Source organism: Cyanistes caeruleus, chromosome Z (genome assembly GCF_971803275.1).
Source record: "Cyanistes caeruleus chromosome Z, bCyaCae1.hap1.1, whole genome shotgun sequence".
NCBI classification, from domain to species: Eukaryota; Metazoa; Chordata; class Aves; order Passeriformes; family Paridae; genus Cyanistes; species Cyanistes caeruleus.
Genome location: NC_141732.1, coordinates 49,731,970 through 50,009,092, shown reverse-complemented (window position 1 = coordinate 50,009,092; position 277,123 = coordinate 49,731,970). Strand labels below are relative to the sequence as shown.

The following is a 277,123-nucleotide window of genomic DNA, read 5'->3' as shown; positions in this document are numbered from 1 at the left end:
GAATAAGAATAAGAATAGTGGTAAAGAGAAAAACAAGTTATTGACAAAACAAATTGTTCTCAATCCATCGGCCAATACCAGGCCCCATCGCCAACCCTAGTCAGCCTCTCCTCTGGGTAACTTACAGAATTTATAGGAAGGAATATTCCTTTTATCAGTTTGAATCACCTGTCCTGTCTGTGCTCCCTCACAGCTTTCATTTTCTACTTCCTCACTGTCAGAGCATAAGACACAAAATAGCCCTTGCCTTAGGATAAACAAAGCTTAGCAACAACCAAAACATCAGAGTGTTGCCAACATTATTCTCACACTGAATCCAAAACACAGGACTTCTCCAGCTACTGAGAAGAAATTAACTCTATCCCAGATAGCATTAACCAGGCCAGTTGGCCAGCTTGATAACCTTCTATGATGGAACAATCATTTGATAGACAAGAAGAGAGCAGTGGATATTATCTACATGGATTTCAGTCATGTTTTTGACCCTGTTTCTCATGAAATCTTTGTAGATAAACTCTGGATATATAGGCTGGATGAGTAGGCAGTGATGTGGCTTGAAAACTCTCAGAATGGCTGGGCTCTTGAGAGTGGGATCACTGGGAACAAAGCTGGCAGTCAATAATTAGAAGTGAGCCCCCGGAGTCATTGCTGAGTCTGATCCTGTTTAACATCCTCATTAATGTTTTGAATGATGGGACAAAGCGTACTCTCAGCAAGTTTGTTGGTTAGACAAACCCAGAAGTAGTGGTTGATACACCAGCAGTTCACCCTGCCTCCATATTCATCACTAGAGGAATCCTGACAGGGTGGAGAAATGAACCAACAGATATTTCATTAAGTTCAACATCCTGGGCTGAGTTTATGATGTTTGTATCCCCAGTTGTCTGTTCTGTTTATGCTGGATGTTAAGTTCTGCACATTTAAGGCTGGTTCTGAGAGCGAAGTGGGGGAAGCAGAAGCCGCAGTTTGTGTTCAGAAATGGCAATAGCTGCCCCACATCCTTCTCTGGACTGTGCTGTCTGCAGCACGGACAGACAGAGGGACAGAGCTGTCCTTTGCTGTTAGTTAGTTTTCAGCTAGCTGAGGTGGGGAAGTTCCCCAGACTGTGGCTTTTTTTCTAGATCTGTACAAACCTGCTCTGGGCTGAAACCCCAGACAAACCCCGGGAGCTCAGGCCTGTGGCCCAGCGGGGCCTGGGCCTCGGCACTTCCAGAGGGACTGAAAGGGACTGACAGAGCCCAGCTACACACCATGACATGGACTTTGTGAATTTGACATCTCTTCAGAATTGCGAGAGGTTTTATTGTTCAATATTATTCATTTCTTTTCATGCTCATAGATACTTTGCTTTGTAAAAAACCAGGTTTTTTCACTTTTCTCCAAAGAAGTCTTTTCCCAAACCACCTGGGGGAGGGGCTGCTTGAATTTGCTTTCTAAAAAGACCCCATTCAGAAGTTTTCTCCCAGATTTACCCTCAACCATGACATTTGACAAGGAGAAGACCAAAGTATTACACTGGGGAAAGAACAATCAAATACACCCATATATCCTAAGGGTCATCTAGAACCCATTTCAGAACTATCACAAAAGCAGAATTTTCTCACAAGTCACATTCCTTCAACAAGTGGGAAAACGCCCCCCTGTGACTTCTCTGAAACTCTTGTCACTTTCTAGGAATATAACATACTATCAGAAATAGCATTGCTAACTAATTGTTTTGATAAGCTTAAAACAAGGATTATGAAGCAGTTTTTCAAAGTAATCAGTTTACAAGATAGTTCCTAAAAGTATCCATGACCCAAAGTATGTCATGTCCCATCTAGGCTTCAAATGGCAAAACCATAGCTCTGGATGTTTTTTCTCACAGTGCAACTGATTTCAAATTCCAGTTTTCTGTTTGTCTAATTGTCCTAATTGTCTAATTTCTAAATAAATGAATACTAATGAAAATCATTGTGTACTTACAATTTTTATACATATTGCTTGTTAAATTTTTTCAAGATTTTATGAATCTCAAATCTATTCCTGGGTACCCAAGGACAGTCTATCCTTCCTTGAATATGTGTTAGTTAAATTAGATTTACATTGAACTCAACATTTATTCATGGACACAGTCTTTGGTCTGGTTTTGGTTTTGGGCATCATTTGTTTAATAAAAGTCTGCCAGATCCATTCATTTGTGATCAAGACAAGCCACATGTCTGGATGGAAGAAGATAATGGTACACACAAAGACCCATATGCATACACAGTGGAGGTTGTGGGTTACTTTACCCTCAATTCACAACATGCAACTACTGAATCCAAGCCCAGGCAGGTCAGAAACCAGAAAAGAATGTGTGCTTCCTGTACCTTAGGTAACTCCTGTTTTCAACCACCACATTTAATTTTCCCAGTTAAATAGGAATTACCACTCCAAAATAACTGAAAGACATTTCCTTAGAAGAGACAGTGGAAAAATGCATTGACAAGCTTGTATTGGTTTGTAAATACCATTAGAATCCTGTTCTAAAAGGAAGCCAAATTTACATTAAGTATGAAGATATTTAGAGTAGTCTAGGTGGACTAAGTCAGCTGGCTTTGTACTGTATGTAATACAGATATTGAGAAGAGAGAGGAACATGCAGGGTTGGAAACTATAGAGATACCTGACATACTAGTTAATGAAGAGAGAATATTTAGTCATGTATGTCAGCCAAAGCAAACTTGAGCCCTTAAGCACCTGTTGTTGCTGAAGATCCACTGGCACCTTTTCCATTAGTGGAGAATTCTACCTCCAGTGTCTTGGGCAACTTTCAATAGTAATTATGCCCTTCCAGCACAATTTCCCTTGGAATTGCAGTTGAAGCAGATATTTTTTACTTCCTCCTCCTAAAAAGGGTGTTTTGCATTTTGTGGAATGGAGGAGCTGCTATATTCCACCCCAGAGATGGCTATGTTTCACTGGTGGTTGAATTGATCTTTAAGTGTGTACAGCTAGCAACACACTTGGAGTCCTTTCTGGAACAGAAGACATTTTTTAAGTACAGAGTAGTCTTTAGAAAGTAGCACAAGATGAGATGTTATATACAAAACATCTGACTCATTTCTTGCTCTCTCAGTTTAAGTAGATCAGCCCTTGAAATGGATTAATGTGAAAACATATTTTGGCCTTGAACAGTTAGCACAATGTCTACAAAAAAATTTACAGCTTTTGGCGTGTTTACCTTTTCCTTCTGTGACATAGGATGCTATGTATGACTTGTTAAAAAATATATTAATTCAATACACCTATCTGACTTCCTTCTGCTTCTCACAAACACACACACTACATATTTAATCCAATCGACCCTCTTAATTTAAGAAACAGCCTTGGTGGGTGGCAGTTTTTAAAGTAGCTTAACACAAAACACACAACAGAGCTATGAAAAATTCTCCAGTTACACTGTTTGGCACTTAATGATTTGGATCAGTGCCAAAGCGAAGCTGCTGAAAAAATCCTCCCACTCCAAGGCCTGTGCAAGGTGACAATAAGTCCTTTAAGAAACATAAACTTTACTCACATGATTTAGCTTGCCAATTGTTCTAATATGGTAAATCACATATTCTTTAAATGTGTTTTGGGGCTAGTAGAGGGAGGAGGTGTGAGAGGTTTAACTGTGATTTATATGATGAGGGAAGAGCTGGCCCTTTGGACCAAGAGGCTGAGCACACAATTGAGTAAATATCCTTTTAATATTTTGCTCATTTCAGCAAGCAGCAACAGGAAAAATCATTTTCCAATCTGTCAGCACATTTCAGCATCATTAGCTTCTATATCAGATTTGCTACCATTCAAAAATGCATCAGGAGACAAAGCAGGAAGAGTTAAATAACTTTACTGGAATCTGAGGTCTGTAAGGACGTGAAATTAGATTAGATCTGTGGAAATGGGGACAGTTTACATTACCAGAGGGGCCCTACCTGTCTCTTGGCTCGACAATGAACAATGCCTTCAGCATATGGCATTACAATGGATTAGTGATCAAGTGCAATTAATCCTCATATATCCTCTCTTGAACCTCAGTGGCTTGTTAGTTGGAGAAAAAAAATCTGCTGTCCCCAAAGTTTCAGGTGAAACTCTCATTTGAGGTAAGGCTACCATGTGGAGCTGTGCCTCCATCTGGTGACTCCCTTTTGTGATATTCAAACAGAAGGTGTTTTAATGAGGCTTTTATAGCAGGCACCACCTGCTACTGATCTTCCTCTCTACAAAGTTGCAATTGAGGATTGGTTTTACAGTATGGCTTGAATCTTAACCCTGGGAATTCTTCATGAGATGCAAATCTGAGAGCGATGTTGTAATTCTAAAATACTATTTTGGCTTTTGGTTTAGACTGAATTGGTTAGAGAAAATTGTGGTTTAGCTAATTGCAACCAGTTATATGGTGGCTTCTCCCTTTTCAGATGGATTAATAGAATGTCATCTCAAAATTAAATATCTAAGCTGATGGTGACCATATGTCTCCACTCAAATCCTTGTATACTAGTGATACAGCTAAACTACAGGCCGTTCCTAGGACAAAATGGTTTCAACACTACTAGCAGGGGTAGGCTGGGAGGCAAGCATGGAATGAGGAAAACCCTCACATCTAAGAGAATCATGATATTTTAAACATGCATGAACTTCAAGAAATCTTACAACAATCATAAACTCTGACAAGCAACAAGAGGACAGCAATTCTGTGATATTTGAACTTCCATTTTAAGGTCAGTTTTAATTATGGAGTTAAAAGAAGGAGAAACTTACTCCAAAATAAAGTAAAAAAATAACTATTTTCTGCCCCATGGTGTCTTCAAGGTATTGCCTGGGTATAACAGCCAAAAGGGTGTTGCCATCTTTCCTACCATGCCCTCAGGAAAGAAGAAGATGATGATGGTCCTGGCTTTGCCTGGAAGAGCTCCTTCACACTTTCACTGCCCAACTAAATTGGCTTCACATGTTGGCACAGTGCTCCACTCCTCAGATTCATACAGTGTGAGCTGACTGGGAACCATACACACAACAAGCAGCTCTTTTCAGAGCTTCAAAGTTCAGTAAAATCAAAGCAAATTTTTTTTTTCAAGGGCCCCCATTGGCCTTTACACAGAGACTGTTTCCAGGCCAAATGTGCATGATAGAAAAAAAAAGTAGTTTCTTTTGTATACATAAATATTTCTCCTCTGATGCATGTGCTTTTTGGATCAAATTGGCCAGGAAGCAAAGGCATCAGGCACACTTTTCAGGCAAAGAAGAATGCTTCACCAAAGCAGTGAATGAAACAGGAGCAGGAAGCAGAAAACACTGCAAAATCTTAGTTGTGGAAGTAATGAGTGCCTACATGGTAGCACATGTCACAAAATTGCTGTATGCAGATTACGCTCTGTAAAAAGTGAATAGGATGGAAGGTAAGGTATAAACTGAGGGAAGAATGAGCTGCCAGCCCTGTGCTCTCAGCTCTTTAAAGGTCAGTGTCCAACAGCCAGTAGCCGTTGTCATCAAATCACAGGTCAGAAATTAATATTTAGCAGAATCTTTGTTCTACATTTCATAGAAGACATACCTTGCTATAAAAGTGACAAGTCTTCAGATGTGAATTCATTACCCCTAACAGGATAGTAGAAAACTTCCAAGCCAGTGTAACAGTTCATTCTAGAAAACAAAGGCAAAAAATCACTTTTAATAAGACTTGCTTCTGTATTATGTTGCCCAGAAGGCAAGAATTTGCATAGCTTTAGTGCTAGAATCAGCCCTCAACCTTCAGTAATAGGAAGTTAGCCAGCTACACCATGGAGCAAAGCAAATTACTTTCACAAGGCTTGTAATATGTCATTCATTAAGATGACTCTCGGCATCAAGTGTTGGTGTCCGCTTGCTCTACTGTAGAGCCTCAGGGACTATGAAAGATGCCAAACCACTAAAAGAGCTGAGCATTAGAAGCCATTGTGGTCACAGGGCTAATGCCAGCACCAGAGGCGTGTACCAGCCAAGCTGCAGATGTGAACTCTGGCTATGTAACTCAGCATGCAGGCCTTTCAGATTAAATGAGCTGAAAAATTACAAAAGTTTCATCCTCTAGCTCATGTGTGTATGCCTAAGTAGGCCTATAATTCACTGTTGCTCAATATAGTCTTTTAATTTTCCTTCATATTCTCTTCTCATCTCTAACTTCCTTTAAGCAGGCTGATTTTTTAATGTTTAATGTGAATTCCAAACTATTGTGTTAGATATAACCTCCCATTTATATGAAAGAATATTCTTTCACACTGAAAGCTGAAAATATATAGATATAGCCAGCAACGCTTTAACTTTTTTAATATTGTTTAATTCCAGAGGCAAATGAATCTGAAGTTCAGGCCCTTTCTCACTTCCCCCCGCTCCTGTCTGGTGGGGAGGAGAATCACCAAGTAAAAGTAAACCTTGCAGGTTGAGATAAGAGCAATTTAATAGCTGGGGAAAAAAATCACAACAGTAGTAATAATAGTTGTAATTATATGGAGAGAGAGAGTAATGCAACCCAAGAGGAACAAGTGATGTGTAATAAAATTACTCACCACCTACTAGTTGCTGCCCAGCCCATCCCCCAAAAGTAGTCAGGCCCTTTATGTGTAATCTCACAGTTTACAGCAGTCACCCCCCTTCCACATAATTCCCCCAGTTCATATACTGAGCATGATGTTCTACTGGATGGAAGATTCCAACCCTTCTGACCTTTCTCCCTTACAGCTCTTTATGTAGCTCCTTGCCAGCAGCTCATGAGACACAAAGATCCTTGACTTCAGGTAAACACTGCTTAGGAACAGTCAAAACAGCAGCGTGTTATCAACATTATTCTCATCCAAATCCAAAGCAATGGACCAGCTGTTGAGAAAATGAACCAGCACAAACCAGGACAAATGGAAATGCACAAAATTATTTTCTGTGGTTTTATGTGTGTAACAGGTCAGACCTGCTGAAAATAATCTTCTTCGTTGGGTCTAAAGAAACTAAAAGGTGTGGATGCTGTAGAAATTTGCATTCAGAATGTCAGAATTGCTTTCCAGAAAGTAGCTTATCTAACTTTTTCACTTTCATGCTGTTACTTGAGGCCAGTCTAAAACAGAGGTATTTCTTATAAATACAATGGAGAGCATCAAAATAAAGGCTGAATTAGACAAATCAATTCCATCTCTATAGACTGAATAAGTAGTTTTTAAAAATCATAAGTTGAAAAAAAAAATATAGATTAAATTCTTTAAGATGGCTGAGGAGACAGGAGAGAAGGATTTTTTTATGCAGTGCAACTCAAGCTCATCAGCTGTATTTCTTAAGATGAACTAGAAAGTGCTGATCCTGTTCTTTGACTGAATTAACAAGCACAATAATCTCTCATGTGAATTCAGAATCTGATTTCATTAAGCATCTCTGTTATGTATCTTACCTTATATATAACCTGAAACACAGTTGTATAAAAGTAAACACAGGCATTTTGTTGACTTTATATTGAAAAGCTTACTATTCATTCTTGGGCAGCTTAGAAAAAAACTGTTCCATAGTAGTTTATTTGATGATATATATCAGATTATATATATCATATTATATATATATATATATATACATCGGAGCAGAAGTCAGCTTTCAAGCGATGAGTCACAAAGATTATACCAAATTCACTACCTGATAAGTTATATTTGCAAAATAACCTCATGGTTTCCCATGTTTACAACCTAACAGTTATAAGCTGGGAAAACAGGCTTCAATACTGAAGCTGAGATGGTTATGAAGCCTAAATAGAATTATTTTCATGCAACACTTATGAGCAGCTAAACTCTCCATCTCAATTTATGTTTTCCTGTCTTCTTCCTGCCTACATGCAACCTTTCAGTCCTCATCCTTTCCCTGCAATTGGTACCCGGAGCCACAGGCTGAAGCCCCTGAATTTTGTATTTTGGAAGCTATATGCCCTGCTGTGTGATTCTTCTCTGTGATGCCAACTATTTCACTGTGAGGGATATAAGCTGCTATAACCATAAATGCCACCAGTCTTGCTGACTCCCACAGTTTTATTATGACTGTTGCAATATGTGTTTTTAATTAAAGTTTCATACGATAATAGAATTCCTAACTTTCAATGTCCTGGTTTTCCTTTATTTAAAATGTCTGTCACTTTTTATTTCTGTTAATGAAGTCAAATTTAAGGTGTTTTTCTTCGCTGCATCTTCATATGTGACAATAGGGCTGCACTTCACAGAGATGGTGACCAGTTCCAGTTATTTTCAGATTCAGCTTGACTGAGGATACCCACAGAAAAGCAACCAGCTTTATCACTTGAAGCCTGATAAGAGGCAGATGATTCAAACAGCTAGGAAGAGTCTTGAAGTACAAGACAAAATCTCTGCAAGTCATTTAAAATAGGGGGTGGAAGGAAGGACATCAAAGAGAGCAGCACAAGCACAGTCTGTATATGTTCACTTTACAGAAATCAGGTACTAATAAAGACTCCAAATTCTACACTATTCCAGGGCTTCTATATTTTCCTGTACCTTGATTTTTGTACAAATTTGTCGAAGCTTGGTAGTGCTGTTCCTCTGTTATTGCCAGGAATAAAGGTCCAAAACAAAGTTATCTGTAATCATCTCCCAGGACTCACCAATAAATCTAACAAGTAGTCACACGAGCTGAAATCATGTGCTTGCACCTGCAGACTCTCTAGATGCACTCAGAGGTAGCAAAGCCTTCTCCCACCACGTTTTTTCTGCTTTCAGAGAGGACAAGGGAAATGGGCTTGGTGGATCAAGTTCAATATTCATCTTAATTTCTGCTTGAAATATAATGAATGTTTGAGAAAAAAAACAGCTCCCTCTGTCCAGGGTGAGCTCCAGAATATCTGCCATTCCTGGTAAAATTATTTTCTATATCTGGAACTGAAATCTTTGTACAATGTTTTATATCTGGCCATTTCAGAAAGACCATTGATTTACTTTATTTTACATTCTAACCTCTTCATTTTGTTCAAAAATAAATCTTCTGCCTTTTCCTTTCATGCTCTTTTTCTCACAGATCCTGTTCCCCTACTGTCTTGCGCTATATCAAGATATTATTTTCTTCCAGAATAGGGGCTTCTCCAGGTGGTGCTGTATATTTTCCCCATATGGCTCAGCAGAGAATTTTCTCGGAGTTAAGGGATAAAGTTGCAAATTTAATTCCAGTGGCAAGTGTCCAGTACCAATATGAGATTGAGAATGTAATTTCCAGAACTGTCCTAGAACTGGCTGGGTTGCTGCATACAGTGCATTAGAAACATTTTACCCACTCATGGTTGTGTCCTGGGACTGACTGCTCTTGGACCCAAATTCCTCAAAATGTAACTGAAAAATATTTCTATTATAACCATAATATCCAATACATATTGGGCTTTATTACTCACCTCCAACACTGAAAAGATTCAGACCCCAACTGGAGAGACAAAACTCAGGTGAGCAGAGGGTTCCTTCTTATCAAGCAGAAACAGGTGTCCTCAAACCTGTCATGTAACACTTTTGGTATCTGAGGGTAACACAGAAGGAAAGGCCTGGAGACTCTTTGTTTTCTTGGGGAAATTTTTTGAAATGGGAAGGAAGGGAAGGGTTCTCATTCTTTGAAGGGTTCTTGAAGATTCAGTTTGAAAGAGGAAATTGAGGAATCCCCTCAAAAATGTCTCTGAAACTGTCTACACACTGGGTTCTAGAATAAACCCAAATGCAGAGGGCAAGCACCATGTGTGCAAGCTCATTTAGTTCTATTTAAGATCTTGAAATAATATTTGTGTTGTACTTGAGTGCTGTACAAATATTCTCGCCTTCATCCTATTTTTGAGTGCTGATGCATCAGTGAGAAATGTAACATATGACTAATCATAAGAAATAAGCTGTTGAGCAAGGCCACTTGCTAAGAACAGTATGGGTTAAGGGGGAAAAAATCTTATCTCTTTACTGAAAACCACATATAAATTCTGTTTGAATAGGTTTTAGGAGAAACCTATCCTCTTTTTTCTTTTACTAGATGATAAAATTAAGCAAGCTGGTGGTATTCAGCTTATTTTTGTGGAGCATAAAACTATAATAGCTGTGATAAGTGTGCCATTTTTGCTGCTTTAATGCAACGGCAAACTCCCCCCACCTTAGCCACCATATCCCTTATCCCCATAATGCCTAACCATGCACTGCTTTCATTACAACTGCCATGGTACTTTCTCAGTGTAGACAGAACTGATGGGAGGTGAGGGGATGCCACCAAGGTGGTACAACTCGAGTCCTTGTTCTACAAGGAGAATCTGTAGAACCAGGGCTGGTTTGGCTGGGAGAAGGCACAGCTTCAGGTACACCCAGCAGCATTCCTGACACTGGCAGGAAGATACAAGCAGGCTCCAGTGTTGCGTGGTGGGAAGATGAGAGGCAGCAGCACAAGCTGAAACATGCAGAGGTCAGGCTGCAGAGAAAAGACCCTTTCCCCGAGTACAACCCCGAGGTGGGACAGTCCCCCAGCATGGCTGAACTGTCTCCATCATTGGACACAGCCTTGAACACCTGAGCAGGCCATTCTGAGCCCACAGCTGAGCCTGTTCTGTGCAAAGCCTGGGTCTGGAGACCTCCCCTTCTTCCACAACCAATGGTCCTGTGCTTCCTGCACACAGTTATCCTCATGATGTTTCAAGGGATGGAAGCACAGGAAAACAGTGTGATTCTTCCTATAATCCATGTTTACACTGAAAGCCAATTGCTCAGCAAGGAATTGAGTTCCAATCTTCCTCTAATCATTAAAATTTGGATTCCAGTGAACCCAGAGATGTAGGCTTCAAAACTCTAAAACATACATGTAGATAAAGTTGTATTGAATGTGGTGATGTCTGAAGTCCTAAAAAAATAACTAATTTCTGCTCTTAGTCCCCAGTCATTTATGTTGTCCTTGAAATTGAATTTTTTGGGAAAGAATAAGTGAAAGTACTAATTACTCAAGATTACTTAAGAGATCAAAGAAATTGATGTGAGGAGCACTCCTGCATTTACATCTGCAGCGTATCTGACTGGAGGAGGAATGGCTGCTGCATGCAGAATTTAAATGTTGGGTCTGGTTAGCATAGTCTCCTGTAAGAAACAAAAACTAGAGCCTGAGGTGTTCTTCCTTGGCTATGTGATTAGAAATGAACTGGATGTAACAGAGCACAGAGTTAAAAAACTCATAGTGCAAAGCTCCCAAAACTTTTGATAGTTAATTAAAAATTACAGGAGAAAGAAGTGAGGGAAGGACACTGAAATAGGAGACTTGGAGATGTGACAGATGTGGTTGACATAAACAGAGATAAAGCAGAGGATCTGATCCAAGGACCATGCCCACAATGAGCAGGACATTAACAAGAAATCTCCTACCTCCTCCTCATGATTCTGGGACAAGGGAATATTAAAGACTGACTTGAAAGAATAGGACAAAAAAGAAAATCTTATGGCTTGACTGAGATTTCTATGAACTGAAAGTCTGAAGAACTACCACTTACTCAATGCCAATGTGAAAACAGGATAAAAAATTAGTATGTCAATTTGTTTCACACAGGCATTTTCCTCTAACATTGAATCATAGGTTTCCAAAAAATTGTGTTAACATCTGGGATGCACATGCAGAATTCAGAAAAATAATATCTATACACCTAATGGGTTTGGGAGCTCAAATCATACAGTAAGTTTTTTTTGGGAATCGTAATTAGTGGCTGCTGTAACAGCTGATTTCATCTTTTGTTGACAATTTTTTTCAAATTTTGTTCCAGCTAGTCATCAGACTTACTGAAAAGATGTTGGCATATTATGTTCAGCAAGCAGTTCGACTCCCAAAAAGCATTTTTTGTTGTTCAGATTCGTTCCAGGGTTATATTTAAGTAATTGCTGACTTATTCCCTAGTCCTGTGGCTTTCTTGGACAGCCGAATAAAATGTTTCACAAGTCCCTCCCTTTTGACATACCAGCTATCATCATGTGACAATATACCCACTTGATTATGGCTCTGTGGCTTGTGTAACTGTCAGAATTTTGTGGATTTTTAATAATGAATTGGCCTGCATGGCAGCAGGTCTGTGATCATCAGACAGGACTTATCCTTCTCAAAGGGGTAAGAGGAATTTGCTCACAACTTTATTGACAGAGCTTTAAACAAGACTTGAGGGGGGAGAGGTGAACATGACAAGCCACAGTTACCCTTGGTATACACCAGGGTTAGAGGGAGGGCTGCTAATGAGGGCTCTACTAGTGAGCACTCTGAGATTTGCTGAGTACACTGGAGCACACTTAAAGTCTTAGAGGGGCTCCAGAAGTAAGAGGATTCCACAAGGAAGCTCCCAGGAAATATCTCAAAGAAATTAAGGGATGCTCCTCTAAGAAGGCAACACAAGCAACAGCCTAGCACAAGTGCTTCTCCACCAATGCCTGCAGTGTGGGCAGCAACCAGGAGCTGGAAGACATCATGCTGCTAGAAAGTTATTAAATGGTTGCCATTACTGCAACTTGGTGGGGTGAATCCCATGGCTGAACTGTAGTTATCAGTGGCTAAAGGCCATACAGAAGTTACAAGAAAGGAAGGAGAGATGGTGGGGTTGCCCTCTACATCTAGAACTGGATTGAATGTGAAAAGCTGTCTCTGAAGAACAGCCATAAAGAGGGTAAAAAAGTTCATGTGTGAGAACTCAAGACCAGCACAACAAAGGGATCCTTGTGAGTGATGTCTACTACAGGTCCCTCATCAAGGAGAACCTATTTGTGAAGCCTTCTCACTCCATCTACAAGAGGGATTACTCTTGTAGGCAGTTTTCCTGCTGAGGGACTTCAACCACCTCAACATCTGCTTCAAAGTAGCACAGTGAACTGCAGGCAATCCAGGACATGGCTGGAATACATGAAAGATAAATTCTTAAACCAGGATATAGACAGTCCTACAAAAAGGAATACCACCAGAGAAATCAGATACATCAAGACTGGAGCTGTCGTGATCACACACTGGTGGAGTTCACAGTTCTAAGAAACATGGGCCAGGTGAAGAGTAAAATCAGAACCCTGAACTTTAGGAAAAAACTTTCAGCTCTTCAAGGAGTTAAATGGCAGGACCCTCTGGGAACTGTCCTCAGGAACGAGGTAGCAGAACAGATCTGGTACATCTTTTAGGATATTTTCCAAAGAGCAGAAGAGCTCTCAGTCACCAAGTGTAACACAAAAACAAAGACAAAATTTTAACAGGACTTGTTGAGACAGGAAAAACAGTAATGTTTTTAAATCATAAGAGGGTAGATTCAGATTAGATAGAAGGAAAAAAAAAATCATGCTGAGGTGAGTGAAATATTGGCACAGGTTGCTCAGGTGAGCTGATAGATGCCCCATTAAAAAATATATTCAAGACAAGGTTGGATGGAGCTCCTAGCAATTTCACTGGTGAATGCTACCCCTGCTGACTGAAGGAGGGTTGCAACGAGGTAACATTTAAAGCACCCTTCCAACATAAAAAAGTCTTTTATTCTATGAGAATAATTAGAATATAAATTAATTTTCATATCAAAACATATATCATAAAAGTGTTTTACTGAAGAATGTGTAACTGTGTTCATTTTTAACTAAAATATACCTGTGGCAACTGGATAGCTTAATTCCTAAGTGCTGCTTTCAAACTTTGCACTCCATTTGAGGGTATAATTAGCCTTTATCCATGAGTATAGTAAATGGTAGCAGTGTAGGATAAACATTGCATGTAGAACATGATTTGCCATCTCTCTGCCGTCTGTCCCCATACAGCCCGCCTCACCCGCAAATGTCAGTGCCTTGTTAATCTCAGATTCAGTGACTCCTTGGAAGAAAAGATTCCAACTGAGGTGGTGGCATTTTTTGAGCTTTCAGCCTCCATTTGGCTGTGATCCACTGGCCTTAGCAAAGGGGATTAGATTTTACATTTCTTATCAGCCACCAGTCTTATCAGACTCTGTTTTTTTAGACCAGAGTCTGTCTGCTAGAATTTAATGGACAAAAGTGCTTCTATGAACTACTGGTATGTATAGTCAGATGTAATTCTGCTTATTCAAGACAGTGCAAGAGAATAGGTCCCACTGCATTTAACAACTTAATCTAGCAATTGTATAACAAAATTTGTGACTCATTTTCCATGAGCACCGTAACTCTTAAAAAAAGTGGATTAGCCACAGTATATTAAGGCTTTTTGGTATGGTACAGAGTTCAGGATTAAGCAGAGTTGTAGTGTGCTTCAGGGCAGGTTGATATGGAATTTTATGACTGGAAAATATTTTCAAAGACACATAAAGACAGTAATGCATTGTACCTCCCTGTCACATAAAGAAAATTTTGCTTCCTATGATAACTAAAAAGATGTTTAGGGAAGACAGCAGTGCAAATCCACAGATAAAGTGTGCATGTAAAAGTATCTCCTTTTGTAGAAATAATAATTGCTAGCATTATACTAGATGTTCAGAAAGAACCAAATCCTAGAAACAGTCACTGGCACACTTTGAGCTAATGGAAAGGGTATCAGAAACATTTTTTGGAGCTCAGCTCTTTATGCAGGATTGCTGAAATTTGTTAAGAACATATGTTAACCATATTGAAGGAGGTATGGATAAACTTTATTTCAAGGTTTGATGTCTCTCAGATTTGCTGAATTACTTACGTGTTTTTAGATTGAGTGCAGGTTAAAAAAAGAGTAAAAAATCAATAGCGGAAGTAAAAGTTCTCCCCCACAGGCTCACTATCAGATTCCATTATAAATCCTGTTGTTAACTGGTTTATTACAGGGCCTAAAAGAGTGGGCTTGATTAAGAAGTTACTAGGTGTAATCTGAAAGACAAGCATAATTTTTCTGCAAAGTTTAAAAAATTCTGGCCAAACTTTTTAATGTGGAAGCTGTTACTCTGTCCAATTTTAACTAGTCTCTTACTTCTATTTACATCCCTAATAATATATTACTATGAAACTATTAATCCAGATGTTATTTATCTTTAAAATGCCTTTTAAATATATTAGTAAATCTAATTTCAAAAAGCAGGTGCAGTTACCAAGTTACTGAATTGGTGAAATCAAAAAAAGTCAGTAGTTAGCTCAGAAATCCTATAAGACTTTCTTATGAGTTGATTTCCTTCCATATAAGTGGTGAGGTTCATTTTCTTCCTTGGAACCCTAGAAATCCAAGAATAAAATAAAATCAATACTTTTAACAAATAAACACGCTGCATATTTTCAGCCTCTTGTTACATAGTAGCAAGCACCCAAAATGGGGTTTTTTTGGGTGGGCTTCTGGTCTTGACTCTCAGCTTTCATTAAACTGAATAAAGGTGAATGATGTGAATAAATAAAAAAAAATACACTATTTGCTGCTGATGATCCAATTTTATTATGACGTGGAGTTCATAACAAATTGATGAACATTATATTTTAAACATTTCATGTGTACTCCAGTACCAAAAGGGTTAGAGGCTAGAATAATTGTGCAGCAAATTTTTGAACAGACACTATGATCATGTTTTGGTTTGAGTTTGATGCTGATCAGAACCTCAGGAATTATTGCTTAATAATTTGTATTGTGTTGCTGAATTAACTTGCAGATAGATTGTGGTAATACTTTATTTTATCAGCAAATATGACCTTCACAGCATAAAATGCATCACAATAATTCCTATTACAGGCAGAGTAAGATTGTAAAATGATGTCATTTATTTATCAAATTTTCCTAGGGAAAACAAACAAACAAACAAACAAACAAATAAATAAATAATTGTGTGTGTGTGTGTGTGTGTGTGTGTGTGTGTGTGTGTGTATATAAAACTTGGCTGTACTAGAGGTACAGCAACTCAAATTTTCAGAATTTAATTTTCAAGTACTTCAGGAAAGCCCAGAGCTTTATTACTGTGGTAATGAGTGTTTCCAGCACTTAGCTACTGGTACCTGCTTAGCTTAACTGTCTGAGACTTTTTTCAACAACAGACTGTAAATCCAGAGATATTGATTTTTTCCATTTACATAGTCATTCATACTTTATATTCACTTCAGATTCATTTCTTCAATTTGTTTTTGTGACTAAGCTGCTTTTTCTTACATGAAAAAAAAATCACTTTTCTATCTATTGCATACAAAAAATCATCATTTGAATCAAGCAAATCATTATTTCCTTATTAACAAAGTACCGGAATTTTTTGACCAATTTATTGTTCCTAATATGCATGCAGAGCATCTCTACTCAAATAAATTCTGACTGACATCATTTCAAAATTATTCCCCCTGTCTTGGTCTGAAAGCCCTGATCCACAGATTCTACTTCATGATACTTCCATGGTGAAGATGGAAAGGGAAAGCTTTTCAGTGAAATCCTTTTGTAGGTTCCTAGCATATTGACAGCTTCTGGTATCCAAAGATGTGCAGAACATATATAAGAGGCAGATGCACAGTGCAAGTGGTGGGTACCATCCCACTGTGCAATACACAGTATCAGAGACATTAGCAAAAATTCCTTTGTGTGTTGTCTGAACAACTCTGTGAAATACTCAGCCTGTAACATCCTTACATCACTTCCTGCTGTCAGACACACCTAACTGATAGCAAATACATCTGGCCCTCAAAATTCTGGCTACCTTACTGTAGCCATGGCTGCAGTTTATCCAAAGATTTTTAAGTGAAAGAATGACATTATGTTTAGTAATATTTACTTAGAAGGCTCATTGGAGTCTGCTAACTCATTTACGTCATCTGCTCAGATTAGAGCAGCAAAATTATTTAAGTTCAAAAAAATGCATCAGACATTTATATGCCTTGAAGACAAATAGAGAGTAAGTGATGCTGTTTGGCAGCATTTTATACAAGGTTTTGTGGAGAATGTAGTTCTTCCATTTCACTCTTAATACTGTCCCCTTTTTGGAAGTAAGGAACTACTGAAATCACAGGCAAGATAAGTTCAGGGTGTGTTACACACCCAGAAAAAAAATAGCTACACAAGTGTAATATCTACAGTGTAGAGTCATGCAAGGGCATTATACAGATACATGTAGGAACAGAGCTGAAAATCCTTAACAAAACAATCTAATGCAAAAGACTACTGGATATATTTTTGTCATTTAAGGAGTCAAAGGAAAACTTTCTAAAAGCTAAGAGAATAAAAATTAGCCATTATTCCTTCTCCTTTACCTGCTCAAGTTTGAACACATCTTCAAAGATCTGAAGTACTGCAGGTGTGACTCATAGAGCAGAGACATCTGTGACTCATAGCACAAAACAGAGGGAAAATCTATGAAGATTTGGCAGATTGTATCAGCTGCTGGCAAGCAACAACCATTGCACCTCTATGTAAAGCTTCACAAACTAAGAGTATGCAACTCAGAGACCAGTAAATTTTTCCAGCTGCACATTCTTACCTTCTGCAGTCTACAGCAAACATAGTGAACACAGGCTAGCTGCACATAAGGGTTCCCCATGAAGATTTATATGCCATCTACAGTATGGTCTTCATTTTCTGTTCAATGGATTCTCTATGATAAAAGGTTCTCTTTGGTATTTAACCAAAAGAATGTCAATACTTAATGTTACCATAGACAATTTAAAAAGAAAATTAAGCACAGACTCAGTATTTTCTTGTCTAAAAGTTATACAACTTTCATATCACAGCAGAAGAACCAACTCTTGCTTCTACACCCAGAAATATATTTTATGGACATAAAAGAAAAATAACTTCCAATTCACCCAAGTATTGTACAGACTACAAGTGGGCACTTTCTGATATCCTCACCTTAACACAGCTATTTCCATGGAGAGTTGTTCTGAATGAGCTACAAACCACCCTTGCCTATGAAGATATTTCAGTATATTCCTAGCTGTGAGCATGACTATTAACTGCAGTCTTCCAAAAACACTCCATTGGCTTTCATGGGTAAAGCCCATGAAAAATTTTGTGCTCTTCAGCCTCTGAATTATCGTCTCAATAATGTCTAAATGCATTGCTGTTGCTGCCTATGGTTGAAGCATTTGTCTTCCATTATTGCCTGGTTTCCAAAGTACCAATTTTTTCTCTGAGATGTCTTAATTAGCTTTGTTTATAAACATATACTGTCATTTATCGCTGAGCTAGAACTATCTGAAAATTCTTGAAAAATAAAAATTGTGGTTTTTATTAAACCAAATATAGTGTATATTCAGATTTTTTAAAATTCTACCAATTGTAAAATGTTAATGTAGAGCATATTAACAATATTGAATACAACATATTTTAGCAATATTTAAGAATAAAACTACTTTTTTCTTTTCCTGGAAAGACAATTTAACACAAAAAACACTTGAAGGGTGATGAAGCTATATCTATCAGGGCCATAACAACTGCTGTGTTGTCTAGGAAATAGTATCAATTTCAGAGAAGGTAATGAAATTTCTTATAAATTGAAATACTAATAATTTGAATCACTGGAGTACATTAAACTCCTTAAAGCTAAGTAAAACTGCTCTTAGTGATGTGCCATCGTATCACTAAGAGCAGTTTTTTGATATTTCCACAGTTACTTCAATATTCACAGAATTAAGGAATAAAAATCTTACTCTGATGATTATAGACAAAGTGACAAATGAGTCACTTTGTGGTAGAAATGGCTAGGAAAAAGCCAAACATGTCTGGTTTGTGTGTGTTTGTACAGGTTTCGCTAATCCTGTACTAATTTTGTGTAGAAATCTGAGGCGGTCTGTCTTATGGATCCCAGGGAAGAATAACCAGACACCCTATCAGAAAGAAAAAGTTCATAATGTTCTTGAGTTTTTGTCTGGCTAAAATATAAGAATGCACAGCAAGCTTTCCTACCACTTTAGAACTTACAGTCCACATGCCTCTGCTTTTGCAAATTGCTCCCATATCCATATGTTAATATATCCACAGAATCATTTATATTTTTCTACATCAAAGTGCAGAATTCAACAGCAACTGGCTGTTACTGTGGCAGAGTAGCTGATCTGCACTAAAACAGATTTCCAGTTGGATGAATGCTTATCTGCTGTAACATCCAGAGTCGCTTTGTTCCAGTTCTTATTTCTTCAGACTCTTCTGTTAAAGATTGCAGATGATCTACAAGCAATTCCTTTAAAGAGGATGTAAATTGAAACAACAGTGATTTGGAACTATTTTCAAAGTTAAGCAGGTGCTTGTGAACTTTTCTTGGGCCAAATCCAGTGTGGTCAGCAGCTTTGCAAATTCACTGGAATTAATTGTTCATGGAAGTAGATCCATTAAGAAAGTGAAAGCACAAAGGATGTTGTTTGGACATTTGCTGTGAATCATACCATCCTATCAGCTTTGCTACCCAGAGAAGAAAATCACTTATCATGAAAAGTCATTATAAATCTCATTTAGACTGATTTTTACTATGTGGAAGAATATCTGAATATTCTTTAGGAGATAATCTTTCCCTGTCTGTGCTGGTGTTCCTGGGTCACTTATGAGATAACTGCATCCTGGTGAGCCTCTCAAAGGTTTCTAAGGCCAGCAAAGTCTCCATTCCTACTGTGCCCCAGACAAGAGTATTGGGCATTGGGAGTGGAGTTTGAATCGATCTTGAAATCCTTTCTTACTTCTTAGATTCAATCTTGTATAATTTTAGCAGAAGATACAAATAAATTCTGTAAGCAAATGATAAGGCAGTCACAGTTTTAAACAGTCTGTCTGTCTTAATGTTTGTGAGAGGTGTACGTGTTCATAAGCAGAAAAGACTTTTGTTGCTGCGAACATCTCAAGAATTCACCTTGTCTCATATCAACTTTTATTTGAAAAATTTTGGGTATCACTTGGAATTCAATTGAAAACTTCCAAAGCAGAAATCATTCTACACTATATTTCCCATTTTATTAAAAAGCTCCAGCTAAAGGCACTATTAGCAGAGTTTTTAATGGTTACTACAGTGCTTACACAGTAATAGTAATCCAAAGTGATTTGGACTCTTTTGTTCATTTGGTTTTTGTCAGTGTAAAGTAATAAGCACTAGCATGGAGTCTGAATATTTTCTGTCAATGCAGAAGTAAAAGTGTCTCTGTCAGTAACCCATATCACCAACACTGAATGAGCAGCAGTGCAAGATTCACCTCCCATATTTCACCCTCCTTTGATGTTATTTACATTTTCAAAAGGGACATGTCTTTTCTTTAAACAACATATAGCATGTGTTGAAAACGTAGCTATGGTCAGAATAATAATTATAAAAAATGGCATCTTAAAACTTAACAAGTCTATGCATAGAAAGCATTCTGACCTAAAACTCATCTATTTTCTTACCACTATAAACCAATCCTGCCTTTTCTTTATTATACTTTTGTTATCTCTACAACACTAATATTACTCTGAGAGAGTAAAATATATTCTAGCTAAGACATAACTGATAAAATGTTCACACTTTAGCTCTAACTGAGGACTGCTTAGGATCTGGGCTATAGAACTACACTAGAAAAGATGAAGGCTGGCTTTTAGAGAATTGGCTGACTTTCTAGAACATGAGTATTGGGGATATATTTGTGTAATATTTCTGTAATTTCATACTTTTTTTTACTTTTGATTGGTATATTTGATCTGAGACTTGCAAGAAAATTTTCTTTCAATAGAATTGCACAAATGAACTAGAGTACAGTATATAGTGCACATATACTTATAGTATATATATTTTTTTGGCATTCCTGATATCTTGCCCTCCAGCTGAAGATACAGAACATTGCACACAAGTTTCAGCGAGTCAGAACGGATACAGGGTAAACAGTTGCTCTTCTGTTGAGTCACCTCTGGTGAAAATCTGAGATGTCTTGGATAAAGCCTTCTGATATGCTGTAAATTACTAAAATAATTAGCCATCTTTGTAATTCTTGACCCTGTATATATTTCTGCTTCCTAGTGTGTAAAAGACACTATGATTTTTTTGCTTATGAAGAAGAAATCTGCATATAAAAGACAAAATTAAACTTCATTCCATGTCAGAAATGTAGGGACTTTAAAACTTTATAAGATGACAAACACTGCAAGAAGCAGGAAAAACTCCATCAGAACAACCAGCTTTAAGTGCAGCTTTAGGTACTGATTTTCTGAATGGAGTTGAATGGATTTTATATAACATCTATAAAATGACACTTTAAAAATGTACACTAGTCTGAACTTGCATAGGCTGTGATTTTAATTCTAACAGCAAGTTGTGTTTCATTTTAGCAGGAAAAATTCACCTTTAGATATACCAGAAATAAACAACTGCCATATAGAAAAAAGACACAAACATTTGGTGTGTGGTGACATTGACTTTATGCATTTTTATAATTATATATTTATATTTTATATCTCACACATATGTGAGAGCTTTCCCTATTGTTCATCTGATGTCAAAGTCTCACAGTAATATTTACACTCAGTATCAGCTAAAGCCAAGTGAATTTTGAAGAATTTTCTTTATTAGCATTGGTCCACATGACCTAGTGAAACATCTGTTTAAACATTCTGTTTAAACAAGGCCTTTTTTTTCATTGTTTCCCAAAAAAACTCAGAAAGAGTGGGTTTTACCAAGATAATGGGACACAAAATGTCACAACTATGGGTACATCTCACTCCAAAAAAGGTTTTAATTTAACACATAAATAACCAAAAATTTGCATACTCATAGCATCATATAACTATAAATTCCTTTATGCCCTTCCACAACAAAATAGCTTTTGTCTCAGCAAAACCATGAGACTTGAAAGTTGTCATCTATATGCAACTGAAAGACTTTTGTCTTTTAATATCTTGAACAACACAACCACCTTCTTAAGAACAGGATGAATCCAGAAAGTCAAAAATTATTTTGTCCTTTTATTCTTTTCTTTCCTCTTTCTTTTTCAGTAAAGAAACTGAAGAATTTTCACAATTTGTTTTCTGAAAATATTTAGTGTTGCCATATTTAATATTTCTATTCTCTCTGCCAGCTAAAAACTTCAGCACAGATCTGCAGCACAATAGAACATTAAACAACATTTGATGAAATGAGAATTTAGAAATTATGGATTAAGGTAGATATTTTGTTAGTCTTTCAAAGATATATAAAAGACTACAAGAGAAGTCTTGTGTGAGTTCTCAGTGTAAAGTTTTGATGCATATGACTTTTTTTTTTATTTTGAGTCCTTGAACAAAAGATTGGCTTTGAAGAGTTCAAGACATTCTCACATTGAAGAGTTAAAGCATACAAAGCTTTAAAGAACTTTCCACCTAAAATAGCATCCATTTCAGCAGTGACATTCTTATTGCACTGTTTATTTCACTTCTGTAAAGCCAGTCAGTATATGCATACACATAGCATACATTGAGTCAAATGTGTCCTCACTTTGACATTGCACTATTAAGAATGTGGTCTTTGAGCTTTCATTTACATTTGAGTCTCAAATGTCCCCTACTATTAAGGTAGGGGAAATGAATGTGTAAAAATACACAGAAAATAAAATTCTTCAGATTATTTTGTGGATTCTTCAAGCAAAAAAAGTATTTTTAATATTTTTACAGGTTTTGTCTAAGATGACAGTAATAATCATATTTATACATTTTTTTACTCTTTAATTAGTTTTTAAAGTAGCCTGTACCTACAAAAAGCGTGGAAAAATTCTCCCTGTAAAAATTTTTTGCAGTAAATTTTCTGCAAAAATTACAGAAGCTTTCTGAACTAAACCTAGATAGTTTTGCACAGCTCTAGATCTTTCATCACTGCTCAGTACTCAGACTTCAAGCCCCGGTGCGGTCAGGGATATTTTATACACACAGCATGTGCTTCACTATAAAACAAAGCAATCAGCTTCCAGCAGAGAGCCTAACAGAAAATTGTCTGTATGTGTGATTAAGTTTTTTCCATGTTACTCCAGTTTGGGGAATCATGCTGTAAAAAAAACACAAAAGGTAAAATGAGTTCTTGATTTGTGAATGTTTAAACTGTATAAGCATTTTATAAAGGGAATAAAAAAGGTAAAGAGAAACCCATGACCCTCCTTAGGACCATGCAGCAGAACATAGACCTTGCCATATGAGCCTCACCAGGGAAATTTAAAGTAGGAGTTCTAGCAACGTAACGTGATTTGGCAAGAGCTGAATTTGAATGTGGTTGTGAGGTCCCCATAAGCAACATATGCTTTCACTAAGCTGCAATATTCCTTCCTTCCTTAGCCCAAACTTCGAAATTATTACTTTATATTTAAGAAAATTATATAGTTCTACGCCAAACCAAAGTTGTTAGTTCTTGATAAAACTATCATATTATGAAATTACAGCTCATCAGAGGAAGAGAGAAAAAGTGAATATTTAATTTTGACCGCTTTAGGGGGGAGAAAACCAAAAAAGAAACAAAAGTGGAGAGAGGAGGGGGAGAGAATGAAGGAAGAAGGAGAGGGAGGGAGATGTCTGCTTATGATTATGGAATGAACTTTGAATCTTTTCTATTCCTGCAGCCAGGAATGTCTGATTTTTTTAGTACCTTACTAGAGTGAAAATTTGAAATATACCCTGAACATAGAAAAATTTTACTTATGTGATTATGGAAAATTATGCATTAAAATGGAAAACAAACACCTTCCAGACACAACTGGAGATTGAAACGTGTCTAAAAGCAAAGTTGCCAATATGGAATTTAGGAACAAAGAACTCAATTTAATTTCATTTGCTTCCCACTCAATGAGTGGGATGACAGTGCTGCCTAGGAGGGTTCTAACATGCCCTCAAATTATTCCGTGTACTTTTACTTCCTGTGTTCTTTGTCATGTGAAAGCTGACAAACTTTCCTTTTCAAATTAGATTAATTTAACCATCATAATAATATCACCCTTACATTTCTTGTACTATTATTATTAATACCACCCCATTAACATGCCAGGACAGGAAAGCCATCTCTAGCAAACAAGCTCCAAGAGTTATCACAAGACCAAGAGAGCAGGAACTTCTTCTGAGGCTTGTTTGCCGCAGGAAGACAATGTAAGGCTAAAGAAGAAAAACTAGATGTTTACCAGGATGATCACCTTATTTTCAAGTTGCAATTAAGTAATCAGAATTACTGAGTTTATGTTGATGCACAGAGCAGGAGCCCTGGTGTAAGGGTATGGCCCTGGTTTGACATAGGTGTTCTCTGCTCTTGCTCTTGTGGCACAAGACAGGACCCTGAAGGCAAGCAGTGTTTCTCCATGAAGTACACCCTAACTCTGGAGGAAGGATTGCTTCTTTGTCGTTCCTCTGTCCCAGGTGGGATGTGTCTGATGTAACACCTTCAGATCTCCAGTGGCTGATTTAGGCTCCTGTTCAGAGTGCATCTGCAAACTGCAGGCAAGCTACCTTCCAGAAAGTAAAAAGAAACTAGGGCTGGGAAGGGAGAAGTAGGGAGTCTTTTCCAAAAAATAACCCCCAAAAAAGCTGAAATGAAAATGGTATTCTTTAATAAAAATAATAGAGAAAAACCAACACAAAGAGAGAGGAAAAAAAAAGAAAAAGAAAAAAGAAAGGGAGAGGAGAGGAGAGGAGAGGAGAGGAGAGGAGAGGAGAGGAGAGGAGAGGAGAGGAGAGGAGAGGAGAGGAGAGGAGAGGAGAGGAGAGGAGAGGAGAGGAGAGGAGAGGAGAGGAGAGGAGAGGAGAGGAGAGGAGAGGAGAGGAGAGGAGAGGAGAGGAGAGGAGAGGAGAGGAGAGGAGAGGAGAGGAGAGGAGAGGAGAGGAGAGGAGAGGAGAGGAGAGGAGAGGAGAGGAGAGGAGAGGAGAGGAGAGGAGAGGAGAGGAGAGGAGAGGAGAGGAGAGGAGAGGAGAGGAGAGGAGAGGAGAGGAGAGGAGAGGAGAGGAGAGGAGAGGAGAGGAGAGGAGAGGAGAGGAGAGGAGAGGAGAGGAGAGGAGAGGAGAGGAGAGGAGAGGAGAGGAGAGGAGAGGAAAAAGGAAAAACAACCACACAAACAAAAGAGAAGAAAAAAACATCAAAACACCCAGAAGAAACCCTTATGGTTGAGTTTCATTCACTGGCTAAGTGCAGCTTGTTTCAAACTAACAGAAGGTACCTAACAAAATCTTCTTATACCAAACAAGTAGAAGACCAGTGAGAGAAGGTATAATGCTGAAAATTATGGTAAATTGTGTCACCTGCAGAGTGACCAGAAATATTGGCTCATAAATTTACACTGTTAGGAGCAATTAGCTTCTATCAGTTTTTATGACAGTGTTTAGGTATGGAGGAACATGACTGTACCAGACCTGGGAATAGAAATGGGATTTTTCTCATAGTTTTTGTTTCTGGTTAGGTCAAAGAAAAATTATCTGAAAACCAAATCTTCTTAAGCACATCAATTCCAATAGGCTAAACCTTAATAACATTGGCACTACATTTTCTATTGCATTTCCAGCCCTGACCCTAATTATCATCTGGAACCAGCATTGTCAATCCACATCACATGTGAACCTCATGAAATTCAAGAAAGACCAATGCAAGGTCCTGCACCTGGGTCAGGGCAAACACCAGTATCACCAGATATTGGGAGGTGAATGGATTGGGAACAGCCCAAGAGGGACTTGGCAATTCTGGCAGGCAGAAATTTAGACATCACCTGGCAGTATGCACTTACATCCCAGGAAATCAGCCTTTCCCTGGGCTGCATCAGAAGAAGCCAGTAGGTCGAGGGAGGTCATTCTGCCCCTTTAGTATGCCCTTGTAAGACCACACCTGGACAACTGCATCCAGCTTTGAGATCTCAAAACATTGATCTGTCCAGAGGAGGGCCAAAAAATTATCAGAGGGCTGGAACACTTCTTTCATGGATGGCTGAGAAAGCTTGGGATGTTCAGCCTGGCTAAGAGGTGTCACTTAGGTCATCTGGTACTTTTAAATGGACCCTATAAAAAAAGAGGGAGGGCTACTTTTTATATACATAGATAGTGATAGGAAAAAGGAGAACCATTTTAAACTAGAAGATAACCAAAATCAGACTGGGAAGGAGTTCTTTACTGTGAGGAGGGTGAAACACTGGCACAGACTGCCCAGAGAAGCTCTGGATGCCTAGCTCGGGAAATGTTCAAGGCCAGGTTGGATGGGACTTGGAGAAACCTGGTCTAGTAGATGGTGTCCCTCCCCAGGGCAGAGGGGTATGGCCTAGGAGACCTCTGAAGGTCCCTTACAACACAAATGATTATATTATTGCATGATCCTCAGTAACAGGAAACTGAAAGTGTTAATGACAGAATCTTAAAACAGATATTTTTAAGCTTCTTCAGAATAAGGGGCCCCACTGGAACAGCAAATGCTCATAAAAGACATGAAGGGCAGTTCAACTTGTCTTTTGACTAAGAGACCATGGCACAAACATGAATAAGTGATTTATGTATCTCTAATTTTGTAACTAGGCAAGCAGGAATATTAAGCTACCTTTCAGAAACATCCCAACACTGAGAAATTTCAAACCCTCTACTACAACCAGCCTCACCTGCTCCCCATAACAAGTAGAATCTAAGCATTCCAAGGTCTGAGAAAATTCTGATTTCGAAGCCAGCAGCTTGCATTGTTTGCCACTTACGTATGCAGTCACATAGCCCATGACCTCCAGGCATATACACTTAAAATAAAAAATAGTTTAGGAAGATACCAAAAAACTCACAATGATTTCCAAATAAGAAATATTACTCTAATTAAATGCCAGAAATCACCAAACAGCTGTAGAGTGAAAAAGCACAATTTATTACATATCTGTTGAGTCTGATGCCACAGTAAATAAATATTTTACATGGTACGTTGTTGATAAAAAGAGCCAAATTATATCTTACTAAGATTCTGGTAATCAAAAATAAATCCTCAAAACCTGTATTTGTGTGTTCCTGAGCTACTCTTACTAAATTGGCCTCTAGATATAACAGATGCATTAAAATAGATAATCTGCACTTAAATTCTCTTTCAATAAGCAAATGAAAGGAAGATAGTGCTAATGTATTTCTAAACTGTGTGTTTTTTCTTCAGATTTTGCCATATATTGTTCTGGAATATTATCAAATGATCAGAATAAATCAAATACAACTAAAGGCCAGATTTGTTTCCTTAGCCTATATGACTGTAGGTTAAAAGAACCAAACCAAAAACTCAAGAAGGTAAAATTATGGCAGACAAGTCTCTTGAATCTGCTTTACTGCTGAAATTTTTAAGAAGTTCTTCTCTTCAAGAAATATAGTTCCTGGAACACTGTCAAACTCAGTAACAGGAGATGATGACTGGAACAGGAAACACTAGAATATTTGCAATGAAGTAACATTATTTAAAATAATTTTGCATATTGTTTTTTTTCTCTGTTGTTTTAAATGTTATTGAATAATGTTTCTTAATACACCTTTTCCTTTCCTTCTAGCATATATCTTACTAAAAAGTTCACAGTGAAAATTGTCAAGTGCTACTTATATTTTCTTACTTCATAATTAATTAATGACAATATAGGAATGGAATGTTAATGAACTGGTCAAGTCATCAGAGTCTAAAATGAATGGTAATATGGAAAAAGAAATAGACCTAGTTTGAACACAGGATTGCTGGGTGACCATCCCAGCTAAATTACTTTCTCTGGTTATAAAATAAATTAATGTTATCTGTTGCAGTACTATAAAGATGAGTTCGATTTACTGGGCAAAATATTTCACAATTTTGAGACAAAAACTTCTGAAGGAACATTACAAAAAACTGCCTCTGCAAAAGCCAATGAAAAAATCATAACATCACAAAATACTTTGACACTTAGCTGTTTACAAAGAGTTATCTGCTATTATTTTTGAAAGCTATTTAGAAGAAATTTCCACCTGCATTTCTCAAATACTCTGCCACTAGTCTACTGAAGTTCCATATTTATTTCTGAAAGAGCTCTAGCAGCATTCATTCCAAAGTTTAAGAAATAAAATTAAAAGGGTGTGCCTTTCTTATTAACCTGGAATAATTTAGCAATTTTCTCTAGGGTATTTTTATTCCTCTTTCTTAATTGCTAAGACTACTTGCTAATTTCATCCACTTTTCACATTTTTGCTTCTGGCAGAGCTTTTATTATATAAAAGAGCAGTTTATTGGGTTTTGGTTTTTATCATTTAGCAGAAAGCCAAAACAAAGTAGTTGGAAATCATTTTGAGTGGAATTTTTGGCAGTGGAAAAGAGAGATGAGTACAGTGTGTGCCTGGATAATACAGCTTTTCTTACTCTACCAGAAGTTTTTTTCTCATATTGGCAAAAATTCTCAACACACTAATTCTTTATTCTGTTCTGTAATTTCTCAACATGATGACTGGTTTACCTTGCATAACAATAACAAGTCTTTGCTGTGTTTTTATGTGTTCTTACAGAATTCACTGTAACAAAATATTCTGGTTTCAGCTAGGAGAGAGTTATTTTTTTTCTCAGTACCTGTTATAGTGCTCTGTTTTGCAATCAGAATGAGAATGGTATTGGTTATGCACTGATGTTTTGCTTTTTAACTAAGTTGAGTTTATCCTAAATAAAGGACTTTTCCCTTGTCTCCTGTTCTGCCAGTAAAAAGGCGAGCAAAAGAAAGTGGGAGGGAGAGCAGCCAGGACAGGTTACCTGAACAGTCCAAAAGGATGTGCCACACCATAAAATGTCATGCCCAGCATATAACCAGAAGGCTACCCAGAAGGGGTCAGTCTGGGTTTGGGAAGGGGAGTCTGGCATCAGCCAGTGGGTGGTGAGCAACTGCATTGTGCATCACTTGTTTTTTCCCTTATTATTCCCTTATCATAATCATCACTATCATAGTTTACCATTATTGCTGTACTTTTATTTTTTATTAAAAATATATATTTCTTAAAAATAAATTAAAATTAAAAAACTGTTCTTATCACAATCTATAAGTCCGATTTTGATTTTTCTCCCCATTCCAGCTAGTTGAAGTAGGGAGTAGGCTGTTGACAGAGAAGCTGAATTTCCAGCTGGGCTTAAACCACAATATGCTTCAGAAATTAATCACTGCCATTTAAATTATTCAGCTTTTTGTTGTTGTTCATGTTATAAAATATCAGTAAGATATAAGAAAAGAAAACATATAAAGGTATCCCCTACCTGATAATGAACTACAGAGAAGTAATTTGATTTGCTCACATTCACTGACTGCTTGCTTTTGATTCATACATTTTTGGTGTACTACAGTAACAGAGTAATAAGATAATTGAAATGAATCTATGTTAATTTTTTTCAACACATATAAAACGAGAGAAGCCTTAAAAATACTCAGGAGTGTTAGGGTTTTTAGGTTTTCTTCTTTTCAGTTTTGTTATTAGGCAACTCAATGGAATGACAAATTTAATTTCCATCACTGCAGAGTCTATGAGGTCAGAAAGTCCGACTTTGCATTCTGCACTTTGGAATTGCTTCTCTACCTTTAATATGTACTATCAGACCAAGTTGAACTGGTAAAATGATAATGTAATGTAAGGAGTGCAGAATCCAGTTCCAATTTCCACTCTCTGTTTCTTGGTTGCAGTAGGACCTGAAGTGCTGGACTGAAAACAGCAGTACTTAAATATTTTGGCATAACCAAGAGGAACATCAGTATTGTCATAAATATTGTGTTCAATATTTTGTGTTCAATGATCCCTTTATTTTACTGTTTCTACCAAAATTGAAGCCTGAATTAGTAATCAAAGAAGGAGAAAGAGATTTCCAAACACAGAGATGTTTAGATTAAGATGCTAGGATTTATTTCCCATTTTTAACTCTAACCACTCTTTAATTAAAAAGAAATAATGCTCACCCCGTTAATATTACTGCTGACCATTTATCATGTCAATGGATGGGAAAACGAAACCCAATCTGCAACCAGAAACTACTCACAGCCACAATGAATGGTTAAGTAGTAGAACTAATGCAACAGAAGGACTCTGAAGTAAGCTGCTGACTGATTTCTCTCTCCCTCTGTCTTGCTCTGCTCCACTCCCCAACTTTTTTTAAAGTTTGGCCCAAGGTGCAGGTATCTAAACTTAGCTGCTGTGCCTCATTCCAACAAAACAAATCAAGCATGAATCACAGCCCTTCCTCTCCCTGAGCTTTGCCAGTAGATCTGAGGCTTCTGTTCAGATCCAAGACTTTGTCTTTCCCCTTCTACTGCCAACTAAAATACATTTGGTAATATTTAATTAAGGTTCCTATTCAGATTATATGGTCTCAGTGCTAAGAACAAGGCTTTAGCTACCCAACTCCCAGTGGCATGGTTAAAGAAACAAATATCAAACTGGGAACATAACCCTTCATTTAGAGGTAATATGGAGAGTTATTGTGAATTAAATAACTACCAAGTGATTATTAAACCTTACCTAGAGATTAACAAGCATTTTTAATTTCATAGCTGTTAACCCTCTATAATTGTGTCTTTTGTAATAGGTTGGCATTTGCTCAGTAGAGTTATAGAGAGCTGTCATAGCTTTGAACATTATGCAACTGTTTTATCCTATTACAGATACTTTAATAGCCTTTAGTTATCTATATTATGAGAAATAGCCACCTTAATTAATTACCATTTTACATACTTTTGAGAGCTAAAAATCAAAATTCCACCTAATGGGCATATTACAGTGTGAAGTCAAACAACAAGAGGCATATTGGCCCTGTATTATTTTTTCCTCATGCGGAAAAAATGTTTTACAAGTAGAAGCTCACATTTAGCAGTGTTAAATACCGAAGCAGGCAATATTGAACATATTACCTGGTGCTTCAATATTTAGTGCTATGTAATTGATTCTGAAGAGCACATGTGTAGGGTAAGTGCAGTATAGAATGTGATGAGTAGAACAGGAAACAGACAATCTGATCCCATATCCGTGAAAGTCTGTGGTGTAGTCACTGAGTGCTGCTGTCTGAAAAAAGGAGCTCTCAAACAAGGGTCACTAAATTTACCAGCTGATCATTTTCCATAAGCTCCACCTCACCCAGATCAGCTTGCTGCATAGCTGTGCCACAATCATTTTTGTCTATTTTCTTTTAGCAGTCTAAAAATTGGCAGTAATTTCTCAGTAAGTACTGGTCATTGTTTCACTACATTACTGGTCTCATAGAGTATTTGTCTAAATTTGTGTTGGTCATGAGCATTTTAAATTTCTGCAATCAAGATGTGTGATTAAATGTCATGCTGTTTGAAGTTCATTTATACTTTTTCTTTTTTTTTTTCTCTATTTTCTTTATGGTTTTATATCTACATCTATGTAACTATGCTGTCCCATACAATACCAGTAATTTCAGCTTGGCTGACAGCTCAATAGAAATATTCAGATCTGGCTGCAAAACCATCGAGGTTCAAGGGAAGGAAAGAAAGCAGACAAGAGCATACATAACACATCACTATCCCAGACACCACAGAGGCTCATAAAGTCACTCTTCCTGAGTTTAAATCAGAGCATAGGAGACTTCTTTCATGGGTTTTTCAGATCCTAATCATGTTTCTGTCCTTCACATGATACACACATACGCCTAGTTGATCTTCACAGTACAACCTCACTGACTGTTGTCCTGCAGCATCATTTGTGCAAAAGGGCTGTTCCAGACCTATCACTTTCATACCATAGAGAAGTTCTTAATCCTTAGCAAAGACAGCTTGATGGTTCCATGTGTGCTTCACCATATGGTAGAAGTCCAATTGCACCTAGTAGATACCCTATAGGTCTGCTTTGGAACAAATACTTCCCCAGGCACTCACCTAGAACATCTTCATGCCCATAGAGATCAAGAGAGAATTTCTTGTGATATTAGATTAATAAGGATTGCCAGGTCCATTTTTTCAGGGGTTTTTAAACCTTACTTTGCAATGTGGAATTTGCTTTATCTCCTGAGATTGGACGAATCTTCCATATGCGCAGTACACAGCAAAGTGTAGGGCTTCAGGTGTCAGCAGTACCATGGGCCTTCCAGTTCCTTTTCTGGATGTCTTTGCTGCTTTCAGACTGCAGAAATGTTTAATCTCTCTGACAGCTTTGGCACTATGTATAGGGATAGCTTAGTGAAGTTTTAATGGCCTGTGATGTACAAAAGGTGAGATTGGGTGATATAATGGTCCTCCCTGGCCTATTTAGTAAATCTCAGGAAAACAAATTTCAGAAGCATACCTACAGGGATATTTTTTCCTCCCTTTTATTGCTAATTTGGAAGTATTTCTGTGTTCCAGTCAACTGCAGGTATGTCAGACTGATGAAAGACTGCCCCTGGCTCACCCCTAAATGGGCTGATGCAGCTTTGTGGCACCAGTTCAAGCAAGAACATTTCCATCCTGTTTCTGCTATCTGCTATTAAAAACTGTTTTCCTGTGTAGGTAGTAGGAATGTAAGTGTCTGCAAGCAACTTGCACCAGCCCAACCATTTTGTGCAAATTAATGAAATTACATCACTGGGCAACGACAGACCCAGCCCTCACAGAGACCACATTAAACCCTGAAGCAGTTCAACTCCTCTCTCACAACCGTCTCAGACTATGGGTAGTGACAGTTTGGAAGATTTAGAGGGTGAAAAATGCCTCTGCTTTTACTTGGCACTGAAAAAAATGACACAAATTATATTTAAAAAAAAAAATAATTTTGTCTAACAGTAACAACTAAAAGTTCTATTTTCTCACTTGTAAAGACTTTCCATGCAAGTTAGCTGACTGATTAACGGGCATCATTAAATTACTGTATTTAGAAAGCCAGAGTATAGTCAAGTGTTGGTTTGTTCTCCTCCCAGGACCAAGGATATGAAACACATTTGTAACTCTAAAAAGATGCTTCCAAAAAAGAAAGTCACAAAGAACACTTGGCTGCTTCCTCCATGAGGTAGCTGGTGTGTCTCCAGTGGCTTCAACAGAGCAGGCATGATTTATGCCAGCTGAAGGTCTGGCACACAGTATTCATTTTTCCTCACTAAAAAAAAAAAAATCTTCTTTTGCCTGCCTTCATACATGCAAAGATATTCAGCCTATAATAAAAGTATGATAAAAAGCACCAGGATAACTAAATATCAAAGCAAATACTTCCAGCAGTCATCCCTGAAGCATACCTAAATATCACACATGGGCACAAAGATGATGGCAACTCCTTGCAACTGCTCACGAAAACCAATTTGTGTCTTCCCAAACAGTTAAGGGAACACACCCCAGCAGGGGAGGGTCATCCTGCTTAACACATTCACCTAGCCTGAGCATAGGTGGAAGTGGCCAAGGACAAGAAATACTTTTGAAAGAAATCTCTTGCACTTGGAAATTTAGTCTCTAATAGACTGAAAACCTGTTACCTCTTTTTGCACAAGGTGCTGAAAAAATCATCAGAACTCATCAATACTCACAGTGTATCTCAGAGGATGCTGAGAGGTTAATATATAAAATAGACCACCTATGTAGGGAAACTTCCATGTGCCTTTAAAACTTACTTTGTCAAAGAAGGACAAAGGAATTGTTTTAATGAGGTTGTTTTCAGTTGTCTTTTGTTTCATATTTAACACAGGAAAAAGGAAAATATTTCTTCAGTTCAGGGCATCTGAATCATATTTCCAATGGGACAGGCACTTTTAGGACAGTAAGTTCTGAGGTATAAATAACCTTCAGTGAATTGAATCATAGTTGTTTAGTTTTTACATGTGTGGAAACACTCAGCTTCCAAAAGCTGTACTAAAGTTCTATTCTAGAAAGGTGTTACATCTATGTCTAAATTAAAGGTATTTTGGCACATGACAGCTCAACATTACTGATTGAACAATACATTACATAACATATTGGTGAGAAACTAAGCTGTATCAATAAAGCACATTTATTCCTGGTTTCTGAATACAGTCAGTATCTTTGGTCTGTAAATTGCAAAAGACTCTCAGTTTGGTGAAAATTTAGTCTAATTGTCAAGCACTGTTAAAAAGGGAGGATAAGGAATAGGAGAGAACAACCCTTCAGAGTAGACATGCACTAATCCTCTTCTCAGAAGATATTTTAAATGGACAAAGTAGCATTCTTTTTGTTTGTTTGTCTGTTTCAATTCATGCATTCAACTCAAAACATGCATTATAGGTTCAATTTACTTCTTCAAGATTTAATTAAGGTTATTCTGAGTATCACAGTCAGGAAAATGCAAAATATCACATTTGCTACAGTTCAGTTCTATACCTTTTTCTTTGATAGGTGAGGAACTTGAGTACAAAGTAGGATAATTTTTTAAAACTGCATTATTGTATGGGTGTCCTGGAGTAATGTGCCCAGGAAGATGTGATGACCAAGACCCCAGTTTCACAGCCCCTTCCTCACAATCTACATATGCACAGATCTTCAGAGAGCCCCAGAAAAGGCAGTCTATTGGTTTAGTGTTTTGACATCTCTTCCTTTATGTCTCTAGATGTGTGGGGGGCATTTTAGTTATGGTCTTGGAGGTGCTGTTAGTTTTATGAGCAGAAAGAGACACAGATGTTATTATAAAAAAGCAAAACCCTCAGATTGTGTCTTTTTAGTTCTCTAGACTAAAATAATTTTGCTGGGTAGTTACGTTTTGAAGCATTTCACAGTGGCCTATTACTCAAAAACAATACAAGTTAAATCTGCTTTAAATTAAGAAAACCTGACTATTAAGTACTGATCATAATGAGTATTTTAAAACACATACACAAAGAAAAACAGTCTTCAGGTCAAAACTGGCTCTCCAGTTGTACTATGAAAGACTTTCAACAGAAGAGCAGAGAAACTGACTATTCAGTGTCAAAGGCAAGGTAAATATTTCAGGGTATTAGAAGAGGTATAAGCAGCACGCAGACATCTTTCTCTATCTGCACATTTTAAATTTCCAGCACTTTCAGGACTCTGCAGAAAATTAACAATATGAAAAAAAGGAATGTTTCTTCTGAAGCTGTTTCTTGCATGGAAATTAAGAACCATGTCCTCAAGCATGTTCGTACACTAAGCAGTGAACCTGTTTCTTCATATGACAACTATGGTAATGACAACAGTAAAAAATGCAGCATAAAAAATATGAAGAAAAAAATGGATTAATCTCCCAAACATTTCTGAAGATAGAATAATGATTTATAGAGAATGAATTAAACATAGTGCTCATCATTTATCAGCAATAAATCACTGGAGGGTTTTAATCACTGTAGAACGTGTCTGGATGCTGGGACAGGGCTCAGAACTTAGGCTGGTCTTGCCTCCATGTCCAGTGTTTCAGGGAACTGTCAGTGGCTCATGCTCTACCATGTTTCTGTGTTCAATGAAGCAAAAAATCATGAAATACATGGTGATGACCACCATTTTCTAGCAGATAATTATATTCATTCTTATTTTCCGTGTTGTTTTTTTGTGCAAAGAATAATGTCTAATATATGGTTGCCATGCAAATAATAAAAAATATGAGTGAAATCATGCACTGGTCATCTGAGCCCAGCAATAACTGGTGTGCTATGAAAGAAAAAATGTCTTGTTGAAAAGCATAAATTATCCATCCAAATAAATGGGTGGCACAGAAAATGGAAGGAGGGAATTGTTATCATTTAGTATCTTTTTTCAAACAGTTCTTCAGCCTTGAAACAATGCTGTTAATATTGGTCACTAGCTACAGTGTCAGAAAACTATTGCTACTCACCCAGATCAGGTGAATTGAAGTGAAAACCATAAATCCAGTTGGACCTCACTTTATAGTTTTGTTTTGTTTGGTTTTATTTTTTTGCTAAGACCTGCTGTATTTCTGAATTACTGATTTTATGGTGCAGAGCATGAGTCATCATGATCCCAGAAAATTAAAGATTATTGGCACTGTTTCAAATAAACTACAGAATTCATATAGCTTAAGTCTACCTCTTTTTAAGTTACTGAAGTTTGGTTTTTTTGTATTAAAGCATCACTAAGTTTTAATTCAGAACTTATATAATAAAATATGCAGAATTTAAAGATTAGTTGGCTAAGGGTGTGGTTTATGATGAGTAAAAGGACATACTTTATAAAATTTAATAGGAGTTTCAGTTTATCATATGTAAAATTTTCCTTTAGTAACTCCTATGATTTGGGTTGAAAAGTGAAAAAAGATATATTTAGACATGGTCTGAGGTTATTCAGAGGCCAGTAAAGGAAAAATATCAAACTCAAGAAATATTTGGTTTAAAAATTCCACAATCATAGCAATCAAAATAACTGCTATATTGCTATCCCTGTCTTTTTCCTTTATTTTTATAATCTAAGCTTAGTATTGGGGAACTTGTCTCACCCAAAAGTCACACTCAAAAAACTGTGAGCCCATCTACAGTGGAAAAAGGGGCTCTGTGAAGTATTTCCAGGTAAAACCTTTCAATGTGGGTTTCTTAAAAGCTGTGTAATTAATGATATATTTCATGAATTTTCAAGGGGCAATTAAGAAGCTTATCAAACACATGGTTAGTATGGAGATTGCATGTTTCCTTCTTCTACATAGAAAGATTTTGCTACAAGATTTTACCTCAAAAACTTTTATCACATTTCTGTTGTGACAGAAGACTAAAGAAGATTTTAACTATGAGCATTGGGTTGAAAAAGGTAAACACTTTAAGAGACTGATCATCTGTTGTAAAATTACCAGATCCCTTTTTTGATCTGAATTGTGCTGCCGTTTCAGATAAACTTAGATAGGGAAAAAGCAGCTGCAGAATGATTGCTTTAGCCTAAAGGTTACAGCACTGGTAGCCATAGAAGTCGTCCCCAAAAATAAATGTTAAAAACATTCCATTGATACAGTCATTCTTACCTTCAGTTCTTTAAAACCAATAATGTATATTCCTGAGCTCATCTCAGAGCTCAGTTTGATAGTACCAGATCCATTAAAAAGAAAATGAACAAGCCCAGACAGGTGACAAGTGAGAAAACAGTTTCATTGCAAAGCCTGACATGAACAAGAATGATTGAGCATTTTTATAACCCTTTCATCTTCAGATGTGTTTCAACACCTGGAGAAACTGAGTCTCATGATTAGATAAGCTGACAAGTTAAAAGCAGCAGCAGCAAAATTAGGGTGAAAAAAAAAGAATGAATGATAAGCAGTCAAGACAAAGTTCAGCTTCCTCCCCCAGAATCCTCAACATTTTGGGGACATACCATTGGATTTGGGGAACTCACCTTGGGGAAATATCAATGGGAAATTACTGCAAAAGTAAAAATAAGATCCTTCAGAAGTAATAAGAAAATTACGAGTTTGGCACAGCTCTCCTCTCCTTAGTTACATCTGCTGCTCTATCCTCTCCTTATTTTATCTTTTCTTTTGGTTTTTTTCCCTTCCCTTCATCCAAGTCCTTTAATTAGTCTTCATCATCTCACCACATGCTCTCCCCAATCAACACACCACTGGTATCTGCTGTTGTTGCACTGTTCATGCTGTTTACTACAGTTGAGCTTATTCCCTTTCTTTTTTTTTCTCTATTCTATTCAACAAGTAATTCACAGCTAGTTAGAGATACCTTTTTTTTTTTTTTAAGCCCCTAGATCCTAACATTATAATAATATTTAACTACATTTTTGCAAGGAGTCAGCAATCAAGATAAGAAATCTCTACTCACAATCTTCTGATGAAATTATGCTGTTTTACTGCTGCAGTATAAACAGGTAGCTGGATCATCTACCTCAGTCCTTTTGGACTAAAATATCCTTGGCTGCATATGATTGTGCATTTTGCTTTGTTTTCAGAAACATTACTGTATACACTCTGACCTGGCATGGTTGATGAGGTTAGATTATTCCAGTACCTTCAGTTAGTTTAATGAGCCATGAGCATGAACTCAAATCTTCTGTCATGACAAAATAATGCAAAGTGACATCATGTGAGAATCTAACCCATATGTTTTAAATAGTTATTATCCCCCTATCATCCATCACTAACCACAATTAAAATTAATTACTTCAAGAAATAAAGTGAACAAAATTTTGTGAATATAAAGCAGAAAATTCCTAATTTCTGTTTGCAGCCTTCTAAAGATATGTCTAGCTGCATGATTTTAAGTACTTAGAAATAACTGTTTAACACAGACAAGATGGTAAAACAGATGTACCCTGTAATTAAAATAAATCAATTAACATGTTTGTTCCCTCCAGTTTTACCTATAGGCTATGTACTTCCTGTGGAACCAGGCCACCCATTGAATCAATTCAAGTGTGGCATCTGTTTATTCAAAATCCCCCAAGAATAAAACACCTCTCCATCTCAACAAGTGTGAAGAGGCATAATTATTTGTACTCATGTAACTTACAAATTTTCTACTCAATCTCAAAAAAATTATAGTTTGTTTTTCTTCTGCTTTTCCTCTTCTCACTTTTGATGTTAAATTAAATATGACAACCCTTATCAGTCAGCTAAATGAAACAAACTCATTCTAAAGCCTCAGGGGTAAGGGATTTCTTTAATCACATTCACACGAATTATGAGGATTTCAGATAGATGAGGTAATATAGTTGAGTATTAGCAGTTGTAATTTAACAACTCATGAGGCAACAAAAAAACCAAACCCAAAACCACACAGGTTATGTCTCCTTTGCTAAATAAGTGGTAAGTGCAAATCATTGAAATATATTTGTACATCAGGTCTCTTGTTCAAGGAGCCCATGGTGGCTCCTAATAAGAATGTCTTGCTGAGAGTGCATCCAGCCTAGGTCTCAAATTAACTCAGTGCAAATTGTGAGCATGTCAAATTTCTTAAGCTGTAGAAAGGAAAGATCACCTAATTGTATCTCATCAGCGTAGGATATGACTGAGAGGTAGAGACAAGATTTGTAGGGTAGTCTGCAAGGAAAAACAGAGTTAAAACCTGCCTTCATTTTCACGGTGGCAAAATATCATCCACTACCAACCTACCCCAAAATCTAGTAAAGAAACCTTGACCAAAGACGCTCCTTTACTCAAAGGAAGTTTGGTTTTGTATGATTTAGAAAATTGTTGCTTGTACAATAGGCATTGAAACAGATAAAGAATACGGATATGGATTTAGAGTGTGACTGTTGAAAGAAAGAGTCTAAGAAAGGCTTGTCTTCAGCCAAACTGCAATACCAAGGACATTCAGCCCATCAATCATGATCAGAATTAAACAGAAAACTTCCCTAAACATTAACATCTAATATTGGCCATTCCTCATAGGAGAAATTAATCAATTTTTTTATTGTCTTTGTCCCTTTGAAGGACAATCTTTGTTGTGTGGAACAAACACAAAGTTTGTTTTTGTTGAAAACATGATGAGGTGTGGCCTCATCAGTGCTGAGGAGAGGAGAATCACCTCCTCCAGCTTGCTGGAAGTACATTACTACAGATGAAGTTGAGATAATGAGGCACTGTGTGGAAAGTGTGTTTGCTATTTCCAGCTTCTGTGCTAAAAATATTAGAAAACATTATCACTCAAATAAAGTTGAATTGAATCTAGGGGGTCTGCAGAATGTCACATGGAACAAAAGTCCTGTGCTAAGGACAGAGGAACCAAGATTGTTTTCTGAGAAGCTTTTTAATTGCCCAAGAATTTCCTCTGTGAAGAAGAAATAGTAGCATTCAGATAGATGTGGTCTTTTTAGACAAGACAGACACGTTAAGATCATTTGTTATGATGACCCTACACAACAAGACTGCTGCCCAGAACCTACCTGTGAAAACTGGGGGTGTGTAAAGTAGGTTGTGCTTATTTTACTTTTACACTGAATTTGAATATGAACTGAGTTCTATGGGGAAAAATAAATAAAATATGAGCCAGTGTATCTCAGTATCATTTAAATGACAACAATTAATAACACAAACCATTCAGATGACAATTACCCCCAAAGGAATTGGGTCACTCAGTTAAGAAGAAACAGATGTAATAAACATGATAGCAACAAAAAGAATACATTAAAAGAATAAACAGAAAAAAGTTCTATTATCCATTAACAGATGGATAATATCACATCATAGATGGTAGCATAACTAGAAGCGAAGCGAGGTTAATGATGCTCTGATAACTGCTAGAGAACAGAGAGTCCATGGCCAAAAAGAAATACCCCATACATATTCATATTCTGAAGAACTAGTCTGCAGGTCTAGTAGAGAATCCCAAGAATGAAAGCATGAACCAGCAGCTTGAGATTAGTGAAATAAATGAAAGCTTAATGAATAATTTTCTAGGCAATTAATTAGTAAAGCGTTAAAAATATTTGAAACCCATTTCTCTACTTTATACCAAAAAAACTATCAGCATGAAATCCCATAGGTGAATATTTTAATTTTATTCTTTCCTTACAAAAGCAATTACTGTAAGACTTAGAAAATTCTAGGAACAATTGAAAAAAACCCAGAGATTTCATCAGGTGAGCTTATAGCTTATACAACTTCATACTTGCAATCAGCTGTTTGATACTCCCCTATATGACAGTTATTGAAGTTGACCAATATTCATCCAAGAGGTAGAAAACTCTTGAAAGAAGTGACTTACTTCTCCTGATCTTCTCACAGGCTTGCTTACTTTCACTGTATCGTAAACAGACAATCTCCAATCTCTGTACTGCATTCCCAGTTCCTGCTTCCCATTTCTGAGGTATTATTTCCTGTCAAAATAGTATTCTACACTTCACCATCTCCCACAGCTCTTCTCCAACTTCATGATGTAGGTAGTGATAACTTTCTTACAAACTCAGACTTTAGCAGTGAGATAAACCCCATATCTAAGATGAAGTATAGCTTTCCACAGTGACCACCATAAGACCAAAGTCTTTTTAAAGAGAATATCTTGTACCTCTGACTTCTTCAGGTGCACCAGCTGTCATTGAAATATATTAAAGCTGTTAAAAATCATGCTGAAAATAATCCTCATAGTTCCTGAAACTAGAAGGAGTTGTAGCACTTTGTGGATGCTTGTTTCCCATGAGGAGGAAAGTCTGTATTCAACTTCTACCTCCCTCTGTGTCAGGCATCAAAAAACCTCTGAGAGTCACATCTGAAGGTCTGACAGTACCAGCTATGCTGTATAGGTCAGTATGGCAATTAGAGCACTCCTTTGTTAGGAAGGATTAAACAGTTACCAAGACAAAGCAGGTAATCTAGTTCACTTTTCACAGTGCCTCCAGAATGAATTGCTGTGAAGATCATGGAGATACACTGGGATATTTTAGGGTGGAGGCCATACCCTCAGACCTAAACATATCAGTAGCAGAACCAGCAGTGCTGTGCTGTCAGAGGCGGAGCTTTGCTGTGGGAATGTTTGCAGTCCTGGGTGTTAATTCAGGTTAGATGTGCATGCCAAGAAGTCAGATTAACTGTGTAGTAGACGTCAACACTCACAGTTGATTCCTACAATGTTTGGTTTAGGGGTTTTCTTACTGATCCACTAACTACACCTTATTAATGGCACATTGACAATGAATTGATTGACTGGATAGCACTGAGACCCTTGGAAAGGGCTGCAGCAGAGCCTTTGAAGTTCCCAGACATCTCACAATGCAAGCATAGATTGAGCTTGTCATAACATTGTTGCCTTTTGAGAAACAGAGAACAGTCGAGATACACTGAAAAAGCCATTTTTTAGCTAGGAAGCTGTCACTTCAAAGTGTGACAATATTGCTGTGGATGTCTGCAGACCCCTGACACAAACTGTCATTAAATAATTTGTCATTTCCATCTAGTTAGCCTACAGCACATCACAAAAGCCAGCAGCAATGAAAAACACACGTTGCTATCCACCAAGTACAAGTCAATGGAAGCACCTGGCTTACTGCAGTTTGATATCCTTAAGGCATTTCAACAAACCAGGGTGGAAAGACAGGATGGGGAGAATATTGCAGCTGCCAGACCACAAGATGAGGCAGAGCTGATACAAGTGGGTGATAGATCCAAGTGTTTATTTGTACATGTACATCATTCAAGCATTCCAAGAGATGTGCTGACATCTTTCAAGATGAGAGCATGCCAGCTGGCCTGGTTTAGGATCTGTATATAAGTGGAACTAACAAAAGGGGTTTCATTCTACTCAGAATTCCAATACCTCCAAATTTTTTCACCTTCCAAATCAGAACAAAGTTAATAGATGACTTTAAATGCAATGGAAGGTAAAAAATTTCAGGCATTTGTCTACCATTATAAATAACCCTGATGTGGTAGTGGTATCATTTATAGACACCACATCTGGTTGAGAACCTTAACAACTTATTTCAACAATTTCTGTCAAAAGCAAAAGTTCAGATGTTAAGGAAACAAGGGTTTGGGGGTTTATTTCATTTTCAAGTGTACAATTTTTGCCAAAATTAATCTAAGCAACTGACATTGTATTAGGGCTTTTCAAACACAGACAGAATTCAGGGCTTTGTCTCATGCAGGATTCAAGGCATTTTTTTAGAAATTGATTCTAAATCTGGCTTCACCTGTCTGAATGCTGATTGATTTATTCAACTGAATTAAGTACAATGGGAATTAAGTAGTACTTTTCTGGCTACAAACTGAGGCTTAACTACATACATAGCTAAAAGCCTTCTGTGAAAATATATGCACATGCTTATTTAAAAAGGAAATTGTTCATAATCTAGGAAAAAAACTTTTAGGAAAAGTAAGTTTACAATTTATAAAATGGGTAATAGATTAATGAAAATACAGTATTTTGACATACACACTTGATCTTAATCCTTCTTCTTTTCTTTTAAATTTTCCAATTTTAAGATAATCTTGTTCTTTATTTAATGTCTATATGGCCATTTTGTTTCACTTCATATCTGAGAGTAAGCAAGAAACTCTAAATACTATGTAATAATCTTTCTCTAGGATGGTTTGCTGCCAAAATGGAATATGCCAGTGTATTCATAAACCTGTCCAGAAACTGCTGTTTTCCATACTTTACCAGAACTCTAACTAAACAGGTGTGAAGAAAGCCTCCAAGGCAGTAGCAAAGAGGTAAGCACCAAAAGCAGTTCAAATATCTTCAGCCTTCCCAATTCCAATCCTAAGAAATGAAGAAAAATAAAATACCTTTCTGAAGGGCTGTTGTGAAATGCAAGTTGTCAACATTCTCCTTTCTAGAAAGAACGTGGCAACATGAGCAACAAAAGAGGATTTAAAGCTCATTACCTGTTATTATCTTGAGACATGTCAAAAGGCCCACTTTGGAATCTGAAGTTTGCAAAGTAACATTGCAGAAAAAGGATAAGAACAACTTTTTATTGGCATATAAAATAGTCAAGGGTGAAAACACTTCCCTAGGACAATATTCAGAATGAACCAATATGTTGATGGCATCTACACAGTAGCATAACAGACTGTGTTATGAAATCCATACAACAGTATTGTTTTGTAAGCAAGTGTTTCCAGTAAACAGTATTTCAAATATATTCAGAAAGTTATAGAGTTTGGTTTGGGACTATTTTTATTTTCTAAATGTTCAGTACAGTAAACTATTTGAAGTGGTCAGGACAGACTCTGATCTACCTAAAATTCACACTTACATCATTGTCTGTTGTCACTTTCAGCTTTTCATTTAGACCATGGAAAAGAGATTTGTATCCCTAGAAACATTCACAACAGCAGACTAGTTTAAGTTTTTAAGATAAAATTATAAGAGACAACATCATCGTGGTCATGTCAGGCTTTCATTCCTCTAGATGGGCTGAATGGCTCCAGCAGATGCCAACATGCCAAATTTTGTTTCCTGAATTACATCCTTACCATGTGAAATCCTGCCATTAAAAACATCCCTCCACAAAACCTCTGTATGAAGTCAGCCAAGCAGGAAAGCAACTGAAAATGAGGAATATATACATCTTGCCTGTCCAGCTCTGAGCCACTGGTAGCAGATGTGTCAGCTCAAAAACTGTTCCCAGTATATTGGTGGGGTTTTGGCTCCTCCAGCCACTCAGGTTTCTCAGCAGACCCCTCTACTCTTTTTTGTTTGTTTTTTTTCCAATATCCACTCCATATGCAGGTATTTTATGTGCAATCAGAAAGTTTCTGCTTTAAAAAAATAAAACCAAAACAGAACGCAAACAAATAGAGTCAAAGTACATTTCTTAATGGATGTTCTATTTGCTTAATTACTCTTGTTAATTGATTTGTGTAAACCTTTCCCCAGGTGGGTTAATGCAGATAAAGTCCAAAGTCCAAAGAAAATGCATCCTGGTTTTGCCATTTTTTTACTTAATGTCTGTTAGAGTATAAAACTGGGGCTAGATGGAAAATCCACATTAATGATTGATTTTAGGTGCAAATGTTCTTATCCAGCAGTAAAAAGCAAACTCTCTGAGGCAAAAATTCTTTACCTTATAAAAAGTAGACAAATATAATATTACTGAAGTGTGTCAAAAAAGTGCATTTCTTCTAGTTAAAGGTATTAGTGAGAATGGCATGTTCTGACAGCATCCAGCTTAGAACAGACAAAGAAATATATATTATATGTGCTTAATAGCTGCAAGACCAACTAAAAAACAATGCTCTGGACACCTGAAAAGACACTGACCTCCAGTGTCTCAAAGTGGTCAAACTGACCTTTGTTTTCTGCATCTAATGTGCAAAAATAACAAGAAACTTTGATGTATTATGTCAGGGTGAATACAGAAACAGTAAGAGGCAGCAGTCAAACCTAACAGGTTTCAAGGTGAAAATATGACATGACAAAAATCTACCTATCCTGGGATCTTATCATGCCTGAATATTGAAATGGTGATGCATATATTCCCCTTTATTTAGGTCTACATTATAACAGACCATATTTCCTACAGATTTGCATTCTTATATTTCTTAACACATAGTAAGTCGTCATATCTTGAAAATCAGAATTCTGTTACCTCTCAACAGGATGTAGAACAGACTGACACATCTTGGTCCTGCAAAACAACTAGAGCATATAAAAGTTTAATTGGTACACCAAACATTTAGCAGTTATGTTGCTGTAGAAATGTTATTTATTATAAAGTGCTTCCATTGATGCAATTTGCCTTATTTTGGTCCTCTACTCAGAGTCACAGCAGTGTTACTAACTCTGAGAATGAGTCAGAGAAGAAGACATATACCTACTGCTAATTTGTGTGCTTACAAGCATCATTAAATTTGCCTGCTTAAAGGAGTAATATTCCCTAGTATTCATGGAAATCAAATAACAGAAAAACAAACTTGGAATGAGCCCAAACCCCAAAACGAGATCCAAACCTACATCAAACATCTCTAAAATGTGGAGTTATTTACAGCAAGGGTGGTGGTTTGGGTACATCTTTAACCCAAACCTCAAACTGAACTTTGGTTTTGATTCAAAGTGTTAAAACTATAGGCTCTTTCTGATTGTCTCCAAATGATTTGGCTCATTGCTTGTCTGAGGTACAAATTACTCAAGCAGGAATTGTCTGGCAATTTGTTCATGGAATAGTGATTAAATCCTTTCTGCAAAGACATAACATTAGAGCAGATACTATAAAGTTTGCATTCATAGATAAAGTATTTTCAGTTGTAGGTGGCCCACACTGGGAATTCCTTAGGAGGCCCTTAAAACCACAAGCTACTTTTTCCTTTCCAGGGCCCTTCCTCATTATTCCTTTTTTGTTCTTTTCATCTCAGACTGCAGTTTGAAATTTGATCCTGTTTCACGAGATGGGGGCTGCCGTGGAGTAAGAGGAAAAGGAAAAGAGGAAATTTTATGCCAACAGAAGAAACACAACAATAACACCCCAGAAGTGTGCCCTATTGAAACTAATAATGTGAAGTTACAAAAACATGTGGGTGCAATTTGCAGATGACACTGGGCACAGTAAAAACTCATCATTCTGCTTCCCTCTGTGTTTACTCACTTGGAAGATTATTTCATTCTGCCTGTCCTGATTCAGAGCATTCACCCTCCCTTGGGTTTGCAGCATTCTTTCCTTTAACTGCCCTATTGCCTCTATGATCCATGGGCAAAACCTCCAAAGGCAAATTAATTTGGTGTACTTCTTCTCTGTTTCCCATTCCACTCCCTTGTCACCTTCACATGCCATTTTTACTTTTATCACAACACAATCCCAGGATCAGGGCTGGCAGGATACCATTTATCTCCTTGACTCTGTGCACATCCCAGCCAGGTCCCCATACCTTGAGATAGAAACCAGGACATCTATATTTGAAGCAAGTAAAAGCTGGATTTCTGAACATTACCAAGTTCCAGAAAAGACCTTAGAGATTTCCTGTGGCACTGTTTCAATACAGGCAATATTCTTCCTGCATATGCATTGCCTAACAGTGTGGCCTGATCCTCACTGGAGTGTCTTGACATTGTTGCCATGCTGCTAAGAAACCTTAAGCTGTGAAGTGAGAGCTAGTAGAAAATTAAATCCCCTTCCTTTTTCTTGCTTTCTCTCACCTCCCCCTTCCCCACTTCTCACCCCTTTCTTTTCCATGACAGAAAACCTGAAGATTTCTTGCCCTCACCTCTAATTGGCATAGCATTTACTGTTGAGCAGTAGATTCACTATTAGCAGCTCTTACATGAAAACCAGAGGGAAATTTTGAAAACCACTTTTCTATTTGAAGTCTGGATTAGAAGATAACTGCTGGAAACACTGCCCACCTGTTGTTCTTACTCTTTTATGAACAGTTCAAGCACTTATTTTGCTCCTATGCTGTTGGTGTTGAACAAATAACCAAGACTTTTACTGAAGAATGAAAATACAGAAATACAGAAAGTGTTTTGAATGAAAAAGAGAAATTCAAGAGTCTCTGTGATATCTTAATGAAGGATGTGTCACAGAGCTGGGAAACTCTATGAGCAAACTGTGCCTGTGCTACCTTCATGATAAACCCATGCGGAAGGCATAGGGGGCTGTTTTCATTACAGCCCCTCAACACTTAGATTACCATTTTCATGGACAGTGTTAAGTTTCCCATGAGACAGTACACCTATGCTACAGATGAAATGTGCCTACCACTGCTTGAAATTCAGGACAAAACCCTGGTAAATGGGAGATTGTGTTCATTCCCAACCGTGTAAGTGCTGAATTTATACAACAGCCATGCAACAATTCCATTGGAACCATCCAGAGTAAAAGCAGTATCTTGCTGAGAGATAGTGTACTGTTTTGTGAAAGCTGGTTGCACACCTTGTTGTGATGTGCAACATAGCTCATAAAACTTTTGAACCATGCTGGATGGTGTGACCTGACTGCAGTTTGTTCAGCTTCATTGAAGAGATAATTAAAAACAACTGTGTGCTTGGAAAGACAATACTTTTAATCCAGCAGGTGGATTGAAGACCTGACTGAATTTATACTGGCTAATGCACATTTCATGAATGTTTCACTTAAAAAAAACCTAAAAAACCCAAAATCAAACAAAAATAACCTCACAACCAAACAAACAAAAATAACCAAACACCAACAAAACAATAAAAAAAAGAAAAACAAATGAAAACACACAAGAAAAGTCAACCCTCCCCCTCCCAAACAAAAAAAAACCCACTAAACATCCCCAAACCAAACAAAAATAAACAGCCTGGGGAGAAAAGCAGACCCCAAAATGCATAAGGAAACCCTGCTTCAATTGACTATGTCTGTGGACTTTAGCCCTCTCTACTCTCAATTATAGACACAAGGCCTCTGGTAGACAATATTTATTTATTTCTGTACTGTGCTCCTTTTAGGAGAAGAATCCAAGTGAGAGTTCCCAGAAAAACAGCCAGGAGAGACTCTGGGGCTGAAGGGAAAAGAGATCATACCCTGGGAAAGGTTGAGTGAGTAGCCATACAAGCCAGATGTGGTAGAAAGAATGTGTTGGTGACCAGAGGAGGCTGCAGTGTCTCCAAAACTCTGAAGGTTACAAAAAAGCAATCCAAAACAAGTATGAAACCTATCCTTTAGATCACAAGAGGAAGTGAAAAAGCTTTGTATAAACAATACTTTCAAAAAGAAGCCTATTTTTTCTCCCTGACATTTTGTGTTTCTCTTTCAAAAGCTGAATGACCCACTGGATCTTTTAGTAAAGCCTAGATGATGATGATGATGGTGGTGATAATGATTATATTATTATTATTATTATTATTATTATTATTATTGTCATTATATTTTCTCACACTGGGACATGATCTCAGCCTGTTCATATCAAATCTCTGTTCAGTTTAGATCCTGTACTACATTGTGATCTTACTCATTAACTCCTCTTGCAAGAATTTTTAACAACCACGGACCAGCATTTTTCTCTTTCTGGAGCTGTACCTTAACAGTTAAAATTCTGGAGAAAACACAGTCAAGCAATGACAAAGCAATTTAATTATTCAGAGAGAGGTGAAGTCCTTCACAGAATAAAGCATAAATCCTGCAACTCTCTTAAGCAGTGAATGATTACTTCACACTACAAAGGACTAGACAAACCAAGAAAGGATCTGCAGTCCCATTTATATTTGCAAAAAAGAATTCCAGAAAAAAAAAATAGTAGAAAGATGACTATCTATTCAGAGCTAGCCTTGACTGATGTAGTTGATGTTTTTAATTTCAAGTTCTGCCTGATTTTTCATTTAACTACTGGAGAGAGGACTAAGACAATATTAACAAGTGGGTTTATAGGAAGCTGTATGACACAAATGAGTGAGATTCTGTCAAACAGAGGATATAATTAGAAGAAAATATATGGCAGTAGCAGATGTAGGTGAAAGGTTAAAGAATGTAGTACAGAGGGACTAGGTCTGAAGGAACTACTGGAATAATTAGAGTTAACCAATATAAGACAGTCATCTGTCTGAGGCCAAAGCTTATGGAACGCCAACAGTGTTTTGACACTGAATATACTTAAAATAACTGCAATGTATTTCTAAAAAGAAAGGCTTTAGGAACTCCACATTACAGGAAAAATTCTGACCAGATACAGGTTCACATGTTATTGCAAACAGCAAAAACCAATAACATAACCAGCACATAAAAAGAGATGCAAAGCTTGAAACATTTTGCAAGCATCAGCAAAGTGAACATAGATAATGAAAACATCACTAGCTAAAAATTTTGAGGAAAAGATGGCTGTTGTAGAAGAAGTCACTGAAATATCATTCTACATGAAAATACTGTGCATTAGTTTTCAACTGGGCATGGGTATTTAATGAATAGCACAAAAAAGTTTTATTGTAAAAGAAAGAAGTACATGCGTTAGAGAACAGAATGTGAGAAAGAGAAAAACTAACTACATTGTTAGAGGCTGATGTCAGTTACCAAACTTGCAGTTAGACACAAGGGACAGAGCATGAGAGCACGTACAGAAAATGCAGTAGTATACAAAGAAAAAACAAAGCCAGAGGAGAAGAATTATTTTGAATCCAGCACTCCACCATGAGAAAGATCTGTTTATCTCTTTTGTGACTGAGAACACTTGCAAACTTCAATATTCTCACTGTCAGGATAAGGTAAAACTCAGACACAGAGACATACAATGCCATTTCTTCCGTTTTACCTATCCAAAGATTCTGAAAGAAGATAATAAGCTGCTTCACATCTGTCTTTTAGTTCAAAGAAGTTACAGGCAGTTAAAAAAAAAAGAACAGGACAGACTGAAGAAAGAGAGATTCAGGAAACAATGACCAGAACAAGTGGCATTTATTCTTAACAGCTGCAGTGCTTGTTTTAGAAGAAAACGTGTGGATGTCCAGGTGCAAGATACCTCAGGGTTTAAATCAGGCATTCTTATGAAAGGTGTGCTATGAGCATATGTGTTTTTGCTGTTGACTGAAGAACTGGGGAGTTAAATTTTTGTCTGGGGTATAACATATGATAACATAGACTGTGCCTCTCCATGTCAGAAAACCTAAGCACGGGGGTGTCACTGTCATTCACAGTTAGTCAGTCACTCTTTTGGAGACTAAAGCCATTGTTTGACAGGAACCACAAATAGTAATCCCTGGACTGTGAAGGGGAGGCAGGGCACTCTCATTCAGCTTACATGTGTATCTGAGACAAAAGGACTTATGCCTTGGTATGAGACTGATTATCAGCCTAGGCTGTTCATAGGTTTGTTCCTCTTCTGTAATTTGTATATGATAAAGATTCTGTAAAGATTTATGAGATAACTTTGTTGTACCAGAGGTTCTAACGAGTTCAACATGAAGAATTTGCACTTCAGGTGGCCAGGATTCTTCATCCCCATCCAGGGGTTGCCTTGTCATGGAGTCTTTTAGGCAGGAACTATAGGTCTATTCTCAACTGCCAAAAAAGACATTAGGAAAATCAGAAATCTTTCCAAAATGTGCCATTCATTGTCTAACTATGCTGAGAAATGTTTTAACCCTGTAAAATATAGATAAAACATAAATGTTAAGCTTTTTGTGTCTCCATTTAATGCTAACTAAAACATTTTAACACTCCATAGTTGTGTCCAGTCTCCACAAAGCAGTAAAATATCATCTCAGGTTTTTATAATACAATTACCTAAAAACATAGCAAAAGATTAATTAAGCAGCTATATATGATTATGCTCTCATTTGTAGATATTCTGACTGCATTCCTATCACAATTACTATATACTTCAGAATAAAACCCCATTGACAGTACCTGTTGTCATTGTCTTCTTTGCTTCATTTCAAGTATAATCATCCTGGTGTGGGTTATTCATTAGAACATATGAACTTTTAATTTTCAATATTATTCTTCTTTTTCTGTCAATGGACCCAGAAAGTCACATTCACTGAAATTCAAATTTGTTGAAAATATTCTTAATATTGATTAGAATTCAAAACTATGTTACACATATACTTGAATTCCTTCTAAAACACAGATCTTCCTCAGAGAGTAGGGATAATAAAGCTTTCTTATAAAAGACAGCTGTTCCACTATAAGTGAAAAGAGGAACGGGATATATAGCAGAAGAGATTTTTTTTATATACAAATCTATATAAATATATTGTTGCATTAACATAAACAATACTAGTAATAGTTATAACAATTTCAATAAGAGCATTTTCTCTTCCTAAGAGGTATGCTGCCTGGAGTTTAAGGAGGTGCAATAGCTGTACAAAAGTGTTTGATCCAGAGTTCATTGAAGGAAACATGAATGATTTATGTTGGAAGCAACCTGTGGATATAGTCTGCCTTGTTCAAGCAGATCCAACTTCCCTGATCAAGCAGAACCACCTGGAACAGTTGATCCATTTCCAAGGATGGAAATTCTCTGGGCAATCTGCAGCAGTGCATGGTCACCCTCATAATAAAGTTCACAGGAAACTTTCCTGAAGTTCACAGGAAACTTCATATATTTCAGTTTATGCCCATTTCCTCTGGTCCTGTCACTTTAAAGAGCCTGTTTCTGTCCTCTTTGCACTCTTCCTTTAAGTATTTTTATACTTAAAATCCATGTTTTTCCTGAAGAGCCTTCTCTTTCCAGCCTGAGCTGTCTCCACTCCTCTCTGCCTTTACTCAAAGGAGAGATGCTGCATTTCCTTCATGGTCTCAGTGGCCTTTACTGGAAAATCTTCAGGATGTCCACGTCCCTCTTGGAATAAGGCAAGACCTTGGAATTCTCCTTGCTCAACCTCACCAAGTCCTTCTTGGCCCATTTCTCTGGGCTATTAAGATCCCTCTGGTGTATCAGCCACTCCTTCCAGTTTTGTGTCAGCAGCAAATTTGCTGAGGGTAAATTCTGACTCATCAACCAGATTATTAATAAAGATATTTAACAGAATTTGACCCAGTAGTTACCCAGTATTTTACCACCATTTTTGGCCTCCAACTAGACTTGGTTTCACTCTCTGGGCCTGGACATTCAGTTAGTTTCCAACCCACATGACTGACTATTCATCCAACATTAACAGCTTGTTGTCAGGGATCTTATGGGTGACAGTGAGAAAGGCCTTACCCATGTAGGCATGTAGGCATGTAGGCATGTAGGCAATATCCTCTACACTCATATCATCTATTAAGGCAGTCATTTATTGCAGAAGCATATAAAATTGGTCAGTCTTTACTTCCCTATGGTGAGGTCCTGATAATTGTCTTGTCCTTTTCTCATCTTTTATTTGCTTGGAAATTGTTTACAGGACTAGGTGTATGGATGCTAACTATGAAGCAGGCAGCACAGTGCCTGTGGAATAGCAGGCCACATAACTTTCTCAGTCTAGCCTGAGAAAGCAGCCTGGGAAATCATAAGGAGGAATGAAAACAATCCTCAGAGACAGAAAGCAGCCTTGCAGGTGCTGTCTGTCCATTCCTTGTTTTCTTGCAAGAGAAGGTCAAGGGGTGATGTACCCCACTGACCAATGATGGTGATGTGTTAGTTTACTAACCAATAAGAGTTTTCTTTTCTGTACTTTCACGTATCGGTCTATAAAAGAAAATCTGAGGTAATAAACCTTAAGAGAAAGAACTCTCTTGTTCATCCCACGAGAGAGTCTGTGTCATTCTTCTCGCCGTTCTCAATAGAGCAACATAGGTGCTCCAACACTTTCAGAGGAATCAATGATCAGGGTGAGGCTGACTTACCAGAAAGAAGGCAGATCCACAATGCTCAGATTATGTATACAGATCGACTTGCTGGTTTCAAAAGGTTTAAATGTATTAGGACTCAGGCAATTTTTGGCTAAAAATTCCATAGGCATTCAAAACACAGAGTAAAGTCATTAACAAATGAGCTGGGAAAGAAAGCACTTTGGGTCATTCCACTACTTTGCTGCATCAAAGTTCACTATAGGAAGATACATAAATGGAACAGCATAAGAAGATTCATGACATCCACTACACCACAGCTTAGCCTTTCAAAAAGGCTACACAAAACTGTTCTGTCTCCTCCCACTCTGTATTTTCAGTTCAAGAACATTCTATTTAAAAGGAAAAAGAAAGAATTAAGTCCTATATCTGCAGTGTTTCAAGTCTACTCTAACTGAACTTGACCTTTAAAGTTTTGCACTCTGTCACACATACTGGTATTTTTCTATCCCTGGTTTTTCCCCTCAGAGCAAAAATGACAATTTTTTCATTGATAGTGTCATGTGCCAGAGGTGGCTGGGAAGGAGTCAGATAAACTGTCAACTAAGCTCCTGCTGAAAGTGTAGACTTTTTCTCCTTTATTTTCCCCTTAGCCAGGTTTCTTTTTTTCATCTTTTCAGAGCCATTATAAACTTCTCCTTTCTGCTATAAATTTTTTGAAGTGGTCAATGACAAAATTAATACATTGAAATGCAAAGAAAAGTGAGAAAAGTCCTCTGCAAGGAATTAATTTTAAAAAGTTTTCATGTTCTATAATGGAATGTTGTAACTACCTAAGTGCAATCCCAATTAAAACCTTGTGTTTTATTAAAAATAAATCTTGCTTATGATATCCATTACTCATTTCCAGACTAAATAGCAAACTTCCATAATGTAAGGGAAAAAGGGACCTTCAGTTGGACTATCTGGCAGCTGCCAACAACATGGCCTCTTTGATATTTTAATATCTATCTTGCAGTTTTTATAGATATTTTATTGCTATTTCCTGTATATTCAGGTCTCTGACCCAGGTCCCAGTAAGAAAAGATAGGTATTGGCTGCATACCCTTAATGAAGCACCATTTTCAGTCTAAGATGTTTGCTTGCTCCACACATAGTCACCATATTTGTTTGTTTTCCCTGTCTGGACTTATCTGATTGCTGCACTGGACTTTCTTGCAGACTTGAGCTTCTTTCAGCTCTAGAAGTTTGAAAAGGCAACTTATGGCAAGCATCAAAGCCCATCTGGAGAGACAAATGAGAGGCTCCCAGATATCACACAGTAGCACTTATGCCAGCTGCTTGTCTGAAGGAAGGAAAAAGCACCTGGTCTCCATCAGAATCACTGCACTGGTTAAGGAACTGCAGGTCTAAAAGTATATGGCTAAAGTCTGACAAAATACATTTCATAGCAACATTAGATCGGTCTAGTGAAGGACACTGCTGCCTCAGGTGTGTTTTATCTGCTTTGAAAGCCTTAGCAAGCAGTGTTTTGCAATGGTGAAATCAGAGTTATCATTTACTGGGAAGAATTCTTCAACAAATTACATATAATTTCTCTGAAATTACCTTAATTGATGATAAAAGCGTGGCTAAACTCTGTTCCCTATCACCTTCCCTTTTATCTTTTTTGCAAATGTGATTCCATACTATCAAACTGGCATAACCAGTCATAATGAACAGCTGCATCTTGTTCTCTGCATAGTAAATTTGCAACTGGACATGTTCCAGTATGGAGTATGCTTTCTGGATTGCTGCATAAAAAAAAACATTTAGTTTATTCCCTGTCATCACTAATTTTTCTCTCCCACTCAAGGCATCGTTGTTTGGATATGAGATACTGGTTTAGTCTCATACAGAACAGAACAGCAGAGGAAACTGGTTCTGTTTGAATTTCTCCAAGTATGATGAGCATCTGGAACAAGAACTTCAAGTTCTATTTCAATTTAACACTTCAGGAAATCAAAGAAATGGTTAAAGATCTTGCTTAACTAACTTCTTGCTGGGTAAGATGAAGGTTTGTAAACATACAAATTTTCTTTTTTTTTATTATTCATATTATCAACTTCAGACAAGGTGTCCATTTATTCATGCTAGGAAGATAAACTGTTTAGAAATAGACCTTAATATGGAAAAGAGAAATACCAACAATATCACTATATAGCTGCACTGAAAAAACTTATTCATGAGAGCAAATTTTTTCAGACACACAAAATTAATTTCTGTGTCACAGGTTGTCTCAGGGTTGTCTTAGATTTCTTTCCGAAGTAAGAATATAATTTTTTTCCCACTTTGCTCTGTTCTTCTTATCTCTGTGCCATTTAGAAGACAATTTTAAACCTGTTTTCTTGTAATATCACTAATTAATATACATCTAAGTCCCTGGTAGCAGCCATCCAAGGACCAGCAATGGTGAAGTTGACCTTTAAGGAACTGATACACAGAAGCAGCTTTCTTCCTTTAGGCAGATTTGTTCTGTAGTGAAAAAAAACCTAATGTACCCAAGAACATTTATTTTTCCACTTTCTCTCTTCCTAGCCTGTTTTTTTTTTGCTAGTGTTAAAACTGGATCTCAGTGAGTAGACCTTCAGATAGTACTGAGATAATGAATTCTGATACATCCAGGCATTTCCTTACTCACCTAGTATACCAGGTTTTGATCAATCTTTTCATCAGGAATTTGCCCCTTCAGAAAGTTTTGTTAGAAATTTCAAGGAATACAGTCACAAAGCAGTTAAACCATGGAAAAGCAGTTAGGACTAAAATTGACGTCATTATGCAAAATTTATTTTAAAATTTATTTTAAAATTTTAAAGTTTCATTTAAAGTTTAAAATAAAAAGACTGCCCTACGGAAAGTATACTGAACTCCCTCTAAGCAATTTTATTTATAGGGTTTCCTTTTTCCAGTATGAGATGCAACTGGTGGGCCATAAATCAGTTTTGAATTTCTTTAATGAAAACATTCCTTACCCATTTAATGCTTCCCATGCAGGATCATATTCTCTTCTGTGTAACAAAAATGTGTGATTGCTGAACAGAAACACACAGACTCCTAAACTACTATAATCACAATCTACCTGCTCCCTAAATGTTTTTGGCAGTTTCTTAGCAATTCAAACATATTTTTACAATTTAACCTCATTGTGCAATGACTGTCAAACTTTAAAGCAAATAATAGTTTGTACATCTCAGTACACTTGTATTACACATTTTATATATGCATGTCATTAAGAAAATATTTCCCTCACATTTTTAAATTAAATTTTCAGCTGTCTTACAGAAATAATAAGAATTTCTTCATTATGCAGCAACAGAGCTGCAAAGCTTATAGTGTGCTGATCTGCAGCATTTGGATAGTCTTTACTTTCAGAGTGTACATGAGTCCGGTTTCTTTGAGCAGGTGGTAGAAGAGAGGCAGTGAAAAGGGATCCAGTTGCATATACAAAACATCTTTCATCAAAAGGCCTTTGTTAACCAGTTAGACATTGTTGGATGTAGTTCAGGCTCAGTGACCCCTTTCCTACTACATATTGAACCTTTCAGCTGCGAAACCCCTCATTCAAAGTTGTTATTAGAGACAGTATGGTGTATAGAGGAAAGGCTCAGTGGGACAGGAGTGTTGTAAAGGGTTCATTACATCACTATTGTTCTGGGCACAGCTATCATATAGCAATTTTTGCTGCTTTCATGCAAAATTTCACTCTGGATTCTTGCATCCCAACACCCGCTAATAGGCAAGACATTAGCACCTTTTCCCACTGACCTGCAGTTGTGGATAGACCAGCTGTTGTACAACTCCACTCGCTCCCTTCTCAGAAATTTTCTGTTCTAGAGCCAAGTCCTAAGAACTGTTTCCTATTCGTCCAGCCTACCAAACCAAAAGCCCAAAATACCATATACTCTGACTTCTTTCCTGGCAGCACACTTCAGCCCCTCTGCACATATCTCAAACACATCACCACCCCCTTTCCCTTTCAAAGAAAGCCCTAGAAGAATGACCAAGTACAGTACAGCAATCTTTAACAAGTTGTGTTGAAGCTATGGAGCAATTCCATTTTTTTTAACATATATGGCTTTGTCTCCCCAGTAAATTTATACATCTGCAACATCCTTTCTGATCATTCCAGCTGCTTCTACCTCTGATATTCACAGTCACTTAAGTTTATTTTCCTTTAGTGAAAAAGTAATGAAATAATTTTAGTTTTCTCCTTATGCTGCAATTATTTTAAATGACTGACAGGTAATACATCTTTTAAAGCAATTGATATCTTTTTCACCCAAAAATTAAACTGGAGAATAAATATCTGTTAACTACAAAGACATGTAAAATCTGAGTGAAGAGAGCCTGAATTTAGTGCCTGATTCAGGTGAATGGCTGGTAGCTCAGATGTCTGTTTTAAATTCACTGAAAACTAGGCATCATTAATTTTTTTCACTTGCATACTTTAATTACTGTTCTTTATAATTCACACTCTATTTTTACCAGCATTCTTTAATGATCTTAATTTAATCATGATTGACCTTCTCCCACATTCTTTAAAAACGCCATGATGTTGCAGTTTATAATAAACTTGGAAAAAAACACAATTAAGTGATATCAAAAGAATTATTTTCAGCTACAGTACATTCCTGAGTGAATTCACTATTGTGTATTTTATGTCATTAAAATGAAAAAAAAAGTGGTAAGAGCAGGCCAGTAAGAAGGTAGTAAAAGACCTCAGGGAATTTTTAAGGGAAATAAAAAAATCCCCACAATATTTACATCTGAATTAATTCTGGACACTGAAATATACTTCTATGCAACATTTTAAAATAATAAAATTATCTTTTTTTATAAAGTAAATGTAAAGTTGTTAGAGGTTTTATTGATTTACATATTGTGGAAGCGAATTCATTGCTTAAACCGACTTTAACATTTTCAGTCTGAAAAGCTGTTCTAAAACAGAGTGCCTTGTGACCTATTCTGAACACTAATTGGTCAAATATTGCAGTACGACAGGGAACAGGCACTCATGAACTCATAATACAGTTTTTTTCCCCAGGCCCTGCCCTTAAAACAATTAGAGTTTTTTGCCAGTCTGCTATCAGTTGTCAGCACTGCTATCATTTAGTTCCACACAGCATTCTGTTCCCATTTACTGTGAAAATTGTACCCGTTCCTTCTTAATTAAAGTTTCTAAATCGTTTTTCCTAGGACAGCTATTGGTTTGGAAGATCATAATAGCTTTGGAGAACCCTTGAAGTGTTCTCAGTAGCTTTAACCATTCATTTGAAGCACAGAAACTTCTGCCTTTCTGGCAAGCAACAGAAATTTATTCATCTTCATTCAGTTTCTGTTTGCTGCTAATTGAGTGGCATTATTTCCCAGTCTTTTATTTGAATGCACCATATAGGTACAGTATATGTTCATGTATCCCAGCAACTGCAGCAACCCACTTACACTGATACAGGAATTCAACTGCTTCAAAACAGGCATGGGAAGGAATCTGAATGTTTGTAAAAGATCCAGCTAACCAATGTCAAAAAAAACCCCCTCTGCTGTAGGCAGAATTCTTCCAACCAGGTACCTTGCCCACCCTTTTGTTCTCTTACTTTCTCCATACAGTGGTAACTCATTTTTGTCAGCATTAAGCTATAGAATGACACCTAGGGCAATAAAACCCTAGTGCCATTTAAGCCTCAAAAATATCAGGTGGTAAATTGCTGTGCTGCTGTCATCTTAGTGCCCCTTCTCCAAGTCTCAGTACAGTTTGATACAGAAGATAGCAGGGACAATGGTTCTCTTCAAAGAGAATGCCTGTTTCCAACAGTCCCTGTCACATTAAGGCAGACTTGGATGACAGTAAAAAACTCAAGCTCGATTTTGTTGTGCTTGAATTATAATGTCATAACAATTCCTGTTGAAATGCAAGCATTTACACAGAAGACTTCAAGCTGTTCACTAGATCTTGCTCTTATGCAGACACATGAAGAGCATATGCATGAATATGTATATTCAAGAATATGCATTTTTATTTTGCCTGTGGTAATATATATTATATATATATATATTATATTATATATATATATATATATATTTTAATCTCATCCCACATACAAAGATATCAATGAAGCTAGGAGTTATGATACTCTTGCTTTGCAGCAAAAGGAAGGGAGGACAACATCTATGCCCTGTCTTACACTTCCTGACACACTCACTTCACTCCTCCGAGGTTCCAATACCAACTTAATAATTAGCATTGAGATTAGCTGAGCTTGGCCTGATGTTTTGGCAAGTGTTTTCGTACTCTAGCTGAGTCAGGAAGATTTTCCATGTAGCTTTCACACAAAATAAAACTATCCAGAGAAGCTCAACCATGGCAGTATTTTTGTCTAACACTTCAAGTCTTCATGTCAGGGTTTATCACCTGTCTCCCCCACACATCCTAGTTCATGTGCACCAGTACAAAATTCTCAGTGTCCTGACAAGTTTCAACTGAGGAACTCAGGATGAAAACCTCTCTAGAATTTTTCAACCGCAGAAGTCAAGCCAAGTGGCCTCCCTTTTGCATAACTTCTGGCTTGCTTTGTGATGCTCGAAGCAAGGAAACAGGATCTACAGACTAGCAGACAGACTTAGCCACCATCTACAGACTTCACATGTTGCCATTTGGCATTTGTTCTTGACACCAGCCAAGTGTGAAGTGGGAGAAAAACCACATGCCAAGCTGTTATGCACCTCCAACAAGACAATAGTCTAATTGCACTGTGGTCTGTCTTAAAGACTTTAATACTAAGTGGTAGAAATACTTTCCTCAGGGTGTGGTTTGGAGCAAAGCAGACAATAGAATGGAACACTATACAGTGTGAAAGACAATTAAATAACAAGACAGGATAAATTATGCATTATTATAGTAGTTATTACGCCTTATGTGTTACAGCTTACCAGCCTAAAATGTGACTTCTTGGCAGTGTCCTGGTTCTGTATGTTTCTTTGATTTAGGACATGTAGAATAAAATGTGTGATGCCTTCAGTTTAAATATTTCTCAAAATATTAACTGCTGCCTGCTGAGGTGAGGTGTGGCAGACATTTACAATCTCCTTTCCTCTCACAGACACAATTGCTAGCTGAGCTAAAAGGCTTTTATTCCTCTCCACTCCTCTTCACCTACAGCACCCTGAGCTTAGAGATGTTCTGTGTTATTCACTGCATTTGAATGGTGACTCTCCCTCTTCCAGAAGTCAAAACCACAGATGACCTGCCTTTGGCCTGTTAGGTAAATTGGTTTCTGCCTCCTTTTTCTACCAGTTTTCCCACTTGTAATATGGCAAGGATGTTGCATCAGGGTCCATAGGTTTAAGTTAATGTGTATCACTTCAGTAACTGGCCTTTAGACATACATCTGCAGCTGCTTTGGACCTCATTCTCTCCCAGCTGCTTCTGGCATTCTCACACACACACAAACAACTCTCTCTGTTAGCTGGCTCAGACTGGTGGAACTTACCCAGCTGAGACCCTGGGTGTCTGAAGTAGCTGACCTAAACCTATTGCCAGTCCAGTAGACAACCCCCAGACTTTCTATTCTCAACCGTACCCAGAGCAGGCCACCCCAATTCGTGGCTCCCAAACCTCTTACCCTGTACACCACTGGTGTTTCCAGTTGCTGGCACCTTGTGCACACCCCTGTGACCCCTAACTGGCACTGAGCCTCCACACAAGGATTCCCACAGACGTACCCCATTCAGCCAGGAAACAGAAATGGTGATCAGTCAATAGCATAGACAGTGCTGAACTCTCCTGCATCCCCTTGCAGTAAAATACTGCACCTACTGGAAAAACATGAGAGAGAGAGGTGCCATATTATCTAGAGAAGGTTTCTGCTTTTCCTAGGACTATACACCAAGATGTATTTGTCTTCCAGCCAAAAAAAGGGCTTCTAATCACATCTTGTGTCATGAACATGTCTTGAACTTTACAGCAAGGTCAAGGGGTACAAATTCCTTGCTAGACAGAGGAAAATTGAAAAGTGCATCATTAGTTTTTCTTGTAAATATAGGTAGATCTAGTTTGATTTTGTCCCTCTGTTTACTTTTATGATCTGGTGGATGAACTGATAATGGTGAGCAGCTTTCACACAATGACAGAGGTAAGATATCCTAAACAAGAAATACACAATGAAACCTCAGGAAAGTCATGACATGCTGTTCCTAACACATGACAATTAAAACATATTCCCTTGTTCATCAGTTTTTGTGAGACTAAGGATGTTTGGATGAAAGAGAGCATGTAAATACAGCATGGGAGTAGAGACTTTTTTACCTGCTTTCAGTCTAGGGCATTCTGTTTGTTTTGCAGTGCTGATTACAAAATGGTTACATCTGGAGAACGTATTTCAGAGCTGTAATTCTGCATTCTACCAGCGTCTGTCTGCAGCTGACAGCACAGACGAAAGGACAGATCCTACCATCTGCCTAGCACATTATCACCTTACTACACACATAGGTCCACTAATTTTAGACTACTCATTGACTATGATTTGACAATGATCAAAAAAAGAAAGTATCACAAAATGCAGAGCAGAATAAAGTAGCCAGATTTGACCGAGCTGATTGAGAAGTAGACCAAGCAAAAGCTACAAGTTGATGGAAAAAAAAAAAATAGATATAACCCTAGACATTAATGTTTTTACACAGGTCAGTTAAACATTTTGCAATATCTCTTTTTTTTTTTCCTTTTTTTTTTTTTTTATGAAAAGCCAAGCACAAATGAATAACCCCTTTGTAGAAAAACACCTATTGTTTTTTGTCTTAATTTGTTTATATTTTAAATACCACTGGCTCAGGAAGTCTGACAAATCCTGTTTCTCTGAAGAAGAGAGAAAAACATTGTTGACTGACAGTTTTTTGGGAGCATAAATATTGGTGCAAATCATCCCACCCTTTTTGCTAAACATTTTTTTCAGAGGCAGCTGGGCAAGTACCTGAATGATTCCCTACCCAATTGAATGATTTTGATGCTATTCTAAATTCCCAATGTGCAAATATTTTGCAGTTCCTCTTGTTCATATCTAGGATCTTGTCTGTTGTTGGCTAGGATGGGAAAAGGCTGGTTCTGTCAGAGTTGTATCAATAACCATGAAGTGCTCATTTTTACTATAAAATCAAGAAGGCAAAATGGCAAGTGCAATAACTTTTCTCCACAACTACGTCTCACACATGAACAAAACTACTTTACAAAATTCATCAAAACCGTGGTTTGCTTCCTGTCAAAGTATTGTAAGTGAATGATAAATGACCACTTTGTGGAAGTAGACCTGGCAAGACTGAAAAGTGGAAAGAGGGACTGAGAATATCTTAGTATGCACAAAAAAAAAAAAAAGAAGAAAAAGAAGAAAAACCCACACAAAAATACCCAAGCCAAAAACCAGTGCTGTGGAAAAGAAAACATGTATGATCATAAAGGAAATCATGAGTAATTCAATGGAGCTGCTGTTCAACAACAGCTTGTTCAGCTGAAAATATTACTTCTGTAAAGCAGCCAAGGTGAATGTCAGCTTAGGTTATCTGCTGTGGAAGTGCCAGAGATGTGGGTGAGATCTTCACAGGAAGGCTTAGCAGACATGTACTTAGCTGTGAGGTCCAATTTCAAGTTTTCTTTATGCCGGCATCTCTTTTTACTTTTTACCCTTCTTCCTGTGTACTTTGCACAGTCCCTGTGGCACACCTCACCTTCTCATTCACCCCTGCTGAAGAAGTGTTCTTGGGAGAACATTCTGGCTAGTACCAAAGATATTTAGATATTTAGGTACACTGGTTTTTTTTTTTCTCTACAATCCATAAAATACAAAACATAAGACATTTTAAACTGGAATGGCTCTTCCATAAGCTTCATTGTGTTTCCAGGAATGAAACAGCTCATTCCTCAACACTCAAGAGAATTTATCTCCTCCCTTTGAACTTGCTGGACTTAAAGTTACTTTTCTTGGAAAAGAAGGAAGACAAAGTTTTTGTCCATCCAGAAACCTGGGTTCAGCCATGGTTTTGCGAGTCTCAAACTGGAGTAGCTCTTGAGCAGTACTAATGCACCTGAGAAATAATGGCATAAGATCCCTACTAAGTCATTAGGCTCATAGCCTTTTCAAAAATACGCTGTTACCAAGCACCAACAGTGTTACAGTACCTCTAATAGGGAGTATGATCCCACAGTAATGGCCCAGCTCTTTCCTGCTCTTCAGTAGACACTTAAACTTTGAGTGATGTGAACCCAGACTCCACATTGTCCCCAGACATTTGGACACACTGTGTGCAAAGGATATATTTCCAGACAATGCTGCTTAGCTTCAGGGAAAGCATTTTCTTATTTCCACATTTATTAGCTGAGCAAAATCAACGCTTTACTGCATGGTCATCCACCTGGGATTGCTGCCATATGAAAGGAGGGGATCTTAGCAGACAAAGAATTGGAGAGCTAATAGAAAAGTTAATAAAAGCTCATTATAGCTGCAGCCTGGTCAGCAGTCTTGGCATTCAATTATTCCCTAAGAGAGACTGATGTGTAAAGAACATTTCCTGCTTTCTTACGCACTCTCTCCCTCTCCTAGTAAAGAAAATGAATGTTTTTTTAATTAATTTAGTGCAGGCCGATAGTGTTCAACATCGGAAACTGTGTATTACCTACACTTTTGTAAAGAATTTATGGTTCTACTCAAAAATTTCTTTCAAAGGAAGCAGCTAGAAGGTGACCTAACTCATGAAGTCTTTCAGAGGAGTAAGTGAGTGAGTGTGACAAAGAAGAAACATATTTCATAACCAACAGGATACCTAGCCATTGTGATGGTTAACTATCACTGGAAGGGGTTTTGCAACAACTTTTTGCTGTTTTTCAACAGTATTCATATCAAAAAGTTTGAAGGAAAGCCCATTAACGCTTAAATTCCATAATCATCACTTTCATTGTCAGGTTAATATTTCACAGCATTACCATTTATTTATAGTTCCTGTTCTGTGAGATTTAAAAAACAAAAAACAAAAAACAACCATGTAATTTTTACTTCAAAGGTATCTTCTGAGATGAGCTGTTTTCACGTTCAGCACTCAGTCTTTAGGCAGATTTCCATCTTCTGTAAATGCTACCCATTTCTTTTTCCTACTACACCCCAAAAAACTATTCCTAATGGTATTTTTCCCAACTCTTGAGTTTTACAAATGCTAATAATCTAATACTGTAGTCCCAGCAGGGAGACAGAGCAGTTACATGCTCAGGGTGATAGAAGGAGCCAGTAACATAGCTTGTATTAGAACATTTGTTCAGCTGAGTGTAAGACTGACTGTTGCATAAAACCACATTTCTCCTTCACCATTTTCTTGATGTTTGATTCACAGATATGTTCACATGGAAAAAAAACCAAAAAACAACACACAAAAAAAAAGACCTCTTCTGGAAGGGAAATTCTCTGTCTTTACCCCTGTTAACATGGTCCTGATCACTTCTAGGAATCATAACAAAGGCAAGAATTAAAGTAAAATTCAAGCTGCACACAGACTGTTGGAACCATGTTTTCCCTTGGGCAATCCCAATTGCTCATAGATACAATTTTATTAATCCTTGTTTGCTTCACAGAGGATATACTTCTTAATTTTCTTTCCTGTTTCCCAACACTTTCCTAGTAAGAGCCTGTTTTGTGGAACTGTTTTGTGGAAATAATTATAATTGCTAGAAGTATAAATTTTGCTGTCTTTTTCTGAGAAATTGAATGGAAGAGAATGTAATCATCAAAACAAGAAGTCTTCAAGTAGCCCAATTTAATACCAAGATCTGCTCAAAATCAGTAATTTATCTAGGACATAGAGAGAGCTGCTTTCAACTCTGTAAGAGTGCATTGGGGAAAACAGTACAGTATCTGGCACACCTGCACACCCATATCTGTCAGATAAAATGTTTAAAACTGCCCTAGTCATTTTATATAATGAAAAAAATGTTGCTCTAATAGAATAGTGTCAGAGGATCAGCGGTTTGGAAAATAAATGCTTCCACATTCATGAACTGGAAGGAGGTCATTGACATTTTCCAGTCCATGGGCATTGGCTCTTAATTATAAATCATCTTAAAATGTTCTGTGAAATGAATGTTTATATAAAAAATATCTTGCTAGAAATAAAGGGTTTATTAAGGAATTTTATGATCAGCACACCCCTACAGCATGTCTTTAATACTCTCTTTTCAAATAATGAGGCTATAGGGGCAAAACCATATGAGTTAGGGACACCAGGACATGGAAGAAATCAGTTGTTGTCTCTCCAGAAACTACTTTTTGTGACTTCCCAGGATTTATCATCATATTAAGTCTTATCACCATAGAAACTATTATATACATAAATCTCTTTACTAACATGTTTGTACAAAGGACCACTTTTTGAGGCTAGTGTGATGTTCTTAACCGAGCTGGACTCAAGATTATTTTGTAGGTTTGTGGTGATAACTGTGTCCTGTTTTTATTTCACTCCCTCAGAAACAGAATACAGCAAATACTTCTACATATATTTTTAATAATAGCAACCTCAATTTTATAGTAATAGCTTTGAAAAGAGGAATAATTAGCTAATACCTGTAAATAAAATATTAACAGTTTATTGGTCAAGATTCTTTCTGACCTTAAAAATAAAAAGTATAATAAAACAATAGAAGCATAATATTGATAGCACTTAAATTTCAAAATATGATCCGATGCTCACAGATTCTTTTCGATGTGATCTCTGAATTTAAAAAAAAGGCAAAACTTTAAAAGCACAGCCTCTAGATATCCCTCAATAAGCACCATACACTAAGATAATTGGCAGTTGCAGCTGAACATCTACAAGAAAGAACATTAAGAGCTAATTATAGTGGACACTCCCTTGAGTCACCAAGATATGTTAACCAGCCAAACAAATTCAACACATGAAAAATAATCATGTTAGAATAGAAAATCTGACTCAAAGCTCCAAACCCAGGAAATTTCCACATCTCCTTACTGCAGTCTTCTGTGAGAAAGATGTACACATGGCATTCTGCCAGGAGACCCTGAAAGACTGGGTCAACTTGCATATCCTTCATGTACACCTGGAAACTTCTATGCTTGACTAGCCTTGAGCTTTTTTAGAAAATGTGTGTCTTTAAAGCAAACTAAATGACTGAAACACCATCAATCATCTTTTAACCCATGTTCATGTAGAGTGTCTGTTACCCTCCCAGGTACATAAACTGTCTATCTCACATAAACTCTGAGATTAAATCTTTGATGTGTTTTTTTAGGACAATTCTGAGCACAGAAGGGACATCTTGGAGCAAGCCCAGAGAAGTATTATTAAGTTTATTAGAAAGATGGAGCACCTCTCCCATGAGGAAAAGCTGGGGGAACTGAGATTTTTCACCCTGGAAAAGAGAAGGCTTCAGGGTGACTTAATTGCAGCCTTCCAGCACCTGAAGGGAATGTACAAGAGAGATTGAGAGAGACTACTTACACAAGCATGTAGTGACAGGAAAAGAGAGAATGGCTCCAAACTGATAGAGTGTAGGTTTAGATCAAATACTAGAAAAAAATTCTTTACTGTGAGTGTGGTGAAAAACAAGATGCCCAGAGAATTTGTGGGTGCCTCATCCTTGGTAGTGTTCAAGACCAGATTAGATGGGGCTCTGAGAAGCATGTTCTAGTGAAAGGTGTCCCTGCCCATGGCAGTGTGTTTGAAACTAGATGCTTCTTAAAGTCTCTTCCAACCCAAACCATTCTATGACTCTATGATTGGTAAAGTTAAAATATCATGTAGAAACTGCATTAAAAATTGTATGAGTTATCTCTAATGCATCCTCTAGCTCTCCCGTGTAACTACTATGCATTTACTTTATATCTAAGTAGAGGGTTTTAAGAAAAGATAGATATAATTGTCCCCACATCAGGGGCTGTGCCCTGTTCTGGGCCCCTCACTACGAGAAAGACATTGAGGATTGTGTCCAGAGAAAGTCAACAAAGTTGGTGAAATATCTGGAATTCCATGAGAAGCAGCTGAGGGACATGGAGTTGTTTAGCCTGGAGGAAAGGAGGGACAGCTCTCTACAGCTACCTGAGGTTGTGGCAAGATGAGGATCAGACTCTTCTCCCAAGTAACAAGAGACAGAATGAGACCGAATGACCTCAAGTTGCACTAGGAAAAGTTTAAATTGGATATCAGGAAACATTTCTTCAAAGAAACCAGACAGACATTGAAAAGGGCAATCCAGAAAAGTGGTTGTTCCATTCTCCCTGGTATTACTTAAAAGAGAGGTAGAAGTGGCACTAGTGGTGGACTTGCCATTGCCAGGCTTATGATTGCACTTGATGATCTCAAAAGTCTTTTCCAGCCTAAATGTTTCTATGAACAATGCCTGGATTATGAGGAGCTTTGTATTCAGTCTAGACTTTAGCAGATTTTCAGTCAACACAACTGTAGCACTATAACAAAAGATTTTTATGCTGCCTTGAACTTTTGAGAAAACAGGTCCTACTTGCCTGCCTCAAGCATCATTGTAGCAACACATGTCTACAATTCACAAAAGTCACATTTAAAGAAAATGTTCATTGAGTTTTTAGAGACCTACTAAGTACCGCCAATCTACTAAGTACTGCCAATCCTTTTTAATCAATTAGAACACTGCTTTTCTACCTGTGAGTTCACATACAGGCAGTCTTCTGATTTTAATTCTACTTGCTTAATAAATTGAAATGTCTTGAATTATTGTCCATGTATAGGTCCATTGTATAGGTCTTCAAACTACAAATTTTCCCTCAATACCTATGAAAATCATGTTTTAGTATAGAATTCTAAGCAATACCATAAATGCCAAACAAAAATTCTGGGAAGCAGGCCTAAACCTTCTGCAAATACTTAGCAACACTATGTCTTTGTTTTATTTCTTCTTGTGTGAATCATGGCCTTACCTTTAAATGCTCTGTCTTTTGTCAGTCTTGGCCTAAGTCACTGGTCTTGTCACTATAATTTTGTCAGAGAATTAGCCAGGCAGTGCAGAATGGGCAGGAATACTCAGCAAAATGGTGTAATCTTTCACATTATCCTAATACTGTCTGGCTTGGCTGTATTAAAGTACATAGCTCTAAGACAGGCAGCAGTGGAAATTTAATTTGCAAAGACTTATTGGAAGGCAGAGAGCCCCTAACGAGATGAGTAATTTAGGAGTCATGATACCAATCCTATTTCTCCCAGTAGACTCCCCGGCAGCTTACTGGTTTCTCTCTTTCTCTCCGCCCCACACCCGCTACTTCTCTGTGTTCAAAGGGTTAACAGCAAATCAGACTGAAGTGGCATGTATTACCATGTCTTCTGCATGACTGATACCGCAATCGATCTGCAGCGGTTCATTTTCTCTCTGGAATCTCTGCCTACTGAGAACAAATACAAACACATGTGGAACCAATAGGAAGCAGACCAAGGGGTTTAAGAGCATGTACCAACCTATGTCAGAAAGTTCTCACTTAACAGATGGGGCAATTAATAAAACAGTCAAGTGGTATGACTGCGTCAAGGTGCCTTTAAGTGCTAACAATCCTCTTTTGTCTTACTACTGTAGTGTACAGATGGATTCCAACTGAGAATAAGCAGTGCATTGTGCCCATGTTTGCCATCGTACAGTGTCACAGTATTTATAGGGTGCCAGGTGTCCAATGCCTATTATTTTAAGTATAAATAGGAAACTGGTTCCCCCCCTTCTAATTCCACCCTGCTCTAGTATTTCAAGTGGTGCAGTGATCATTAATCAGGGTAGACTTTAACTTTACAAGAATATCAGCCTTTTTATCAATTTATAAAGGACAGATTTGCCATAAAGTAAAATCAACATAATGCCACTTCAGTTAACATGCATCTTTACTGTACTGTATCCTACACAAGAAAGTGCTTTATAGGGTAGTGCAAACCCCACAGTATGCCTCATGACATCATATGTTGATTCTTAGAATAAAACAATCATTCTTCCCTCTAGAGTATGAAATGCAAAATTGTCTATTTCCTGTTAATGACTTTCGGGGACTTCTTACCAAGATTATTAATCTGGGTGTCCCCACAAATTCAGCTGTACCTCTCTGCACCTATGTCTTATGTTCATTCTCCTTTTCTTTTCTTCCTTTTCCCTTTTTCTTTCCCTTTATCTTTTGCCTCAGAATTACATATCATAGCTGATTCAGAACAGCTCTCATTCTTGGAGAGGGCTGTTCTCAGTTAACCACAAACAGTTTTAGTGTCCTTTGGGACAACAATGCTGTAAAAATACTTTTAGGCTCAAAAATAGATGTTGATCTGTACTTCACATACATCATCAAACCTTACTTCTCAGTCCAAGACATAAATAGAGCAGTGAAGGTGAGGTTGTTTCCTCAGGATCCCTGACTTAAGTCTTGGAATCATATGCTGCCCAGCTGCCAGCTGTTGTGCTAGCAAAGTGCAAGAAAAGGGAATTTAGCAAGACACCTGATGCACAGGCAGCCTGATACATTTTGAATTTTACTTTCTCCTTTTGTTATACCACTAAGTAGAGGAGTGAAGTCTAGCAAAAAGACACCATTTCAAGATACTACAGTGTTTTAATTCTACTGTTGTAAGGAATAAGTATTCGAGTCTATTCCCTTCACATTACTGCTCTGTCATAATATACTGCATAACTAATAATTTTGTTATCCTGTGAGTTCTGAATTATTTGTTTTATTATTGTTATTGTTATAATGCTTTTTACCTCAAGTACATATCAAAATAAAAATGGAACACTGATTTAAATCTCAGAGCAGACAAGAAAGAGTATCACTTTATCAGCATCAGAAATATTCTGCTGATGGTAAAAAAGGGAGGGAAAAAATGTTTGTTTTGATCTTTATTTCTCCTTTATTTTGCACTTAACAATGGCATCACCTCAAACTATTTTTCACTCTGGTGAGTAAGGTTTGCAGGATCAAGTCCTGGCTATTATAAATGTAATGAGCTTGTCAGCTCACCAAAAATTGATGGAGTCACCCCCACCCATTTGTGAAATCATTAAATTAGATGCCACTCACAGAGAAATCTCTTACTATGACTGATGATGACTACATGCAATTTCCCCAATGATATTTGTTCCAGTTTAGAATAAGAATTTGCTGCTGCTTTTTCTTGCACTGTTCAGTGTTCACTCAGCTTATACACCAGCTAGCCAGTTCAACATAAGGACAATATTTTTACTCAAGACAAGGTTTTTAATTAAGGCTGGAAAGCATTGTAGGAAACCCATGTTGGTTCAAAGTTAAACAAAACGGCTGTAAAAGCAAAGACCAAGTCTTTGCAACAAACTAATTGCAAACATTCATAAGCTTGAATCTGAAGGAAAAAGCCATCCCTAACCAAACTGAGTCCTACGGCTCCACTTGTGCTAGTCCTTTAGACAGCAAGCTTGACAGGCATCTCCCAAGGTATTGTAAACTTACCTGTGTGGACAGAGACAGCATGTTGCCATGCCTGCCCACACCTTTGCATTGGGCTGCAGAGCATGGAGACAAATAGAGGTAGACATCCTTGACAAACATCCACTAGCCACTGGCAGTAAAAAGGAGTGACAATGCTAGGGGAAGGAAGAACATGTTAAATTTCCACAATAAAAAAATTACACCATCTTTTCCCCCTGTAGAATCTTTATTGTGTTTTTCATTACAAGATCTAAAACTAAAGAAGTTATAGGGTTCAGTTTGATTAAAGCTGGTTGGTTTCTTTGTTTTGTGCTTTACATGCATTGTTTGTAGATTAAGACACATTTGGAGGAGAAATAGACTCCTGGAGTTAGACAGGATTCTCCTTATCTGCTCCAACACACCTGAGACACCTAGTGCATCTGACTATAACTAAGGAAATACATGTCTCTGCAGTGATCCGTGGTCATATAGATGCCTCATCTGCACAGGAAAGAAAGGAACTGTAGACACAGTAGCACATCAGATAATTATTTTAGAGTTTTAGAGTGTGGTGGCAATATATTAATGTCCAGTGGGGTGATGTGTTCCACTGATTTCCATAAAGTCATAACTGCTGTCTCTCCACAGCATTTTCTGCTCCCCATTTCAACTTACCTTGTCATTTTTGCAGCATAATATCCCTTGTATTGTCAGCAGACCCTGAGTAGGTAGAAAGCATGTGAGTCCAGAGAAGAACACAGTTCTGTTATGGTTTAACCGAGCCAGCGAATAAGCACCACACAGCTGCTCATTCAGGCCTGCACAGTGGGGTGGGGAAGAGAACTGAAAGAGTAAAATCAAAAACATTCATGATTTGAGATATAGACAGATTAATAGGTACAGCAGAAGCCGCACGTACAAGCAAAGCAAAACGAGGAATTAATTCACTGATTCCCATGGACAGGCAGGTGCTCAGCCATCCCAGGAAATCAGGGCACATGGGGAGAAAAATCCCACAACTCCAAATGTCCCCCTTCCTTTCTCCCCCACAGCTCAATATGGTGAGCATGAAACTCTGTGGTCAGTTATATCCCTCTGGTCAGTTGGGGTCAGCTGTGCTGGCTTGCTGCCTCCCAGCCACTTGTGCACCCCCAGTGCACTCGCTGGTGGGGCAGCACGAGGAGCAGAAAAGGCCTTGATGATGCGTCACTGCTGCTTAGCGGTAACGAGGACATCCGCCCTTATCAACACTGTTTCTGGCACAAATCCAAAACACAGCCACACACCAGCTACTATGAAGGAAGTACTTACTCTATTGGCTAAGACCAGTACAAATATTCACCAGAAGTTTTGCTTTTCATTGGGTCTAGCACTGTAAGGCAACACAAATGTCCTTGTTTATGAGCAATGAACAGAAACTCAACTTTCTCATTGTTATTCAAACTTGCTGCCAAAATTCATTATGCTCCTTACTTGAACCACCATTGATATCAAGCAATTGCTGCTGCAAATGTGCCAGATGGTATCACACACCAACGCAAAGCTGACATCTTTTAGTTCAAAGCCTTTCATGACAGCAAAAAATCTTTCACAGTTGAACAAATTGCAAATAATTTACTAATATATTCTCTCCCATCCCAAGATTATTGGAAGCTTCTTTAATTTCTTAATATATATGCTTATAACAACCAGATATACATCTGGTTACAACATTACAATTTCTTTTATTGCACAGACGGTCAATGGGCTCAGGATGAAAAAGAATGAAAACCAAGTATCACGGATTTTCCCATGTCCTATCCACAGCCCCTTCAGAAACAAGAGAACTGATTCACACCTTCACCATCACACTCTTGGGTATCATTTACATGTTTTGAACCCCTTTTTTTAAGAACTAACTTCAATTTCCTTTGGTGGTTTCAGAATATGTTATTCAGTCTCACTGCCAAATTGGTATATTTATAGATATGCCTACTGGAAAGAGTAGGAAAAGAAAATAAATTCCACTTCCCAGTTATGACTGTTTGTCAAATACAACCTGATTCAACAATCCCCTCCTGACAGGCCTTACTTGCTTGTGTGCTGTATGAGTAGTTGAACTAGTTATCTGATTGCCTGTAGAGATGTAAAAAACCCATAAATTGCTCCAGACTACATTTCAGGAAAGAAGCATCAGAGAAATCCTGAAGGTTTGGAGATTGAAGGACTGCAATCCAATGAAGAACTTCCTCACTTTCCTTCATTGAAGGAGCTTCCAGGTTTCAACACAGCTGTAAGAGTTTTGGAGAGCGACTGAGCAGAAGGTGCTGCCCAGGCAGGAACATGGTTGTTCAGCACATGCACGGCAGCTTTCGCCAGCTGGCCTTGCATACAATGCCCTACAGAGATTAAAGCTAATCTTCTGCACAATGCCTGAGTGGCACTAATTCAACAAAAAAACTGGTCTACTTTACAGTTTGAGCTGTGATAGACCCAAAAAGTAGAAGGACATCTGCACTGAACGCTGATCATGAAGACAGACCAAGTTAACATAGCAACTACTGCCAATACAGTGTACTAGCAATGAACCTCAGTAGGATGGACACATACAGATGGGTGGTTTCAGCTCCATGCATGCTAAAGTGTGGCTGAAGTGCACTACAAGAAAATATGTGTATAATATACCCGTTATATTAAGCCTCGGTTACATATTGAGTAATCACATCCTCTACCCATTCCTCCCCCCAGCTACCCCCGCAACTCATTAATCTAATGGCAAATATTTTAATAAAAGGCTCCTTTGGGTTTGTATCATGCCATTGTTTTGAGAAAACAAGTTTATAGTTTTTGTAATGTCCATCTTCCCCTTCCCCAAACACTCTGTTTCCTGCCAATCACACAGGAACACAGAGTGCCAGGCACATTGACAGGATGTTTGTTTGCTGCTGACGTTAGTCAAGTTGCAAGTCTCAGCACTTATACTGAAAATACAAGCACAAGAAAATGTCTCAAACAATTATTTTAACATTAATAGGGTTGTTTGTACTCTAAATGAGTGATAGATTACTCCCAAGTGAGGAAAACTTGCTGGTGAACCCATAATCTTCAACAGTTTTTATATTCTAATAGTTCTGCAGAACAGATAGCAGACAACACTAAATTTTAAACTTTTAAACATACCTAGACCTTTTTGGTATTGTCAGTAAAGTAACAAATAATACCAGCATTCTGCAGGCTGAGAGATCTAAAGACTATTCTTTTTTCTTCCTCCAAATTAATTTAAAATAGTCACTATTATCATTCCATAGGCAGGATTCTACTCTGATTACAAAATACAATTATTTCAGGACATCAAGTATTGGTATAAAAGTGTGAGATATAGTGGAAAGACAATCAAAAGAGATTTCCAGGGATTGTACTAGCTCACTATGTATTTTCTACGTGCTGCTCCATTCTCTACTGCTAATAAGGTTGTGAACCTTCCAGATAAAACATGACTGGGTCATGTTTGCATCCCTGTGACAAAAGAGACTGGGTCACTTTACACATAATGATGAAAATTGTGCCTGTTTGGACAGAAGAAAGTAAAGGCTTCAAGATAAATAAGATCCCTACAACAGGTTAAACAGTAATATGTGTAGTATTATTACTCTATATTAACTAAAAATTCTTACAGCAGGAAGTATTAATACAGAACACAAATGTTCACACTTGTCATGGTTAGAGGATTATTCTGTTCACAGTCTGCTGTCCCTCTCTTCCAGTCCATTTTTAAGAGTTGGAAAGATTCTATATATTTTTTTCTCTTAGTAGTGGATGACTTCATACATATCTGAAGTGTAGCAAGTGTGCTCAGACTCAGTCCTATTTCTTTCTCAAAAAGGCCATATGTGGCTACAACCAAGTTAACATTTGAGAAAGGAGTTTAAAAAGTTGCAGGTTTTGAAAGATGTATTTCAGAATATACCAAGATTCAAAATAAGGTAAGAATATGATGGACTAATTATCACATGTATGTTTGTAAGATGGATGCAATGAAATCACTGCACAACTCTGAATGATGGAGTGTCTCTATTCCCAAACTAAAAAATGCTTACCTTCTAGGCATATGAATAGTTCTTAGGTTTCCAGTTTGCATGTTTCTTTAATCACATGCATTAATGTAATAATCACTGCATTAACCCACAACATCTTTCAATGCCTGGATTTGTGGGTAAAAAAATAAAAAGCAGTACTAGAGAAGCCCACAGAGTGGGGCTTTCCTGAGTTGTTGATTTGTGCATATCCAGAAGGGGCCAATAACTGAGCCTGAAGATGTCTATTAATAGCATACTGACCCAGGAACAGAAAGGATAGTCAGCCTCAATAGACAGTGCTGATTGGGCTTTTTCTGCTATTGACTGGCTAGTCAAATTGCCTTTGCAGAGATAAAATTCTGAGCAAGAATAATATTCTACGTCAACAGAAACATACTTGTGTCATAGTTCATTTATCCTGCCTCTTCAGCACTCTCTCCTCTGTCTCAATGGTCTGAGACCAGCTCATGTTGATTATCTACTGGCTCCTCTTTCTGCATGTCCAATACAAAAGCCTGATCTTTCATCCTGACAGCCTCAATGGACTGAGGTCAAAGTGACTTCTCAAGTCCACATGATTTGCAGCTTCTCCAAATAACTGTGAAATATGTGAAAATTATCTATGTCTTCAATGAATCTTACAAAAATAAGATCTTGCGTTTAAGCACCTTACAAGGACTCAGAACAGGAAAAGTAAGTTTATTTTGCTGCTAACAGTTTCTTGTTGTGTCATAGGGTATATTACTTTGATTTCCTGTATCTGGACTGAGTGAAGGATCAATGTCATTACACATGCCAGGAAGCTATGTTCACAGTTGTCAGGACTGGTTTGTGGTAAAAGTACTCCCTAGCTCTACTGGGCCCATATCCTTTGGCAAAAATGCAGACACTGAATAGTGCCATATTAGCTCTTAGTCTTCCCTTAAATAGAGTGCTGGAACAATATCATAGTAGATCTGGGAAGCACTCCTGGGACAAGATATGGTCTTTGTCATAACTGTTCTTTTGTAGACAGACAGAATAAAATATTTGTTTCCTTCTGCATTTTAACTTAGATTTAAATGTTTGTTTCAAGTACTAAGCTGCAAGGTGTTTCAATTGGGAGGGGTACATGTTTTCATAATATAGATAGTATAATATTTACTGCATCTTCTAAGTAGGCAGAGGCTTTCAGTGTATCATACATACAAAATGCTGAAGATGAGATGCATTTTCTGTGCTGCTGTGCTGCTTTGCTTGAGATCAGAGCATGCTCTAGGCTGACCATTTCATTTCCCTGTGTAAAACCAGCCTTCCATACCAGCTGGTCTCCCACAGAAAAACATAGATAACAAAAGCAGAGGGAGAACATGCAAAGATAATATAAATCCAGCCCCCTTTAAGAAACAGGAGTTTGGTTTGGTTTTATTTTTTTTCCATGCTGTACTTTGGCATTTGGGTGCTGTGGTGAATGAATATCTAACTAAATCAGCTAGACTAAACAGGCAGTATTCTTTTTCTTTTCTTTTTTTCTTTTCTTTTTTTTTCTTTTTTTTTTTTTTTTTTCTCTCCTCCTTTCCCATTTTCCCATGACTGCAAGAATCTGTGAATACAGTAAAAAGGCTTTGAGGAATTTTCTTGTTCAAGACCATAGAGGTCACTGACCATATTGTTCTACCCAGGCGTTTTAAAGTGGGGACCCCAAAAACAGCATGGGAGAAGTACTTCTTTACAGCTTCAGGGAAAAATTCTATTCAGAACAAAATGATCTTCAGAACAAAATGCAACAGAAATCATAGCACAGACTTTAGGTACAGATGAAAGAAAAGTATGCAAACCAAATTTAAATGGTGTGACTGAAATCTCATTTAAAAAAATAGGGTCACACAGCTATTGAAACTATTTTAATTTTCAAAACTAAGCTGTAGTAATTCTATTTTACAGACCCTGCAAACAACAAAAGAAAAATGGGCTTCTTACAATAGGAAGCAGACTTCACAAAAAAAAAAAAAAAAAAAGAAAAAAAGGAAAAACTAATGAAACCAGGGGTTAAGTGAATTTAGTTTTGCTCCTTACATAAGTTTTGGTGCTGTAAAATATGGCACATTTTGTACTGTGCGCTCACTCAGAAAGCCAAACAGAAACTTGTCATCATGGTTTGGAGAGCACAAGGCCTCTCCTTTCTCATGTTTCAACTAAACAGTCTCCACTTGGGCTGAGGAACATATCATATATCATAAATCACTCTCTGATAGATATTTGGCAGCTAGTCAGAACCCCAGGCTATTCAACATACAGTATGGAACATTTTTAAGGTGGAATCTAGATTCTGTTACTTGAAGACTTAATAAAATCTCAAAATGTTTTACTACTTTCTGGTACAAAAAAAAAAAAAAAAAGAATACCTAAGAAATCAGAATTCTCCATATGGTTTTAGGTTCTGAATAATGCATGCACATGTACGTACATACATACCTACCTACACAGGCAATACATACAATGAGTCATGGAACTGTAAACCTGAAGGGTTTATTCAAATGAATGAAAATGAAAAATAAATAAAGGAGCATGATTACAGCTAACCCTTACAGCTATGAAATAGCGAAGGAGTACTGGAATCTATTTTTCATTGGTTAAAGGTCTTAACTATTTCATTGCCTTGGAAAGCAAGAGGTTTTAAGATACCGAAGCACGTGTAATCCAGATTCTGGTGTGTTTGATAAGAAGATTTCACACAAAGGTTTTTATCATCTCATTTATGAAATGCCATATGTGCACAAGGTGGAGAGAGAACTGATAAGGAAAACGGTGTTGAGTGCATAACTGATGGTAATTAACCGCTTCATCAAAGTGCATCACTGGTCAGTTCAGGAAGGCATGCTTTATCATCATTTCAGGGCTGTGGCAGCTACTGGGAAGCGTGTATTGATTGACAAGGCTATGGAAGAATGGTTTCCCTGGGTTTGTGCAGTGTGTCACAGGACACTTACGGGTTAACTTTATGTTTTGGGAACGTGTCGTTGTGTTCTCAATGTACTTAGGCTGAGCAGTTCTTAGAAGGGTGAAATGGAAACAGGAGGAATTGCAGAGCATGTGGTATGGGGGTTGGATTAGAAGAAACAAAGACACATGGGGAAAAAAGAAAGCTGCTGCAAAAAGTCCAGAGCAAGTTAAATCAAAATTAGGTATTTACTGGGTTTTTTGAAGAACAAAGTATTAAGTTCTAAGCATGCTTTTTAATTTAGGCTCTAATCTTATTAACATTGGGACAGCAAAAAATATTGCACTTAAAAATAATTTTGTTTACACTGTATTTTTCCAATTTTGTTATATTTATGCAATGTTTTTCAATGTTTTATCTTATATAAAATGAGAATATGAAAAATTAAAACACAGTCACTGCTTTCCCTGTGACTGTGACAACCTTAAACAGATTCCCTGCTGAAAAACAATAGCATTTATGCTTAAAAAAAATTTGAGTTAGGTTACCTAACTTAAATCAATGACAAGCAATCTAGGACCTTCCAATAATAAAGCACTGAAATTTATCTATTTTGCATATTAATTTCTCTCTCTAAAGTTTTCTAAAGCTAGGCATATAAAATTTAACCAGCAATAAACATTGCACATTTCCAAAATGGTCAGTACAATTAAGCGAAGCAAGGATGATCGTCCTTGTTATTGACATGTTTGTTAGTTTCACTCTTTGTCTGATTATCTAGCTGATACAGTGCATTAGTGAAAATACACTTTTCTTCTCTGTAAAAAGACAGTTCTCCTAGTAGGCAGCAGGGTACTTAAAACACCAAGAAATTAGAAGTATTTATGAATTCCTTTCCTTGCTGCTCCTTCAATTCACAGTCTAAATGATTAACATCCTGTTTATATAGATGCATATGCCTACTCAGACATCCTACAGTAACATGTTACAAAGGTCATATAGTGCTTTTTATTCTAACCCTTTTTTCCTGTAGCTCTGAATTTCATTTTATCATTTTTCAGTCTTGAAAAAGACTGCAGAACTTTGCATTCTTGGTTTATGGTCTCCTCCTACCTGGAGGAGACTATTTATTTATTACTTTGCAGGTCAAGCAGGACATGCTTAGCCCCTGCAGATCTCAAGATTTCCTACCCAACATTTCTTGTATAAATACATATGTGCATGCTTATAAACTATGTTGTACTCTCTGAGAACTTTGATAAGGGTAAAAGAAAAGGTACAGTCCACAGATTTGCCTATGCTTTACAGCCAAGTTTCCAAAATTCCTTTTAAGAGTTTGTGAATATATATATTTTAATAAAATAGTAATTTAACATAAATTATTAATTAATACCACAGCTGCAATAAAATAGAAAAAGTGTAATCCAATAGACAGAGGTATTGCATGCAGTACTAAATCCTGATAGCCTGGCCCAAATCACCATGAAAATAAACATAATTAATCCTGTAGTTTTAAGAACAATTTGAATATATAACAAAAAGCTTTACTACCTTTTCAACAAGTAAGGAGATAATGCTCTTCTAAATGCTTCATCTCTGTGTTTGTTTTCACAGAATCACAGAATTTTTAAGACTGAAAAACACCTCTAATACAATTGAGTCCAACACTTAACTGAGCACTGCCATATCAAGAGCTAACCCATGTCCCCAAGTGCCATATCTACACTTCCAGGGCAAGTGATTCTATCACTTCCTTGGCAGCCTGCTCCAGTTCATGAACAGCCTTTCAGTAAAGAAATTAATCTAGAACTTGTTATTGTCAGATATTAATTTTGCTTTTTAGATCTATTTTGGTTATATTAAATATTCACAGGAAGAATAAAAGGATTGCCATGGAAAAATCTGTCCACCTCCATAGTGAGGCAGCTCTGACCTGCCTCACTATGTACTTTAAAGACCACACTTTGATCTATGTTCTTTTCACCTTTTTCTTTGATCTCAGGTGACTTCTTACACCTGAGAATACTTTATGTTCAGGTTTAAATCTTCAAAAGATTTTTTTAAGTCTACGTATAAAGATAAAGTTATCTGTCCACTGCCAGTGAAAATCAGTAACATGACAACTAATCTATAAGGTATCTTTGAAAGTGTTAGGCTTGTTCTACTGAATAAATTATTAACTTATAATTAAACTTTTAGTTTCAGTCTCCATCTTCAGTCTGAAACAGAGAAAAGCAAAAATTTATTTTACTAAGTAATTTCAACGTCCACTCATGCCAACTTTTTAGGGCTGTTACTATTCATAGGGAAATAAAATTCTGTAGACTTGTTAAAATTAATTCTAGAATCTGATTCACACTTAGTTATAATTCCTGTCCACCTCTTTTCTATCCAATGACTGTTTTGAAAGAAATGAATATATATCAGTGGGGGAGAAGGGAAATGGATGCTCATTATTAGAGTCAGTCAGTGTTAGTATTCTTGGCCTTTGAAAGCGCAGCCTTGAAGACTAAAGAGCACTTGATATCTGGGGAGTGCAAGAACGCTATTCAACATCAATTAAAAAATGGGCAGTATAAAGGGGGAAAACTGTCATGCTAATGAAGTTTCTAAGTATTTATCTTCTATAATTCAGTCATCATATTTATTAAACAAATCCAGAAACAGCGCTTTCACTGGTGAGGTGAAATAAGAGGTCCCAGACACTCCTTAAGTTATGGACAGACAAAACTTTTGACTTTGTGTCTGGCAGCACAACTAAAACAAGGCATCTTGGAGGAACCAACCTCCTTTTCAAGAGAACTGTCTTGTGTATTTTCTCTTTTTGATGTTCATAAATTGGCCATGGATGTGTCCAAACCCTAAAGTGTTTAAACAAAGTGTCAGCTACAGAAGTAAAGTTTTACTGTTTCCTGAATAATCTTTACTCTTCTTCACAGAATGGATCCCAGCCAGCTACCTTCCAAGCTGTGAGAAAACTTCCTATAAACTGCTACTTCCATGTGAAGAAAAACAACAGCAGAGCCCTTCATAATCACAGGACAGATAAGAACATGAGACAAAAAAAAGGGGAAATGAGGGAGTTGCCTCTCCAATGAGTGAGCTAAAACTTGCCTCATTAGAGGTGAAATTTATTAAAATTTTTCTAATTGTAAAAGTTCCACCAAGTCCCTTGGAGAGAAGAGCATGTTGAAGACTGTCTGGCTGCACATGGGGCTAGGTATGTGTAAGCTTTTCTGGTAAGGTGATCAGTGAACATACAAAGATGCAGAAAGGAGTGCTTCAGGGAATGGCAATGAGTTTTTCACTGCATGAGGAGAACCAGAGTGCTCCTAGGAAGCCCTCCCTAGAATTTCTGCAACATTACTCACAACAACTGAATATAGCATTTTATATTCACCTAAAAGGCATTTTAACAAACTGGTCTGACTTTTCATAACATTTTGTTTAAACACAGCTGTAGAATGGTCTTTTTTGATTTAAAAGGAAAAAAAAAATCTCAAAAAATCTCTCTTTGAAATTAATTTAATCATCTAATGTTTAACCAGCATTAAAAAAAATATTTTTGGACCTTTTAGCCTCACACTGATTGAGTAAATTAGTTTTCCCTACTTGTGTTATTTAACCTTATGTCTTAAAGAAATTAACTTCCACCATTACTTACCATGCAAAATCTACAGTGTTTTATTTGCTGAAAGGGAAGAAGCAGCTTGGCCAGATTCCTTGGGGAAAGATAGCCTGTCATATTTGAAAAGATTTATTTGTGAAAAAGCACTCAGGATGATTTTTTTTGTGTGTAGCCCTCTTTGTTTCTTCTTTGAGCACCATTATCAGAAACTGAGTTTCAGGATTCATTTGAAATCATAATCACAAGAGGTGAAGAAAGAGTTTTCTCTGCAATCATTGGCTCCTCCACTTAGTTATTCAAAATTTCCTTGTAATTATGATTGCATATTTTAAAGTCATGCATCTGGTTCTGCCTCTCCCTCCATTTGTTTCCCTGCTCCCAAGATAATTACATTTTGACAAAAATTTATTGAGACATCTGTTTTTTGCTTCAGATCTCCAGGTCATTCTGCAGCCATAACAGCAGTGCAGCACAGCTCAGCCATTTTCACCAAGGAGGGGGCTGCAGTAACTAAACTGATGGCCAGACTGGGGAGAAATCTCAGTATAAATTTGCCATCTGATTTAAGGTGGAAAGAAAGAGAATACTTGAGTATGGCAGGGGAGATAAAAAGGAGCATCTTTCTGGTAATACTATCCTTCCAGCACTTTTAGTTCACCTCTAATAAAGTTAACTTGCACAAAATCAGCAGTGCCAGCAAGCAATCACTCTGTCGGGAAACTGCTGAATTAGTGCAGCAAGGCATCGGGATGACTGGCAAAAGTAAAAAGAAATTTTAATAACACAGTAGACAGAATCTTAATTAGAACATCTTGTGAAAAAGCAGGCAGGAATAAAGCAATTCATTGAAAGGAGGGGGCCATATGTTTAAATACACAGCCTATGTGTTTAAAACCACTGTCTTTCTGGCTGGCCCTAACTAGGATCTGGGGCACAGTAGTCTAGATTACATCTCCGTACTATCTTGGCTACATTAGAATTTAATACATGTACAAGGAAAATGGTATGATTTAAAGACTGCATGATCAGATGATATTCAGGAGAAGAAGAAGCTAGAATGTTTTATATTTGCTACCACCACAACTTAGTCCTAAAATAAAATGCCAGTCTCTTTTTAGTGGTGGTAATGCTTCTTAATTTTCTCCATTCACTTTTAGCATGAGTTACAAATATTGTGTGCATGATCAGCTGTATTTCCCATTTCATGGACTACCAAAACAAAATCCAAAATATTCAGTGAATATTAACATTAGACAGAATTTATGTTCAGGGTAGGGAGAACTTTGACTTCTCTTAAATAAAGTTTTTTATTAGGAGCCTAAAGGGCATTTTAATAAACCTCTCCCAAATCCCAAACAAACCATAGTTTATCATTATTAAGCCTCATCTTAGCTAAATCCTACATTGTGAAAAATTTCCTCTCACAAACCCCAAAAATAGCCTTTCTAAAGTTAACAGAAAAAATTAGTTTTGCAGTTTATCTTTAAGCAGAGAATTTCGTGCTGTGACACCAGTGTTCTGTTGTCTTACCTCACTTTGTAATCCTGGAGATGTTTCCTTATAGAACAAAAGTTTGTCTTTCAGCAACAGGAAATTACCTGCTCTGTTTGAAGAAGTGTTATTCCCTTCATACTTCAGGGAAAACCACGTAGCTTATGCTTTAGCCATCCCCTTATTACAGTGGTCATGGGCCAGAAAAGGAGTTACTTTATGAACTACTTTCATGTGAACTGGAAGTAGTTGGCAGTCACCCCTTGAAAAGAAAGATGAATCACAAATATATAGATGATGTTCATTGCCTGTAAACCCCATGGACTAAAACATCACACAAAAAAAGAAGTGTTTAGGTTTTTTGGGTATTTTATAATGTGACACAGCAAATTATTGGGTTAGGCTATTAGGTTTAGAAGGAAATAATGTACAAATGGCAGTATGTGATTGCAATTGCGAAGTTAAGCTGGCTTTTACAGAAAATTTTTCCTCCACACCTCAAACTGGGGATTTTTGCTTGCTGGACAGTTTTGTGATCAGCAACCTTGGTAAGAAGTTTTATTCCTTTTCTGTTTTTTTTTTTGTCATTTCTGTTTTAATATGCTCTTTGTTGCATCTGAGCCAAGTCAGTCTGACTTTGAGAAGTAGTGTCTTTTGGAGAATAGAGGGGGGAAGTACTTATTACCTTACTTATTACCTTAATTCATTCTTGTGTCTCTGGGAAGATAAATGTTTCCTCACCCAACCATGGTCCTGGGGCAGAAGCTGAATGCAAGGTGCTTAAAACGGTGAGCACTTGGCCCATTTCCACATCGTCTTCCACTTCACTTAAACATTCCCCTTGAGAAAATGCCCCTTATTTGATATATGAGGTGTAAATTCAACCTCCATCTTCACTCAGTTTCTGCCATTTATTGAGCTTACATTGCCAGCTGTGCCAAGCCACATCAGCTGGACTAGTGATGAGTCTGTGAGTTTACAGGTTATCCCAAGAGGCCCTGCAAACTTACCTCAAGTGTAGAACACATTTCACTATCAGATGAGATCTTTCAGATGAGACAGGCAGAGAAGCTGCTTTTCTCTTTGCAGCATGACAAAAGTGTGTGGTTGGGAGCAGCTTATAAAAGCCTACTTAAAAACAAAAAAGGACCTCAAGAACAGTTGTCTTCTCTTATAATATGCTCTTATTATGTGTTCTGCAGACAGTAACATGATGACCCAAGGTATTTCTACTTAAAACCAAACTGAATGTGCAGTAAAGAAAAAAGAAAATTAAATAAACAAACAAAACACAAAGCATTCACACATTCCTTGATTTTCTTATGCACTGATAGAAAAAAGTACAGTTTGTTTAGCTTCATGAAATCTCTGACAATGGACATAGACAAAAAGAATTAAATGTATATAGGAGAAAGCAAGACTTAAACCCCTACATGTTTTTAAAACCAGATGTTTTACAGGCTGCTCAGATTTGATATTTGTTACAATAGTAATGACCACTGTATAACTGTATAACAGGACTCATTCATAATTTTTTTCCCATGCCACTGTTCTTATATTTGTGCTTTATGAAAACATAAATGTTTCTGTAAGTATGCTCTTATTTGTTGGCTGTTCTGTGTTCCCATGTTTTGATGCATCTGTTTATGCCACATTTGCTATGGCAAGTTTTGTCTGATAGGAAAGCATTTTTATTTCTGAATTATTAATACACAAACATGAACTGTGATTGAACAAGAGCCATTGAAGCTCAAGTTTTAGTGAGTATAATGTTTTGGTTTAGTCTAATAAATGAAGCAGAAAGTCTTTCTTGATGGCTCAAAATTGCTCTGTTTTTACAAGTAGCAATATTTTAGAATCCTTCAGGATGCTTCAGGAATATATGTAGTAAAATAATACAGAAAAGTATAATTATTGTTATCATACAGGTTGAATCTGCACAGTTCATCATAGTTTTTGGCTCCCATAATAGCTGTCACTTCTCTAAAGGCGTTTGTACACTGAGACCAGCAATACTGTTATTCTTACTCTACCTCTCACTGATTTTGGGTTTCTTTACTGTGCTCCCACTCTGAATCCAAATTCACTTCTGCTCTAAAAAAACTCTCAAAATACTGTATTTCAACCTGTGTGTCACTGAATTGTAACATAAAATAGTGCAATCCTTTAAGGCCCAGCAAGAAGAAAAATATTTTAGTTGTCCTAATACACAATCTTGAGACTCAGTCATTAGGCACAATACCCTAAAATCCCACCCAAGAGGCATTTTTTTCTTTCTTGATCGCAAGATATGGTTTTGTATTTTTAAAAAAAAAAAATGCATCAAAAAAAAAATCATTCTTTTGTTGTTGTTGGCTTCAAGTATGCAATATCACAACACCTCAGTTTCTTGTGACATGAGAATTACCACAATGAACTGGCATGTGTGGGAATGCTATCTGTGGAAAGATCTGAGTGACCTACAGCCTGATTTTGGTGTTCCAGATCCTGAAATACCTGCCAGTACTGCAGATGATGTCAAACATTTGAGTGTACCAAAAAAAGTCTGAAAAACAGCAAGCTCTGTTTAAAGCATAACTTTTCTACTGCCTGTGCCTTCACCAGGAACTCCTGTGATAGGGCTCCACCCCACTTCTGTGTATTTCCCTTCACTCCAAAATTGCTGTGTGGGACAGGAAAAACACCTGGCTTCCGGCATCATCCTATTCCAGTACTGTATTATTAGTCTTATGAATTGTTTTGTATATCATCTCCACCTCTTTGCAATCGTGTACAAACCTGCTCTTATGGCTTGAAAGGATTAAAATAATTTTGAAAAAAATCATTCATCTTAGCTAGTCTCTCTGCAGCTTCCGTTGAGCAAAGGGTCACGCTATTTTTTCCTCATCCCTGGGAAGAGTGTGCATATGTAGTGACAGCCTCTTAGATCAGCCCTTAGCTCACTGCACACAGAGAGAACTGTAGTTACTCATATTCTCTGTGATGTTAAAACATGTGCAGCCGCTAGAATTTTTGCTGTTGGACAGCTTAAAAACAAAAAAATGTTCAATTTATTCTTTTTTCCTTAGAAATAAAAAGAGCCTGTCTTTCTTCTGATGACCAGAATGTGTGAGGCAAGTGATCAGTTCTACCGCGTAAGTTTTACCTACCACTTCTGAGTCTTCATTTCCTTGTCGTTAATGAGTCACAAGGCTTGCTGCTCCCTCTGCCCTCAAAGTAGCTTGCACAGCAACAGTAATGTCTGTCTCCACTCTTCCACTTCAATAAATGACTGGACATTTTCTCTTCCTGTTACTGAGCTAGAGCCTTTTCAAAGGAAACTGCCGTGCATCTTGTTTTGGAAATTAACAAGAGTTATTTCATAGCGCTTAGACAAGCAGACCCACAGCCCCAGGCTGGCTCTGTCCCCTCTGCTTCAGCTCCCAAAATTTATTCCCCTTCTAAGTGCAGCCATTGAGAAGCTCATGATTTCCTCCATTACTTCATTCAAAGAACCATTTCTCATCAAAAACATAACAGAAAGAATTTTGCATGAGTGGTTCCACAATGTAATATCAACTGTGGCTAGAAAAACTTTTCTCTTTTCTTGCAGCACAAAGTTCAGCTACCTAACCTCTAATCCTGAGAGTAGATTGGACAAAGGAAAATGACAAGCATACTGTACTGAATGTGTGTGTCAAGGTGTTGGTATGAGTTTGCCTCTGTGGAAGAATTTAGTGTGCACTGTGCTAGACACAGATGGCTCCAACAGACCCATCACAAGACACAGCTGAACCCATCAGCCGAGTTGTGACACCTTGTGGAAAACATATTTAAGAATGAGCAAAAAATATTGCACAGCCAGTGAAGAATGAGGAAAAAAGTCCGAGGAATCAACATGTGAACTCCAAGGTCAGAAAAGGAGATGGAGGAAGAGATAGATCAGACTACACTGGCGCACTTAATACCCTTTTAGCTGATGGGAGGAATACACCAGAACAGATATCCTCACTGCTGGCCATGGAGTACCCCATGTTGGATCAGGTGCTTATCTCCTGAAGGCCTGTTTTGTGTGAGTTACCTCACTTTAGAGCAGGTGAGGAGGAAGAAGCAGCAGAGAGGAGCTGCTGTGGGCAGAGTGTAACTCCCTAATCCCTATCGTCCTGTGCTTCTAGGGGAAGGGGTAAGGCAGAGGATTTGGAATGAAAGAGTGAAGTTTTACTTTGGAAAACGGGGGAGGTGTGGGGAAAGAGGTTTTAGCTTTTGTCTTTGTTTCTCACCACTCTCTTTTTAAATTGATATAAATCAATTATAATTTTCCATATGCCATGTTTTGCTTGTGAGGGTAATCTTTAAATGACGTCTGTACTTATCTCAATCCAGCAGCTTTTTCATCTTATTTTCTCCCTTCAGTCCTTTTTGAGAATGAGGAGTGAGAAAGCAGATGGGCAGGGGTCTTGCAGCCAGGAAAGGTCAACCCACCACAGACACAAAAGGAGAAATTCTGATTTCGAGACAGTTGAATCTCCAGCATACACGTACAAAGAGTTTACCTGCACAAAGATCATCCAAATTTTGAAGAGCCTGATAAGGAAAGAAAAGAAAAAAGTAAAACCACCCTTTTCCTTTTTAGAAAAGTAAACCCAGAATTAGGTAGAATTAGGTGGAATTCAGGAAATATTTCAATAGATTACTGAAAAAGAATTAAAATGCACATAGCAAATCAAAGTTTGAAATAAAATCTGATGGAGCCTCTCAAACAGAAATACACCTTTTATAACCAAATTTGCATAATATACAGAGTTTATTTTGAAAGTATAAGGTACAAAGGTATAAGGAAAACCTCCAAATAATTCCTGTTTCCACCACTTTTACAATAATCTTTTTAACCTATTCCTTTGTTACTTTCTTATCAGTAAGTCATTCCTCAGCAGTAACACTGAAAGATAACAGAAGGAATTAAAACATTACATGTTCGTGAACAGACATCCACAAAAGGCGCTAAGTAACACAGTATGGCACCAGTCTGGTTTGAAATCCAATCATGACAGTTTAGTTAATTTTATCCAGATATTCTTATTTTGATATGAATATAATTTTTGCATTGGGTGGAAAAACAGCTTAAGAAAATATGCAAAAAAAAAATTATTTTATTTGAATCCGAGAGCTGAAGACTCTACCATTCCTTTTGATTGCTTATAAGTAATATCAATCTTTAAAAATCAAAATTGACTTTTTTTTTTTTAATTTGAATTGCACAGCTTCAGCTTAAAGACATCTTCTTACCACTGTTTACAATATATATTTGATAAAAAAAATAGGTCAAGCACTCTAAATTTCCCACAATCCTTTTTCTGAATTCCAAGTAAATCAAATATTTCTTCCTCCAAGATGATCTATTTTTGCTGTTGATGTTCAGCTTTGAACTATTACAACCACATTACTTTCACTACCATTTCAGACACATGAAAAAGCCACAGCAACATCCCAGTTGGCTGGCTGGAAGGTAGGAAGGCTGTGAAGAGGAGTCTGAGCAGTCTGAATCGATGGGCCAAGACCAGTGGTATGAGCTTCAACAAGTCCAAGTGGAAGGTCTTGCCCTTGAGTCATAACAACCCCATTCAAAAATGCAGCAGGGCCAAGAAAGAGCAGCTGGAAAGCTGCTTAGTGGAAAAAGACCTGGAGTTGCTGGTCAACAGGGGCAGAGCATGTGCCCAGGTGGCCAAGAAGGCCAATGACATCCTGGCCTGACTCAGCAGCAGTGTGGCCAGCAGGACCAGGGAAGAGATCATTCCCCTTCCTTGGAAATGTTCAGTTCTGGGCCCCTAAGGACAAGAAGGACACTGAGATGCTGGAGTCTACAGAAGGGGAACAAAACTGGCAAAGCACCTGGAGCACAGGTTTAATTTTGGAGTGGCTGAGGAAACTGGGGCTGTTTAGTCTGGAGAAAAGGATACTCAGGGGAGACCTTACTGTGTTCAAGATCTATCTGAAAGGAAGCTGTAGCAAGGTGGTAGTCAGTCTCTTTTTCTAGACAACTAGTGATGGAACTAGGAAGGGAACGTGGAATCAAGTTGCACCAGAGGAGATTCAGGTTGGATATTAGGAAAAATTTCTTTACTGAAAGAGTGGTTAAGTACTGGGACGGGCTACCCAGGGAAGTGGCAGTCACCATGGAATTGTTAAAAAAAACCCCTAGACTTGGTACTTTTTGATAAAGTTTCGTGGGCATGGTACTATTTAACTAAAGGTTGGACTTGATGGTCTTGGAGATCTTTTCTAACCTTGATGGTTCTATAATTAACTTCTCTGGATTTTTTCAGTTCTCCTTACTCTCTATGATATGGTTATTTTTCAAAGTAACCATTCAAACTATAACATTTTTTCAGGCTTTTGGAACTTCTATAGTGCTTAATATTTTTAAGTTAACATATTGCATAGAATCATGAAATAGTTTGGGTTAGGAGGGACCCTAAATATCATCTACTTTCAATTCCATATTTCAATACTTGTAGATATGAATAGCCTTTGACTCTCTTTGAGGACTGCTCTCTGGCTGTGCTTTGCAAATACTGCTCTTCATCCTCAGCAAAGAAATGAGAAGCATGTCAACACCCTGATGACATACAGGGACTTTCTGCTTCTTTGCAAATAGGAACACCTCTAAGGTGCACTTTAAGGGAGCACTTCTTTGGAATCAGTCTTTCCAGCATCATTATGAAATTTTCATCATCAATTGCCCTGTTTCACTGTAAAGGTTTCTTTGTTCATAATGCTTCTCTTTATTCTGAGCCCTCTAAACCACATTGCATTTTAAAAATTTTCTGTTTCCCTTTATCATTTTTGCCATGTTACATCTCTCCTTTTTTGTGCATCTCTTTAGCAGACAGCTTCTCTTCTTTCCTTCCTTTCTTGTTTTTGGTTTTTTTTGGATGACTTTCAATTTTGGTTTGTTTTGGTTTTGCTGCTGTTCTTGCTGTTGACTTTTGGGTTTTTTGAAACATAGCATTCAGATTCATCAGAGAAGATGTCAGATTATTTTCTTTCCGCTTGAGAGGACCGAAATCCTAAATTAGTCATAAAAGTGTTCAAGCCATAAAAAAAAACTTGCAAGGTGATTGTGAAAGTAGTTGTTAGATCACCATCAGCATTAAATATCTTATTTTGTGTTGAATTAGTTAGTTGCTGTCTAGGAGAAAAAGGCATATCCAGTCAGCACAAACCCAATCAGAAGACAAATATCTTCTATGTGTTTAAGGTAACAAAACACATAGTAAATGAGAGCAGAAGTTGCAACTCATGCTATGCATGTTAACAGCAGTAGATGAGGTTGGCTCTGAGCACATTATTGGCAAAAAAATATGATTTAAAAAGCTTGCACTCTATGAAACTCACAAATGATGTAGATACTAGGCAGACTGAAAAATGTCAACAGCTTGTTCAATAGTGTCTAAGGCACCTCTTAATTATTTTCAGACAATGCTTGGGTTTTCCATCCCAGCCTTTTGACCTAGGCACCAAATCCCATCTAGCAGGTAGTTTCCTCATTGGCAGTTTTTGACAGCGAAACAAAGGAAAAACATCAGGCAAGAACAACATGAGTTCTCCTCCTGCCACACTTGATCCTCTCAATGCCAGAACAGGCCACAATTCAGCAGTATATTCCTGGCCTTTGTTGGCAGCAGTGCCTATCATCACCTTACAGTGTTTGCCCTGCAGCTTTGTTCATCAGGCCACTTCTGCTGTGCTCTCAAAGCAGCTGTTCAGCTGCAACATGCAACACCACTGTATGGGACACTTGGTTCCATTTAAAGCTGATTCACATTCATTGGTGAGACGACTTGCCATCCAGATATACACCTCTTCAGCTTTTTAAAATTTTGATCACTTCCAATGAAACCATGCTTTAGAGAACTTTGTCACGAAACAGGGATTTGGTACGGGAGCAAAGGGTTTATCCAGGTTCTGAATCAAAATCAAAGGTACAATCAAAATGGAAACAGAACTGCAGTGATCATGCAAATTGTGCAAAGGAATGACAAAAATCAGTTAACTTGATAACATTTCCTCCAGCTGAAGAACTAGTTCTTGCCTATTAGTACAACCAACATCACAGAAATAACAGAAAAGAAAGAACTTAATACAGAACGTGAAAATAGTAAATGGGGATAATGTAAAAAAATTGTAACACTCAACTTGGAGAACTTTATTCTGCAATTATTACTGCATGTGGTGCTCAGCATTTTCAGGGGCCTGCCGTGGAGGTAATGTACTGTTTATATTGGATCAGGCATCTCAGCTGTGAACCCCCAGGTACAGAGCCCAAATATGGAGTTATGTAGTTTTCAGGAGAATTTTTTATCTTTTCCCTAAGTATCTGATTTCTTAACTGAGTTGGTTAAGGTTGTCTTTTCTGGAAAAAGCTTGCACCTTTCCAAATTCCTCTTCAGAGAGGAAGTCTCAGCACTAAGATTCAATCTAACGCTACAATTTCAGCAAAGCAAAGGCTCTGGCTTTGAGCAGAAGTCATTAATATTTTCTTTTTTTCTATAACTGCTAAGGTGATGACATCCCTGGAAATCAATAAATAAAAACTCTATTTATTTCATGACCAGGCCAGATATTCTGCTTAATCAAAGACCAGTTGTGGAAATTAGATGATTCTACATATTTCAGGAACAACAAAGCAGAGTAGTACCAGGAGCCAAGGCAAACAGGTGAATGTTTTCATTCTTTGCAAGGTTTCTGACTTGCAAGAAAACTTTGACTTTAGAGGAAGTTATTTTGGTTCCTTCATTCAAGTTAGAAAACTTCAGCTTGAAGAATTTGAGACCCATTAAAACTCTTAATATCGTCAAGTGACTTCCACAGAGAGAGAAAGCACTGATCATCACTGAAACTTTGTGAAAACAAGCTGTTAGAAGGCTGAAAAATCTGGTTCTCCCAAAAATGTGGACGGAGCTTGTAATAGTAGTTTCTTGCTTATATTAATGGGAACACCTAGAACTCTCAGTGAAATCTGGGGGCATAGGTTGCTATAAGGTAAATAAGTGCTGTTATCCTATTTGATCATATAGAATCAAAGATACAGGAAAGTTAAAGCCTAGCTATTCCAGCCTTCAGCCTCCATAGGTTTTCATTTATAAAGTGATTATTGGAAATCATCATTCAGGAGACTGTACTTCCACTAAGAGCACTCACAACTTAGCCTTTGGTGACATACATATGTATTTTACCTGCAAATCAACTGGAAAGTTCAATGTGTAGCTGTCAAAACACAACCTTGAAATTACACTGGCTGCAAGGGCTACTTTATCTTATGAAACAACATTAAAAATTGTTGAGTCTGCATGAACTTTATATTTTCTAGCATCTGCTCTGTGCTTTACTAAGAGCTAAATGATAATGATTGTGATTTGGCCCATACCTCTCAGGAAGTGCCTGCATATTTTTTTGAAGCAGATTTTTAATTCAGCCCAAGTATCTTTACTCTGTACATGTGTCATCCATGTACCTGAATAGTGACACACAAGACCAAGAGCAGAACATTTAAGCTTGGTGTCATTAGACCAGGCTGGATAGAGGCATTAGAGATTAAGTTCCTGCTGATAAACTGCTTTTAATATTTCTACCCTTAATCTCCTAGGGATTCTGTGGTACAGCACCTGGGAACTACCAGAGTGTTCCATATATCAGCAGCCACTGTGCCAAGAACAGAGCACAGTTTAGTCCTAGTCTCTTTCTTTTCTTGTCTTACCCTAATATCATCCTCCTAAGAGCCCCTGAACAATTATCAAAATTCAAAGTGAATTAACTTGTAAATGTATAAGATAGTAGGGATTTCTGTTCTTTGCATGAAACATCACAAGCCTGAACACCAGGGCTGTAAATCTAAAAACTGCTGTGAAGGGGTCTTGCAAATCTCCTTAAAAGAATAATGATATGACAGGAAAACTAGCTACTAGAAGGCCATCATTGTATTACTCAACTTATCTTCCCTATTCCACTCCTTTACAGAAGTGTTCCAAACAGCCACAAGATTTCTTAGGACCAAAGACCAAAAGCCACTGTCCTAAAGGAACCCACCGTCCACAGCATGAACTGTTGGAGCTTCCTATTGAAACACCAATCCAGGCTTGCCAGGACTCCATGGCTCTTGCTGCTGTCTCCTCCTGAGCAGAGTGGTCCTGACACCTGTAAAGGCACAGTCATCCTAGTGTGATGCTAGCTTACCATGCCCAGAAGGCGCTCAGCAAAGCTTAAGAGGTGAACATCTGATTGCAGTGATTTTTTTTGTATGATTTGCTTACCTCATTTCACATCATCTAAAGTGTCTCAATTCAACTGCAGTCCACATATTAATATTTCCAACTTGTGCAAGCTCTGAGTCTTAGAGGCATCATGTTATATTCAGTTAATTTTCTTATTACTGAGTGTATTTGATGAGTACTGTGGTGTGTGTCCTCCTCTCCTGTTCAAAGTCCAAACAAACATACAGACATTTGATATTTCAGGTATTGGATACAAAGTGAATTCCTATATCACATTCTCTCAAACACGGGACTGAGGGTGGGGAAAGATCAAGACACCTAAAAAGAAGGAAAAAAAAAAAAAAAAAAAGGCAACAAAAGGAAAAAAATCCAAAACATCACCAAGGAAAAACCCCAATTTTATTCTTGTATTCTTGTCTCCATGAAACAGAAAATACACTCAGATTCTAATGTGATCTATCACAGATCCAGATTTTCTGGTCTGTGAAACAAATCTGCTATAAGTAACTGTGACTTTTTTTCAGTGTACTTTAGCAGAAAAATACACTGAGGGAAGTATTTCAATCTCAAATAATTTGGGAGAGAGGTGTTTTACAACCCGAATAATGACTGAGAAGTGTTTAAGTACTAAAGCCCCCACCCTACTCTTGGATGACCTCGTTGCATTGTGCAGCATTTCAGTGCTCTAAATGGGGGAAACATTTGTTTCTTGAAACATCAGCAATTATCTGATCAGAGAGTTTCTGAAAATTGAATAGACAGCTGCTTAATATTGTTATGGTTCCAGCTTCACAGTGCTACAAAGCTTGATTTGTCAGTTAGGTAGAGATATATCTCTCACCCCTGCCCCAGTCCTGTGGTGTATCAGACTTACTTGCTTGTCTGCCCACAGCAATGTGTGCTGGTTTTGGCAGCTGCAGTGCATCTAAATATAGCCAGTGGAGACCATTCTTTTAGTAGTGAACATCATCTTAGCTGCAGAAACTATTTTCTGCTTTGAACATCTGCTTTCACCCTAAGGCACCTACCTCAGGGGAAAAAAGATAAAGGTATACATATTAAGGCCTGGAAAATAAATACATGTTCACCTTAATTAAGGTGCCCTGACAGCAATACAGGTGGTTTTTAATAAGACTTGTTAAAAAAATCAGTTAAGGCATTTGAATTGACTCCCAGTGGCATAAGTCAGCTTTACCAGAGGAGAGGTCACACCTACTCCTCAATCCCTTTTTTTTTTTAAAAGAAGCAGGTTCTGTTTAGATACTGCATAACAGCATGTGCAGAGACCACTGCCAGATAATGTTGATATGAAAAACTGGTGGTGCCTTAGAGCTCCCATATGTTGTTTTTTTTTAATAAGTTTCATATTTGACAATGTCCTTTGTTTGTCCTTATTGTTGTCCAATAACTTCGTTCATTCCATTCTTTTTCTGGAGAACATACTGATATGAGATATGATACTGATACTGATATGAGAAAGAAAGAAAAGTGGACCAGGGTACAATATAATGGTGAATGCCATAAAAGGTAAATTGAGTTCAATACACACTTGATTTCTTGCTCAGCTCTTTACAGCTCGCAGCAGCTCAGTCCATCAATATTCGCAGGTAATAGCCTTGGTAATAGTGGCTGCTCTCATGTCAAAGACCTTAAATCAACTGTTAGTGGACACTCTAAAGCTGTTTTTGCCAGGCAGAAGTAGGATACCTCTTCTAATGATGATCTTGGTTAGGTCCTGCTTATGTCTGTCGAAGTCTGACAATGCCAACAGTTTGCTTTAGACTGTTGATAAATCTTAGTGGACATAGTTCTACCATTTCTTAGAGTGACTTATACAACCTATCTATGAAACAATCCTGCGGTTACCTTACCAGGAAGACTTTAGGCTGCGTCTCTCTTGAGTGGAGATCTGACAACATGCATGAGAATCGCCTGTATAGCAGCAATGTTCCTACCTCCAGCAAATTCCAGACAACATTTGGTTCAGTCCTGAGCGTTCAATAACCTCTTGTTCATAGACACTCCTGGATGTGACTCAGATACTGGCAGTTAAACACTCCCAAGGGTCCCCCTAGCACTTGGGAGAACAGATCCAAAGAAAAAGAATATCAAGGGAACAGCCCCAAACAAACAGATGCCCATGGGCTGAGGCTCACAAGCAAGATGCTAAGACTATGTTTGCTTTAACCGTTACCCAAGAAACCAGAAGCTGTTTGACAAACAGTTTTACTGTGCAAATTTAGATCTGTAACTAGCAGAGAAATTAAGATAAGACTCAAAAAAGAAACCCAAATATAGCAAAGATTTTCATGTAATGACTTAAGCAGTAAAAATCTTTGAGGTGGCACTGCACACATTTAATTTGTTGCTTGTGCATGTGTTTGGATCTGGTGTCAAGGTTTATGTTATTTTTCAATTATAATTTTTAAGAATATGGGAAAATACACAAAAAATAACACTGGGCTTGGGAAAAAAAAAATAATTGTCTGTCCACTTCTTCTCAAAAATCTTGTTAATGGGAAAGCAGACAGGCCTGAACCAGGAGTGTTCCCCTTCCTGTAAGACTGTAAAGTTGCAAGTCAGGGTCTTTTCATTCTCGCCTTCCTGCTGTGTTCATACTGGTGTTCTAGGACACCCTATTGTGTATCTTGAGCACGGCATTGCAGCCCTGGCTGTGGCACTGGCAGTCTCAGGCAGCTGCCATTCTCTCTCCAGCTATTTGCATCAGTGCCACCATACAGCTAGCACCAAAGTCGTGCAGGATTGCTGCAGGCTCCATCAGCTGCATGCTTTGCAGTGGGCTGAAGAGCACCTGGAGAAGTAGGGCATTTTTTTATCAGAGAGGGGAGGCACAACTGAACTTAATTGTCTCTGGATAATTCAGGAAAGTTTTCTGGTTTGGAGCTTTAAACATGGAACCTGAAGGCCTTAATAAAGTCTTCAAATCATGGGCAAATAACAACATTCAATGCAACCCCAGTAGGAGACATCGTTTCAATTTCCTACATTTTCATGCCTGACAATTTGTTTTGGAAAGACACACACACAAAGAAGGGCCTCCCACAAAAAAAATAGTATATTTAATAAACAAATGGTCTTTGTGTTAACAGACCAGTGGAGAAAAATAGAAAAAAAAAAATAAATTCTATTTTTCACACTGCTTGTTTCAGCTGGATAAAACTTATGGTCTAGAAACTGAAGAATACTTTTATCTAAGTATATGGAGAGCTGTGTCACTTCACTGTGGGACAAAATTTGATGATTTATATATAATCCAGTTTTTATAATATTATCCCACCAGTCTTTTGGCCATATTTATGTTTCTTGTTAACTGTTGGTACTGGTTTATGGAATCCTTGTGGTCTGAGGAGAAAACTGTCTATTTACCAGAACAATAACTGAATGAAGCATCCCATAGATACATCAAATTCACATTCATGAAAAATATAATTCTTTTGTAGAGCTGAAAGATTTTGACTCAAGATAAAGACTTCTGGTTTCAGGAGGAATTTTGGGAAGATTAGATCATACTGTCTTTATTCAGCAAAAATGTAATCATGAAGATGGTTCAGAAATCAAAGACTGACTGTCACAAATCAGTAACATTAAAACAAAACAGAGGGGTCCTGACCTTCTGCTGTTGTGCTTAATCTTATATCACAGGAGATGCAGTTCAGACTGATGCCTTTTTCTGGTCTCTAAAATCATGAGCCAGATACAATTAGGTGATAAAAATGTAGTTACCTTTTATGAAGGGTCCCCTCAGATGCACAACATGCTGAAATACAGGCTGAAAATATGCCAAAGATGCACAGGTGACATAGAACAAGTACAGCGTTATAAATTTAGCAAATTAGCATAATTGACAGGAATCCCCAATTAGAATCCCCATGGGTATTGAGGTTCTACCCTCTTCTGTAGCCCCCCTTCTTTGCTAATTGTTTATGGGAGAGTGTCTTGACCTTAGTTCTCAGAAGATAGGATAGGGGCTTAGGAATGAGGTTTGTCTCTCTGTCAAATGGGATAGGACTACTAGTATGAATCTATACAGTTACACATCAGGTACCGAGCTACAAATATATGTGAAGAATATATAAAAGCAAAAATCCATTTGGCATCAAGACCATCTGTATAATTACTAGGGCTCATTGAATATGATGATGAAAACAAAATGTAAAGTTTTAATTGTGCTGATTACCTGATTATATCTCCTTTTGTTCTTTTTCTCCTCCCTTTTCAGTGTAAGCCAAGCCCAAATGTGTGTAAACAAATATCTCAAATCTAATCTAGGCGTACACAGAACTCTGTAAGTTGTCCCATGTAATCGGGCTACAAGGTTTAAGGTTTGTTTTTAAGATATTACCAATTATGACTCTTAGAGACAGAAAAGAAAACGTAAGGCCAGGTCTGTAGCATAGCTCATTTTTATTGTTTAAACAGTTTTTGCATAGGAAATATATCCGCTTCCAGTAATTGACTGCAGTATGAGCAGCTGCTAGCAGTATAGGCTGGATATAACAGTAACAATCACATTAAGTCAAGCTTGATTTACACCAGTTTAAAACTTGTGGCAGTTGAGTTCATTTGTAACCTAAAAAAAAAAAAAAAAGTACCAGAAAGAACACTTTATCCTCCAACCAGGCACAATAAAAACCTTTGTTAACACTCAGGCTAAAATCAGGTCTAATGCCAGAGGGCTCTAATTCCAAAATTAAGTAGCTGTACTGTAATGCATCCTACTAGTGAAGGTTCATTACACAAAGACTCTGCACACACCTTCTTTTTAATTAAAATGTAATCTTCAGGATTTATGGCCTACAGTATGGGAAAAAATGCCAAAAGTTTTAAAATGGATCAACCCTGGTATGTAGCTAGCAAGCAATAACTGACTACTTGTCACCTACAGTTGTACTAAATGTATCTAAAGAAACACACAGCCCTACAAAAGTTTTTTCTCAGAGAAATATCATTGAGATGGGGTGCCTCTTCCCAGATTACTAGAAGTTCTATATGATACAAGCACAAATTAACAGCTTGATGAAGACATAATCTAATGCAGCTCTTGAGAAGCCTATGCCTGGGATTGAGGAACCCCTCACATTCTACAATGTTGTAGAGATTATTTTTGAAGAAAATGTTATCTGAAACATATTTACAACTGAACTCAACAGAGACTGTGAAATTGAACAGGCACTGCTCATTTGTTTGAGTTTTTTGGTAAACATTTTGCTGGTTTTTGTTTCTTTCTCATTTTGCATCAACTTCTATCAGTCCATGCAACTTCAATGCCCTCAATGAAAAATGCATAATAAGCCATACTTCTTAAAAAACTTCCTTCTGCATATAGAGATACATTTGCCACATCAGTCCCTGTAGCACAGTTTTCAAAATCATTCTGTCAAAAATACAGTAATACAAAGACTGGCTTTAGTGTCACTAGCTCACACTGCTCTCCATTTATTTAGGCCACCTTTTGTTTTACTGTTACGGTATCATGCAATGAAAGTATCAAAGGCTTATTCTAGGATATCATGATGCTAGTGGCACTGAAGCCCTTTTCACAAATTCAACATACATCTGAATTGCAACACACAGATATTTCTAAAGAGTACTAACTAGTGAACCCTTTTATCATAAAAAAAAACCAAACAACTACTTACAACCATTGAAGAAAAAATTGCAACAAAAAAAAAAAAAAAATGTAAAAAATTGACCGTCTCCAACTTGTCCCCTTTACTATTGACAACGTGACCAACAGAGCTGTGGCATGGAAACAGTACAAAGAGTTGTCATGGCAATAAGTTTGGCTGATGCAAAGGTCATTGTGCAGGGTTAAAGGGCAAAATCAGTGGTCCATGTTATCCTCCAACTGCAGTGCTCCACCACACCCACACAATTTTGAGGAATTAATAAAACTGGGGAACTAGCAGAAAGTGCAAATAAGAAGGAGGCAGTTTTCAGCTCCTTCAGCATGGAGAACATTCAGCTTTGAGCCTTTCCTGTTTAACTTGATTAGCTGGCATGGGATTTAACTCTGTTTTTTTCTAAAGTTTTCTATAGAAACCCAATAAAAACATCCAGGAGCATACAGCTGGTTAACGTTAACAAAAGACCTTGACAGGATCATGTAAACCATAAAGGATGTCATGCTTGGGGCCTTACTGCCAGCAACATTAGAGAGTTTTTTTCATTAAAAGTGAAAACTGTACACTGAATATGGGATAACTTTCTGCAGCCTTCATAATCTCACACAGTACATATAATTTAGGTTTAGATACAGAACACACTCCGGTGTCACAGATGTCTTTGTGCAATCTCTTCCATTAAGTCCTTATGAAGCTACAAGTTGCAAATCCAAAATTCTGCTCCCTGAGGACACAGCTGTGTGAGACTTAAGTACTGTTTTAGCTCTCTGCCTATCCTGAATAGCTCTGCAAACCTAATCTTAAATACCATCATGTAACAATCACAAAAACTTTTGCTAAAGGCCATATATACTAATAAAAAAGACAGTGGTGCTTCCAACATTTTGAAATGCTCTGAAAACCAACTTTTCCAATACTAAATACAACAAAATAACCTTCATAAAATATAACTTTTCTCCATTTACATTTTTAAAGGATTAGTAACCTATGCTTTTCAAGCACAGGAATCTGCGAAATAACTCCTAGCATGGACAGATTCTTTTTTTAATACATAAATTAAGAAACTGGAGAGTTTTAACCCAAGTCCAGTTTCTAAACAAAGAATATTCTTGTTTAAAAATGGAAATGTATTTCCATTATAATTGTTAAAAAGTTAGCTTTACAAACAAGGGTATTTTAATTAAAAAAAAAAAAATTCTTAACAAAACTATACAGTGTACAAATTACTGTCTACAAGGTAGGCGGTTTATTCAGAAGATCATCCTTTCTTCTTGCTACTTGCAGCTTCACAAACTCATTCACATATTTTTAATGGAGCTGCCCACCTGAACATCACCCCACAACTATATTGCTATAAGTAATATTTTTGCCATGTCTTTATGTACAGTCTCCTTCACTGCCTTTTTTTTTTCCTTAGTCAAGCCTCAAGCGTTCATGTCACTCCAGGGGAAACACACTTCAGTGGCACAGCCATGAGGCCAGGGCTGCAAAGCAACTTAATAAAGGCAGAACAGTGCACATAGAACGGGGTGGCTCAATTTAGTCAGAATACACTTCCTGGTGAAGGAGGAGGCCAGAGACTGGATTTGAGTTCTCAATCTTATCTTAATCTTTTGACTGCTGAGTTCAAAAATAAAACAACAACCCACAAAGCCAACCTAAAACCAAACATACAATAAATGAAAAGTTCATTATCTTCCAAGCAGGCTTTTCTATTAGAGAGGCAGATGACAAAAAACCCACAGTTGCTGAATAACCTAGTTTGAAGAAGGAGTTTACTTCTCTGAAACATTGTGTCTTTAAGCTCAGCCTTTTTTTTTTTTTTTTTTCATGCAGAAGGCCAGAGATTTTAAAAAAACCAAAACACTCTGTTAAGGGGCATCTGTCTTCCTACAAAGGGCAATCACCATTCTGGATATTTCACGTTGAATCCTGAACTTTTTCCAGTTTTGTCCCAATGTGCTATGAAAGGCTTAGAGGGAACACCTTGTTCATGGAACTAATCAAGGATATGCCCCCAGCACAGCTCTGCTCCCAAACTGCTCAGTATCATGACATGTGTAAAGGACAACACATACTTTGTTTTACCAGGCCAGAGCCTGAGGCACACTGTGCTTGGGTCTAGCAGACTTTGCCATGTGCTTAGCAAACAAATCGACTTACTGCGGGGCTCTGAGAAAGAACCAAAAACCCCACATGTCTTTTTGCGCCTCATTTTGATCTGTGGGGTTTTGTGGTTTCTTGTTTGTTTTGTTTTTTTGGTTGGTTTTGTTTTTTAGTTTAGTTAAATTTCAAAGGTTTATTTTCCTAAAATTCCCATCTCTGTAGCCATTCAAGCCCTGTCTGCACCCTCTCTCCTCCTGGAGACATGGGGATGTGCTGCCGGTTCTGCTCTTAACCACAGCCAGAGCCAGAAGGGACTGATGGTAGTATGCCCCTGACCAGCGCTCATTGGGGTGGCTGCTGCTGGAGCTCAGCCTCTGGGACTACTCCAGGGTAGGAAAACCTCCAAAATGCAGAGACAACTGCACAGGGATTAATTTTCCCCATCCATGTTACTATATGCGCTTCTGCTTTCACCCTAATAGAGGACTGTGCTTTAAAGAAAGCTTCATCCTGTGTTGAGCCATACATTGCAAATATCTTTTGTGTGTAAGAGGTCACCGGCAACTGGTCTGCAAAATGGCATTTTACTGGAAACACACTTCTATCTTTTTTATTTCCTCTACTGTCTAATTCCTTGTGTAAAGAAACTCCTTCTCCACTACACCTCAGAGGTCTCCATCTGATCTGCTCTATGAGAAGACTGAAAACTTCTGATGTAGCCCAAGCAGGCTGAAAATTGTAATTCAAATGCTGAATTAAAAACCTTAGTGGGACGTGAGGGGAGTGGAACATAAAAAAAAATTATGTACAGGAAAAAAGTCAAGCAGGATAAGGGGGGAAAATTCTCTGCTTGAGCAGCTCCAGAGTCCACTGGAGACAGTGGAATTATGCCAGCAAAGATTTTTGGCCCTGTACTTGCATTTCCTAGACAAAAGTAAATGTCTCTGTCATTCTGAGCTAAAAACATTTTCTAACATGAACACTTCAGGATGCACTATCTTTGCCAGAATGGAGAAGGCTTAATTTCACTGTGGGTCTTGACCTCTTTCTCTGTCTGTCTCTCTTTCTCATGAAAAAAAAACCTTGAAGGAAAATAATTTCCTCAAGTCAAGTCTGCCTCCAACAGAATTCATTATTTATTTTTTAAATCCAGAAATGATTTCAGCTTGCACCCCAGGTGGGAAGTTAAAAAGAGGGAACCGATTTGAAAGTTTGTCACAGTAGGCAGAACAGTTGCTTTGCAGCCCTCGCCTGGCTAAGGGTGCACTGCTTCACAGCTACACTGTAAAGTGTTAAAAATCCTCCCCCCCACCCCAGAATATATATATATGTATGTATAAAAAAAAAATCCCCTGTCCACCTCTCAGTACAGAAAAGGACCTCATCACACTGCAAAAATAGCAGTACCCACTTTGGTCAATTAAAACAAACAAAAAAAGCATACATTATTTTTTTTTTTTTTTTTTTTAAATCTGTGTACTTACCTATAATAACCAATACAGCTAAAAGCACTACCTACATAGGCAAAACTTGGTATTGCATAATTCGTATAAATTTGTATCCCCTCCCCCCAATATTAATTGGAAGATGAAAAACATGAAAGGTTAATAGAAAAAACACCAAAATACTGAAAATATTGCTGGTCGATTACAATTCTTAAGCGGCAACTATACACAGCCATGATATGCTTTATAAATGTGAGATAAAGGTATAACTGTCTAAAAAATCCATGATGTCACACATTTTTCGCATCTGGAGTACAAAATATTTTGTCATAAAAATGGTAAAGAATTAAAATTATAATAAATGCAGCAAAACAAGTGTAGTGATGTCAAATTTTTTTGTAGTTTTTTTTTTTTTTTTGTTTTTTTCAATTTTTTAGATTTCAAGGCAAGGCACGTAATGTGGACATTATATCTTCGTGCAAATTAGGATTACTGGAAAGAGTATTTTAAATTTTTAAAGAGACATAGAGGCAAAATGTCTGCCCATGCACATTATATTTCTGTCAATATGTGAAAATTGTTGAACAAGGCTAACTTCTGAAAGCACCATGCAAGTTTACAGCACCCTGTAATTAGACTTACATTAAGAGTGCATTATTTAAATACAACATATCCCCATCCTGGTATTACCAGTTTGTAAACGGTAAGCTTTGCCCTTGTGACATGGATTTGCCTATGTCTTTGTCTCTATGATGTAGATTTTACAGAAACATGTAAACCCTATGGGTTCTTGATGCAACAAGTAACTTTAAATAAATAAATCCTGCCCCTCTGCGAAGGCAGCAGCTAAACCAACATAAGTGCTGTGTTTCCATTGATTTCTTATTCTCAAGGACGTGATTTGTCTTGACTTAATGCCTTTTAATGCCCTCAAAAACTGAGGGGAAAAATAAGTTTGTTCAAAGTAATTTTTTATTTTTATTTTTAATCCCCTCAATTTAGAGTCCAAGGGCTGAAGGACTTATAGTGATGACCTCTTAGATATGATTTTTAAATTGCACTTGCCTCTGTAAGTGTTTCTTTAGTGGGGAAAATTTCACTTTTTTCCTTTTCCTTTTTTACTGTTGCATGAGAAGATAACACTTTTACCTGCGTAGAGGCATTTCTTCCATAGAGCCTGTGTGTTCATACTGATTGAAAACTTCAAACTGCATAACACACTAGAAAAAGGCTTAATTAAGGGCCAAAGTTTAATAAATCCATACTGATAACTAAAGGCTACAGAGCTTATTTTTAAAACATTTAGAAATCAGACTGTTGAGAAAATGGCTGGCTCACAGCCCTTGTCCTCCTGCAGCTCTGCTCTTGCTGCCTAGCCTTTGTTTTGTGAGATAACCAGGAATAGTGATCTCATGCGTAAACAATAAGAATACTAAACCAATAGAACTAGCTTATCATGCAAATATTAAGGCATCTAGAAAGTCAGTTAAAATATATTGTCGGAGACAGAACATCTATTTCCCAGCGGACTTCATATAACAAAGGCTACTTAGGAGGAGCTGCGTTCTACCATCAGTGAAATACCATCGACCCTTTGTATATAATTTCAGTTTCAGCCATAAGGGAATTAGTGATTGTAAGAGCTGCAATTGCTGGTCTACTTTTGTTCTTCTTTCTTCAGGTTCTTTTCTCATACTGTCTTCTTTTCTTTATTTTTATTTTTTTTTTTTTTAATTTTGCCTTTTATTTTGTTTCCCTCAGTTGCTTGTTTCTGCTTGAAGGAAAGGCTCTCCAATTATGTTCAAACCATAATTTGGGACATTTGTCGGCAGGATCGGTGTCCTATTTGATACTTGGAAAGGAACCAAGCTAGCCCAGGTACCAGGACTGTTGAAAAGGGGAAAGAGACAAGGAGGGAGAGAAAGAGAGAGAAAAAAAAACAAAAACAAACACACATTAAACATTTATACAATGAATTTGAATCAAGGTACATCTAATATTCATTAATAATAGCACTATTTAAGATAAAACTGGAAATAAAACTTGTGAATGTAACTTGAAATTCTACTTCCTAGCTTGCTTTGTGAAAGCACGAGTTGTGTGAAAGAAAAATAATTGTGTTGAACTCAGCAGCAAGTTGTATATGACTCCTGAGTTACACTAAGTGATCTGTCTGCTTATAAACCGCCCCCCACCAATGTCAGATGCAAATACATAGAGCAGACACAACTAAACCATACAAATGACACTATATAGAGTAATGGATGTCATTTAAGGGCTAGTGAAATATACCACAAGGTACAGGTGTTCTTTTTTCAAGAGTGAGTATAAAGATTCGGTGGTTCAGCATCCTGTGAGATTTCCTCCCCTCTTACAACACAGCAGTTTATCTTCTCACCATCCCAAGATGGGCCTCTCAGATGCACAGACACCCATAGGAACAGAGGAATTTTTATGTTCAAAAAAACTTCTTTTGAAAAAAAAAATTCCCTAAGAACATCAGTTTCAGAAACACCAGCTAACACAGGATCCAGTCACCTTAACACTTGCTCTCAAGGGCAGCCATGAGTCCAGGATAGCAGTGAGTGCCATATTTTTTTCAACAAACCTCTGAGAAAGAAAATATTTTCAAGAACGACCCAATGACTAAGGAACTTAAGTCATCATTTCAAAAGAACACTCTCACTAAAGAGATGAAGGCCCAATGGCATTCACAGGTTCAGCAGGCACCAGCCAGTAGTAGTTGCAAGAGGGATACTCAAAGACAGGTCTCAGCTGCTGGTATTCAGCAGCCCTTTCCTTTTCTGTGGTTCTGGCAACCCAGAAGTACAAACCAAATTACCCTAAGCTATATGTTTCTGTGACTTCAAAGAAAGTTTTGTCACATTTATTTTGAAGAAAAACAGCATCATTAAGCCAGCGTCATTGCCAAAGAGCTAATACCAAGACTGGACATAACAGCATGCAAACATACCCTTCCTCTGCATTTCATCATATGTGAGCTTTTCTAGCATTTATCACAACATAAGTGCTTCCTTGGAATTACATTTTGGGATTAGGCTAACCAGCTTCCTGATAGCACATCTGAAGCCCTTCAACATGCGCATTGTGGAGGCAAAAAGTTTTCTTCTGTCTACATCATTTGTCCCATTTCTTACTGCTCTCTTCCTGGATAAGAAGTCATCCTTTTGTGGCATCAGGTATAAAGAGGATAACTGACCATTTTTATCTGTTTCAAATGTTCATGACATAATTACATTTAATTTGTAAGCCTTTTGGGATCATTTCAGTTGCTGAAAAGTGGTCAACTTATTTTGTGAATTCCAGGGGACGTGCTTCTCTGTTTTTTTCTTATTAAAAAAAAATACAAAACTGGAAACAGCTTCTGTCACTTATTTCTCTTTGAAAATACTTACCTTTCTAAACCTGTTAATTTACTATTTTACCTCCTAGCAATTAATTTCAGGTGCTATGTTTTACACACACAAAAAAGTGAAAATAGTTCCTGACCTGCTTGTCTCAATGATAGCCATATTCCCAAAGGAGAAGAATTAATCTTATTTCATGAAGAAAATACAATAAATAATTAATATTTTAATGCCTGAAGTACAAATACTACTCATTAAGGCTGTTGGGGGTTTTTTTCTTCAATTGGATATATTCTTGAGGGACACCTAAAAATCTGAACAGTTTTAACCTTTTCAAAAATTAAAAAAAAATTGCTGCTTTCAAAATGTAAGATCAGCTAATAGGTTTCCTTTTTGTTGTTTTAATTCTACTGACTATTACCAAAAATATCTACTACCGAAGTAAAATAAAAACCTCTTTGAAATTTAAAAATCACAGTTACACCACAAATCTTGAAGCACTCACAAAGACTTAAACCTTGTTATGCATGAAAGATTTTTCCAAGACGATATAATGAAAAGAATATGTTCCAAAAATAAAAAAATGTTCAATACCAGAATTTCATTTAAGAGTCTTAATTGTTTCAACTTATTCTTCATCTTCCTTCACAATTTGTTTTAAATTGCATTTTTTGTTCCTTCCTCTTTGGATTTCAGTGATGTTAAGAAGTAAATTCTGAAATAACAGACACAAAGCAAATCGCTTCCAAGCACATGAATTTGTAAAAATAAGACTTAGTAATAAAAAAAATAAAGAGTCAAGCAGATTTGTTTGCTTGTCTGAATATATGTTTTACAATGCACAGTTCTTCACTGTCCTGTTACATGGGATTTACAGGGTTTAGTGGCTTCAAAAAATACAACACTAACTCAAAGAATAAGAATTTTGTTTGAGGTCAACATTCTATCTTAAAAAAAATTCTGTGGCAAAGGCTAAGCATACAGGCTCCAGATAATCTTTCTGAAGATTTACAGTACACTTCAATGACTGGATAAATACAATTTTAACTTTTTGCATTGTTTTAAAGTTGCCAACCTTCTAGTAACTACAGCGGGTGAAGAGAAAAAGTCAGTGCTGACTAAAAGCAAATTGCACTTGCAGCAAAATTTTTATCTGCTACTTCAAATACCAGACAGAGATCTTGATTTCTATGGAAACTGCTCAATAAAAATAAGTTGTATCAAGTTCCTAATATGACTGTTGTTGCCATATGACCTATCAGTTTAATATAGGTGTTTGTTTAAACCTTTCAAGCCTCCCACCTTGTATTATGACCATGACAAAACTGCAGACTGCAAGAAAATTTGTCAGTACTACTTATGAATCCTGAGGGAGTAACACATCATCCACATTAACACTCCGTATATCCCACAGGAGTTTCAAAGCCCCTTGTTCTGCTCAAGCCAAGCCTTCTGCCAGAGATGATGCTGGGGGCAGCAGAGCACCTGTGGGACCAGGACAGCCACACAGTGTCTGCCTGCAGGGCTGCAACAGCCACCACTGTCACACCTCCGGAGGTGGCTGAAGTCCTCGTCTGAACACTCACACTGGGCAGGGTCTGACTGCTCTGGCAGCTGGGAGGAACAAGCCCATTGCTTCTTTTGCTGCCGTTTCCTAAGCCATTATTTTCAAGGCTTGATGAGTTCTGGCTGTAGTTTAGAAAATAACGTTATACAACAGGTGGATGTAACTCTATCTTGGGCCACCCCAGTCCAGGTACCACCAACAGAGTCGTTCAGCAGACAAACGAAGAAAACTGAATGAAAGTTATGGAGAAAAACAGCCTTAGTTACCACACAGAGCTCTGAGAACAGCTGTGACACAACTGTGAATTACCAAACACACAACACAGGCTCTGCTAAGCTGCATGCATGTGTCTGTCCAACCAGCATTCCCATGACCTCCCTTTACATTTATGAGAAACTTAGTGAGACTTTCAGCTGCCCTATGAGCCACACTCTGCTTTGTGTGCTTTCCCCAGCACTCTAGGATGGGATGAAGCCAAGAAAAAGCAACTGCCCAGAAGAGCAAGGTCCCCTGCTAGCCTTTTCCAGCCCTTTCAAAAGGGACCTCTCTGAGTATTGCAGAGCTTAGCTTCTGCCATGAAAACTATCCACGGTTTTTCTGCAGAACATCCTGGCAGGAATGACAGTTACTTCTGGCTGCAAGGCAATCTCTGCTTGGGTGCCCACATGAGCAGGAAATGGGGGAACACTTTTTTCTTCACCATACCATCCAGCAGTTTGTGTGAGTCCCAGTTAAAATTCAGCACTTGTTTTCATAAAACCAGAGGCAATACTCTGCCTCTGTCCACTAAGTACCTCAGCCAGGGAAGCCAAAATTCTTTCCGTTGACTAGGACAGAGACAAGGTGGATGCACTTGAAGAAGTTAATAGGATGCCCCCATCGCCTTCAGATAAGAAATCTTTGTATTTTACGAGTGAAATAAAGCAGGTCTACCTCACACTCCAGCTTACTACTCCTGAGGAAATCTGTTATCCATTTGCTAACAGAAGTTATAATAAAATGCCTTTCTATGGAAACATGAAGTGAGATCTAAAAAAACTGCTCCAGGCTAATTTTTGAAGAAAATTACATGAGAAACACCATGAGAGTCTGCTGTGAGATTCAGATCCATCTTTGTTGCAGGACCACCTTCCTGAAACTTACATTTTTGTCATTTCACTACTGCTAGCAGTTGTCTCTTCATCATAGCTAGACTATAAGATATGTTATACAGTCATCAGTTCCCTCTCTATCCACAGGAAGTATAATGTATTTATCTGTTCAAATGCAATAAAACAGCAAAGGAAACTTCTGCAAGAATCCTACAGGGTTAACATTCTCCATTACACTTTCCATTACAGTTTCCAGATGTTAATTCAATCAAGATTTCTGCCATGATTTCCTCTTAAAGATAATAATTGCTGTTTCAAGGACCTCTGGTTAAAATATTACTGGAATGGACCACAAGTAGTGCTTACATTATATGTATATACAGTCCACTTTGGAGGTTACAGAGTATAATAATGTTAACCAATTAACTAAATGCAATAAAAAATAAATCTAATCTGACCTGAGTAAGTATGGAGGTCTTTCAAATTCTTATTTTCCACCAGTTATTACCTTCTGTCTTTCACAGTTTCAGAAGTCTGTAAGAATATTTTACCATTCAGAAAGTACATCTAAAGCAGTATTTCCTTCTTGCAGCTTTACCATCATGTACATGAACTCACTAGCCTAGAGAAGGTAGAGAAGATCCTGCAAAGTCAATCTTTGCACAGAAAAGGGAGAAATACCTTCAATATTGAGTGAAGTAAATAGTAATAGTAAGCCACCAAGCAAGTCTATCTCTGTAGTAAGTGCTTGCCCACACAAACACAGGGATTTTTACCTTTTAAAATTACTTGGATCATAAGAATTTTGGAAATGCAATTTTCCTGCCCTCAGTTCCCTGGCTAAATTCCCACTTCTGCATTTCTGGCAAAAGAATAACCACCCTTCCAGCATCTACTTAATGGGTACTTCTTTTACCATACTGAACTGGCATCCATAGGTAAACAGCTGCCAAATTTCACCTCCAAATTGAGCACTTGTTTCAAGAGATGTATTAAGTATATATATCACAGGTTAGTTTAGGATGACTTTTACAGTTTAGTAGACACATACCACCCATCTAGCAGACAGAGCAGTTAAAGACCTAATGATTTATGCCCAAGGGAGGGAAAAAGGGAAATCTTCTATAAGAATGCTATTTATTCTATTCTCTGCAGGCTTCTTTTTGTGGCAATGTAACACAGAAAGGTCCACAAAGCTTGGGAAGAAGCTGCAGAGCCCGTTACTAACAAAGACCCACAACAGAGGGAGAGCCCTGAGAAATGGTGCATGTCCATGCTGTGCTTTGGACCATTCAAGTATGAGAATTTGGTGCAGGAACAGGGATAACAGAGGGTTTCAAACATGCACTTGCACAGAGAGGCCTGTGACCAAGTCAAGCCAAACCATGGAGAGCACATGCTTGTTCACTGGGTTGCCTACAAAAAACTGACTCTCAGCTTTACACACCTGCACTACCTTTTTCTTTTCCCAAATATTACTATTTCCATTTCAAACCATTAGAATTTTTACTTTAGCCCTTTTAAAAAAATATAACTACAAGTTTATCAAATTAGCATGACTAAATAATAATGCAGATGATCCTATCTGCACCAAACAAACAAATAAACAAACAAAAAACCCCAAACAAATCAGTTCTACTGATTCAAAAGAAACAATTGGAGGTAAGATGATAAAGAAGTAGAAAGCTGTAGTAACCAAAGGGTTAAAGATAGAGTTTACACTTGGGAATTTTCTATAATATGCTCCTCCTTCCTTAGCAGCTGCCAAAAATCATCTGACAGGAAACATAAGATTAAGTTTGTCCCACCTAAGTGAACAAAGAGATCTCAGAACAGGCAACCAGTTCACTGCAGAGCAAGAACTTTTCTAATCCTGCTGGAATCTGCAGTGCTGCTCAGAAATTATAACTAAAGTTGTTTTCTTTACTTTAACATCTTGCTTCTAGATCAACTCATTCATTTTGGCCACACTGCAGTTTTTGTTGCTTCTCCCATAAAGTTTAACTTAAAGCTCCAAACATAATCATGTGGAAAATGGACATTATTGATTCCTATGGTCCATTGTTCCCTCATTCTAAGTCCCTGAAGTTCATGTTCAATCTGGAATTACATCATGTCTGGTTTCTCCTGGTTACCAGACGGCTTGAGACGTGACCACAGCTACAGAAAAAACAAACAGCCTTCTTCACGCTTCGGCTCCCCTATCGATTCAAACATAAACTTTTTTTCTTTCTCTCAAGTATGCTTCAAGTATGGAGCATGGTTAATTTAGAGATTAAGTTCCAAATTAGATTATCTAATGGCATCTTAATGGATTGCTGACCCATTTCCTGTGGGATGGCAGCATGCAAGTCTGGCTTGAATACAACTAATTTCTTAGGAAGTGTTCAGAAGATGTTTGCCTGAATGGGGAGAAAACAATGTTCTGCACATCTTTCTGCACACAGAGTTAGGAAAAACTATTAAAATTAGTAATTTAAATTGATAAAGATAAAGAATAATTTTATTTTCTCTCTGTGAATATTTTTACAGCAAGGAAATTTAATCCCTTTTGTTCTTAAATTGAAACAGTACTTTTATTCCAAACCATTGCTGGGGAGAGGAATGAGGGAGGGACACAGGTCAGAGTGTATGAACTACTGCTCTAATAGGTGTCTGTGTTTGCCCAAATGTGCTTAAACAGACATACTGCTGGCTGTGCAATTTTAGCTATATGCTTTGTCCTTACCAAACGTCTACAAGACATTATGCTACAAAAGCAACATGCACCCATTCTCAATTCCTTTCACAAATCAGATTACCCCATTTGATTGTCTTATCAGCACTGTTATCATAAAATACACAGTGGTGCTGGGGGGCTGAGGGGGGAGTAATGATGCTTGCAATGCTGAATACCCCACAGCTACAGCTGAGAAAGAAATTCAGCACTCTGAGAACAGAGCTCCCCTCAGCATCTCCAGGAATGAGACAGCTGTTGTACTATGCTGATGTGTCAGGATAACAGAATGAAAGCATGAAATTCTAGCCTAGTCCATTTGCCTGGATACAGTAAAGGTAATGTTGAGCGGTTAACGCAGGATGATTGTTACAAGAATTAATATAAATAAAAATACATTTGTCGATAGCTGAGTTGGAATGTACACTTTGGCAATGAAAAGTTGCTAACAGTCTGTGGAAGACTTGCAAATACTCTTTGTGGTCCAGGAGAGACCCGTTATGCCAGCTTTCATGAGTATTTTTACTGGAAATACCATCAATAGTGTAATGAGTGGCTTAGATTTAGGATCAAACACATGCTATCAGCCTCACACACACCCCCACTTTTTGTCACTCTCACTCATTTCTTCAGTGTACTTTTTGCATACACTCTTGCCCTCACGTAGTGGCTGAGACTGTATTTCTCTAAATGAGCCTTAAAATTTTCACAGCTTTCCCTCGCCTTCTGTCTCTGGGAAAACAGAACTGCCATTATCAAAAAAATAAGGACTTGAGGTTTTTTAATGGTTTTTAGTATCTTCTTCACATGTACACCAAAAAATTACCTAAATTATCATAGAAGTACTGGAGAATTTATTTTTTTGATGTATTTGAATGGTGTTCAAAGTGTAGCAGACACAATAAAATACATTTACAAATAAATATAAGAAGTCATATAAAGACAGAATATGTACCATAAATGTTCTAAATAAGCAATGAAAAAAGTCAAACCAGCCCAAACAAAAACTGTAGGTGGTTTGAGAATGAGGAGCAAAGTGAAAATTACTGCTTCTAAATACTTCACCAAATAATTGGGGTGGCTTTTTTTCGATTTTATTTTGGGATTTTTAAGATGTTCATTGAATGTTTATTGTAAATATTTCCTTTAAAGATACTAGAATATTTAACTCAGCCATGCAGAGTATTAATCTACTTTTTGTTATCACTATTCCCTGCAAGTCTCCTGGTTTTGTAGAAAGTGATGTATCATTGATCTTTTCATGGCTTTTTGGTCCCTTTTACTTTTTCTATTATTGATATTCTCTTTTCTGCAAAGTTCAGCCTTTTTATACAGACCACTACTGTCTTATACCTGAATCTTTAAATGCCAACAGACATTACTTTCTCAGGAAACAAAACAAAACAAAAAAATGTTGAAATCTATGTATTGTACCTACCATGAGGTGTGACAGACAACTATTAAAGAGACAAAGAACTCAGAAATAACAGAAAGTTTTCATCATTTACTTTCCCCAAACTTCCAATGTGTGGTTCACCAACAATACAATACAACAATACAGAGCTTTCAACCTGACCATCTCTGCTACCCAATATCTGTAGAGACAGGGCAGCTAACACTGAGGAACTGCCAACTTTTTCACCTGTCTGAGGTCAATAATACTTATGAAAAATCAGTATACTTAATCCCAAAAGCCCCAAATGGTGAGATTGAGCACAATCAAAATGGGCTCTGAAGATCCAAGGAAATCACATAATCAAGTATTTATCAAACCATTTGGAGCTGCAGAAACTTGCTTGGACTGGGATATATATCTTTACCAACATGTAACAATTACTTTTGCAACATATTCTCATTTTTCTAACATTAGTTTTAGTGTTAGAAAGGCTAACTGCTCCTTAGCCTGTGCAGGAATAATTTCTCAAGTCCTCATTTCTGTGGGATTTGAAGAATGTCATATTTCAAAACCCAACAACTAAGAGCCATCTGCCTAGTCAGAACTGTGTGTTTCCTTGTCCTTCAAGGCTGCGCATAACCCAAGAGCAAGTGGCATAGCCTAGGCCTCTAATCAAATACCCATGGCAGAATCTGTGCTTTTCTGGCAGTGCTTGTGTGTGTTGGTAGGGCCACAGTGGCAGGCAACATTCTGGGAGGGATCTGCAAATTGGTGTGGCCTCTAACAGTGAATGGATCATGGAGCACGCTTTTATTCACCACCAAAGCTTTCTTGATCGTCACATGGAAATTTTTTCCCCCACTTTTCCCTTCTTTTCACAATTTATGCCCAAGGTGATGTATGATCATCATCAAAAAAGAGAATTCAGCAAACACTAGGACACTGCTCCAATCAGTATAACTGGCATTACTTTAAAGGGGGCTCAAGTGACAACTGATTAAAATCATGTGAGAAGGATGTTCCTAGATAAGTTGTTGTGATATAATTTTCTAACAGCTGTCAATGACCTGAAAACTTTGTAGAGAGAGAATAAATCACACACACACACACCCCCACCCCCGTGCTATAAAAGCTCAGTTTGGTTTCACTACTGGCAGCACATTGAAAGCTCTGGCAATTACTGCATGATGGGGATTTGTAATGTGAATCACAGCCCTTGAGGAGATGAAGTGAATCCATTAGTTAATTTTCCATTGTACTATTTAATATATAAGGAAAGAAATAACGAAGTCTTATTTTACCACCACAATTCTTCCAGATTTAAAACATTATTTCAGAAAAATTGAAAAAAAATTAATAAAAAAATTAAACTTCAGATTTATAAACAACACCAATTTTCAAATTCAGTAATTTCCCTTTCAAGTTGATTCTCAAAAGTCAAAAAATTTCTAGCAATCCATAGTACCATCAGTACAATGCATCAAAAGGTATTTTGTACATAATACATATGAATTACACTTACACACATATATTTACACTAACTATACACATAAATTTCAAAAAAATTTTAAATTATTTCATGAGTGGGTGTCTAATACTTTATCTGACAGGCTCCCAACCTAAAAACTTTACATGTACAACCCTCATTAAGTGTTGAGTTCTGCAGATAATCCTGTAGATGAAAAAGGTGAAAACTGATGAAGCAAAATTAAGTTGTTTTGTTTATACACCTATTTAGATAAGCACACACCTTCTGCTGTTACCATAATTCACTATATACCAAGAGATAAATAATAATATATCAAAGGCTAATGGAGTTTATTGTTTGGTTTATTTGGTGAATTTATTTGGGGCTCATAGAAAAAGAAACTAATTTTTTGTAAATCATTCCTAATTATTCTGTTATTTAGTTGAAAAATAAGACTGTTTATATCTTACCTTCAAGCATATGTTAGTGACCTAAAACTACACCAGCTAATTGGTCAGAAATGTCTCTATGAATAACATAGTTATTCTTTACCCAAAAACAACCACCACCTCAGCCGTTAATTATTATACTCATCTATACCTTTAACAGCACCATTTTCTTTCTGTTAACCTCTAAGGTCCCAAAAACATGCGTGCAAATAACATTTTTAAAGCCTAAAATCAGTATTTCCTTCAACTTGCAAACCATTTGCATAGGACAGCATAATGTTATTTCAGGTGTTACATTGAGGGAAGGTCTAAAGTCAGCTTACATGAAATATAACCTGAATGCATTTAGGAGAAATGTTACACACATATTTTGATCATAATGCTGTCATATAAACCTCTGGAGGCCCGCTAAAACAGATATTGTCTCGCTATGCAACTTTTTTAGAGGTGGTGTAGGGGTGGAAATAATTAAAATGTTACCTTTGCCAAGTAATTCCCAATGTATCCTCACTGGCACTGGGGTATAAATGCCTGCCGTTTTGATTCATGGTCCAGTCACAAATTCTCAGCTGTCAATTGAAACCTAGCAGTCAGATATGGATCGAGCACACTACAGTTTTTAGTATTTAAATGAATACATGCAAACTACTACTGTACATGGCAAAAGTCTTACTTTCCCAAGAAGTAACTTTAAAAAATAAAGCAAAATAACTTATTCTGAGAAATAAATGCCTATAGACTTGTTTAATATAATGCTACTTTAATATGATCCTCTATTAATAAAGCATAAAAGAGTAACTAGTGTGTAGCACAGAGAAATTAGCCATTATTAGATCAAACTGAGCTGGAATAAAAGGAAATGTTAATAATCAATAGTGCGATACTTTAAGAAAGGAAATAATTATGCTGTTTTTTTAAGCAATGCTCTATATAATGTGTATTGAGGAAGGTAAGATATAATAAATATCATCTAGCATGCTTTTTGTGAATCATGGAAGACATGCAATTTATAGAAAATTTTCCAGAATTAAACAAACTGTATGTTGTTATCTTGCTATTTAAGAAGAGTAAAGGTATTTTGTAACTGAAGTTTATTAATCTAGTGTTACTGAAAATGGTGTTACCTAGCAAGAGGTGATAAAATAATCTAATCTTGTTCAGACTCAGAATAGTAGAATTAAAAATACTTTACTGCATTTTAATATAATGAGGAATGTACTAAATATTAGCTGAAACAAATTCTTCCCAGATCCTCAAATTGTCAATTCTGCCTTCACAGATTGTTCGAGCAACCCTCAGCAGCTCTGTTTATTTAACAGCTGCCTGATAGTGTTAGCAGATTTATTGAAAATATATGCTGCTTATTTTTAAGCTTAAGAAAAGTGAGCTTATCTGGCTTCTGAAGAAAATATACATTTTATCCTCTGTATAGTCATGTTTATATAAATTGCTGTACTATTATATATGATTAAACACTTAATTGAAGATAATGTTGCTGAATTTAATTGCATTCAATGCCTTTTAGTTTTCTCTATCCATGTTCACATTCTTGAGATAGCACAGGCTACAGCAAACAAACTACAATAAACTGTTTTCACAGAAGCACAATTTATTGCAGTCTTTTCCTGAAAAATACAAATGTTGAGGACAAGACAATATTGCAAACCTGACCCTGTCTGGATGTTAGACTAATAAGCTTCCTGCTGTTAAGGTCTGAGAAATGGAAATGTTAGTCTTTGATGTTTTCATAAGGATTGTTTCTTGTTTGTTATCTAAAGAACTCCAAGGGACCTTCTAAAGGCCATTAAAAGCATGACTAAACCACATGAAATTAACCAGAAAAGGAAACATACAGTTAAAAAGTTTGCTAGAGGTAACTGTGAATAATATACCAAACATGTTTAAAGAAATGAGTAAGTAAACATTTGATTTAGTCACTAAACAAAACAAGATCCTAAGCCTGACTTTAATAATGAAAACATATAGATAGAATATGTCAGCCCAGTTACTCAATGTACAGTAGACATATTTCTGCTATTATCTTAAGGATGTCATCATCTTTACTACAAATGCATATTTTAAAGATTCATAACTTAGCTATAAAAACTCACTTGCAGCTGAAACAAAAGACTGAAAGGTTAAACCCTCCCACCCATCCCCCCCCTTTTACTTCTTTACAAAATATAAAATCTATGAATAAAAGCCCTTTGGCTGATTAGAACCATTAAAAAATACACTAAAATCACAAGCTTAGTGTTACCAAATTATTATATTCACTTAGGTCTAACTCAGAAATCTGGCAAGCACTTAGCTTGCTATACAGAACCTAATTGCATTTGCCATTTGGGGAAAATAATAAGAGACTGATATATTGCATTTTAGTAAATTAGCTTCTGCACTAAATCACTGTATTCTTCCCACAGTCTGTATGAAAACCTTCCCCACACACAGTTAATGTGTTAAATTTATCATTAAGAAGGCACCACAAAGCTTTTGCAATGTATTTCATAAATGTTAGTAATGACATGCTTCTTATTACATACAGTCATATGTATCTCAATTCACATACAACACCATGGGGAGGTGTGGGTTTGCATGACAGCTGGCTCTGTGACAAGCCCAGGGCTCTATATAGTTGTACTGAAATACACCTTCCCAATGTTAAAAACTGCTGCTCCACACTCCTCAGTAGGCTCACATAGCTGTTCCATTGTCTTTAAGAATTAACCTGCCTAGAATCTTTATTTTTTAAAAATCACTCTCATGTAAAACTTCCTCTCCCAGGTCACTCTTATTGAAAGATCTCTGCAGACCTAAGATTTAGAAATATCACTTGCAAAATCTGCATCTGCATCCTGTGCCTGTGTTGAGTGCTTTCTGGGTAAAAATACTGCCAAATTTAATAGAATTCTGTGAGCCTGGCCTCCATTAGATGGAAAAAGTCTGTTCACAGCAGCAGTGGGAGGCTGCCTTTGGAGGATGTCCAGACAGCCCAGCAGGGAAAGCTTGGGTGCACAGACCTGACATGAGTACCAAGCTTTGGAAGGACATAAGGCACTTAATTACAGTATTTCAAGTGTTTTATGTTGTCTGGAGCCATAGTAAAAGCTTTCTGTCTAGTTATTCTACTCAGGGTAACCCAGGTACCTCTAAAATCATGCCACAGTGTTAGCGGGTGATGAGAAGGCACAGTCACTCTTACCCACTATAAGCCATCTAAAAGTTTCTCTGTAGGATATGTGAAGAGTCAGGAAAAACTTGAGAAAACTTACATTCCTCAGTAGAGGTACATAAAAATGGTCCTCAAGATATATCTAATAACTGCTGAAAACATTACTAATTTTATCAAATGTATGTTATGAATGAAAAATAAATTACCTGACTTGACATATGACATGGTTAAAAGTCTTTCCTAGAAGGCCGTTGAACAGACTTGACCTTCAGTCCACAGTTCTGTGGTTTTTTAGCAAGGCAAGCCACAGGAACCTCACTACTATACATTTTCCATCCTCAAAACATTATCAAGGATTTTCTTGTTTATCTCTCATGTAACCACAAAAAAAAGAGGATGAGTCTATATTACGAAGTGGAAAAGGATGCCCAGCCTTGCAGGAGATGAGGAATCCTCATAGGTAGCCCAGCTATTTTCCTAGTCCTGGATCCTAGGCTCTGGCCTTACACCTGTGGTACATCCCTGCTGCTGCACTCATGAAGCAGCAGAAGCACAAAGCCAGCTGCATACATTTCTCCTGGGAGGCAGTGCAACTCCCTCACTCACTGCAGACGTTTTATAGGAAGGGGACTCAAGCCTAGAAGTGGACACAGCCCTGGAGATTTACAAAGCAGTAGACTAAGTGCTTCTGTTTTGTAAAATGCCAGGAAATTGGCTTTGTTTTGCGCTTTCCAGAACTGTGAGACATACTCATGTGAAGTTCTACTCAAGTGCTAGATTTTACTATAGCTGTCTTCACAGTTTAAGCAGCACCTTGCAAGCACAGCCATCCTGCAGTGTTTTAAGTATGCAAATCACACATACATTAAAAACCTACAGCTCAATCTTTAATGATAGTGTGAATCATTTTTAAGAGTTAGTTTTTAAGCACATTTTGCAATCTTGTATCTAAAGACTGGCTAAGAATGGCTAAGACTAACATTCAATTCTAGCTTCTGTGGTAGCTAGTGAAAGAAGAATTGTATTTTGTAACATGTACTAGGAGACTGCTATGGCTCCTCTTAGTTGAGAAAAGCCCATAAAACTTAACATTTGCATATTGTCATTGTTCTGACTGAAACTTCCTTTAAATGTGTTTCCTTTCCAGAAAGCATATGTGAAAGGTGACCTCTTAGCCATTTACATACCTCCCTGGCAATCATGTGACCCAGTTTTACGTCAAACTGTCAATTATGATAAGGGACACAATAAGAACAGGCTAAGTGTTGATAACCTGTTTCCTGACTTTACTGACAAGTTCTCTTTAGGAGTCCGCCTGTGTTCTTCTTTCAGCTTGCTGCTGAATGCAAAAGTAACATCCACCCAAAGCATTTTGTAAACAAATACTTTGTGTTCAGTGGGCATTTAAGTTCACAATTTCCATGATTAATAGCATGAAGAGAACTACATTTTGAACTGTGCAGGTCAGTAACTAAAGGATGCACCTGGTAAGAACAACTTTCTACCGAAGAGACAGGGAAGCTGTTTGTAGGGAATAAAAAGCTATCTACAGTTTTCTAATAATTTTGGAGACCTTTTTATTAGGTACATTGAAAAAGTCTCACTTATAATTTTAAAATCTATGTGAAAATCATGATGATTCATGCCCAGAAAGTGAAAGGTTCAGCGAAAACCATGCCACTGGGTTTATCAGTACAAAGATTGGAAGAGTTCATTAACTCCTCAGCAACAGGGCCAGCACTAGTTAGCACAATGACAGGAAAGTTCTAGAGATAATTGCTAACAACCTTCATAGCTATTTCATTTATTTATGTTTTCTAAGTAAAAATAGAATCATCCATACAAGGCCCAGAGGTGCACTAAAATTAAATGGTGAAGAACAAAAACCTTGCAGTTATTTCACTCACTCCAACAGAAACCTTATATTTTTGTGATATCATTCATCTGCACTTGCAATAAATACAAGTGTCTATGTTTTCATCCGTCCGTCCATCCATCCATCCATCCATCCATCTTTTTAAACTGTTTACACAAGCAAAGTATATGACTAGTATTTCTGGAAACTTTCTAGCATTGTTGCCAGAAGCAACATAATGTGTCTCTAAGTGTTTATCATTTCAATACCACAATAAATCCATGAGGAGAACCATGGCACAAGGAGGCTAAAGAAATGACATCATATAAACATGAGAATCCATTAAGACTTTGTTACTGAACTAATGATCTTGTCACTAAAATGGCTTTAACTAGATTCTGGCAAGGAATTGTGTCCACTTATAGAAGTTTGAATTTGACTGGCTTTCCTCAGTTCATTGGTTTGTTGCTTTTTTTCCTCTAGTCTTGGCTTAGAAACCACAAATCTTCAATAAATGCAAATTAAGGGGAGGAGGGGCAGATGAAGGTGCACTGATATAACTGCAAACTATCCAACTTTTATTTTGTTTAATTTAGTAAGGAAGTTTCTCAGATAAAGAACAGTGAGCAGTAGATTTGGCTTCAGAAAATACTTCCACCGATGGCCACTGCTGAAATAAGAAAATCTTTCTCATTCAGGTACTAGCTCTTACCATGTCCCTCTCCCATAGTTTTCCTCCTGATAATTACATTATCAACACTTGACAGCTCTTAGAAGCTGATGATAAATTAAAAAAAAAGAAAAACAAGTGGTTACTAGTAATTTCTAATAGACAGAGGAGGTCTGATATTATTTTTTTTTTACAAGAAAATGCCAAAATACATATGACTCTCCAAATGCCACTGAAGCAAGATGTATTTTTTTAACTATTCATCCCACAGCATGAATATGGCATTTCAAGGCAAATAATGGGAAGATCCACCAGCTAGTGCATCAAAAGTGGATATGGACTGCATAGTCCATAGTATAATTCCCCATTAGTATCTGGTCTTTCTAACTATCAATCTCACAGGCTAAGTAATGCATATAACATTACAATTTCACAGTATCCAGATCAGCAAAAGCCAACAAATTCTCCCACTGGCCCTATTATGCATTGTCTTTCAAAGTTTTATTCAATGCTTGCCATGTACATGTGAGTATTTCGGGTGCACTCTGCTATACATTATTCACTGGAATCTTCTAGCAAGCTATCACTTTGTCAGGACACCATCTGAGCATATGTTGCAAAATACATGTGTAACTTTTAAATTTATAGTGGTTACTGTAACTTAAATGGGCTACATAATGGTTCTTTTTAACAGCAACAAAAAGTACTTAAGGGTACATGCCAATATTTCTCATAACCAGAGAGAATAAATCTTCATAAAGACTCCTCCAATGAAGTAAAAAAGGTACCGGTGACAATATTTATTCTTGAGGGGTCACTGTGCATTACAGGATGTGGGGAATGTTTAAAAGACCTCTCTGGAACTAAAACCACCGGCTTTCTAATTGAAAATTTCTTTCCACTAATACAAAATGATTAATTGCCTTATTTCACGTACCCCTTGATTTTTCTTTTCATTCATCATGGGTTGCTTTAAAGCAAATGCATTTAAAATCTGCCACAAGAAGAGTGCTCTATTTTAAATTGTTGTAAAGTAATGAAAGGACATAGTAAATCAATCCCATTTCTGCCTTACCACAAAGGATAACCTTTGCTCTACTAAAATTGTTTAGACAATCTCAATGTTCTACCTTACTTTCTGAGTAATATGTATGTGTGTATGTGTGTACATATACATATATATACATACATATATAGTCTGTAATCTCTGTATGTCCCCTTCAGAATGAAGGTAATTAATTCATTAGAAACACACCTATATATACTGAGATGTTCATTTTTATCCATCTGAAAAAAAATTCTACTTTAGGAATTCTGTTTGTTCAGATGGTTTCAGCTGTACATAGTACTCCTTAATTGTCTACATATGTGTAGGCATTCATACACACAAACACACACAAACACACTCAGGCAAACCCAGATGTGTCTTTTTGCATATGATAGAAGAGAATAGTGAGCTAAGAGCAAGGACAATAAAACAGCGATATTTTTAAATATACCACTTGGCTCAGTGGTCACCAACTGATGCTCTTGGATTAATATAATGAGACTATGAAGCAATACACTTTAGAGAGGAGAACATTGGTTTTGCACAGTGGCATTAAATAATTTTTCTGCTTCTGAAGTGCATGTGAGATCTAACTTAGTTTCCCTTCCCTTTAAGACATTTGGCCACGTGTTTTATCATGAAAGGGATGTACCATGTAAAGCATGCAAACACCAAAGACCTTTGAGATCTCTCTCACTTTGATGTTCCAAAGACACTGCTGAAATTTTGAAATCTATTTTGATCTACACAAAGACAAAAATAAATACAAGATGCAAAACATCAGCAATACATATGACAAAATTTAGCCAGGAAAAAATTAAATATGTTTCTACTACTTTCTGGCATGTGATGGGAAGTGTAGAAGTCATTCAAAAAGCTTGGCAGGTGGAGTAGGCCTAAGCAGAAGCAATCTGCAGAAAAATATTTTGTCCAAAAATACAGAGGGGAAAAAATTATTGCGCATCCCTAAATCAACAGGATGTCAGAGACATTTCAAAAAATACTGTATAAAACTTCACAAGAGCTCCACAAATCACATTCACTGGGTGTAAAAAAGTGGGGTGTTGAGTGTCCCTTAAAAACCATTATCATATGTAGTGTACCTTTTAAAAAAACTAATGTCATATTAATTATAGCACATTTCATAATAAAAAAATCTTTGAGAGGTTAAAAAAAATCTAACAAAACAATATGTCAGAAAAGTTGAGATATTAAGGGCTGGAAAACCCCCTAATAGTCATTACATATTTTTATAAAAGTGTACAGATGTTTGAATTTAGGTCTTACTAGTTAAAAAAATAGTTTGCAATGCATCAGCTATTTTGAATAAATTATCATCTTTATGATTTTCTCTGAACTCGGCACGTGGTGACCTTTAGAGTGGACATACTGTCTCTTTGCCCCGGGAGTGGGTATGGATAGGGAGTTTCAGCTGAAGCACAAGTCAGCTATATCTCAACAATGCAGAACAGGAAGATTTTACTGAAAAATGAAACAAAAATATATATAAACTGCTGACAGGAACACAAGTCTGAGAAAAAAAAATACAGTACAACAAATACCAAGGCCTCTTTAACACCTTCTTTCTTAATGCCACATACAGCTTTTCTCCTTGTAGCATTTTACATGCTGTGAATTTCAAAGTCCTCTGCTGTTAAGATCTAAGAGGAACACAAACACATCATAAAGTACATTAACATTCTAAAGGGTCTGAATTTATTTTTGTAATGTACCATTTCTGTATGTGCATGGCCTTGCTACTGACTGCAGCTAATTTATTTGTATGCCATCATTAATCTCGGCTCTATAGTTTCACAGTTTGGGTAAACACTTCATTTGCATTAAATTTACAGCATTAATGAGATGTGAAATTTAAAATGCTACTTGAAATATAAATGATGTAAGAAACTAGAACAAAAACGTGGTTTTATCACATTTGAAATCAACAGACCAATTTAAACCTATTACGCTAGAAATGATGATGGGTTGCCTTGAGAATTCAGTTTTATAACTGATTTTCTAAAACTAAAATGAAGAAACATGTTAAACATCTGGAGGAAGAGAAAACAAAATAACTTGAAAATAATAAACTGTATTTTTTGCTTTTTGTTTATTTTTAAACTGATTTTGAAATTAGTATTTGTTTCTTAAACACCTCCTTCTACTTCCTAAAATCCTGTTAAAGATTAAATGTATGAACTGAAAAATAAAATATTGAAAGAAACATATTAGGAGTTCCTTAAGATGGGACAAATCTAAGAAACAAAGAATAGGCTAAATTGATATTTCTTAAAGCGTTCAATTTGTTTTGAATAAGCGTCTTCACATGAAACCGTGAAGATTTCAGTCTAAACCAAGATACCAGTGGCAGCATGTAGGAAGGTAATACCACAAAAGCTTCTCTGTATCATTACACCTATGTGAAACTTGCCCACCTGTTGCTGGTGTAGGAAGGATGGGTCTCTTGGGCTTAGTCCCACATATCGATTGGCTTGGGATGTGCCTGAGGCTGTGTAGGCTGATTAAGGAAGAACAAAACATATTGATAAAAATACCAACCTATCATATCTATTACCTTGTGCAGGTACAGTACAAACATGAGAGATCCAGAGTTATGATTTTGCAATATATAGGATGTGTCTTTGGCTTTTCTTTAAGAGAAAGCAAAAGAAATATCTGACCAAATTTGGAAAGGCATCAATAAATTCCTATAATCTTCAATGGAAGCTGCATGTCTAAATCATAATGATGTCTCTTGAAAGTAGTAGTTCCTTTGATTAATCTTTTGAAATTATTTCATAATGTATTTGAACTAATCACACTTTTAGTTTCCATTATATAAATCTAAAGTAACTGTGAAATCACTGAAGTTATAGTGCTGAGAGAAAATATTCATGACTGCATTGTTTTCATTTCTGTAAAGGCCCCATTTTTACCAAGTAAACACCAAACTGTAAAAGAACAATATAAAGTAGAATAAAAGGTTTGGTTTACTTATGTGGCATGAAACAAATCTCTGCAGTAATGGGACATAATCTGATTAATATTTTCCTAAGAAGGGAGGTAATTATTACCGTGCAATATAATAGTAAAAATTTAATTCCGCCATACATCAGAAAACAATATTTTCTGAGGGGAACTACTAAAATAATTCTCTTGCTGCCTGTTACAGAAGGTTGAAGAAATCCATTTCTGAGAAAGGGAATTCAAGTGATGTTGGGATTAGCTACAGAGAATGGATCCTCCACCTATAGGACAGATTCCTGTCTGGTCTCTCCCAGTAATTCCTAGAAATCATTACCATGTCATATCTTTTAACTTATCAAATTAGTTAGGTGGTCTTATTCAACTTCCCAGTGCAGAGATATCCACACAGCAGTCTGTAGCATTACAACCTGGAAACTTGCTGGAAAAATGGCAAATATGAAGTAGTAAAACCACTAAAACTGAACAGACACATACAAGCATGCCAATGAGAAGCTAGATGAGAGTACCTACAACACTGGCCTGCTAATACTAAGTTCAAATGGAAAAATGCATTCATTGAAAAAAAATAAAAAAATAAAAGTTATATATACAATAAACAGACTTTACTAAAAAACTGTCATAAGAACTAACCAACTATTAGAAGGAAATCATGATGGAGGCCAAAGGGTTCCCCAAATATTATTAAAGTCTGACATTCGTTCTCATTAAACAAAAATCTGCTATAAAACTTCAGAAGGAAAAGCAGTGCTAATTATTTGCCAGTTTATTTTCATCACACTGAATAATAACGCTAATTTTTCGTCCAAGTTATATAAATATATAACTATATATATTTTGAACCAATCAATCAGTCACCGCAAATAAAAGGAAAACTGTGCCATAATATATATTTAGTGTTGATTTTCCCATCAAGTTAATGTTAATGATCTTTGTGGTGAACCTATTATGATTGATAATACAGTTTATTTGTATTCAAATATAATTTATATATCAAAAGGATGTGATCTCTCATTTTATTGTTATTTTACTCAACAATAAGCTATATTTCTTCATTTTTATGCTCTTACAGTTAGCAATACAGTGTCAAAAGCCTTTACTAGACTTTTATGAGGCTAGGAGATAGACTATGCAGTTTTCTGAAAACCATAACACCCTGAGCAAGTGAGGTGTTATAAACTATCTTGCAGGCAATGCAGCCACATTCAAATAAAATTTGCACATAGGCATTTTTTCACTTATTACTTATGTGCTGTAGTGGCAAGAATTTACTTGGAAACTACTATGGAAGCATGAGAAAGCTTTATTTTAAGTATCAAAGCCAAGACGTTCTAAAGGTTCAGCAGGAATCAGCTACTCAGGTTCCCATGAATTGCACAAGAAACTGGGTGATGCCTGAATTAGAAAATATAGTCAAAATAATTTCTTTGGTAGAAGGACAATGTACAGATTAGGCATGTTTTTCTGTAATGATGATTAAGGTCATATTACTAGAAAACATCCCAAAACAGTCCTAGCATTTACTGTGGGGTTTTTTGCCATTTTTATCAGAAACCCTGACCTCATCTAAGAGACATGTGTAGGCTAAGCACAATCATGTCAAAGCAAAATGAAACCACAAATTCTTGAAACTGTACAAGAACTTTCTCAGTTTTCTCTTCTGGTTCAAATGTTTAGAGCAAAAGTTTCTACTTTGCTGCTAAAACTAATTCTTCTTAAAAGGTCCTAAAACAGTACTACAGATCACCAATGGGGCTACAGGTAGGCTCTGCTACCTCTTAACAAAGCTAATATACTGAAAGGGTATATAACATGCTTCCATAAATCTATCTATTATTTTTCTATATTTGGTCAGTAGTTTCTCCAAAAGTTAGTACTATCCTTTTATAAAAAAATGCTTAAACAGTTTTCCTCCTTTACATCTTATGCCTTTGAGTCTCATCTCTGACTCGATTCCAATGAAAAGTTTTGAAGTAGTATAACACCTGAAAAGAATAGTTTATGGCCTCCATTAATGACAGACCAACAGTTAGGGAACACATTTGAAATTCAAATATTAAATAGGTGTAGAACAAGTAATTTGAATGTTAAAAGCCCTGAAGAGACTAATAGTTTTAAAGACTGTTAAGATTTTTTTCCAAGAATCTTGAAGTGTCTCCTAAAAATCTTTACCACTCTGATAAATGCTGGTCACACTGGCCATCTCAAGTCCAAATAAAAGTTCAAGGACAACAGAAATGCAGAACACAGTTAGAAAGCAACATTCTGCACCACTGATTATGAATACTCTGAAGTGAAGAAATTAGTCTAGATATTTGCCCTTATTTCTAGACCTGCAATTCCATTGAAGATAATAGGACAAATAACATGATCCTGTATTTAGTAAAGAGCTATTTTCTATTTTAAAAAACCAAGCACAAATAGTGGATCTACCATTCCTTGTAGATATGACAAGGAATTGAAATTTTCTTTTGCCACAACAGTTGTTTTTGCTAAAAACGACACAACCTATATTAACATGCAATTATCATAGCTCGGATTCAGTATGCGTTGTAACAAGGTTTGATTTCTGTAGGAAAGTTCATTGAGGAGCAAATTATCCAGTCCCTGCTTGGAATTCCATCTGTGGGTCATTGTAAAACCTTACTGTCTGGGTGTGCTTCTCAATGTCTGAACAATGTCCACCTCAGATGAAAAAAACACATTTTCTTTTCCTTGAATAGTGGTCAAATATGCAGGCTTTTCCCTTTCATTTTGGTTGTCATGTCACAAGCTTTGGTTCATGTAACATGAGCTGTAAGTTGAAATTTTGTGAGGAAAAGCTTTGCAGTCAGATCATATTTGCTCTCCATGTAAAATGATGAGCACCCACTTGGTCAAATAGTAGGAAAAGGCGCCTTTTTCTGGCCTCAATTTGAAATCATATCAAATCTTCGATGGACATTTTTTGTTTCCTAAAGAAATACTTACTGGTTGCTGTAGGTGAAGATGCCTCACCTTCAGTGGATGTAGTGATGGGTTTAGTATCTGTCATGGTCAGGGTCACAGGTCGCACCGCACTGTGATGGGGAGAGGGTGCCAAAACTGGAGTAAAATGGCCAGGCACTTTCCCTACTACTTGACCACTGCTGTTAGGCTACAAAACAAAACCAAAAGAATGCCTTGTGAAACATACACATTGTGTTTAAGGAACATACCTATCTTGGGGTTTTCCGGAATTGCCCATCAGCATAGCACCTGTGTTTTGGAATGTGCTGTTCTAGATAGGCTCTGAATTTCCATGTGATATTTTCACCAGGCAGGTCCCTTCTCAGGTAGGTAGTATATGCTTAGGTAGCAGTACTTTTAAGCATTCTTCCACACTCTTCCTTCCTGGGTGCACATGCATCAGATTGTTTCAAAATATTTTTGCTGCTCATGCGGTGCTGTGAACCAAAATCCCATGACCACAGGAGTAAACTGACCAGGCATAGGACCTAATGTATGAAGTATTAAGAGCAAACAACTGATGGAAAACCTCTGTTTTCACATGCCATACCACTCTGGCTTGGAGGATAACCAAGGCTTGACCACAGCTGTCCACAGAGATTACTCACACTGGAAGGCTAACTAATGATTCACAATTTGGGAATGGGGTAGATGGTTTGGATAGGATGCACTATAATGTACACATCATAGCATCTGGCAAAAAGCCACCTACCAGAAACACAGAAATGTTTAATGGGAACTTTGCAAGTCAAGAGCATAATAAGTAACAACACTTCTTTCATACACACAAGAGGCTGTCTGTGTATGACCTTATGCCAGGTACAGGTCATCAAGGTAATAGGACACTGTCTACATGTAGGCACATCTGAATATGGCAAAGTTGACTGGTAAATATATGTTTATCCAGTGCTCGAGTATACCTTAGATGTTCTGCATGACCACAAACACTCCAATGGTAAATAACTTGCAATAAAAACTAGCACATAGTCAAGAGTTTTTACAACAGTGGCTGATAACTTCTGCCTTAAACTGATTGTGTGCTCTATGGGTCACAAGTATTTAAAAAGAGTCATACAGACATGAAATACTGGGAATGCTTTGATCAGAAGCATCTTGTCAAATTAAGATAACATAAAGACATGGACTGATAAAGGACACAATTCAACTGATTCAAGGAAAGGTTAAAAGAGGTAAGCATGACTATGGTAATGAAATAATAACTGGACTGAGACAATTACTGAAAGTATGTGAGAAGTATAAACACACAGAAGAGGAAGGAATTATTTGGAAAATACAGGAAATGCATACTTGGTGTAATGGAATGAAATTGAGAAGGAGGAAATTTAAAATTAATAGCACAAGAAACTTCCTGGCAGTATGATTTACTAGACTTTGCAAATGTACCCAAGGGAGAGTCTTGTTTAGGACATCTGAAACTAAATTAGCAGAAAACACTAGAAAATATAAGTGCAAGTGGAAACCAATATGCTGTCCATAGGAACATTGAACAGCTAGCTGACTATCTCCCCTCTCTAAAATCACAAGCCTCACAATGATAAACAGCAGTAAAAATGCACACTAATTATGAGTGGCAAAAAACCTACCCCTCTTAACAAGAAGAAGCCACTCTCTAGACAAAACTCCTGTCAGTAAGACATGCTCACTAAGTTGGACTGGATTTTCACTATGCTTCTAGGGAGTCTGCTGCAGAGGCAAGGCTCCCCTCCTGTCCTGGCAGCCCAGCTGTCCACACAGCCTGCTGGAGGGAATACCACCTCTCAGTTGCATCTGCTAGCTTTTAGGTGGAGCTGCTGACCTGCAACCACAAGGCTGCCTTAGGAGCCTTAGCTTATGTGCTGTACTAACATCAAATAAGTAACTGAGAATCTTTAACCAAAATGATCAACATTTATTAAAGTTAAGAAAGATTCCATGAAGTGTCTGGATTTGAACAGACAGTATTATCAGCCTACAAAAGCAGCTGTCTCCAAAGACAGACGAGAATAAATAAGAATAAATTAGAAATTCACAGGAGACTGTGATTTACAGAAATGTTTCACCTTATATTGTACTGTAGTAATTCCAGCCAACAGGAATCCAGTGGCTCACATGGACCTCAGCTTTGCCCTTATCCATATGGCCCAAATGAAGAAACCCACTCCTTGTTCAGACAAAGATTCAGACAAAGATTATACTTATACCCCATTCTATTCTAAACCAAATTCTTCCCATTATGGCAATGCATCACCCCACTCCATCCAAATGCAGGGTAAAATCCTGTCCTTGTTGATACCCATAGAGAATTTACCAGTGATTTTAATAGATGCAGTTTGTGATCCCCCACACCAAGTGCCTCTATATCTTTATCTTTTTTATTCCTCCAGTTTCCTCCTAAATTGAAGTTCTATATCTGTCTGATATTTAAAAGTGGGTGCATATGCAATACAACGACACTGAGGTCTTCTAGACACAGAAAAGGAACCTCTGAAGTAAAAAAACAATAAAAATTTGTTTTTACTTCAGTAAGTTCAATTCTTATAGGTCCAAGATTTCACACTCTGCACGTTAAGTTTCAAATGCAATTGTAATCCAGCTGTAGGTAAGCACATACCTGGTGTGAAGTTTACAAATACAATTCTTTTTCAACAATCAAGCTGTCTTTGAGATGCAAACCAAGGTCCTCCTTTTGACAAAGGTTGTCATACGAAATGGTACACTTGAAATTTACTTTAAACTTCAATGTCTCTCATAAGCATGCTACTTTTGAAAACAGAGTTTATGAATAGCACTCTCACACTCTCCCAAATTCTATTAGAAGAATGACTTTCATATGAAGCCTTCGCAAAATGTCCGTATTTGTTCTTCTTGCATGCAGTGAAGAACAATGGAGGAGTTCATCAAACTTTTACTCAAGTTATCACAACTAGTTTGCAGCTTAAGATCATAAAAGTAGTCCTAAAAAACAGATCACATAATTGTCACAGAGTTATTGCTTTGGCCTGTCTTCAGATTGACGCAGATAGTGATGCATCGGTTTATACTCAATTCATTCTTCTGTGGTTATCTTTGGATACACAAAATTAAAACTTTTGAAGTAAAAGTCTAGATTATGGATGGTGCAATTGATAACAATCAAGCTCATGAACATTGACTCTCTCAAGTGTCTCAAGTCCTTTCAGCTGCTTTAAGTTTTCACCCCAAAAAGGGAAACCCCTTGGTAGGAAACAGCCCCTTCTTAATCTTATTGAAAACTGACAGCTAGAAAAAACTTCTGTGGCCTGTTCTTATTTTGTCCTTTACAGTCATATCAAACAACATTCTAGCATGGAAACTGCATGTCTGTTTGGACATTACCCACTTGAATTACAAGCGCAAATACTTACAGTGCATCATTTAACACAAATTATTTTTTTTCCTTATAGTGCATTGCAGGTGAAGAATCAGCTGTAACCATCAAATAGGGCATCAATATGCCTCTGTGATGGATTCACAGAGGCAAAGCCTGAGGCATAAACCTCAAGCAAATTCCATAAAAGCAGCTATGTTAGATAAACAAGCTGTGCATTGGAAAATTTGTGAGGAAAATAAGTAAACACCATGAAGGTATGGGAAAATTAGCCCTTATTTATACAGGCATACATTTTTCTACTGTTGGATTGGACACTAATTTGATTTTCAGGTGTGTTACAATTTTCAGCTTTTTTAATTCCGCAACATCTTGAATTGCCATAGTTTAAGTAATTTATGTGCCCAAAGACAAGTTGTTTTTGCTGTCACAGCTGTAATATAACTCAGAATGTCAAGCTTTTTTTTTTATCTAATGGTGTGCATTGTGCACTCTTTATTTTAATCCTCAGGTCTGAAGTCTCAACAGAAACCTGTAACAGATATGAATACAGACTTTCTAAAAGTCACGATTCACCATGGCTCTTTTCTCTGATGGGATATTCTAGCATATTTATAATCAGTAATTAATCTACTTCTTTTCATGGTTTTGTTCACATACATGCTCAAATATCAACATATTTAACCTTAGTTATACAGTCACAATTCAGGACAGTATTCTGTCACAAAGCCCACTACTTTCAGTGTTACAAAAATATTTCTGATGCTATAATGAAATAGAAACTACTAACATCTACAGATGAGGTAGATATGTCAAACATAACAGAAGTTTGACATATCTATTAAAAAAATCACATGAACAATTTATTGCTTAAATTATCAAATATATTTGATGCTCACATATGCAATTTTTAAAAAAATGTAATTATACTTCTTGATTTCAAATAAAAGAAATCCAGTTTTCCTCAAAGTCTTAAGTACAAATCATCTTCAAACAAATAATTAACAAAGGCTAGAAATTATATTAATCTGTGCATATCCTAGATATAGCTACATAAGATAGTTTAGTTAGTTGTTTCAGAAAGACATTCCATGGCTTAACAAAAAATTATATTACTCCAACTAACCACTACACCTGGAGAATAATATATTCAAAACACAGGTTTTAATAGAATTCCTGTCTTTCACAATGTTATAATATTATAGCCAGGTGATGAACCAGTGAATGCAGTTTAGTCAAACTGGATATCACGCATTTGGAAATACTGTCACCCATTTCCTCTCAAGAATTCCAGTTGCTTGCAAAGGCAAGTTCCAATATTATGGTGAACAATATTTCTGCAAAACCTATGGCGGTGCAGTTTTGAGAAGGCTGACTGAATTAATTTTGTTGACGAAGGCATAGGAGATACAGTTCTGGATATTTTGGTCCCTTGCTCCTATACCAAATATCTTACATTAAAAATTGTTTAATAGGCACATCTGTGAACCTGGAGATCATAGTAGATAAGTTCAGTCTTTGACCCACGTCATTGTGCTGTGTAGTGTCCACAGAGAGTGATGAATGTTTTAGAAAATCTACAACTGAAAGGAATCAGCAAAATCTTCCATTTTTCTAACTTTCCCCCTCTCCTTTTTGTCTAGGGCACCCTAATGTTGCATCACTTCTAAAAAATCAGATGGCCCTGTTATTCTCCCACCAGACACAGCACAATAGTACAGCAGGCAGTTTCATGAAATGTATGAAACACATATCCTCAATTTATCATCCTCTGACTAATAACAATGCTTTTGAGACTCTGCTAAACACAAGGGAATGGCATTAATAGAGTACCACCAGTGAGACTGTAGAAAATACTGTAGGGCAGTTTGAACCTGGTGGGTTCCATAAAGCATTTGCTACACATGAATCAAGGCTGCACAAGGCTGTTTTCTGTCTGCTGTTGAACACTATGGTAGCATCAGAAATGCACTTTGCCTTCTTTTAGTGCCCCTTACCACTTTTCACAGGAATGAATCTCCTTAGCTTCTGTATTAAGAATCTTTGTAACTCATTGTGACAGCACATCTTACACAGACCTCACTCTGAAATGCCACACCAAAGCTTCACATGGTATGACACACAGCTACCTGTCTGCTCGAAAAACTAGCTTTAGAAAAATACATGTTGCTGCTGTCTTGGCTGACAACATCCCTTCTGTTCATTCTGTAAGAAATCAAGGTGTTGACTTTGATCTAGAAAGGCCTGAGTGTCATTCATTTGATGAACTGATGTATAAATTTTCCTGTTGACGTAATGCTGCTGAAACTGAGTGCAACTTGCAGAGTTTCAGCAATCCATGCCCACAATATCAGTTATTTGTCAACAGGTAGAGCACAAGGAAAAACACATATTTTCTTGTATACTTGCCTTTAGTACAGGGTAAGTTTGTGTGACAGAAACATGGGAGAGGAATTATCTTTGTAGATAAATGTTCAAAAGATATTTTTATGTTACATAGTATTTCACGCACCCTGGAAACATTCTCATGCATTTAGAGCAGACAAAATACAAAATAATAATTTACAACTGCAATTAAATCTCAAAACACTTTGCCAGTAGATAGTGTTGAGCTAGGACTCTCTCAATCTTTGCCTCCCAATCACAACAAAGAAGTGCACATTGCCTTATTTAATCTTCAATTATTTTTTTAAAATTACAAGGAAAGATTTGCCCAATAAGCTGAAAATTATTAAAGATCAACAAATAAAAGAGGTGCTAGCTATACCAAAGAAACCGCATGCACACAATTTTGCTTTTTTTGGCTTATTTTGCTAGTACTCTCCCAAGAACCAACAAGAAACGCTTTGACCAGCCCAAAGAGAGCCTCACAAGATTCCCTCATCAAGTCTAAATGACTGTAGTTATTGTATTGAAGAATGTAAGACAAAGCATCTGCCTGGCATCCCTGAAGAATGTGCCTTTTATTGAAAAAAAGGTTCAATATCCCAATCAATTACAAGAGGAAAATGAGTGGCCTCATCAGCTTCCAGAAACAACTATTCTTGAGCACTTCAGATATTTCTGTCTTCAGACAAAGACAAAACCAACAAAAAGAAAAAAAGGAAACTAGCCCACACTGCAGTAAAGTATATTTTATAAGACCCAGGAATTTTAGCCAGATATACAGTCAAATATACTACAAATATGCAGTAATTCACTCAGCTTGTAGTACATAGCACATGCAAGCCATTTCTTGTAAGAAGAAAGTAGTCCAATACCTAACTCCCATCAAGTTCAGTTAGTTTTATGACATCATGAAAACTGCATATTTCATCATAAGTATCATAAAATTTGAGTTAAAGTTACAGGTAAACTGTGCTCTTCATAATAGCATACTCAAAGAGTTGGAAGATTGCCTACTTCTGTTTGCTTGATTCAGTCAGAAAAAAACCCAAAACATTCTTACTGATACCAGGATGTTCATCAGCAGGATTCATCTCAACTGCATGCTTTACTGCATTTCCTTTATCACGCCTCCTTATCCTTTTTCTGTGATTCACCATGCCTTGATCAGGAAATTGTTCCTTTTAACTCAACCGTGAATTATGTTTGGAGGTTTTGGTTTTGATTTCAGCCACACAAGTGATGTTGTGCTTGACGATTTGTTCAGGGTCATTGAAAGTCTTATTTTGATACTGTATATGATTCATACACTCCTAAGTAATAATGAATTTCATCTGTGTGCAGATGTGTGTGTGTGTGTGTGTCTGTACTTGTGTACACAGACACAGAGGAGGTAATATTATCTAAGATTGAGAGATCCACCTATCTGGGATCATTCAAAAAGGAAATACATGCTAGAAATTTGTGGTAGCTTTGAAAACCTCAACACACTGCACGGATAAACACCACTGATGGACAGACACATATCAATCAATAAGTTTTTGATGAAATTTCCATCGAATAATCAGTATCGATCAGAGACACCTGCACCCCATCATAATGCAGATACACTCTCACATACAAAATCTCAATCAGTAACATGAGTACATAGCTAAGAACAAAAACATTGAAATAAGTACATTAAAAAGGGTATAGCAGAAATTCTAAATCAGTGGAAAGTACAGCAGTTCTCAAAGCCCTGGGAACTTACCAAACTTCCATCTTGAGACAAGCCCAGCTTTATATCTAACAAGGTCTATTTCTGTTCAGTACATTTGTTTGTTTATTCTCCATACTGAGCAGGGGATAAAAAGCAGATATTCATGAAACCAGCAGCAACAGCTCCCTTTTGTTTAGGATCATCCATTGTTGAACCATTTTTCACTGCAGCCAAAGGGCCTGTTTGAACTTCCTGACTGTTCATCACACATAATTTGGACTATTTAACATTATGTCAAGAAAATTGCTCAGTGCTTCCCATCATGGGAACCTATGAGAGCTCCATATCCTTGAACTAATTTTACTTAAAGTATTCCATTGAATAGCATGACTGTCTCACTATAATCAGTGCAGCAGTAATGTAATTAATCTCAAAATTGCTGTGGGGAGCACAAGGCATCTCAGTTGCTTGTCGTAACAATCTAAATTAGTGTATTACTGAAAGATGTTCAGGAGGAACAGTTCATTTTAGGTAAATGCTGTCAGGGTATCCATCCTTTCTATTTCTACAGCTAAATTAAAACTATCATCATAGTTCTCCTTTTGAAATCCAAATGACTATGTTTTGAGGTGGGAAAGTATAATTAAATTTGATGTGGTATTTGATTCCTACAGATGCAGTTTTTCATTATATAATAATTAAATTTGAATAAAAATTTATGTTTTATTTAGAAAAGAAAAACTGGTTTGGCTCAAAGCATGCCATTGTATCAGAACAATTCCCTTTTGTCACTGAAACTTCAGACAGTTGCTTCTTCTTTTCCTAAGCAAAAAAATTAATTCTGCTGTTTTACTTTTTATACAGCCAAAATTTAACTATTTTATTTAGAGGTATTTTGACTAGGCATGCAACTACTCCAACTCACAGCAAATCTCAGAGATGAACTTCAAAGAATTAATTTTTTTAAATCTTCCACTAATAATAGTGATTAATGATAATGAATTATGGTGAATAGATGATGCAGATGCCTAAAATTGCATATTTGGTGTTAGTTACCCCATCCTCTCTTGTCAGGAACTAAATCAAACCTCAAATTAAATTTAAAAAAATACCCTAATAAAAAGGTTATGTAAAGTGATGAAAGTATTAAATTTAGGCTAGTTAAGTCTGATATTCCATATGGAATATACAAAAATATGAAGCCTTCTCAGTTTTCTACTACTCTGTGAAAAAATCAGCAGACTAAAATTTTATCTTTTAAGGTCAAAAGATTATTTTTTCAACCACAGATAAGGGAAAAGAGTTGGGGAAAAGTTGAAAGCATAACTCCTGCTCAATGAATATACTCTCCAATGTTAAAATCATAAGACAGCACATTTTTCAACCGAAAGAAAGTCAGATACTTCATTTTGATGTAGTTTTTTTTCAGTGATCCAAGGCAGAACAAGGAACAATCCAGAGAGATTATTACCTAATCTGCTCTTTTAACATATATAAGAAATCAAAATCTAAGTAAAACAAGCACTGAATAATTAAAGAAATGCATAACAGTAACGGTCTGATTTAATTTGCATAATTTTTTCCCTTAATAGTGCCTAATTAAGACATCAGTTTAAAAAAAAAATCCAACAGAACTCTGAGATTTTCCGCACTGAATTAACACTAAGGACTTTTAATGGGTGTCTTAATTAGACTTTGTTATTCATGGAAATTTTACACAAATTAAAATCAGGTCCTGCATGCAACATTCCCAGCTGAGTCTCAGAAAAAATGCTACACAGGATTGAAAGAATTTTAATCCATGTGCGGATAGCAATTTGTATTCTGAAGTCAACATACTCCACATTCAGTTTTTGGTTTAATTTGCAGTAATAATATAACCAACAAAACCCACATAGTTAGGATTTCTTTCTTCAAAGTAAATTTTGATTTTATGGACCCACTTTTTTTTTTGCTTTGTTTTTAAATTAATTGAATATATAGAAAGCCACGCAGCTGGACAAGGAAATTAGCCCATAGCCACCATGATCTGCACAGTCCAAAGGGTACATATCTGTTATTCAACAGAGAAAGTTTGATTCAGTCTCAAGTTCCACTGCTTCTGTAACCAAAATGAATGCTGTAATGCCTGTCATTATTGGTGAAAAACAAAACAAACGAAGCCCAAAACAAAACTGTTGTCATAGCAACCCCTTCATCCCTGTTAAGAAAGTCCTTCCAAGGGAACCTAAACCTTAGAAGAAGGAAAACCTGACCGCTGTCTCTTCAGTTTACATGTACAAGGCACTTCCAAGAAAACATTCAAAAAGCACAAGCAACAGGGCTCACAAGAGATTTCCAGACAAGGCATCAAAAAAATAACAGCCTGAGCAGCAAAGATTACATTACACTGACATTGGACATATTCCAGGTATTGACAGACCAAGTCTCAACTGCAGTTTGTCCTGTAGTGCAGATCACATGGTAATGCTGTGTGCTGATGCTATCATGGAAAGCAGTTTTGCACACAGTCCTTCACAAATTACTCCACTAATCAAAAACATGTTAATTTCAAATATCAGACACAACTTTGAACTCATGCAGTTGCCAGGAATGCATCTGCTACAGCATGTTCTCTACAAAAGGAAGAAGAAAAGAATTTGTATGTCTGTGCTGTGCTCACAGTGCAAAGAAATATCAGTGCTTATCGAACAGGGCAAGTACTAACTTGCAGGAGTTTATTTTCATTGTCAGCCTATAAATACACCTGTACGTCCATGTGTGCGCTTGGACATGCGTATGCATCAGCACACTCCTTGCAGTGGGAGCTTTGCTTCTGGTGGCACAACCTGCAGGAAGGGTTCAGGACCAGGACCTGCCCTGTTGCTGCTGCCAGGGCTTTCAGTAAAGTATTTTTCCTACACCTGACAGAGGAAAAGCAAGTAAATATGATTAACCTGCACCCTTTATTCAATCATGATGAACAGGATCAATTATATCCCTTATATATATAGCTGCTGCTCCAGATTTCTCTAAGACCAGAACTGGCAAGACACTAGTCTAGATGCCCTAGAAGACACATATTCCTCACAAGACTTGTTTTGGAGGGTTCACATAATTTTACAGTACCTGGCTAGTCTGCGGGCTGGACGGGTCGTAAGAAGGTACATAATTCTTCAGAGTATCCTGAGGATTCAGGTGGGGAGGATATCTGATCGTTGGATGAGAGAAGTAGCTAGATGGGGCAGGAGGGAGAATAGCTTGTGCTGGAAATGGCAATGGTGAAGGTGGAGGTGGAGTTCTAGTTGAGATGACTGGAGAAGATAAAATAAAATTAAAATTACTTCGCATCTTGTTTCTTCTAAAATTCTTCACCTCTGTATTACAGCAAGAAAAATAAAAAGTCAGTTATAAATCAGTGTATTGCACTTCTGCTTTATGGCATTTTTACAGAAAAACTTACAGGTCCTGCCCTCACATTATCCCAGGAAATGGAAAATGCAACTGTTTCAAATTCATAAATACTGTATCTTGTTTTGATTTTGTGGGTTATGCCATCATAGTTTTTTTCATTTTTTTAAACAGGAGTAATTTTCCAACATTAAAGATATTACAATTATACACAATTTTTCCATCTGGAATCCAAAAAACCAAAATCAAATATTAAATAAAGCCCCTACTTTTATTTACAGCATCCCTGCATTGAGAAAAATAAATCACCAAACCCAAAGAAACGGGGATTGCTCACTGCATTGCATTCTACCTGCCTCACCTGGGGTCAGGGAAATATCTACTCATCAATATTGCCACAAATATTTGCTGACTTTTATGAAAATCTTAGTGAGCATTCAACTTCAGGCCTGAGAAACCAAACCATCCAACAAAATTACCTTTGATTATTTTATTCTTTTCATTTACTTTATTTCCTGACCCCACAAACACACAATTTTCTATCTGAAGGCTGTGTGCAGTGTGCAAGTGTCTAAACAGTGCAAGGAAGGTACAGCTTGTCCTTCTGGTGCCCAGTTGTCAGTCTGGAAGTGTAGAGGATTTTTTTTATCCCACTGCACAAGGACACACTTTCCACACTTACTACACCCCTAGAGAGCAGAAACTTGGTGTACTGAAAAAAGAGGTGCTTAGTTCAATGGAAATGGAGAAGAGGCAAGGAGTTTTCATTTCCTTTAGTGGAAAAATACAAAATCGGGTCTGTAAAGCAAGGTCTCTTATAAACTGTTCAATGGTTCTATACTGTATAAGTGCAAGCACACCAACGCTGCCCTTCTGGACAGCTTTCACATCTCTGGGTTTCTTCAGCTTAATTTTTAAAGGACTTGCTATTTTTTGAGGCATCGGTCATAACGGAACAGGCTACAAAGATAAAAACGGAGTTTCCCAGCAAGTAGATAGTTCACCCAAAAGTTAGGTTATGATTGTCAATATTCTCAAACTATACTCTAAATTTAATATTAAGATATACTCACAAGTATGTGGGGGAGGTGTTTGTTTGTTTGTGTTTTGTTGTTTGTTTGATTGTTTGTTTCTGAGGTTTTTTTGGTAGCAGATTCATTTTAATCACAGCTCCACCAAGTTCAGTTTAAACAAAGTACTAGTTACTTCTCTGGTATGTCAGAGCTGTGCAAAACCAACACAAATGAAGAGAAATCTATCCCTTCCATTTCACCTATCATCTCTTATATCCTTGAGTATCTGCTACTCAAGTGGAAACTTCATAGCAACCAGAATGAGTCCAGGACCATTTTGTAACACAAATTAAGGGGCAGTTAAGGGGAAAATAGTCCTTATATATGAATTTAAAGGGATTTACTTGAAATCATGGAGGAAAAATAAAGCAGAGACCTATCAAAGCAAAACTGCATATGATAGAAAAGAACAAAGTTTTCAGATTTGTTTTACGGAATGACTCTAGTCACCCAGCCCCTCTCAAGAAATTAAAACTTTTATATGCAGTTTATAAAGAGACATGATGAGATGCTGAGGGGACACTACTGAGGACTGTGTTCTTATCTGAAAACCAGGGTTGGTCTCACCTATGAAATTAAACAGACCATGATGGTGGAATTTCTATCATTACTGATAAACACTCAAGACAACATGAATTCTGGCACATTTCACATATCTCATCCTTACTTCAAGTGAATTTTTACTATGGATTTACTAATGATTTCAGAAAACAGGTGTTGGAAAATGCTTAATCAGGACTCTAGACTCAACATTCAAAATAAGCACTGGTACTTACTTCTTATAGTTGTTACTTATTGTGTCACATCATGAACATGATTGTGACTTCTCTTGTGTATTAAGTCCTGCCTATTGTGGTATTTAAATACAATATAGTCATAGCAACAAGAATAAAAATGGGATTTAGGTGAAAGGATGAAATACAGGGACAATTTTTCCTCTGTCAGTTTCTTCATGCATTGTACAGTTTATTTTATTCACTGGTTAATCCTAAATCCTTTTTAGTGGCTTCCAGCAGGCAGATTACCTGAACAGTTAAATGAATGCTCCTGCAAGGATAACCCAGCCTTTTCAATTTTTATTTTCACCAGTACTATAAATTGGATTAGGTCTCTAAGAAAGTCTGCAAAAATGCATCACAATCTGATTATAAGAAAGGAGATCAGAACAAATTAACAGGGAGGTTTTTATTTCCTCCTTCATAACTCTCACCACTGTGTGCAACTCCTGGGATTCCTGGGTGGTGATGTTGGGGAAAAGTGCTCAGTCTTGATGAAGAATCCTGGGGAGAAGTAGGACTAAACAAAGGCTTTTCAGGTTTCTTCATTGTAGGAGAAGACATATCTACAATAGAAAAACAATGTAACAGTGACATTAGTTTAGAAGCCTTATTCAGGCCACATCATTTTATAGACTGAAGATACTTCTTTTTCCTCTTCTTGCACAAATATCATATGCTGATCCAAGTCCCCCCTGGTGAATAAACTAATTTTACATTACTACTTTTAAATCTGAGAATTAAAAATAATGTCCTAACAGGTCCTTGTCCTGCAAAACAGAAACTACATTCCTTGCATACCAGACAAGCCAAACAGTGAAGAAATTAATGTCTTTAGAACTTCCCCAGACACTTGTCAGCTCCCCAGAACATCACCAAATCATCAGTTCCTTCAACAGCCATTTAATTTTTATTGCATTTTTTAATGGAACACCTACACACAGGTGTGTAGGGTAATTGCCATACACATGTCAGTTTATGGTATTTATTATTGTATTACTTCAAAACTTATCCCTTACTCTTCCTGAAACCATTGTGAAACAATGCAACCTCCCTAAGAACAAGGGATACTTTAATTTGTCTCACAGTTTCCATGTCTCAAGGATGGACTTGTCACTTCTTTGAGTATCCCTATCAATAAAAACATTTCTTTAGAAATGTTCACTTCACAATTTAGAAATGTTCATTTCTTCACTATGTGAAGGTAACACAGTAGTAGGGACAAATGTATGATTTCTACCAAGCTTACCAATGTCCCATAGAGCAGAATTATCAGATTTTTTTTTGAAAGTTTAAATTAAATATTTGTTGGACTTTGCACGAAATTATTTCAAATTTCATTACAATATTTTTATAGAAGAGACATCGATATTATAATTCGTTCCATTTTGAATCAATGGACTGTTCAAAGCAGAGGTAATTTCTTAAGCACTTTACTGGACAGGGGCCACATTGCCGTTGACTTTCTTACATGGACCATGTCATCTTTAATAGGATTTTTTATCCTTTTAATATTGGTGTGCTCTAATCTGCTAAAACAGGTCTGCAAAATGTGGAGCTTTTATTGAGACCAAACTGGAACAATGCTTTCTTGAACTGAACTTAGAGCAGGACACATGAAACTGGGAGTTCTCTTCTTTACTCTGCCCCACCTTGCTGTCGAGCCCCACACAGGCACTGGCACCAGACCCAGAGTAGACTCTGCCTGTGACCCTCCACCATCCCCTGCAATCCCCACCCTCCACTTTGATCCTACTATTTCTGATGAGTGCCAGAATACCCTGAAAAGTTCATATCTTCAACAGTGCTGCTGAAAAATGTTTTATTTATTTTAAAGTTTCAGGAAGGGATTCCAATCCTTATTACTTTGAGAATTAAAATAAAACAGACTTTTGGGAAAAAAAAAAAAAATCTAAAATACAGATGAAAAGCAGAAAGATACCAAAAGCACTCGGACAAAGTCATTGTAAGGTCAAAATTAATCAGACACAGTGTCCTGTCCTGCTGAGAATGTTCTTCAAATGTGAAATTCTCAGTGCTGTTCCAAATCACTATTGTTTGTATTCTCATATTACTTTGGAGATACGACACACAGGCACCCAAACAAGTAGCATGTTTTAAAGCATCACATCAAAGCAAAAAGGGCTTATGCAAAATAAAATAGTTAGAACGTCTCATCTTCCAGCAAGGTAGAGCTGCCTACACAGGAAGGCAGAAGAGCTGCTGTGAAACATAGCATATGTAGCCTGTTCACCAGCAGCTTGCACAAATGGTGCTCCAGATGTATAGCTGCTCAAGACAGCCCAAGGCAACAATTTTGATCAATTCCAATGTGATAAAGTGCTGCAGGGAAAGTGCAGAAACATGTTTACATCAGCCTTTAATTAAACTGTTGTTCACTTCCAAAGAACCTTAGGAAACACTAATGAGACATGAGTTTTGGCAATTTCCTCATCAAAGCAAAGACCCTCTTCCTCAATCTAAAGCAGCTTGCCATCCAGGCTGTTCCTGGATGGGCATTATCTTGGCACAGCACTTGGCAAGCTACCTGTAAGGAGAACGCACCTGGAATCAAACAGTGACCCAGGGCAAGTTTGAACATCCACCTGCCTATTTCTGGATACCTGACCTGCTTTCTTGTTCACCACCACAGCATAGCAGCTTCTCTTTCTCACCTATGAGAGATGCTTATGAGCAGAGCTAAAAGAATCCATAAACAAATAATAAATATCTTATTGTCTTTTAATTCTAGAACTCTTCTTATTAATATATTTTCTACTGCTTGGTTTCACAAGACTTCCTTTACACTATTGCAAACAACAATCTGTAAAGATTTATTTACAACTCACTAGTGTAGCATCACCTCCAGAGAAAATAAGATAAGCTCATATTCAGCTTACAGTATATATCACTATAATAAAGGACAAAAAACTATGGGCTCCATGGCACCACTGTCAAGCTCTAAGAAACATCCTTCCATGCTACAGTTTTAAATGAACTGATTTTTCCCAGAGGCAGTACTTGGGATGATTTCTGGTGGCAGGATACACTACGTACATCACGTCCAGATTGGCCTCAGTCTTCACCTCATCTGATAGGTACACTTGCATGAAGCACATGAAAATTTAGGTAAAATTTTGAGTTCACTTTGGGTGTCTGCATAATGACAAGAAATCCCACTGTACTTAGGAGAATTTGTTTTGCTTTACACATGCACATGTGAAGAAGGAGCAGAGCCACTTTGCATAGGCAGAGCCAGCATCACCAATTTTCTGATGAGCTCAACATTATTTCCTTTAACATCGTAAGCATTATGTATTTCTCAAGTGTGCATTTTAATAAGGCACCTAACACAGAATACTGACATCTGAGTGACTTTAAGCCACAACTATCCCTCCCTTATTGAAAAAAGGCTTTGTTATATCTGCCCTAAAGGCTTGGTACTGGGGCTGGATGGAAACTAAGAATCATGAAAATCAAAACATTTTAGTTCATTTATCTTGTCCACAAAAAGAAGAAAAAGAGTGGGGACATATTTTTATATGGATATGTGAATAAATAGGAAAGAAAGAGAGATGTGCCTGAACAGCTGGGTGTCTGAGATACTTGATGTTTTTAACAGAGAAAGACTGGCTTAGAGCTCCTGTTCCGTATGAGAAAGAGATCAGTCTTTGCCACTAGCTCATCCCTTTTACAAATCTGTGCCCTAATCCCTCACTTGTTGGTGTCTCATTTCACTTCACTTGCACCAGAGATAAGGCCTCCTAAACATTTATTTACTTCCATGAAAAATTCTGGTAATTGAGGTTCTCCAGAATGAAAAATCAACAAAATAAAACAGAACAAACAAACTGCAGTCGATTCTGTGGTGTGGATTTCTGAGACATGTTCAGCAATTCTCAAGGTGAAGGCCTTTGTACTCACTTTTGGGAGAACCAACAGCTGCATGCATACTGCTTAGCAGCTGAGAGTGTTCTGAACTTTAGGACTAGTGTCAAGGTTTAGAAAGAGCTGCTCATTCATATTTAAAATACTGATCTGTTTTACTTCACATCTTAAAAACTTATCTCAGTTTTACTTCCACATCAAGTACGGAAAACAATTTTACATATGAAAATTTTATACTAGGTTAGAACATCTCAGTGTATGAAGATTTGATAACCTCCCATTTTCAAATCAGCCTGCTTAGCACCAATGCTGTTTTCACAGGCACACCTCTGATATTTCACAATCCAGTCTACCAGACTGTGACACCTGTTTTCCCATCAGCAACCATGCCCAAGGCTAATCAAATGCTCTGTTGTGCTATTATGCCATTTCACAACAGATAAACCATTTCAATGTATCATCTTTTGAGATTTGTATTGAAAAACCTAGGAAAATAAATTAGACTAGAATTTCTACCAATGTCATTTTCAGTATTTTAAGTGCCAAGAAAGACATTTAAAAAATACTGCACTTCAGAAAAGCTACAGCAAAAGGAGTAAATTACTTGCAAGAGCAACTGAATTATTTCTTTTTTCATTAGTTTTATAATAAATTACACTATTTTATTTTACTTTGTTTAGTAAGTATTAATATACATAAGAAAAGAAAGAACTTCCAGACAACAGAAACACAAAAGTTAAAACCCTTTAGATGGAGCAGACATGTAATTCTTCTTATCCTTACCCACATAAACTTGCAGAATACTGTATTCCATTGCCAACAGTAACATTCTGTGGACTGTGTTTACCTTGAAGATTTTCTTTACCTCAGCAGAAAGGGGTCTGAACAAGTGACAGAAGGGTTTTGCCTACCTGCCCTTATACATCCCAGCATACTGGGGGAGGGGGCATATAGGGAGGCAGGGAGGAAAATGCAGACAAGTCCTTGTATAAATAATGTAGGACACTGAGTTGATGTTTGTGACTAGATGTATAAAGTTGGACACCTGAAATTCTCTATTGTGTTACTGATTATCCTATTTTGTAGACAGAAAGCAAAAAAACTCAGTACATTTCCTGTTAAAATGATATGGACTAGCTTTTGTATAAGTATAATCTAGTGCAAGTTCATTCAAGCTAAAGTAATTGGGAAACCTGCATGCACAAGTTATAAAATTTTTTTTTTTTTTCCAATTTTAGCAAAAAAGCCATTTATAAAATGGGGGATGAAAAAGCTATGACTGTCAGATTAGACAATTAATATTAAATATGTGGGCACCAAAGCTGTCCACATCCCAAAGTAATTTCAAAAAATGTCCAGCTCTAGAACAGGACATACAGACCATAACTGTTGCTTGACAATATCATATGACATGTAGGTAATTACCTGCCACACTGAAGAGATTGTGTCCATGTAAATTTACAACTATTCCCTCCAAGATTAGGCTGAAACTATGGCATGTTGTCATGCAAGAAGCTGTGGGCAGCAATTCTTCATTCTCATCCTTTACACACACCTCACCACTTCTCACCAGGAAGTAAAACTCCCAGGAGAAGTTTATGATCAGCATGACTACATTACCACACCTGCAGTTTCCTGTGAGGAGAAAACACACCCTTTTTTCCCATGCATTCATCTTCTAGTATAAAGCTGGCCAGCCTTCCTCACCTTTCCTCACCCTCATCTCATACCAGGAACACTGTCCTTCTATAAGAGCCCCAAGCAGGAGGTGCCATCATGGAAATCATTGGGATCTGGGGTGCTGCTGTTGGGAGGAGGTGAGAATGTCTCCACATCCCTTCACAGTGACCCACAGGGACCAGCTGTCCCTCTGCAGCCTCTCCTGTCTCACATCTTCCTACAACTGCAGACTCAGTTTATCCAACCACTTCTGTACCAACACAGCCATGCATGACAGATGTCATATGAAAGTTCTTGGGACTAACACAGAGCTCAGTGGGGTTACTCCCTATTTAGCATGGAGCAGGCAATGCAAGTAATGAGGCTGACTTTGGAAACAGAGATAAAAGGCATCACACCAAAAATACTGTGTTGCCTTCAACAAATACCACCATTTAAAAAGCCACTGCCATAAGAAACCCTTAAGGAGCTCCAGAGTGTTTCAGGTACTTGAGTACTTTTTTGTTTATCTTTACACTTCAGAAACACTGGGCCATCTCATCATCTGTGAATCATTGTTAAAAGGTGTGATTCCTGTATATAGCTGTGATAGAAGAGTATTGTGGAAGAATGAGAAAGATGTTCCTAAAATACCAAACAAGTTATAAAGACTTTGGAGTACATTGTAGTCATTTATTAAGTTATCCTACAGAAAGTCATCCAGACTTCAAGGAAAAATGCACAGCTGTAACATTTCATTGGACCTGAGGCTACAAGGACCTTGGCCAGAAAATAAAATCATACTGTAACCATAACTACTAAAGTCACAAAAGTATTTCCAGTTCTAATGCAATAAAATTAAAGGGCTATTTGAGATAAAATAATATAACGGAATTTGTTGATTTAGAAGAATTCAGATTATGAAATCTCCTTCTTATTACTCTTACAGTCTATACTGGTAACAGTTAAGGACATTTTAAGATGTGTGCCACATTAATTGTTAATCCATCTGGGGAATGGTTTTCAAGAGAGACAAAACCTTTAAGTCATTCTGAAATATACTATTTTGAACAAGTTTGACACAGACTGTTTGAAAGCAGTAGAAAAGTACCTTTTCAAATATGTCTATGTACAAATACAAAAACAAAGAATTTATGAATGAAAAGAGAAGACCAAAAAAATTACCTCTTTCCATAAATGAAGATGTTCTGCACCACATACATTAAATTATGCAGACTTACACATACATACCCTACAAATTCTAAAAAGAGGTGATCAGTTTCATAACACTAAATCTCTTATTCAGAAAATTGGAAGAAAATTATACATAACTCCTGGGACAAATCTTGCATTAAGACATTCATTTTATCATTAATTTCAATCAAAAGATATCTATCATCCAGATAAAAGGATGCTGCCATAATATTAAATTCATCAGAGGATAATGGCCATGAATACAAGAAAAATACTCTTTTGCGCTAACATCTTTCATTGACCTATATGGAGACCTAGAGAGTATTCAACTCACTAATCACACTCAGAAAACATTAAGTAATAGGTCTTGCCACAATATATTTGTCAAAAGAAAAGACAAAGAATCTGTAATGAGATTTTTTTCAGTGACTTTATTGAGCAAATAACAGTCATTTCCAGGAATGAAAAAAAAAAAAAAAAGCAAACTTTTGTATGCTTCATATTGCATCTCCAACTGTCTTTGTCTTTCTCTTTATATTTCTAAACATCTTGTTACTCTTCATTCATTCAGAATCTTAAGTGTTCATGGGCTGAAGGAAAAGCCAGGTGCCTGCTCTGCCCAGAATAAAATCTTCCTCATCTAAATATCATCTGCTATTCTGAATACCTGAAGACACTTACGAAGAAGTAAATTTGTCTACATCTGTTTTAAATACAGAAAAACAGATATAATCTTTGTTGCTGTATTTTTTTGAAGAGAGCATAAACAACATTACTCTCAATAATTCAGGATGTCAATTTTCTTGATGTATAAGCAACTTACTAAGGTAATATTCTTGCCATCCTGTTCACGCTATGTTTTTCTTTCTCTGTATTTTTATTAAATAAGCATTTGGGAGATCCTTCACCTATTTTTCTATATTTAGTGCCTTTCAACTGTTTTTCATCTTTATAAAAACAACGTTTGACTTATTTCAGGTACCAGCACTTTTTTTTTTTTTGGCAAAATTGTCGCTACAGAAAAAAAAGTAAACCAATTCCCCATGATTTATTTAAACTATCCCAACATTTAATATTACTTTTAACTAGCAAACAAAGTTCTCTGAACTCTGCCAACATCTTTTTCTGCAATGAGGAACAACAAGGAGAACTCAAGTTGGGCATTCAAGTAACTCTTCCTTGCTAAGGCTATTGTTTGTCACCATGATGCCATTTTCAGTATCACAGCAGCCAACAGCCCCACAGAAGACATGCCTAAGAATTCACTCTGGAGATACATTCTGAGAGGTGAGTCTTGGTGAAAAGTATCTCTTATTTTACAAATGTGAGGCTAAGAAAATTTATCAAGTGGTAGCATTTGACTACAGTGTTGAAAATAATTCCATCATACTAGTCAAAAACACTGAAAATTATATGTATTATATGGAGATACACAGATATGAAATGTATGTGTATGCACGTGTATACATTGTTTAAAGAGTATTTTGAAACAATAAAATATACAAAGGTAGAAGCAACAAGCTACTAACAAGACACAAATTGCTTTCAAACATACTTTGACATAGAAGGACTTTGAGAATTCAGGCTACCTCAGAAACACAGAATGGAATTTAACAGGTATTCATCAAAGTAAACCTTTGCAAGCTGAATTGATCTGTTAGATGGAGAATGTGTTTCTAAAGTATTAACCCTCAGAAGGAGCACCAGGAGCTGGAAAAAATCCTGAACCCTGTCCAACACAGGACACCAAGAGGGCAAGGTGTTCTGTTACCGTTCTCAACTCCTGGACCACATTAACTACTTCCTCTTTTAGTTCCCTCACTTCAGAAATGAGAACATCCATCCTTGACAGTTGATGAGAAGATGACCCAAGAAAGAAACAGCCATCAGGAAGGACCCCTACGGGGAAGGAGTTTCCAGTGGATGGGGAGAAAGAAAAAGGGGACAAGTGTCCAGAAGAGGAGTATCCAACAAAAGGTGTCGGGACCTGGGAAGTGGAGGGTCCAACAGACGCTGGGCAAACAGCAGGTGAAGACGGTCCAGCTGTTTCAGTTTTAATGGAATGATGGCATCTTGGCTCTTGAATGTTGGTAGAGGTGGGTGAGGTGTAAGAGAATGAGCATGATGAAGAAACTGTAAAATTAAAATTCACTTCATTGTATATTGATATTCAGTATTTCCAGACACCTGACTACTATGGAAATACACAGTGTTGTAACACTACAACAGTAAAACAGATCTCAACGATAAGTTGTCTGCAATTATGTTAATGAACCTTGTTAAGCCAGCTTTCAGAAAGGAGGCCATAGATGCACACACTGTCCTTCTCTTTTCTGATATTCCTCTTTCCTTGCAGGTTAAGAAAAAAGCATCTGATTTACCTAAGTTAGTAAATCAAGATGTTCACCAACAGTTATTAGCCTATTTAATAGTAAATACTCTTTAGCCTCTGCAGCAGTCTAGACACCTTTTAGATTTTTAGTAACTTTCTCTTCCAAATTATGAGGGGATTTCTTTTCCTGCATAAAATTTCTCAGTTTCTAAAACACTCATCGGTTTTGCTCAGGCAGAAACTTACATCTATCTCACAAAATCTTACTGATGCAGGAACTCAAAATTTTGTTTAATATGGAAACATAGTAAAGAATTCAGTAACAGCAACCTGGAGAAAGGAAGACTGGAAGAGATCTACAGGAAATAACTAATTAAACATAGAAGAATTTCTAAATGATAGAAGTGTAAAACATGATCCAGATGTTATTGAAGTTATTAAGGCATCCAGTTGGAAGAAACAAGGTACAAGACAAAGAAAATAACTTGCATAATATCTGGCAGAAGACACAACAATTGAAATCCTAATTGTCATGTTAGGGTTCTACTTCTAAGTAATGCACCATTCTGAGATGACTTTTCCTTTTCTGTGACTGTAGGATTTTTTGGAGGACAGTTAGTTACTTGAAAGGCTAATGGCAAAAGTCGTGAGAGAAATCTGCAGCTATAAACCTGCCTCTTTGCTCTGCCAGAAAATCTCAAACCTGTTTCAAAAGATCGCACAAATAGAAGCTGTGTTGAAATTTTGAACATTTCAACACGGCAAAAATAACGGCCCAAACTACAGAATCTTCCCACATTGACTGGATGTCTCCAAAATAAAAAACAACACTGCCATGCCACAGTGTTTTTTTAATCTGATTTTGAAACTGTTACACATACTCTTGCAGTTACATATATTTTTAAAATAGTCACAAACTTTTTTGCAAGCCAGTGATGTAAACCTCCAGGACAGTATCATGGCTTCCTAAATTTTTATTTTCTTCTATAAGGATTAATAATCTGACTATGATAAATTTAAAAAAAAAAAATTAATACATACTTTTAATGTTAATTTTGGTTAGTTAAGGGGGGATATCTTTTTATATCGGATTGGTAATGTAATGCTTTGTGGATTTGTTTCTTACCAAGCGTATGCCATCTATAAAGTTACTATTTTTAAGATACGCTTGCTTATTTCTGCCCAGAGTTACATCTTCAAAGAGACGGCTCCCCCAAAACAGACTATAAAGCACAACATCTGGAAATCTTATCAAAACATTTTTGGAAGACAGTTAACAGCAAAAGGACAGTCTGGAGTTTTACAGCTGAAAGCAGAGTCTGGTATGAGCAATATTTTACTGTAACTGGGCTAGATTTCCTTTTCTTAGTTTCACAAATGCTGCATCCTGGCTACACCAGAAGTACTCCTCTAATCGTGTCCCTGACCCTCATGATGCATGGCTGCACAGACAAACTATAAAACCTATCAGGAATACAACAAAATCACTCCTCTCCTAAAGTCTTCTTACCTGCTAAACTATGATGTTTGCTTTTCAAAGCAATGGAAAGTTGATCTAACCTGCTTCACCCTACTTCCAACCTTTCCTCTATCCTATTTTTAATCTCAGTAATATTTCTGTGTTGCACATTAATTTCTGTCTCATTCTCTCTATCAAAACTTTTAGAATATCCCTCAGACACCTAGGAAACTCCTAAATATTTTATTCAAATGCGTTTCTGATGTCATTGTTTTATTGCAACTACCCAGTTCCAAACTACAACACTCATGACATTTCTGTTTCTTTAGAAATAGTTAAATACAGATGTGAAAAGCCTTAATGATAAAAGATTCTTTCAAAACTATGTCATTTCAATTTCTACAAAAATACTTTACATTAGATATGGTGATGAAGAAACTAAATCTATTTCAGCTCAGAAGCTAGAGACCTCTCTTGGTCAAGACAAAACTGAGACAATGAAACAGAAATGAAACAGAAATGAATAGAAACTCAGAAATTCAAAAATGAAACAGAAATGAACAGTATATTTTAGTATCAACATTACTCCTGATCTTGTCTCTCTTAGAAAAGTAAAAACTGCACTAGAGTGGTAGAGAAGCTATCTACCCATAAACATGATATCCAGAGACATATTTATTTGTGGGTACTGTGAAACTATTTGCATTTTTGATGCTGATGACCTGTGGATACTGCCTGAAGCAGTGCCTGTTGTGACTACATTAGCATTCCTTCTTGACACTGGATAAACACAAATGTGACCCCAAAAGGCTTATTTCTTTTTCATTTATCCCTAACCTCATATAGCACACAGATTTGCATAGATGAGTGGGAAGTAACACAAGTTACTTCTGGCATAGAAACTACCTCCAAATTGTATTTTTATTATCTTTGTGTTTGCATGCATATGGAATCAAAAAATAGGTTTTCCTAAATGCAATATCATAATAAAACACCTGTGTCTGAAAGGAGTTTTACACACTTACAGGAATAGAATCATCATAGAATATCCAGAGCTGGAAAGGACCCACAAAGGATTACCAAAGTCCTGCTCCTGGCCCTGTACAGGGCAGTCCCAAGAACTATGTGGGTGTGTGAGCACATTCCAAATGCTTCTTGAAGTCTGTTGGACTGGAGCTCTGTCCACTTCCCTGGGGAGCCTGTTCCAACCACCCCATGGGTGAAGAACCTCTTTCTAATATCTCACCCAAATTTGTTCTGGCAGAGCTTCATGCCATTCCTTGGGTTTTACCACTGGTAACTGGAGAGATGAAATCAGTGCCATGAAGATGATATCAAGCATCTAAGAAACCAGCAGCACAACAAATATGCCAGGAGCTGCCCCACACCCATTCCCTCTGAGCCCAGGCACCAAGGGCAGGCACTGCAGTTGTTCCTTACAGTGTTTCTACAGCAGCATGATAACCTCAGAAAGTGATCAGAGGCAAACATAACTTTTTAGGGGCAAAAGGCCCCCAGTACAACAGTTTTTGCACTGGACAGTGCTGTATCTGTGCCTCTGCAGGAATGGAACATCTTACAGATGGAAAAAAAACCAACCAAACGAAAAAAAAAATCCTAATAGTGACTTAAAGGTAGCCTCTATGACAGGGATCTGGTAAAAGGTCACTAAGCTTATTAGTACTAGAGGACAGAACATTAAGGGAGGGATGTAAGCTCCAGGAAGCAAAAGTAACACACACTGATTTAAGTCTATCTTCTTTATTCCTTCTTCCTCATATTGTAGTTCCCTGTCTTATGGAACATATCAAAGGTTGTTCCACTCCAGTAGTCTAGATACCTGACACAGAAATCAGGTAAAGGTTCATTGTGAATACACTGAAGGGATTTAAATTTCATTCATTGTTCACTACTGGTAACTGCAACGTGAATTTCATACAAACATGAACAAATCCAGTGTTCATGGAAAATTATTCTTTGCAAGTGGAATGATTCAAAACCTAAAATGCAGTTGAGGTACTTGAGAACTTTAGAGATCATCTGCGAAAGGCTCTGTCAGCAGGACTTGCCCTCAGGAGTCTATATGTCAGTGCACTTCCCAGAAGCCCCCAGAGTTCATGCAGCAGCACAAAACTACTTCATTTACCAGATGGGGGTATCTGAGAGAGGAAGAACAAGCTGTTTTCCCTAAAACAGCTTAAATTATTAAAAATAATTTATCTAGAAAGTAAAATGTTTATTTAAGATGTGATCCAGTCTTTCATGAAAAAATGTAATAAAGTTTCACAGCAAAACAGGTAGCATTCACAGAGAAAAATATTTTGCATAAGGAGGAAGATTCTGGGTGGCAGATCTATTTGCTATTACTGAGTTAGGTTATGCAAAACCACAGACAAGCCTATTTTTAAAAAAATCAAAAGTGAATGCTTCAAACAGTCAAAAATAGTGTCAGAGCCTCCATGAGAAATGGAGTACAAAGAAATTAAGAAGAAAAAAACTAGTTAAAATTGAGAAGAAGAGCCTAATGGTAAGAACACAGATAAGAAGGTGAAAGCATATTAAAAGAAGACCAACTCTAAAAGAAATGTGAAAGTAAAAGGCAGCTAAAAGAAATACCCATCACATGCTTCCTTGCACATGGAGATGAAAGAGAAAACTTAGCAAGGAAAAATAAAAAAGAATTGTGGGGAGGTTTTTTTTGGGGGGGTGGTGGAGGTGTTGTTTCAGGTTTTTTTTAGAAGCTTTAAAACAATATAAAAATGAGTTAATACCAAGGGGTCACTCAGTTGCTGAAGAACTGAGAGCAAGGTTAGCAGTGGAAGTGAAAATTGAGAGCAAATATTGAAAGATTCGCAATGGAAGCAACTGCATGTCATTTTCTGTTTCTCTTGTACATACTATGCTTTACATGTCACAGGCTCTCCAGACAGCTGCAGTACCTCAGACACAGGATCCATTAACCAACACTGTTCAAATATATGAGTTTAACCACATTCTCACATAACAAAGGGGAGGGAAAAGACTGCACTGTAACCTAGGTTTATAAAGCATCAAGATAACATGAGGGCGAGCTATGACAATTAATTTTACTCTTCTGACAGCCACAACTTATCCCCATAAGCATGTTTGTTGCTTTGGATAACCCAGAACATACCACCACTTACCAATCCCCTCATCCTACAGACAGAGTCCCACATAGCTACATGTGGGCTCCTCAGAAACAGCCTATTGGATCTATTCTAAGTCACACGGTAGAGACCAAATGTCCATGTCATGGTAATATAGAAATGGTGTAATCTTATGCTGACTAAACTATAGTAAGATGTTTTGATTTTTGCTTGAAAGCACTGGATTCCAAATTCTAGCATATCTCCAAATTCACAGCATAGACAATATCAAATACCTCATTTGTCACATATCTTTTCAAACAATAAGGCTGTCACCAGATACAAAAGTTATTTATTTATTATTATTGTTGTTATTATTATTATCATTATTATCATGATTATCATGATTATCATTATTATCATCATCATCATCATCAATGTTATTTATTGTGGTTCTTTATACAATATCCTGATGGCTGTTGGTTTTAAACATATTTACAAAACCAGCAAATACAATCACACAGAAAAAAAGGTTCTTTTAAAAAGCCATCATTTTATTGCAGCCATTATGGAATGGTAGAGATTTGTTGTATATCTGAGCATAATTCAAGGCAAAATAATTCCATGTTACTCACCTTGATCTCTTTCATGCCATGTCCTGCTTCCTGCAGCTGGTGAATTTGGAGAAGGATAGAAGTCTCCTGTTGGGCTTGGCTCCATGTTTTCATCTATGGAGATAGTTTTGGGTCTTTTGCTGTTGAAGAATTGTGAGATTTGTCAGTGAATATAATATTCATCTAGTGGTGGTATATAAAGTGTCTGGATCCCTACAAATATTTTAATAGATAGTACTTCAGGCTAACAAAGCCAAAAAACCCAAAAAAAACTGGATATTACAACCTACATTAACTTGCAAAGGCAATGTTAATAATACATGATGCGCTCCAGTTATTCACATGACTTAATACTTCAAAGATGGCACAGATGGGTAATATAAAAGTCCACAGCATTTCATTGAACAACCAAGAAACCAGTTCCTGTAGCCTACCAGAAAGTAGATTGTGAAAGATTGTGTCATGAAGGTACTAAACTCTATGCAGAAACCTTGAAGCATAGCAAACCACTGGAAAGTCTTACCCATAAGACCAAGGTAGAACAGGAACTTCTGTGAACGTGTTAATGAGGAAAAAATGTTCTTTACTGTATTTCATCGGGTCAAACTCCAAAGATTCTCAAAGAGGGCTAGTCTGAAGCACTTTTCATTTTTGATTAGTTTAATTAAAAACAACAAAAGGCCCTTATTTCAAGTCACACCATATAAAATGAGGTGGAACTTCAATACAGTAGTGGAGGAAAGTGAAGTTTCCTCATAGCAATATATACTGAAGCTGTTATACTGACTGCCAAAGAAAACTAGAATAAAGGTTCTAATAGTGTGGTATTCTTCATATTACTGCTGCTATTACTGCTATTACTACTACTGTTATTACTACTACCACTGCTACTGCTACACTGTGATAATTAATCCATCGATTTTTAATTAATCCATCAATTTCTAAAATGGATTTGGTATACTGCCAAGATGAAAATACGATGGAATGAAATATTGGAACATGAGCTAAATAGCTCAAAAGAACTAAGTGCTGGTGGATGAATACCTCAGCCCCCTGATAGTCCTGTTAACTCCTGTCCCACTGTGCAGACACTTCCAGACTCACTGGGGTGGTTCTGGAAACGTGGGACAATGACAGCTCCTACGGTGCTTGTGATTTCATGGTATGGCAGTTTCAGCAAACCAAGGGGCCCTGGGGGTCTGTCAGAGAGTACATTAGTTGGGAGTCAGGTAGAGGGCACAGCAGGTTCTCTACATCCATGGGCCAAACAGCTGCTCCCAAGGGAGGAAATGGGACTTTTTCTCAGAGATAGGAGAAGGGATGAACAGAAGAGATGTTGAACAAGGAGGGAGTCAGGCCCTCAGATTAAATTGCCTGTAGCAGGCAAAGGGAGACCCTTGAGGAAAATTAACCTTTAGACATCTCACATGCTCCTCCCTCTTACAACTGCTGGGAAGTGCCCCCTGAAAGAGCAAGGCAGGAAACACACTTGCATGAGCTGGATGAAAACACCTTGTCTTTATATACCTGTCCTAACACCTTTTATAGAGGAAACACTATCTGTCCAAACACATTTTGCAAGATGGAGGTCCAAGAGGGGGCCCTGAAAGACAGCCTTTCTGCTGGCAACCACTCTGAGCCCTGCCAGCATGTTCCCAAGCGCCAGCCCTTCCTGCAGCTCAGTTACCGTTTTGGGATGTGTATCTGTCCCCTTGGCAGATGGTTTAGCAGGCACTTCAAACCCTGAAAAAAGTTACCACTGCCTTCAATATCATGCAAGATGACAGGCAATAATGACACCATTTCAAACGACAAAATTTATAACTTACAAATCTGCACGGAGATTGTGGTAACATACACAAGTATGTAGCCTCACAAAATCAGAAAAAATTAACAAAGTAGCTGGTTGTTGACAGGATTTGTGAATTGCTTGTCCTACGCTATTAAACATGGTTCACATTAGCACTTATATCCAGTTATTACCTGCTTGGTGGAGAGGACAAGGACCTCTGTAGATTTACACCCGAATTCATATCATGGTAATATGGCTGGCTCGGAAGCTCTCCAATTGGGAAGTTCACTCCACTTCCCTGGGTTATGGGTGCTGAAAAACACATCATCGTAAGAAGTCAGAGATAATCTTCTATCTTTTCAGCTCTTGGAAAAATATCAAGATGTTATTACATGTATCTAATTTTCTGCCTCTTGTGGAAACCAAGTACCAACAAGTTGTATCAATGATTATGTAACTAAAAAGCAAATTATCTTCCCCAGTACTTAGCAGTTATTCAGATAGAACACATTTGTTTAGAAGAGATAACATGGAATCACCAATATGCAAAAGATAATACAAACCTCAAGCACAATAATGAATGAGGCCGGGTTTATGAGGACAGTTAGCATTATTTATTAAATAACTGAAAAAAATGGAAATAAGAAACTCAGAGACACGCTCATTCCTTTTCCTTAATGCTAACACTTTTGTATCAATAACAGCCTTCTGTGTGGACAGCCTGGTTTTCTGCTTTCTTTTTCTTTCACCCAGTGCCACAGGTTCTGCTTTGCATATGTACACTTACACGCAAATACATAGAGTCAGTGTTACCTTCACCTCCTCATAGGGTCTGTGTACCATACAGGCTCTGGCAACTCAAGAATAAATTATGTGTTACATATTGTGGTGTATTTACCTTTGCTCATTGTCTGTGCATTGTGCATTTTAACTACCTTTGGCACTTAAAAGAATAATTGCACGTTGTATAATGTATTTGAAGGTTTGTATTTTTTCTGACAGTTTAAGTACAACTCTGTTGCGGCTTGAGGTTAAACAAATGCATGGTAAGAAATTCCACAGAAACCACATGCTTTAATGCTTATTATTAGAAGTATATCATGTATAACAGCTGCATAACACACAGTTTCATAGCATAATTACAATATTGTTTCTTTTTTAACCTGAATGGCCTTATACTTTAAAATGTACTTAACCACCTGACAACAAAAAGCAAGCTATAATTCACACATCCTCAGCCTTCTAAAACAGCAAAACTAAGTCTTCAGCAAGAACAAAAAATTATATGCCTTAGCACTGCAGGATTGCAATATTCACTGTTTTGCTGAAGGATTTAACATAACTTTAGTTGTTGAATATTAATTTCTGACCACAGAAAATGAAATAACCCATGCATCTGAAGCCTCAGTGAGTTAATTAAATTCCTCAAGCACCCTGATCCTGCATAAGTTAACACCTGTGCAAAATATAGACAGACATTTTGGAAACTTTGGAAGCCTCTTTGGCTTTGTCCTCACCTTGCCAGAAAAGTAATTTTTCTGGACCATTCAGCTTTTACAATGCTGGTATCACCACTGTGGACGCCTCTAACTATAACTTCCAACTATTCTTTACTTCCTAATGAAGTCTTGAGAGAAATACTTTTATAATATTGATAGCAAAGGGAGAAAAGAAAGAGTCACAAAGCAATGCAAGATGAAAATGTTGACAGGTTTTATGCTATACTATTATAACAATTGTTAGGTGTCAACAAATGAGATCTTACATCCTTTTTGGTTTTTCTTTCTGCAGTCAAAGCTTCACCTGCCTTTTTACATTTATTTTTATGGGGGTTTTTACATGTTCATGCATGTAATATCTCTGATGCCAAAATGAGACAATGTAATTAGAAATTCAGTTACAGCCAATGATAAGATTAAAAGAAACACAAATATTTCATACATTTTTGATCATCCTTTAAATCCATTTTAAATTCATTTTAAGAGCTACAAATATAAAAAAAACAAAAAACAAGGAACAGCAACAACAACAAAAAAAACACTAGATCTTTTAGCAATATCCAAGAATGTGAAGGGCATCCTTAAAAAACTAAGTCTAACAATAGAAAATTTTGCTACATATGGTAATTTTATTGAAGCAACAGATGACTAGGTGTGCAGAGGGAGATATAACAAATTGATTCCATCTTTAAATATCAAGGAGACAGAAGAGCACCTATTTGTTTTATTACAAACACATGCAAGATGAACTGTAATACTGTGGTCAAATATATCAAAATTGTGCATGGTTATAGGCATTTACCATGCATCTTATGTCCTGTGAAGAAAAAAGTTCAAGGAAAAAACCTTCCCTTGGTTATAGCATGCTTTGGAAATGATTAAACACAAATGTTAACTTACTTCTTGACACCCTCACAAGTTCTGACACGTTGAATACTCCAGATTTCACAAAACTGTCCTCAAGGTACACTGAAAAAGATCATACACCCATAGTCAGTATAATAAGAAGATTAATAAATAATTATAGATTTATACAGCAACTAAAAATGGTATTAATGGCGTATGAGAACAATAATACACAGATCAAAGTACACTCAAAGCTGATCACAGGATCTAATGTGAGCCGAAATTCAGGCAAAGGTGCAAAAAAGTCTTAAGGATCTGTGATAGAGCAAGTTTTAAAAAGTATATGAAAATTACTAAGCAATAAACTTAGTCCCTAGCCATCCATCAAAAAAGTATCTGAAAACTAGCTTCTTTTACTAGTATCTTGAAATTTTAAGACAGTATTGAACTACAACTGGCATCAGCTGGATAATCAATTTCACCATGGTCCAGTCCTGTCCTTGCATATGTTTCTGCTAAAGAGATTTTTACTTAACTCTCACCTTGCTGACTGTGACTTTATAGTACAATCTTCACTACCAAATCATCACCTCTGAGGCAGATGAGGGGTTTGCTGTTATTTCCAGGAGAAACAGGAAGTGAACAAAGCAGCTGAGCTATTCAGTGGGGTGTGTTTTGTATGCATGCTGAATTGTGTATCTAGAAACCTATGTTTTAGAAAACACATATTATTGTTTTGGCCTGTATTTACTTACCCTAAGATAAATGTATTTGATATACTCTCTCTGCTGTGAAATTCAGGCATAAGTTGGAGCAGTGCTGTGAAACAGTGCTGACAATCAAGTCACTTATCTCAGTAGTGTAACTAGTAACTGTATGCAAAGAGAGCTAAGAAACCCATGTTTCTGTGGAAGCCTCACATCAATAATGTGCAAAATTGATTTAGAGAATTTGAGATTACATTGTATCGTGGCATTTTATACATAGTAATAACAACCACTTACAGACAAAAGTATTTAGATCTATACTTGGTGCACATTGCTGCTCCAACAGGGTTACTTTTTAATTTGATTTCATGTGAGACAGTATACTAAGAATTTCTTACTCAGGTTTCCCTAGTCTCTTTTCTGAATTAACAAGGTTTTTTTCATTTGGAAATAAACTGTCAATTTTCTGTCCCCAGTGTTTTAAGGAGTAAAAGTATTCTAGATGTCCTAACTAACAAAACAAACATACAAAAAAGTATACCTACTGGAATATCTACTGATTTAGAAAACAGTGGTTTGGTACTATTCTCTTTGGATTTCTTTTGGAAATTGCTGCTTTTATCTTCAAGTGATTTAGCAAAAACATGACCACTAGAATAAGAAAAGTGACTGTAAAAACAGTACACTTTACCTGACACGTCTCTCCTTGGTACACCTGGAGAAACCTCTAGTTACTTTCCAGGCTCAAAAAGAGGGCAGTGGCAAAAAGAGTGGTTTCCCCTGCTTATTCATCCCAAAGAGCTGCCTCACCCAGCACCTCTGGTATTATTTACCAGGGCAGGTATAAACGGTGCACCAGAGAGCATAAGCTGAAAGAATAGGAACCCATCTGACCAAGCCCATTTCCCAACATCTCTGCTATGCTGTCAGACCTATAGGAGAGTGTCAGTCTTTCCCAGCTGAGAACCATCCCATGATCAAGAACCACAGGTGTACAGAGCACTGTAGGCCTGCAGAATCATCCTGAACAGTGTTCTGCCAGTGCAGTCGTCTTCTCATCTCCCAGTCAATGTCACTTCATACTCTATTCCTGCATGACTTTATTCCCACTAGTAGCTCTTCAGGTCTCCCTCCCTTTATAATTCACTTTGTTTCATATTTCTCTCATTTTCAACAGATAATCTCCATATCCATTACTTTCTCCTCTCTTACCATCCTTGGATACACACACCTGGATATTGCTGGCCCCTCTGCAGTGTCTAAGAAATAAGAGATTTTCTCTCTCATTTTCTGCATTTTCTTGTACTGTTTCTCCATATTTGTTGTGTGAATGAAAATATGACATAGTTTATGAAATATTTACTTCTTTATTTGACAGAACTTGGTATACCCATATGTTGGGGGTTAGGTGTCCTTCCTTTTGCTCTGGCTCACCTATGGAATTTTTACCCATTAATGACTGGGAAAATCTGACTGCTGGTACTTAGTGGTGGCTGGCACCCACTGGTGTTTGAGAAACAGAGTTTGACTGGGCCCAGGAGGGAAATGGGGCAGGAAAAAGGGAAGGTGGGGGCAGCTGAGGGCTGGCTGGTTTCTTCAGCTTCAGAGTAGAACTCTCACTGGGACCTGTTGCAGCTGAGAGAAGGGAATTTGCCATCATCCAGATGGAGCTGCTGCTTCTTCTTCTTCTTCTCCTTCTCCTTCTCCCTCTTCCTTCTGCATTGGTGGGCCTTACACCCCCTGTCCTGCCGGGACGTGTGGCAGTGCCAGGCACCGCCTCAGAGCTGCTGATCTACCTCAGCCACCGGCCCAGGATCTCAGCTCATCCCTGCTGATACACCTCATCCACCAGCCCAGGATCTCAGCTCATCCCTGCTGCTCCAGCTGAGTGTTCCTCAGAGCCCTGCAGGAGCACCGGGACTGCCCGCCTGAGGGGTTTGTGAAACAAAGCCTCTCCTCCATCCCTTCCTGCCTCAGCCAAGAAAGCTGTCACGGGGTCCCTGGTTCTGTTTTCTTGCTAATGCTGTAGTTATTGTTGTTTGTCTGGTTATACCAGTAAAGAACTGTTATTCCTATCCCCAGATCTCTGCCTGAGAGCCCCTTGATTTCAGAATTATAATAATTTGGAGGAAGGGGTGGGGGGGGGGTCTCCATTTTTGTTCCGAGGGGGGGCTCCTGCCCTTCCTAGCAGACACCTGTCTTCTAAACCACAACACCATATAACAAAAAAAATGCACACAGTTGCATTTTTGCTTTTCTTTTCTTCCTCAGTTATTGTTTTTTAATCAAATTTCAGGTAAAGTGGATGAAGGTTAGTAATTCCTCAAGCAATGGCAATCTTTCCCTCTTCTGCTTATTTCCTCCAGCAGGAACAATCTAAAGTACTACATGGAAGGGAGATTTCCAAAGAGAAAATGATTTATTGGTTTTTAGTTGGCTCATAAGTGAAGTGTGGCATAAAGCCAGTGTACAACCATGCAGCCAGCTCTGAAGCTGGTAATGAGACATGACTGAACTTCTCTGCTGTTTATCCAAGCACTACTACTTTGAAGCACAACTTCTCTCATCCAAACCAGGCTAACTTAAGAGGAGTTTTAGCCAAGTGTAGATTAATCAAGCTTTCATTATAGTGAGAAGACCCAAAGCTAAAAGAAGAAAAAGCCTATGTTTGATTTTATATGTAAGAACTCAGATGTTCACATGGATGCATGCATACACACCCAGACACCTATGTTTAATCTTCAGTCTTCTCTCATGGATTCTTAGTTTTGGTCACTGGCAATATTGAGAATACGTAATAAAAAGAGCAATACAGTATTTCTCTAGTTGTGATGATGAAATGGGAGCGGGGTAAGTATTTTGCCACCAAGTGGTATCACTACCACTCATCCCCTCACAAAAGGATGCATTGTTAACTGATGGGACATAACTTTCTTTCACTCAGGTTCCATCCTGCCTTGGAATGGGCCAAAAATAATGACACCCACAGACATATGCAAATACTTTGGCTGGCATAGGGAAATAAAGAGAAACTGCAGCTATTGTCAATCAACATGAAGAACTACTTGACTTTTTTCTCTATGTAATTAGACAAACTATTATCAAAGAATTAATGCTACAATAAACAATCTGTGTCATATCACTGAGTGACTTCATCCTGAGCTTTATGTTCTAGCAGGGAAGGCGGACTTCAGTGCTGACTCAGGGTTTTTAGGTCAGCATTTTAAGGTCCAACACCAGTGAATTTAAAAAGTTTCACCTAGTTATGAAGATAACCTATGGTGGGCATGTTACACAGCTGTTACTTGGCTCCCAGATCTGTAAGAAGAAAATATTCTGTGCCATTAAATTTCTGGAATTTGTTGTGGGAGCAAGCATTCTACGTAAGACAGAGGTTAAACAGCAAGACTGTATGTAGAAGGTATGAAGAATAGGATATTTTCTGTTCATGGTGTGAGATATTGCCTTCTACCTGGTGAAACTTATCACACCACTGAGTAAGAATTAACATTCATATTCACATTATTACGCTTCACACAAGACAAGAATATGCAGTGTATATTAATATACAGTATAGGCTTTAATGTTTTTTATTTCCTGTTCCTTAATGCACTGTTTACATTAATGCATTAAAGAGACTTAAATTAGCACTCTTGGTGTGTGTTTCTGATCTGTTCAGTATAGACATTAATGCACTTGACAAGTCTATCGTATTCCTGACAATTTACTTTATCTTTTGTGGTCATGATAACACTGCTGTCTTTATCATTCAAACCTAAAAGAAGCATTGAATATTGTTATTTTATAAAACTCATACTACCTGAGAGATGGCACTCTCTGAAATGAGTATTACAAATTGTCATTATTCTTAAAAATCTGATTTCTAGAAAAGAAGAATGTCTCACAAAACTGCTATAGTGTGATGTTGTACAGAGTCAGTAACTTCCAAAACCCACATATAAGAGTGTAGTTTTTAAAATTCTCTCCTAGTTTTTGTATATGGTGACTATATAATCTTTCTCTTCTTACCTTTTTTTAAGAAAACCTCACTCATGGAAAATACAGTTTCCACAATGGAAAATACAATTCCACAATGGCCAGGCCAGTGGCATCAAGCATGATAGAACAGGTTAAGCCAAGCAGCAGTTCTGATCAAGCTCCCATGTACAGTCAGTAAAGGGAGAAACCTTCAGCAACACCCCCAACTGCTGTAGAAGACACTGCCCTAGTCCTTGCACCTCTCCCACTCTGTTTCTGCACTATGCCTTTTACTAGGCCTTGAAGAGATGAGTTACAAGTGTAGCTTTTAACTGTTCTAACCATGCAAAAAGTTAAAGGAGGGGGCACAGAGGAGGAAATAAAACAGTTTCAACTAACTGAAAAATAATTTCAGTTTGCCCAGACACTTACTCTAACAAGCTTGTTCTCACATTACTTGAAAGCTTACTAGTGACTCTGCAAATTTTTAACCGGTCTTTTTATGTCTTCTGATTTAATTGTACTTTTATGAATAGAATGCCTGTTCATGTTCTGCTGTATATTGGCTAGGGCCTAACCATAAAAATGTTTCCTGGTACTATTATAAATATAGTTTTCTCACTGATACTGTCTTGGTTTGAGCAACTTATAAAAGGGTAAGGATCCAACCAGTGCTGGAAAAAATTTGTAATAATATACTTTTATTTCTGGATCTTAAAAAGAAGGAATTATAAAACAGTAGATAGACTTATTAGCAGAAAGACATAGAACATCGGGATCTACTGTGAGAAAAAAGGCTGAAAACATTAGCCTGGTTTACAGCTGTACATAAAGTTATGCAGGGTAATGTTCTGGATGCTGCTAGCTACAATTTTGTACAGATACTATTTAGTCAGAAGTGGTAGTGAAAAATTAGTCTCACACTGTTCATAAGTCAAAATGCAGTCAGCAGACATGCAGCTGGTTTTCTTACTGCATGCATTTTGAAACCAGCTTCTGAAAAATAGTAGCAGAAACAGGTTGCTACCAAAACAGAGTATCTTAAAAACAGATATGGGTGGATAATATTTGCCAAGTCATGACAAAGAAGATTTCAGTGATGATATCATTGAAAAAATTGAACCAAGCTCTGCCTAGAGAATAAGGCTATTTCTGCTATCACATAACATTCTCCCAAACCATCATTATTGCAGTAATGTTGCAATAATGTAACAGAGACAGGAAACAAACTTGCAGAAAGACCCCCTGACTGCATTGAACTTTCAGCTTGATGAGGAACTAAAAAGCCAAATATGCCATTTTCAGAAACAAATGAGATTTTTGACATCCTCAGAATTATAGCCAGAACAATAGTAATCTGTGTTTCGATAGAAGTAAATTTGAAGAAGTGAAAACCAGGTTCAAGGGACTCTGAAATCCATGACTAGAATTCAAGAAGTAAGTTGCCGTAAAACCAAGCAAGAAAGAGAAAGGGTAACTAACACATATGCGTACTGCTTTCTATTCCAGAAGGTCTCAGGTTATACTGAAACTACAGCCAAGATTTAAGAAAAAGTTGGGGGAACTCCTTTCTAACAGCTATAGGACTGATGCCAAAACAGGTTTCTAGAATTCTAACTGGTAACATAAGAATTTTTAGTAAATTCTTTCTCTGTGAATACTTTGAAGTAAAAACCATCACACACACCACTGAACACAACAGCATCTGAATCACATGAGAATTGATCACAGCATCATTTATTCACACAGCAGGTTCATAAAGAAGGAGAACAAATGCAAACAGAAATGTAAAAGTAATCCTAAACCAGTAGACAGAAGTAATCACCACACCAAATTCCAAACCATCCTGAATGGACAAAAGTTATTTCTTTTGGAAAACAGGGCTGTACAACCCATACAGGTCTATGAGTGCTGAGATAGTACAGCTGGGCACTGACCCTAGTATGCCCCACCCCACCTTCTCCAGCTCAGTGCTGGGAAGCTGAAAAAGAAAATGACTGACATTACTAATTCATAGAGCATTTGGGAAAGGGAGAACTTCACAGAAAATCAAGACCTGACCAAACCCAACTGTGCTTTATCTGAAGATCACTATCTGAGATGGCACAGCTGCAAGTACATAAGAAACAGCAAGCATTTCAAGATATCTACTCCCATGCTGGAAAAGAGGTAAATATGTGTTTATTTAAATACAATAGTGTTTGAATTCCCTATATTACTATTTTGGCATCATGGCTTCTACAAGGAAAGCTGCTTACAATGATGAGGCTGGGGAATATCTTTTTTTATTCCGATTAATTCCAGCTAATTCTCCACCCACAAGAGGGTAGCTTTCAATAGAGTAAAATAATGAAAGCATCTGTGGTCTGAGATATTCAAAATGCAAAGACTTTTGTTTATTGCATATTCAAAAAAGGGTGCAAAGGTTAAGACCACGTTCCTCTTCAGAGGTTATTTCTGAAACTACACATTCTAAAACTTAAAACTGAAATATTTTTATCTGAAACAGAAATATATAGGAAAACTTATTACACACTTCCAAGGGCTTGATAAAAAAAAATATTCTCCCTTTGGCTGCTAGGCCATATGAAAGTGCAAGGAAAGCCTTTGGGGCTCTACAGCTGCAAGATATATTTGCATATTGAGAGACAGGTGAGGCTCATTGCAAGATTTTGGCAACACCTTTTTTAATTATAAAAAAACCAAAACAAAACAAAACAAAGCAAACTTCAGAGCTGATGATTTCATTCAGGTCTTCTTTGGAAGTGGTTCCTAAAATAAAATTTCTGGGGAAAATAGAAGAGGAAAAACAATTCCAGGACAGTAAGGCTGGGGCTGGGGTTTCAACTACCTGTGACTCATTCAGATTAAAGACACTATCTCTAGGCAAATTCCCTGACAGCATATCATGGGTTATTATGGAGGAAAGAAGGGAACCAGTGGGGATTAATGAGAGGCAAAGAGGCCAAGACAGTTTGTCCATCTCTTCCATGTCTTCATCAAGGAGTGTTATCCCATATAAATAATTTAATATTAATCAGCACACAGGCTCAAACCTGAGTTCTCTGCATCCTGACTGATCTTATAGAGTCACAGAAATTTATAAGAAAATATTTTTTAAACCAGATAAAATGGAATAAAATCTATCAAGAAGAAAATCCAAGCAAATAAAAAAATTAGTGTTTGCCACTTGCTAGGAAACACAGCTCTATTAACCTCTGAATTGATAAAAAGAAAAATCTGAACACACTCATCTTCTCTCACCAAAAAGGCTCATATCTGTCTGAGTTGGGACAGCTATCTCTTGTATTAGCCAATACTGGACAAAAATGGCTTCAAAATCTAGAAGGCATCGAAACAAAAAGAGACTGGTTGCAAGCTTTACGGCAAATTGAGACTTCTTACTGTCCTACCCAGACAATGTTTAACTCTATCAATGTTGCTATTTCTTACCCCTATTTTAATAGCTTAAAAAGGCTATCTTCAAAGATTTGAGCAACACAGCAGAAACTGGACACAGTCCAGTTGATTTTTGATTTTTTTGATTTTTTACGCTGGCATATAAATCAAATCTGCCAAGAAGAAACCTCAAACCAGTGGCAAAGAGCAAGAGGTCTTATTAATATCTAGTAGTTGTGACCAGCAGGCAGAATGGGAAAGAGTAATAATGCAAAGCAAAATCCAGAAAATCCTCACCTAGAAGAACTGGCTAGTAAGAACTGTATTTCTGAAAATCTTATTGTTATGGTCAGGGTCAATATTCTTAGCTTAGTTACAGTTCTAGATATTTTTATCTTTTTACTCACCCTCATAGTTTTCCTATGCTTAACAGATTAATTCACAGAAGATAACAACTTCTGTCTTCAGTACATATCCTGTCACACTACTGCACACATTTCCAGATACACTTGTGAAGGATGATTTTTTTAGATTTTCTTAAACTTTATAAAAAACCTGTGGGACTTACAGGGAGCAAATAATAACATAGTTTTACACTGAAACTACCACACTAGGCTACCTTAACAGACTGCTTCAACTGTAGCTCAGAGCATTTTAAGCACAAAGAAAGAAACAAGACGGGCCTAAAATACTTCAGTTGCATTTGGATTTTGGTGGCTTGCTGGTGTTTGGTTTTTGTGTGCAAAAATATGGGTATTTTCAAACTTCTAATCTGGTGTGCCTCTATCTGTTCAGACATCATGATTGGGGCCTTTTTCATTTCCATTCTCCCTTTTAAATAGTGTAAACTTTTAATAGTTAAGACTGTGCTAGCACAGCACAAATTTTTAGACACAAGGAACTTGAAGGCTGATGCAAACAACAGTAGTGTTTAGATTTTTATCCTCTCTCAGTTTAATTCTGCTTATCTATCTGTCTGGAACTTATTTAATAATTCCTCCAGAGAAGCAAAATTTACAACCCAGCTCTCTGTGAAGCCAGATTTAACCTTTATAAAAATATGTTAACATATATTTTAAAATATGTTTTACGAAATATATTATTCAAAGTTATTGATAAGTAAAATTTAGAGAAGCATACCCCAGGATTTAGCTACAAAAGCTACATACCACTTCCACCACAAGCTACACCACAGGTCTTAACACTACATTGGGCTATCAAAATATTCAGTATATTTTTAGGAACCTATTCTAAAGAATTCCAACAAATGCTCTTAATGTTCTTTTGTTTGGCAAGTCATGCTACCCTCTCTCCAACTTGTTGTTAGGACAACAAATTACCAGACACCCTAAAGAATGCAACAGTCTCGCCAAACCTAGAAAAACCCACTCTTAACACCAGCAGCTTTGCCAACTACTACTCAGTTTCCAGCATCCTCTTCCTTGGCAGTATCTTTGTGAAGGTGGTGGCATCCAAAAGCTAACAGCACACAATCCTTGCCAGCATCCTGGCTGCTTGACACACAGGCACTAGAACAAAACATGATAGAAGAACCACCCTCCTGGCACTACCAGTCCACATACTCCTGGCTGAAAACAAACCTCAGAGTGGATATCCTCCAGGGTTCTGACAGAAGTGACTGTCTGGCTCTAACAATAACAATCGTGTGAAGTTCAGTAAGAAAGGACAGCTTTTCCCAGAGAAGATGAATGGCATGCAATTCCTTCTCATTCTCCTGCACGGCCTCAGAAGTCCTGTATTCTGCCATCCCACAAACCAGAGCACTTTCACCTTGCCAGTTTAACTCCAAAACAATATTACACAGGGAAGCTGAACAAAGCTAGGAAGTCATCCTCCAGCAGATGACATTCAGTTATCCTCTGTCTCTGCTTAAATGAAGGATTTCAAGGGAAGCAAGACACAGCTTCTATTTTCTGTCCCCACTTGGCAGCAGACAAAAAGGATAATACTGGCTGCAGTGACTCCAAATCATGAGAAAGTGTTATGCTCATATTTGAAGCAGAAAGTTTCATGATGAATCAGCAACAGGTTTATCTGCTTTCTGTGTCCCTCCATCTTCTGAGACACTGAAGTCTGTCAAATGTTACATCTTGACCCACAAGTCTGCCCAGAAGAAAGCCAACACAACCTGTCTGCTGCCTCCCGAAGGCTCTGTGTAGTAGTTTAGATTACTGCCAGGCTTACCACATTCTGTTACTGGCAACCAGATTCCTCCTCACTGGAGTTAAGGCTGAGGGCTGGAGAGACTGGACTCACTGTGGAGTGTGATCCTCACTAGTAAAATATGTAATTCTACCTTCCTACTCCAAATGCTAAAAGGTACTTCCAAACCAGAATTTTACAGCCTGCTGAAGGAGACCTGACCCTGCCTTCAGCTTCCTAAACCCAGAAGCTACAAAGAATCCTTCAAGATTAAAAGGGGTAAGGTTAATGCATTTGGCTTTTCTTGCACTCAGAGATATCCTAAAAGCAAAATAAATTCTCTATAGCTAATTGGTCCAAGTTTCAAAAGGTGTAATTATCCATAGGAAAAGTTTTCATATTTATTTTATGAGTAAATTTGCTCCTTTGGGTTTTTAAACCACTATTCTACATAATGTATGGCATGTATTTAACAGAAAAATAAAATTTCACTCTCAACATCCCACACAGTTTGGAAAGAAACAGCATCAAAGTCTGCAATTGAAACTGATAACAAGCCTGAGTCATCCCTTGAAGAAAAAAAATCACTTGCATTAGAGCTTAGAATGATGTTATTTGACTTGTTCTGCCCTCTTATCTCTAAAATACATCTCCTATCTTCAAGGACACATATCTGGGATTTATATAACAGGAATATGGCTTTTTGTATAACGATCTTTGATGGTTCTCCCACTTTTGGATATTCACACACAATACACATGACATATTTCACAAACAGAGAATACTTTGATCATATGCATGCTACAAAATTGTACAACCACAAAGCAGACTGTTTATCCTAATGTTGTAGCAGATCCAGAAAATATCCATGTATATGTTAACAGCTCAGCAACACAAACTTCCTGGTCACATTATGGTTCATTTTGGATTTAGAAGATCAAACTGAGTTAGTTGCAGCTTATTTCAAATACACACATCTTCTGAGAGCTAAAATGAGAAGATTCAATGTAATGATAGTGGGTGGAGTCACTCCATTATTAATAAGTTATCACTTATTGTGTGTCTCTCCCAATTGCTTGTCTTACTCTGATAAAATTCATAACATGGCAAAGGTTTACAAGACTTACTAGCACAGCCCAATTGATTAGAAGGATAGCCTCATGAAAATTCAAGGAATCTTTTGTCTAAACAGACTGGAATGGCAAAGCCTGGGTTTGATTTTCTCTTGTATTTTTATTTTAAAAGAATTCTTGAAAGGACTATTTACACTAGCATGTCCCTCAAAGGAATGTCAAGTGTTACTAGCCATGATGCATTAACGTGCTCCAAGACTGCTCTGAGCTGATATTAAAAAAAAAAAAAAAAATTAATTAACACATTTGTATTTTATAAAGCACATATGAAGAGTTAAAAAGATGGTAGCTCAGTCACAGAGTTCAGACACAGGTCAATTGTATTTTTTCTGAGATGAAAGAAAACGGCTAGCATTGGAAGACTTTTACAAAAAGAAAGTTATTTGGGAATCTTGCTTCCTTACTCTGCTACCCATCCCCACTTAGAAAATTCTAAAAACCATGAGATGAAAGAAAAACTCCTTAGATTAAATGAATGCTGATGAAACTGCAACTAAGGCACTGCCAGTTTAGAGGAACTAAAATATCACAGCTTGTCCTGATTATATGTACTCACCAGTGCAAGATAGGTTGCTCACCAATTACACTCTCTTTAGCCATTATCAGTAGTATCATTGTTCTCAAACAATTTTAGATGCACATGTTCGGGAACTTATATTTACCTGGTGGATTCTTGGCAGGATCATTGTGGCTTGGACTTCCTGGTTGTCCAGAATCTATAAAGAAATGAAAGGAACGTTTCAATAATTTGTTTTGCAAGTATCTCTCTATCATATAATACCCTCTATTAACTATTAAACTAATACTTCATTCTTTAAAGGTCATTTCCCTGACTTTCTATGTGAAGCATTATTGAACAAACAAACTGTCTGTAACTTATTTTATGCAGATGTAGAATCATTGTGAAAGATGCAATGATCCTAATAAGAGGAACTTGTAGATCACTGAATAAGGACAAGAGATTCACTCAGTTAAATACTCAAGTTGTAAACACATTTACAAGGGTACCTTTTCATTCCTTTTCCCTCCATCCCCCAAATATAATATTGCATAATGAGCAAAGCAGAGGTAACTGCTCAGGCAATGACCAGAAAGACACACTGGATCAGGCAACTAGAGGTTGCAGTGATGAGCCTGTTGCTTTAGCCTTTCCTTAAAGCACAAAGGCCTACATTGCTTCCACAGACTCATGACTGTGACAAGGATATGACAGTCTGTTTAAATACAACATGATCTTTGTGTTCCTGGCCTGTGAGAACTGCTGTTGTGAAATGAAGATTATGTAACGTAAAAACTAACAAAACTCAAACACCGTACACGTCAAATTGTGTTTTCATTATACATGCACTTACTGAATCAAGAGGAGAATGTAATTTCATGTTAATACACTAAACAATAAATTATATTCTTATTAAAAAAAAAAATTATTTTAAAAAATCTACTTTTCACTGTATTCCCACATCAATAATATAACAAAACCCTGCTCCACTGTAAGAAATTAACAAAAATATTAAAAAAAATGCAGAGAGGAAGAAAATAAATGAAGTAACACCATTTTCTCCACATACAGGCTTCTAAAATGGAGCTATTTTAGTGTCTGAATAAAAAATACTGATTTTCTCAAATGTAGTGGTGTTATTAATAGCATAAGACCACCGAAGGATTGCATCATAGCACCACAGAAACTGCTACCACCAAATGAACTCCAGATGGATGTAGAGGTGTAGAAGGCATTGCTGCTAACAGTACCCAAATTAAAGAAGAAAATACAGAAAAGAAGAAAAGTTTATATCAACAAATATTTTTCCTTCAATTACCATTTCCTCTTCTTATAGTTGAGGAAGTCCTCAGCTTAGAATGAGATTCCCTCTACCTGCTGCAAGAAGCTCTTTGAAATCTGTTGCCACCTGTTATGCAGCTTCATATACATGGCTTGACTCACATGCCTCTCAAACACTTTAATACAAGCTTGATTCTGCAGAAGATATTAACTGAGATGGAAATCCTTTCCACAGCTCAGGTCCTACTAAGCTGATCTGAATGGCAGCTATCCCAAAATGTGTATATCTGGGTAGATGCCTGAGAACTGGAATTCTAAGGCACATGTGAAACTCAGTTCCAGAGGTGTTAAAAACAACTAAATTTTCCAATACCGAATTAAACCACTCTTGTACACAATAAAATGCACATTGAATAGGGAATTTCCCATGAAATGACATCTATCTTCTTCATCCTTGGTCAGGAAACATGAAGGGTGAGACTATGAGCTGGATTCTACCCTTACCATGGTTTGGCACCTGGTACTCTTAGGAGTCCCATTGTGCAACACAGTATGTAACCATTCAGTACGTCTGCTTCTTCACATGATATGATACTTCCCTTAAAAGAATTAATTTAGTTTAATGTGAAAACTTAATCAGCTACAAGAAATGCTAAAAATCTAATGTTTCTCCATATATGGACCAATTTGTGGAGAATTTTCATTTTTCCTGTGTGAAGTAGATGGTCTTCTAACAGATATTCTTTGATTCGGCAAACCATACATACTACTATTTAAATTCAGATTATTAGAGAGGACTTATTTGACACAGCAGTGGTCTGAGTGTAAAACTACTGCAGATGTGTGGCTAAATGAAGTGTCAATTTGGTAACAGATAAACCAAATAAAGCTTGAACAACACAGCTTCAGGATCACAGAGATTTGAAACTGAATTAATGAGGCCTACCAGAAAATAACTTCTGAAGTTTCCTCATGCTAAAATTCACTGGAAGAAAGCACAATGTGAAGTAATTTCTTAGATCTTGCACAGAAATTTGCCTCTATTTCTAGTTTCTGGACTCAGGATTTAAAGATTAATGGAAGTGCAAACAATTGTAATAAGATTGTAATAAGAAATTTAGCAAAGAACTTTCTAATCATATGGATAAGCAGTTGGCTATTTATTATAATTTTCCAGTCAGACTTTGGGTTTTGTTAACTACTCAATAATCGTGGCTTTCACATATTGATCCTCAGTCTATGCTTTCAGAGATCTCAACAAGATTTTGAGAAAGCAGAGATTACTGAAGTAGAATATGAGAATAAAGTTACCTCAGCGTTCACTAAATGCTGTTGAAAAATCAAATAATTTTATTCTGTATGAGAGACATAGAGTTCCAAACTGTGGAACTCTGCACTTAAAACACAGAGAAGCATCTGATCCTCAAGATGAAAGACACAGACTTGAGGTGACCTGTGATGATCCAATTCTCTTACCAATGTCAGTAATTATAAAGCACTCTTCTGTTCTGTTTTGATTGGATCAAATAATTTTGCAAAGTCCAAAAGGATCATGGTCATTGTAGGATTAAATTATATTAATAGTTTCATACTAGCAGAACACTGAATGAACAGATACATCAGCACAATGCTCTTCTAAAAGAGGGAGTAAGAGGCATTTTTGGGAAGCCACAGAATCTAAGGAAGAAAAAGACATGTTCAAAAACTTTTAATCTTTCTTTGTCCTCATCTGTACAAGATCACTAATTAACAACATGAGTCCTTTCTTCCAGAGTGAATGAGAAAGACATAAACCAAACTCATTGTCTGTCTAGCTGGATTTGCATTCAATTGTCCCAGCAAATAACTCTTACACTCTTTAAAAAAAAATAAAAATCCAACAACCAAAATAAAAGAAATCAAAGCACCAAAAGAAAACCCAAACCCCGAGCAACTTCATAAGCTAGAAGCTGGAAAGATACACAAGAAGCAAATAAAATCTCATCATGTTCATGCAATGAAGCTGAAATTTTCATAATTTTAATTTATGTAGCTCCCAACTGTAAGTTCCCTTAGTTTTTTGGTTGTTGTAGTTATTGATAGGGAGTTGTTGGTAGGGAGCACCTACACAAACCATTTCCACAAAATGGCTTTCCTGTGCACCTCACAGCCACAGTAGCATATCTGCTCTGCTTTTCTTGGTGCTGACTGAAGCAACTCATCTTTGATTAAGTTATCGCCCCATGGATTAACAGTTTATATGAAATAGGTTCAAAGCAGAGTTTACTTTTAACAGGTCAAATAACCCTGATGCACTTTATATATAACTTATCATGATTTAGCATGGCTATTTCTAAGACATTCTATATCAAATCACTCTTGCTTCTAGGAGACCATATGAAAGGATGAGTCAAGAAGCTGACATTTTTATACTTCATACTTCATTTTATACTTTTATACTTAATTTTTTCCTATGTTTACATTTCCAGGGGTTGATCAAAATGAGCATCTGTGAGTGCACGTAACTCTCAGTGCAACCAGAGTTAAGGCAAACTGACTGCTGAGGCCTGCTTCAAGTGAGAAAATAAGTCTCCATTTTCCCTGTGATACACTAGGAAAGGTCTTCATAAGGCAGAGGAAAATAAAAAAAAAAGCGGATGGTTTGCCTTATAGCAAAGCATGAGATGCTCTCCCCCATTGAACCACCTTGTCTTTGACAAGCAGGAAAGACACCCATGCCAACAAAGTGAAGAAAGTCACACTTTCACCTGCTTCCTGAAGGATTTTTAGCATTGCTCACCTCAGTAATCTAACTTTTCACTTTTCAGCTGATAAGAGAGTCTCTTTAAAAAGCAAGCTGCCACACATTCCTTATGCCCCATCCAGTACAAGAAATCTTGTTTTTAAGACTATCTGTTAGAGCATAATATCAAAGGCATTGAAAACAAGTAGCAGCAGAATCTGTTAAAATCTGAAAATCTAAATACTTTCTAGAGCATGTCTTAGGGAAATAAGCACATTGTCCACGGGCATCACCCTAACGAAATAAACTTTCTCAGTGAATGCCTTTCTATTTGCCACAGGTTATGAGGAGAGCCTTTGATCAGCCTCAGATGATCTCAGTTTACAGACACTAATTTAATCATTCACCAACAGGTAAATAAATCCTTGCTCTTTGATAGTGTCTGACTGTGGTATGAGGGATAAGGGACCATAGGAATGTGGCCATCATCGAACCATGTATAATGTTTTTCAAACTTTCAAATTAATATACAGCACTTGGCAGCTGACAGTCCACTATCATGAACAGGAATCACAACTACTTTCCAGACTGTCAGGATTACTTTGCCACCTGACATCACTTGAGGCAAATGGTTGTACCTCTGAAAATCACAGGATCAGCTGTGATTTTGATCAAGATTGTTGATCTTGATCTCTCAAAGACTCTGAACATCCATAGCAAAGACATCTTCCCCTTCTCCAAAGGAAATAAGATGGGCAGCAAAAATCCATAGAACAGATAAATAACTTTGTCCCTGTGCTTTAGAACATTACCTTTACTTATCATTACCCTAATTTTACTATGTAACTACCTTTTACTGCCTATATTATTTTACCTGGACCAGGCAACTTATCGGTTTGACAAACTTCCCAAACACTTGTAACAATTTCATTTCACAGAAGCAGTGTCTTTCTTTGTGTAATCCTTCTCTGACAATAGAGAATTATTGCACCATTTTAATAGCATCATTCACACCAACTCTTGTGATAGGACAGATACAATTCATGGTAAAAACAAGCTTAACATGGTTTAATGCATTTTCCACTGAAAAGTGGATAGTATCCACTGAAAGGTTACTATAAACATAGAAATGCTGGTGTCACCCTTGTTTTCATAAGTATATTAACTTGAGGGGAGGGATTTATTTTTCATATTTTCATAGATCGCTACACTTAATTCAAATATTCTCCAGAAAATTTTGTCTCTCTGATTTCCTCTGCTAAAATGTTCACCTCCACCAATTTGTTTGATAGAGAGCAAGTCTTGTGAGGAGCTCTGAGGGAGCTGGCATTGCTTAGCCTGAAGAAAAGGAGGTTGAACATTATTGCCCTCTACAGGAGGCTGACAAGAGGTTGTAACCAGGTGAGGTCAGTCTCTTCTCCCAACGACCGAGTGATAAAACAAGAGGAAACAGCCTCAAGGGAGGCTTTGCATCAAGGCAGGTTTAGACGTGACACTAGGAAAACATTCTTCACCGAAAGGTGGCCAGCCATTGCAATCAGCTTCCCAGGGAAGTCAGGAAGTCACCTTCCATGGAGGTATTTCACAGGCCTATAGATGTGACATTTAAGGACATAGTTTAGTGGTATTGGCGATATTTAGTGGTACTGGCAATGTTAGGTTTACAGTTGGACTTCAAGATTTTAAAGGTCTTTTTCAACCTAATGTATTCCATGATTATATGTCCCTAAGAGATATGGTATGCAGCACAGCTCACGCAAGGAGGAAGCAGCACCTTAAGAAACAAGTAGGGCTTCACTATGAGAAAGACATGTTTGTCCTTGTATGTTCTCCCAACATGCCCTTGCATCTTTTCACAACAGTATACACTTGTTAGCAATATGTGTTCACGACACCCAGACTGGGAACATGCACAGCACTGAATCAGTGAATTCTTTTGCATTGTTCTGCCACCCTTATTCTGCAAGAGCTTCCTCTGTGTTCACAAGACAGCTCTGCTATTGCACTGGGTAACTACATGAAAAGCTAGTTCTGTATTTTTTTATTGTGCTTCATATTCGTACAACTGATGGTAAATAAGCAGCATAGAGAAGTGACCCAGAAGGCATGGTTGGGACCACTCAGGAGATCAGTGCAACAGCAGGAGATACCCTGAAGGCTGGATGTGGTGATCCTGTGCAGTCAGGCTTCAGCAGCAGCCTTGTGTAGCACCAAGAGCTGTAACAGTGACTTGGACTCTTCACATCAAAAGAGTGCTGCTGTCTAACCTTCACCTACCTGAAAAAGGCAGCAAATAACAGAGCTGACTGCTCACCCCAGAAAGCTAAGGTGTCTGCTGGGGTTGGTACCTAGGCTTTTAGCCCAAGCAGGCATGCCACTTCATACAGCCTTCATGGCTCGGGACATGGAGGTGCTTCTGCTGAGAGCTGATCAGGATAGTCAGCAGAAGCTGGGCTCAGTTTTCATTTAGGCTTAAAATTGTTTGCTTTGGACTGGGGGCACAGCAAGAGTTATTAAGCTATCAGCTGATCCATTTCACCACATGCCCCCATGCCCTCCCACCCCAGACAAGTTTGCCTATGGCCAGCATGGCTGGGTGAAACACCCTGTCTGTGCCAGCGGAGGAGCATCCCCACACCTGGGCTCACCAGGGCAATGCCAGTGAGATGGTGTGTGATGGGCTGGGGCTTCAGAGCCCAACGGGTCATGGCAGGCTCCCTGCTTCACCTCCCCTTTTATCAGCAGATCTGCCTCTGCCAAGTCACCCAACCAGCCATTGTCAAGACTGTTAACTTTCCTTCAGAGTATTTTAATTAGGTAAATAAAAAAATGGTAATTAAATCAACATTACGTAATGTGTTTCTGATTTGTAATCTCATTTAAATTAATTAACTGACTCAATCTTTGTTTAGTTTTTAAACTGCCCTAGTTAAGAAGTGGAGCTCTGGGAGTAAATTCATTTTTTATGTAGTTGAAAGAAATTCAAGGACCTAGAAACATTTATGAGAATGAAAATAGCAATATGCATAGTAAGATTTTCAGCTTTATATCTCAAGCATAGATTTATCTTTTTAATTTAAATTCCTTTGTTTATGTGACATAAGTCACAACACTTATTTATTCAAAATATTTCTTATACAATTTATAAAGACCATATGTTGCTCATATTGAAAGCTGAACAAATTTCCCCAACTGTGTTATAAGTTGTGCATGGAATATATACATATCTATGTATGCACGCACACACACACACACACACATATATTTTTAAGTTAAGGGTTACATTTTTTCATGGCCTGAAACAAATATTTCCCATACCTCATAATATTAGTTGAGCTCTTTTTTGACATGTACATTAAGATGAGATTTACATAGGTATCAAGCCACATGTGGGTGAATGTGAAAGAATGACATTTCTTTCCAAAAGTTGTTGGATTCAGTAGGAAAAGATGAGATATGAATGCTTAATTTTCTCCATCTGGAGGATACTGTGGATACTAATATAGTCAGAAGTTAGTTTTGGAACCCAAGAAGACCTTTTACAATAAGGTATGTTTCATGAAGGGCTTTTTTTACTCATTCTTCAGAAAATCAAAAACGAAATATAGAACACAGTGGAAGATTTATTGTGATGTTTAGGGAAGGAAGAAATTATATGCTAGGCTATGTTAATTAAAAGTTTATATTTGCAAGCAAATACTAGGAATTTCCTTGCATATACCTTCACCTTAATAATAACTGATCACTTTTTTCTGTTCTGTAGACAGGGTTGGCCCTGATGTATATGCAATGTATACTGCCGAGATCTTTACAAAATCACAGAATCAATTAGGTTGGAATAGTACTCTGAGATTATTGATTCCACCCTATGATCCAATTCCACCTTTTTAGCTAGACCATGGCACTAAGAGACAGATCCAGTCTTTTCTTAAACACATGCAGGGATGGTGATTCCATCACCTCCCTGGGCAGCCCAATCCAGTCTCCAACTACCCTTTCTGTGAAGAAAATCTTCCTAACATCCAACCTGAACCCACTGCACGGATTCTGGTTTCAGGGAAGCCGATGCAGATTTTACCACTGAGTCCTATGCAATCGGGATTTCATTTTCTGTTTAGCTGTAGAGCGGGAAAGCAAAAAGAGCTCAGAGAGATAAAATTCACATTTCCACTACATAAGACAACATTCTTGGGCCAGGGATAATGATGACAGGACTAAGACAAAATCAGTTTTGTTAACATGAGTCACAGACAAAAGTTGTTAAAATCAATGAAAAGTCACTGCAGCAATTTTTAGATGAAGCAGTTTATGGTAAATTACAGTTTAAAAGAACAAAAAAAGCATAGTTCAACATACACTGTTGGACAGATCTGCATTTTTTTTCTTCGAAGTGCATTGCATTCTCCACTAAATCATACAGTAATAAAAGACAGATTCCTCAGCAGTTCAGAAATTTACAATCGTATGCTACTTAACTTACTTCTAAGAGACATGGGGCATAAGGAACGCCATAGTTCTGTGGATCCTCAAGTAACACATTTTTTTATCAGAGATCTTTGTGAAAACAATGTCTCAAATGGAAGTATATACACATGTTCTTTATAAAGTAGTTTAATGTAGTCTGCTGTAATGTAAAAGTTCATGGATGAAATATGCACCGCTTTGCCTCTCCATATTCACTCACACACACACACACACACACACACACACACACGCACGCACACGCACGCATACACACACAATTAAAACATACTAACCATGACAAAAGAAAGATTAAATCTATTTATGTGCACTAAGTAGGTAATATACAAGACCTGGCTGAAAAATATTACCCCAGCTTTTCATGCAAGTGGTTCAAAGCTTGATAGTAATTGCGTGTGTGCTCACAGGCACCATGTTTATACACAAGCTCGTAACAAATGATGAGAAAGTACTGAAGCAATAGTGATAAAAAAATTATGACCTACATATCAATTTTCTCTCCACTTTGACCTTTTACAGTAAATAAAAATTAGAAGCACCTAGTCATATGATGTGCCCCAGAAGAATTTAAAATGTAGGACAGACTAAAGCATACAAATGTATGACCCACTCAGTTTTGAGTTTGGGCAGCAATGTTCTGCCAATGAATGCAAGGAATTTTTTTAAAGCATGTAACTTGAAAAGGAAAAAAACTTATCTTGGCTTAAACCACATAAACCATGATTTTCAAGTTTAATACAAAGCAATTTTAAAGAACATTTTTCCCACAGGTTCCTCATCTCCTACTAGCAACAGTACTGCTGTTGCTGTCATATTGGTCAAAAGCTATTATAAAAATATTAAATCCTATTTGACCATATTCATTTGTGCCTGCCCAACATAACTCTGTAGTTTTGTGGCCAATATCACATGGGAGCATCTGTTTCAAAATATTATAATTTTCACTGAATATTACACATCACTTTTAAGTGATTTTTAATTTCCCAAACTTTCTAATCATCTATGTAGATGAAGTTCCCTGACAGAGACTATTGTATCAGATATGTACAATACCAGCTGCAGTATTGATTTTAAAATATGCTTTCCGATTCAGCATAGAGCAGAGGCTGATTTTGCTCTTTCAATTTTGTTTTATTTACAAAAGTTGGCACATGTTCTTGCAGTAACTAAGGGTATTACGTACTTGAAAAAAGGATACTACTTTTTTTATCTAAAACAACAGATGTATGGATTCACATTCCAAGGCTTTCATTTTTATTGCTTACTAGTTCTTGGGGTTTTTTTTGTATGAGTAAAAATTGAGTGCTAATTAAGGGGGCTTTGAGGGTGGGGGGAGATTGAGGGCAAACAAAAACCCTGACTCAAAATTCTTGCTGTACCTGGTAAGTTGACAGTGTCTTGAATACTATTTAACAATCCACTGTTTCTAAGGCTTATTTTCTTAACATTACTCTATCACAGCAGGACCTTGAAAAAGTTATCATGACTGGTTTGGTCTGAAGCTATAAAAAAAAAAAGTCTTTGTTGTTAAAAAACCGTGTACATATTTATTGAAAATGTATCAGAAACTCAAGTTTCGGTCTGTGTAAAAAGCAGAAAGAGTTGTACCACCCAACAGCTCCAAGACATGAAGCCAGAATGAGTAACCTTAGATATTCAGCATGTCTACTATAACTGCAGATTTATTTAGATTCTTATTAAAGTACCTTTAATACTAAAATAATAACTTTTTTCTAGCTAAATATATGAAACAAAATTAAATCCAAACAGAACTCTCCACTTCAATAACCCTTTATATTCATGTATTTGTGCATGTATGTGTGTGTGTGCAGAAGTTATAAATTCATATAGATTCAGGTTTATCTTACTTATAGCCAATATTTTGGTCTTTGAGAAGGGGGAAATCTAATGGGTTAAACATGTTGACTTTCTTGTGCACTACTGAAAGAACAGGAATAAATGTGAACAACAGCCCTTTCACAATAGCATTCCTTACAGAAATATTCCAGATTTTTCAAAAAGCTTTAGAGCAAAAAATAGCAGCATCATACTTGCACTGCCCTTCTTCTGTGAACAATACTAAAAATTTGCCTATTGTGCACTCATATATAGCAGGTTCAAGATTCAGTTTAATACCTTATGTGTATTCAGGCCCCTTGGCCACTATGTTTTCCTGAACAAATGGGTTAAAAACACGTGATCTGAATGAGTTAGATGAGACACAATGTACTGCACAATAGTTCAGTAGTATGCACTGAAATTATGGCAGACCTTTTTATATCTGATTTCAGGACTGATTTCAACAATACTCGAATGGTAACTTGCAAACTCAGATTTTACCTTCACCTTCCTCCCTTCTGCCTGTCTCTTCCTGCTCCACACAAATACACAACACACCTTGTGTGATTCTGAAATTAGAGTATTATTACAACTCCCTTTTTAGCCCAGTCTTTCTTTGGTGTGGTTGTTACCGACACTCCAGAGCTGTGTAAAGTCAATCTGTCTGTGCAGCTTGAGCAACTTAAAGTGAATTCAGAAAAGTGTGCAATGGCAAATCTAGACTTCATTCACATCAGTCTAATTTTGAGCAGTTCAGGTTTCCATGTAGTAGCTAGAATTTGTATTGTTATGCAGATGAGACCAATTGGATAGTTTGACATTAAATTTTACATTTATGAACAGTGGCATTAAGCAAATCTCCAAAGCCCCAAAACGCTTTTATCCTTTCAGGTAGTTTTCCAGGAGGTGTTGTACCTCTGAATAACAATTGTATCCCTTTAATGCCCACTTAAAATGCAAGAACATGGGAAAATGCAATTCTTACATGAAATTCACCTTGGCCTAGGGCTGTGTTTCTCCACCCAGTGGGTGTGACTGACAGGCAAGCATTGAAGAGGGCCCACTAGTAAGTCACACATCACGCTTGTGAAAAACAAACCAAAAAAACAAAACAAAGTGAAAGAAAAACAAGCCAAAAGGAAAATAAATAAATAAATAAATAAAAAGGGCACTTATCGCAGGACAGAGCACAGTTAAGTCTGCTGGTCAGCAGTCCTCCCAGATTGCTTCCCCCCTTGCCCCTGCCTCTGAGAAGTGTGAAGCTGCACCATAAGCATAAGCACTTTTCATGTGATGCTCATGTTCATGTGTTGCTCAGTTCAATGTCCCACATTCCCTTCCACATGTGGAAGGAGAACTGAGGTATGTGACCTGTCTGCAGTAGAGCAATGCAACATCAGGGTTGGCAACAGAAGCACTCCACCAGCAGCAAAGCAATCTCCAGAAACTAAGCACAGACCAGCACACAGTTTGGCCAAGTTTTCTAAAGTGATCCTGTCATTAGTCTTCTGACATACACAATCACTAAAATTAAATCTGTGTAACAACATTAAAGCACATTCCATATCAAGTCAGTTTGTCTGCTCCAAGTCTAAAGCCCTGTGTCCCCCCAGGAAACACCAGCAATATTGTATGGACCCTTTCTTCTATTTTAATCAAATGAACAATGAAATCACTTCCATACGCATAGCTATTGATAACAGCATGATGTAAGCGTTCAGGAGATGGAAACAGCACATGAAGACAGATAGCCATGGCAATAAGAGTCAAACTAAAGCTTTATATCAAGTTTAGTCTAGGGGTTACCACAGTTAGACAGTATACAGGAGACAGCCCAGAAAACATCACTCTAGGAAGATGGCTAAACTTGCAAACCTACAGAGTTTTTCATATATCATTTGGCTCGGTCACAGCAAGTGCAGGTATCTTTGCATGGTTCTCACCTACACCATTTCAAACAACACACCACAGCCTAACATTAAGTTCATGTAGAATACAGCAGTCACATGAGAATCTCTTAGCAAAGGCATATGTCAACACCAAAAGGATAGCTGCCTTCCCAAATGTATTAGTATAAGTCTATTTTAATAAGCAGCAGATGGAAAAAAATGTAATCAGTATGTTGCAGCATGACAAAAAAAAAAAAAAAAAAAAAAAGACTAGACTAAACACACATAAAAAAATTCACATGTCAAAAAATAACACATTAAATTATAAGGCATGAAAAAAGAAGTGCACTGATTTTAGGGCAGAACAAGGCAAATTCTCTGGACTGTATCTTTCCATGAGATTAGTAGGGGAGAGTGACAGAAAACTGACATATTTTTTTCACACAGGTAGCTGTCCATAAGCAATATTTGACACTAGAAAGGGCACAGTTACCCCATTAAAGATATTGGCAGCTCCATTTACCCAAAATCTAGGTCTATAATTAACTTTAGGCATACTGTATTGTTAAAGATTTATTGAATTGTTAAATAGTTAAAGATTTACTCTAAGATAACTTGCAACCACCTGTATGAACACATTATTTTTGCTGTCTTCTTTTTGCATTTTCTCTCTACCTTCCTTGTGCCATCATCATATACATCATCATACATATCCTTGTGCCATCATATTGGAATATTCTTCAAAGCTGCAATTTTTGCAGTGTCCAGGAAAACATTTTTATTTAAAGAAAGTAAAACCACCAAGTGTTGTACAGGTTTTTTGCTTATCTGAATAAGAGACAATCCAATGCTGCTTATTATGAAATGCCTGTTGCTGAAGGCGTCCTTGTGTTTTGTTTTATTTTGCTTCTCACCATTACTTTAAGGAAACACCTTCTTTTTAAGGCTGTGTAGGATAGGGGAAAGGCTGAGAGAATGATGAGTAAAATGAGTAGCTTCCTTTGAAGACTGACTGAAAAGTAAACTGTGCTTTGTTACCTGGGCTTTGTTGAATCATCTCAACAGAAGGCATACCCTACAACTGTGCAATTTTAAAACTCATGGCCAACTGTCATTCTGCATTCAAGGCTACTATTATCAGCCTTAGTGTTTAAAACTCAGAGGCTGAAGTAATAGACGAGTATCATTATCATGATAAGAATATTACAGGAATAGAAGTGGTAGATACGTTTTTCTGCTTCTGTCTCACAAGGTGAGGAGAGGCTGAACCGCAATCAGGAAAACAAATTTTACTCTGGAGAAAATACATAAAACCATACAGTTCAGGAATTTTCAGATTTATCTTGATGAAGTTCTGTACAGCTACATACTTATTATTAGAATTTTCCAGTTATAAATATTAAAGAAAGCCTAATTTTCTTAGTGGCTACAACAGGGTCACAGATATTAGTGTAACTGCATATCCAGCTGCAGAGATCTGTAGTACTAAATTCCAGATGAACTTGGCTCCTAAACACAATAAAAGAGCAAGAGTAAGCAAAACCAAGTTGGGTGAGGAAGGGGAGAGACATAAATTCAAAAAAACAAGAGGTTAATATATATATATTTAGCACTTGGAATTCCATAAGAGGAATTTTAAGCAAAGTTTAGTGCTTCCTGCCCTCATGAGCATTTTGTAGAACTATAATCTACACACTCTTTTGAAAAAGTTTCTCTGTATGCCTGTCTCAGCCATGTGGTGTGTACTTTCCATTTAGACAAATACAGAAGAATAGAAGGGAAATACAAATGTTGGCATAGGTGATTTCAAGCCTTAGTTGTTTGACCTTTTTGAATAAGCTTTTGGCATCTGTGACTTGGCAGGCAGAATGCAGGCCAAGCCAGAACAAAGAGGAAGACAGGAAGCAGAAAGCTGGCCATGTCTCCTTGGCAGTCAGCATTGCAACAGGGTGAAAAACCATGTTGTTGCCAAACCAGAAACAGTGGGGGAAGCCCAGATAGCTGGCAAGTCACATACGGCTGTATTGTACATCCTAAACACTAAATGCTTGATAAACTGAAGTGCTATACCGGAATCTAATCCACTCTTCTGCTCTACAGGGGAATACTTCATTTGCCCTTGTTCATGTGTTTTCTAAGGAACTGAAATAGCATTGTTACTATCATCTATGGGCTGGCAGGGTAAAATCTTGCTGCCACCGTATGAGCATAAGCTTTCCAGTATCTTTCTAAAGAATCCACTAAGACACTGCTAGAGCATGGAATCCCCTTCACACATGTCCCTGTTTTGCCCTGCCCCCAGTCCTGATGATTCAAGCTTTCAAGTAGCCTCAGGAAGCATTGGCAGCAGACTGCCTATTGTGGCAAACTGCATTTACCACTTTGAAAGTAGTTTTTTAATTCTTGCCATATCAGCTGAGCAGTATTATTTCACATCCCGCATTCACCCAAAAATTATGCAAACACTCATCTTCAAACCTAGGATGAGGAAACAGCTTTGGTTTTACATACTCTCAAACACCTGAACAAAGGGAGGTTGTTTTGGACTTTTCTGTGGGTACAGTTCCCACCCTGGGCACAAAATTTAGTAGGTCACTTCCAGCCCTGTGCTCTGCAGATTGCAGGCTGTTGCAACCTGGGGCAGTGCAGCCGTGGTGCTCATTGCCTCAAAGGAAGCGGTGGGAACGCTGCCAACACGTGCAGAGGGAGGACTGTTATAGATGTTTCCTCCATTGGTTAGTCAAGGTTCCTTGCACTTACAGTGGACTGCAAATTTCAAAGGGGACATAGCAGAGTGTGGCTCTGTTACCCAGGAAGGTCTGGCTCCCTCCTAGATATGGAGATTGTCTTCCACATAGGAGACCCTCAGCAGCTGTACAGGGACTCTGCCCTCCCAGAGTGGTACAAAATCACCTTGTACCAAACCAGCTGTTTAGGAGGCTTATTCATAGAGAAAAAAATACACATGCTATTTTGTCCCCAGATATCACCTATGGTTCAGTAAAGCCTTAGGAAGGGAGGCGGCAAAGGAGATTGCATTTCATACAGATCTTTATTTACCAATAACCTATTAAAGTACTGTTGTCAAAGATAACTGATAAACAATCTCTTTGTAGGTGTGGAATGCATTTCTCACTGTCTTTCAGATGTTTCATTCCTGTGGCCAGGCTTTTACTATCTTGATTACATATTATTTTAACACCAATGAATTACAAAGCATGATTTTTAAAATGTTGATTCTGCCTTTGGGCCATGACCAGAATTCTCACAGACTCCCAGGGCCAAATAAAGGAGAAGATAAAGATCCCACTCATCACAGCCCTTTGCCACCTAATTCACCAACTGAATTTTTATTGTTCACAAAAAGACCAAAATCTATTAAAAGGTCATACTACTCCCAAAAGCACTCAGTTCTTTACTGTAATTACACTCGAATCACAACAACAATGCTGAACAAGTGTGTTCCTTAATAAATTAAATGAGAGAGCACTTAAGAAAAACAGGTCATTCCAATTTATCAGCAAATTGATTGATTGATTGATTGATTGATTGATAGAAAGTAAGATGATTGTAAATTGAAAGCAATGATCACTTCCTACAATAGGAGTGTAAGAAAATGTCTTGTGATCATGCAGGACAAGAACTTATTCTGGATTCCTGCAGTAACCAATTTTATGGGATCCCATACATAAACTATATTCTGTTCCTCACAGCTAGTCCTTATAGCTCAACAGGTAGCAGAGAGAATTATCCTTACAACTATGTCCTAGCTTATGTTCAGCATCTGCTTTTTCTGACCTTCTTCAAATAGTTTTTTAATATATCTATGCTGTTATGCCTTAGTAATTACTACTTAATCACATGCATGTGAAGTCTACTAGAAACAAGTAAATTAAGAAGCTCTTTTTCTTCTTGATGGCCTTTCACTCACATTTACAACCAAACTTCCTGGAATCCATTAAAAAATTATGTAGTTAATTTCACTGAGTTGTCTTTGGGCCATAACACACCCATTTAAAAACTTTCTGGCAAACTATGCCCTCAGTCTTGTCACTTTTCTATCTACTTGCATACTTTCCCTTCCCTCATTTGAAGTTCAAAGCAAAAATACTTTAACCAATCCCCAACAAGTTTCTGCATGTCAGCTGCAAAGGCACTTTCCTGTCCTTTACCAGTCATCCCACTGCCTCACAGCACCACGTCCTGGCCCCACACACAGGGAAACCAAAGCTGAATGCTCTGTGGGGCAGAGACCAACATCCAGACTGCTGTGGGACTATCAGAAGCCTTCATTCTGCTGCTGCTACTGCATAATTAGCAGTAAGTGGCTTGGCCTGGAAATACAAATCTCAAAATTAACGTAACAAGACAGCTTCTTCTTGGCTGCCCATCCAAGTTTCATAACTAAAACCTCAACACACTTTGAAAAAAAAAAATCAGCTAACAAACAATCAGTCCCAATCCTCAGTTTGTCCAAAATGAAGCGATCCTTTGAATCCTGAAGTCTGGCACACCTAGAGAACATGCTAATCTGATTCTGTGACTGTGTTTTATCTGTGTTGCCTAGCTCCTGAATACAGAGCCCTCCAGACCAGGGACAGCCCATCTGGCATGGTCTGATCCCTCACAGAATTGGGGAGATACTGTGAAGGAGGACTCTATCTTTTGGCCTTTCAAAGTCACACTTTTCATTCCCACAAAATGCAAAAGTTGTTAGAGAGAGTTACTTTAATTTATTTGATAGTCAGTGAAAAGATTTTATCTAATATGCCATTTTATATTATAAAATATTAACCAATTTTAAAAAGCCAATTAACTCATCTCATTATAAAATACTGCAACCTCCAGTATTCTGGAGTTTTCAGGAAAGGCTCTTTGGCTGCTTTTGCCATCTAAGGCTGAATAATGCTTGTGATTGGAAATTATTTTTCTTTTACTCTATGAGAACAATTACTGCAGCTATCACACAATTATTGCAATTATAGTTGTAAAGACTGCTGTTCAGAGCTATTCTCTGTAGCACCATTTTGCAACACCAGGAACATTTGTCTTTTCTAATGATCACCACCAGCACAAATGTCCTTTTGTAGCTCTTTAAGTGATTTCATTTCTTTCTATTAATATCCTGTTACTTGCTTTGGGAAAAAGCAAAGGAGACAGGCCCCAATTAATATATACTTTTAAAGCAAAAGCTTTTAGTGAAGCCAGAGCTAAGGCATTTTAAAACAGGAATTGACACTTCCCTTTACAACAGCCTAACATTTTCAATGTGCCTTGCTAAATGGATAGAAAGCCCCCAAAATACTTCAAATCTGTGTTTCATAAACTGTACTCTAAGAGAAGCAGCAATAAAGTTTATTGCAGACCTAAAGTATCTGCATAAACCCGGTTAATTGAAAAGTGGGTGGAGAGGGCTGCCAAATTAAATGTTTACATTAGCACAGCTGTATTGTAAAAACATTCTGCCCCCTGTGCTTTGTAATTATAAGATATTTCTGGACTGTGTATCTCTGCAAAGTTTATCTCTACTGCCAAGAGTGTTTTGGCACAGAGTGTCTGCAATTTTTGGCAGCCAGAGAGCTCTCAGCACAGGCAGTTTCTAAAATGGCTGCCAAGCAGTTATCCCGAAATGTCGTCGATCTAGTGTCGTCCTGCGTGAAGGGCAAAAGCCAAAACTGGTTCTAAAGCCATCAGATTGTTTTAACTTAGGCAAGGAGCTGGTTTTCCAGACACGAGTGGGACCTGGCACCGCCGGTCAGTCACACCAGGCTCAGCAGTACACTGTGCAGAGCAGAGGGCTAGAAGACATGCTGACTGCTCCACACATCCCATCACTGGGGAAAGAAGGGGGGAGGAGGGGTTTCCTGAAGGGAAGCTTACTTTATTGTTTTAAATTATGAACAAATCGTCATATGCTTCCCCTGTGCCAGGAGCACACACGCTGGGACATTTGCAAAGTACAGGCTCAGGCACAAGGCACCAGCAAAGCCCCACATGCTTTATACCTCCTTCACACTGATTGCATTGGCCAGCTTTTAAAGAAAATCCCTGTCTTTTCCAAACAACCAGCAAAATGTACAAAACCTTTCCAAACATCTCAAACCTTTGCTGTGACAATCTCTATTTTATTTGAGATGGACCTCCTCATCAAGATACACCATCCTTGGGCAGAATTAGAAAACCTTACCTATCCTGTCCCAGGCCGGTATAATAGACAGAAGAGTTCTTTCTCATTGTGTTCAATGTCAAGACAAATGGAAATTGAGAGATTCCTTAGCCCTTGTACTCTGCTTTAACCATAACTGTGCACAAAGAAAGATGAGGCATTTCATTGCTTTCCTATCGCTTGCTAGGCAATTTCACAAGTTTGGATAATGACAGCTGACACTTGAGTGCATCATGATTTTTTCACTGAATTTTCTTTATGAAACAAAACTACAGGCCTTTTAGCATCACTTCAAATTAAAAAATAAAATAGGAAGTGTCCACACCAGAAAAAAATATTCCATTCGTAGAAGAATCACAACCGTACAGACACTAAGTGAATACAAAGCTTGTCTTGTGGGTGCTGCCCCTATCTATTTATGGTCCTAAGCCTCCCTATCAACTATCATTATATAATAACATCTGAATAGGAGCTTTTTGTGGAAATGCTAGTCAACTGATCCATGAAATGCTTAATGCCCATGGCCACATTGCATCAGAAGACTTTGTATCAACCCCAGTCAATTATTTATATAACTACATTTCATTTCAAATCCTTTCTACTCTATTGAGAAATTTTTGTACCACTAAATAGAGAGGACATTCACTTTGATTGTTATGTCCACTCAACATCCTTCTGAATTAAGTGACTTTCACCTTTGTTTAATTAGTAATCAGGGTCGAAGTCACACAGCTGTGTAATACTGATGTCCTTGTAAGGTTCCAGTGAGCTGGGGTTAAGGTTCCAAAGAGCATCTCTTCTATTAATATTTAATAAGTGTATCTCCAAACTGCTCTCTACCAAAAAAAAAAAAAAAAAAAGGAACAAAACTAGCAAGGGACTCTGCATCTTCAAAAAATCACACCATTTTCTCTATCTTATCTGCTGCTTACAGCCTCTACAAATGAAGCTTCATCCTGTAAGTATCATGCCACTCTTCTTCCTTTCAAACACACACACGTATTTCAAAAATAAGTATCTACCTATTCCCCATTTCTCATCCTCACTGAGCTAACATCGCACTTTGAGTTAAAACACTGAAAAAACACGGACCATTTTCCTTTATTGAAGCACTGGGTACTAAGGATCCCAAAACTTCCCCTGGACTGAAAGAAATACTGAAAATTCTCAAGATTACAATTCTGTTTATTTATGAGAGATAAAACCCAGATATACAGCAAGTTTTGTCTGGCTCAAATTCTAGGGTGTCACTTTATCTGACCATTCTGATACCAGGCCATTGACTTGAGTTAAAGATAACTATATACTGGCATGTAACTCGGCAGCATCATGCTATAACCAGTAAGAAAATGAGATTGCACCCCCAGTCCCTGGGTTGTTCATGCTGCTGGCAAACAGGTTTACTAAATCCAAAGAGAACAAATTTTACTTATTCCAGCTTTAAAATTACAGTGAAATTTACAGTATTAAGAAATATTACATTATACTCATGTTCTACTTTTAATGCTGTAGGAAACATCCCAATATCTTAGCAGTATCTTAACGGTTCAACTTGTATATTTTAAAAAGTCTCTACCAAACGTGACCCACTCTGGGTCACACTTTCACTGGTATATGGTTTGCTGAAGTATTCAAAGGAAAGAAGGACCAAGATGTATTTTATTATTTACACTTACTCCTACATGATCTACCTTTTGTTGAAAATTTTCGAGACAGGAAAACTCCGAGTATTTCCTCTATTGGGAGCATCGAGTTTTATGTGTTGTGAATAACACATCCACTTTCCCTGCATTCCTTAGCTGATGTCTGGAATTTATGTCTAAATTCCATAAAAACCTGCTAGAAGAGAACACTGAATTGTGTGCTTAGTTCTAAAAAATGAGGGGGAAAAATTTATCATGAGATAATTCTGGGTTTTGCATCAACTTATTATTTGTTTATTCTACACATCCAGAGATTCCTAATCTATCTTGCCTGAAGTGTACAAAAGTGAGCAAAAGTTGTATAGATAGATGCTTGAAAGTCAAGGAGTCAAGGTGTCACAATCAGTGTTGGCAATATGGTTTATTTCTTAGCACTCTAAGCCATATGCATTTTAGTTTTTGTCATCCTTTCTTAAGATTCTTAAAATGAACCTAATGTCACAAATATTCATGCATTGAAGGCTTTATATAAACTTAGAAAGAAGCAGGATTCATGCTGTACTGATATTCATGCAGCACTTGTGCACATATGTATGTGCAAAATTAAACCAAAATTCCATGTTTTGCAAACAGAATCTCAGTTAGCATAAGGGTACCTCCCTTTTATATGGGAAATATATTCTTGAGTCCAAATCTTCAACTGGAGATGATCTACCAAATGAAGCACCTCTTTGAGGGCATTGTTCACTAATCACATATGCATATGGCCACCTTCAGTTGGGTTGGGCTGTCCACAATACAGTTACTGTACAAGAGGTTAAAGGGAGGAGGAATCTAGGCTGAACGACACCTGGGATTCTGAAGCACATTCCTACAAAAATACTATGTCCATCACCCACAAACCTAAAATAATCACTGGAGCACTCTTCAGTAAAGGTCCCCAGCATATCATTTTTCCATCTCAAAGTATTTTTTCACAGGAAGATAGTGTAAACAAAATTCACAAGATCATTCTTTTTCGATACCAAGGACTGTCCTTTACAATTCACCTTATACATGCAAACCATTGTCATCTTCTTTGCTTAAAATACATGCAAAGCATGACTGCTTGCTAAGAGACCAAGCTTTGAAATTTTCAAGTCAAAATGAGAGGCCTGACAGCAGAATGAAAACTTTTATGGGAACTCAACAGTTGTCAACATGTGCTAATATAACAAATTATTTAAACAGACTGAGGCATTTTTATTTAAAGTTTCTTCTTTGCTACTAATTCTTCTTTCCATCCCCCAGTTTCACTCCCACATTTCTTTCTGTATTTCCTATTTTTATCTTCATTAAATCTGTGACGATTTTTTTCCCTGATAGTATTCATAGGTTTTAGGAAAAACATTCAGGGACTGGAAATTGGGATACTTTTTAGTGAACAAGGACCCTAAGTGATCACTTTTATTTCTTAATGATGGAAGGAAAAGTAATGAAACAGCCTCATTTTAAAAAGCATTCACATATCTTTATGCAAGGAACCATCTCTGTTCTTGTTCCCAAGCATTAGAATCTCTTGAGAGTATTATCTACTTAGTCTCACCTACATCGCTGTTTGAGTGAATTCTAAATTTTAAAGATGTGTAAGAGGAGCCGTCGCCTGTTGGGAAGAAATGTTTGCAGAATAACACTTAAATCATATCAGACAACCAGCCTACTAGTAACTGACTTCTGGCATTAATTTTGACGCTATTTACATTATGTTAGCTCTTAATATAGTGCATACAGATTGACTGTGTCTCCAAGGCCATATAGTCTTCACAGTCTTTTATGGTAAAGTCCAACCAGAAGCTTTCAATACTTCTTTTCCTGCATGGGAAAGGGGTACTCTCAGGGCCAAAGGTGGTGCTAGTATGGAAAGGAACATTCACAACACAAATTTAATATCCTTGCAGGGCAAAGTCTTGCATTATGAGAACAAATATACAAAACTGTCATTAGCAAACATTAGGAATATCATTGTCAAAGACTTAACATTTACTAGAAGGCAATTGCTTGAAAACCTGGTTTTAATTGTGCATACATATTTTTATTCATTAAAATGAGCAACCAATAAAATCCCACACTATGGTGTCCCAGCCTCATAACACATTAATAAAGTTTCTTAAAGGTTTTGGCAGGGGGCCAGCACAGTCCATTAACTCCTTGCAAGTTGTAAAAAGAAGTAAAGTCATTTTGGGCTGCCTTGTGGTTATGAATGAAACAGCAGGCAGTCTGTATGGAAACGTCACTTTGGATATGGCATTGGTAATGGATGCTTTGCTGTTCAATCAAAGCAGCATGGGGATAAGTTAATGCACTGAATCACAATCTAAATCCTGAGGAACTGCAAAACTAATTTAGTTAAAAGTGGAAGGAAAATACGGAAAGGTTCCAAGTTATGAAGCTCTGCGCATTTTCCTAGTAGGCTATCACATTGTAACAGGGTAAACTTGCCCACTGTGAAAACAAATACAATAACTTATTATACAATTAGTTTTCAATTATTCTAATGATTCTGCAAGGCTGCTTAGTAAGATCAATCACATTTTGGGCATTACTTTTAGCAAGTAGCATAATCAAATAAACTACCATTTTGCCTTATCTTACCCTTTTCTCTCTGAATGTGCAAAACATTTTAATTTCCTTGTTTTCTTCTTTTACACAAAGGAGCATAAATAACTTAAGCAATTGGTAACTAAGTGGCTGTCTTTAGCTCTGTCAAACAATTTGAATTAAAGTGCTATACTTTCCCCTTAAGCTTTATGCTACCATCTGTTCGCCCTTTTCATAACATTACAAGCATTCGGTTTTGGAGAAGGGATTTAGTGTTTTGCATCCTTTTCAGAGCAAAAGGCAAATTTGAATGGTGGTGAGCATTTTAAAAGCCAACAAGATTTTCCAAGCAAGGCAACAAGTAAGCTGTAGGATTAGAGCATTTTTCTTAAGGTGTGGCCAGTCTTTCCTCTTGCCTTATCATAAAACATCAACATGTACTTTTTGATTAAAAACATATTCTGAAAAAACAGCATATTGAAGAGGTTTTTATAAGGAACAGTAAACGGAAAACAACTTGTGGAACAAAAGACTGCACTCCTTAGCAAAACAACTAAAATGCCACAGACTGCTCATTGATGCTGTAATAATAGTTTTGGGTATTTTGATGATAAATTAAAATTAAAAACTTGAAGGTTACATGAAATTTCCAGTGTGCAAACCTCCCTGAAGGATTTGGGAGGGACAACCAACTAATGAGCTGGAATGATATATTAATCCTTTACCTCTGACAACGCAGTTCAAATGTGGCTTAAATCACAAATACAGTTGTTTGTCTAGCACCTAGTGGGACTTTTCCACACTACAAAACCACAAAATATGTGAAAATTAGCAGTATCTTCAGAGGATGCCAAGTAGTGAAATAGATGGGTTCTTGAGGCCAAGGGGGAAACCCAACAGACCTCACTAGAAAAGCTTACAAAAGCTTACAAAACAACTTTGACACAACTATGTCAAATTCTTTTTGATTTAGCTGCCACTGGGCACCAAGCATTTCATCCATCAGCAGCAATTTATTGCTTATTATTATTATCTGTAATTTCTGCATCAGATAGCCTAACACTTCTATTTCAATATATAAGTTAGTTTTCAAAAGCTCATTTGATCACCTGGAAATATACCTAATCTGTTTTAACTGTATGAAATATATTCAGTCAGAATCACACTTTTTAGGCTAAAAGTACATCTGGAAACCTGATTATCTAAAGATTTTTTTACTGCCTGGGGATGGAAAATTAGAGAAGACACAGTGACATTAAAATGACTAATGAATTCTGTGGCTCCAAAAATTTTTAGAACTCAATATTTGTTAATGTACTATGTCTATGAAGTGAATGGTATCTCTCAGTGACTCCAGGGTGAGGCAGGAATAGCTCTACAGACATCCTTTGAATTAAAGCAGATTCATGTAGACAAATGAAAAGTTTGGCCTATGAATTGTATTTCACATACAACTGGATGCCAGCCATCTCTGAGATATGCTTAAGCCACACATGACTCACAGATGCCACAGTTTATAAGCCTAACTAATAAATCTGTATTGAATACACATCTAAATTGTGAGTAGTCATATTGGAGCACAATGGAATAACTTAAACAGGAAGCAAGATATTCCATCTGAGTCTTCCAAAAATTAACTTTCATACAGAAAACAATCTGCAAATTGTAACAACATATGTCAACCTTGCCACTGAAAAAAATATGCCATAGATATGAGAGAAATGGAATCGGAATTTAAGCTGGGCATGATACACTTATCTAGGTTGAAGTGCTTCTAGTCTTTGGGCTCTTAGGGAAAAAACATTCAAATTGTTTTATTTTTCCCACCAGTATCCACCTTGACGGGGAGCAGAAGATTGTCTGTGAAAGGTGGTTTTGAAAATTTCTCCCAGTTAGCTTCTGGAAAAGTTTATGTGATACCACAGGACATGTTCATCTTGCCAAAAATACCATATTCCATTATAATACCCAGACCCACAATATGCAGGCATAGAAACCTATAAGAGAGTATAGAGATCTCAAAAAATAGTTAGTCTTGGTAGTTCTTCATGCTTCAAATGAGCAATTTGTTTTCCAAAATGGAACACAGAAGTTGTGCATCCTGACTACTCTCTCCTTTGCAGTATAAAGGACATATATGTACAGCCATGAGCTCCATGGAAAGAAATTGACTTGACAACAATCCTCACTAGTTAAATATAATGTCTTTTACAGATGAAACTTCTTGAGGTGCATCCTGGGCATAAACCACAGTAATTTATATATTTCTAAAATTTAATCTACTTAGTCACTGCCAGTTTTTTTTTAGCCATTCCTCGCATGTACATGATAACACTACATGCCCAAAACATATCTGGTGTCAGTCAGGAGGCCAACCAGGGTCTTCAGTTCTGGCTGTCAGCCTCATGTACCATTTACCAACAATGGAAGAGGCTTCCCACAAGAAGAGCTTATCTAAGGATGCTCTCTGAAATCACAAGATAGGGCAATGTGCAGAGCTGTTACATGACTGCCATTAGACTGTTAGACTACAACTCATCAGAGAAGCAAAATGGGGCAGGGTCATACTTTTCATAGACTACCAGCCCTGCAAACTCAGCTTGGCACCATCTCTAGTAAAAACCACAACAAACTGAAATATGTATGTGAACACCTGTGCAAACCAATCCTTCTCTGACCGGCTGAATTACTCAAACTTTTTACTGACTCTCCTATTGTTTTATGCCTCTTATCAGCTCCAGTTGATGGAGAAGGAAAAGTAGAGCAGAAGCTGGTGGAAGCTATTTTCCTGCCATACCTCGCTCATTTTCCACCTACTTGGTGTTCTCTTTTTTCTGGGAGAATTAAAAAAATGTAGATAACCTTTTGTTGATTAGCACAGGAGAAATACTCTTGTGGTCAGACAAAAAAGCTGTAGTCTACACAAGAGGAAAAATGTCATGAAACTGAGGTTCCCAATGAAAAAACAGAGGTTAAACAAGACTGAGGAGGCATGGCAGGGATACAGAGCTGACAGCACACAGCACAGAAGAGAATCTGCTCCCTCAATCTATTCAGGGATGGAATTATCCTAACACCTACTTATGGTTCAACAAGAAATGCAGAATCTTAGTATCCTTCACCTAAACATGGATGAGTGCATCTTCCAGAAATGTGGGCAAGTGTTCACTGCAAAACAATAACAAGGGTATTTATGCAGTGTCACAGACAGGTTCATTCTTTTCCAAACAGAAATGCAATTTCTCTTTGCTGAGTAAGCTGTGCTTTTGGCTTGAGAGCTCTAAACATACCTATTGATGTGGGATTCATTTCTCTACAGCTACCACTATAGCTGGAGTGGCATCATCTCATTAATTAAGTGGAAAACATACTACATAATATTAATCCCTCAACACTATAGACTTAACTATCCTTGCGTAACTTATACCCAGATATTACAACACTCCATTGACTTTTCCATTTCACCACACTTCAGGAATGTCTAATGAGTCACAGTTTGTCTAGATGGCTCTGAGAGTCACGATCTTCCCCACGGCAACTCATTGTATCCAGGTGTAGAGCAAAATAATAAATGGACTCACTTTTCTACAATATGGTGGCACACTGGGGCAAGAGATGGAAACTTGAACAGACATTTTCAAACTCTTTTGAGAGATCTGTAGAATTATATCTTTCTCTTCTTTAGCAGTACAGTCTTTTTACTACACATGGCTAAACTCAATTGTTTTTAAATGTGCATTTGTTAGACATGAACACACAGTAAAATAAAAAATTAATAGAGAGGTAAGTCCTCAAAGTGACAAAATATTAACATGAACTGTGTCTGTGCTACATTTGGTGTTTTTATCCACACATGGTAATCTTTCCTAAAATAATATTATATATGACTGTTCAAGTGGTCACTCAGGGGAAGTGGCTATATGTTATTTATACATTCATGAGTGGTATTTATAATCATTATCAAATGATTAACAGTTAACACACATTTCTGCCTACAAAGCTAAGATATAAATTATATTTTCAGCATGAATTGAATATTTATTGTGCATAAAGACAAGGACATTCCAAATAAAGACAAGGACATTCTTGGTAATTTTTACCAAGAAGACTTTGAGAATTCAGTTTCCAGGCAATCATGGTATCAGCTGGTGTCTTCCCATCTAGAGATGGAGTTGATGGTTATGTCAAAACATTTACACTTCATGGAAAAAATTATTTCTCTAGCAATAAAACTAATTTTCCTATACCGTTCCTCTGCCTTTCTCTTCCTTTCTCTTACAAAAATTTTTCTCTTTCATAAAAGTCTTCTTTGTCCTATATCTCCCTCACCTCACATTTTTTTCTTTTTTTTCCTAAATTGCCACACATCGTCTCTTTCAGAATCCAGCACTTTTCGCTAGGGTGTTCACCCTAACTAAAGACAGTTTGAAAGTTGGATGTTGTTTACAGAACTTCTCCCTTCTGGTGAAAAAAAGTACAAGGGGGGAAAAAACACCAAGATATATCACACAACTGTACAGCTATCTAGAATTCAACAGGTATACAAGATAGAAAAGAAATGCATGTGAAAAGATATCAATAAATGTGATTTTAAAAGAAAAACAAACTTAATAAATTCCTTTATGCAGTCTTTCACTAGGTAACATTGCAGAATGCACTGCAGATACAACTGCCTATCCCACCAGCTCACACCTCCAAATCTTAACTCATGATCATGTTTCAAAGAGTGCTCAGCACTGTGTAATAGTGATGATAATTCAAAATTTCCCCATTACAAAGTTATGAAATATTTGACCTACGTAGAAAACATCCTTTTCCTCCAAGACAACATTAGTCCTAAAGCATAAGTGCTGATGCCCTTCCAATTTTTTTTATTGTTATTATTTTTGTCACAGCCTCCAAAGTTGTGGTGTTTGCAGGCACTATTTCTACCAGAGTTTGAGGTCATTTAGCAGTCACAGGAAAATTATCCAGTCTGCCTCCTTGGCCCTCAAAGCTGCCATAGGAAAAGATGCAAAAACATACTGCTCTTAGATTGGTCTAGACAACTTTACACATACCAGCTGGCAGTGTCTTGTCATTATTCATAAATATGGTGTAAGAAATAACTGCTTCCCAGATTTTGATGAATCCCAAATACAAGTGCCCACATTTAGCAGGAAAGTTGATGCTGGCTTATGTAACAGTTGGGGATTTAAACCTCCTGGAAAAGCAGTGAGCCTCTTAACTAGTGACCAAGCAATTTGACTATGTGATTTCCATGCAAGTTGTAGGCTAATTGGACCTGAGGTGACCTATTACACTGAAATGATATTTCCACTTGCTACTGATTACAGTAATTAAGCTCAAAGAGCCTGGAGAAAAGTCATTAATGTAGTTGGTTTTATTTTATATTTCTCTGTGTAAATTACTTTGTAACTGTAGGATATATACCACACACACCTGAAAGGACTCTTTTCACTGTGCACTCTTATTCACTAAGTGTTCTTGCAGAATTAGCCAGTCACGCTGTTTGGAAGAGTAAAATTACAGATCTTCAGAGATTATTCTTACTCTGCAGCTGAAAAAGGACCCAGCAATGGCAAGTGTATTTTACACATGAACTGAATTTTAGTTTAGGAACATTTCCCCTCCCATTGTTTTCTCACAATAGGGAAAGGGAAAGCTCCAAAAGTAATTTTGAATTCTACTTATTCTGGTTAACATGATTACTTTTCTTCTTTTCCCCTCAAGCACATCCCTGTTTTGGAAAGAATTCCATCTAAATGTTTCAAAGAGGCAAAAAAGTGCTTGTGGTTTGGCTCCTACTGCAATTTCTCATGGATGGCTTCTGGAAGAACTAATTTATTTAGAATCTTTCATCATTACTATAATTAATATTATATAATTTCAGGTTTCTTAGATTTTTATTTTTTTAATGTAGTTCAATCCTATTTGATACTATGTGGAAAAATATCATTTTTCAACTGTTTTCAGGGGAGGCAGGGGTGGAATTTGCCATGGCAAACTTTCAGTATGTTACTTCAGAATCAGGACATTATTTGTCCTCTAATTTTGATTTTGAAATGCAGACGTTTTACATGTAACAAGGTATCTCTGGTGCTAAAAAGTTTTGAAAAATTTCCTGGGAATTGTTTCATTATTTTCTTCCCCTGTAGGTCATGTATGAAAATCCCTCAAAGCACCTGCACAGCGTTGGGTTGTCGTACTCAGAAAACCTTTTTCCTGAATCTTCAGATGTATTTAGCCTACCCATCTTCTGGTACAAGAGCAGAGCTCTGAGAAGCATTCTCCACTGGTCTGGCTGCATTCCCATTAATTCATGCAGTTTAACCACTGAAATCAATAATCAGTTTTAGATTTAGATACAATAGAATTTATTTCTATTGTATTCATCACTTTTTTCTTTTTTCTTTTTTCCCCTGGTGATACTACCTTGCCAGGACACCAAGACACTTAGCTGATCTTCCTTCACTTTGCATACATTAAACACAAATTTTGAGTGAATTCTGAAGGCAAGATAAAATACTTCCTGAAGATTTATCTTGTGTAGTGATCCCATAAGCGATGTTATACATTTTATATGTGATGGTGCACTACTTTTTGAATGCAGTTCAGTCCTCTTTTGTGTATTGGATCTGCAACCTCTTTCTTCCTCCCTCCCAGCCTCCCTCCCTTACTCCTCCCCTTTTCTGCCTTTTTCTCTGTCATCCCTTTCAAAACTTCAAATTCATCATTGAGCATAGCAGCCCACTACATGCTGGTACCAAACACAGGTGAAAATGATCCCACAGTAGGCTTCTACAGGAAAATGCCATTTAAAATGTTCACATGACATGGAGGATGTCTTAGCTATATTTTCATTTTGAATTAAATTCCCCCTGGAACATGGAACACTGAATTTTTTTCAGGCTTTTCTCCTAACTTAGGTGAAGCTTTGACAAGCATAAAAACCATCTAGTTTTCTAGTTCTTCATATTTTGATTTGATGGAACTGGATTGGAAGAGAATATGGTTTTACATAGGAGGCAATAATGGAAGACACACCAAGTCTCTGCCTGGCACAAAATAATGTCATACAATGCCAACAACCATTCTCAGTGCCTCCATGCTCTAGTTACAGCTCAGGACAAAACATTTTAGAGAAAATGAGGTCTTACCAGGGGCTTTTCACTGTCCAGAAATCATTCTTTATCCTGGCTGAGTTTGTGTGCAGCCCCCTGTAATACACCCTCTCTAGGGAGGAGTTCTCCACTCTCCATAATACAAACACCAAAATCTGGTCAACTGCTGTGACTTAAAAAAATCTACCTTATTTGAATGCAGTGTAGAAGGAAGATCAACCCCATCTGCAAAACACTCTGTGTTCATGAAGCCTTTGGCAGCAGTTATGTTATCACAAACTATTTTGATTGCATGTGAAAGAAAAGCCCTAAGTGAAAATTATTTATTCTTTATCTATTGTGCAATGAAGAGATTAACTTCCTTAACAGCAGGTTCTCTTTTTGAAGGTGTGCATCCTACTCTCATTGTCTTATTTTTACTAATGAGAGGTTTATAGCTGGTTTTAACTTAAGAATGATCGCTGGCGGTGAAATGCAGTAATTATGTGATGTATGACAAGAGACAAAGCTGCATACTAGGGAACTTGCATAAAATGCGAACTTAATCTTCCTCATATGAAAAGGAATACTTTACGAGCTGGCAGATCTTCAACTTTGAGTAATGAGACCCGTTTCTTTTTCTGAAGAAAAAAAAATGGGTTAACAAAAGCAGGAACTAAAAAATCTCTTTTTTCTCATCTCTCTTCTTCACAAATTATAGTACTAAAGGAATTCAGGAATTTGAAATGCCATGATTTGAGAAGTTATGTAAAGCAAAAGAAGTGTCCTCTGATAATAAAAAACCAGTCAAATTTGAAAATGAGTTCACAATCAGTTCATACTGAAGGCCTTTGAGTCCATCATATCCATCATATTAATTTAATTTAGAAGCAAAACAGAAATCCTAGGTAAAAAAGCAGTAAGGTATTATGGGCATGAAAGTTAAACTAACATTGCATTCTCTTTAAAAAAAATAAAAGGAGGAGAGAGAGAGAGAGAAAAGAAGCAGCAGCAAGTAGTGGGCAAGTCAATAGTATTTGTACAGTTTCTGCATGACTGCATTTTCTCATGCAAGAGGTACTTCTGAACTACAATAGGACTGTGGTAAACCATCTGTTTAGAGATTAAGGATCCATCAACACTGAATGTTCAGTTCAACATAAACTGGTCATTTGTTTAACTCTGCATTTGCCAGTCTCCCCAAAACCACTCAACAAATATTACCTTTTTAATTATGTGGACAAAGAGAACATGTATTTTCTACATGATCTTGCAATAATAGTGAGGTAGCTATAAATTTTAATGAAAAGTACAATCAGTCTGAAAATTTAGGTCCAGTAGACCTAAAAATAGAAATATGGTATTTTCTACATATTTTAAATATGTATGTATTTTAATTTGTTTAATTTATTTTAAATATATAAATTTAGTAGGTCTAAATAAATAGACTGTAGCTGTGGGATTCTAAGGCCAGTTGATGACTGTCAACAGAGATTTGAAGCATTCAAATAGTAAAAGTACAAATAGAGTATAAACAACACAGCAGTCTTTAAAAAAAAAAAAAAAAAAAAGAAAAGAAAATTTCAGGAAAATCTTCACATACATGAGATATTTAGCCCTTTTTATGTTTTCCCAAAGGAGTGAAATAACACCCCGTTTGCCAAACTATACCAAGTTTGTGGAAGTAGTGCATATTTCAGTGAGATGTCTGATGAGAAGAGAGTTAGGTATGGAAGGCGTTGGTCTCATTTACTGATGAGTATCACAATTCCAAGGACTAGAATATCTACATCACAGACTAGACTAAAATCCCTACATCAATAACAAGCAGCACATTTTGGCCTAAATGGTTAAAAGGAATTAAAAAAAAAAAAAAGGGCAAATGATACAGATTTTAGTGTCTCACTAAAATGCATCTCGCCTTTCTGCTTTGAGCTTTCTCAGCTTGCCTTCTCCCATTTAAACTGTACCTATGAGCAGCGCAGCACAGCTCTGAAAGTAGGAGCACACCACAAAGCTTCCCACAGCCACGTGGAAGATCTTATTCAGCAAACTGAACTGTTTGCTCACTGAAGACAAAGCATGCAAACTCCTTCTAAAAGGCAAAGAAACCCACTAATTGTCTGAGCTGAGAAAGCAACTTTCCCTATGGGCAGGTTATCCTCCAACTGTCGATTCATGTGTTTCTTGCACATTCCACCAGCTGCTGTCAAACATGGAGAGCTGCACCAAGAGCTAAGTACATGGACCCGGACCACTGAATCCTGTCTGACATGGCAACATTCCTGTGGTCACAGCACAGCTCTATTGTAGCATCTTATGCACTTCCACACAGAATTTGTGACCTTTCTTTAAGGGGGTCTTCTTATAACAAGCCACTCCTACCTGCCCAGGGCAATAATGCAGGCGTTTGCTTTCTATGAGCTATGAGAATATACCTCAGGATGCCCTGTAGAGAGAATGCTTCCCTGACCTGGCTCATGATCTCTCAGAGGTCTGCCTCCTTCCCCAAATGAGCCAAAAAAAAGGGGAGTTAGTGAAAACAACTAAAGAACGCAGCATCCTGTACCCTGAAAATCGGTTTATCTGTTTCAGATACACTCTATACTTGCTTATTAGTTGACTCACACTGACTGAAATGTTCACATGGGGAAAGTATTTCTCATTTTATCAGAAATTGAAGAGAAGAAGAAAACCCCCAACCCCCAGTATGTTTTATGAAAATATTCTTCTTTTGGAAATAGAAGTTCTAAAATCATTTGTCAGCACTGCTCCTCTGTAGGAGTAGGTATATGAAAAAACAGACCATAAACATGGAGATAGTAAGCTGAGGCCCAAAAGTGACTATAATAAAATCTGAGAAAGTAGCTCTATCTCATAAATTCACCAGGCCTGTCACAAGATAGATGACTAGCCATGATTACCAAATGTACCACTGTTTTTGTTTGCATCTTAACCTCACTGAATGATGCTGACACTGAATGTTTATCTAGCAAGACAGGATAGTCACAAGTTCCTAGAACTACTACCTCTTCCTTGTTCTCACTACTTGCTACACCCTCTCCTGGCACCAAGCCCTGAAATAGTCCATAAACTCCTTAGGGCAGATATTATGTCTGTGTTGGTTTTGCACAGTGCCCAGTGTGATTAAATTTTGATCCCAGCTGTCATTTCTAGAGATTTTTCACATACAGGGGAAATAAGGTGGCTGAGGAGGAGCTTTGAGCATTGTTTTCATCAAGTGTCATCAAGATTTTGTTCACATTTTCCTTGGTCCCAGAATTTTTACTCCATGTAATAGAAAACTCTGATTTAAAAAATGAATAAAAATATTGTAAATCCTTATTAAATATTCAAGAGGAATTACAGGTGCACTCTCTTCATGCATTTGCTGCCTTTACACCCTTGCAGACATTTTCTATCCATACAGTTTCTTCAGCAGAGGTGCAAATCTCACATTCCTAATTTTTCCATTATGTAAGCGCTTCTTGATGTGGGAAGAACAAATAACAAAAAAAAATCTGAACCCTTTATAATAACTTAAAATTTTCTCTCAATCAATGAAAGATTCTTGACCATGTGACAAAGCTTAGTGCTTTCCAGATGACTGTGCTACATTTACCTTATTTTCCAAATTATCCAAGCAATCAAAAGAATATTCAGCGAGTCTCATTTTATGTATCCATCTGATTATTCAATCTGAGTCCCCCAAAATCCACTTTCTGAGGAATGTATCAGCTAGATGAAGGAAGAGAGGCCCTGAGCTTGGCTTGGACAAGCATTCCTGCTGCCCTTTGTGATTAATAGTGAATTTCCTGACTCCTAGGCATCCCAGGGATAATTGCTCAGCTTTAAAGACAGAGTCTCCTGTACTGTAAGTTCATATCTCTTGCTGTTTTTATTTCAGGTTGCATGGCTGCAGATTAACACAAGTTGTGCCTCACAATATAGTATGTGATCCCAGCTGCAACAGAAACATTTTTTCATAGCATTCAAGTTCCTAAAAACCACCCAAAAAAATTAAAACAGAAGAAATACCAAGAACTAGTGACTGAAGCTGGACTTCGAGAGAAAATCCACAGATGAAGTATGGGAAATATGTCGTTGTTATAGTGCAACATCAGACGGTTCCAGGTTGTCACCCGGTATGTCATAAGGTTTAAGCACGAGCTCTTAAGTGTATCACGGATTGGATGGGGTTCAACAATCAGATCTACAGAGAGCAAGTAGATGTTTTGCTGGTGGAAAGAGGCAGTTGTTTGACTTTCTGCCAAGGACAGACAAGGAGTATCTGTAGGGCAGAATGCCATTTCAGGACTGCCTCTCAAGAACAGAGGGCCTTCAAAGTATGGGTTCCCATTAAGGTTTGCATGCCTTGGGATGAACTCCTCAAAGTCTCTCCTTTTAATGAGATATAAAATGTTTCAGTATGTTCTTGAGGAATTGGGTTTGTAAAACTTTGTATCAGGGTCTGTTTCAATGCCTTTTGCATAGTTCTTTATTTTCAACCCAATACATGTAACACAGCATGAAGTATTGAAAAAGGTCATCTCCCATTCTCCAGGTCAGTGACTGACAAAATTGATGGTTAAAAGCTACTTTTGACTCCTTTATGAACTATCTCCTGACGTCATATTAAATTTTGCCACAGACCAAGTATATCACAATTGAATCTGGGTGGTGGGAAAAGATGGACAGCTGTACAGTACGGCTTCTTTTCTGCCACACATAGAAGAGTGTTTCACCCAACATTAGTTGGTCATGCAAACAAAAAACATTACCTAAGGACTCAGAGGTATACTTAGTTTGGCACTAAATGTAGATAGCTACCAAATGTAGATAGGCACTAAATAGTAGATAGCTTCCTTGTGAGGGGAAGTGGAGGGGCAGACACTGAAGTCTTCTCTCTTGTGAATGATAACAGGACTGAAGGAAAAAGAATGAAGCTGTGTGAATAGAGGTTTAGGCTGAATGTTATAAAAAGCATCTCAACCAAAGAGTGGTTGGGCACTGGAACAGGCTCCCCAGAGAAGTGGTCAGAGCCTGGCAATTCAAGAAGTTTTTGGACAGTGCTCTCAGGCACATGGTGTGACCCTTGGGTGATCCTGTGCATGGAGAGAACTCAAAGATAGCTGTGGGTCCCTGTCAACTCAGGATATTCCATGATGATTCTATGGTTCTGATTTTGCAGTGTTTCTGCTATTGTATCTGTGATCTGTAGCAGAAGTTCTTTCAAAATTCACTTTGAAGGACATGTTGGTAACCTTTAATGATTGAGACAGTAGTCAGAATTGATCATTTGCTCTCAGCAAGACACTTACCTTCCTCATTAACATAAAACCACAAGAAATACAAAATGCGCAAGCCCAGAGGGATTACAGAGGGGCATGATATAAAATTATCGATGTTCATCTCTGAAAATTACAGGGCGTTTTTCTTGAGAAGACAATTCATGACATGTTATTGTTTTTTCATGTTCTGGAGAGCCCATATGATGCACATTTCTCTGTTCCTGCTAAACCTCACAAAAATTTTTGGACTCTGTGTAGTGAATGAGGATGTATTTTCATATAGTGTCATTGTTTTACTACTTCCCATGTTTATTTGGACAGACTCATAGCACTAAGTAGAAATGTATTGGTTGGCAACTTCACTTTTGGAAGAGAAAGTAAACACATGGTGATTAGCAAACACTGAACTCTACTGTGTTTAATTTTGGCTTAACAAAAACTAGAAACACATACAGACAAATACATGAACCAGGGACCCTTTTCTATTTTGTTCCAAGCAGGAGCATTTGTCCGTACGTCGCTTCCTAACCCTTCTTTGGAGAATTTCCAAGATTATACTTTTTTGCCTTTTCTTTAAATATGTTTACTAACACTGACTGCATATGCTAATAAGGCACTATTTAAGAAAAGAATGATAGATCACCAATAAAAAAATTGCCTCTGAGATGTAATTAAAATCACTAAACTAACAAATTAAACACAGTTTAAAAACAAAAACAAACGAACAAACATTTTGAACAATTATGCCTATTGTTGTTAATTGAAAGGTCACAAGAGTCATTTATAAAGACTCCAGAAAACAAATATTGTAAAGAATCTGAATGGATTTCAGGGCTAAAGGTAAATACACAACAACCACCTAACCTTCCAGTTGTCATTGTTGTTCTTTTAGTATTTCCATTGTTGTTTTGCACATCTTCATTTAGTTATCAACCCCAAAAGTTGGAGGGTTTTAAGTCATTTACTCTTACATGCAAATGTGCTGTCTTTTCTGAGATTATGATACACCTGTTTAAGTGAAGTGCTCAGAGCAGAAAAATTGGAGCATGAAGTCAGTCTATTTTCAGAGCAACTATTGAATCCCTAGCATCACTTCAGGCAAGAAAATACTTTTTTCCGTGTTTAGTTTCATCTTGTTGTTACCATGTTTCCCAGATTCAAAGAAGAGTTGGTGGTGTTTTACTCACACCTGTAAAGCAGCCTCAGAAACAGTGCGAGTTGACAGTGCTGTTAGAATTCGCTGTCTCATCTCCCTTGCCACACTTTTTTACTTGGCAAATATTTTTCCTGAAGTCAATAACCTCAGAGCCACAGGTGGCTCTGAGGTACATAGCAACACACAGAAAAGCCTTTTACATGCTTGCCACATGAGATGCACAAAGTGATCACGGAGCAACTTTCCATACTCCATAAAGATGAAAAGCATTTCCTTCCACCAAGCCCTGCAGCCAAGGGCCGCATCCGCCAGAGCCGTTCGGTTGATTTCAAACAAAGGTAGGAAATGGCTGTATCCTAATGTTTCATTGTGGTCCCATGAGTCAGTGCTTTGGAACTCAGTACCTATTCTTCACTCTTTTACCAGAAGAAGGAAAAAAAAAAAAAAAAAAAAGCCCACCCAGAAAAGAAGCAGATAAACAGAAACAGCAAGGGTGTTCAGATAAACACTTTGCTCAAGAGAGAGCTCCTGGTCCTTAACTTTTCTTTTCAATTCCTAATCTCCAGCTCTGCAATAACATTTACTCACCAGCAGGAAATCACTTGTGATGAACAGTTTTTCTACTGCTATGATAGCCCAGCACTGAACTGACCTGTCAGTGTACAGTGTCAGGTGTGCAGGCTGAGAAGGTGACTCAGTAACCCTTCTGAGTGGAAAACCACTCTTGCAAACACAAACATAGGAAGGTTATTCACAATAATAACTAAGGTAGCCAAGCCACAAGAAGTAAATTTTCACTTACTGGTTAGCATTTTTTTTTCAGGGTTAACAGATACTTTTTATAGAAAGCATGAGCATGAAGAAACAACGGAAGTGTTGCCAAAACCACATCACACAGTGCTGACCCTATTATTCTTACTAGCCAACAAAGCTGTTTGTGATGTGGATGACCAGATTAACATTACAAGAGCTGTGGTACTGAATGCTGATATGGTATGTTACTGAACAAACACCAGAGCATTTAAAAAATTCCTACCAAAAAAAGGTATTGAAAACTTTGCTATTGTTTTATACCACTAGAAATCAGGTTATCCACCACAGATATGCAGCTGCCTCTAAGGTGAACAGTGACAAAGGATAACAGTGAAATTAAAAATACCCATTATTTCAGAAGCTCACAGTCTCAGAAATACCTCAAGCTGAGTACAAAAAAATTCTGCAATTACAAACATTCAAAATTAATATAATCTTACCTTCTCAATAGTACCTATGGTGACTGCAAGATCCTGCACAATTATTACATACTACATAATGATTACATGGATAGGATAGAGAACAGCAACCTCTTTCAGACAGGGGGAAATTTATTGTTCAAATAGAGACCTCAGTTACACAATCTGTTAGAGACCAGCATTAAAAACAAAAAAAAAAAAAGGAAAAGACTAAATGACAAAAATAATAGTTTGGCTAAAATGCCATATCCTTTTTAACATTATTGAAAAATATTACTGTGGATTTTATAACTTGAGAACTTACAGCATAGACTCAATGGTGTTTTATATGACCATTTCCAAATGTAAAAATAATGTAATTGTTCTTCTGTGGAAGAGATAAAATTTCAACCTATAAATGCATGAGTAGTTTGTAGATTGAAATAGTATACTTTTTGAGATTTCCATAACATTCATTAAATTTTAAAGATTTTGAATTTTATGAAAAAAAAAACCCTCCAATTCTCCAAAACTCTTGTTTTTCTTAAAAAATCTTGATCTAACTGTTGTTAAGGTACATCATTACATATCCTCTGTCTCTCATACTGATAATTGTCTTCTACCTCATTTAAAACATATAAGTAATGCCCCCTTTGTTTTGTTTGTTTGGTTGAGTTTTTTTGCTAACATCTAACAATAAAATTCCACTCATGTCTTTAGCATATTTTAGGGACTCAAGCTGACCACACTACCAAAACTGTATGGAGTGTACAAGGAATATAACAAGGAATAATCTGCATGAAATTCCCTTATATTTTGCCAACACATACCAAATAGAACTGTTTACAGAGGTACAAAAAACCATGGAGAGCACAGTTTATAAAACAAAAAAAGGAAATGTACTCTATGCAACAGGAAAATTAAAACGCAGTAACAGCACTGTCTTGTTAAAAACACTTGGCAGCATGTCTAAAGCATCGTGGTCACAGGCATGATGCAGTACGTGCTGTGTTCCAATCAGAAGCATTCCCAAACTCCAAACCTCTCTAGCCATCATCACCACCTCATTTGGCAGGGGCTCCAAAAACTCAGTTCATCTAGTCTAAATTTACTCCACATGAAATAGACACAAACTTACTAGATCTGTGTTATGCTTATGTAAAAAAAAAAAACAAAACTAAAAAAGGAACATTGGCAAAGAGCAATACAGCACAAAGCTAAGCTGCTACAAAGACAGTTGCACTGTATCATGAAAGTCCTCTTCTACAGCGTGTCCACATCCTGTTTTCATTTTGAATTTTCAGTGACACTTCTTTTTATTTGTCTTCCTTTCTAAGTTCTTCCAGTTTCTCAGCGCCACGCTTTTTTTCCCATGTTACTGCTGCTGCTGCACTGGACACAGAACCAATGTGTTCAGAATAGATAACAAGCAGTGTTTTGAGTGGATAAAAAGGCAAAAGGACACCAAAAAAAGAACTGACATCTCTTTGATTAGGAGCAGATCTACAAAAACTCTGAAGAGTGTATTACGCTTTTCTAAGAGTTATCACCAAATTTATTTTCTCAGAATCTCTAAAAAAGCTCACCAAAGGAAATTAATGTGTTCAGCCATGCTGAATTCACATTACTGTGTATTCCATATTTCTGCTGTATTTCTTAAAATGAACATGCATAAACTGAAAGGGGTCTTTTAAAGCAGCTTTGGGGATTGAGAGATTTGCTTTTCAGCACATTTTGTTATTAGTGTGTCACTACTCAGAAGAATGAGAACAATCTCAAAGACAGATTGATGCATGCTAGAGACTGTGTAGAAGACACAAGCTAACCTACCTGAAAGCAGAGGTGTTAAGGTAAACAAGAATATTTCTTTTCACTTTCCTGTTTTTCAAATTTCCTTGAAGATAACAAACTGGCAAATTTCTCATTATCTATTAGGAACCCTATGAGTATACTGAATAGATGGCTCTTCAGTTCTTTCCTATGAGTTTTCAGAGAGGAAAAACAAGAATGGAGAGCTACATCCAAAACCTGTTACTGAAAGGCTTCAATCATGAAATTTCAATACTAGCTCCCAGCCACAATCCAGGACAGAAAAACTTGATGTAGGTCTATAAAAATGAGGAAATCCAAAGCACCATTTTGTCTTCTTATTTTAGAATGATTGAGACATAAACTTGGAAGTTACAGAATAAATCCTAGACTTCTTCAAAAAGAAGGCAAAAAAGTGTTTTCATTGGCATATGTAAGTACCTTTGTAGAGAGAAAATAACAGACCATAGAGCGGTTGTCAATTTTATGTGAACAGTACAGCAAGAATTATACAATGAAGCTAAACCACCTCAATTTAGCATCAGCAAGGATGGCAAAGCATTGGAACAAACTAGCAAACTACCAAATTTTAAGATGTGGTTTTTTTAGTCTCAGAGGAGTAATTTATTTCATGAATCTAAACTTTGAAAATAAAAATTGTGTATGAGTGCCTATTCTTTATTAAAGTAATTAGAGATATGATCTGAACCAAGGACTGGAGCACTCCTGTAGCCTATATTCTGCCTCTTTCAAGAGATGCAACCCTGACTAACTAACTTTGCACTTCTACCTTAATTTCTTCATCTGTAAAATAGAGAAAACACTACTTATTCACATATCTCAGTGCATAATGTGAATTAAATAAAGTTTTAAATTGCCATAAAGATGAAAGCCAACTTTAAACATAGTTTGATTAACAAAACCATTCATACCATCTGCATATTAATAAAAATAAAATTCCTTTACAGATTTCTTGCAAAGATCAATAATAATTATACCAGTCAGGCAGTCCAGATATTAATAGCTTAAAGGTTGTTCTGTCATATTCATGAATGTCACAGAAATACCAGTGTAGCTTCTAAAAAGTGATTGAGAGTGGCCCCTCTGAAAACAAAGTGTTCAGGAGTTCAGGACTGAGGTCCTCCCACCTTCACATAAATTCTGTGGCTGTCATGAGCCTTTCTCCTGTTCTATACATCAGATATGCCTACTTGTAGAAAAAAAGAAAAAAAAAAGACTATGAAGAAAGCCAAGTTTTAAATTAGAATTTAATAAAAATTGATTAAGCATCACAGAGCACAAACAAAGCTGCTCCATAAATCTCTCAGCTCTTTTTATGCAGGAATGAAAGAAAACACTGTCTGCTGAAGCAGATGACAGATGCTGGCTTAAAGATAAGTATTATTTATACTTCTGTACCAGATTTCTTCTTATGCATATCTTATCATGCATGGATATACAATCAACAAAGCAATTATTCCATATCAGTCAAAGACCTTACAACATACTTTTTCTTCATGGGAATTTATTCTATACAGTTCATTGTTCAATAAAAAAATGGAGAAAAAAAAATTAAACATTTCAGGAAAATGCTTAAATTATATCTGAAACTCTCTTTCCTACTGAAGTGTTGAAATGGAGCAGCTGAAAGGTCTATAAACCATCATGTTGCATTAGAAATGCACTGAGGCTTTGCAAATCACTGAGGAATACCTCTAATATCTGCAAATACCTGAAGTCAGGGTTTCTTAAATAAAATTAGCTAATGCACATTATTTTTCCTCAGACTAGACCTACAGACTCTTCCCTTACTGCAAAATGTAGAGTATCTGCACAGCTACAGTCCATGACAGCAATTTTTTGCATTATCATGGCTATGAACATATATTTTTTTATAAAAATTGTTTTTTCATAAGAAAAATATTCATAAGATATAAATATCTTCCACATGAAATTTTCTTCCTTTTCTTCCACATTTTCTTTCCCCTTCCCCCCACAAAAGCTCATTTACTAGTAGTGCACTGAAACGTGTTTTTTTTCTTGTTTAATATATAATATTAATAATATATTTAATAATAGGTTTAACAATCTAAAAGAAAAGAGAGAAAATGATACAATAATCTAAATGGCTGAACAAACCTTCCTGCAATGATCTACCCCAATTTGTCTAAGACCAGATTCTGAGTAATGCAGACATAAACAGCCTGTTTCTGCTGTGATATACAGGCACCTCCGTCATAATCAACAGAAATAGTTCTGAGAGAATTCAAGTGATAATTCCTCAGAATTATACTCGCAAAGAAATTAACTTGTAGGCACTGTCTTTAACTGAGTACAATCATGTCATGAGAATCAGAAATTTATAACAAAAATAAGCTACATAAATCAGCACTTAGGCTGCAATATGGAATCCTTTTTTTTTTTTTTTAATTACGCAGAAACGTGCTGTAGGACCATATCAATTAGAGAATGGTAAGTCTTCATGTGTTTCTAGAATACTATCATTCTCCATAAAGATACACCACACAGGACAGTTTATCTAAGTAAGAAATCCTTTTTTGAAATCTGGCTATTAATATCCATGAAAAGCATCTTGACAACCTGTAATATGATTAAGATTGAAGTAAATTAAAAGCTTTAGCATACATGTATATCTTAACTTCTGTATGAACAGTGTGCTTTTTCATTCATACTGAATGGCACTAAAAAGACAAGCTACTATATCTATGGTATTTAAACAGTTTTGCATTCTTTCTTTTTAATTAAAAATGCTGTCACTTAAAATTTTTACCCTGCCTGGACCCTTCAAAGTGAATATGTGTTCATAGTAGAGAAGCAATTAAAGATCACAAGAGCCAGAGAAATAAATGTAGGCATCTTTAAAGGAGACTGTTGTTTGTGTTCTTGGTATATTTTCACTAATGAACAGGGAAACTGTGTCTCATTTCTATGCTTTGTGGAATAAAAATACTGAGCTAAGGTATCTCCTAATAGCAATGGGTCCAAATTATCACTGGGTTTCAGAACATCTTATCTCTTAGCAGATAGCTGATAGAAGTTATTTACAATGACTGGTCAGTCCACTGATTGGACAGCCATTGTCTGTCAGGAAAACATTTTAACTAGTTATGACCTAAAGCAAAGAGGCTCAAGAATAAGGTTACTTAAAGTTATAGAAAATAAGAGGAGAAAGACTTCTGAAAGAAGCACCAAAATACATCCATTTTAAGTGGTCTAAAGTAGCTCCCAAATTGCCACTCACTGGCTGCACTGTTTCAGCAAAGTCTTATAAATCAGTGGAGTCCAAGTATTATTTTCATAGTAGAGGATAGGAAAGTGAAACCTTAAAGGGATTTTCCAAAATATTTAAACAGGAACCTTCAAAATCTATCCTCAGAATGTCATTTTATTTTTGCATTTCTCTGCCTGTCATTTTCTTAAGAGGTAGGAAAATCATTTTCAAATGCAGCCAATCTGAAGAACCAGCTAACTTGCATCATAAGTAATGCAAAGGTATGCCAGTTTACATGGCATATACAGATTTGACACTGTCTACACATGTAACAGATGAAATCCAAAGACACAAAATAATAAGCTTATATATTTCTCATAATTGCCAGAGAGGAAAATGTCATAAAAATTTCCACTGACTTCAGAAGAATTTGGATTAGCTCCTCTGAATCATGATAGAGACACAGAAAACTCCTATTTTCAAAATTTAGAAAGTTACCTAAAAATGTCAGTGGCTTGTTTTATATTATTATTTACTCCAAGATAGATGTGTCTTGGAAAAAATATTACTATCAAGCAAAATACTACACAAAATAGCCACTGAAAAAACTGTTCTACAGACTTAATTTTCTTTTTTGTAGGACAGTACTGTAACTTTTTCCACCAACTCGCCTGATAAACAGGCTTCTTGTTAATACAAGCTTTCTTGTTTATAATTATGCCTTATTCATCACACTTATGATAGTCAACAGTCAGACTCCAGTTTATGACAATCAGGTTTTCAAAACTATTGAGAAATATAACTCTCCCTCTATCCTGAATATCCCTCTTTTTTTTTTCATAGAGAACACATCAAAATTTTTATTGAAAGTAATCAATCTGAGTTTCTCTGTCACAATAAATACTAAATGCTCTTGGCCTGGAAAAGGGTTGACTCTTCTTTTGTCTGTATTTCCTACAGGAATTTCTTCAGTGTAGGAACTTAGCAATGCTGACTAACAAGTAGAATGTAACATTTCACTAAAAATGAAGATACTTTGAAATTGAAATATTTTTCAAAGAAAAATAAATCTAATGGCATTTCTCTGAAAGTTGGCAAGAAAGGCAAAGTGAAGAAAAAAAAAAAAACAACAAACAAGAAAAGGAAACTCCTGCTCCTTAACACTAAAATATATAAAACAAGTGAGAAAAAGAAGTGGCATCTCCAGTCAACAAAGTCCTCTGTGGCACCCATTCTTCAAAGGAAAGCACTATCAGGGCTGAGCTGCTAAACAGTTAATCTTCAGTAACTCCACTAAAGAGCAGTAGTGGCAGGCTGCCCATCATTCTCTTAGACAGAGCCTGTCAGAGAAAGTAGGGCAGCTTGTCCAGCCCAGCAGTCAACTGATTACTAGCGAGCTCAATGGGGCTGCCGGCCAACTCCTGAGACTGCTGCCAGCCCCTTGGGTATTCAAAGGCCAGGATCCAGTGTGGCTCACTTTGCCAGAATCACATGATGTCAGTGCTGTTTTCTCCAGACCAGAATAACCAGTCATTCAGGTTGTTGAAAATGGTATGCAAACAAATGTCATAAGCTCAGCAAGGCTTGCACCTGCATTAACTTCCAGGGGTTACAGGCACAGGTCGGATCCTCACCTCTGCAGAGTGTTTCTAAGATCCTGAGGGGCACAGTGTGGCGTCAAATCAGGCCTCCTGAAACAACTTCTTTAAACAAAAAACCTGCTACAGTAATTGCACTGACCAAATCCCACTCTGGAACCTACATTTCTAAATTTTTTTTTTTAAAAAATGGTGACAGCAGAGAGTTGGGTCTGGTAGAGCTGAACAGAAACCAGTTGCGTATTTACAGTTCTATGAATGGAATGGAAACAAAACACCTAAAATGTCTAAGAAGAAAATATGTATTCATTTAATATCTAAGGAAATTCAAAACTGAAAAAGAAATCAACTGATTTTTAAGCAGTATTTTTTTCATAAAATATTTCTTTCTCTCCCTGCAAATTTCACCCAACCCAATACACAGACTTGCTGACTTTAATCTGATATACTCAACAGCATATGTAATACTGTAAATGTGCAGATGATTTGCAAAGTGAAATGCAATGACAGTAGAAAAAAAAAAAACACTAAATTTCTTCTCTACTTCAAAAGTTTGCAGGTTTGTCAAGCTCATAAGGCAGCTGCACAGGTGCAGTTAGGGTTCTGAACCCTGAGTCTAAGAGAAGAAAAAACAGGCAGCCCTTTACCTGCAGGATTTTTTAGGGTTTCTCTTTTTGGTACAGTTGCTTGTATCAGTGTATGAAGCCCAGAGAAATATCCCAAAGGTATTAAGTTGTGCTGCACCTGGGTTGGCAAAGGCTGGGGATGAACAGATCAGAGCAGCCCTGCTGAGAAGTTCGTGGGGGTGCTGGTGGAGGAGAGGCTGGACATGGCCCAGCCATGGGCACTCTGAGCCCAGAGAGCCAAACGTGTCCTGGGCTGCATCCAGAGCAGCGTGGGCAGCAGGGCCAGGGAGGGGATTCTGCCCCTCTGCTCTGCACTGCTCTGCTGAGACCCCACTGCAGTGCTGAATCAGCTCTGGGGTCCCAGCACAGGAAGGACATGGAACTGAGGGAGAGAGTCCAGAGGAGGTCACCAAGTTGATCAGAGGGAGGGAGCACTGCTTGCTTGTATGGAGAATGACTAAGACAATTTTGATAGTTCAGTCTGGAGAAGAGAAGGCTTTGGGGTGACATAATTGTGTCCACCAGGTACCTGAAGCAAACTTACAGGAAAGATGGGGTGAGACTATTTACAAGAGAATGTAGTGACAGGACAAGGGGTAACGAGTTCAAAATGATACTATGTAAGGTATTGGAAACTAAATTCTTTGCTGTGAGGGTGGTGAGACACTGATTTCCCTAGGAGGCTGTGGATGCTCCACCCCTGCCAGTGTCCAAGGCCAGGTTGGATAGGGCTCTGAGAAACCTGGTCTAGTTGAAGGTATCCCTGGTCAGGGCAGGGGATTTGTAATGAAATGATCTTCAGGGCCCCCTTCCAAACCAAACCATTCTATGATTCTATTTATAGGAAAGTCCTCTGGACTTCACAGAGAATAACCTCTAAGAAGAGTGGAAACTATGAGGAAAAGAGGAGATGCTGAGGAGTCTGGCATACTTACAACAGAAAAAAAGGAAAAAAAAAAAAAAAGATGGAGTTAACACTAATTTTCACAAAGCCAAGTTCTACTAATTTTGACCACTTTTAGGTAGTATCTTTGTGTCTAAACCAAAAGAAGCAGTGATGCAAGATACAAACCAACATGAGTATTGTAGAAAAATTGGCTGTAAACACTGAGCTAGAGCCTCAGGCCCAACACAGCTGCCCAGAATACTTGAGGAAGCCAGGAATTCTCACAACACAGACAGACTTGGGAACAAAAAAATCCCTAGCTGACAAAGTAAGCATGTCAGGATGGCCTGGTGACAAAAGCAGATGGCGCTGAAATGCAGTCCCAAACCCCTTTGGCTCAAATGTCTGTCTCTGGAGATGTGTGCCAGTATCTGCCTGCAAAAATGTAGGAACTCCTTTTAATTTGGAGGACCACTGCAAATTTCCAAAGTCAATCCAACAGCCAGTAACATCTCAGCTTTTGACTTGTCCTTGTTCACCCTAGTGTCTATCTGTTGCAGAATTATGAATTAGAGTTAAAGCAGACATAACTTTAAACCTCAACTATCAGCAAAAGCATGGCACTCTGAAATAACAACAGGTGTTTCTCAGATTTCTTTGGCATCAGCAACATCCTTCTCCCCACCAGCATTTGAAACTTTTGATAAGTGGCCCTACTGTCTCATCCTTAGTCTAATCAGAAAGGATATAAGGTTGCACCTATGACAGCCATTTCTACTAATCTGAAGAAGCACCTATGAGCATCAAATGAAAAATAATCTGTCAAATTACAGAAGTTAGATAAGCAGTGATTCAATAACAATCAAGAGAGGTCAAAACTGCCATTCATTTAATTTTCAAGACAGAATTACAAAAATAACATATGATTTGTTCAATTTGGAGGAGAGGCATATTTTTTGTCATTCAGGTTTGGTACCCTTCCACCTGGTGGTAATTAGGCTTGTAGTGCATATTATTCTAAATCCTAGAATAAAGATACACCTACCACACAGTATCAAATATCAAATTACAGTGCGTGTTTTTCAGACTAATGTCACTTATCCTTGGGAAAAGCACAGTACAATAACTACACTATGTACAAACTAAGCAAAAACATGACTCATGGGTCACAAATTAAATCCAAGCACTTCACGTAAATTTCCGGAAATCTGAATATCCAGGATGCAAAGCGAGGAGCTGGCATTAGTTGCACAGCATTCTCTTAAAATCCATTTAAGCTAGGTGTTGTGCCATATGAGCATCACCTCCTAAGATGCCTGGTAAATAAGGCACTCTCTGAAAAATGTGCATTTTTAATTACACATGATCTTCGCCACTACTAACAACTAGTTCTATGACTTCATTTGGACTCCTTTGCTACAAAATATCTCAATATATTTTAAAAGCTGTCATTTTGGCATCTCCCTCTTACTACTTATATCCACTGTTGTCAATCCCAAAAATAAAATTTATTTAATTAGAGGTATAATATCAGGGGTCAATTTCAGATTTCAAGGTTACGCTAGTTTTGGTTCTTCTAGGTACTCATTCTTAACAGAATTGTATTCAAACTTTGCGTTTCATACAGAGACTGCATTCTGTTACTAAATAGTCTGTTATTCTCAATTTTTAAGTGTTAGAGGCATACCACATGACAAGACCAGCCCTTTGATTAATCTTTTTTCTTTATCAGCTGGTGTTTTCTTTCTCCCATATTCCAACCTTAACTTTGTTAAATTGAATTTAAGATTAAGGAGACAGTGGGGGAAACACAATTTCATGTTTTGCTTAAAACACAGCTACAAAACGGTTTTACACTTACAATTTGCTGTAATGTATTTTTCTGTCATTAAGTACATATGACAAGTATTAAGCTGTAGTAAAATAGCAGTCAAATATCCCATTCATATAAGCAGGCCAAAAAGTATTAATTACCATTTTTGCCATGTAGTCCCAACAAACAAAAAAAATCCAAAAATAAGGATTTAAAAACTGTTTACTCTACTCAGTGTTGACAAATCACAGGAATGGAGTTAGCAGCAAGATTTTTTGCTTTTACAAAGTGAAGGTCATTTTTTCAACTGGTCTGTCTCCAAGGTACAGTGGAATTGAAAGTTTTTAAAAAGTCAGCTCATCATAGAAAGAGGAGGGCAGTCAGACTGGACTGAAATTATCCTGTCCAGTGCCTTTGGTGTTTCAGTAAGTTGAGCAGTATCTTGTGTCCAAGTGGTCACACCCTCACCAGGCTGACACAAGCCCAGTCACCACCTTGTCCTCTAACACAGGGACACAGAACCAAGCCTGGGGCACTTGGGCACAGTCCCTAAGCCACTGCAGTCACAGGAGGGAGGAGACACAGAAGTTCTTAGCAAGTTCTCAGCAGCCACTGGGGAGCACAGCACGTTGTAGAAACAAAGCAGAAATGTCTCAAATTTTTTTAAGTTTTCCATGGCAGGCTTTTACATGAATGCATGAACAACACACCCAGAGGTGGCAGGCAGCTGAACTGCCTTAGAGCTCTGCATTTTTTAACCCATTTTTCTTTTTAAGTCTACTTTGAGTTTTTTGGAAAGCTGATGGAGAGCAGAACTTTCAGGCAGAAGTGAGCAGAGGGGCATAATTTGACACTGCAAGCCTCATATTACTTGAAGGGGAAAAAAAAAGCTGAAGAGCAGCCTGGTCTCTTGAAATTCTTCTTTGAAAGTAAATGGATTCCAAGCATATGAAATTACAGTCTTTAATGAGACAATTTAGTCAGAGCCTCTCAAGTTCATAATTTTTCATTTGTCTATACACTTTGCTGAGATGAGGCACCTGCCTCTACAGGAGTTATGCTTCCTTCCCTTCCTTCCCCCCCTTACACATACCACTGCAAATCTGAAAGGATATTTCAATCACCACTTTGATAAAGGAGATCATTTTGGCATATAGGTGATCTCCTAACAGATTAAGGATATTTACTTTCTTCCTGATGGATCATTCCCAGAGATATCAGCACAACACAACCTACGCAATTAGTTTTCACAGGTGGCTGTTTTGCCTCCAGTAAAACTGCTTTCTTTCTCCTCCTGCAAGTCATAGCAGAGCAAATGTATATAAAAACATTTCAGATATGAAATAAACACTTTCATAAAAGCAGCTGTGATGCAATGCATCATTTCTGTCTGACCTGAGCTATGGAATGAACTTTTGTTGCCAAAATCAAAGCTGGTAAGGAGAAAGTGGAGAACAGAGGCCAGGACAGGGCTGGGGGAAGATCAGGGCTCAGAATAGCACAGTGTAAAATGACCTCAAACACTCAAAGGGTAAATGCCTGTTTGGTACAAGCACACACTCTCTGTGTACTCTGCTGCACAGCCTGTGCAAACACGCTCATGCTGCCATGCAAGAAAAACCAAGAAAGTTTTCTACAACTGAGAGTTAGGAAAGGCAAGCCCCTCGCATATTGTGTGCCACAGGCAGCAGTGAATTTCCTCAAGCATAGTAAAAAGCACATCTAAAGCTGCAATTTCACCCTCATATTCTTTAACTGGTCACTGTCAAGGAAAGTATAAAAGAAAAACTTCCTAAAACTGCTGTCTGACATTTTTCAAGAACTGCATTTTCAAGATATTACAATGTCAATGTGAAAATCTCAGACAAAATATCTACTAAAGATGTCTCTATGAAAAGAATCTCAAAAGGTTACACAGTAGGGATTCAAGTGAAGTTTTCTGACAAGTTCCTTCAGGACTACTCTACATAGGAATTTGGCTATATTATTTAAACATCTGTAAAACCTGTTTGGAAATTTTTATTTTTTTTTTTCAGTGTTCAAAGAAGGAAACCTAGGAGTAAAATCTTACTCATTTTTGTTAATTATCTTCTTTATATGGTCATTGCAGGGAGCCTAAAAAGATATTTGAAGATTCAGCTCTACAACTGATACGGGTTTTTTACAAATCTTCCTAAGCATGATGTGCAAACCACAGTATGGAGTATCAGGTCTCACTTTTATCTGGTACCACTTACTCTAACTTACATATTGGTGTCAAACATAAAGTGCCAGTAGGGCAAGAAAGTTGTTCTTAAATTTTTTTTTCCTGGAATTTTGGTTTTCTCTCAAAGATGCAATGCATACAATAATGTTTTAATTCTGGGGGAAAGAAAGAATGAGAGAAAGCGAGAGAGAAAGAGAGGAAGCGAGAGAGGAAAAGAAATAAGAAGGAAGAGAAGAGAAGAGAAGAGAAGAGAAGAGAAGAGAAGAGAAGAGAAGAGAAGAGAAGAGAAGAGAAGAGAAGAGAAGAGAAGAGAAGAGAAGAGAAGAGAAGAGAAGAGAAGAGAAGAGAAGAGAAGAGAAGAGAAGAGAAGAGAAGAGAAGAGAAGAGAAGAGAAGAGAAGAGAAGAGAAGAGAAGAGAAGAGAAGAGAAGAGAAGAGAAGAGAAGAGAAGAGAAGAGAAGAGAAGAGAAGAGAAGAGAAGAGAAGGAAAAGAAAAGAGAAGAGAAGAGAAGAGAAGAGAAGAGAAGAGAAGAGAAGAGAAGAGAAGAGAAGAGAAGAGAAGAAAAGAAAAGAAAAGAAAAGAAAAGAAAAGAAAAGAAAAGAAAAGAAAAGAAAAGAAAAGAAAAGAAAAGAAAAGAAAAGAAAAGAAAAGAAAAGAAAAGAAAAGAAAAGAAAAGAAAAGAAAAGAAAAGAAAAAACTTTTTAATAACTCCAGCTTATTAATTTTGTTGACAAATTATAGTTTTTATACAGGCAATTTTATGCATCACAGCACAGCAAGAGAGTATTATTACCAGAGGCTTCAATCAGTTTTAGGGCAGAAGGTTTTAGCATTTTCAGAAACACACACACACATACATAAAAAAAAAAAAAAAAAAAAAAGTGTGATTATAATTGTTATGCTCTTTCATGTAAAAGCTTTAGTTTGGTGTTGATTACTAGGTAGGTATATACACCACAGCAGCTTCATCCTCAAATTCAGTGCACAAAACATGTAGCAGGAGTCTACAGCTCCCCTAAGAAAAACTGCTAGTGACTAGCAATACTTGATTAGTCAATCAGACTATTGTTCAATCAATAATTAAAGTTATTTTATGTAGCTCACTGAGATCTTACTAGGACATGCTACATCTGTGGGGATAAGCTATTGTAGATTTATGTTTGCTACATAATGATTAACTGCAAAAAGATCAAAGGCCCAGATCTGTCATTCTTCAAGCAAAGTGTTAATAAAAGCACTCTCTCCTGCAGATACAAGGATTGACCAGAAGGATTTTCTTGTGTAATCCAAATATAAAATACTGAGTGATAATCTGAGGAAACATGAATTACTGCAAAAATGTGGTCAAATTTTTGAAAATACATATACTTAGAATATGAGCACATTTTTTCTTAGTCTGTAAAAAAAATATTTCACTAAATTTACTGGATAGTGATAGACACTGGAGTGGAGATTCACCTTCACAAAGACCAAAACAATAAGTAATTTTTTAAAAAAAGTTTGAAAAGGCTAATATGAAAATCTGTAAAACAAATGGTATGTTCATTATTAAAACACCATCAACATGTTTATCCAGGGCCAGCCTACTCATTTTAGACTTTTTTGAAGAGTTTGTATAGTTAAGAGAGCATGAGAAATAAATTCTAGCCCTCTATTAGAGCTACATTTGTTTATTAAAGTTGCACACCTGTACAGATTGACTCAAGGCAAAAGTGCAATTGAGGATATAATTTGGCCTATAAAATATTTTTTACATGAGAAGGAGCAAACCCCATGCAGCTATAACAAATCTGGGTAAGTTTGTAAGTTGACAGAGTGGAAAACAAAGATAATTTACACTGTGTTGCTCAGACACAAACAGAGAACTCTCCTTTCTCAGACTAACATTTCGAGTTCCTGCACACTATCATACCAGCCTCTGTACACAAATTAATACCACCATTCACAGCAAGCCTCTAAAGAAACCTAAACTAGCTCAACTTCCTTGATGTGCTCAAAACATTTTGAAGAAATTAGTGTCTGATTTTGTGCTACTAGGTTTTTTTTTCTTCATATCTTTGCCATTCAAAGGCCCTTGCCACAGAAATAGCCAGCAACTTCTGACTGTCTAATGATTAATGGCTGCTGACCACACCAGTATCACATCTGAAAAATGTTTCATAGCTCTGTGGCTTCATGGTTTCACAAGTATTTCTATTTCCAAGAAGAAATAAATAATGCCAAAGAGGCAAGGAGAAATAGCTGAAGTTTGTTCATTCCCTCCATTCACTACTGCCATTTCAGCAAGCCAAAAATTAATTCTTGTTCCTTACTTGAAATGATCCTAAAAAAGACACATTTTCTAAAGCTGTATCATTTCCATTAATAAATCAAGTATCATTACATTATATTTTTGAGAGTATAATATTTACCAGTAATGTGTTCTTCTTTATCCTAGCTTTTTTATCATTCTTCTACTTCTCTGAAGAAAATCCTTGTTCCCACTATATTAAAAAACAACACCTTTTCCCCTTACTTGCTTATTTGATGAAGAACTGAGACAGGAAGAGGGAACATATTCCTCTACTTAACTCCAAAGACCTCAAGAACTGGTAGCAAAAGCTGCAGAAAGTCCAGCACTCTTCCTGAACTGGAAATACTCAAAGCACTCAGCACCCTCGAATGGATTTGTCCAGCAAAGTCTGATTTGACTGTAAACTAATATAAAAACTGAGTCTTTACAAGGGCTTATAACTTGGCCACATTCAGTTCTTTATTTCCAGAATAACAGCAACTGGAATACCCTGACACCACAATGACCTCTATGCCAAATTTCAAGACTTTGCTCACCAGCATAGAGAAGTCAAATCTTACCAAAAAAACAGGTGTAAGATTCATTTATTACAAACAAACATACATTTTTTAATGTTATTTTTAGGAATACCTAGCCCTTTTTTTGCTGAAACTTTATAATAAAGTGGAGTCCCAGGTGACATTCTGCATGGCAAAGACAAAGTTTAAAGGAATGAAGCTTGACTGACTTATGACCAAAGGGAAGAACCCTTGTAATGGGAAGATCCTGGCTACCTCAACTCCCAACAGTGTTACCAGTCCCATTTAGAATAAACAGAAATAATTAAATTTTTAGGGAAAAAGTAACCAATTGCACCTGAATGCAGACAGTTTAGAATCATAATACCATGAATATATGAAAAGTCTGTATTTGGGAGATGAAAATCTCTTTCCAGATTGCTGTCAAACAGACCATGAGTATTAGCCAAGCTTGACATAGAATATGGATTTTCATGGGGTACAGTGATAGCATTTAGCCTTATTTATGTCTTTGAAATTCTTCTGGATGACAAAATTCTGGGCCCAAAAGATGTTGACCAGTCTTATATTCTATCCAGCTGCTTTAAGCAGAAGTCCAAGTCACCATTATTAGCCCTCGAGGTACTGCATATTCACTGCTTTTAAAGAACTTTTGGGGTTCAGAACAGTGCTTAGCTGACAATTGGTTGCATCTGTCTCTCTGCCTACTTCCTCCACAATAATACAGAAAGGACAAGATCAGATTTTTAAGATTTCCAGGATGAATGGAGGCTTTGCTTCCCAGCTTAAATACTCTGCAGAAAGCCCTGCATTGGAGAAATACATGATGCCCTCTGCCCCCTTAAAAGGCAGGCTCCTCTGTGACTCCTTCCATGCTGTGATTTGGAAACCACCTTTCTCCAAGAAACTCTACCCAGTGTCATGCCAAGTAAGACCACACAGAAATCTTGTTCTCATATTGCCATCAAGTCTTCAGAAACAGGGAGCATATTAGACTCTTCCTTAGGTGATTTGCCTCAGTGAAAGTGCTTTTGAAAATTCTGATAAGGAGACAACTGCATGGTATTAACATGATATAAAATAGGTGCAAAGTGAACAATGTACAGTAAAAACTCGCCAAATCACAGAACCCAATAATACACGCAAGAGCAGCTTTTTCTTTAGCAAATATAAAACAAAGAATTCATGCACTGCAGTTCTGGATCATAAATACATAGTTTCATATTAAACTGTCAAAGTACAGCCTCCGTCAGGGGAACTCGTCTGACTTCAAGAGAATTGCAGCTTCTTCCAGGGGATCCTGCTCCTTGGAAACACTGAAGGCCTCAGATATTCTAACTCCACTTAGTATTTTGTAGACTGGGATTCTGAACAAATTTCTGGACTCTTGTACTCTGTGAAGCAGCTCATCCTGGCATGGGATAATACAGAGTTTTGTGCACCTCTTTCAGTTTTGTATAGAGTAAAACACAGGATTCAGCTTTACCTTTTGTTATGTTAGTTAGCATGGAACGTCTGCTAGAAGAGCATTTTGGGAAAGGATTGTGGCCAGGCATTTTGAACAGCCTAAATATTAGCTATTTGCAAACTCAGAAATTTCAAGTTAAAAAAGTTAAAATCTCAATACCCATGTAATATTATAAAGAGAAATAAAGTAATTGAAAGCTTCTACAGTGAATGTATAGGTCAAAACCACACTTTCCCTGTAAATGGCAAAGACACTAAGAAGCATTTTTAGTGTGTCTTTATAAGTGTCTAGAACAGCTAACCATTCATTCCTTTGAAATAAAACTCATACATGATACTTATGAATGTACAATATTTTGTGGCTATAAAAAGTGTTTCTGTTATTATATTCTGTATTCTTTTACAAAAACTAACTCAGCTGATTGCATATCAACTCTTCTTTGCTAAAAAAAATAAAAATATGGAACAAAGTACTTAATTTTCTGAACTTACTTACTAACCTAGGGAAATGCCACAGAGCAACAGATGACTACAACACAAACATTTCTGCAGTTGAATTGAGCACACACTACAGTTTTACTGAAAAATCTCACATCCTCTAGCCAGCATTATTCAACTGGTAGAAGCTTTTGTTTTATATCTGGCCCTTGCCTCATATGAAGATATTTCACAAAATGTTTGACTAAAAATCTTATGAGATCAAGCCAATACTTTCTTTCTCCAACTGGAGCAGAAATAGTGTAAAATTGACTGACTTGCTGTATTTCAACATTTCTGATCCCAAATGGAAACATGAACTGAAAATAATTACAGAAAAAAAATAGTTAGTGAAAATCTAGTTTGCTATTTCACCTCCTTGAAAATACATCTGATTCCAGGTTGGCTTTAACTAGGTGTCAGACAGTAGCTCAAGCAGTATTAATGAAAACATTCATTAAAAATTGTTCTTCCTATGCCAAAATTACCCCAGTCTTTTACTTAGGATTTTCCTGTTCACATATAAGTATTTTAACTTGCTGCCATGTTCATCTTATTGTCTATTATGCATTATCCATTACTCTTCAAAGTCTCTGTTTCTTATATTTGTGTGATTATTATTCTTTGCTCTATGGAGTTTTATTTTTTGGACAGTCCTGAACTAAACACTAGGACTGCAATGTCAGTAATTTTTTGCTATGATTTAATCTTTCCTATTCTATCTGCAATTTTTGTTACTGAAGAAACTTTTAGGCCCTATTTGAAATAAGTCAGAAAGAAGATATTAACATCAGAGTCTCCACTGATTACCAACTCCATATGCTATAATTTTCATTGTTCACATCTATTAGTGAGATGATTACAGCCATCTTGTATAAATACAATAACACTTCCTGAAAAGAATTTGGACTTTAATGTGTAAAGGGACTTTTTATTTGACATTTACTTTAACCTCTCTTGCATTTTTTCCTTAAAAGAGTGCTGAGAGATTAGATAGGTGCCCTAGGGTCTGTTAAACTTATTTTAATGTATCTTAAACATTTTTTAACTTTTTTTTTTTCTTTTTCATGAATATGATATATGGTGCAGTTGGGAAATTGAAAGACCATCAGGAAAACAAGAATCCATTCTGCAAATAGACAAACATTCAGTGTTTTAGAAAGAGTAAACCGAAATAATCAACTAATGTATTTTTCTTCTTTTTTCTTTTATTTTTTTAATTTATTTTCTTTTCAGACAAAATTATCACCAACTTCAAAATAGGTAATATGGTTAAAACATCAGAAGAAAATTGCATGAGGCCCTTAGCAGCAAAGTTGTTAGTATATATCCTTTGCGGGCTGATGTTTTTTGTGTCCTAGGAGATCTGTGATTTTTTTTCTCCTTTTTTTTTTTCCTATTGCTAGAGATATGGTCTTGGGGGTGGTGTGTGTTTTCTGCTTTTGTTTAAGAAGAAAAATCTTAATCCTATCCATGCAGCTGAATGAGATATTAAAATAGTGCCATTTTGGACAAGAGTTAAGGACGAACATCTTCATTTTACTGGTCAATCCAGGGAGGAAAACTAGGGATGAAACCTTGAAGGTAAGGAATGATATATGGAGGATCCTTCAATATCAGCTTCCTGGTGCAACATGAAAAGATAGAAAAACAAAGATTCCCAGGTCAGTCTGTCTGCCACGTAAGGATGTATAGAAGCTATGCTTTGCTGTTCTACCCTCAAACAATTTAATTGCTTGGGTTTTGAAATGTTGCTGCATTATGTTCTCATCTTTTTAAATGGTATTTATACCAGACCCCAGCTATAAAAATCCTAAAAGGATAAGGTCAGCAGGTCATCAAGAGTCCGTGGACTGCTGAAGGACCACCATGAAAAATAACACTGTTGAAATGAAGGAAAAAAATTTCTTAGACCAATGCATCAAGGAGTTTCATCCATTTATGAGAGGAAAAATGAATCTTTGATTTTTGGCTACCATTTTGCTGTCTTAAGAAGCAAGTGAACTTACTGTGTTCAGACTGGAAAATCAAATCTGAGCTAGTAAAAAGAACATTGTGGTAAATAAAATCTTAGTTTGGGCTTTTATGGCTCTTACAATACTTACTGAAGAAGACTAACAAAGTTTACAAGTCAAACATACAAAATTCTTAACTGTGCATATTTGTAAAGAATATACAGATGTACTCTAAGCTCTCTGTCCTTTATAAACCATCTAAATGGCAATGAAAGATCAAATGTCTTGTATATCTTGTCATGTACCAGTAAATTTCCATGGTCAAAGAGACTGCAGAACAACTTCCCTGTATGTACCACATGAGTCTGCAAAAGATTCAGCAAACTATCATTGCAAATAATAAATAAAACATAGAGGCAAATTACTCAGAACATCATCTTTTACCAAGTACAGTCACCTGGATTTTGTGATATTTTTATGTTGTATTTAGTTTAACAAGCATCTATTTCTTTTAAGTCATTTATACTACACAAACATACAATCTATTTATCTCAGCCAACAAAGGGTTTTTTTTTTCTTCACAGAAATACAATCTATGCATGTACAGATTTGAAAGATACAATGGAAGCTCCAAGTGTTTTAATAGCCCATTATCAAAAATTATCCCTTGGCAATAAAAGCCCAGACCACTGGCTTGAGATCAAGTCAATGAAAAATGTGATTATACCATTTTATTGAGAGAGAGAGAGGGACGGAGAATTGTTTTTTTAAAAAGCCTAGGATCGCAGAAGGGGGGGAAAAAAAATCCAGAGAGGTTAAAAGAGAGATCAGCCCCATTTTCAACCCAATCTACTTGTCTCTCACATACAAATCCTCTGAATTTTCTAAGTGGGTTTTTTTTTTTTTTAAAGAATAAAAATGGACTAATGTTTTATATTTGTTATTTTTTATAAAAACAAAAAATAGTCTCGCTAGGAAAAAAAAAAAAAAAGAGGTGACAGGAAACAAAACATCATTTTGTCTTAAATTTGCACAACCTAATTTATAGTAATAAAGCAGAACCTAAGAGTTCTGGTAAATGTCAGTGCAGTCATGTTCATTACATATGTTGATAGGTATGAAGCAAAGTCTCTGTAGGCCCTTCAAAAATTGCACACAGCCGATTTAATGCAAACCAGAAGTCACTGACTGCTGTATGAACATTCGGTTTCATTCCCACATGGATATTAAGACAAAGCAGGGGGAGAGGGCTTCCTCCTCATTTATTTACAGTTAAAGGGTGGGTCTTGAGGAATGAGCATGAGGCCAGTGAAGAATGGATCTGGTTTATGGGAAGACACCTCCCAGCCTCCCATTCTGCAGCCACCGCAGCGAAAGCGCCTGGGTTGTGTGTAACCTCCTCCCCCATCTCGCATCTGCCTTGCCCAATCTCGTCTGGGCCCGCTCCAATAACAACATCTGCTTGGCAGCTTTTCAAACCCATGGATAGTTATCTAACTGAGGCTTTTGTGCTGCACTGTTTATTCTATGTGAAGAAATGCCTCCTTAGTTGAAAGAGTACTTTAGAAAAGCTGTGCAGCTATTAGCAAGTGAAGCACAAGGCTAATAACCCCCACCTGCTCATCAAATTAATTATGACATCTGAGTCATTATAACTCAGAAAGAACACATGACTGCAGACTTGTCACACGTAGAAATAAAAACACTCTGCATTAGAGGAGGGAAATGTATGGGGGGGTGGGAGTGAGGGGGAAATAGTCCAGGAAGAAAAAAAATCCAGCCTTCCACAGTTCAGTTATTAAAAATGTGCCTTACTAACTGCCCAAAGGCAAAAACTGAAGGAGAGAGGATAGGAGTGGCTAGAACTTTCCTGCAGAACACATCTCTACCCCTCTGTGTGGGCTTTATCTAGAAAAGAAGAAAAACATATTAACAGACTGATCTTGACAGAAGGATTGTAAATCTGCATATTTTGTGAGAAATCTTGTTTCCATAAGATTTTATAGTAACCTGGTAATTCTTATCTCATCTTTCCCTCCCCAATTCAGTTACTCCAAATGTAACACATGTATCTTAAATAAAGATATTTTCAGACTTAATGAGGATTAGAGTAAGGAAAATTCTGTGGGGGGAAAAAAAAAATATCATGTATCGCCAAATTTTAACTATTTAGAAAACAGCAAAAGAAATAAAGTACTCAAAAATTAGAATTTCTACAAGTCAGATTTCAATTTGTTCAGACTGTAAAAGATAAAATATTACCACATTTTCTATGCACAGGTTGCCTACTAATTTGATTACTGAAGCTATTGGATCACTTTGCCACAGTTCACACAGGTAATAAGTTCCCTTCTTTCAAACAAAGGTATGAGCTCAACTAAAATGGTTAAGTTATGCATTTGCTTGCTACCCTTCTAAATGTCTCTGGTATTCAAAGAAAAGGTATGCATTTCCTGTACTTTGCAACACTTTTCCGAAAATCTTAACAATTTTTCACTGCTAAGACCTCACCCTGTACTTCAGTCTCAAAAGTGGTTCTTAAATGCAAACTGCAACTGATGGCTAATTAATTTCAAATAATTCTCAGACTCCTATCAAAATCAGGTGATAGGTAAAACAAGCCGTTAATACATTCATATATAATGTGTTTTAGTTCAGTGAATAAAAATATATAGGGCAGTAAATACATTAATGTTGGAAAAGTGTTCTGTCCTGCATTAGTCCCAGCTGATTCGCTGTCAATAGTGCTTCCTCCAGAACACAGGACACAGAGTCGCTGAGTAACTTCTCTGTTAAAAAGAGCGCACCTTCAAGAAATGTTTCTGTCACAGGCAGGGCTTTTTAATCAGTTACAGGAATAAAAATAATTTTCTAAGTCAGTCACAAAACACAACCTTTAAAGTAGATATGTTGCAGATGATCTTCATCTACACTATTTCTCCCAGTAGTGCATATTTTTAGTTACTAGCAAAAGCACCCTTTGCAAGTAAAGACCTCCAGCATTATTTCAGGTGAAAAAAATGTTGTAGAATTAGCTTTCAGACAAGATGGTACTGGTTGTCTGGCCGCTTCATATTTTTCAAGTAATATGTATGCAAATTACTGAGAAAACCATGTTGAAACCTCATTTTAACTATTCATTTTATTTGGTTTTACTTCAATTATTTTTGCTACTTTAAGGAAAATTTTGATTGATTTATTTAACTTTTTCATTTAGCCCAAAGTTGAGAGGCATAAAAAGAACATAAATACTAAAGAGGAAGTCCCAACTTTGCTTTTGCCAAATAAGACTGCTACGTATCCTAGGAAATAAATTACTATCACTTGAATGTGTCAGTGCTGTAGAACCAGAATAAAGAAGAAACAGGAAATATATTAATCACACACACAGGCTGTTCTGCACAGATTTTTATGCCTGCTACGATGAGCCTCACGTTCTGTCTCCTCAAAAGCTCCACTTTTGGAGAAATTCTCTTTAAAGGGAACTTGATATGTTGATATCGAAACCTATGGCTTCCTCCACAGTATGATTAGGTTTATAGGCAGAAAAATTACCGTGCTCCTCCCTGCTATGCTCATACTCCCTGCCACAGAACTGTTTGCAATGCCCTCCCCATAACCTGTTCCTGCCCTGCCTGATCCATAGGCACATATTGTTCCTTCACGTCACAGAGAACACCAGGAAAACAGTGGAGAAACAAAGCAAGGAAGAGCATGGTGCATGCAGGATTCTCACTGACTTTTAATGGATTATTTGATAAAAAGGATATACAGTTTTTATTCACTGATAAAAGCATGGATAATTCAATTTTTAAGAGTGTACTGCTTCTGTTCTTACTGTAAGAACACACAAATTATATATTGCTCTAGGACACGTTGCCCTGCAGAAGCACTTAAGCGTAGCTATAAACCACACTGAAACTGGCCTTGAGCTAATATGTTTAGGGAGTTCTAACAGGAAAGAAAAGGAAATTTTTTTTTCTCCACTGATACGCTGTTAAATCTACAACAATGCAAGTGGCCAAAGTTTCAGTGGTACCATCATTTTAAAAAATGCCAAGTAAATCTAAATTTTGTCTGAAGGCTCTATGTATTTTTCACAAAATATCATCCCATCAGAAATTAAAGTCAGTAGAGATGAGTCTAAATTTAAATCCAGACTACTGTTTGCAAATCCAATATCCAAGTGGAAAGAGTTTATGCTAAACTGGTCTAAATATTTTTCAAGTTATTTTTTCATAACTAGTTCCCACAGTTACAGAATTCCTTTACCATGATGAATGATAAATATGTATTCCAGAAAAATGCAGCTAGAGCACGAAAGCTTGTGCACCCACACACAGACACATGTATTGCATACAGATTATGTATGCTAAAGTGCATGAAGGGAACATTATGCAAAAAAGTGTGATCTGTGATAACGGCATATGAAAAACAATTCTACACAGAATTTTTTGACAGGTTGCTAGATTTAACAACATTGCCATTGAACTCTAAAAAATGCCAAAGGACATGTCAGTTAGAGTGCATTTTTCTCTAAATTCTGCAGTTCCTAGATCTTTACAAAGCATACTGCTTCTCATATCCACATAATCTCTGCACACATCTCCACCCCTGCTTCCTTCCCAATGGTACATGGTCTTGAAAATACAAATGTTCAAGTTTCCTGGAGCTGAGTGAAAGAGGAAAAGTCACGCTCCCCAGGGGCAAAACTAAAGTTTCTCAGCGCCCCTGAAGCTGTTAACGACAATACAACATAACGTGTCACTTCACCATAATTAGTAAGAGGGAAACAGCCTTTTTTTCACCTCCAATGGCATTAACGAGATAAGACAAGGAATGCCAGATCATATCTGAAGTCACAAAAACGTCTGATCAAGAAAGTGCTTATATGGACAAGGAGTGACATTTTGTGCAACAAGCAGGAAAAAAAACAAAACCAAAACACACACACACAAAAAAAATCAGCAGCACAAATCTGCTCAAAACTAAGAGTCCTGAGATTACTTCTTTATCTTCAATATTTTCTTGATAAAGGTGTTTGCATTATTTCTCTAAATTTTATAAGTTCTCTCCATCTCCTTCATGTGGATATATTTCTTCTGAGCATGCCACTTTGGGTATGCAGAATGTTTTACCCTGAAATTAATTTTCCAGCCTTTTGTAACTAACACTACTTGTGCAAATAAGACCAAATAACTTCATTTTGTTTGCACATTCATCTTTCATTCCTGCACTGTAACTAACTTTGAAAGTGAAGATCAAGAGATGGTACTGCAAACTTTTACTTCTCTGCATCTATTCATCATGGAACTTGTATATAGATATTACAATATTTTAAGGCTCCTACAACAGTTTTGATTTTGTAAGAAAGACTGGGATGTACTATGTTCTTCACTTGTTCAGGTTTGGAGGGGGAGGAGGGGTGTAAAATACAAGCAAAAGTAGCACATAAAACTGGCCTGCTAGTGGCTCAAATCCCCCAAACACAGAGCAAATCACATATAAACAGGAATAGTAGTTTCCTCTCACGTATCTATCAATGCTCCTTAATGATTTTCTAGAGCAACCACATCAAAGAGAGCAACAATTGCTCAGTAAACCATGCCTATTCATTCTCGGGTTTCTCTGCTGAGGTCACCAACCATTTCAATGATGCTTTTCTATAAAACAGTCACCAGCTCACCAGAAACAAGACTAAATCCTCAGTCTTTTATCTGAGTAAGACCACATTCTTCAGCAGGCACTTCTGACAACACTTTTATTCCTGACTTTTACTGGTTAATCACAGCAGCAACTCCAAGTCTCTTGAGCACAGTTTTTACCATTTTCAGACTGAAATTTGTCCATGTTCAACTTCATCAATAAGCGTGCGCTCCAACCACAGCAGTGCCTGGAAAGAACACTGCAGCAGACAGCCCTACCACAGACCTCCTCTGAACTGCAGGACAGCAGACAAGGGGACATCCAGTACCAGCACAGACTAAAAACGGAAAAAAAAATAAGTTTGGGGGACTTAAGCTTTGAAATTTGTGTTTGTTGGGGGCAGGAGGGGGGTGGGGTTGTTCATATTTTCATATATTTTTCCTTTGATGCAACATCCCTCACTACCAAAGACAAGGAGACTTTGTAAACCCATTCCACCACTAGATAAGTAGTGGCCGAACACGTTGCCCTGCCTTCAACTACACTTTCTGTTTCTGTTCTAAATCATGCTCAATTACAGATAATACCAACAGAGTGTATGTTTCTGGTGCTGGCTGCCAAAATTATTTTAAAAAGCAGTGTAGCTCACTGTGATTAAGCCAAACCAAAACTCTCATCAGTGCCAGATGTGGCATTACTGCCAACTGTTAGACTATACTGCCCATTGTGGGATCATTCTTCCTCTCTATCTGTGCAATAAAGTGGCTGGACTTTGTTCTCCCAGAGTGACACACCAGTGCTTTACTCAGAAATGCAAACTCATTTTTGGACAAAACAGAATCCTTTTTTTCCCCCCAGTTCCCCTCAGCTGACAATCTCCTTATGAGATTTCAGACATAATTGAGGACACGAAACTTAAGTCATAAAAATGGACTTATATTTTTACAATGAAGATCCTAAAAATAAAGGTTTTATTATTTTATATGAGAGCACAACTTCATTTCTTTTGTGGATCTGCTAGAAGCAGATTTTTCATTTTGATTTTTTAGACTTCAGGAAAAAGGTGGGGGGGGGGGGGGGGGTGGTTTCCATCAGCATAAAATTAATATTTTAAGGGTAAAATTTGAAAACCTTGCCCCCAGTCATCAACACAGAACACCCAAAAATCAGGTCCAGAGATCTTAGATTCTTATGTATACTCCTTATCAGGACTTATCAACAGTTCCAAAACCACAGGCTCTGAAATACTACAGTCATTTCCTATTTTAGAAACAAGGTAATACAGCAGTCTCCAAGACAGCACAATGCAATAAGCATGGAGAATTGCTGATTTTATACTGATAACCACTGCACTGCTTTTTATCCAAGTGCTTCGAAGTGTCTTACAAATATGATTAAACCTTACCATGACTGGAAGATAAGCAAATGCATCAAGAGTTTCAGTCTAAGAACTGAGTAGCTGAGGCACCTAGCAATGACCAAAAGAGTTTTGCCCTTTACCTTCATTCAGGCAGGAATCAAGGAAAAGCTCACTAAGGAAACTGAAGAACCTGATGTAAATTCCTAGAGAGTCCAAGTTCCTGGCCATTGACTGACAGTGGCAAAGACAGTTTACAATCTGAATGGGTGCATACAAAATGAAAATGGGTATTTGATATTTTTGACAAACCTATATGCTGGTCCAAAAACATGTGTGTGAGCTGGAAAACTTCAGTTAAGCCCAGATCTAATCTTCTATATCATTTCAATAGAAACATTACAATAAATTTATTTCCTAGTTTAGTGTTAGGGATACATAGGGAAATATAAAAATAGTATTCATTATAATGGATGTATTTTTGTGTTCATTTTCATGTTATTTTTCACATACTTTTTCTGCCAAACTTTTAATCTCAATTCTAGTGATGATGAATTTTTAGTCTCATAAAAGTAACTACAGGAACATTTCTTTTCTACTAAATGTTACAAGAAAATAAAAATTGCTAAATTTTATTCTTGTCATTATCAATGGGCTTTAAGTGCAAGTAAATCAGTTTTCATTCTTCTTTTAAAAAGTTCTGAATATGAACTGTATATGATGAATTCTCTCTTCAGCAGCCCATCCTCACCATTTGCACAGGAAAATATGGTAGCTTCCAAGTTGTATTTCATTTTACAGTCTGTCTACACTGGGCAATCATTGCAGCATTGTCCAGAGTTAGCAATACCATATTTCTAAACTCTGCCAATGCAATAAATTTTCCTACACAAAGGCACTCAGCACAAGCTAAGAATGTTCACACCAAGAGCTGGTACAAAGCTTTCACTGGAGTGCAGAAGAGAGTAGCTGAGTTTGCAGCTGTGCTTACTTAGCTTACTTTAAAAAGGCTTTCCATACAGAGAGAAAACCCTAAACCCATTTGAAGAATATTTAATATACCACACTACTGTCCTAAAATGTCTCTATTGTTTGGAGGAGGCAAAAGAAGAATAGTGGCATTTAGGTTGTAGTCTCCAACCACAACAAGCAGACAAATGAAAAGTTTTGTTGTCAGAAGTTTTAAATTGGTCCTGTACAACTAAACCACAATTTCTCTCACAGAAGCCAAATAACTGTCTACCTATACACTCATATTTTCCTCAAACCTCCTGATTTAAGCTCACTCCAGACCTCAGCTGAAACAATTGCTAACAGGTCTCATCCTTCTTACAAGTAGAGATGTGTTTGAAAACTGCCTTCAAAACAGTGAGTACAAGTGTTAGAGTCCTTCTGTTCCATACCAAGTCTTTGAAAAACGTAATTCAGAATACATTTCTGATGCTTTGCATATCTGATACATGCTTAGTTTAATGCAGTGAGTTTGAAGAGAGTATGAAGGAAGGAGTCTCACTTCCTTCTTTGTTCCCTGTTAAGGAAAAGCTAAAAGCCCCGTGGCATGTATGTATGGACTCTTCTTCCAAGAGGAAACACCCTTCAATGCCAAGTGAACTGGGTGCAGCTATCCAGGTGCTGGCATTGAGAGGCTGCGGGGCTGGCCGCTGTGGAAGAGACAGAGTCTGCCCTGGCCCCAGCAGAGCCACCACAGGGCAGAGCCAAGACTCTCCCCCAAGATGGAGGTGCCTCTAGGAAATTTTATACAAGAAAGGGCAAAACAGTGAGCACTGAGGGGAAAAAAATAAGTGTGATAAACAACCCTGCAACCCTGTGTGAGTTCACAGGAGATGGATTATGGAGGAGGTGCTCCAGGACCATGGTGGAGCAAGTATTTCCCAGCAGCCTGTGGGAGGAACCATGCCAGAATGGCAGAATAAATTTGGAAGGGAGTACTGGAGGTTATGTGGTCTGACCTCCTTGCCCAAGCAAGATCCCCTAGTGTATGTAATTTAGGCCTGTGCCCAGTCAGCTTTTGGGTATCTCTGCATGAGGGAGACTCCACAACCTTTTTGGGAAAAGGAAAAGGAAAAGGAGGAAGGAGATGCAGAGAGGAGCTGTTCTGAACTGACCAGAACCCCAGCTCCCCATCTTCCTGTGCCACTAGGGCCCAGGGCCCTGGTGGTGGTAGAAGAGTCAGGAACCAACATGTAAAGTTGAGCCTGTAAAAAGGCAGGAGGTGGGAGGAAGGTGGCTTAGCTTTTTCTGTGTTTGTCACCATCTAACTCTATTTTAGTTGACAATAAATTAGATCAATTTTCCCCAAATTGAGTATGTTTACCAATGAGGGTAATCTGTAAGTGACCTCCCTGTCTTTATCTCAACCCACCAGCTTTCTGTCCTCATTTTCTCCCCTGTTCTGCTGAGCAGGCAGAGTGAGACAGCAGCTGGGTGGGCATCTGGCAGCCAGCCAAGGTCAGTCTACCACAGTAAAGAAAGACAGAACAGGCTTTGTATTTTTCTTGTTGCAACAGAAAATGCTGTGCTTGCCTGTCTCTCCTAGAAGTAGTGTCCGGACTAAAAGCCAGAATCTCAGTTTATGACATAAGTTCTCTTTCACCACTCTATTCATCAAGGAAAAAAAAAAAATGCAATGGTATTTTCAATTTTACAACTGTGAGGTGACAATATTTCCATATCAAAGGTTTTAAAACCCAAGAAAATCCATATTTGTCTCATTTTTTATACAATATCAGTCATTGTTCTGATGAAAGATAGACATAAGTATGAACCAGAGTACAGACGTATCTATCTCACTTTTTGGCACATACAGTGTGCAATCCAAAAAAAGGGTTTGTTCACAAAAGATTTGTTCAAACGAGCAGATTTACCAGGACAGTTATTCTGGTTTAATATAATACCGCTTTGGAAACTAAAGTATCTTTTCCTCTTCTAAAGCATCTATTCTCACTTCTAAACACTCACAGCTAAAACAGTAATTTATAATGAAATAGCTCTGACAGAATATACCATTTAGAATTTTGTATTTTTACATCTAGAGTGGCAAAGACGCATGAGAGAAATGCGATTACTGTTTTAAAGCTAAGGGGAAAACTCACACCCCTTCAAAAAATGAAATGGCTGATTACTCTTGTGCTGTGTTTCATTGCATTATATTTCAAAGCATCAAATAATTACATCTGCTTTTTGTTAATATAGTATTTTAAACCAATGAGTTTCCAGGCTAAATTCATCCTCTGATTACTTAAACCCTTTCCACAATCATGAAATAGAAACCAGCAAAGAGATGAGACAAACAAACAGCAGTTTCAGGGCAAGAGAAGGCTTCTGTGGGCAGCTGTACAGAGATGGCCAGAGGGGAATAGCATCTTTTTAAAAGAAGTTATCCATAAAGTCATCTCATCTGTTTCATGGAGTTTTACCCTTAAATTTATCTGAATATTTGAAACACTTCCTTGTGAAATAAAAGATGTGTCTAAGAAGAGCCTAAAGAGATGAACATGTGGAACAATGGTTACTAAAGGAAGAAAAAGGCTGATTTTTTGATTAGATAATCTATTTTATGGACAAGGTTTCTATGCTAGTTTTGAAGTCTCTAAGGTCTAGGTCACATCCTATTTTTAAAAATTTGACAGAAAGAGAGGGAAGAATTAGCAGAAAACAAAGTAACCATGTGGAAAAAAAAAAGCAATTCTGACTAAAAAATACCCTTCGATACCTGTCCATTTTATGCACAGGTGAATTTTCTCTTAGTGAAAACACCACCATTTCTCACACTCATACTCACACATACACAACAGACAAACAATAACAAAAACAAATGTAAAAAAACCCCATGCGTCTAGGACTAAATTAGTAGGGATTCATAATCATCATATCCCAGTTTCAAACATAACACTTAGCTTTCTGGTGGAGTTCATGCCTAACTCCTCCAGACACTCAGCGCGTGCACACAGGAAAACATTATAGAATTTTTGAATCAGTAAGTCATTTGGAAGAATCTCCAGAAGTGTGCCGAGGCATGCTTCTGGTGCTGTGCCAAATTATGTGCTTCTGTTTGTGGCTTTCATATATGGATTAGACAGATGCACAAGCATGTACTATTTGGCAAGTAGTGACAATAGCCTATTCTGAATTTAGCAATTCAAGCTTTATTGAAGTTTTACTAGGTGAAAGAAAAAAATTAATGACATAATGTTTGGGCTCTGCCTTTATATCCTTTTGGCATCTTCCTGCTCACTTTCAAAATACAAGAAGCCCCTGTAATTCCAGGATGTCCTCTTCAGATCATTCTAATGCAGGAATTTCAAGTTAAAGGTTGAAATGTCAAGTGCGATTAAAATGGAGCTTGCATTAATTTGCTGTTATTCTAAAACCCCTTAAAATTTCCAGAAGTGTCCATATGGAAGTACCTTTTACTTCAATTTCTGGCCACAGATCCACCTGGAAATTAGTTAAAGGCCCAATTATCCTCGTGACCTGACTGTGCCATAGGTAAATACAGACTTTCTTACAATACATACCATGGGTTCACAGGCTTAATAACCACAGAGCTCTTCCTTCCTCCTTCCTTCAGAGCACTTACCACAATGAGGTTGAATGACATACCTGGGGCAATGCTTCTTGATTCTCTACACTTCAGAACTTGAAACACCGGAATTTCAAACAAAGCTTTCTTCTAGATCCTGCAATCATTACAACGTTCTGCAAATAACAGGCTTTAATCTTCACTTTAATCTGAGTTTACCAGGAATATAAACACAAGTGCCATTGTCTTCTATAAATCACATATAAAATGTCGTGCAAGGTCAGTCCATTCACAGTCTGCCACTTGCCTCAGTTTATAGGTAAGAGTTAGACATGGAAAAACGTACAGAAACCAGGAAACTTTTTTTTTAATGATAGAAAGGATTAGATACTGAAAGTGGCTCATTGTTAATTGAGTCCCATGTGTGAAAGCTACAGGAAGATTAGTTTATACAGCTGCTGCTCTTTGTCAAAACATTGCTAACAAGGTACACATGTTAAATCTGTGCATCTCCTTTCAGACCCTAAAAGAGAATGACCACATTAAATCCTATGACAAATATTAATTTAGAAAAAATCACTGTTATTTCCTGGGGAATTCAACTATTTCAGATCGTTCTTATTTTATTATGATAATAAGTATTTTTTAGGCATTCTTCCACCAAATGAAAACTAAGTAGAGAGCACAGAGGTAGGAACAGAAGGAAACTGAAGGTTAAATCCTAGTAATTTCTCCTCTGGGTCTCCAAATCTAAGTCTTCAAGGACTGTTTTGAAACAAAATAAAAAAGTAATGTTGCAGTCATTGCCAGCTGAAACAAGAACCTTTCAAATCCGAAGCATTCATAACTCAGTAAAAATTGTGTTCTGAAACTAAAGTGAACTTAAAATTTATTCTGCTTTTCTACAAACTCCAAAACAAAGTCAGGGGGACTAGAGAATGAAACAAATGAGGAAGCTCTTCGATCAGGAATCAGAGAGAACAAATCAGAGAGAGCAAGCTTTTCCTTCCAACACTCCATGCAAGCTGCAAATAGGCCAGCAGGCCTCCCAAAGAGGAAAGACAGATAGCTGGAGATACTCGTGCTGTTGCTGTGCTAGGTCGTGTTACAAGGGTGGGCTACATTGCTAAGTGGCAGCTGGGCACTTCAAAGGGAACCTCTAGAAGACAGTAGCTGCATCTGCAAAGCAACTGGCCTCACCATCCCCCTCCCTGGACACATGGCCTCCCTCATCCCTGTCACTTGAGCTGAGAGGGAGCTGTTTGTGAGGTCAGTGTGACCACTCCCCTGTTCACATTGCTGTTACAAGTATGGCAGTATATTTGTAGGTATGCAATGGTATGCGAGCCTGGACTGTGCCACGAGCCAGCTGGCCAGAACTGAGTGCCATGTAGGTGCTGCAATGTGTCTGGCGGGCTCACGGTGTAGGGAAAGCTTGTTAGGTCTGCTCACAAAATGCCGTATAAGGATGTCATAGTCTTTCTTCAGTTTTCTGAACCACTGGCTAAACCACTTCCACACAAAGCACTTTCCTAGAAGGTGAGCTCAGACTTCTCCGTGTACAAGGCTGTGACAAACATGCCCTGCCATCACATGCTTCAGAGCAGCACCCAGAGATACCCTTGAAAATAGAATTGTGCTCTTCTCTCTAAAACTGGATGGCAATATGATGGTATCACACAAGACTAACACAAGAGAGGAAGTTCAGTGGACTCTCAGGGGAACCAAGAGGATGCATACTGACAAATGTGGGTAGGAAACCAGACCTAATTTTCAACAGCTGAGAATCAGGTAATGTGGACCATTTGAATGGGCAGAGGGGCACACTGGAGATCACAATCTCCTTTTCAGTTTGGCATGTATTTTTTGTTTGGCCTAAGCAAAGTTGCTTAATGCACTAAATGGAGAAACTTTACGTTAACTTCAGACCTTTACTATCCATGATATTCAATTAGACTTTTCAGGTCACTTATGGATTTTGTGTTCCATATTTGGCTAAACATTTTTCATCATATAGATTATGAAATATTTGCATCTTTTCACATGGTGATACTAGTGATGTTCAGGAAATTAAATACTTCCTGTGTTGAATTCAAGTTTCCCTCAGTAAGAAAATAATATTTAAATATATGCATGATTATGGCAGGAAGAAAAAAAAAAAAAACATGAACCACAACAGATAAGCTATATTCTACATACAGAGTATTCAAATTTAACTGCCAAAATATAAAAAAAATATTTATTCATGTAAATACATCCATGCGAATGAGTTGTATCCTTAGATGCTAAGACTTCATTATTAGAGAATACCTGTTGCCTATTAGTCTCAATTATACTCATTTCAACCTTAGAGGCAGCTGCCTCATTTAAATATATTTAATAAGTGTGAGCAAGCCAGTAGAAAGTAGTGGCTATGAGACTTTACAGTTGAACTCTGGTGTATGTGTTCTAACCTTGCTTACATATTTCCACCACTGAGGGTAAAAGCTGCACAGGTTCCACACAGCACAATGCCAGGTTAATGTAGAAAGTCATTATCTGGAATTTACAATCCTGCTGAGCCAAAAGGAAGATGTGGAAAATAAGTACAACAAGAAGATATTCACAAAACAGGTAACTTAAACTCTCTTTATGTGGTCACATAAACACAACAGACAGTGGTAAACCCCCCAAAACCAAATTTAAGTAACAGTCATCATTAAACCAAAAGAATGTATAGCAATGATTTCACCCTGTAAATCCTTCTTGATGTACTGCATCAATGGCATTCCTTAACTTCACTTTCCTGGTTTACTGCTAAGCTATGAACATGGAAGTAATTACAGTTTTTGGCTTCCAACTCTCTCTGTAAACCATGGAGAGATAAACTGCTATTACTGAACATACGCACTACAAACAATTATGTTTTGACAATATAGGTAAAGGATAAAAAAATCTGAAGAACACCAAAAGGAAAGCCAATAATAAAGATTGTGGCAGAAAGCACGTCAAGGTCACTTATGGCGCACACTAATTTGGCTGCAGGCCAAAGGTTCATTCCAGTCACAGGAACAAATGCATTCATATTTTATAGCAGAGGCCTCTCAAAAATCTGGACTTGCTTAGATGCCTCAGCTTTCTCACTTTTCAACAAATGCATGAACCTGCCTGCCACACAGTTTCAAATATTTACTTTGTGTAAGAAACAAATTTCAACTCATAAAGTCCATAAGACAGTTATTATTTTGATATTGTGATCTGGATAAGTGCTTTGTCAGAGTCACAGTTTTGTGGTTTCCAAGATGAACCTTTCAAGTATTCTGATAGAACTATGCTATTGTATTGTGTAATTTATTTTCACTTCTTCTACAGAGAGTCTGCAAAAGAACTGCCCATGCTACCCAAACAGTTTTTATCAATGCAGACTATACTAACAATCGTCACCATTTTTTTACAAAATGAATTTTTAACATTAAGCATTTAATTTCAAAGCCTATTTAACACACTGTTCACTATGATTCTGTGGATAGGGAGGAAATTACTTAAATGGATAATCTGTACACTACAGAGTGAAGCACACTCCTTCTGAAGCCTATGCATTTATACACATCGACAGTCAAAACCAAAACATTTAGCTGTGTCTAAAGAGTTTTGTAATTCAAAAATGGAGAAAGAGGTAGTGTCATTTTTAAAAACACTATGAATTTATTAATAAAATTTTAATGAATGCTTTATCCAAAGAGAAACTATAGCAGCATATGCCATGGTCCTAAACTTTCTTAGTCCTTGAAACTTTTATAAATTATCCTATTTGCATCAACAGCAATGACAGCATCACAAGAAGCATCAGCTACTGAAATCTCAGAGTATCAAGCAATCCCAGAACAATCCAGTAAAATTAACTAATCCTTTATATTTATATATACATTTTAGGTTTTTTATTTTCTTTTGAACTAGTGAAAATTTATCAAAAGCTGTTTCATTTCTTTCTTAGCAATGTTTGAAGCATAATTGTGTTTATCTACAATGTGTCCTATTTGGCTTGGTGCATTGAGATTTTGTAACTATTAAGCTATAATTATTAGAAAATATGTTTTCAGTATAATTAACTGAAATCTGTCTTTCTAATACTAAATTTTAGCTGCTTACCAAAGTTTCCTCTACTGACAGGGATTTCAACAACTATCATAGGGGAAAAAAATTAAAATCCAAGCATTTATAAGCATGAGAACACTATTTCTCCACTGATTTTACATTTTATTGTCAGAGATAAGATATGCAATCACAACAGTTGTTATGAAGAACATGATGTAGAACATACTTATCTATTTATGCTTGTGAAAAAATATTTTCTTATTCAGAGTATTTAATTTCAGAATACAGTACCACAATGAAGTGTATCAGAAATAAACAAACCCAATTGGTTTAATAATTTGTTTTATCTAGCAATAAGAAAATGCTAAGAATCACAGCCTGCAGGTTGGAATGCAGCTATACCATGCTGAGTAGTGATTTAGCACAGAATTCCACACTAAGCATTTCAAATACCACTGCGCACCACATCCTCAACAGGGCTGAAGATCCTGCCGTGCTTGGTGCTGAGCTGAGGCACAGAAGGACATGGATCTCAAATACCTGCATTCCTTCTCCACTCAGACACTCAGCTGCAAGTCTGTGTAAAGCATTTCTAGCAGCAGAAAGGAAAAGGTAGCATGTTTATATGAATAGTTGTCATTTCACTTAGACAGTCAGGACACGGCATTTCAAACGGGAAATACTGCAAAACACTTTTTGCAATCCAAAGGTGTTCACCTTCAGCAAGAGCCCCATAACATAGCAGAATGACAGGAGATCCTGTTATCTTAGTGGCTTAACAAGGTGCATTGGTTCTGATGAAGAAGAATGTTATTTCTCCTGAGACACGAGAGAGCAATATAGAAAACTATGGAGAATGAGACAAAGAATCGCTTGTTACAAGCAGTCTTCTGAAAATAAACAACGAACTATTCTTCAGCACTAACTGATTGGTTTCTTTCTTGTTCAGAATCAGTTCTATTTTATTCCCATGCAGTCTCAATCTTCTGTAATGTATTCCCAAATTCTGGCAAGACTTGATTTAAAATATCAGAAAAAATCTCAAACCAGAACAAAGTTCAGTAAAATTTAAAAGAACCACAGATGTTTGTTATATTATTTATATTTAACCTTACACAAACAGAAACAAATTCAGACCCTAAAGAAATTACATTTCTTGGGAGTTGAGACAGAGGAGGCAAATTAAATAGTATACACAAGTACATTTCAGCAAGCTTGATCTTATACACTTGCTACTTTGAAAAGACTAATTCTGCTTAGTTCCAAAAAAGAGGGGGGAAAAAAATCTGCTGACTGAACTAATTACCACTAGCAAATGAAGATGACAATATCTCAATATAGAAAATTAATATAAGTGCTTGCTTGATATTTTCCTAATATAAATAAACTTTCTGGAGATTTTGCATGTCTTTTGTTTTCCAAAGTCTTTCGTATTAGTATATATGAAAACAAATGTGTAAATTGTGTTGCTCTCAGTCTCAAGACCTGTTCCCTGGCAGTGAACATTTTGTAATTTCAGCTGATGTTGATCTGCATTCTGCTTTTTTAAGCATAGTATAATAGATTAATGTTGCATATTTAGCATAGGTCTGATCTTTCACAGAGTGAAAAATCTAGAAAATACTCCCTAAAGCATATTGTTTGCTTCTCTAAAGCAATTCTAACTGGTACATTTAAATTCTCGTTAAAAATCGTTAAGAGTATAACTTCTAATTATTTCCTAAAAACATGAGAGGAAATATAAGTCTATGACACAGAAGGAGGCATAGTGATAACCACAGTGCAGAGATATAGGTGACATAGTAGAAAAACCTAGTAAATGTTTTTTCCCCCCTAATAAAAAGTACACTTAATTATGAATCTTGCACATTGAAGGAAACTTGACTCATAATAACCAGAAAAGACAGGAAGACAAAAAGATGCTGCAAAGTTACAGCTTGTGAATAAAAGCACCACCTTTGAACATGTTATTTTCTCAAGTAATTGCACAGAAATTTTATTTATATTCTAGCTTTTGCATACTTGTTAAATACAGCTCCCTCAAGCCTTGCCTATTAGACTTTGAACACTATTTTACTCATTTTACAGAGGTGAAATTATAATCACTAGAAGAATTCAAAATTATCAGGAAATTTCAGAAGAATTTGCAGCCATGCAGAGGAGTAACAGGCCTCTGGTCCACCAATTGCCAATTGCAATTGCTGACAGCAACCTAGCACTGTAGGGGGATATTTGAAGTCTAACTCCTTTTTTCACATTGATCTGATGAAATGAGTAACAGCAGCTTATTATCCATTACACAGCTCATGGAAATCCCAGGCCATCATCCTTGTCATGTGCAGACTGACTGCAAATTTTAAGTACAGGGAATCCAAAGCATGGATGAAGTGCTAGAACTATTGTGCATGCAGCTCATTATTGATACAGACTCCCTTTGCTTTTGGACTTGAGATCTTTAACCCCAACACATAATGGCACAACTGACCTGCCCAGCTCTTTTGCCATTTTTTTCTACTGCTATTTTATAACTTCTGTGCTACAAGGGACAATGAATGATACTTTGCTGCTATCTTCAGCTGCATAGCCCCAGGAATGCAGCAAGCATACGCGACTACACACCAAATGACCCCACCATTCTGAATCCACACACTCCTCTGCGTTATGAAACCAGGCCTACAGAAACCGGGAGTCAACCAAGGTAACACAGCAATCTATTGTCCCTTTCCAGATCTCTAAGTACACATCACAAAGGCTACTAAGCTCCAGCTGCAGCAAGTGCTACCACAGCTATGCAAGTGTTCTCTGTTCTTAAAGAAAAGTTCTTAAAGGAGCTGGACTTTGCTCTTCCCAGCACAACCACCATCTGCTTCTGTTGTTCTTTTTCAGTTGTTTGCAGTATTACCAACTGACCACCCATGCTCCCTCAGAAAATGCCAAGTGGACTCTCTGACTGTAGTACTGCAGTTAATTCAGCCAAAGCAGCATAGACTTGGACTGCAAGACCCAAAATACCCTAAAATTTTACTGAAGACATTACTTTCTTGGTTTCCAAAACTCCAGAAGACAATGATAATCTTTAACCTATATGCCAAAAGCGTCTTTCAGTATCTAAGCATATCTCAGCATCTGCAGTCTGGTTCACAAACTTCATGCAACATGGGTGTGGACATGCAGCAACCATACATAGCTACATATAACATTTTCCCTAGAGAAAATGAAAATATGCAGGAAGGGAAGAGAGGCATAGCATATAATGAGAGTTGCTTTTGGCAATAATTCACTTTATAGCAATAGATAACAGTGTTACTATTTTGCTGTTTTCTTTTACTCCAGATAAAATGTTTCCTCAGAGTTTTCTTTAACAGTCATGAGATTATCACAGTTGGTGCAACAGATGTTGGTCCCTAGGAAGAATGTCCTGATCCTGTAAAACCTGCTTTCTCATGTGCAGGCCCTTTGAAATCGGTGGGATTTATGTAAATAGGGATTTGCAGGATTAGGTTTACAGTCTAGGGAGTCTGCAATACTTCAGTTATACGTGTTCTAGTTTTGTTGCCTGGGAACTCAATATACCAGAATAGTTTCTGAACAGCCCTTTAAAGAACATCCTTTACAGAAGAGGTAGGAATCTCAACACAGTCCTTGCAACATGAATTTCGCATTAGGACTTTGAGTTACTGTAAAAAAAACCCTCCTGAGCCAAATGAGTTTCAAAGAGACCAGATGAGATCCATACTAACCTACAAAATACAAGAAGAATGTCCCCATATTTACAAACCTGAGGAAGACGAGGAAGTTAAACCAGAGATTTTTTTTTTTTCCTTTCTTTGTCTTTCTCATTGTTCCTAAATGGAACACAATATTCTATATGCATATTTTTGTCTTCCATCATCAAAACCCAGAGCTACGAACATTTTGTATGCAGTAACTTTGGATTACAAAGGAGACAGAAGAAGAGAGATTACTATTCAGAAGTCAAAAGACCTGTCTAGGGGTTGCAAAACTGGTGCTATTGCCTCTAGAGATGGCATCCTTCACCACCCTCCAGATACACACACTCTTGGGTTCTCCTCACACAGTCCCTGCCCCTTCCTCCCTAGCCCCATACCTTCTCTCTTTCCTCGCCTCACCCATTCCCCACATCCGCACAAGTTGTGGCAGGAGCTGGACAACTGCTGCAGTTTTCATTGGCAAGGAGCACAAACAGCCCAGAGCCACCTAGCACTCAGTGACAGAATCCAGAAAAACTGATGAGTGTGAACTCTCTTTGAAAACACCTCTGTGAAGACAGGAAATGCTAGCATATTTATTCACCACCGATGATGTCCAAAGAAGCAGTTACTCTGCCGCTCAAATGTCTGCCCCTCAGGCAATGAGAAATATGTCAGTGTGGCACTGGTGGAGACTCACCTTGAAGCCCTTGTTCAATTTTGGGCTACTACAGCAAATACCTCAAGGTGCCAGGGAGAGGGCAAAAGAGACTGTGAATGGTTCTAGAGTAAAACTTCCATGAGGAGCAGTTGACAGAATTGACATTCTTTAGTCTGGAGGTAATAAGGAGGCTGAGAGGAGACTTTAGAGCTCTCTCTGCAACTATCTGAAAGGAGATTGTAGCCAGGTGGTTGCCATTCTCCTCTCCCAAGTAACAGGACAGAGGTCAAGAGGAAATGGCCTCAAGTTGCACTACAGGAGGTTCATATTGATTATTAGGAACTAAATTGATTACCAAAGAAGATGTCAAGCATTGGAACAGGATGCCCAAGGAAGAGGTTGACCTACCATCCCTGGAGGCATTGAAAAGAGGATATGATGTGGCACACAGGGATTAGTGGTGAACTTGGTGGTGCTAGGTTACCAGCTGGATGTGAAGATTTTAGAGGTCTGTCCCAACCTAAGTGACTCTAGAATTCCGTGTGCCACCAAAGAGGTCATGTGTTACCAGTGACAGAGAAATCAGCAACAAAAATCAAAGGCACCTTTGTCAATAATATATATAACTAGGATAGGTACCAAACAGCATGAACTCAGACTAGAAACTACATATCAAACACCTCATGACAGACACTGTCATATGCATATATTATTACTGGAAAATAAAAAACACATGTAACAGAGAAAAGTTCAAATTAATCTGTTAGTTACTCCAATGGGCAAATTTTTCCACTGTAGATTGACATCATCCTGTAGGGAACCCAAAGGAGCAGTTTACACAAAAGCACATGAAAATGCCATATGAAAGCAATTTTGCTGCTTTCAGGACCCACATGGGCTTCCTTGGACCTCACCATGATGCCTCTGGTTATCACTGTGTTATTATAACACATAGGAAAATTTGGGCAAAATCAAATTTTAAAATTGTAGAGCCTTTTTGCAACTTTTGTGCCATGGATAGATTAATCACTAAATTCTCTTCCATTCATTTTGACACCTGTTTCCAGGCCATTTACCCTGAAAACTAAAAACTTCATAAAACATTTGCTAAAGCTGTCACTAATCACTTTTTCCAAAAATACAACCCATAACTGCTACCATTCAGCAGTCACATCCACATGGTCTAACACTGCCACTTCATAGTGTCTCAGCTGCACATTTTGGTCTCTGACAAAGGTGCCTATCAATGGCAAGAGAAGTGTCATCAGCACAGAGAAGACAGAATCTCATTATACCGTAACATGGAATTTAAGAAAAAAAAAAATCTATGTATAGTCTTCTCTGTAGGTTCCTCACCAGATGGAATAGGGAGTTCAGTGTTAATGCTCATCCCACTATGAAACACGTCACAAGCCCAAGTTACCAATAATATGACTTGAATTCTGACAAGGTCAAACTGGCTGGACTATATTTAAAATACTTTTATCTTACTGCAATAGGATAATGTGTTCTAAGACTACATACCACAGGAACATAAGACTCTTCTGCTGATCTAACCTAGTCTCAGAAGCTTATGCTCTGTACCATGCTTCAGGTTAATTAAAGCTAAACAATGCAGAACAGCACAGGAATCTAACACAGCACCAAGTGAATTAGAGTGGTGTTTTGCTCAAAGACTTAGCAGACTTTGTCTAGGAAAGCAATTAAAAAACTGCAAAAATCTGAGAGAAATTTTGTGTGATTTTAGTTGCTCATTGTTTGTGAAGTCAAAGCTCAGAAGAGGAAGAAATTCAGCTACTACATTAGCACCATTGACCCCCAAATTTAGAAAGAATATCAAGCGATCACCTGAACCACTTCAGTGCTAGATCTGGTTTAGGTAGGTCATCCTTGATAAAAAAACCAAAAAAAACTAATACTGTCCTCATCATTAGAAAGACATTGAATTTTTTTCTTGAGCATATTCTTAACTGATGAAATCCTTACCCATAAGGAAGGCTAATCAGAAAATTTAAAAGTTTCTGGCTACTACCAAATAATTCACATTTTTTTCCCTATGTACATAGATCAAGCAAAACTAGACAGCATTGAAAACCATTACTAGTTCTTTAAGTTGGATGCAATTAGTAGTGTGTGAGTCCTTCCAACAATTATTGCAACTTCTCTCTAGGACTTGGTTCACACAACTAAATGATCAAGGTAAGTATTTGACTCCATGATGATCCTCAACCTGAACCTGAATTACATCTTTGAATGCACATTCTTTACATCACCAAATGTTGAAGGACAAACAACAGATTAATTGCTGGCCCTAATGCTGTGTTTGTGAGTGCTAAGAAGCCATTCCAAATGTTCCAAAAAGGATTAATGCAGTATAACAAGTCTATTTAATTACTGAAAGACCAGTGATCCTCATTTTACTATAAGCAGCTTTTCCTTTATTTGGAGGTTGTAAATAGAACAGAAATCACTACAGGACAACTATAATTCTTGTCCCAGAATATTCAAGTTATATCCACAGTATAGTGAAAAAATACATGAAATATTAAGAAAGACTACATACACACACTGCATTTGTGTATGACAAAGCAAGACCAACACACATTTTAAAATACACCAGAACTCCTCACTATAAAGTGCAAAAAACAATTTTATGCTCTAAGTAACAATTTGATATGTTTTCTTAACTAAAAAAATGGCAGCAATTAAGCCAGTTAAAGTAATTACACATAGCTTTAAAACAAATTCCCTTGAATTTAATAAAACCAAGTAAGTCTGTGGCTCCTCCAACATAAGCTTCTACAAATGACTTAACTACAGGCCATAAACTCACCTATTAATGCATATATGGCAAAACTACAACCTGATATCCTTTAAATTCTATGTCTGAATCCAAGAGTCAAATCAATTTTTCAATTCTCCTTTCTGCACAAGCTGGTTATTCTTTAACTGGAAGTTAAACAATAGAATAAGTTTTGATGTTAACCCTTGTTTCACTGTGAACGGCACTGTTTCAGTATCAGCTGGAAAAATGCATGGACACTCTTCATTTTTGTAAATGATTGCCACTTCCTACTCTGAGAGGCAGACACAGTAATTTTTTAAGTGTTGGTACGGCTAGCTCATTACCAACCCTGAAATATCATCATAAAGGAAGGAATGAGGAAAGCAGTGACTGAAGCAGTAAAAGTAGATGGCATTCCGGGTCCAAAAAGCATAGGCTATTAATTATTTAGGAGCATTTCACTATAATCACCTGGGGCATCAGGTAAAGCTAGGCCCTCTAAGATGCAATCCTGGACTAAACCCCTACAAACCAATGATGTGCACATCAGCTGCCTCACAGATCGGACTTGTCCAAGTCTGGGACATGAAACAGGATGGCCAGCATATTCCAGACACAGGCACACTGTTACATTAGCTTGGGTTTCATCTCACACCTCACCAAATTCCTGACCATCCATCCCTGAGCGTGGGACCACGGTGCAGGAACTTAAGTGTTCAACTGGCCCACTTGACTGAAAACCCGTGATGAGAGCAGAGAGAAGGACAGGAAAGCAGACTGAGCTCATAGGCTCTGCAGATGCCTCTTTTGCGGTTGAATGTTGATGAACACCCATACAACAGTCCCATAATGGGTGTTTCTTTTATCTTCTGTCTGGAGTACATTTTTGCATCATTGTCACAGGTAAGGGAAACTCAGAGAGCTGTCTGTGCCATGTCCCATCCCCAAGGGATGCCCAGAGCTCCTGCAGAGTGAAGCGGGGTGATGGGAGGAGCGCCGGTCCCCTGTGACGGGCCAGCCCTGCCGCGCGGGTTTGCTCCGACACCCTCTCCCACGGAGCCCTACCACCGCAGGGCTTACAGGCAAGGAATGCTTTGTGACGGCCTTCCCTGCTTGGGCAAGTCTCTTCTGTCTGGGCATGAGAAAACTGGGTACAACCTTTCTTTATGATATAGAGCCCTCCTGGGGGCTGGGCACCAGCACATGGGTTTGACTTGTAGTGGAATACAGGAATTTTTTTAACCAGTACTTATCTCAGTATTTACCACAACCCTCACTGGACCAACACTGAAGTAAGTGGTATCCTCTCTCCCCAGGTCCAGAGACACAGAGGTATTAATTAACTTGCCTGCCATCCCCCGGGGGAGACAATGGCAGGGTTGGAGACCAGGGACAAGGATTTTGAAGTCCTTGCAACTAAACATTGAGTCATACTTTACATTGTCATCACAGTGATAACATTCAAGGTCCTTGCACCAGCATTCCCACCCTCTTCCTTCAGAGGAACTATGTAACTGCAATTAGAAATCACACCTAGCTTGCAGAGTTTCACACAGAAAGGTTTCATCATATACAAGGAATGCTGTACGTAAACATATAGTATGATTTTTCTTTTTCCAGAAGCAAAAAAGAGTAAGTTTCCAAAGAAATCAGGTGTACTGCAGAAATACAAACCTGCTCATGTGTTGTGAAAGTCAGTGCACAATGCTGTGGAAGCACATGGAGTTTAAACTATGTCAATTTGATTGAATAAACCCACTCATGTGAGCAGTCTGAGGCTAAGGACTTGAAGCAAGAACGTACCAATTATCTGATGAGTACAGGAATACAAATTTACTTGTTTTATAATGATACCAGTAGTAGCCTATAAGCTTTCTTAACCTAGCCACCACCTAGATTTTTGACAGATCCAGCCACTGATTTTGAAAGGTGCTACTTTTTAAAACAGTGTCACAATGCAGCATATGATTAGATGTAATACCCATTTCAATAAAATAACCGTCCCAACAGCCAAATTGTTGGTAGTTATGGGAAGCACAAAGACTACATCAAGATATTGACCTTAGCATCTGAGAGTAGGCAGTGCCTGACAGTAGGCAGCCTGTCAGGGTAAGGGGCCAATGACTGCCCCTCATCAAGAATAATTCTTAAGGACAAGTAGCTTCCACTAGAAATAATACATTTAACTTTTTTTTAAGAAGTCATATAAAGATTGTTCTGTCTCCCTTTTAATAAGTTTAGATGCTGCATCAAGCATAATGTTTAAACTCCTTTGCTTTAGAAATCATGACTGCTCTTGAATACAAGTTAGATCTTTAGAAATCAATGTTTTGGTATTAAAGAAATGAATAGCCACCTATGACATTGACAGGAAACATTCCTCAATTTCACGACAAAAGATTATTTTGACCACTCCTGCGTCCTGAAAGTTGAAATAGTGTGCATACTCATTAGATTTTCATCACAAAATATTTTCAATGCAGAACTTTCTTCCCAGCACATCCCACTCAAACAAAGCTCACAGTGAAATGAGGTTGACTAAGAGAGATGGTGTTTGCCCTTGACAAAAGTAGTGACCCTGTGCACCCCAGCATAACAGAAATGCACAGCAGCCTGAGAGAGGATGGAATTTTCCTCCAGCTCAGAGAAATTCCCTCACTACCTCTTCTACTATGAAGGGCCACCAGTTTGTCCCCCTCACTGTCAGCAGACAATAGGTGGTGACATCAGGAGCACTTCCAAAGGAGGATACAGACGCTCTGGAGGGACACAGAAAACCCACTGGGGTGTATTTCGGGGCCGAGGTCTTCTTGTCAGCAACTACCACAAAGAAGTGGAGGAAGTGGCATGGCCACTGAACAATAGAGAGGTCAAGCAGTTCACAGGCATTTCATGACCCAGACAAACCAAGGTCAAGAGATTCAGGTAGCAACTTGGCATGGGCATGAGTTACAGCACAAATGAATTGTTTTAACAAATCAGCTTTGGTCAATTAAACCTAATAAGATGTGTTGCATCACATAGCAGGGTTCTTGACACTAAGGCCAGGAGCTGAGGCCAGCCTCGTAAAACACGACTTTTAACGTGGCATAACAAATTTAAGGTAATCCGTCTAGAAACTGCAGATGTCAGAGTAAGTTGTCTTGATTAGGAGAAATTTTTACACTTTTAAATCAGGGGCAGTCAGTGGAGCTATCCCTCCAAAAAGTCTGACATCTTTTTCACTGGCATTACTCAGGCAATAGAATACTGATGCTGCAGTAAATATATTTGATATCTCTCAGACACAATGCACATCCGTAATAATCTTCTAAGCATTTCCCTGTCAGTCACTTCATAAAAAAGGCTGAAAATGGTTTGACATTTTAACCCAATGAAATTCACCAGCAAAAAAAAATATGTACTTTGTGAATATTTTAATTTAATTTAATTTCTAAAGACATTGAGTTTGTAATTACTAAGTTCTAAAGCATGCACATTGTTTTATTCTATTTTAAATAATATGTAAATCTCATGACAGCTCAGAACACAGCTTATGAAGGATATGGCAAGGTAATTGACTGGAAATTAAAATACAATGCTAGGTTTTAGATAAATAGATACCCATCTTTCAGTTGTTTAATTGACCCTTTATGAAAAGATGTGTAGTAACTCAGGTTAATATTGTTTGGAGATCAGGAAGTCAAATACATAAACGACATGTTCAAAACACAGATATTTAAAATTATCAATTGTTAAATAATTTCAAAAAATGTAGAATATACTTACCTGTGCACACTGTTTGCCTCTGACAAACAAACACAGAAACTTTTCCTAATTTTTCAACAGCCACACCAAGTTTCTCAGAGTTCTCTACCCATTCATTTTTGCATTTGACTTTCCTGTTCATCTTCTAAGGAAGAAAATGGGAATTGTTTTGATCAATTTCCATATGTATTTTTTTCAGAGGGGAAAATAATAAAAAGCCCACTTAAAACCACAGAGAGGTATTCAGTGAAGGTGCCTTTATGAAAGGACACTGGAAAACTGAACATGTCCCTTCTACTCTGGAGATGAGCAGTTACTTAAGTAAAAAAGTGCAAGGTTTCGCTGGGAGAAAAGAACACAATGATTGAAGGGAATTCAGGTAAGCTTTCATACCATGCCACATCACAGTAACTTCTCCTTATTTCAATTCTGTTTCTTGGAGCAAAAACAAACAAACATACATGTAGCTTAAAAATTCCAAACACCACAGGCATTTAGGAGCAAATTAAAATTAAAATTACTCCAAGGTCCCTACACTTTTAAGTCACCTTTCTGACTTGAAGAGGGATCTTGTATAAAGTGGAATGTAACACACAAGAATCATAGGGCATGAAGGTAAAAGCTCTGGTCCTTAGGCTACCTAAAAACATTTTATATACTGTTATTGATAAACACACTTTAGACTATTAGCCCATTCTTAAAATTCCACCCAAACACCAAGTCTGAAGTGCCTGTCTCCCAGCACTCTTTTGGGGGTGGGAGGGTAGAGGGGACAGACAGACTAGAACAAAAGTCACAATGCTCCAATGTTGATGTTCCCAAGAAACACCTGAGGAAATATATTATTTTAAAATTTAGAAAGCACAATATACTTCAGAAAATGAAAGAATCCTCCTCAGAGGAGAACTGGGGGGAGAGCACAAGTTATCTTTTTGTCAAGAAAAACATGTTGGGGGGAAATATACACAACTGTGCTGGAAGAATGTTTCCAGTTTCTCACACAACTCACTGCTGTAAGACAGTACAAAAGACACACCAAAATGAACTCTGCTTTCTCTAAGACAAAGCTAATAATTTGAGATTTACTTCCCTTCTACTAGCTGCTGAGACTTTCAAACCTCTCCTAATCTAGGTTTCAATGCCCTGAGCCAGGGTTTTAGCAAAAAAAAACTTCTAAAAATTCCACCCAAGTTTAAAAGTACAAAAATAAAAAAGAGATACAGAGTAAAATCATGAAACCTCCCTATAATGAATGACATCTTGTTTGACATCTGTCAAAAAAACTGAATAGTAACAGACTTTCTTCCCTTTTCACATTCACTTAGTATCTGGAAAGTAGTTCCTTATAAGTAGCCTTTTTCTTCATCCCACAATGGAAGGAGCAACCCTATTCAGTTAAGACAGCCATTTATCTTGATTTTGAGATCTTCCTTGTCCAAGCAATTACATCAACAAAACATTTTACCTTGCTGTTAAGACTGGAAAGTAACACTTCAGGAAATCTCAGGAATTACTGTGTTTGGTATTGTGGACCACCATTTCAGAGGGCAACCTGTCCTTGACATGACTATGCTACTACACTAGCAGCAGGGAAGAGGAGGAGGAAAAACGGGGGAAAAAAAAAAAAAAAAAAGGAAGCTAGATAAAGCAGACTTGACAGCAACCCCATGCAATTAACTTTAAAATCCAACATGCAGTGGCATTTAGCATTTAATTATTTTAATGAAGTTTTCACAGCTACAGTGAATTCAATATGCATGAAAATTTAAGAAATTTAAAGCATAAAACTCTACTATAAATTGAGGTATTTCCTTTATTAATTAGTGGTTTTGTATATAGTTTAGAAGAATCCTTTCTTCTGAATTATAGTACTGTTCCCACTGTTATTTCTGTCTGAAACTACCACGAAGCAAGAATTTTCTGATTCCTTTTCCATTCTTTTCATTATTGCTTCTTATTTTTGAACTGCCATTCATCAATTAACATTCACCTCTATGTTTTCAAGTAGTTTAACAGAATTTATTTAAACTTAAGTTTCTTTTGTTTTCTTTCTTTTAAGTGTCTTTTGTCACAATTGATGTCATTTAACCCTGTGAAAATTACTCTTCTTAGTGTATCAGGCAAGAAAATTCAGCATGAGGTAAATGCTCCTTCCTGAAATGCAAATAAATTTAATTCTTGTTAAGAGTCATAGTGATGATGCAAAATTCCCTTTTCTTTTTCATGAACCTGTCATATTACCCTCATTCATCCTCTGAAGAAAAGTTTTTTTAAATTAAAAAGAAAAAATTAAACATTTTGAATTTTTCAGACCTACTCTCTGAATGTTAGTTCACACATAAATGTTCTGAAAAAATGAAAATTGCCAAGTGGCCTTTCAAAATGTTTCAGTGCCCTACATCTTCATAAACAAAGTAACTATAATAATCAATTGAAAAATATTATTACATCCATATATATACACTTAATTAACCTCCATTTCCTAATGGCAAGTGTCTTTCTTCCCTGTAATTTCCAATACAATAGAGTCAACAAAACAGTTATCCAAAATTGTACATTAGAAAACTTGAAAATAATACAGTGTCTTTTACAGTTGACGCAAAATATGGGTTTTTTTTTAACTTGCGTTTTCTGCATGCCTCAACAGACTGGAATTGTTCACAGAAATTCATCTTTTTAAAAGGTTGATTATTCCCTGTGAGATTTTTAAACTATTAAAAGCTCTTCTCGTACTAGAGCAGATAAAATATAAACTCATGCTTCTGGTTCTGTACTGGAGTTTTGATTCAAAATTGAGATTTAGAGCAGGGGATGCCATTTTGCTGTGCAAGAAACAAGGTCCTGGAGCATATAGAAGCCTGTAGGTAAGGGCAGTAATGAGCTCTATTTCCTGCTGTTCTTGCTGTAACTCAAAATTTGCTGTGTAAACTCAAAACAAATCACCTTGCCCTTTGACATATCCTTCTGCAAAACAGGTAAAATGTTCTAATGTTCCCAGGTAAAGTATTGAGAAGGAGGCAAATCATTAAGGTTAAAAGAAGTAGAAACAATCAGTAAATGGTTGATTCATCTAAGCCCATTGCTTTTTTATTATTTGTATGTGGGAACATCAGTGCACACAAAAAATGCAAGCCCTCATCCAAAATCTGTCTGGGTGGTGTGATATTGAGGCATATGACCATAATATGACTTAACCAGGAATTGCTTAAAACATTATTTTGAGAGCGGATTTAAGTGGAATTTCATGTAGTCACAGCAAACTAACCAAAATAATTTTATTATCATTTTAAAATATGAACAGAATGACTATGCAATAAATTTTCTTACATTCTTACAGAATGAAAACTAAAATGCAACATAAAAACTACTATGCAAACCTCCTCCAAAATTTGATCTCCCTGTAGACATAAATTCAGAAAACTCAAAAAGCTTTAAAAAAGACCAAGCCATTGATAAACCCACCCACTCCTGCAATTCAGACATATCGCGTTAAAAAAAGAATCACCATTCCTTCTGGAAGAGGGCACGTTTTTCAAGTAAGACAAGGCACACATGTTGCCAGGACTGTCTGAATTGGGAAAGTGATATCCCCACTTGGCTAGGGATTACCAGTTTGCTGGCATTAAGCTAAGGGCAGAAGAGTTTGGGCTGGATGCGGCGGCAGCACCCTGCAGCCCAGCTGAGGTTATCTGCAAGCGCGCTTTTCAGGAGTGTGGGCACCACACCGGGGTGTGCCCCTGCCCCCTCCCACGCCCCCACTGCAGGGCATGGCACCTGCAGGTGCAGGACAGGGCACTGCCAACCTCCCCAGCGCAGGGCCAGCTCAGCACGAGAGTGTCCTGCACAAAGAATTCTCCCCTTGGCCGGCCAGCGCCCTCGCTCTTCTCTCATCTTTCTCTTTTTCCATTTTTTCCTGGCCCAGCAGCACCCCCGCCATCCAATCCTCAAGAGACAGGACACAGTCTAGCAACTCAGGGACTTACATAGGCCAGGCTTCCTTCTGTGCAGCCCTTCGGGTAGAGCTGCTAATCCTTCTTATTAATTAACGAGATAATAGCAGTTAACCGGAAAGCAATATTAATGTTAACTATCTAGGAAACTTCCAACAGAAATTATTTATTCTTTTTGCCAATTTCCTGGTAACAAAGTCACACAGCTGGAGCATCTTGATGGTGTAAGAAGTTAAGAAACGAAAAGTGCCTGAACACTACAGGACTAAGGACATTTGCATCTATTTTCTTCCCCGCTCCCTAGATAGTTTAAAAGATAGTTTAATCCTCTCCTCCTTTGACTCCAGAGTTTATTAACAGCTGGGAACGTGGGCTCCCCCAATTATATCACCCTTACATAAGGACAAAAGAGAGTGTAAACAGTAACATGACTGATCAGAGAAATGTACTCTGAGAGACACATGCACTAAAAACACTTTAGAATCTTAACATTTCCATGTACCACCGCTTCAGTTCTTTAAACTCTGAAAGCATTTCCCAAGGTGTACCAGGCTTCATTCATTATATGCTGAATTACCTAATATCAAGTTTGCATTTTATTTATTCCGCAAAAAAAAAAAAAAAAAGTAGCAGGGATGATGAGGGAATTCAGAATTCTGCAGACAAGGCACATTGATACAGATACTTTATGTTTTAGAAAAAGGAAGGCAATTTTTAGCTTTTTATTTAATTAGTCACTGTAAGAGTAAGTAAAACATGTATCTGAAGAAGGGATTTATATTATCTTGGTTCTGTTGCAGCAAACAAGTACTGCAGCTTTCATTCACTGATTGTCAAAAACTTTCCAATGTGCCCACTGCAATGCGGATGCCAACCAACGAATCAAAGGCATTCAGCAACTAGACAAAGAGGGTCTGATGCCAACCTCGGTGCCACTGGCAACCATTATTGGCATCAAGCACATTGTCTGCCTTTTTTTTCCCCCTCTCCTGGCACTCGACAAACAAAATGGCGGTTCTTGTAGCAACGGGAACACAGCATAAGCGCTGTGCTGAATCAAATACCATCAAATGATTTTATGGGCTGAAATGCATTTCATAGCAAATGATAGACACTCTCTGATGCTGGCAGGAAAGAAAAAAAAGAAAAAAAAGGGCAATTCTGTCAGTAGAAACAATTTCACACCATTTTCAGGCTTGGGTTTTATAAACGATCTGTGTGGGACACACACACGCCCCTGACACACACAACAAGCAGAGCCCCATAGAAGCGTGTTATGATTAAGAATTATTTTGATGTTAAACATTCACCACGGTGTATACTTCACATTTTCTTCCTCCATTTCAGTCAAAGGGGCAGCATTGCAACCTGTGTCAATCCTCTTTTTTTTTTTTCTTTTCTTTCTCTTATTTTTGTAGAGGATAGCAGAAAGTGAACAGAGGGGGAAAAGGATGCTGAATTTTGAGATGAGAGAAAAGTAGGATCTGAGAAAGTTCATCAGTGATAGAACTTCATAGATCAGTCCTTATTTCTTCTTTCAAGGCAGACATGGAAGTAGAAGCTCTTTTTGCTAAGAACTAAAAAGATTATTGACACTTCTAGATCTGGAAATTGTCAATATATTGTAACATTACTCTGCACTGCAATGCGGATGCCAACCAACAAATCACAGACATCCTAGGCTAAACAAAGAAGGTCTGATGCCAATCCTGGTGCCACTGGCAACCATCACTGGCACTCGAACTATCCTTCCTCCTCTTTTTTTTCCCCCTAATCTTCTATTTTAAAGCGACAGAAAAAGCAAACTACTTGGCCCCTTTATTCATTTTATGTGCTAATTCCTTCTTCATATTTCGTTCAGGCATTTAATTGTTTCTATGTTTTCGCTTAGTTTTTACATGATGCTATTAGGCGTGTTTATATGTCCTGAAAGATAAATAAAAAAGCAAAACGCCATATGTATAATGCAGCATTTTGGTTGACTTCATGCGTATCTTTCACAAAGCCTGGCACTCTTAATCAAGTGCACTACAGAGTGCCACGATTAACCTGCTTTCAATGAGCACATTGAATCAAAGTTTAAAAAAACGGAAAAAAAATAATATAGACAACTTAATATGACTTCTTCGAGAAGAGAGCCAACAGATGTTAATGGAACATATACAGTAAAGCAGCAAGACAGATACAAAATACATGCAGTTAGCAATAAATAAAAGGGTCTTCTAAGAGTGCCTTGATACATAGAAATTAGCCAGCTTCATTTTCAGTATATTCTCAAAGCAGCATTGTGTAACTTTGAAAGTTATAGTATTACAGCATGCTTAACTTCCTCATTTCCAATCAAAAAAAGTGTTTTAAATAAATTTATATTCTCAATACATTTAAATCAACAAAATCAGCTATGCCCTGCAGTTCCTTCTCCCACTTCAAGTTACTGCCTTTCAACAACTTATAAGTCAACATTGTGTTAAGAGTACTCTGACCCCAGTTTCTTTGGCTCAAGAGCTACTTAAACTGTTTTAGCCCCCCTTTGTAGTTTTGACTTTTAGAGACAGGTAAATCCATAGAATTAATCAGTAAGCTATGACTTAAGCTATATGCACTCAAAATATAATTTGCATTTTTTTTCCACAAAAGGAGTTTAAAGGTACAAATTATTTGTAATTAAGCCATTTTGTTTAATTATATCAAAGAAATTTTTCTTCCTATATTATTTGGGATCAGATTTACCAGACTCCGCAGTTACTTAAAGTCATTGTGAAATCCCTAAATGTGTCTACTACTGTGGAGAGACAAAAAAAAAAAAAAAAAAAAACCACAAAAACAATACTTGTGGGGGGAGGAGGGATAAAAGCCAATTTTTTTTCATAACAAGTAATGAACAAAAAAGAACCTGATATATGCGTTCACAAAAACAGTTCTTCATTTACATGAGTAAATGCTAAAAGAGAATTCACTTAGAACAGAAACATTTCATTGCGTATGTCTCTTCCAAATGAGGACATGCAATTTTACTTTTTTGTTACTAACAAAATCAATTCAATTTTTTTCCAGTTAAATCCCATAGTTATTTACCAAGCATCAGATAACAGCCTGCCATCTGCCCTTCTGCAGGCCATTTCTACCTACTACCAGGCCAAGTTGTGAAATGGCCCACCATCTGCAGGTGGTCAAGTTTTCCCTAGTTGAGATCTGTGGCTAAAAAAAATAAATATATTATTACTGCTGATCAGCCAGCATTACAAAGACACCTAGAAGATGGTATCATTACCAGAAAGAATCAAAATGACCCTAACAGAGAAAAAGTATTTCAGAAGACTTACTATCGGAGGGAAAAAAAAAAAAAAAAAAAAAAAAAAAAAAAGAAAAGAGACAAAAAACCACCTTTATCTACTTACAGCCATTTACAATTTTAAGGAGACTCCTATGGGTATTGTTACTGACTATCCAATATATGAAATATGGCTTTTCCCCTGGCACATGATTATCAGAAGCTCTGTTTTATTTGCATTCTGTAATACCAAGTTTAAGAAGCTTTTACATAGATTTCCTGCAATTTTCCACATTTCAATTACCTGCCAAGTAAAAGTATATGAGTGTGATTATGAAAATTCACTCTTCATAAAAATTTCTCAAAATATTATGACCTGGATCTTTGCTTTAAAGCTCAGATAGATAAGATGAGCTACTGATGTAAAATATGAATGAAACATTAGATATTGTATGCTGTAATTCTGATTGTATTTGGCATTTACAAGAAATATAGCTGTGATAAAGTATTTTCAAGCTTTGTTTTATAGGTATGAGAAAGTCTACAATTGCTCTTCAATGTGATAGCAGAGTCATCAGTTTAAGGATTGCTTCTCGATTATTTGTAATTACGAAGACAATTAAAAATATTTCTAGTATTTATTGTGATTGTGCAATTGCATATACCTGCATCTGTTCTTACTAGTACTGGGGTGGGGGTTTTTGTTTTATTTTTCTTTAAAAATACAACTTGAAAACAAGAATGTTTTCTGAAGTCACAACTATGTATTGCCAATTTTTTCACAAAAAAATGAGAAAAACTTCAGTGGAATGGAAGTGCTGCCTTGGTACGTGTGTCTCTCTCTGGAAAGAGGCACGTTTGTCAAATACGCATGTCACACAGGTCTGCAGGAATATGTGTGTGTTTAAGTATATACGTATACATGCTGGTTTACAGATGGATACATAGCCACACTACATCTATAGACCACAGAACAGTGTTTCACTGGAAGCCAGCCCACAGGTGAAACAGGGCTACTTGGAGTCAGAGTCTGACATACTAACATAGAAACATGACAATCTGCTTCCTACCTTGCTCCTGCACGTAGTATGCCAAAAACAAATCAAGCTCCTTGACTGATACTGTTATGTGATGTGGCTGGACGCAAAGTGCTGGATTTGTGCAATGTGGGGATTTCATGAGACGTTCTCCATCCGTACTTTCCAAGGGGATGCCTTTGAACAGGATCACCATGACTAGATCCAGACGCCAGACTTTGTCAGCCTGTCGCAGGCAATCGATTCTCCTAATCTTGCCCTTCTGGTCAGGATTGGACAATACACAGCATGGGTGCTTCTTCCCAGTAACTGTGAGCACAAAATCCTCCCGGAACTCTTGACGAATATCTTTGCGCAGCTTGGCCAGGAGCCTGGATGCCCACTTCTGTTTGATTTCAGGCTTTTCACTGAGTAGCTCATCCTTGACTGCTCTTTCCTCATCCTTTGACATTCGTTTCTCATGTTTTTTAAAGTACTTGCGTTTTCGAGCCTGAAGATTGAACCAAGTGTAGGCAATTGCACGGACATGTGGAAGAAGTGCCTCAATGAACGGGTGAAATTCATCCTGTGGAAAGAAGTGAAGGAAAAAAGAGAAGAAGAGAAAAAGAAAACTCAAAGTCAGCAAGTTACCAAAAGCAGTATCGAGTATCACCAAAGCAGTATCAAGAAACGCTTCTGAAAATCTTTTAAGTGAAACACAAGACGAAGATAATAAACACTTAAAACTTAAACACGTAAATTTCTGCAAAATGCTTTTTATGAAATTATTACTGTTGTCAGGCAACAGACAAAAAAGTGCATAGAGAATCACATTTTTCCCATGTTTCATTCTTTGAAAGAACCATGTGAAAATTTTATTTTATACTCCTCCCCTCACTTCATCCCACAGTGCTGCAGAGACAACATAATTTAAGAGATGCTACCAAGATGTTTTGTTCCTAACATTTAAATATTTGAGTGAACAGCTATCATCAAGAAAAGTACCATTGCGCAAGACACTACACGGTTTTAAAAAATCTGAGCAGAAATGTTCAGAAGGCTGAGGCAAATGCCACAGTTCATTTCTCCTCTCTGTGGCACAGAAACACAAAGCATATACATGCTCAGTGTAATGCCACACAGTTCCCGCTTTTGGAGCATGCTCTCAGCAAGAGACTGCTGGTGGCACAAAGAGCATGCGCCATTAAACTTGATCCATTTTCTTATCAAACGTCCAACATTCCAGCACTGAAACAGCACCATTCCAGTGGTGGTAACTAGAGAAACCAGTATACAGTAAGGAAAAGCAGGAAAAAGACACAACATGTCATATACAAATCCTGAACAGAAGCTTCTGTATTTTCAGCTCTTCTTGCTTCCCTCCCACCACCCCCAAACTCTGTAAAAATAAGACTTTCGGAAGGTGAGAACAAAAATTACATTTATGTCCTTCCAGCAGTTCCACTGCAGATTTTAAAGCCACATAGAGTCAGTTAATTTGTTAACTGATCACATGAGTGTGGCAATTATTCTAAACCCCTTAAAAATCAATCTGAGGTGTACAATGAAAAATGGCAACTTGGCACAAACTTTGCATTCTTTGTGCTTCTGCATGCTGTGGCAGAGACATTATGAGTCCACCGCTGGTCCAATGCTGCTTTTGTGAAACCCATGCAATTTATTTACAGTTTCAAAATATCCCTTTCTGTTGTCTGGCTTCACCTGCAAGTTCTTATCTTCTGCCTAGCAGCAATATGGATTGCATTAAGGAGGTAATGCTTAGTTGTTGTCTACAAGCACATCCTATAGCAATTAAATTAATTTCGTTTGTCTGCTTAAAGTACCATCCTACACATCCATGTTAATATCTAAATAGACCTTCCCCAAAAACTTATTTTCCATTAACAAGTCTGCTGTTTAAAACTGCAGTCTCAAATCCGCAAAATCAAATGATACTGTATTTTGGGTTGAAAGAGGGACCTTAGAGGAGGTATCTTTCTTTCTGTATGCAGGGATATTTAATTTTAAATACTACACAGATTGCTCATCATACTTAGTGGTACAGTGCAATCAAACTAAAACCGAACCTTTTTTATGCAATTATATTCAAGAATACAATTAACAAAGTACTATTTTAGTTACGCTGCTAGACAAGGAATGAATTATGTTTAATCAATAGGCTGATTAACTCCATTAGGTAAAAATGATGAAAGTATAACTAATGGTCTCAATTATAGAGTGCAGACTGCCATTGCAGAAGCTTCAGGCAAAGAATTCCATATTTAAATCTTTGAATTTCAAACAAACTTCAAAATTTCCTGAATGTTGCAAAACCCACTAGATCTAGTTACCTCTCTTCCCTAACCATACTCAAATTAAACAGAAAACAACAGGAAAGTTACAAGCAGTTTACCTATGGTCATTTTGTCTTCATAGGAAAAAAATTAAGCAAAGGGGGGAAAAAAAGAGCAGAGAGGCAATATGAGAAGATACTTCGGGACATAAACAATTTCATTACTGAATGATGCTTGACAAAGACCTACAAAGGCAACAATTAAACTGATTAGTAGTTTCCAGCACAGATTTGAACAATTCTGATACTATACTGGCACATAAAACTAGGCCGTGGAAAGAGTTAAACCACAATCTGTTCTTTGTGTGGGAAGGCAGTACTGCTCTGAGCAACCACAGCCCATGATAAGACTTCCCTATCTTCATATGCTTTCTGATGCCATGCTTTTTTTCCTTTCAATTATAACTACTAAAGAAAGTTTATTTTTTCTCCTACAGAAGTCATCTTAATTGAAGTATTCAAATAATTTTATTTTTTTTTAACTGATGGAAGCATAAAGACTGCACAGTGTTAAATCCTCACAATTCATTTTAGGCTGAATGAAACAGATTTACTACAGACTTTGAAAATTCTAACAGCTGGGGCTAAAGGTGGGGTGAAGGCAGGTGGCTGAAGAGCTTTGGGAGAAATTAATTTCTGCCTCAATACAATGATTTCCCCTACATCTAAACAGACTTTGGCATTTATAAGTTAAAATGACAATAAAATAAATATGGACATCTTCTCCTCTAGTAGAATACTGCACATCTAGTTTTAATTTTGAAGAAGAGCATCAAAAATTATTTCAGATTGACTATCCCTTGAGGTAATGCATACAATATTAACAATAATAACCGATAGCATTTTATATATATGAAAACTTTATAGAGAATTTCATTGTTTAAATTCCAGTCTGTAGTAGCTGAATACTTGCTTTTCAAAAAGAGAGGGGAAAAAAACCCAAAAACATACACACCAGAAACGCCAACCTTTTAAAACTGTATTCAGGTTTTTCTTTCACAATATTGTTCAGTCTTAAAGAGACAAATAAAGGTGAAAAGTGTGGAGGAGAAACACAGCAAAGAACATCGTGTTTGAAAGCAATTTAATCAGATTTTTTGGAGCTATTCATTGTGCACTTGGAGTATTTTCAAATGAAAATACTACTTGACATGGGGAAATGCCCATAAAAATGATCCTAAATGGACATTTGCAATTAATCACACACATTCTCCACCAAATCTCCTAAAAAGATATCTACAGAATTTTATTTTTCCTCCTCAATATTCATATAGACAATAGTGAATTATTTCTTGTTTTTATGTAGCACTTGCTCATGTGTCACAGTTGCTCTTGCAATGAAGTGATTTATAAAGGTAAGATTTTCAAATGCCATATCAAATTGGTCAGGTTAACCATTGTGTGCTGCCAATTTAAATTAAAATGGAAGTTACAATATAACATCTATGTAGATTGTAGAGAAAGCGAAAAATAGCAGTCATCTAATGACAATAGATAGGCCACGTTTTCTTTATTGAAAAGATAAAGCGGATAGGCAGTGCTCTTCTCCTATCTTTCACTTTTAAACTTTGTATCAGCCCGTGAAAGTTCAAACTGAGGACTGTACAATAAATACACTGGGCAGAAGTACGGAAATTTTACTCAGAAAAGTTAATCTATTCAATTTCCCTCCATGGATTTTCTCATGCCTAGTGAAACAACATATAGGAGCAAAAGAAAATACTACATATTGTGAGATTTTGGACTACTATAACATTATAAACTACGGCAAAAATATCACAAGAAAGCAAGCACTAAAAGGCATGCAGTAACTGCATCCTATTCATGCCTCAGCAAGAGAGATAAATGCAGTTTGCACTCATTCCAAAACATAGAGGAAGAGGTATATGGGAAAGAGAGGAAAGGAGCCCCCAAAATTAAATTGAATTTAGTAAGTTTTCTTCTACCTTGGAGTTATCTTTACCCACCAAACCTTTATTGTAAGCGTAATGGGTAACACTTCAAATTGCAAAGGTTTCACTTAAAAGTTATACTTTGGATTTTAGACTTGTTACTAAAGTGTGCTTCGGCACTGTCTCGGCACAAACTGAACTACCACCATAAGTAGCTCTGTCCAAACAGGTGTTCTGTGTTTACTTTTAACAAAATGTTTTCTTCTGAACATATACTACCACAGTCAAATGTGCATTGCAAGTGTCCTAGAGACAGAGAATACAACAGAGAAAAATTTTCGTAGCAATACTTTAGTGCAGTTGCTACTCTACGTGAGATAAATCAAGCTTTTGCCTTAAACAAATAAAGAACACAAGGTATAAGTTCTCATTGCTGATGTCATTTTAATTTTTAATTTACTTAGAGAAAAAATCATTTATAAACTACTCGTATCATTCCAAGCAGGTAGAAAAACATTCCAAACTAAAATCAATTTGCTGCAACTATGTTCCATGCATGTATCACCAAATGGGAACTGTCTCTGCCTGGCACATGATAGTGCATGATTGTAAAATATTATGGAGAAGGTATCAATGCACAAAAGCCAGGAACTGCTTTCTTGGATTAATGGCAGTAGAAGTACAATGTAGCATTTTTGTATACACCTGAGTGCAGTATTTTAACACAAATTTGTAAAGAATGAGGAAATCTATTTCACCAATGAGTCCAAAAAGAAAATATATTTTAAAAAAAAAGAAAAAAAAAAAGAAAAAAAAATAAGGAAAAAAAAGAAGAAGTCATTAGAGCAGGAAACAAGATAATGAATTACTGCTGTAAAAGAAGTGGTTGTGAAAATCTGAGTCTCAAATGCAAAAACTGCTTTCTTATGCTGTACTCTCAGGTTTATATTCTGATGCAGAGGTCTTATTGCCCGTCAATAATTTCACATGCTGGACAACCTACACAGAATTAATTTTTCTGACCACAGATTCCATGCTAAGTAATTATTTCTGTGTGTGTACCTGCAAGTATATGCATATCTGTTACACAAAATGCTTCCTATGTTTCTCATTTGAAGAAGAAATATCTCAATAACACTTTTTTCCAGCTTTCTTCCACTGCAGCTCACGTTTAGTTACTGAAAATATCCATATCTAAGTCAATCACACTTAGATGCCAAACAAAATATAAACAATAAAAAATGTGTCAGCCAAAAAACTGCAGGACTGTGTCCAATCACTGAATAAGCCTTATCATTGTTTCCATCTTCAATCACAATTTATGAATACTTTAGTCCTTTCGAATTACAATGGTTTGTAACTGCGGAATAACTTAAATCATACTTATTTATTCACGGTGCACTGTAAGTGCATCGCTGGCCTCCCTGCAGCAGCCTTGCAGCAGACCTTACTTTCGCACATTTTCTGCTTCTTTAGCTATTTGTTGCACCAATGTGGAAGCAAGCAGTTATCGCTTAATCAGTTTACATCACATCCTCCTAAGACAGGCTTTCACGAAAGCTGAAAACTATCCTTGGGCTTTGCAGACCGGGTTTACTGTCCGAAGCGGGCTCCGGTGCCCCGGCCCTCGCTCGCCGATACCGTGCGCCGGGCGAGGACGCTCCAGGAGCACCACCCGGGCAACTTCCCAAACACGCTCCCGAAATCCCTCAGGTTTCAAAATCTGCGTTTTACCGCGGCGGGGACCCCCGCTCGTACTGCCCCCGCCCTCCGCGCCCCGCTCCGACCGCCGCTCCCCGACCGCCGTCCCGCTGACAGCCGCCGCTCGGCACCGGAGAGCGGCCGCAAGCGCGGCTGTAAAAAAAGGGTCGGTCCTTCCCCGTGCTGGGGAGAGGGCACGCTCCCCAGCCACCAGCACACTTTAGCGGGGAGAGGGAAAACGCCGTGCCCTTGTACAAGCGAACGAGAAAACACTGCGCAGCTTGGTCATCCCCGCTCACATCTCCCTCATTGTTGGCAGCCTGCATATTATTAATTAAGCATAAGACGGGATTACTTCGCACCGGCCAGTGGCCGTGTTTTGTCAAAAAAAGCACTTTTCCTTTCAAACCCTTTCATTAGGCTGTGTGTAAACAGGCGAGCTGAAAAGAGTGCAAATCGCTTGATTCCAATCAAATCAATACTTCTCAAACACGGTTTTTTAGCATAATTATACTCATTTCCAGTTTGTTAACCTTTGACTTCCTATGCACCAACAATTAACAGTATTTGTCTACGGGTGACACTTTGAATGGATCTCCCCAAAACAATGGCGTGGTACAGTTTATTCTCTAATATTCCCTCCTGAGAGAGGAGTTTGGATCTGACAAGCAGTTCCGACTGTGCTTTAACCCGTTACAACTACTAGCAATGACTCATTAACAACCCACAAACATATAATTTTTAAAAAAAAAAAAATAATCCCGACAAGCACGTGAAAATAAATAAATTAACAAATAAATTAAATAAAAGCGTCTATACCTGAGTGAGACAGATTGGAGAATACATCATGACTTCGCTTTGAGTACACGCTGCCCGGAGAGCCCCTAAGAAAAGCCTCAAAAAGGAATAATTTCATCTATTCATTTTACAGTCATCTGAGACTCAAGGAAGATGAAATCAATCAGGACGGGGCTCTGCTCTGGATCACCACAACTTCACAACAAACCCCAGTCCTCCTTAAATAGCCAAAGATTCAAGTTCACTCCGTGTGCTAGATTTCCCGGGGTGAAATCCAATCTACACTTTTAACCCTCTTGTAGTCGGCGGCGCAGGAGTCTCGCTTTTGCTGCTGCTGCTGCTGCTGGTTGTTTTGCAGATGAGGGGGGAAGGACTCGGGAGGGGGGGGGGGCGGGGGGGTGAGGGGGGGTGGGCGGGAGGATTTTTTTTGTTTGGCTTATTTTTTTTAATCCTTTTTTCTTTCTTTCTTTTTCTTTTTCTTTTTTCTTTTTTTATTTTTTTTTGGGGGGGGGGGTGGGGTGGTTTTTTTCTTTTTTCAGAAGTTGGTAGTGCTGCCGTAATAACACGACACTGTCACCACGCTTTCGAAAGTTCAAGGTTACAGCCCAGAGCGGAGCAGGAGGCTCCCGGACAGCGATGGCAGGCGAAACTTCGCCGGGCGGTGGGGACCGTGCGGCGGGGGCGCGCCGAGGCGGGGGCGCGCTCGGGCGGGCAGAGCGGGCGGTGCGGCCTGCGGGCTCCTCCGGCAGCCTCTGCGGGCAATGCTGAGAGACTGCTTTCTAAAGGGCCACCGTAATAAAAATGATCTCCTGGAAATTCAAACGATAAATCTCTCCCTGGCGCTCCCACCCGATTTGCTCTCAACGTCTCCGTCGGTGTCCCCCCCCACTTCCCACCCCGCCCCTGACTCTGCAAAACTTGGAAGTTGAAAAATTCACCGGTTACACCCTGTGGACCCTATCCCAGCTCTCTCCCCAAATGAGACTTAAGTATTTTTGTTTAATTATTTAATTACACAATCACGGCTTACACTCCTCCTCCTCCTCCTCCTGCGAACACATTCCTTCTCCAGATCCCCTTCCCCTGCCCTCCCTCTGCATTCATTACCACCGAACGCTGCAGAAGGAACGAGCACGTTTCGCAAACATCCCTCCCTCATTTTCCCGCTCTTCTGGTGGGAGAAAGTTGCGGTGGCGAAGGGGAGGGGGTGGGGGGGCTGCCATCTGCGAGAGGCTTCATTTTCTTCTTTCGGGGTACGACTTTGCCAGCTGCGGCGGGGCTCATGCGCCCCCGCTCCCCCCCACCCTGGGCGGGGGACACGGGGGTGGGCAGCCCCCTCCGGCCCCCCCGGGCCGGTGACTGATGTCCCCGCCCTCGCAGGCTGCGGCCGGGGGCGGTGAAGGGTCCCGGCTCCCGGGCACCAACAGGGTGCCGGGCTCTGGTTTCATTCTCCGGGGGCAGCTTTAACCAGGGGAGCTGGAAAAGCGAGGGGGGGGGGGGGGGGGGGGGCGGTGTGAAAAGTGAGAGAAACTTATTTTTGCTCTGCTCCTATGAGGCTGTCTGAGGTGCTGTGCCCAGCTCAGGGGGCGTGCGGTGTGCGCGGCCCCCAGCCCCAGCACCGCCGCTCCACCGGCGCTCCCTCCCGCTGCCCTTGCGCAGCCCCCGGCGGCGACCCGGAGGGACCGATGACTTCCTCCTTGCCCAAAGTGAGAGTTTATTCACGTCAGGCATTTCACAACGACACATCAAGGAAAGTAAGCAGGTTCAAGTCAACCATGAAATGGTCACTTTTTAACCCCGTCCTGTCCTCATTAGGGAAATGCTCAAACACAGCCCATTTTCAAAGAGGACTCTTAATGAGGGGAGCTTGCCAAGGCTACCAGCAGCAATTCCCATAAATTTACAAACCAAAAGAAGCAGAGGGATGAGTGGGGGAAGGAGAGACCCTGTGCAAGACAGGTAATATCAAAGGAAGCAGCAAGACCCCAAGGCAGTAACCCTTGCAGAATCCATGCTGCATCCCCACAGCTCAGCTTCTGTCTGGCTACTCTTGCCAAGTTCCCTCAGATTTGCAGGGTTTAAACAACTGTCATGTGTCTTCTCTTCTACAGACTATACTGATAGGTGACAAGTTAAAGACATACATTTAGGCAAAGATGAACGACACAAACTCAGGGTTAACCATAATTAACAAAACTTATTTTTAAATCTAGTGTAAAATACCTCCAAAGCCCAATCGATTTTCCCCTCTACCAAGACTCTACAAAAAGCTGATAATGCCAGCTTTAACTTATGGAGTTTCCCTTAGAATAAGTATTCTATTTAACTGGAGTTAATTTACCATAAAAGACATTCCTCCTGGCACAAATGCTCTGATGTCCTTGAGCACACCTCTTTGAGTGCTTGAACTCTTACACAACAAGTTGCAATTGCGGACCTGGTTTAAAACAATAACTTTCCTCTGTCCCCTTTATCACTCTCATCCATCCATGAGGAGCAGGGCAACCTAACCAGATCCATAACACCACATCAGCAAGGCTGCCCCTGTGAGCTGAACAGACATGAGAAGTCTCTCCTTTCCCAGGCACGACTTGCAGAAGGCCCCACTCCCTCCCATGACTGGCCAAGGGATTGAGGTTGCACTAGAGTCTCGTGCACTAGAACAGAACTGCCTGGCAGTCTGGCAAGCAGGAACAAACAAATGCAGCAAGGTAAGGGTAGAGAGAAACCAGTCACTTTCTAAAGACATTGCTACTGCAAGGGATGTGGACTCAGTGTGAGATTGTGCTTGCACCCCCACTAGAGCTGGCTGAGGGTGGTTTTGCATCTCTACCCAGAGTGCACAGACAGCCCTGCAGCATGTGCCAGTATCCGCCAGAGCAGCACTGCTGCAGACCAGGCAAGGCCAGACACCCCCACACCCAGAGCTAATCTGCTGGCTGGGATTGAGCAGGCCTCTCATATGAATTCATCTTGGGGAAAATGGAGCTGCCCAGCCAGCATGGCTCAAGCATCATTTTGTCTTCTGCATGATCTATAGGACATGGCAGGCATGGAACAGGTTGCTATGGGTTTACCCATGGGCTTGACCCAAAGGCTCCCAGTACATGAAAGAAAGCAGGCTGTACGGGGCACCCAAAGACATGTTTTGGCTCCTGGTTAATCCCAGTGGGAAACCATAAAGAACAAAGGCTTTGTCCTGGGAGTACCCTCCTCAGAAACACGTGTGTGCACCCATCCTCCTCCATCCCACCCCAAGCCCTCGGCTCTTTTCACAGGAAAGCAAGCTAAAGATTCTTTTCAGAATGGATAAAGAACTACATTAAAATCATAAAAAAGTGTAAGCCTCTATCACTTTGCTGCAGAGGCGTGTTAAAAAGGGTATGTGGTAACGGGGGTAGCCTGGAGAAAACGTGGCATTAATGCAGCAAGGACACCAGGCACAGTGGCTGGCCCTTGGCATGCAGAGAGACCTTGTGAGAAAGTGGTTCAATTACTTTCAAATTCTGGCTTGCATTAATTCATCAACCACCCCAAAGACCCTTCTCTCCATCCCCACATACTAAAATTCCTGTTAACGCTGCAAGCTCTCTACCCTTGAAGCTCCAGGCTGGAGGACAATTGCTTTTTGTCTTCACTGCCAGAGCTATGCCAACCCCTCATGCTGTATCTGGAAGTTCAAGCAGCATTTCAATGTGGGTAATTAAGAAAATAAAAGTCACTATCTGACCTTCCCTGCGAGAGACATTGAAATCTGCTCTTGAGCACTAAGCTTAACCCATCGACTTCACAGAACCAGGCTGGCCTAAGAGATCCTGGTCTCAGGTGGGATGCAAAATGAGAACTGATAACAGTGCTTGGACACACACACACAGATGGATGCTGGCACCCAGCTTCTAGAAACCGTCACGTGACAAAAATGTACATTCAGGAAGAAAAAGCAGCTTTCACACTATTGAGCAGCAGATATCAAAGCTGCAAGCAAGTCACCCTCATCCTGAGCCTGCACTCTCCGGACTGGGGAGCTGCTCCCATGCTCCCCCTGCCTTCCATCCAACTCTGGCAGGGTGGCTAGGATGGGAGGACACCCACTGCCCACACGGCATGATCGGAGATGCTCATCTCACAGAAAAGCATCACAAAGGTTTTTTGACACTGTGGGCAGATGGGCTTACTCTCCTCCAAGCATCCTAGTTCCCCCTGGGCGGTTTTCTTCGGTGCAGACCCTGGTATGCCAAACTCTTGCTGAAATCATGTACTTTCTCCCTCTCCCTCACAAACCATGCTCACAGATTTCACCAGATGCTGCAAAGTGGCACTTCCCTTGGACTTCAGAGATAATAACGTTTAAAAGTGAAAAGGCCATTTAGACTACTTATATCCCACCTAGACCAAAATTTCAGCTGCTGTCCTTTGGCTGGACAACTGCTCAAATTTTCCAAGTTTTGGACCGAAAGACTGTTGTTACTGGAACAAAAAGAAAGGAATCGCTAATGCTGAAGTGTGAAGCCTAAGATTACCTCTGAACAAATGTGGGCAGTTTGGTCAAATATCTAAATGTTCATATACTGATCTTCTAAGAAATCAAGTTTTCATGAAAATTCCACTTGTCTCTTTACAGAAATCAGAAAGAACTGATTCTGGCACATGACTTTTCATCAGAAGTATGGAATATCTGAGAACTAGCACCAAAATTCTTATGTAAGAGGACTCTGTGATCTAAAGCACAAGCTTTATATCTAGTTTAATAATACCATTAACTTCTTTTCCACACATTGTTAGAAAATGCCAATAACACACTTTTATAATTACAATTAATAACACACAATAACAATTCGATAAACAATACTTGAATATGTACATAAATAATGAGTAAATAGAGTATAGTTTATGTCACTTATGAGTAACAAGTAATCTAAACCATATTATATTATATTGTATTGTTGCCTGATGGTGACTCTATCTGTATGAGTGGTCATGGTGCCTTGCAAGTCTTCTTGAACAAGCATATTAACCTACAAAGTAAAGCTTTGCATCTTTGGCATAACCAAATAGATTTTTTACGTGCAGGAATATTGTCTGTTACATATGTATATATAAGCATATGTACATGCACAGAAATTCAGGGGGGAAAAGGCACTTAAATAGTTAAATAAGCAAACTGATAATATATTGGTTCATGTGGCCTTGATATGTTTCACATCAGACTGAACTTTAAGTTATTTTTTACTTAAAATGTAAACAGCAGTCAGTACAACTTCTAAGCCAGTACAGTTTCACTACAATGAAATTGTGCATCATGATAATTACTGGCATTTTTTACTTGGTTTTGGGTGATAAGAAGAAACACATACTGTACATAAACATGCGTAAGACGGGCGTGTGCGCTTGACCCCTGTCCACATATGTTTTGATGGAGACTATAATACTTGAGTTTTTCACAGCTCCCAGACCAGCAAATAAAAACATCAAACCTCAAGTGCAAAGCTGGAAACCACAGCATTTTGGGTTACACAACTGTGCAGTTTTTGTCCTCACTACAGGTCACATCCTCAGCCTTACAAAGGCATGAAACCCTCTTTTTCCAATACAGTAAATTCCTTAAAAATTCACATGTCCTGATTTCAAATGCCCTGGACATAAACAGAAATGACAACACCACAAATAAAATTCCAACATATTGATTTTCTGACAATTTATATCACTTGCCAGATTTTGAGAATATTGGGATAGGGGTAGGGGTGGGGGCAGCATCTAGAAACTCGATTTAAATGTCTGCCTAAATTAGACTTACAGAAGTGCTTGATCATTTTCTTGTGATTCAACATTAAAACTGTAAGCGTTGCAGCTCAAAACCGCTTCAGAGAATGTTATGAGTTAATCCTGTGTGTTTTGGCGCCTTTTCCCTGCCAGCTACTGTACTTTAGAGGGGAAAAAAAAAAAAAGAAAAAAAAAAAAAGAAAAAAAAAAAAAAAGAAAAAAAAAAGCTGGAAATCTTGTCTGTCCCGTCACAAGTTCAATGGCAGCACTTTCCAGCAGCAGGAGGAGAAGATGGCTATGTTCGCAGAACTAATAATAATTCAGATCACGCCACATCGGCATCTTGTGTCAGAGTCGAAACTGGCTTCCCCGCCCCCTTCAACCTGAGAGCTGCCAAGTCCTCACACACTCCGCATTCAACCACAACTTAATGGATGGGATATTGTGCATTAAAATGTGGCCCAGACACACAGGGGAAGAGAGGACAAGAGGGAAAGCAGACAGACACACACGCACACACACATATAAACAGACACGCAAGAGAAAGGAATGAATTAAAATACACACACAGGTCCTACAACAAAACGGCAGTGAAAAAGAACTGGGGGTGAGGGGGGGAAGAACAAAAAGAAACCCTCCAGAGTAACTTTAAAAAACAAGTCAGAAATGCCACTCTAACACTGCATCCTGCTATATAGCAAGAAAGAGACCAGCACAAGCCTCCAGACAATTTATCGAGCAGACGATACACAGCAGCAATGCCATTTCCTCCACATGATACATTCAAATTGCAGTCCATTAACTGCAAAAACCGCTAAAACAGCCAGAGAGAAAATATTGTATTAAAATGTGAGTAAGGAAGCAATTTCCACAGGAACAAGAAAGAGAGGGAAAGATCTGTCTGTTAGGTACCAATAAAGTAGCATTTGCATTAATCCTTTCCAGCATTTAGCTGATAGTGGTCTGCCAGAGAAGAGGGGGGGAGGGGGAAAAACTTGAAGCAGGAAACATGCCAAGTTCAGCACTTTTGGATGCAAACTCCCATCAACTGATTTCTGGCATAAAAGTGTGACCCACATACAAAAGCTGCCAGAAAAAAAAAAAAAGCCAAATACAAACAATCCGCCACTTATATCTTATCCTGTACAGCAGAAGTGGTATCAGCATTTAAGAACAGGGTATAATATCCACTTTGAAACCACAGAGACACAATCTCAGCCTGGAGGAATTACAAAAGAAGAGTCAATTGAGTTAAAAATAATATATATATATATGTAAAAACACAAATCACTTAAGCACTATGTACCATTGTGGTGTATCATATTAAATAAATGAGATACTGAAATCTTCAACACAGCAAAAGGCCTTTGGCTTCATGTTTTCCAGGATGCATCTCAATTTTTTCAAGGATCCAGTGTGTTTGGAGGTTTTGTTTGTTTGTTCGTTCGGGGGGGGGGAGGGGGGGTGTTTGGGTTTTTGGTTTGTCTTCGGTTTTGGTTGGCTGTTTTTTGTTGTTCTTTCCTTTATATTTTTTTTTTTTTTTTTTATTTCCAGAAATGACCTTCTACCTTCTACTTTAGGGTGGTGTGTCGGGGTACGTTTTGGTTGTTATTTTTTGGGTTTTTTTTGTTTGTTTGCAGTAGCTAGTTTGGGATGTTTTGGGGGATTTCTTATGGGACGAAGGGGAGGGATATATATATATATATATATATATATATATATATATAAAACTATATAATTATTGTTATCGTTATTGTTAATGTTATTGTTTTTATTATTATTATTAAAAATAATGATAATAATGATAATAATACTAATGATTATGATATTAATATTAATATTATTAATAATAATATTAATATTAATAATGATAATAATGATAATGATAATAATAATAATAATAATAATAATAATAATAATAATAATAATAGTAGTAATAGTGATTTACTCAGCTTGGCTGTTGGCTATTGACTTGGTTTTGGATTTATTTTATTGCCAGCTTTTTGCCTGACACCAAACAGGATGAAAATTCTTGGCGTGAGCGAGGGAAAAGGCGCTAAAGTCACAGCCTGTGGGCAGAGCGCTCCTCCTCCTACTCTTCCTCTCTTCCCAGTCTCCTTTCCTCTTTTCAGCTGCCAGGCTGGAGAGCACGTTTCAGTGGGGTCTGACTTGAACTCGGCCCAAGAATTCCTTCCCCCAGCAGCCCGGATTTTAAACTCTTACACATCCACACACTTGAGGATGTTCGTTTTCACGGCGGGGCCGGCTCTGCGCGCCCCGCCCGCGCTCCTCCTCCGCCGGGCCCGGGAGCGCGGAGCGGCCGGGCGGCCCCAGCCTCCCTCGGGCTCCGGCCGTGGGCTGCCCGCCCGTGGCTGCTGCTCCTCCGCCGCCTCCTCCATCGCTCCCGCTGCTCCCGCCGCCCGCGGGAAGCGCGGCTCTCCGCTTCCGCCTGGCGGCTGCCGCACGCAGCGGGGCCGCCGCGGGAGCTCGCAGATAAGGCACCACTTTCAGTTTAGTTTAGTTTAGTTTAGTTTAGCCCTCTCAGGCCACGCTTAACGGGTACGGTCCCTCGCCCCTTTTATTTTTTTTATTTTTTTTTTTTTTTTCTTTTCTCCCCTGAAAGGTTTCTGCACACAGGTTGTGTAATTTCGTGGTTTCAGATGCCTCCTTTTATAAACTATCACATCACGCTGCTCGCTCCCTGGAGGATTAACTCCGCTCCAGAGGAATTGTTCTCCAGTCCAAACCCGACGGCAGTAAGGCAACCTCACAGAGGAAGGATTTCACATCTAAAACTTCCTACACAATTAAAGCGCTTACAATGAAATAAATAAAACTGCATGAGGTAAAAGTGTGTGAAGAGTTTTAATCAATCAGATAACAAATACATTCCTTCCTGTTAAAAATTGGCAAGTACAAACTGTAAAGAATCTTCGTAATTACTTGGAGACCATTACTGGGATTATGGGGGCCTCTCAGGAAGTTAATTTTCTTTTGTTTGATTCAAGAAAGTTTAAGCGTCTAAAAATGCAGTCTACTCTTAAAATTGAGAAGAAATTGCCATGAAATAGGAAAGAAATTTTAAATATAAGCTTTCAGACTTAAGTCAAATCACTGTAGCGTTTTGCTTTATTTTTCAGAATTTGTCTTTTCTGATCCTTTTACAAAGAAGTCAAACCCAGAAATAATGAATTATGAATTTTTCTTTTCAGTGAGTGAGGGAAATGATGGTTTGTGCTGTGTGCGGCAGATTTTGAAAACTTTACGCCAGCCAGTCAGTCAAGTGGAGTGCAGGCCTCTCTCCATGACAGATAGAATCTGCAGGTGTTTTTGAATTTTAAATGTTTTCTCTCTTTTTATGGAATGAATGTTTTATTTTTAAAAAAATTTGCACAAAATTAAATATTTGTGCTAGTCATCAATGTTTAAAAGAATTTTTGCAAAAACTTCATCAATATTTAATTTAGGTTTTGAGGCTTTTTTTTTTTTTTTTCTCCTTCTGTTTGATTTTGGTGTTGCTGTTGTGATTGCTGACAAAGATTCAATTTCTGGTAGCCAATCCCATTACTCTCTGCAGCTTTCTCTGTTTTGTCGATTGGTTGGTTGTTTTTGTTAAGTCTGTATATTTACTAAGACTAACTTTGCATGTGATTTAGCAAACAATTGCTAAATTGATTTATATTATATCAAATGACAGAAATAATGGCATCAAGAAAGAAATAAGTATTTCAGTCCTTTAGAAAGAAAAACTGTATTGCACAAAGTTGCCATACTTTATCAGTTTTAGTTTAAACCTAGATGGTCATAAGCAACTTTCGTGATCATGTTTTTAAGTTAAAAAAATGTGTTATGTATCATTCCCATTCCTTTTGATTTCTGAGTTCCATAGCAACTAACATGTGTTGATTATGGCTTTCTTCTCCATAAACTTAATCAAGGGCTCATATATTTTGTAATAGTCTGACCTTAAGTTCTGTTGATTCTGGATTTCTTTGGTTTTCTGAGGTTTTAATACCTATATATTGATACTTTTTAACATTCAGGATGGATAAAACAGGAAAAGGCTGTAAATAGTTTTCTTCCACGGATAATTGTTACCAAGTCAGTTACTCATCTGTATGAATAGATAGCAATCTGAAGGAAGGTAGACTCACTTGCAGAGTTTCCACTAAAACAAATAACAAAGAATTATTTGTCATCTTTTCAGCAGCATTTTTGAGAAATACCAGATGTTTCAAGACATGTTATTTTTGAAGATGCTGATGTAAAAATTTATTTTATTAAAATCTCTGTGTTTTCAAGGTTTGCTTACTACCTGACAGGACAGGAAAATTAAATCAGTGAAAGGGGCCCTGATCTATCAATAGTTCAACAGTCCAGTCTGTGAAGAAGTCCAGTCATGGGACAGACTGAGCAAACAAAAGTTATGTTAAGCAACAATGAAGTAGGCAGGATCTCAGTACAGTTTGACTGTATGCAATGGCATAAGCCATTCTTGTTCATAACAGGAGGGCTGAGAAAATCACATAGCTTTGGATGAATGCGTCATTTTCACACGTGAAAAAATTCTCTTGCCCCACCGGCTTTCAAGTAAGAGCTTCCCACTTGTAACAGAAAGGCCACTGAAGTAAA

At 37.5% G+C, this 277,123-nt stretch overlaps 1 protein-coding gene across 7 annotated transcripts; it reads right to left on the bottom strand.

The window, feature by feature from the left end:
- Positions 1-102,961: 102,961 nt before the first annotated feature.
- Positions 102,962-267,107, bottom strand: NFIB (nuclear factor I B). Of its 7 annotated transcripts, none has more exons than XM_023943528.2 (12): positions 266,753-267,107; positions 260,042-260,573; positions 169,151-169,204; positions 157,163-157,231; positions 154,955-155,075; positions 152,993-153,111; positions 139,153-139,284; positions 136,588-136,772; positions 126,032-126,197; positions 122,512-122,594; positions 113,812-113,900; positions 102,962-103,163 (listed from the first exon to the last, which is right to left on the bottom strand). In XM_023943528.2, the coding sequence occupies exons 1-12, from the start codon at positions 266,780-266,782 to the stop codon at positions 103,034-103,036; spliced, it is 1,710 nt and encodes a 569-aa protein (XP_023799296.1). In that variant the 5' UTR covers positions 266,783-267,107; the 3' UTR covers positions 102,962-103,033. The 7 variants fall into 7 exon arrangements, with proteins under 7 accessions (XP_023799296.1, XP_023799297.1, XP_086723742.1 ...); XM_023943529.2 differs by having other exon boundaries at positions 126,059-126,197; XM_086867616.1 differs by lacking the exon at positions 266,753-267,107 and adding an exon at positions 260,993-261,070.
- Positions 267,108-277,123: the final 10,016 nt, after the last annotated feature.

Excerpts from the sequence above, each read along its gene's own strand:
- NFIB (XM_023943528.2), bottom strand. The coding sequence starts at position 266,782 with ATGATGTATTCTCCAATCTGTCTCACTCAG. Across the intron at positions 169,205-260,041 it reads ATACTACGTGCAGGAGCAAG|ATTCTGGACAACCAGGAAGT; the intron begins GTAGGAAGCAGA and ends ATTTCTTTATAG. Across the intron at positions 122,595-126,031 it reads ATCTTCACCTACAGCAACCA|CCTACACAGCCTCAGGCACA; the intron begins GTAAGTATTTCT and ends TTCCTTAATCAG.